Source organism: Macaca mulatta, chromosome X (genome assembly GCF_049350105.2).
Source record: "Macaca mulatta isolate MMU2019108-1 chromosome X, T2T-MMU8v2.0, whole genome shotgun sequence".
Taxonomy (NCBI): Eukaryota; Metazoa; Chordata; class Mammalia; order Primates; family Cercopithecidae; genus Macaca; species Macaca mulatta.
Genome location: NC_133426.1, coordinates 104,621,144 through 104,909,501, shown reverse-complemented (window position 1 = coordinate 104,909,501; position 288,358 = coordinate 104,621,144). Strand labels below are relative to the sequence as shown.

At 37.8% G+C, this 288,358-nt stretch overlaps 1 pseudogene; it reads right to left on the bottom strand.

Moving 5' to 3' along the window:
* Positions 1-50,480: 50,480 nt before the first annotated feature.
* On the bottom strand, positions 50,481-249,594 carry LOC100427880 (nck-associated protein 1 pseudogene; annotated as a pseudogene).
* Between the last annotated feature and the right edge of the window lie 38,764 nt (positions 249,595-288,358).

The window sequence follows — 288,358 nt, the reverse complement described above, 5'->3', positions numbered from 1 at the left end:
ATGTATATTTTGAAGTTGTTAAGAGAGAAAATTTCACGTCTTACCAAAAAATGACAAGTGAGATGATGGATATATTAATTAGCTTGATTTCATCATTTCACATTGTATATCTCTATCAAAACATCACACTGTGCCCCATAATTATGTACAATTGTTATTGACCAAATAAATTTTTTAAATTTACAATAATTTTTTAAATTTTTTTATATAAGAATAAATACAGGAAAGTTCTAGTATGACTGTGTCTCATTCATTCTCTTTATAGCTACTCTAACTCCAGCACTATTTTGCTGGCTTCCTCCACCTTCATCTTTTCCTGAGACTATCTCAAACTCCACCTCAGATGTCTCATTTCCAAACAGGCAAACCGTCTGTACTAGCATATATTCTAAGTATCTGCCATATAGCAGAAGAGAAACCATTGATCTTGCTCAAAAATTACTGTCCTCATGGTGCTCCTGAAATAAACTAGATTCACTAAAAGAAAAAATTTTAAACTGATTATAATGTGCGCATATATTAGATAATATGGATACTAAGCAGAGTAAACAAATATTTATGTGAATTTACATTAAAGGAAAAATGCAAAATTTGTGTGTGCTTTTATCTGGAAAATTGATGTCTGAGGATAAAAATTAGCATAAACCTCATTAATGTATAATATTATTGTTCAAACCAGCAGATATTACACTGCAGTTAATTGTATTAACAATTAAGACAAAGGGAATCCTTTATAGCTTGAATAGCAGCTTTAAACTACTCATTTCAAACATGGGAAATGAAATGAATAATTTTGTTTAAAAAGCATTTGTCCTTTGAACTTCAGTCTATTCAACTTCTGAAATGCTTATTAAAACAGAGTTCTGTTCAGCACATTTTAAACTTTAAATAATTATACCACCCAGTGTGCATTTCTGTAAAACATCAGTGGTTGACAATACTATTTCATAAAACATTTATATTAGATTATACAGTTGCTCTTACAGTTCAAAAGGAAAAATAAAAAAAGAAAAACTTTGTTAATAAGGTGACAAACTGAAGGGAGTTACAGGGAACTTGTTCAAGGAGCCCAAACCTTCCTAAATGATCCAAAGCCTTAGAACTAATGATGGTAATGTCTTCAACTTGCTAAGGGAAATCAATACATTCCCTGATTGTTATTCTCTTTGCCAGTTGGTCAGGCCCATATCTGATAATGACAGAGTGAGGTCTTCCTCTGAGTAGTGTCAGCTCAAAAAAGCTACCTGAACAACTATTGCTAAATTAAGTATTGATGCAACTATAAAAACCTTTCCATCATAAGATAATCCTTCCAGTTTAGACCTTATCATTAGAAATATACAAAAATAGTGACTTCTATTGCAAAATGCTTCATTAATGTATACCAGTTCTCACTGCAGATGGACAAACACAATGGCTTTAAACATACAAACGCACACACATGCCATCTCACAAGACAAATTGGGTTAAGAAAAACATGGTAAATTCAATGTGTGTCGTAGAAGTCAGTGTCATCACTTAAGACATTCAGTCCTCTGCTGGCTTTAAAGTTCATACAAAGTTTAAAAGTGTTTCAGCAATGGAATCAACGCAAGCCCAATGTTTTCCATTAGGAAGGAGATGAAGCATAAGGAGTGTATTTCCTACTTCAGTTCATAACTTAGTCCTATACCCAAACACCCAGGCTGGAAACCAAATTGCTTAGTAACTTTCATGCAATATAAATTATTTAATGCCAAATACACAGAAATGAATGGGCCAGAACTAATAACTCTTTTCACGAATCTAAAATGGAAGCAGGGATGATAGGCAAAGGGAACCTAGCAGGGAAGATGCACAATTAAATAAGTAATCATCATAAAATGTGAAGAGTATTTTGTAGGGTATTGGGAGAGAACATACTTGAGAGTGTTTTTTTAGGAGATAACATCAACTGTGAAATCTGAAGCTTTAGTAGGACTTCCAGGTGAAAAATTAACCAACTACAAAGAAAACAAGACCTTTTCCCCACCACGCATGAAATGGCCCAAGTCTTCAACATTTCTTACCTGGATTATGCAATAATTTTCAAACTGGGTCCCATCGTCTTTCTCCAGCCTAACTTCTCTACAGTGCTCCCAGTCATCTTTTCTTAGAGATCAAAATTCTTCAATAATATAATGCTCTTGAGTCTAGAGAATGACTTATAGGCTTCCTAGCAAGACATTTGACCTTCAGAATATTACTCCAGCGTCTCCTCCCAGCTTCATATTCCATCACTTTGGGAATGTAATGGCCCCCAAAGATGTCTATGCTCTAACCCCTGTATCCCATGACTATATTACATCACAAAAGAACTTTACAGACATAATTAAGACTACAGAGTTTGAAACAGAGAGAGTGTCCTGGATTATTCAGGTGGGCTCAATTTAATCACATGAACCCTTAGAAGCAGAGCAATTTTTCTCTGGCTGGAGCCAAAGAGATGTAGCAGAAGGAAAAGTCAGAATAATCCAAAACAAGAGATGCACTCAATGCACCATCATAGGTTTGAAGATGGAGGGAACAATGTGATGAGGAATCCAGACGGCCTTAAGGAACTGAGAGAGGCTCCCAGCTGACAACCAACAAAGAAACAGAGACCTCAGCCCTATGGCCACAAGGAGCTGAATTCAACCAACAACCCAAAAGAGGTTGGAAGCCGACGCTGTCTCAAAGTCCTTAGATAAGAGTTCAGGCCAACCAACACTTTGATGTAGACCTGTAAGACTCTGAATAGAGAGCAATGAGGTGTTTATCACAGCTTTCCAATCCCTGTGCACCTCAGCTATCACAGCCTATATGCACAGAGATTAAAGTAAGCACTAAAAATTGAATCTTAACTGATTGAATTAGTGATTTCATTGGCTCCATTGCATGCCTATGAAGTTAGTATTAGAAGAATTAAATGAAAGAAGTAAGAAAAGTGTCTATCCCTAAAGGTGTTTAATTAGAATATCCCTTTCTTTGTCACTGCTCTCTATTTTTGGCAAGAGCATACTTTTTAAAATTGAAACAAAAATTGAATATTAATTGTAGTCAGCACTCCCCTCATTTCCATATCTACTTCTATCACCTCTATTTTACCTTGTGCTGAAATATTTCAGTAACCAGAAACAAAGTTATGGTAGGCAGAATTCTAAAGATACTCTCTCCAGCTTCTTGACTCCGGGCAATGAAACACTAACCCAGACACCATTGTGAAGAAATTTTGCTAATGTAATTAAATGTCCATGTCATTTGACCTTAAGATCTGAGATTTTCTGTGTGGGCCCAACCCAATCAGAAAATAGGTCTTAAAGTGAAGAGTTTTTCCTGACTAGTGGCAGAAGAGAAAGGCAGAGAGGGAAGTCAGGACCATTCAACTCACAAGAAGGAGTCAATACACTGTTGTTAGCTTTGAAGATGGAGGAAGCCATGAGGCAAAGAAGGTGCATAGTTTCAAGGAGCAAAGAATGGTGCCAGTCAACAGCCAGCTAGGAAACGAGACCTCAGTTCTACAACATTATGGAACTGAATTCTGCCAACAACCTGAATGAGCTTAGAAGCAGATTCTCTCCCAGAGCTTCCACATAAGATCCCAGGCTTTCTGACACCTTGATTCTGGCTTTGTGACAACCAAAGCGGAGCACATAGTTGAGCCGACCTGGATTGTGGACCTACAGAAGTCTTGAGATAATAAATGATTGTCACAGGGCATGATGACATGCAACTGTAGTCCCAATGACTTGGGAGACTGAGGTGGAAGAATCACTTGAACTCCAGAGTTCAAGGCCAGTCTGGGCAACATAGTGAGACACCATCTCAAAAAAAAAAAAAAAAAAAAGTTTGTCATGGTAATTTGTTATAATGAAATTACAACAATTGAAAATTACTATTAAATGTATTGACATAGCTAAAAATCTAACACAGCTCCTATGCTATCCATTCCCAGTGGCTTTTCCCTAAAAAGTCTGAAAATTATCAATGTGGTTTCTGGATATTCTCGTCCAGTCTTGCCTTAGTAGGTGTCTTATATGCTAGGGCGATATGTCCCAGTTACTTAATCTCTGAGTCTCAAATTCCTAACCTGTAAATGCAGATGATAAAACAAAAATAATACCCACTTCAAGGGATGAAATGAGTTAATGCTTATAAAATACTTGGACTACAGCCTGGCACATAGAATATATTCAAAAAACATATTTCATCATCATTTTGCCTGCTCTCAAGTGGCTCTTCTTGCTTCATGCCCCAATAACCAAGTCTTGGTCTTTGCAGGTAACTTTGCTCAAAATTAAGTCTTTATTCATTGGTGCCAATGAAAGATCAATATGGAATTTCTCTCTCTACAACCTGAGAGCTCTGAGTTTCTTTTGCTAGGAACAACTAACTTAACTTTGTGGCATCTGTGCATAGTTTATTATGCTGCTCTAGGCTTTGGCTTGAAGAATCCTTTCCCCCTTAGGAGAAGTCTCCATTTGTGTAGCATCATTTCATTCCCAGTGTAACATTGTTAATATCTCCAGGCAACCGTGGCTAGAGCCATTATTGATTGACCATTTGGTCCCACTTAATGCATTTTATGCAAATTTTTCATCCATTTTTCTGTAGTTGAGTCTTAGTTTTTAAGAAACATCCATTTTTAAGATGAATCATTCACCCTCCTTAGTAAACAAATTACCTGGTATTATACCAACCGGAAGTATGACTTAGATTATTAAATCCGTTTCTTTCTTTGTTTTGTTTTGTTGTTTTTGAGACAGAGTCAGCACTCTGTCGCCCAGGCTGGAGCGCAGTGGCGCAATCTCAGCTTAGGGCAACCTCCACCTCCCAGGCTCAAGTGATTCTCGTGCCTCAGACACCAGAGTAGTTAAGATAACAGGCGCCGGCCACTGTACCGGGTTAATTTTTTTGTATTTTTGGTAGAGAGGGAGTTTTCCCATGTTGACCAAGCAGGCCTCCAACTCCTGGCCTCATGTGATCTGCCTGCCTTGGCCTCCCAAAGCGTTGGGATTACAATCCTAATCCAAGTTTACATCCTGGCCTGTAGGGTGTAACACTCTAAATACGTATCATTGGTTTTCATTCCAATTGATACCTATGTATCATGAAATTGCCTCTGAAAAAGGGTTCATTCAGGAATAATCCTTAGATCCAAGCTCTACATTCGATATTATAATTTCAAATTACCCAGATCCTCCAGAAAATATATCCCCCTTCATGAACACCACTAGCCCTACATAGCTCTTTTGAGCAGCGGTAGGGGTGGGCAGGAATCAATCTCAACAAATATTATAACAATAAAAAGAAAAAGAGACACAAAATAATATGTATAGTATAAGTCTGTTCATACAAAGTTCAAAACCAGTGCTTGCCATATTTTCACATGGCTCAGCAAATAAAGTACATATGTATTTCCATCTCTCGATATAAAGAAAATGTGGGAATCTAGGTGAAGAATATGAAAAAGTTCATTGTACTATTTTGCTACTTGTTTATAGGTTTGAGATTTTTCAAAATAAAAAGATAGGAAAGAATTCAAAACCCAGAGAAAACTAATTTATATTGCTAAGGAGTACAAACATGGGTAGTAAAACAATAAAGAAAATAATTATCAAAATTCAGAATAGTGCCAACTCTGGGAAGAAAGATGAACTTTTGCTGAGGGAGACCCTAGTGAGAGGCTTCTGATGCTTGCAGTTTCTTTCCCTGAGTGTAAATGTATGAGCTTTCCTTTACAATTATTTATTAAACTACCCATTTACAGTCTATGCATTTTATGCATGCATATTTCCCAGAAGAAAAAAGGTATTAATGAAAACTGTGTGATGAGGTATATAAAAATACTTGCAAAGAAAATGTGCTAGATGCTTGTTAAACACTATTATTTTTTAAATATCCTGCTTCTGCTTGGTAACAAGCAAACCTAAGTAAGGGGGCTTTTGCTATGTGAGTCCTTTACTCAAGATCATTTATCAAAAGGCGCTTATAAGGACCAAGTTTTGAGGCTAGCAATATGATAACATTTTATTTTTACATGAGATAATTTTTATACAGCCATCAATTCTGAATCTTGTTTAGTTTGGTATTAGGTAATACATTCCTTTAAATAATTCCCAGATATTCTAGCATAGGCAACTTGAAAAATTATTATAAGAAACCTCTGGGCCAGGCATAGGGGTACACACCTCTAGTCCCAGCCACTTGGGAGGCTGAAGTGGGAGGATCACTTGAGCCCAGGATTTCAAGATCCTTATCTCAAAAAAAAAAAAAAAAATCTGTGTGTGTGGTGATATGAAAGATATTGGTTTTTTATTTTTTGTTCCTTTAATGCCTTTCTCATATTTTGGTAGTTGTATTATCCTAGCCTCATAAAACACATTAGGAAGGGTTCCTTCCTCCTTTATTTTCTTAAAACTTTCACGTAAGATGAATGTTATTTTCTTCTTAAATGTTTCACAGAATTCATCACCAAGAACTGTGATATAGGGGTTGTGTGTATGTGTGTGTGTGTGCGTGTGTAAGTACTTTTATTACACATTCCATTTCTTTTATAAATGTCATGTTAATAGGGATTTTTATAGTTTTTATATCGGTTTTGGCAATTTGTGTCATTGAAAGAATTAGTTCATATCATCTAATTTGTCAATTTTTTGGCATAAAGTTGTTCATAATATTCCCTAAGTATCCTTTTAATGTGTGTAAAATCTGGAATAATATCCCTACATTAATTCCTGATACTTATAATTTGTATTTGCTCTTTCATTTGTTCATTGGTATACATTAGATTTTATCTAGTTTATCAGTCTTTACAAAGAACCAGCTCTTTTTATTTTCAGATTGTTCATATACTCACTAATTTTTTATTTAGATGGTCTCTCACTTACTGAGAGAAGAATGTTACTATATCCAACCATGATGGTACATGTATCTATTTTCTCTTTAGTTCTGTCAGATTTTGCTTTGGTATGTTGAAGCTCTTTTATTAGGTCTACATACATACATTATGGAATTTTTTTGTCTTCTGGATGAATTGACACTTTTATCAGGATAAATGTATTTATTTTCTTCAATAATCCTCTTTTTCTTGAATTCTATTTTGCCTGATATTATTTTAATCAATTCAGCTTTCTTATACATACCATTTGTATTGTATATATTTTTACATTTTTAAAACTTTTGATATGAAAACACCTTTATACTTAAAGCTAAGGTAGCATATAGTTGTGTCTTGCTTTTTCATGTAAAAAAAATCATTGCATTAATCCAAGTGGGAACAATAAAGGAGAAACAGAGAGGAAAAAAATGCAGAACAGCTAGCAAGATGATAATTTAAACCTAACCATATCAATAATTATATGAAATATAAGTAGACTAAGCAATACCTTCCAATTAAAAGCTTTCCTTTGGCTCAATCTAATAATTTTTATTATTCCATTTTATAATATTTCCTCTATTGATTTTTATTTGTACCTCTTTGTATTATTTTCAGTAGTTTCTCTAAGAATTAAACAATGCATCTTTATCATAGCATAGTATAGAGTAAATATTTTACCAATTCAAATAAAAAATAAGCACCTTGAAGGGTAGAAGTTTATATACCCACCACTCTTTGTGCTATTATTGTCATCTGTTTTATATCTACATATGTCATGAACTGAACAATGCAATGGTTTTTACTTTAGTCAGTTGGCTTTTAAAAATATCAAGTAGTGGGAGAATATTTTTAAAAATTTACCTACATGTTCATCATTCCTGATGACTTTGCTTTCTCCAGGTAGATTAGAATTTTCATCTATAATTTTCCTCAGACTGAATAACTTCCTTTAGCATTTCTTGTAGCTTTGATATTCTAGTAACAAAATTTCTCAGCTTCTGTTTATCTAAAAATGTCTTTTTTTAGCACTTTCAAGATGTGATTCCAGTTTCTTTCAGTCTCTATTGTCTTTTTAAATCTTTTCCTATAAGCTATCTGTCATTTCACTGCTGATTTCAATATTATGTCTTTGTCTTTGTCTTTTCATAGTTTGACTGTGATATGTCTAAATGTGGTTTTCTTTGAATTTATCCTACTTTGTGTTTGCTAAGCTTCTTTGCTCTGTAAATTAATGATTGGTTATTTTGTTTATTTGTTTGTTTGTTGGCTAGTTGTTTCTCATATTTTACTAAATTTTGGAAATGTTTAACCTTTTATATTAACAATATTTTTATGCTCCATTATTTCTGTGTTCTCCTCCAAGAGTCTAATTCATGTATTTTAAATGCTTTATAATTTATTAGAAGTTATAAATACTCTCTTCATTTTTGTGTCAGTCTTCCTTCCTCTTTGTTCTTCATATGAGTAACTTTGATTGACATATCTTCAAGCTCACTTACCCTCACTTCTATTATTCTCAGTTGGCTGTTAATCTCATCCAATGGAGTTTGCATTTCCTCCAAGTAATAATAATTTTTCTTTTCTTCAACTTTTATTTTATTTTATTTTATTTTTAAGACGGAGTTTTGCTCTTGTTGCCCAGGCTGGAGTGCAATGGCGCGATCTTGGCTCACCACAACCTCTGCCTCCCAGGTTCAAGCGATTCTCCTGCCTTGGCCTCCCAAGGAGCTGGGATTACAAGTGTGTACCACCACACCCCACTAATTTTGTATTTTTAGTAGAAACGGGATTTCTCCATGTTGGTCAGGCTGGTCTCAAACTCCCGACATCAGGTGATCTGCCTGCCTTGGCCTCCCAAAGTGCTGGGATTACAGGCGTGAGCCACCATGCCTGGCCAACTTTTATTTTATTTTAATATTTTTAATATTTTTTAATTTTTAACTTTTGTGGGTACATAGTAGATGTATATACTTATGGAGTACATGAGATATTTACATACAGGCATGCAATACATAATAATCACATCATGGAAAATAGGAGATCCACCCCCTCAAGCATTTATCTTTTGTTATACAAACCATCCAATTAATTATACTCTTTTAGTTATTTTTAAATGTATGATTAAATTATCTTGATAGTAGACTCCCTGTTGTGCTATCAAACACTAGGTATTATTCATTCTTCCAAACTATTTTTTTGGTGCCTATTAACCATTATCACCTCTCCCCTTCCCCTACCCCCCAGTACCCTTCTCAGCCTCTGGTAACCCTCCTTCTACTCTCTATCTCCATGTGTTCAAATGTTTTGATTTTTAGACCCCACAAATTAGCGATAGCATGCAATGTTTGAATTTCTGTGCCTGGCTTATTTCACTTAACATAATGATCTCCAGTTCCATTCATGTTGTTGCAAATGACAGGATCTCCTTCCTTTTTATGGCTGAATAGTACCCCATTGTGTATAAGTTCCACATTTTCTTTACCTATTAATCTGCTGATGGACACTTAGGTTGGTCCCAAATCTTGGATATTGTGAACAGTGCTGCAACACACATAGGAGTACAGATATCTCTTCCATATATTTATTTCTCTTCTTTGAGGTATATATCCAACAGTGAAATAGCTGGGTCATGTGGTGGCTCTACTTTTAGTTTTGTGAAGCACCTCCAAGCTCTTCTCCGTAGTGACTGAACTGATTTACATTACCACCAACAGTGTACAAGGCTTCCCTTTTCTCCACATCCTTGCCAGCATTTGTTATTGCTTGTCTTTTGGATATAAGCCATTTTAACTGTGGTGAGATGATATCTCATTGTAGTTTTGATTTTCATTTCTCTGATGATCCATGATGTTAAGGACAATTTCACATGCCTATTTGCCATTTGTATGTTTTCTTTTGAGAAATGTCTATTCAAATCTTTTGTCCACTTTTTATCAGATTATTATATTTTTTTCTATAGTGTTTTAGTTATACCTAGAAATCAAAAACAAGAGGAATTTTGGAAACTATACAAATACATGGAAATTAAACAGTATGCTCTTGCATGACCAGTGGGTCAATAAAGAAATTAAGAAGGGAACTGAGAAATTCCTTGAAACAAATAATAATGGAAACACAACATACCAAAACCTATGATACACAGCAAAAGCAGTCCTAAGAGGGAAATTTATAGCTGTAACTACCTACATTAAAAAAAGAAGAAAAACTTCAAATAAATAACCTAAGGATGTATCTTAAAGAACTGGAAAAGCAAAAACAAAATGAACCCAAAGTAAAGAAATAATAAAGACTGGAGCAGAAATAGATAAATTTGAAATGAAGAAAACAATACAAAATATCAGCAAAACAAAAGTTAGATTTTTGAAAATAAAACAAAATTGACAAACTGTTAGCCAGACAAAAGGGAGAAGGCCCAGATAAAGAAATCACAGATGAAAAAGGAGACATTTTACAACTGATACTACAAAAATTCAAAAGGTCATTATTGGCTACTATGACCAACTATCTGCAATAAATTGGAAAATCTAGAGGAAATGGATACATTCCTAGACACATACAACCTAACAAGATTGAACCATAAAGAAATCCAAAACCCAAACAGATCAATAACAAGTAATGAGATTTAAGCCATAATAAAAAGTCTTCCATAGAGTTTTTTGAAAACAAACAACAACAAAAAAGTCTGCCATTAAAGAAAAGCCTGGGAACCAATGGATTAACTGCTGAATTCTACCAAACATTTAAAGAAGAACTAACACCAATCCTACTCAAACTATTCTGAAAAATATAGGAGAAGGAATACTTCCAAACTCATTCTATGAGGCCAGTATTATCCTGATACCAAAACCAGACGAAGACACTTCAAAAAAAGAAAACTACAGGCTAATATTGCTGACGAATATGGATGCAAAAACCACCAACAAGATACTAGCAAACTGAATTCAACAATACATCATTCATCATAACCAAGTGGGATTTATTCCAGGTATGCAAGGATGGTTCCACATATGCAAATCAATCAATGTGATAAATCATTTCAACAGGATGAAGGATACAAACCATATGATTATTTCAATTGATGCTGAAAAAACATCTGATAAAATTCAACATCCCTTCGTGATTAAAAAAACCCTTAAAAATAACTGGGTATAGAAGGACCATACTTCAACATAATAAAAGCCATCTATGACAGACCCATAGATGGTATTGTTTAATTTCCATATAATTATATGGTTTTGAGCTCTTTTATTTGTATGGATTACTACTTTTAGTGCATGGCGGTTCAAAAGTATAGTTTGTAGGATTTTAAAAAATGTGTCAATGATTGTTTTATGTCCAATTGTATGGTCAGTTTTAGAGTATGTGTCATGTGCAGATGAGAAGAATGTGTATTTTTATGTGTTTGGGTGGAGTATTTTGTAAATGTCTATTAGGTCCATTTGGTCATGTGTCAAGTTCAGGTCCTGAATATCTTTGTTAGTTTTCTGCCTTGATGATTTGTGTAATATTATCAGTGGAGTGTTGACGTCTGCCACTATTATTGTGTGGTTATCTAAGTCTCTTTGTAGCTCTCTAGGAACTTGGTTTATGAATTTGGTGCACCTGTGTTGGGTGTTTATATATTCAGGATAGTTTGGTCTTGTCAAATTGAACTCTTTACCATTATGTAATGTTTTTCTTTGTATTTTTTGATCTCTGTTCTCTTAAAGTCTGTTTGGTCTGAAATTAGAATAGCAACCCCTGCTTTTTTCTGTTTTCCATTTGCTTTGTAGGTTTTCCTCCATCTCTTTAATTTGAGCCTGTGTGTTTCATTACATGTGAAATGGGTCTCTTGAAGACAGCATGGTATTGGGTCTTGCTTCTTTATCCAACTTTCCACTTTGTGCCTTTTAATTGGGGTGTTTAGCAAGTTTATATTCAAGGTTAGTATTGATATGTGTGGATCTGATCCTGTCACCATGTTGTCAGCTGGTTATTATGCAGACTTTTATATGTGGTTGCTCTATAGTGTCACTCACTGGTCTATGTACTTAAGTGTGTTTTTGTAGTGACTGGTAACAGTCTTTTCTTTTTGTGTTTAGTACTCTCTTTAGGACTTCTTCTATGGCAAGTCTGGTGGTAATGAAATTCCTTAGCATTTGCTTGTCTGAAAAATATCTTATTTCTCCTTTGTTTATGAAGCTTAGTTTGGCTGGATATGAAATACTTGGTTGGAAATTCTTTTTAAGAATGCTGAATATAGGTCCCATTGTCTTCTGACTTGTAGGGTTTCTGCTGAAAGGTCCTCTGCTAGCCTGATGGGGTTCCCTTTGTAGGAAAACTGCCCCTTCTCTCTAGCTGCCTTGGACATTTTGTCTGTCACTTTGACCTTGGAGAATCTGATGACTATGTGTCTTGGTGATGGTCTTCTTATGTAGTATTTCTCAGAGGTTCTCTGCACTTCCTGCATTTTAAATTTGGCCTCTCTGTGAGTGAGGTTGGAGAATTTTTATGGATGGTATCCTAAAGTATGTTTTCCAAGTTGCTTGCTCTTTCTGTCCGTCTTTCTGGGATGCCAATGTGTCATAGATTTGGTCTCTTTACAAAATCCCATATTTCTCAGAGGTTTTGTTCTTTCTTTACTGTTTTTTCTTTATTTTTATGTGAGTTATTTTAGAGAACAGGTCTTTGAGCTCTGAGATTCTTTCCTCAACTTGGTCAAATCCTCTGTTAATACTTGTAATTGTATTATGAAATTCTTGAAGTGAGTTTTTCAGCTCTGTCAGCTCGGTTTGGTTCATTCTTAAAATAATCATTTTGTTTTTCATCTCCTGTATCATTATACTGTACTCCTCAGATTCTAAGGATTCCTTGGATTGGATTTCAACTTTCTCTTGAATGTCAGTGATCTTCATTCCTATCCATATTCTGAATTCCATTTCTGTCATTTTAGACATTTCAGCCTGGTTTAGAATCATTGCTGGGGAATTAGTGCAGTCATCTGTAGGTAACAAGACACTGGCTTTTTGAGTTTCCAGAGTTCTTACATTGGTTCTTTCTCATCTGTATGGACTGATGTTCCTTCAGTCTTTGAAGTTGCTGTCCTTTGAATGGGGTGGGTTTTGTTTTGTTTTGTTGCTTTTATCTTCTTTGATGTCCTGGGGCTTTGATTGTGGCATAAGTTGAGTTCAGCTGATGGACTTCATTTCTGGTAGATTTTGGGGATTGTGGGGAGCCAAGGTTCAGCTCCGTACTCCTGGGCTGCGTGCTCTAACTCTGGAGAGCTGGTATCGGGTGCCTGGCTTTGTTCTCTGGCCCCTCAAGGTGAGAACCTGCTGTGCTGAAGAGGCTGAGGTGTTCTGAGACCACTGACCACAACATTTTGAAGGATGGTACCAGTCAAAGCAATTTATCAGGTGGTGTCAGCAGGATCTGTGCTTGTTTGCATGTGCTAGCAGCAGTGGCAGTGTGGCAGGATACATGCACATTGTGTGGAGTGGAGTGCTGGGAGACCCAGGGCTTCTAGCCTCCGTTTGGGAGTTGGCTGAAGGAGTGGTGGTATTGTCGGGGTAGAGGAGTTGGTGCAGGGTGCCCACAAATGCAGGGCTGGTGACCTCTGTGCACATGTTCATGCTGCTGGTGGTGGTGGTATGGGGTAGGGGGCAAAGTTGCTGGTGTCCATGCAGCATGGGGGTGGGTGTGCTTATGCTGGCAGCAGTGCCATGGTAGGGTGCACACGCATGTATGCACCAGCAGGGAAGAGGAAGTGAGGCCTACCTTCACACACGTGCATCAGCAGAGCAATGGGGGCTTTGGCTGTGGGCAAGTGTGTGTTGGCTAAGTGGGACAGGGGAGGCTGCAGTCAGGGAAGGGTGTGGATGGGCTGGTCCATATTGGCGGAGGCCACACTGCTAGAGCTTTTCAATGGTCAGGTACATTCAGCCAGTGCAAGAGCTATGTTGTGGGCCCCTGCCCTGTTTGGGCATCTGAAGTTGCACTGCAAGCAGGCCCTGCCAGGTTGGGTCTCCAAGAGAGGCCAGCAGACAGAAATGTGCTCAGGCCCTATTGGCCCTATCTTATGGTCACGATTGCCCTCCTCTGTTCAGGTTGGACAGTTCCCCTAAGGCTAGAATCTCCTAGGAAAGCATGGCAAGCCTTGGAGGATGGCCATGCCTGGGTCATGCTCCCCTGAAGTAGTTTCTGCACCAGACACTCTAGACTCCACACAGGCTGGGATCCTGCCCCTACTACCTCTCTAAGCAACTCTCCCTGCCAGCTCAGGTGCCCATGTAGGTCATGGGCAGGATTCCAGAGGTTCATATTAAGACAGGTTCCTTCTTGCCTGCTTACTTCACCCCTTCCCCAAGAGTCACTGGAGGCCAGGAGTGAGTCCCGTTGCATGGTAGCCCCATGCAGGGTTCCCAGCTTCCTCCCACTTCAGCCCAGTGCCTGTGTCACCCCTCCATCCACTCTAAATGTCTTCCCTCCAAAGATCTGCTGGAAGTGTGCCAGTCTTCACAGTGTCCTGGTCTCTTGGTGGCAGATCTTCCTCCTAGTTGCATCCAGGTAGCCATCTTGTCTCTAATTGAGTCTTCATTTCTAATATTTAACCTTTAAATTTTAAAATGTTCATTTTTTGAAAAGATTATTTCTTCACTGAGATTCCACAACTGCTCGATCGTTTTGGCAATTTTTTTCCTCTAAGACCTTGAATATATTTATAATGGCTGCTTTAAAGTGCCTATCAGCTAATTCCATGATCTGGGTCATCTAAAAGTCATTTTCCACTGATTGCTTTATCTCTTTGTTATAGATTAAATTTTCCTGTTTCTCAAGAGCCATCATCAAATTTTTTTTTAGATTTTTATACTAGATATTTTGGATAATTCATTGTAGATACCCTGGGTTCCATTATGTTCTCCTGAAGAAGGTGTGTTGTAAATAATTTGAGATTAAATTGAACTTGTGGAGGCTTGATTTTGTGCTCTGTTAGTGTGACTCTCTTCCAGTTTTTCCCATTGTCCTACAGTGAATCCCTCAATATGGAAATGTAACTTTTACCTCTAAGACATGATCCTTCTGGAGTTTCAGTGATAAGCCCCATGTATTTACCAAGCCACCTTAAAACTCCAAACTATCTTTTCTACCATGATTATCTACTGAAATAACTGTATGGCATTGTCAGTCTTCTATCCCCTCTTTTCTACTGGGAATTTTGGGGTATTTTCCTGCCCGCCCCCCACCACATGCATGGTTCAGATCATACAAGATTTGAAAGCAGTTTATATGCAGATTTAAGGACTCACCTTCTGTAGCTTCCTCTTTGTCAGAATCTCTCCCCTTAAATTCTAGCTGAATTGCCATCCTCGAATTCCACTATTTGATCCCTAAAACCAAGCTTTCTTTTTGATTTCTAACTGCCCCACCGTTCATGTTCTCGACACCCATATTGGAATAAAAACTGCATAAACATGGATCTCATAATTGCTGCCTGAATAAGGGTTAATCCAAGAAAAATTCTTCCACCATTACCAGAACCAGAAAATCAACAAAGTAATATTTAAAGGGACAACAGTAGAACATTTGTCTTTGCCATTCTTTCTTTGTTCAACAATTTATTCTTGGATCGACATGAAATAGAGTGTCATCTGCTTCTCAGTAACTCAAGTTCCTATTTTAACTTTAAATCCAACTTTATGTGCCAAACCCTATAGCCAAAGGCTTATTTTCTTAATTGTTTTTGCTTGATCTTTTCTGAATTTTCTGTTCCTGAACCTGTTAGCAGCACTAGCATCACACCTACTCATGTAGGCTGTCCTAGATTTCTAGGATCTGATTGATGAGATATCTGCTGAGTAAACCCAAACTACTAATAACATGTGACTTTAATGAGCTATTTGAGTACAACTTACAGTGCAACAGCATACTCTGCAAATTGGTCAGGGGAACAGATAGGCAGTGTAGCTTATGCTTATGGAATTTATTGTTTAGCCAGGAAAAAAAAATGTTGTCTACTTCTTTTTAAGATAAGTATAACTTCTTTTATCTTTGACCATATTGATTTTAATACTGTTCTCTTGGCATTCAAAGCTGGAGCAATTGCCTCTGGCTTTATTTGACTCTTGTCATAGAATTTACCCCCATGTTACACTCCTGCCATTCTATATCTGTCACTGCCCCGACATTTTCAAATGAAAGGAAATTTGAAGGGCATCTATACTCTGACACAAACTTTCTCACAAAAAAGCATATATAACATGTGATAGTACTGATAGGTCTCAGCTTTATGACTTTCTCTAAAGCTTAGTGAACAGTTAGAGTGGAATGGATTGACATAGAGTCAAGGAGAACCTAGTTCATGGGAAAAGCAGATAGAAATGTTGATACAGAGCCTGGGCACTGTGGCTCACCCCTGTAATTGCAGCACTTTGAGAGGCCAAGGAGGGCAGATCACCTGAGGTCGGGAGTTTGAGACCAGCCTGATCAACAGGGAGAAACCCTGTCTCTACTGGAAATACAAAATTCACTGGCATGGTGGCACATGCCTATAATCCCAGCTACTCGGGAGGCTGAGGCAGGAGAATCGCTTGAACTTGGGAGGCAGAGGTTGCGGTGAGCTGAGATCATGCCGTTGAACTCCAACCTGGGAAACAAGAGCGAAACTCCATTTCCAAAAAAGAAAAAAAGAAATGTTAGTACAGAATACCAGGGGGCAAATCCTACAAAACTAAAGTCATATGCAAGATTTTTCTTCCAATAATACTCTCAAATTAAGAGTATTTAATGTTTCTCTTGAGAAGACATTCAAGTAAAAGAAATACATGCATTTGAAATAAGGAATAGGTAGGAACATCATAAAACTTTTATTCTATCACCTACTCATTTATGTATCTTTCTTCCCAGTAGACTGTAAAGTCTTTGACAATAGAGTTTAGCTTTTTTATGTTTGAATTTCCATATTGTCCTAGCATAGATCCTTGCTTATAATCAGTTCTTAATGAGTATATGTTGCAAATAAAATGGAGATTATTTTATTTCAGTGAATTCTGGACCTAAATTCTGTACTATTTTTATTTGTGAAGAGCATGATCCATTCTGTTGAAGAAAGGGTAATCCATTCTCCAGTTTCCCTATTGTTCAATGTTAACAACTGATAATTTTCTCTACAGTATTTTATTTGGAGGAACCATTCACATTAATTAAGATATATTGGATTTTCCATGCATTCGTGAATCTTCTACCCTCATTTCTACTTTGAAAACAAAAGATAGGATGGGTTAGTTTTGACCATAATGTGTGAATTCTGTATGTAGACTAGACACTCATAGCTAAATTATACCTTATCACCTTTGTCAAGGAAGAATTAGAAAAGTGGTTACAACCCAGAAGAAAATAGCTTAAAGAGAGAGCAGTGTCTAAGATTATACTAGTCTACTGGATAGTAACAAGATATTTCAAATTTTACTCAAAATGCTTCTCTGAAAAGTATGCAGAAGAGCTTCTTTGTAAGTAATTTAACAACTAGTATTATTTATTTCATGGATGTTTAATATTGCAAATAGTTGTTGCGGGAAGTCAGAGACCCTGAACAGAGGGACTGGCTGTAACCGTGACAGAGGAACATAAATTGTGAAGATTTCATGGACATTTATCAGTTCCCAAAATTAATACTTTTATAATTTCTTACACCTGTCTTTACTGCAGTCTCTGAACATAAATTGTGAAGATTTCATGAACATTTATCAGTTCCCAAAATTAATACTCTTATAATTTCTTATGCCTGTCTTTCTTTACTTTAATCTCTTAATCCTGTTATCTTTGTAAGCTGAGCATGTACGTCACCTCAGGACCACTGTTGTACAAATTGATTGTAAAACATGTGTGTTTGAACAGTATGAAATCAGTGCACCTTGAAAACGAATAGAATAACAGCAATTGTAGGGAACAAGGGAAGACAACCAAAGGTCCGACTGCCTGCGGGGTCGGGCAGAATAGAGCCATATTTTTCTTTCTGCGGAGAGCCTATAAATGGATGTGCAAGTAGGAGAGATATCACTGAATTCTTTTCCCAGCAAGGAATATTAATAATTGATACCCTGGGGAAGAAATGCATTCCTGGGGGAGGTCTATAAACAGCTGCTCTGGGAGTGTCTGTCTTATGCAGTTGAGATAAGGACTGGAATACGCCCTGGTCTCCTGCAGTACCCTCAGGCTTATTAGGGTGGGGAAAAGACTCTGCCTTGGTAAATTTGAGGTCAGACTGGTTCTCTGCTCTTGAACCCTGACTTCTGTTGTTTAAGATGTTTATCAAGACAATACGTGCACAGCCAAACAGAGACCCTCATCAGTAATTCTAATTTTGCCCTTTGCCTTGTGATCTTTGCTTTGCCCTTTGCCTTGGGATCTTTATTGCCCTTTAAAGCATGTGATCTTTGTGACCTACTCCCTGTTCGTACACCCCTTCCCCTTTTAAAGTTCTTTTTTTTTTAATTTATTTATTATTATTATACTTTAAGTTGTAGGGTACATGTGCATAACGTGCAGGTTTGTTACATATGTATACTTGTGCCATGTTGGTGTGCTGCACCCATCAACTCGTCATTTACATCAGGTATAACTCCCAATGCAATCCCTCCCCCCTCCCCCCTCCCCATGATAGGCCCCGGTGTGTGATGTTCCCCTTCCTGAGTCCAAGTGATCTCATTGTTCAGTTCCCACCTATGAGTGAGAACATGCGGTGTTTGGTTTTCTGTTCTTGTGATAGTTTGCTGAGAATGATGGTTTCCAGCTGCATCCATGTCCCTACAAAGGACACAAACTCATCCTTTTTGATGGCTGCATAGTATTCCATGGTGTATATGTGCCACATTTTCTTAATCCAATCTGTCACTGATGGACATTTGGGTTGATTCCAAGTCTTTGCTATTGTGAATAGTGCTGCAATAAACATACGTGTGCATGTGTCTTTATAGCAGCATAATTTATAATCCTTTGGGTATATACCCAATAATGGGATGGCTGGGTCATATGGTACATCTAGTTCTAGATCCTTGAGGAATCGCCATACTGTTTTCCATAATGGTTGAACTAGTTTACAATCCCACCAACAGTGTAAAAGTGTTCCTATTTCTCCACATCCTCTCCAGCACCTGTTGTTTCCTGACTTTTGAATGATCGCCATTCTAACTGGTGTGAGATGGTATCTCATTGTGGTTTTGATTTGCATTTCTCTGATGGCCAGTGATGATGAGCATTTTTTCATGTGTCTGTTGGCTGTATGAATGTCTTCTTTTGAGAAATGTCTGTTCATATCCTTTGCCCACTTTTTGATGGGGTTGTTTGTTTTTTTCTTGTAAATTTGTTTGAGTTCTTTGTAGGTTCTGGATATTAGCCCTTTGTCAGATGAGTAGATTGCAAAAATTTTCTCCCATTCTGTAGGTTGCCTGTTCACTCTGATGGTAGTTTCTTTTGCTGTGCAGAAGCTCTTTAGTTTAATGAGATCCCATTTGTCAATTTTGGCTTTTGCTGCCGTTGCTTTTGGTGTTTTAGACATGAAGTCTTTGCCCATGCCTATGTCCTGAATGGTACTACCTAGGTTTTCCTCTAGGATTTTTATGGTATTAGGTCTAACATTTAAGTCTCTAATCCATCTTGAATTAATTTTCGTATAAGGAGTAAGGAAAGGATCCAGTTTCAGCTTTCTACTTATGGCTAGCCAATTTTCCCAGCACCATTTATTAAATAGGGAATCCTTTCCCCATTTCTTGTTTCTCCAGGAGTTGGTTTTTTGAAAAGATCAACAAAATTGACAGACCACTAGCAAGACTAATAAAGAAGAAAAGAGAGAGGAATCAAATCGACGCAATTAAAAATGATAAAGGGGATATCACCACCGACCCCACAGAAATACAAACTACCATCAGAGAATACTATAAACACCTCTACGCAAATAAACTGGAAAATCTAGAAGAAATGGATAATTTCCTGGACACTTACACTCTTCCAAGACTAAACCAGGAAGAAGTTGAATCCCTGAATAGACCAATAGCAGGCTCTGAAATTGAGGCAATAATTAATAGCCTACCAACCAAAAAAAGTCCAGGACCAGATAGATTCACAGCTGAATTCTACCAGAGGTACAAGGAGGAGTTGGTACCCTTTTAAAGTTCTTAATAAAAATTGTTAGTTTTGCGGCTCAGGGGACATTACAGACCTACTGATATGTGATGTCACCCCCAGCAGCCCAGCTGTAAAATTCGTCTCTTTGTACTCTTTCTGTTTATTTCTCAGACTGGCCAACACTTAGGGAAAATAGAAAGAATCCATGTTGAAATATTGGGGGTGGATTCCCCCAATAAGAAGTCACTTATATTTTTGCATTAATTTGTATAGAAATAAGTAAATCTTGAATTTAATAAACCCTTGTCTCAGTTATCTCTATTGATTTTATTGAGAAAAAAGTGTTCTTTTAACATAAATAACTTATAGTTACAGAATGACAAGAGAGCAAATTGTTCAAAGTCCTAAATGTATAATTTATACGTCTGAAGTTTTGTAGTGTAAAGATGTGTGTCCTTTTATACATTTGTGTATATGTGTAAATTACAAGCCTTGCAGATATTGTTTGCCTATACTCAAAATGGCTGTTACTCAAAAGACAAATCACTTGAAGTTCTTCTTCCCACTTCCAGGATAACAGCCATTGGTTTGTGGCTATAGCTGGTGTTCACAGAGCCCACTTAAATGTACAGATTCCTTTCTGTTTCCTAAAATATTTTTTAAAATCCTACCCCATCTGCTTTTTCTACTGTTGGTTCATCTGTCTGCTGCTGGTATTTACCTGTGGTTCACAGGCAAGCTTCGTTACTTAAAATTTACTTTTTCTGGATCCTTGAAGCATATCATATATCCTTGTTGATTGCAGTCTCCTCTTCATGTGGAATCTATTTCATCATGTTGCTATATATATATATATATATATATATTCTTGTTCATATATATATACATATTCTTGTTCATATATATATATATATATATATATATATCTTGTTCTTATATATAAACCAAAAAGATAGCCTAAATCTATACAATATTATTTAAGGAGCATAAAAAAAATCCTGGACTAAAATCTCTTCCTGACTGGATTAACTGTAATTCAAGACATTAAAGCCCACTGTTAAAATGAAAATGCTTCCTCAGAGGGGCAAAACATATAATTTTTTCAAAGCATTAACTCCTCACCTTGAATTATTTTATCAGACTAGCCATAAAATGGAATATGACTAAAGAGTGGAATATATAGGATGAGTAAGTATTGAAGAAAATACCAAAGAAGAAAAAGATCCAGAGCATTGGTCTGCCTGATTCTCATGGTATTTAGCAGTGTTAGGATCTCAGAACCTAGAAGACAGCAGTAGGTCACTGGGTACCTGGAAACAAAAGGGCTGGAAAAGTATGACAGAAAGGAATCATCTATTTCACAGTTTTTACAAGGGTTCACCTTCCCTGCTCTAATCTACCTCAGATATCCTGCTAATGTTGGGATAAGAGTTGGTTCAATGCTAGTAGCCTGGTTGCATTCTAGCACCTTATTGTTGTTATTTAATTCTGGATATGATAATAGGTGCTGTTGATTAAAAACAAACAAACACACATTTAAACAGCAAGATGTTGCATCTTCAGAGGGTGATGTGTAAATTAAGGTGAAATCACTGATCTGTAATTCTTGATAACTATTCTTATCTTATGCAGAAATTGCATAGATGGGGAGGGGAAACAATTCACTGAATAACAGTTTTGGGTAAAAAAAGAAATCATCCAGAACAGGATGGACTATTTACAAATGTATCATAAAGCAGTATTCAAAACTGGAATCCTTTTCTGTCCAGATTTGTGCCCTATAAAGTCCTATGTATAAAATTCCCTGCATAAGAATCTGGCCCTTTATTAGCAAATGCTTAGTTTCTACATAGGGATTAAATAGGACCCAAAGGCATCTCCAAATTGTGTCCCTGTAAATGTCTAACAGTTAGAAGAGGAAAATGTAATTTGATCATCTGGGCAAGTAACTATTATGCCCTCTTTTTAGGCCTCCCTGGTCTGCTTTTTACATTGCCCAGACTCTGTGTGGTGATTGAACATTGTCCAAGCTGTGCTGCTGTTCAAAACCAGATTCATGTTGAGTTTGTGCAACTGCAATGAGAAAGTGCTGGGGAACACAGCTTTCTTATTCATATGACTATGCACCAAACACTGGGAGGCCTGAGATGTGAAACAGCCAAACAGTCTATCAACTGTAGCTTTTTTTTCAACTCTGAAGTAAATCTTAAAATAAATCTTTACTTCATGACATTTGTTATATCAAAACTAGATCTTTGCCAGATGTAGAATAGAAAGAAACAACCCCTTCCCCTGCGGCTAGTACCAGAAATAGCCAATTAGTAATAATGCTTTGTGATGACTGTTTCATGCTAAACTGGATTAATTCAAGAAGTACTCAGAGGTTTGTTTGTTTGTTTTTTTAAGCCTACAAATGAGCCTTGTGAAAGGCCAGGTCTAAGCATGTTTTTTCTTAGTGGCTTTGAGCTCTTTCTCTGACTTTCTCTATGTATGTCCCTTATTATGACTTTTTTAAAACAACTTTATTGAGATATAACTGCCATACCATACAACTCACTCATTTAAAGTGTATTATGCAGTGATTTTTAGTATATTCACAGAGTTGTATAACTATTACCACACTCTAATTTTACAAAATTTTTATCACCCTAAAAAGAATACATTAGCAATCATTCCACATTTTTCCCCAAACTGCCAGGCCCTAGGCAGCCACTGGTCTACTTTCTGTCTCTATAGCAGGTCATTTTTGCATGTTATTCTAATTTAATTGGCACAGTCGTCTTATATGATTGGTATTAGTCTCTCCAGTTTACAGATAAAGAAACTAAGGCTAGGATAGACTGATACTTTCCCAAGGTCCCATAATTGGTAGATCTGGGATTTCAATCTAGGCCTGTCTGCTCAAAGTTCTCATGTTTTTTCCAGTATGCTAAAGTGAGGTATGGTATAGGATCTTAACTCTTAGATTGAATCATATGAAATTGCCAACAGGAAGTCATTTTTACCTACAAAAATGGCAATAGGGTTTAACCTAAACAAATACGGAACACCTTCTGTAGGAATGGCCTTAATGAATGATTATTGTCCCTGTCCTCAAAAACCTTTTCGTTTGCTTAAGAAGTTAGCATCTACAGATGATTTTGTAGCTCAGATGTACTGCTGGCCCTCTTTTTCTTTCTCCTGAAGACACGGTAAATATGCTCACATCCATGAAGCCATCCATCTGGTTTCAAGTTAATCTCTGTAGGTGTTTTGTGTGTGTTTTTTTTAATGTTGAATTGCATATAAAAGAAATAGAGAAAAATGCAGAATCTTTTGCAAACATAAGGAATGCTCTTGGTCCAACTTGAGTATGGCAAGAGCCCATATGGCCCAATGACTGAGATGTCACGGCTTCACCTTGTTCCTTACCAACATCTCTCACAATGAAGATCTGGGTTGGGATAAAACTCAGGAATAGGGCAACGTTCAGGGAAGAGGTAAGGATTTCTATTTTTCACATTATTTGGTAATGGCTACATCAAAGCAACTGTCAAAGTGTCATGTAGACTTCAAGATATGAACTACTCTATAGGCATGGGACAGAACCTAGAAGCCTTACCTTATTAGCATAGAGCTCTGAGCTTCTTTTTTATTTTAGCAAGGAATCACACACTACTAACTATAAACAGTACAGTGGGGAGGGGGATACCTGATAGAAAAAAATGTCTTACTGGGAATAGCATGTCTTGCATCTGGAAGAGCTGTTAACCTTATTCTCACTGACTTTAAACACACATATGCACATGAAAATGGTATGGGTTGGTAGAGGCACAGAATTTCTGTCCTTCTCTCTCTCTTCAGTTGAGCAGGATTATCATAAATCTTACTTCCTTTAGAGTACTGCTTATGGTGCTTTATTTATATTTAGCTGTTTATGCTTTTTAAGAATACCTGATAGATCATCCGTATGTGAAAGAGTCGGAACATTAAAGATGGATAACTGCCTAACAAATTATATTCTTGTCTAATTTCTATCAAATAATTCTGTATGGTATTATAAAATACTATAAACAAGAAACTCAGCAAACTATTGTGTTTCCCTTTATTAATTTTAGCAGCAATTACTCTATTTGCAATTAGGTGTTATGTTATCTTTCCAATATGCCATATGATAGGAAGTAAAAGGGAGAGTTTAAATTCAAGAAAGTTCTAAATTACTTCATAGGCCTTGGTTCTCTTTCATCATCCTCTTAAATCCCTATCATTACAAGGAAAGTAAATAGCAGGTTGTGTTATGATGGATTAGCATTGGCAGATGCACAGCTGGGCATAACTAAGACAGTTGTTGGAAGCCAAAGTTCTTATGGATTGCCCACATCTGTTGCCCAAGTTTCCTGTGTCTATTGACACTAATGATAATCCTCCTTCTTAACAGGCTTAGCATGCAAGATGTCTCTGGAGACTTCCTCAGGAGAGGTGCTGCTTTTCTGTTGATTTAGAGATCTACCTGTCTAAACTATGACTTCATCCAAGCTACACAAACTCTTCCTGTATGTGTTTTTTGGATAAGATGATATTTTTTAAAAGACTATCAAATGCCTCTCTTTTTGGGCATAAATCTGCAGGAAGGTGCCACTGGTAAACTGTTGGCATAATTATTCCCAATTTCTGCGAATCATTGTGCCCAGTTTCTAAAGAAAGTCTTCACTGAGGTTGTTGTAAGGTTCATAATACACACTTTTAATTTCCTTTTAAATTCTGCCAATTAAAACTGTACTCATCTCGGGGTCTTCTCAGAAAGTAATGACACTTTTATCCTTTAGGCTTCCAGAAGTCTGAGGATTTGCAGTCACTGAAGTAATCCCCTGCTTTATTCCATATTCTCTGCCTCTAATTCAGACTCTTATAGATAAATATTAAATTCTTCCTGCAAAAGCTATAAATCTTCTAGTAACTCTTATGGCAACATTATATAAAGGGATTCTTTCCTTCTGGGGGTTGAACTAGCAGGTAATAATTTATCCAGTACTATTATCATCTTAAAAATTTTTGTCATGCAGAATCCCATTAGGTTAAAAAATGTCTCATCATTATATTATACAGAAGTCTTGACTTCTTGCTGAGCTGGCTCTTCATTCAGTTATAAACTATATCTAGAGAGTGACATTTCAGGATCAACATTGTGTGCAGAGAATGAACCTGCTCGTCTAGCATAAAAACCACTATTTCCTTAAGAAACACTGATATGCTAATTATTTTTTACTGAGAAATTGGGTCAGGGCTGTACATACCACAGCTACCAGACAATCTCTCTCTTTGAATAATGTAATGGATATCTTTCCAAAACAGTTCCTAATATGGAATATCTAACTCTCTCACAATCTCCATTTTGTTGCTCTGACTGACACTTAGAGTTACAAATGAGATCAAAATTGATGCACTCTGAGAATAAGACCAGCTACCATTCTAGAAGTGAGATTGTGGTTAGCTACTTTTTTTCCACTTGAACTCATTTTTATTTCCTCTTTGCTAAGACACTTCAAAAGAAAAGTTTAAATCTGAACTGAACATCCCAAAATAGGGCTAAATGTTTGGGTACCAAAATCATTCAAATATTATAGTGTGGAAAGTAAATTTTATATCTACAGTAAAGTTTATAGCTACTAGAAAGGAAGTGCTGTGTTTATTCATTGCCCCCAAGAGAATGCTTTCTTCGGAAATGAATGGCTTCTTTTCATTCTTAAGGAATGGGAACCATACAAATGGCAAAGGAGACAGCTCAGACTGAGCTCAGGGGAGGATAGGCTATATGTATGAAGGACTTTGCCAATCAAAGAAATGTTGGTAGTCATTGAAAAGACTCGTATTTCATTAGTAACCTTGAGTTTTGATATTTTGTATAAACTGGAAAAAACTTACTTGGATGTACTTGCATGAGCCTGGTGAGAGGTGGTAAAGAAAACACCCTGGGCCGGGCGCGGTGGCTCAAGCCTGTAATCCCAGCACTTTGGGAGGCCGAGACGGGCGGATGACGAGGTCAGGAAATCGAGACCATCCTGGCTAACACAATGAAACCCCGTCTCCACTAAAAATACAAAAAAATTAGCCGGGCGTGGTGGCGGCGCCTGTAGTCCCAGCTACTCGGGAGGCTGAGGCAGGAGAATGGCGGGAACCCGGGAGGCGGAGCTTGCAGTGAGCCGAGATCGCGCCACTGCACTCCAGCCTGGGCAACAGCGTGAGACTCCGTTTAAAAAAAAAAAAAAAAAAAAAAAAAGAAAACACCCTGGAGTTGGTTAACACTGGTTATTGCAGAGAGAGATTGATAGTAGGAATGGAAAGAGATACTTAAGAAGCTTTTTTTTTTTAATGCAACTTTGTGTTGCTTCACTTGTTATAACACACAATTATTGCCATTGTAACTTTAAAAATCAAAATGTATTTTTTGATGAACTTACTTTTACTAAAAAAAAAAAATGGTTAAATCTTTATCGCTGGCAGACTTTTCATGAAGCTATATTTAGATGAACAAGCATGGAATGTTGTAAGTAGTGTTCACAACCACAGAATTATAGATGTGGTTTGAAGATTGCTTCTATACTTCATACCTTAGTATCATTGAGAAACCCCAAATCACAAAAGTGATTGCCCACAGCTCCTGCACAGGTGAAAACATACTGTGGATACTGCAAGATCATATGAATACACTACTAATATTAAATGGAAACTTTTCCCCTCTGATTTATCTTCTTTCAGTCAAGAAAGACAAATGTTCATACAAGAAAATTAGGTAAGAAAAGAAGCATCCTGTCCAGACTTTTCTTCCCTTTCAGACAAAATCAAGAACAGGATTTTCTCCTCTGACAAATTCAACTCTTTTTATCACAAAATATAAAATTTTAAGTTAGAGGAGACTTTGAGAATCCATCTATAAGTCCCTTCTTTAAACAAAACAGGTGACCAAGTAACAAAAAACCCTAGGTATTAAGAGACTACCCTAAAGCCATACAGTTAGTAAGTCAAATCCCAGTCTACTGTTTTCATTTTCGATTGTGACCTACAGCTCCTACTCTTGGAAATTTTGCAGCCACTGGCAGTATAGGAATATGAAACAGAAGTATCCCTCAAAGGTTCCTGTCACAATGTTGTAAAGCAAATGGGACAAATGTAACTTTGGGGGTACTTTTTTCATGCAAATTGTTCACATGATGGAGAAACAGAATGTTATCTTATAAGAAACATCTTCCCTGAAACATTGTAGAAATAAACATGTGTTTTATTATAGGATATTAATGCATGCTAAATTATGCAGTTATGATGACTGTTGAAATATATAAATACTTGGCCAGGCCTGACGGTGGCTCATACATGTAATCCCAGCATTTTGGGAGGCCAAGGCAGGCAGATCAATTGAGGCCAGAAGTTTGAGACCAGCCTGTCCAACATGGTGAAACCCCGTGTCTACTAAAAATGCCAAAATTAGCCGAGTGCGCTGGCATGCACCTGTAATACCAGCTACTCAAGAGGCTGAGGCATTAGAATTACTTGAACCCAGGAGGCAGAGGTTGCAGTGAGCCAAGATCCAAGATCGCACCACTGCACTCCAGCCTGGGAGAGAGAGTGAGACTCTGTCTCAAAAAAGAAATTAAAATAAAAATAAAATAAATATATAAATTCTTTCCAAAACTACAGGGAAACTCAATGTGGTGACATAATGAGATCTGATGGGACTATTTTGACATTATCAAAACAATGGACTAATCATCAGCTACATTTGGTTTCCTTTTTTTGTGTGACCTCACATCAAATTTGTATAATTATATGGTTTGAGCATTATGAGAAATACTGTAACATGTCAAATAATGTAAACAGAGAATATTTTTCAAAAAGAATACTAGGAATTTGGAGAATAGATGAGACATTAAAATTCCACTGTTGCTCGCTTATGACAAAGGCTTAATGAAAAGAAAATGGCACTATTAATTTATCCTCATGATAAAGTTTTCCAGAGGGAAATAAAACAAAGCACATGGTTATGAATCCTTTTTCATGACAATTTTTATACTCTGCATGGTAAACAGCACCTCAAGTGTTAACTTCATCCTAGAAAGAATCAATATAATACAACAATTTATTCCAAATCATGCAGCCTACAGAATTATATGTAGTCAGTCATAGTAAACATTATGTATTACTTTCAAAAACTACGTGGGCTTCTGTGTTGTATTTGCCTTTGTAATTTTCTTTGTAAATAGTTACCAGATCACCTCCCTCTGATGGGTATTAAGCACAAAGTCATTTCTCAGAAACTATATCTTGTTTTTACCTGAAAAAATATAATAACCAAACATATATGCTGTTTATTAAATCCCAATTATGAGCCAATTATTCGAAGTATGTCATGTACTTCTCACAACAAACCTAAAACATAGCTATTATTTTCTTCATTTAGTAGACATATAAACTGGAGCTGAGAGGAGGTAATTTGTGCATTTACTTAAAGCTGTGCCGGGATTTGATCCTCAATCTGTCAAAGGCTGGAGCTGAAATCTATGCTCTTTCCACAGTGTTGTACTTTTTCCCTAAGAAAATCATGCCAGTGTGATTTTCTCCAAAAAAATCCAATATTCTTTCTGATTTGGAGCTTCTCGTAATAAATTCTTCGTTAATGTAGCATACATACTGAAGAGCTATGCATGACAGGCCTATATCCAGCAACTTCCACGTTTCTCAAGACCACCCCAAGCCCCTTGCCTCTTTCTCTTTTGGTTAGCAACACTTTTCTCTGCATTCCCAAATGTTTTGGATTCTCCTATTTATTCCATTGTTCTTTCTGGAAGACCTTGATTCAATTTTGTGGGACAATCCTGCTACCTATTGAAAAATTTCAGTGGTATAAGACTTCTTCCCAGAATCCCTTTTCAGAAAATCTTCCCTCTCAAGATGTTTAACTTCTCAATTCCACAACTTTGGTTTTCATTATCTTCATCTTCTTCACTGTTCCAGCTTTTCTTTATTGATGTAGCATACATACTGAGGTGCTATTACCCTCTCTGAGAAGAAACTTGTACCCACTGTCCCACCGTGCAGTGCCAAGAGAGTCATTTCTTTTCCTTTTCTCTTTATTTTCTCAACAATAGTTTTGTTTCCCCTCCTGCTTCTCACGGTACTGTAATTGTTGCAGTTCCTCACGTAATATGTCCTTTAATCTATCTGGAGTGTATTTCTGCTTTTTGGCAATCTGGAATATCAAAAGGTATTCTTTAAGCTTACTTTCTCCTTCTTCATGGTGAATATAGATGATGATGGCCTCTTTCAAGAAAGACAAATACAGCAAACTCCCTGCAAGTCCATAAAACAAATACCTTGAGGTTCCAACCTTATTTGAATGTAGTTTGATTCACAAGTAGAACACCACAGTCCTTTGTAATTTTCCTCCATAACTGTCTCAGTGAACTGCCAGTTGTGCTGGGCTCTGCTCTCTCTGGGCTTTGAAAGTTCACTTTGTTCATCTGTCTGCCCGTAAGTACACCAGGGACCACTGGTTGACAGCTGCTGACATAATGTCAGCAAATTTCCACTGGTCATCATGAGTATCTTGAAGGCCTAGCAGATTATAATCCACCCAGAGAAACAGAGTAAAACCCTAGGAGAATTTTAGGTAATAAATTTCTTAATTCTGCCTTTTAGCCTTTGTTGTAAGGTTGAGATGTACCTATTCACCCCAGACAATGACTGTCACTTAAGGAAATTGAATATAACAGAAAAGAGTGAGAAGAGAGCTCTGAGGTCATGTTTCTTAAAAGTACTAATAGAGTAATTCAGCCATATATAGAAAAAAAAAAACCCGGATATATTTTAAAACAAAAAAATGTTTCTTTTCTGGGTATAAGCAGCATCAGCATTTGATAAAAGGCAGAATGTATTGAGTATTTCTTCACAACCAGTATTGAAAAATACAGTATCATAACCTGAAATGGGAAGTGCAGGTCTAAGTGTTTAAAATTATTTTATCTTAACATTGGAGACTTTTTGTTCATCTGAAAAAGTAAAGCTACTGAGGGTTAAATCTGGAATACTAGAGATATCCTGAGAAACAGAGAAGGAACAGGTATAACTGTGTATGTAGACTGTTGGTCTCACTGTAATATAAGATGCTTTAGGAGAATGGAGTAAGGGCCTTGTCAGGGAAGGATGTTAAGTCAAAGCACTGTAGTATGAACCCTAGCTCTCCAGTTCTTAGTTAAGAGCAGCCATTGAGCAGCAATTGGGTCACTTTAGTGCTTTTGATTTGTTTGTAAAATAGCATTGGCTGAGCCAAGGATTGCTACCGTTTTAAGAAACACCGGAAGATTATGGACAGTGATAAGTTTGAATCTCCTACCAAGAGATGCTGAATGGTTTCCTGGAACCTCAAAAGCAAAGCTATTCTGTGTAATTTCATTATCTCTCTTCTGTTATTTCAGCCTTGTTTCAGGTGTGAAGTAGGGAATATCATGGCTATCTTCAAAACATTATTCACTCTGGCCCAGAGTCCTCTTTAGAGGATGCTGATTATTTGAGATTTATAAGATGTTTTGACACTGTTGATCGCAAGAGGCCTATTGGCCTGAATGATAGCTCTGTGGGTGCTATAAAACCCAAAAGGACTCTGGGAAGCAGAATGGGCAACTCTAACCCCTCTAGGTCCTTAGCTATAAAATCTGTCGGACATTATCTGGTCCCATGCCTTGTTTTTCACTAGCATGCCTGTGCTCTCTATCTGCTAGTATTTCATCATATATATGATGTATATATATATATATATATATATATATAGCGAGAGAGAGAGACAGAGAGAGAGAGAATCTCTGTCACCTAGGCTGGAGTACAGTGGCATGATCATGGTTCACTGCAGCCTCAAGTTTCCTGGGCTCCAGAGATCCTCCAGCCTCAGTCTCCCAAATAGGTGGGACCACAGGCACGCACCACCACACCTACCTAATTTTTGTATTTTTGAAAGAGACTGGGTTTCACCATGTTGCCAAGGCTGGTCTCAAACTCCTGAGTTCAAGCAATATATCTGTTTCAGCCTTCCAAAGTGCTAGGATTACAGACGCGAGCCATCATGGCTGGCCTATTTCATGTCTTAAACATGAGTTTTAAACAAAGAGGTTTGCCTCAACGGTGACCAAAGCTATTTTAAAAATTGTTATAGAATAAGAGCTGTCAAAAAACTATCAAGGTTAACTCTAAGTTAATTTTTAAAAATTTTAAAGATGTAGACATGAACTAAGCTGCTTCAATAGCAAAAGAGTGAATATTTAAAATATAGCCAAGGTATTCAAGGCAGGAGTAAATAGCCACTGGGCTTTGAGGACTCTTTGGGACACAAAATCCTCCTTGATTATTTCTGACCTATCCACAGGACTGTCTCCTTTGATAAAGAGTGAAGGACTTTACCATGAAAATCCTTGGTGATTTTTCATTCAATCTGAATAACTAACTCATTCTATCTGGACCTTACACAGATAGATAAAAATTGCAGTTGGTGTACAATGAAGCAGCATGATTTCTGGGAACCCAGACTGCTAATATCCTATCACACAGATTCTTAAGTTGTATATAACTTACAATTAAGGAATATTTATTTGATTCAATACTGTGTCTGGCAGACTTAAAAAGATTCTCGGGAGCTTTAAGGAAACTCACACAAGAGAAGAAAGAGATCAAGGAGTCTTGATCAAGCAAGTTAGAGTGGAAAGTCCTAGAATAAAAAAATGACGATGTGCTGAAAAGGAAATGTCTCTTTCCAGATTTGATTATTTAGGAAGGTCACTAGACTATACGTGCTCAAACAAGAGTCCATGAAGGCAAAGCAATCAACTTAGAAACACATCTCTACTGAGGAAAATGATCCAATTTCTGCTTGTCTGTCTGTCTTTTTATCACTGCTGATCCAATGGGTGTTACCTGCATTGTGATGACGATGTCACAGGTGTCACAAATGTCCAAACTCTTCAAATTGTACACATTACATATATACAGTTATTTGTGTATCAATTATACCTCAATAAAATTGAAAAAAAAAAAAAACCCTGCTAGCCTAGCCAATAGACTGAACCTGGAATTAATGGATTTCCTAAATACAATCATGATAGAGGTTGGACAGAATGGAGCACACCTAATTATGAATTGGCCTTAACTGTGCATGTTGAAGGTTGGCAAATGAACTCAATCAAATCCTCTATTTGGGGAAATACAAATGCTAGGTAAAAAAGAAAAGGCAAATCGTGTGAGTTAAGGGCATTATCCTGAATGACACTGACATGTATTCTGATTTTTTTTTATGACGTGTGCAATAATAGCTACAATAATGACTACTACTATTACTACCCCTACTACTACTACTACTACTACTACTACTACTACTACTGCTACTACTACTACTACTACAAAGTAGCTACCATAACTTGAGAACCTGCCATGGGTCAGACATTGAAATAAACATTTCACATGAACGATCTTGTATAATCCTCATCCATCCCTGTGAGATGTATACTATTTTTATCTACAATTTAGAGATAAAGAAACTAAGACACTAAGTGCTTTAACATCTTGCCCAACGGCACACAGATTTTAAGTGGTAGAACCAGGATTCAAACCCAGGCGGATATCCAAGTCTAGGAAACATCAGTAACCAGAGTGACTGAGCAAATCATGAGTGACCTGACTACCTCATTTGCTCATGTGCCCTTGCAATAAACTTCTGTCCTTGAAGGTAATCTGGGTGTGTCTTTTCCTTGCAGCTTTAAAGATCCTAATATCACCATTCATATCTTACATTCCTGTTCTTGGTTGTGGTCTATTTTAAAACAGGATAAAAACCCCTCTAGTGCAAATCAGAAACAACTAGTAAAAATAAATGTATATTAGATACCTACTCAGTTCAAGACATTCTACTAGACCATGTAGTGGATACTATACAAAGAAGCATCATTATAGTCTCTGGCTTCACGAAGTTTATAATCCCGGTAAAGTGTACTATGTATATTGTTTATATAAAAAGAAAACTCACAATACAGGAAGGGTTTGAGAATAATGCTAATAGCTGAAACTTAATAAGTGCATATTATGGGCCAGACACTAAGCGAAGTACTCTATATCTTTTAATCATTACACAAACACTACAACGTAAGTGCTGTTTTTTTTTTATTATTATACTTTAAGTTTTGGGATACATGTGCAGAACGTGCAGGTTTGTTGCGTAGGTATACACGTGTTTTGCTGCACCCATCAACCCATCACCTACATTAGGTATTTCTCCTAATGCTATCCCTCCCCAAACCTCCCACCCCCTGAGAGGCCCTAGTGTGTGATGTTCCCCTCCCTGTGTCCATGTGTTCTCATCGTTCAACTCCCACTTATGAGTGAGAACATGCAGTATTTGGTTTTCTGTTCCTGTGTTAGTTTGCTGAGAACGATGGTTTCCAGCTTCATCCTCGTCCCTGCAACGGACATGAACTCATCCTTTTTTATGGCTGCATAGTATTCCACGGTGTATATGTGCCACATTTTTTTTATCCAGTCTATCATTGATGGGCATTTGGGTTGGTTCCAAGTCTTTGCCATTGTGAACAGTGCTGCAATAAACATATGTGTGCATGTGTCTTAATAGAAGAATGATTTATAATCCTTTGGGTATATACCCAGTAATAGGATTGCTGAATCAAATGGTATTTCTAGTTCTAGATCCTTGATAAATTGCCACACTGTCTTCCACAATGGTTGAACTAATTTACACTGCCACCAACAGTGTAAAAGTGTTTCTGTTTCTCCACATCCTCTCCAGCATCTGTTGTTTCCTGACTTTTTTTTTTTTAGTGTTTGATTTTATTTTTCCATTAAAAATATGTTCAATGGTGGCAATATTTATTGTGCACTGACATTTTTGTGTTTGTGTGTCTGTGTGTGTGTGTGTGTGTGTGTGTTTTTAAATTATACTTTAAGTTCTAGGGTGCATGTGCACAACATGTGGGTTTGATACATAGGTATGCATGTGCCATGTTGATTTGCTGCATCCATTAACTCATCATTTACATTAGGTATTTTGCCTAATGCTATCCCTCCCCCAGCCCCCCACCCCATGACATGCCCCAGTGTGTGATGTTCCCTGCCCTGCGTCCAAGTGATCTCACTGTTCAATTCCCACCTGTGAGTGAGAACATGCTGTGTTTGGCTTTCTGTCCTTGTGATAGTTTGCTGAAAGTGATGGTTTCCAGCTTCATCCATGTCCCTACAAAGGACACGAATTCATCCATTTTTATGGCTGCATAGTATTCCATGGTGTATATGTGACACGTTTTCTTAATTCAGTCTATCATTGATGGAGATTTGGGTTGGTTCCAAGTCTTTGCTATTGTGAATAGTGCTGCAATAAACATACGTGTGCATGAGTCTTTATAGTAGATTGATTTATAATCCTTTGGGTATATACCCAGTAATGGGATGGCTGGGTCAAATGGTAATTCTAGTTCTAGATCCGTAAGGAATCACCACACTGTCTTCCACAATGGTTGAACTAATTTATACTCCCACCAACAGTGTAAAAGCATTCCTATTTCTCCGCATCTTCTTCAGCATCTGTTGTTTCCTGACTTTTTAATGATTGCCATTCTAACTGGCATGAGATGGTCTATTCAGAGATTCAATTTCTTCCTGGTTTAGTCTTGGGAGGGTGTATGTGTCTAGGAATTTATCCATTTCTTCTAGATTTTCTAGTTTATTTGTGTAGAGGTGTTTATTGTATTCTCTGATGGTAGTTTGTATTTCTGTAGGATCAGTGGTGATATCCCCTTTGTCATTTTTTATTGTGTCTATTTGATTCTTCTCTCTTTTCTTCTTTATTAATCTTGCTAGCAGTCTATCAATTTTGTTGATCTTTTCAAAAAATGAGTTCCTGGATTCATTGATTTTTTGAAGGGCTTTTTGTGTCTCTATCTCTTTTAGTTCTGCTCTAATCTTAGTTATTTCTTGCCTTTTGCTAGCTTTTGAATGTGTTTGCTCTTGCTTCTTTAGTTCTTTTAATTGTGATGTGAGGGTGTCAATTTTAGATCTTTCCTGTTTCTCTTGTGGACACTTAGTGCTATAAATTTCCCTCTATACACTGCTTTCAATGTGTCCCAGGGATTCTGATATGTTGTATCTTTGCTCTCATTGGTTTTAAAGAACTTACTTACTTCTGCCTTAATTTCGTTACTTACCCAGTAGTCATTCAGGAGCAAGTTGTTCAGTTTCCATGTAGTTGTGTGGTTTTGAGTGAGTTTCTTAATCCTGAGTTCTAATTTAATTGCACTGTGGTCTGAGAGACTGTTTGTTGTGATTTCTGTTCTTTTACATTTGCTGAGCAGTACTTTACTTCCAATTATGTGGTCAATTTTAGAATAAGTGTGATGTGGCTCTGAGGAGAATGTATATTCTGTTGATTTGGGGTGGAGAGTTCTGTAGATGTCTGTTAGGTCTGCTTGTTGCAGAGCTGAGTTCAGGTCCTGGATATCCTTGTTAACCTTCTGTCTCATTGATCTGTCTAATATTGACAGTGGGGTGTTAAAGTCTCCCATTATTATTGTGTGGGAGTCTAAGTCTCTCTGTAGGTCTCTAAGGACTTGCTTTATGAATCTGTGTGCTCCTGTATTGGCTGCATATATATTTAGAGTAATTAGCTCTGCTTGTTGAATTGATCCCTTCACCATTATGTAATGACCTTTCTTGTCTCTTTTGACCTTTGTTGGTTTAGTCTGTTTTATCAGAGACTAGGATTGCAACCCCTGCTTTTTTGTTGTTTTCCATTTGCTTGGTAGATCTTCCTCCATCCCTTTATTTTGAGCCTATGTGCATCTTTGCACATGAGATGGGTCTCCTGAATACAGCACACTGATGGGTCTTGACTGTTTATCCAATTTGCCAGCCTGTGTCTTTTAATTGGGGCATTTAGCGTGTTTACATTTAAGGTTAATATTGTTATGTGTGAATTTGATCCTGTCATTATGATGTTTGCCGGTTTTTTTGCCTGTTAATTGATGCAGTTTCCTCATAGGATCAATGGTCTTTACAATTTGGCCTGTTTTTGCAGTAGCTGGTACCGGTTGTTTCTTTCCATGTTTAGTGCTTCCTTTAGGAGCTCTTGTAAGGCAGGCCTGGTGGTGACAAAATCTCTCAGCATTTGCTTGTCTTTTAGGATTTTTTTTCTCCTTTACTTATGAAGCTTAGTTTGGCTGGATATGAAATTCTGTGTTGAAAATCCTTTTATTTAAGAATGTTGAATAATGGCCCCCACTCTCTTCTGGCTTGTAGGGCTTCTGCAGAAAGATCTGCTGTTATTCTGGTGGGCTTCCCTTTGTGGGTAACCCGAGTTTTCTCTCTGGCTGCCCTTAACACTTTTTCCTTCATTTCAACCTTAGTGAATCTGACGATTATGTGTCTTGGGGTTGCTCTTCTCAAAGAGTATCTTTGTGATGTTCTCTGTATTTCCTAAATTTGAATATTGGCCTGTCTTGCTAGGTTGGGGGAGTTCACCTGGATAATATCCTGAAGAGTGTTTTCCAACTTGGTTCCATTCTCCCCATCACTTTCAGGTACACCAATCAGATGTAGATTTGGTCTTTTCATATAGTCCCATGTTTCTTGGAGGCTTTGTTTGGTTCTTTTTGCTCTTTTTTCTGTAACCTTGTCTTCTCTCTTTATTTCATTAATTTGGTCTTCAATCACTGATACCCTTTCTTCCACTTGATCGAATCAGCTATTGAAACTTATGTACGCATCATGAAGTTCTCGTGCCATGGTTTTCAGCTCCATCAAGTCATTTAATGTCTTCTCTACACTATTTATTCTAGTTAGCCATTCATCTAATCTTTTTTTCAAGGTTTTTAGCTTCCTTGCAATGAATTTGAACATCCTCCTTTAGCTTGGAGAAGTTTGTTATTACCAACCTTCTGAAGCCTACTTCTGTCAGCTCGTCAAAGTCATTCTCTGCCCAGCTTTGTTTCACTGCTGGCAAGGAGCTGTGATCCTTTGGAAGAGAAGAGGTACTCTGATTTTTAGAATTTTCAGCTTTTCTGCTCTCATTTCTCCCCATCTTTGTGGTTTTATCTACCTTTGGTCTTTGATGTTGGTTACTTACAAATGGGGTTTTGGTGTAGATGACCTTTTTGTTGATGTTGGTGCTATTCCTTTCTGTTTGTTAGTTTTCCTTCTAACAGTGAGGTCCCTCAGCTACAGGTCTGTTGAAGTTTGCTGGAGTTCCACTCCAGACCCTGTTTGCCTGGGTATCACCAGCAGAGGCTGCAGAACATCAAATATTGCAGAACAGCACATATTGTTGCCTGATCCTTCCTCTGGAAGCTTTATTCCAGAGGGACAGCCACCTATAAGAGGTGTCTGTTGGCCCCTACTGGGAGGTGTCTCCCACTTAGGCTACACAGGGGTCAGGGACCCACTTGAGGAGGCAGTCTGTCTTTTTTCAGAGCTCAAATGCCGTGCTGGGAGAACCACTGCTCTCTTCAGATCTATCAGACAGGGACGTTTAAGTCTGCAAAAGTTGTCTGCTGCCTTTTGTTCAGTTATGCCCTACCCACAGAGGTGGAGTCTAGAGGCAGTAGGCCTTGTTGAGCTGCAGTGGGCTCTGCCCAGTTGGAGCTTCTCAGCTGCTTTGTTCACCTACTCAAACCTCAGCAATGGCAGATGCCCCTCCCCCAGCCAGGTTGCCATCTCGCAGATCAATCTCAGACTTCTGGGCTAGCAATGAGCAAGGCTCCGTGGGTGTGGGAGCTGCTGAGCCAGGCATGGGAGAGAATCACCTTGTCTGCCAGTTGCTAAGACCTTGGGAAAAGCACAGTATTTGGGTAGGAGTGTCCTGATTTTCCAGGTACTCTATCACAGCTTCCCTTGGCTAGGAAAGGGAAATCCCCTGACTCCTTGTGCTTCCCAGGTGAGGCAACACCCCACCCTGCTTCAACTCGCCCTCCATGGCCTGCACCCACTCTCCAATCAGTCCCAATGAGATGAACCAGATACTTCATTTGGAAATGCAGAAATCACCCGTCTTCTGTGTTGATCACACTAGGAGCTGCAGACTGGAGCTGTTCCTATTTGGCCATCTTGGACCCAACTCTGTTTCCTGACTTTTTAATGATTGCCATTCTAGCTGGTGTGAGATGGTATCTCATTGTGGTTTGGATTTGCATTTCTCTAATGACCAGTGACGATAAGCTTTTTTTTTCATATGTCTGTTGGCTGCATAAATGTCTTCTTTTGAGAAGTGTCTGTTCATATCCTTTGCCCACTTTTTAATAGGGTTTTTTTTTTCTTGTAAATCTGTTTAAGTTCTTTGTAGATTGTGGATATTAGCCCTTTGACAGATGGATAGATCACAAAAATTTTCTCCCATTCTGAAGGCTGTCTGTTCACTCTGATGATAGTTTCTTTTGCTGTGCAGAAGCACTTCAGTTTAATTAGATCCCATTTGTCAATTTTGGCTTTTGTTGCCATTGCTTTTGGTGTTTTAGTCATGAAGTCCTTGCCCATGCCTATGTCCTGAATTGTATTACCTAGGTTTTCCTCTAGGGTTTTTATGGTTTTAGGTCTTATGTTTAAGTCCTTAATCAATCTTGAGTTAATTTTTGTATAAAGTGTAAGGCAGGGGTCCAGTTTCAGCTTTCTGCCTATGGCTAGTCAGTTTTCCCAACACCATTTATTAAATAGGGAATCCTTTCCCCATCACTTGTTTTTGTCAGCCTTATTAAAGATCAGATAGTTGTAGATGTGTGGTGTTATTTCTGAGGCCTCTGTTCTGTTTCATTGGTCTATATATCTGTTTTGGTACCAGTACCATGCTGTTTTGGTGACTGTAGCCTTGTAGTATAGTTTGAAGTCAAGTAGCGTGATGCCTCCAGTTATGTTCTTTTTGCTTAGTCTTGCTTAGTCAAGTCCAGCCTTGGCTTAGTCCAGTCTTGGCTATATGGAATCTTTTTTGTTTCCATATGAATTTTTTCCCCAATTCTGTGAAGAAAGTCAATGGTAGCTTGATGGGGATAGCATTGAATTTATAAATTACTTTGGGCGGTATGGCCATTTTCATGATATTGTTTCTTCCTATCCATGAGCATGGAATGTTTTTCCATTTGTTTGTGGCCTCTCTTATTTCCTTGAATAGTGACTTGTAGTTCTCCTTGAAGAGGTCCTTCACATCCCTTGTAAGTTGGATTCCTAGGTATTTTATTCTCTTTATAGCAGTTGTGAATGGGAGTTCACTCATGATTTGGCTCTCTGTGTATTATTGGTGTATAGGAGTGCTTGTGATTTTTGCACATTGATTTTGTATCCTGAGATTTTGCTGAAGTTGCTTATCAGTTCAAAGAGATTTGGGGCTGAGACAATGGGGTTTTCTAAATATAGAATCATGTAATCTACAAACAGAGGCAATTTGACTTCCTGTCTTTCTATTTGAATACTTTTTATTTCTTTCTCGTGCCTGGTTGCCCTGGCCAGAACTTCCAACTCTATGTTGAGTAGAAGTGGTGAGAGAGGGCATCCTTGTCTTGCACCAGTTTTCTAAGGGAATGCTTTCAGTTTTTGCCCATTCAGTATGATATTGGCTGTGGGATTGTCATAAAGAGCTCTTATTATTTTGAGATACATTCCATCAATACCTAGTTTATTGAGAGTTTTTAGCATGAAGGGCTGTTGAATTTTGTTGAAGGTCTTTTCTGCATCTATTGAGATGATCATGTGGTTTTTGTCATTGGTTCTGTTTATGTGATGGATTACGTTTATTGATTTGCATATGCTGAACGAGTCTTGCATCCCAGGGATGAAGTCAACTTGATCGTAATGGATAAGCTTTTTGATGTGCTGCTGGATTTGGATTGCCAGTATTTTATTGACAATTTTGAATCAATGTTCATCAGGGATATTGGCCTGAAATTTTCTTTTTTTGTTGTGTCTCTGCCAGGTTTTGGTATCAGGATGACGTTGGCCTCATAAAATGAGTTAGGGAGATGCCCCTCTTTTTCTAGTGCTTGGAATAGTTTCAGAAGGAGTGGTACCAGCTCCTCTTTGTACCTCTGGTAGAATTTGGCTGTGAATCTGTCTGGTCTGGGATTTTTCTTTGATTGGTAGGCTATTAATTACTGCCTCAATTTCAGAACTTGTTATTGGTGTATTCAAGGATTCAGCTTCTTCCTGGTTTCATCTTGGGAGGGTATATGTGTCCAGGAATTTATCCATTTCTTTTAGATTTTCTAGTTTGTTTGCATAGAGGTGCCTACAGTATTCTTTGATGGTAGTTTGTATTTCTGTGGGATCAGTGGTGATATCCCTTTATCTTTTTTTTCTTGTGTCTATTTGATTGTTCTCTGTTTTCTTCTTTATTAGTCTGGCTAGCAGTCTATCTATTTTGTTAATCTCTTCAAAAAACCAGCTCCTGGATTTATTGATTTTTTGAAGGGCTTTTCATGTCTGTATCTCCTTCAGTTCTGCTCTGATCTTTGTTATTTCTTGTCTTCTGCTAGCTTTTGAATTTGTTTGCTCTTGCTTCTCTAGTTCTTTTAATTGTGATGTTAGGGTGTCAATTTTAGATCTTTCTTGCTTTCTCCTGTAGACATTTAGTACTATTAATTTCCCTCTAAACACTGCTTTAGCTGTGTCCCAGAGATTCTGATATGTTGTATTTTTGTTCTCATTGGTTTTAAAGAACTTATTTACTTCTGCCTTAATTTCTTTACTTACCCAGTAGTCATTCAGGAGCAAGTTGTTCAGTTTCCATGTAGTTATGTGGTTTTGAGTGAGTTTCTTAATCCTGAGTTCTAATTTGATTACACTGTGGTCTGAGAGGCTGTTTGTTATGACTTCCATTCTTTTGCATTTGCTGAGCAGTATTTTACTTCCAATTATGTGGTCATTTTTAGAATAAGTGCAATGTGGTGCTGAGAATAATGTATATTCTGTTGACTTGAGGTGGAGAGTTCTGTAGGTGTTCGTTAGGTCCGCTTGGTCCAGAGCTGACTTCCAGTGCCTGAATATCTTTGTTAACCTTCTGTTTCATTGATCTGTCTAATATTGACAGTGGGCTGTTAAAGTCTCCCACTATTATTGTGTGGGAGTCTAAGTCTCTTTTTAGGACCCTAAGGACTTGCTTTATTAATCTGGGTACTCTTGTGTTGGGTGCATGCATATTTAGGATAGTTAGCTCTTCTTGTTGCATTGATCCCTTTACCATTACGTAATGCCCTTCTTTGTCTTTTTTGATCTTTGTTGGTTTAAAGTCTGTTTTATCAGAGACTAGGATTGCAACCTCTGCTTTTTTTACTTTCCATTTGCTTGGTAAATAATCCTCCATCCCTTTATTTTGAGTCTATGTGTGTCTTTGCACGTCAGATGGGTCTCCCGAATACTGCACACTGATGGGTCTTGACTCATTTTTCAATTTGCCAGTTTGTGTCTTTTAATTGGGGCATTTACCCCATTTACATTTAAGTTTAATATTGTTATGTGCGAGTTTGATTCTGTCATTATGGTGCTAGCTAGTTATTTTGCCCATTACTTGATGTAGTTTCTTCATAGTGTTGATGGTCTTTACAATTTTGTATGTTTTTGCAGTGGTTGACACTGCCCATATTTAGTGCTTCCTTCAGGAGCTCTTGTAAGGCAGGTCTGGCGTTGACAAAATCTCTCAGCATTTACTTGTCTGTAAAGAATTTTATTTCTCCATCACTTATGAAGATTAGTTTGGCTGGATATGAAATTCTGGGTTCAAAATTCTTTTCTTTAAGAATGTTGAATATTGGCCCCCACTCTCTTCTGGCTTGTAGGGTTTCTACAGAAAGATCTGCTGTTAGTCTGATGTGCTTCCCTTTGTAGGTAACCCGAGCTTTCTCTCTGGCTGCCCTTAACATTTTTCCTTCATTTCAACCTTGGTGAATCTGACAATTATATATCTTGGGGTTGCTCTTCTCGAAGAGTATCTTTGTGATGTTCTCTGTATTTCCTAAATTTGAATGTTGACCTGTCTTCCTAGGTTGGGGACGTTCTCTTGGATAATATCCTGAAGAGTGTTTTCCAACTTGGTTCCATTCTCCCTGTCATTATTCAGGTACACCAATCAAATGTAAGTTTGGTCTTTTCAAATGGTCCCATATTTCTTGGAGGCTTTGTTCATTCCTTGTCATTCATTTTTTCTCTAATCTGCTCTTCATGCTTTATTTCATTAAGTTGATCTTCTGTCTCTGATATCCTTTCTTCCACTTGATTGATTTGTCTATTGATACTTTTGTATGCTTCAGGAAGTTCTCATGCTGTGTTTTTCAGCTCCATCAGATCATTTATTCTATTTAGCAATTCCTCTGACCTTTTTTCTAGACTGTTAGCTTCCTTGCATTGAGTTGGAACATGTTCCTTTAGCTCAGAGGATTTTGTTATTACCCACCTTCTGAAGCCTGCTTCTGTCGATTCGTTAAACTCATTCTCCATCCAGTTTTGTTCCCTTACTAGTGAGGACTTGTGATCCTTTGGAAAAGAGGTGTTCTGCTTTTTGGAATTTCCAGCATTTTTATGTGGGTTTTTCCTCATCTCCGTGGATTTTTCTACCTTTAGTCTTTCATGTTGGTGACCTTTGGATGGGGTTTCTGTGTGGATGCCTTTTTTGTTGATGCTGATGCTATTTCTTTCTGTTTGTTAGTTTTCCTTCTGACAGGCCCCTCTGTTGCAGGTCTGCTGGAGTTTGCTGGAGGTCCACTCCAGACCCTGTTTGCCTGGGTATCACCAGCAGAGGCTGCAGAACAGCAAAAATTGCTGCCTGTTCATTCGGCTTGAAGCTTCATCCCAGAGGGGCACCTGCTAGATGCCAGCTGGAGCTCTCCTGTATGAGGTGTCTGTCAAATCGTGCTGGAACGTGTCCCCCAGTCAGGAAGCACAGGGGTCAGGGACCCACTTGAGAAGGCAGTCTGTCCCTTAGCACAGCTTGAGCACTGTGCTGGGAGATCCGCTTCTCTTTTCAGATCCAGCAGGCAGGAACATTTAAGTCTGCCAAAGCCACCCCCACAGCCACCCCTTCCCCCAGGTGCTCTGTCCCAGGGAGATGGAAGTTTTATCTATAAGCCCCTGACTGGGGCTGCTGCCTTTCTTTCAGAGATGCACTACTCAGAGAGGAGGAATCTAGAGAGGCAGTATGGCTACAGTGGCTTTGCCAAGTTTCAGTGGGCTCAGCCCAGTTTGAACTTCAAGGCGGCTCTGTTTACACTATGAGGGGAAAACTGCCTATACAAGCCTCAGTAATGCAGACACCTCTCACCCCAGCAAGCTCAAGCATCCCAGGTCATCTTTAGACTGCAATGAAGGCAGCAAGAATTTCAAGTCAGTGGATCTTAGCTTGCTGGTCTCCATAGGAGTGGGATCTGCTGAGCTAGACTACTTGGCTACCTGGCTTCAGCCCCCTTTCCAGAGGAGTAAATGGTTCTGTCTCTCTGGCATTCCGAGCGCCACTGGGGTATGAAAAAATACTCCTGCAGCTAGCTTGGTGTCTGCCCAGATGGTCACTCAGTTTTGTGCTTCAAACCCAGGGCCCTGGGGGCATAGCCACCGGAGGGAATCTCCTGGTCTGTGGGTTGTGAAGACCATGGCAAAAGCATAGTATCTGGGCTGGAGTGCAGGGTTCCTCATGGCTTCCATTGACTAGGGGAGGGAGTTCCCTGACCCCTTGTGCTTCCTAGGTGAGGCAATGCCCCACCCTCCTTCACCTTGCTCTCCGTGGGCTGCACCCACTGTCTAACCAGTCCCAGTGAGATGAACCTGGTACCTCAGTTGGAAATGCAGAAATTACCCACCTTCTGCATTGATCTCGCTGGGACCTGCAGACCAAAGCTGTTCTTATCGGCCATCTTTCCAGCCCTACTCCTTTTATGTTATTTTTACAGATGAGGAAACTGAGGCTTGGTAAGAGAGAGCATTTTGGTCAAAGCTGCCCAGCTAGTAAGCAACAGAACCGGACTTAAAACCCAGACTGTCTGACTCCAGAGACTGAGTTCCTAACTAATACATGACAATTATTTTTAGAGCATATAGCTAAATAAGTGGCACTGTCAGTAAATATTTAAGAATACAGAAGAGGAAGAAAATTTTTCCTCTAGGCTAAAAATTTTTTATATATATATATATATATATATATTTGAATGTGAATTTTCATTAATATGTAAAGTTCAGTGGTACTTTGGAGCAAACAAGCTTGATATATTAAAATGGAAACTTGAAAATAAAACCATTAGAATATGAACATTTGCATTACAAAGGTTTATTTGCTTTACAAAGAATCATCACAGAGTGCTGGCTTCCACAGTACATATACTAAAAACAATCATCACAAGTTTCCTTTAAGTAACAGTATTCTCCATTGTGCTCAGAATACAATTGGCTCCCTCCCCACAAAGTAAAGAAAGAAATTCACAATGAATATACAATGTTTCAGTAATATGACTATTTTATACAACAGGATACAATTTTACCAAATTTCATATGCAAACTCTGAGGCTTTTAACAATACCAAATAGATAAGAAAAAATGAAAAACTTAGTAATAATCTTATCTGACTCCCTCATTTTATAGATGAGAAAATGGAAGCTCAAGAGAAGTGATTTGGCCAGAATTTTACAGTTAGTTAGTTGATGGCAGCTTCATTAGTGGTTTGCAAACCCCATGTTCTTTGTCTTCCCATGCAGTTTCTTTAAAACTATACTGCCTCATTGTTCTTTAATAAGAAACAAAAATAACATCAATACATGTTAGGTAACATATACTTACTTCTCTATTGTTATAATGCATGGACATATGTGATCCTAAATACAAGAAGATTAGGAAGCAATGAAGTATCCCATATTTACTTGGAAACTCCTATTGCAACAACTCGTTTCATGTGTTTCTCTCACATCCAATTTCTCTCACCTTCTTAGGGTCTCCATTCATATGTCTGAAAACTAAGAGGGCATTTGGTTGGTTCTATGACTACATCCCTTTATCAGTGGACTCTCACATGTTTCAAACGTGATGTCAAATATATGTAGTTGCTTTACGTAAGTGATTCAGAAAAGCTTTCTCTACTAATTCACCAGGCCTGATAGAGTTACTATATACATTATTAGCGTAATACTTATAAAAGGTTAAAGGTGAAACTGTCTATTTTCACTCCTGATTTCTCTGGAGCATAATATAAGCAGTAGATAGGTGAGGTATGAAAATAAGTTATAAAGTCCCAAGAAGAATTTTCACATGGATGGTCATAGATGAAGTATAAGCACTGACTCTCTTGAATTGTGGTGGATCTAATAGCCTATAGTCTATGTGACTGGAATTTCTATCAAGTCAATATCCAGTCCTCACTCTTAGGGGTGTTTGACTGGTACCATTTATATTTTGGTCTGGTTCATTAAACATATAATTTATTGGTTATTAAAATGTCCTGCAGTATTTTTCCATTACAGAAAAATATAAAAAGTGATTTATGCAGCTTGTGTGTAAATTGATACATGTCATAAAGACAAGAGTAGCAATTTGTTTCCAAACAGTACTTCTTTACTATCAGAACCGGTTACAGCTTTCAAAGCCTAATCACATAGAAAACTTGATTAAATCTGCCAGTTGTATTGGTTTGTATGCAAAATGCTCCCTTCATAAAATCTATTGCTCTAGATAGTATGTACTACTCTTTTAGCCTTTGGTCACAGGATGCACCTGTACAAATTGATACATAAAAATGGACCTATCAAGGAAAGGAAGGATTCTTGGCCCACATGAGGTTACCTATTTCATGCTTTATTTCCCCAGCAGTCATTTCTAGCAGCAGGGCAGACAAAACTGAAGACAAATGGTGAATCAAAGGAAGGACAAAATGAAATGAAAATGAAGGACAAAAATGATAAGATATTTGCAAGGAACATCTCTTTCATGTTATATCTATTGATCATAAACAAAAATCCAAGCCCAGGAGTTATGGTTCTGGATCATCAAACCTCATCTTGACTCAAAGTGACTGCCAGAAATATTCTTCCCCAAACAGCAATGTTTGCTTTTTCTAAACAGAATATTTCGCACCATAAAATAAAGCATGCTCATTTCAGGAAAAGGTCAACTATGGCTGAAAATTCCTTACATTACTAATGACTTTTTCAATCATATTTCTCCTTTGAATACATATGGTTTCTTTCCCTCTAGAATGTCATTTACTTGCTTTTAGCTTCTCCCTTGCCTGCAATGCTAGAGCTATGCACACCATGATTCTAAGACTAAATCACATGCTTGTCATTTCAGAGTCATTAATTTCAGTAAATAAGCATGTGTTGGGTTTTAAATATTCTATTATCAAATTCACCATGTATTTGGTGCTCTTTTACCCCCAAATAATATTTTGGGGAGAATTTTAATATCACTTAGACACCATTATCAAAAATGAATGGTAGCAATGTTCTTAAGAGCTGCAAATTCTGCTACTTCACCTTCTACAGCCATAAACTCATTCACGCTACCCATCCTAATGGGGCTAGATTAATGAAGCTTTCAAAAGTGCAACATTTGGTGAAAATTAGAGAAGTACCTGAAAGACTGGTTATTTGAAAATTCACTAGCAAATGAGGTTGTGATTTTGGCTGCTGACCAGCATGTATGTAACACCCTTCTGTATTACTTCTAATATGCACCACATCCAAGTGTCTAGCATCCACACTAATGGAAGGGAGCAATAAAACAGATAATATGAAGTGGTAGGTGATTTACTGATTTCTTTATTAACCTAAGGAGTAGAGAGAAAGGGGTGTAGGAGCTGCCACAAGAGAAAAGTGCAACTTATTTTTTCCTTCTAAGGGTAGCCATAAGAAAAAAATCAAATATAAATAATTTGTCTCTGAAAATTGCCTACCTTGCCCATTACCTACTTTCCCCATGACCTAGTATCTTTGTTAATCTCCTTGCTGTTGAGGATGCCCACAAGGCTATTTCTCTTGTTCTCCCCAAAGAGCCTACTCCTCTGCACATATCCTTGCTCTCTTACCCATCCAAAATCAAGCCATGCTTTCTCTGTGTTACATTTCATTTGGTCACTTATGCTTTCCAAGGTGACATAGCACACATGCTGCCATTCTACCCCCCAAATGCCCATGGCAGACCACAATAGTCAGGTATTCCACTTTTTCTCACTAGGCCCAGAGTCAGCCTCAGAGCCTTTCTCAACAGTCCACACAGTCATTACTATTTCAATGAAACAAAAAAAGTATATGATAAAAATTAGGTTATTTGAATACAAAGATACGTTTATAGTTTGATAAAGGGTATCACAAGTTTTAGCAGAGAATCACTAGACACATTTCCAATAAAGTAAGAAAGAAAATACAAGTGTTTTTACTATTGCTGCAGTTATGTAGCATTGGAAGGGTGACAATGACAAGTAAAGCATTCTGAAGTCTTCATGTAGTTCAGGTGGAGGGTAACAATGTTGACAATTTTATAATTTGTTTGGTTTAAATAAGCATGTTAAAATAACTAGGTAGCTACTAATTTTTAAAATGAATCAATCCAAAATATTACAAGAAAGTAGAAACAAAGGAAATAGAAAAAATAGTACAAATAGAGAATATGTAAGATAATTTATATACATCTAGTTACTCAGTAGGTACTACAAATGTAAATGGACTAAACTCTCAAGCTAAAAGGCAAAGATTGTTACATGGACTTTTAAAAATATCCATTTATACACCTTTTAATAGAGTATACAGAAATATTAATGTTAATAGATGAAAACATTATACTATGCAATTGTAACTCACATAAAGTGGCTCTAGATACATTAGTACCAGATAAAACAGACTTTAATTTTAAAAAAAGACAACCTTGTACTAAAGATAATTAAAAAAAGAAAAAAACTTTGTACTAAAGATAAATATGGTCTCTACATAATAACAAAGGCTTGATTTTCCAGAAAGATAAAACAATTCTAAAGTTCTTTTAATCAAGTAAGATAGCTCCCAAAACATAAAACAATAACAGATTTACAGAGAGAAGTTGAATAATATATCACCATTATGAGGGCTTTCAAAATAAGCCTTTCAGTAATTGACAATTTGGATATATTAAAAATTAATGGGATGTGGAAGATTTCAACCATACATTTAACAAGCTTGATCTAATGGACATAAATAGGATATTGTACCCAACAAGTATACAGTATACATTTTTTGTAAGCGTACAAGTCACATTTAAGAAAACTAACCACAAGCTAGGTTATAAGGATAGCTTCAACAAATTTGAAAGGAGTGTTATCATATAAACAACATTCTTTGAATATTCCATAAGTAAGTGAAAAATCACAAACATTTTGATATATAACAAGAAAAACTCATTTATCAACAACTAAAGACAAACAAATTCTAAACAGCTCATAGGTCAAAGAAGACTTTATAACGAAAATGAGAAAATACAACTAAATGAACACAAAAACATTAGGCATTCAAACACACAGGATTCACTTAAAGTGGTATTTGGAAGACATTTTATAGCCTTAAAGTGGCATATTATGAAAGAATAAAGGCTGAAAATAACAATTAAATTATTCATATCAAAAACTTCAAAAATAATAACTAAATAAATCAAAGGAAAATAGAAAAATGAAGAGTAGTATTTAATGAATTAGAAAACACATTTACAATAAAGACCAACAGAGATATAAGTTGCTTCTTTGAAAATATTTTTTAAATGAAAAACTTCTAATGGAATTAACTAAGGAAAAAAGAGAGAAAGGGCAACAATATTAGGAGTGGAAAGAGGATACCTATAGATGTTGATTTTAAACAGATAAGATAGTGCACAATTTTTTATAATAAATTTGAAAACTTGAATGAATGAGTAAATTTCTAGAAAAATATAATTTATCAGAAGTTACTCAAGGAGAAATCAAAAACCTGAATAACCCTCTATCTATTAAATAAATTTGGTTTGTAGTAAAACAAAACAAAACAAAAACATCAAAAAAAAAAAAAAAAAAAAAAACTTCCAATGAAGAAAACACCAGGACCAGGCTCTAACAATTTCCAGAGAAATGCCAAAAAACAGATTATTTCAGTCTTACTCAAAGTCTTCCATAAAATACCAAAGGCAAAACCCTCCTAATTTATTTTGCAAGGCCAATGTAGCATTTATATTAGAACCAGACAAGAAAAGTTCAAACAAAAGCTTGTATGCTTTTGATGCGAATGTACTTTGTTCCCGCTACTTTACATAAAAAAAGAATGTTGACCTTATGGATGAATAATGATATCAGTTATCTCATTTATGATTTATGATAACTTTAATTTCAAAAATAGAAAAAAAATAAAGTGGTAAACGTAAGACCAAGTTCCAGTAGGGGTATCATATGACAGTGAACAACAACAACAAAAATGCTCTGTAATTGTATTAGATAATGGTGATCAGTTCCCTCTTTCATTCCCCACAGTCGTTAATTCAAACTTTTAATGCTATGCTTTTCAAGTTCACTTCCTCTTCTTTGCCTCCTGCTTTCACTTCCTTTTTTCAGAGATAATACAGAAGTCATTGAGTCTAAAATCTCTCAATATTATTTCCTCCCCAACACTCATTTATATCTGTACATAATCTTAGCCTCTCTCCTCCCATTACAGAAAAAGCAACTGTACCGTTTCCCATCTCCTCCATCACTTCATTCCATCAATTATTCCCATTTTGTCCTGTGTCTCCAACATTGCTATTTCCATTTGTTCTTTTTCAATTTAATAACATCATCATCCACCCACTCAGGCAAGTTAAAACATGAAAGAAGTTCCTGACACCTCACTCTTCCTTGCTCTCCCCCTTCCAAATCTGCACAATAACCAAGTCTTCTTGCCAATTATATCCCTTGAATATTTCTCACATTTTCCCTTTCCTTTCATTCCACTGCCACTCTCTTGGTTCAGGCCTTCATCATCATTCATTTCTAGACTGATACAGTGCCTCCTAATTAATAGCATAGCTCAGAAAAAAAGCATGAACCTTGAAGTCAGTTCATATTCAGATACCAACAATATATTTTACTGCAATTGTGACTGTAGGGAAATTAACCTCTTTAAACCTTATTTTCCCAGCTGTAAAATGGAGATAATAATGCTTGTCAGTAAGTGTTATTGTAGTGATAAGGGGAAATTATGAATATAAAACATTTAATACTATACCTTGCACATAGTAAGCACTCAAGAAATATGAACTCCTTGTCTTCTTATAACTTATTCTCCTCCAGCCCCTTTGCTACCCTGCCATGTGACTTTAACAGAAATCTGATATGTCACTTCCCTAATGAAAATCATTTGGTGGTTTTGGTTTGACCACATGTTCAAATTCAAACTCCATTAATTTAGGACATACAACTCTTCACAGGTTGACTCTCTACTCATATCTTCACTCATGCTTCAAATTCATGAGCTACTCGAAGACACAAAGGGAATTTGTCTTATCCATCTTTAAATCTCTAGGGTCTAACAACAGTGTTAGGTTCAAAATAAAGATTGTCAACAGATGATAATCTTTTAAAGAGTGCAGCCATCTGGTCTGGTTTGTCAAAGCTGGTCCACATTTATGTTAACACTTCAACATTCTCCACAAATTTCTTAAGTTTAGCAACTTGTGATGAAATATGCCACGTAACACTTTCACTTAAGAACTTCATACCATATGGGCCTAGTAGTTCTAATAATGACCTTATTTCTGACATGTCAGAATATTTCTCTGCATTGAATGTTAATTCATTTTCTGTAGGTAATTTCACAAAGGCTTTAATTGCAGGGAAATAAGCTATATGATCATAGTTGACTCATCTTAACAAAGTTTCCAAATACCAACTTCCGTATAGACTCATAATGATTAGTTCTCCATAACTGCCTAAATGTTGTGTTTGTTGAAGAAGAACATCATTGAATACTCTTATAATATCCATCTACATGTAGTTTTACATTGGCTGGAGTATGGTCATGTGTGCTCTTACACCTGTTAGAATCTCTGATGGCTTTGCATTTTGTGTGTGGCTCAATTATACATAATCATCCCAACAATTAACTTAGTAAAGAAGATTTCCAGATGGGAAGTCAAATATTCTCATGGAGTAAAGGTATGTTTCCATAGCACCATGTTTGAGACACAATTTATAACTCAGAAAGTGCAGTGTGTAATTTGTCAACTTTAGTTACAACCAGCCTGTTTTTCTTCATGTTCTTAATGCCTGGTTTCCCCCTTTCAGGTTACCCTTTCTTACTAGTCTGTTTTGTTTTGTTTTGTTTTGTTGATTTCTTATTCACTGCTTGACTGGTGGTTTTGGCATAATACTTGGGCGGCACTGGTCACTAAGGGTACACTGTTCTGTGCAAATATCTGTGATGATATTTCAAGCTTGTTTTGCCATTTCATCTAGAAATATATTACATAAGGGAAGACTACATTCTCCAATATGATGTAACTCTGCTGCACACAGTTCATGAATGCAAATGATAAAATAAGTGCAATGTAGTGAAAATGCAGTTCAGTATCTTGACTGAGAAAGTAACTCCAAACACTGTTAAAGCATCTTCTCAAGAGCATGACTATAAAAACAAAATATGTAGAGCTTTGATGTTTTAAGCAACATTTCCACCAAAGAATCTATTTTTGGTATGAAAACATTATTGTATTCATCATGTTTCCAAGTTCTCTGTGATCTGAAAGGCCAAGCGAAGCCTTAAAGACACTAGTATATGCCTGTAACCTAAACCAATCTAATCTCATTCCTCTGAAATCAAATACTTCCCCATCTTCGACTTATTTTACATTTACAAAGGTCATAGTGTTAACAACAGAGGACGTGATGCTTGAGTCATCTTCCCGGCAAACGGAAAGGTTCTGCATGAGTTCAGTGAGGACAACAGCATCAAACCCAGAAAGGTACTGCATGTAATACCTTTGCATTACAGGTCCATATTTTAAAACATTTCCCAAACTAAATACCATAAAATTGCACAACATTAAAAATAGTAAAAGACTGCTTAGTATTAGAAGCAGACCATTTCCTGAAATTCTAAAACCAGCAGCATATGTTGTTGCTTGTATAAAGCCTAGTGATATTTTTAGACTAAATTTCATGGTGCCCTGTTGACATTAGCACAACCATTGTACTCTGGTGTATAATAAACAATCTTAGAGATTTATCAACTATTAATACAAATGTTAGTCCTTAACCACTTTTTATATGTTTTAAATTTTGAAAATTCAAGTGTACCTGCCATAACATAAAAATAAACATTAGACTGTATCACAAAAAAAGATACTTTTAAAATACAGAATACATTTTTTCATTCAACGACATGTCTAACTTTTAAATGAAATCCACTTCCTAACTATAAACTAGTTGATATTTGGAAATTCCTTGAGTGGATTTTGATGGAAGATAGAAGTTGCTATTAAATTTTTTTCAAATGACACTTCTGTTTTGACATGTTTGTTATTTTGTGATCACAAGCATCATCGGGTTTTGATTTACTCTGAAGTTTCTTAAACTGACAGGATAATATCATGCCTTAGGAAAATTGTATCTAAGTTAATCATGAAGAGATGGATCAAAGGGAAATCAATGGCATGTAATGCAAGAGTCAAACAAAAAGCAACATAAAAAACATCTCAAATAGCTTAATTTTATGTGATAATCATGGTAGTATCACTTTGTATTTAATAAGGACATTCCTTCCAAAGATGTTAAAGTTCTTTTAATGTATTACCTTGTTTTTACTCACAAAATCCTTGGGAGATAAAGGAAAATTATAACTTAGGTAAATAAAACTTGCTTTGGACCCTCGACATTTTTTGTTTTTAAATGTCAAATATTTCTGTTTTTACCATACTCATACCACTAAGCACTAATGATGAAAATTTTACTACTAAACATGTTGCTAACAGTATATATTCATGGTCACCGCTGATCCCTAAACAATCTTGATTGTATCTCTGTGGTGCGCAGATCTTCTTTTCTGTCTTCCTGCATTTTCTATAAATTCATAGTTAGATCTAGAGGTTTGATCTAATTTAGATTCAGTTTTTATATTAAGATAAATATGTCTTAGATAGTGCTGTGTACATAATACCCACTGCCATTGATGATCATTTCTCAGATTCATTATTTTATCAAGGGCTTGAAAATTTACAATATTCTAATTACATCAACAGGAAGCTTTGTTTTAAAAATATACATATAAACATGCCATTCCCCTGCATAAACTTTTTCAATGTCCACTATTGTTGGGATAAAATCTAAATTCCTTAACATAGATTATTTAAAGTGTATCAACTGGCAGTTGTTTATCACTTCTGTCTTATATTGTGTCACTCTCTGCCTCACACTTTAGGCTTCAGACATGCTGCTGACCTCTTTGCGGGTTTCTGAATGAACCTTACTCTGGACCACTTTAGGACATTCACATTTGCTATATCCTTTGTCCAAAATTCTTTCCTCTCACTTCCAACTTCACCTGGCTAACTTCGCATCATTTTTTATGCCTCCGTTTAAGTATAGCTTCTTCAGGAAGACCTTCCCAGAAGTCCAAAACTATGTTAGCGCAACCTGTTTTATATATATATATATGTATGTGTGTGTGTGTGTATATATATATACACATACCTATTGCAACCGTATTTATTGACCTGTATTTACTACACTTTTGACACTTGTTTGAGCTCTGTCCTCCACCCTCCATTTTGTTCATCACTGTATCTCCAACACCTGAAGAGTTCCCAATACATAATATGTGCTCAGTACTTGTTAAATCAGCTTATGTCACTAAGATATCAGCTTTTGTTTTTAAATTGATAATATTATGATCTTATAAAGCACTTTTTGTATGTCAGCACATTAAACACCACAACATCCCAATGAAGACAAAAAAGACTTCATTGCATGTCTTCTCTTCTGCTTCTGTGAATTAGGGTTGTAAACATAGCTACTGTGACATTCTGTCATCTTGAATTAATACGGTCTGAAATATCTACTTATTTATCTCCTCTGTTTTGTGTCTGGGATTCTAACATCTAAAAGAGCCCTAAGACCAAAATCAGAAGTGTGAAAGATTTATATTGTATAACCTAACTTAATTCTATCTTTTTTATCTAAATAGGAAGATACCACCCCTGTTTTCCTATTTCAGCATCAATGCCTTCAGGAAGACTTCCACGAAGAGAATTGATAATACCTTCCTCTAAGCTATCTTTGAACTTCGTTATTACTTACTTCTGATATTATGCATAGCATTTTTTATCTACATCACTGTTAAACCTGCTAAACTGTGATCCCTATGCAGATATGTACTAAATGTTATTAATATTTCTACATATTTAATGTTTTTAAATTGTGTATTAATATTTGATAATATTCTAGCATATTTAATATTTCTACATGCTAAATGCCTAACACAGTGCCTGACACATAATAGATTCTCAATTCATCATTGTTGAATCATTGACATGAAATAATGTGCCCTCTTGTCTGTAATTAATTCCCACATAATGAAAGATGGTTAGTCAAATTTGTTGTGGTGGTGGCAGAGGTAGGGTGATGTTTACCCTGAAAAGGGAGTGGAATCAGGACTCCTGGTCAAAATATAACAGTAAGACAACTAAGTATTAAAATGTTGCATCTCAAGGAGGTCTGGAATAGATGATGGATTGAATATAGGAAACTGATTTTAATGCCCCTCAAAACCCCACTAAAAATGGAGGGAAAAAATTGTTCATAACAAAAATCCTGAAGACTGAGAAGAACATTAGAAGAAATAACAGCAACACAATTTTTTGAAATAGAAAGCAGATGGATTAGTGTTAGTTGACTTAGGTTGACTTAGTTAATTGACCTAGGTAGAGAACTCAGCCAGCAGTGGAGAAAGCTGAGAAATAATTCAATTTACAATCCAGTATACCCATAAAGCCTGGAAATTAGCAACACGAGATACCTTTGGAACTGAGAGAGTTCAGGAAAAGAGAGCTAAAATTAGGAGGTTTGGATGAAATTCAGTTTAATCTAGAAAGATCCTTTCCCTTGTTCCAGAGCTAGGTAACTGTCTTTCCCCTACCCTGCAGATGTTTGAAAGATTATTCTACAGCTTTGGGGAAAAAATAGAGAGTCACTGAACTGGAAGACCTAGACACTTTAACTAAAACAAGGTGATTAAGCAACCATATGCATAATAAACTGGATGCTTCCCTCACTTAGTGTGCAAAACACTGCAAGCCGGTCTTTCATTCTTCAGGCAAGAGACTGGAAAAGTCTTCTATGGAGAAACTATGAGCCCGAGAAGAAAAACCTGAGTATACAGACACCAGGGAGCTCCCAGCGAACAGTCCACTCACACACCAAGTAAACCAGCTATAGCCACAGGCTCTGAGTTACACTCAGCACTTTTGAACATGAACAGATGTTGAAGAAAAATTTTCAATTACATTGTTAAAGTATGGTAAGGAAGACCTTATTCAGGACCATCATGATAGGTATAAGGATCACTACAACGGGATTTTGCAGTGTGGGAGAGAAGTTGGGCTCACCTTCAAATACAGTATGGGAATTTATAGCCAGGGAGCCCAGTGGAGGCCAGTAGATGGAAAATTACTAAGACGGAACATCAGGGGTAAGGGAGATTCTGGCTAAACTGACCTAATAGTATTCTTGCTGAAGACAGGCCAAGGTGATCAGACATCACCTGGGAGATGGTGGACAATGACGAACCCAGTCAGATACTGAAGACTACCAAATATCAAGACTGGGTGATTCTTGCTAAACTGACTTAGCAGGGTTCTTTGCTAAAACTGGATTTTACAAGGAAGTGCACAGATAGGCCTAGAAGAAGTTTCAGGAGCCTGACTAAAGTTCGGCCAAGCAAGGGATCCTTGTCAACAAGCAAGAATTGCCATATACTGAGGAAAGTACGCAACATAGAAGTTAAAGACAAAAATAAAAAATTAAACAATAAACAGAAGAAAGAAACTTGAAGGAAATGGAGACTGTGCAAGGAGAAGAAAACTTTATAAAACACTCAGTGATATACTCAGGTAAAGTATCATAGAGGTGAGACACGAGAACAGAAAGAATATCCCTTTAATGAGGAATATTCAGAGAAAAAATGAAATAACTTTTAGAAATTAAACAAATAACCAATAAAATGTTTTATGTAAAAATCTAAAGATTGTTATTTTTCTAAACTTTATGATATTCATGGTGTCTGTTAGCTTTTTAGTACTTGTGAATTTTGTCATTTATTCTCTCATTCTAAACAAATATCCCCATTTTTATCAGACATCTTATTTTATTTTTTGTAATTTTATATTCATTTTCCTGAGGAAGGTCCCCAAAATTGTATATGACCTTCAGGCCCCTCAGAACTTGTGCCCATTCCTGATGGCAACCTCATCTTTTCAGTTGCTCACATCTAACCATTGGCTTTATTCTTGACTCTCCTCTTTCTCTAACCCTACATTCAATCTATCAGGAAATCTTGTTGGCTCTGCTTTCAAAACATAAGCGGTGGCCACTGCTACCACCCTGGTGCAAACCACCAACACCACTTGCCTGGATTCTTGCAATAACCACTTAATCTGTCTTCTTGCTCTCACTTTTGCCTCCCTACTGCGTATTCTCAACACAACGAAACAACAGCCAGATAATTATCTTCTTAAAACTTAAGTCAGATAATGTAATTTCTCTGCTCAGAATCCTCCCATGGCTCTCCATTCATTTGAACTGACTCTACATTTCTTCTCTGACCTCCCATGGAATTATTTACTCTTTAGCTCACTCTTATCCAGTCAGACTGACCCCTATATTATTCCTAAAAGATAACAGGCTTGGCTGGGCACAGTGGCTCACACCTGTAATCCCAGCACTTTGGGAAGCGAAGGCGGGCAAATCACAAGGTCAACAGATCGAGACCATCCTGGCCAACATGGTGAAACCCTGTCTCTACTAAAAATAAAAACATTAGCTGGGCTTGGTGGTGCACACCTGTAGTCCCAGCTACTTGGGAGGCTGAGGCAGGAGAATCGTTTGAACCTGGGAGGCAGAGGTTGCAGTGAGCCAAGATCATGCCACTGCCCTCCAGCCTGGTGATAGTGAGAAACTCCGTTAAAAAAAAAGAAGAAGAAGAAGAAGATAACAGGCTTGATGTGCCCACCTTATGGATTTTACACAGCTGTTTCCTTTTGCTGATACTATCCAATTATCTGCAAGACAATCTCTCTAACCTCTTTCATGTCTCTGCTTTAATGTTCCTTTCTTGAGGAAGACTATCCTAGCCATCCTATGTAGAATTCTAACCCAATCCACCCCTGCTCCATGGCCTGGCACTCTTAAACTCATGTTCTCTGTCCTCTGTTTAATGGCACTTTTCACCTTCTATTTTACCTTCTTATTGTACGTCTACTCCCATTGAATGATGACTACTTACAAGCACGGATTTGGTTATGTTCATTGTTATATCACTAGCACCTAAAATAGTGTCTGGCACATAGAAGGGGTTCAATAAATCTGTGATTAATTTGAATATAACACAGATACAGTCATGCACCACATATAGACGTTTTGGTCAACAACAGACCACATATCATGGTGATCGCATAAGATTATAATGGAGCTGAAAAATTTCTATCACCTAATTGACATCATAGCTGTTGTAACATTGCAGCACAGCACATTACTTTTCCTATGTTTAGATACATAAAAACTTGCCATTGTGTTACAATCACCTACAGTATTCAGTACAGTCACATGTTGTACAAGTTTGTAACCTAGGAACAATAGGCTTTTCAATATAGCCAAGGTGTGTAGTAGGCTGTACCTTCTAGGTTTGTGTAAATATACTCTTTGGTCTTCACACAACAAAATCACCTAAGGATGCATTTCTTAGACTCTATTCCTGTTATTAAGCAACACATGACTGTATATTAATATGCATACATATATACATGCTGTGAAGATATATTACACACACATAATGTGAATGTATGCAGTATCCCTGGATGAATACATAAGTAAGAAATAACATTGGCTGCTTCTGAAAAGAAGAGCTGAGCATCAGCAGAAGAAGGTGGAAAGAATGCTTTTCACTATATGCTTTTTTTGTACACTTTGGAATTTGAACCATATGAATGAACTACCTTTTCCATAAGTGAATCAAGGAACAATTGAAGTTGAATTTCATAATATGGCTTTCCTTTCCATAATAAGACCCTAGAAATATCATGGATTTCTCAAACTCCCAATCTTTGTACTATTATGTAAATGTGGACAAAGTTATTTAAAACACATGTATAGGAGTCAGTGGGTCATTGAGAAGCACAGACTACTTGGTCCTCAAAAAGAAAACTTGGCTACAATAAGATGAACATGTACTTTGGAATCAAGTGCCTGAACTATTAACACAATTCAATACATATTAATAAATAAAAAAGAAAAAATCATGAAATTAAATATATAGCATTATTCTATTTATATTTTAAAACATCTCTCTGTGTGATGTTTATGCATAAAAAATTCAGAAGGAGGGAGCTTTCACATTTTAATTTTTTTTTAGTTTTTTTGAAAGTCATTTCAAACTTAAAAGTTGCAAAACTTAAAATGTACAAAATACTCACATATCCTTCACATAGATTCACCTCTTAGCATTTTACCCTATTTGCTTTATTGTTGGCTTTTTCCCTGCCATATTCATATACATCTACATATATTCACAGATGCACACACAGACATATGTACACACATGTATACACACAACATTTTTTTCTGCACTGTTTGAATGTAAGCTGCATGAGGCTCTGCACTTTTAAATACTGCAGTGAGTATCTCCTCTAAATTGTAATATTTTTCTTATGTTACCACAGTACAGTTGTCAAATTGAGGAAATTTAACAAGAAAACAGTACACTTCCCGAATCTACCAGCCATATTCCACTTTTTCAGTTGACCTAATACTTTCCTATGTAGAATTGTATCATTCTGTGTTGTTTTACCAGGAACATAGATTGCTTTTATAATTTTTAAAGCAATGTAAATTGTTTTAATTATCTAGTGAAGAGAAATAAGCAAAATACGCCTCAAAATTTAACTTTTTGGGCCTCAGGTTTTGAAATCATTTCTTTTCGTAGAGTCACTATACATATATAGGTCTGATGCAGAACTGCTTTCTTTTTCTAGAAAGCTACTAGTTATTCTCAGCTACTTCATATTTCTGACTATAGATCAGAATGATGAGCCGTGCTGAATCCTGATGCAGCCTCACACTTAAAGAGCCTTAGTCAAAAAAGGTAGGGTTCTTTATCAGCACCCTCTGTAATCTCTGAAAGAGTACAGAATCTTCCAGTCAGATCAGAAAGATCCTTGAACTGTTTTCTTTTTTGCTTTTTGTTTTCAAATTAATTCTAAGAAGCTAGTTCTGTTGTCTTGACATATTAATTGTGTTGTTTCTCCTTTCAGAGAAAAAAAAGCACTAGCCCTTAAAAGAATACCAGAATCCATTCCTCTGAGTCTTTCTTTCAAGTATTTGTAAATCAATTTCCCTTCACTCTCCTCTAATTCCTGTGGTGCGCAGGCGCCAGCACTTCCACAACAATATCTCAGTAATGCACTAGATCACTGCCTCCTCAACATAATCACTGGAGGGCCTGGGCAGTCTACTGGAACCAGATAGAGGCAAAACATTAACAGAGATTAAGAAATGTAGTTTTCCTTGAAAAATGACTTTTGAAAATTTTATAAGTATGCATAAGCATTGTGTAGAATTAAAGAAAGTCTTGGTTTTTAAATTTCTTTTAGATTGAAAAAGCTGTTATGTTTTTTTTCTAAAATAAATAAAGCAAATTATTGACTGCAACATTTAAAGATAAATTGAATTTATTTTGAGTAAATCGTGCAGGGCTTAAAACTCCTACAACATAAGCACCTTATTGAGCAAAATAATTTTGAAAATATATTCATAGAATCATTAAGAATGTGTTTATTGAGCCATTTGAGGATAATCAGTAAAATCACTAGCCATTTTTACAAAACCTTACATCAGAAAGTGAAGACTATAGTCACCAAAAAGACATTATTATCACAATTTAAAACTCCATATATATAGCATATATTAGCTATTTTCATTAGGAAAAGTATTCTATTATCTATACAGCATATAATACAGATTAAAGACATTAGGGCAAGTTTTATAACATTATACTGATAGAAAAAATAAATCTGAATTTAACCACCTAGAAAGTACTCTACTGAACCATAGCACAGTGGGTACGGAAAGTGGAAAATAATGTTGAAAGCAACTGAATGCTTATTGCTGTCTTCAGTGGGGAATGACAATATGTAATCCGGAGATTTCCCAGCATTAGCAAGACACTCCACAGTAGGGGGATTGGAAATGGGAGCAATAAACAGTTAACTGGAGTATGCTGTAAGGCATTTTTAAAGACCAAGAACATGAGACTTGGCATATTAATAACTCATATTATAGCAACCCTGCAGGTGAAAATGAAGCCTGCAGATGACTGCTGTTTCTCTTCCAATCCTACCCCAACTTTTTGCCAGTGCTCCTTGTCTTAACCTCTGTTATGGAGCAGAAAGAGAGGCTAGGATGAAGGAAAAGTGAACTGACGGAAAGGTAAGGGTAAAATATTGAGTGATATTTCAAAAGGCTTGCTTTGGATTCTTTGGATTTGAGGAAACTTATTTTTCCCCCAACAGTGACTACAAGGATGCACATTAAATTCATAGATGATAGTACACTTAAAGGTAGGTGTCCAAGTCCTGCTCAGAGACAGAGAAAGAAATCAGGAATACCTAGATGAACATAAAAATTATGGAAAAAATTTTTACTTGTATAATCCTGCTCCTGTCACCCCATCCCACCACCACTTCCCCATAAAATATTTTACCACTGAAAAAGGTGAAGAGCTACCTGCAGTAAATATTTCTCACCATAACTGTTAGAAGGTATTCACAGCACACCTTTCCAAGTCCGATGCTAGAATTTGAAGAGGGACACATGGAGGAAGTAGAATAGAAAGTGTTTTTAGAGGGGGACAGTTTAAGTAAGTGCTGGGTGATATAGGTGAGGTAGAAGGTGCATTCTAACATTTTTCTCATTAAGGAATTTTATTACTTAAATTCAAGAAGTTATATGCCAAGCCTCTCTCTTTTTTGAGCTACAATATGAGTATTTTTCATCGTGTTTCATCCATAGGCTGATTCTGTTAGCAAGGGTGGCAGAGAGATACGTTTCTCATTCAGCCTCCAGTTTGGTTTCTATTTCTGGTTCAGAGGCTGTATGGGGGAACTAGGCAAAAGAAGAATGAAGTAATTGGTAACTTGTATTTATCTTTTTTTTTAAACTTATATTGTTTTTTGTTTTCAATTCCTCCAACATTTTATTTTCCATCTAGGGAAATATCCTCAGACTGAGATGATAATCTCATAAATCTCTTTTATCAAACTTCATAGGAGAATTATTATTTGTTTCTCTGGTATCATTTATTCTGCTTTACTCTTCAAATATGGAAAGAAATTTTCAGTGAAACAATTTGAAAAAGAACCACTTTCGGAATACAATATGACAACTATGTTTTCTATGTTTACCAAAAATTTCAAATAAACAGCCCCCTCATTCACCAGAATCCTCAAATTACATAAACATTAAAAGAGGCTTTTTTTGAAATCTAACTTTTTAGATAAAAGGGGCAAGTTATAAACTAAACTACATATTAGATAATCACAAATCCAACTTCCAGGTTATATCCTGAGTGAACACTGACTAAAGACTTTCTCCTATGTCCTCTATAGGAATCACTGATGTGCAGTATGAACAGTCCGAGGCCCTGAAAGATCATTAGTCTTCAAATGAAGATTCGATTATGTTGAGATTATAAGGCAGATAAATGGGCTCATATATTTTAAAAATATTGTCCAGTAAGTGTGTTGAAACTGAAAACTTTTATTGCTTAAATATCAGTTAAAATTTCTTTTAATCAAAGTGTTCTTTATCTTGGACATTCCAGCTAATTGATATTTAATGCTTATACATATTGAAACAATATAGCCATACGATATTCTTAGGAAAAATAAAAATACAATAGACAAAGCAATCTGGTCTGAAAGATTTCTGGTCTTGAAATCTTTTCCTCCTCTGAACTACTGGAGGATTTATTGACTCTATGAGTCCTTTATTAATTATTCATTCATTGCCTTCCAATATCTTTTTAAATCAATTTTATCATTTTTATGATAATAAAATTAAATGCGTTCTTAAAAATATAACTTATAGCAAGTTCTAAAGAACAAAATAAAAATTAGCCCTAATCCAACCACCAAGAAATAATCCTTATTAAGACAAACAAATTTTCTTTGCATTTATACATTATAAATGCATAACTGCTTTTACTGTTTATAAAATTGGAATACATTCTGTTCATTGTCATGGTTTTTTTTTTACTTATCATTACTGCAGAAACTCTTCCCCATGCTTTAAATATTTTTGAAAACCTGGTTAATAGAAATTCCACTTCCAGTGTGAATGAGTAAGCTACTAAAAATTATCCTACGACAAATATAAAACTATAAATTAAAAACATGTGTATTTCAGAGAGAAGCCAAAGTTTGGAGGAAGCAACTGGCATAGAATAAATTTCATGTTTTCAGACAAAAGAAAACTAAGAGAATGAATCACCCACAGATTTGAATTATAAGAAATGCCAAAGAAAGTTCTTCAGCTGGAAAGAAATGACACCAGAGAGAATCTCAGATTTTTAGGAATGAATGAAAAGAATCAAAAACTTTTAAGTATTTGGGTGAAAATGAAAGACCTTCTTCTCGCTTAATTTCTTTAAAATGCCTATAGCTATTTAAAACAAACATTTTATCAATCCCTTGCATAGTTAGAAGGTAATTAATTATAATGTACATAACAAACATTACATTTAAAAGATGGGGAGATGGAGAATATAAACCTATATGGTTGTAAGGTTACTACATTTTGTGTAAATGGTACACTCTTAATACTTAGAAGAGTAACAGCTTCAGAAAGCACACTCTAATCCCTAGAGCAACCACTAAATATGAAAAGTTAATAGACAAATCAAAATCAAATTCTAAAATATAGTCATGTATCACTTAATGATGAGGACACATTCTGAGAAATACGACCCTAGGCAATTTCACAGTTGTGTTAACATCATAGAGTGTGCTTACACACATCTAGATGGTATAGCCTACTACACTCCTAGGCTACATGGTATAGCCTATTGCTCCTAGGCTACAAACCTGTTATGTTACTATCCTGAATACCTTAGGCAATTCCACAGTAGTAAATATCATGTATCTAAACATATCTAAATCTAGAAAAGGGATAGCAAAAACATGATATTATAATCTTATGGAAACACCATCATATATGTGCTCCATCATTAACAGAAATGTCTTTATGCAACATATAACTGTATATTCAAATAACTTAACAGAAGGCTATGTCGGGAAAACAGAAAGATAAAAATAAGAAGGAGCAAACAAAAACCAAATAGTAAAATAATACGTCTAAAGACAAACATATGCATACCGTTTGTAATAGCTAAGATTTGGGTGTAACCTAAGGGTCCATCAACAGATGAATAGGTAAAGAAAATGTAACATGTGTACACAACGGAGTACTATTCAGCTATAAAAAGAATGAGATCCAGTCATTTGCAACAACATGGATGAAACTGGAGATAGTTTGTTAAGTGAAATAAGTAAGGCACAGAAAGATAAACATTGCATGTTCTCACTTATTTGTGGGATCTAAGAATAAAAACAATGGAACTCATGGTCATAGAGAATAGGATGGTTACAAGAGGCTGGGAAGCATAGTAAAGAGCTGGCAAGGAGGTATGGATGGTTAATGTGTACAAAAATATATAGAGAGAGAGAAAGAATAAATAAGCCCTACTATTTGCTAGCACAATAGGGTGACTATAGTCAATAATAACTGTACATTTGAAAATAACTTAAAGAGTGTAATTGGGTTGCTTGCAACTCAGTGGATAAATGCTTGAGGGGGAGGATGTGCTTCATCATGTGCTTGTTTCACATTGCATGACTGTATCAAAACATCTCATGTATGCCATAAGTATATACACCTACTACGTACTCACAAATGTTTGTTAAAAAAATAAAGACAACCATACACATGGATATAGAGAGTAGAAGTATGGTTACCATGGTTACCAGAAGATGGGAAGGGTAATAGGAAGCTTGGGGGAAGTGGGGATTGTTAATGGGTCCAAAAAAGGGGAAGAATGAATAAGACCTACTATTTGACAGCACAATAGGGTGACTATAGTCAATAAAAACGTTACTCCACATTTGTAATAAAGAGTGTAATTGGATTGTTTGTAACTCAAAGGATAAATGCTTGAGGGCATGGACACCCCATTCTCCATGATGTGCTTATTTCACATTGCATGGCTGTATCAAAACATCTCATGTACCGAAATAGCAACTCTTACTCAGACGGAGAGGGCAGCATGTGCATACTCACACTGTCACTTTTTGCTCCAAGAATTACTGCAGGAACATACCAGTACAGCCAAGAGAATCAAAATAACCTCAATTAAAATGAAAATGGGAGATATTAAGCCAACACCACAGAAATACAAAAGATCATTCAAGGCTAACTATGAACACCTTTAAGTGCATAAACTAGAAAACCTAGAGAGATGGATAAATTCATGGAAATATGCAACCCTTCTAGCTTAAACCAGGAAGAATTAGAAACCCTGGACAGACCAATAACAAGCAGCAAGATTGAAATGGTAATTTTAAAAACTGCCAAAAAAAATGTCCAGGACCAGACGGATTCACCGCTTAATTCTATCAGACATACCAAGAAGAACTGATACCAATCCTACTGACACTATTCCACAAGATAGAGAAAAAGGGAATCCTCCCTAAATCATTCTATGAATCCAGCATCACCCTAATACCAAAATCAGAAAAGGGCATAACAAAAAAAAAGAAAACTGTGGACCAATATCCCTGATGAATGTAGATGAAAAAATCCTTAACAAAATACAAACTAATTGAATCCAACAGCATATTAAAAAGATAATGCACCATGATAAAGTGGGTTTCATACCAGAGATGCAGGGATGGTTTAAAATCTGCAAGTCGATAAATGTGATACACCATATAAACAGAATTAAAAACAAAAATCACATGATCATCTCAATAGATGCAGAAAGGGCATTTGACAAAATCCAACATCCCTTTATGATTAAAACTCTCAGCAACATCAGCCTAGAAGGGACATACCTTAATGTGATAAAAGCCATCTATGACAAACCACAGCCAACATAATACTGAATTAGGAAAAGTTGAAAGCATTCCCTCTGAGAACTGGAAAAAGACAAGAATGCCCACTCTTAACACTTCTATTCAACATAGTACGAGAAGTCCTAGCCAGAACAATCAGACAAGAGAAAGAAATGAAAGGCATGGAAATTAGTAAAAAGGAAGTCAAACTGTCACTGTTTGCTGATGATATGATAGTATACCTAGAAAACCCTAAAGACTCCTCCAAAAAACTCCTAGAACTGATAAATGAATTCAGCAAAGCTTCCATATACAAAATTAATGTACACAAATCAGTAGCTCTGTGACCAAGCTGAGAATCATATCAAGAACTCAACCCCTTTTACAATAGTGGTAAAAAAAAAAAAAAAAAAAAAATACTTAGGAATATACCTAGCCAAGGAAGTATAAGACCTCTACAAGTAAAACTACAAAGCACTGCTGACAGAAATCATAGATGACACAAACAAATGGACACACATTTTGTGCTCATGAATGGATAAAATCAATATTGTGAAAATGACCATACTGCCAAAACGATCTGCAAATTCAGTGCAATTCCCATCAAAATACCACCATCATTCCTCACAGAACTAGAAAAGAAAATCCTAAAATTCATATGGAACCAAAAAAGAGCCTGCATAGCCAAAGCAAGACTAAGCAAAAGGAACAAACCTGGAGGCATGACATTACCTGACTTCAAACTATACTATAAGGCCATAGTCACCCAAACAGCATGATACAGATATAAAAATAGGCACATAGACCAATGGAGCAGAATGGAGAACTCAGAAAAAAACCCAAATACTTACAGCCAACTGACCTTCAACAAAGCAAACAAAAACATGAAGTAGGGGAAGGACACCCTATTCAACAAATGATGTTGGGATAATTGGCAAGCCAAAAAGAATGAAACTAGATCTTCACCTCTTGCCTTATACAAAAATCAACTCAAGATGGATCAAGGACTTAAATCTATGACCTGAAACCATAAAAATTCTAGAAGATAACATTGGAAGAACCCTTGTAGACAGTGGCTTAGGCAAAGACCTCATGACCAAGAACCCAAAAGCAAATGCAACAAAAACAATGATAAACAGGTGGAACTTAATTAAACTAAAGAGCTTCTGCACAGCAAAAGAAACAATCAGCAGAGTAAACAGACAACCCACAGAGTGGAAGAAAATCTTCTCAATCTATACATTTGACAAAGGACTAATATCCGGAATCTACAAGGAACTCAAATTAGCAAAAAAAAAACAATCCCATCAAAAAATGGGCTAAGGACATAAATAGACAATTCTCAAAAGAAGATATACAAATGGTCAACAAATATATGAAAAAATGCTCAACATCACTAATGATCAGGGAAATGCAAATCAAAATCACAATGCGATACCACCTTACTCCCGCAAGAATGTCCATAGTCAAAAAATCAAAACATAATACATGTTGGCTGAGATGCAGTAAAAAGGGAACACTTTTACACTGCTGGTGGGAATGTAAACTAGTACAACCACTATGGAAAACAGTGTGGAGATTCCTTAAGGAACTAAAAGTGGAACTACCATTTGATCCAGCAATCCCACTACTGGGTATCTACCCAGAGGAAAAGAAGTCATTATACGAAAAAGATACTTGCACATGCATGTTTATAGCAGCACAATTCACAATGGCAAAAGTATATAACCAGCCCAAACGCCCATCAATCAATGAGTAGATAAAGAAATTATATATATATACACACATATATATACGTATGTATATACATATACACATATATATACATACGTATATATATGTGTATATAGAGAGAGAATACTATTCAGCCATAAAAAGGAATGAAATAATGGCATTCACAGCAACCTGGATGGAATTGGAGACCATTATTCTAAGTAAAGTAACTCAGGAATGGAAAACCAAACATTACATGTGCTCACTCATAAGTGGGAGAGCTAAGCTATGAGGATACAAAGGCATAAGAATGATACAATAAACTTTGGGGACTTGGAGAAAAGAGTGGGAGTGGTGTGAAAGATAAAAGATTGAAAATTGAAAATTGGGGCCGGGCGCGGTGGCTCAAGCCTGTAATCCTAGCACTCTGGGAGGCCGAGGCGGGTGGATCACGAGGTCAGGAGATCGAGACGATCCTGGCTAACATGGTGAAACCCCGTCTCTACTAAAAATACAAAAAACTAGCCGGGCGTGGTGGCGGGCGCCTGTAGTGTCAGCTACTTGGGAGGCTGAGGCGGGAGAATGGCGTGAACCCGGGAGGCGGAGCTTGCAGTGAGCCGAGATCACGCCACTGCACTCCAGCCTGGGAGACACAGCGAGACTCCGTCTCAAAAAAAAAAAAAAAGAAAATTGGGTACAGTGTATACTGCTCAGGTGATGGGTGGGTGCACCAAAATCTCACAAATCACCATTAAAGAAGTTACTCATGTAAACAAACAATGCCTTTTCCCCAAAAACCTATGGAAATAAATTTTTTTTAAAAAATCTCATGTACCTCATAAATATATACAACTACTATGTACTCACAAAAATTAGAAATAAAATAAAGGCAACCATATTCATAATTACATTAAATAATAGACTATATATGCTAATCAAAAGGCAGATATTATCAGAAATGCTAAAAAGTCAAGACCCAACTATATGCCATCTACAACATACATACTTTAATATGACACAAATATGTGGGAAAAGTGTAAAAGTATAATATGTAAGCAGTAAGTATGAGGTCACAGTAGCTATATTAACACCAGCTAAAAGAAACTTTAAGACAAAGAATATCACCAAAGGTAAAGAGTAACATTCTATAATGATAACTGGATCATTTTCCAGGAAAAAATTCTAAACATACATGTGCTTAATAGCAGAACTTTAAAATTCATGAAGCAACAATTGACAGCATTAAAGAGAGAAATAGACAATTCCAAAATCATAGGAAGAGATTTTAGCACCTCTCTCTCAGTAATTCATAGAACAGCTGGAAAAAAGTTAGGTTAAACATAGAAGATCTGAACAATACTATCAACAAGTTTGACCTAATTGATATTTACAGACTGTGTCACTCAATAACTGCAGAATGCACATTTCTTTCATGTACATATGGTACAGTCACCAAAATTGACCACACGTATGACCATGAAACAGACATCAATGAATCTAAAAAGGTTTGAAATCATACAGAATATATTTTCCAGTCACAATAGAATTAAACTAGAAACCAATAACACAATAAGAGTCTAGGAAATTCTCAGATATTTGGAACTTAAACAAGACACTTCTAAATAATTTATGAGCCAAAGAAAAATCACAAAGAAAATAATAAAATTAAAAAATGTTTCTAACTAAATGATAATGAAAATAAAGCATGTGAAAATACAGTGCTTAGGAGGAAATTGATAGTTTAAGATGCCTATACCATAAAAAAGAAAGAATTAACATTAATAACCCAAATTCCCACTTCAAGAAGTTAATACAGAGAAAAGTAAACCAAAAGTTAGTAGAAGGAAGGAAATAATGAGGCAGAAATAAACACAACAAAAAACAGGTAATAAAGAAAAGTAGCAAAGCCAAAAGCTGGTTCTATGAAAAGATGAACATAATTTATAAAACCCCTAGCTAGATTAAATAAGAAAAAGAGAAAATGCAAATCATTATAAAGAATGAGAAAGAGGTTAGCAAGACAAGTTCTAGATACATTAAACATATAATTTAAAATTTAAAAAAAATATGAAGAGCTTCATGTTAACAAGTTCAATAACTTACTTGAAATGGACAAGTTCTGGAGATATACAACTATCAAATTCGACACAGGTTGAAACAGAAAGTTTTCAGAACATATGGGAGGAGAAAGAACCTCCCAAATGGTTTTATGAAGCCAAAATATACTTAACATAAAATTCTGAAAGAGAAATTACCAAAAAAAACACAATATTTTTCATAAATACAACTGCAAAAAAATTTTAATAAAATATTGATGAATCAATTTAACGGTCTATTTTTTTAAATAACACAATAGCTAAATTTGTTTTATCACTGGGATGCAAGGTTACTTTGACATTCAAAAATAAAACAATATAATTCACCAGATTAACAGAATAAAGGAGAAAACATATGATTACTTCAATAGAGAGAAAAAAAGATTTGAGAATATTCAACAGCTATTACGATAAAAAATAGAAACAAACTCACATGAAACTAGGAAAAAAATCTCTTAAGCTGACCAATGGCATCTATTTTTTAAAAAACAAAGAACTAAAATAAGAGCATACTTAGGAGTGAGACATTAAATGCTTTCCTGTGTTTGCTAGTAGTCCTAGCTATTACAATAAGACAAGCAAAAGAAATAGAAAACATAAAGATTGGAAAGAGAAAAGTATTGTGTGTATTTCCTGATGACACAATTATTTATGAGAAAATCCTAGATAATCTACAAAACAACTCATAGAACTAACAAACAAATTTAGCAAGGTCACAGGATATAAAGTTAATATCCAAAAAATCAGTTATATTTTGATATACTGGCAAATGATAGAAAAATGAAATTTTTATAAAATTGACAGTAGCCCCCTCTCCTCAAAAATAAAAAACATTAGGAATAAATCTAACAAAACACATGACACATCTCCTCACTAAAAATTATGAAACATTAGTGGAAAATATTAAAGACATATAGACGGAAAGAGCCATAATCATGGATTGGAAAATTTAATGCTGTTAACATGTCAATTATCCCCTAATTAATCTGTAGATTCAACACAATCCTAATCCAAATTCCAGCAGGGCTTTCTTAAGTAGAAATTGAAAAGTTGATTTTTAAAGGTACATGGAAATGCAAGTGACCTTAGAATTGCCAAAGCAATTTTTAAAAAGAAAAACAAAGCTGTAGAAAGTATAGCACCTGACTTCAAGACAGTATAAAGCATTAGTACTGGAGTGTGGTATGAATGAAGACGTATCAATCAAGGTAACAAAAAAGAGTACAGAAATATTATATATATAGTCAAAATATTTTTCAACTACAATGTCAATGCAATTCAGTGAATAGAGAAAATGAATGTTGATTGTTACCTCATTCTGTATGCAAAAATTCACCCCAAATGGGTCATAGATTTAAATATGAAAGATTAAAGCTATAAAACTTTTAGAGTAAAGCAAAGGAAGAAATCTTTATGACTTTGGGGCTGTCAAAATTTTTTAGACAAATCTCAGAAATCAATAAACATATAAGAAAAAATGATTAGATTAGAATCTATTCATTTCAATGAATAGGTTGAAATGAAAAACTTCTGCTCTTTAACAGACACTTTTAAGAAAATAAAAATACAAGCCACAAACTAAGGAAATATCCTGCAGAGCTTACATCTGACAAAGGACTTGTATCCAGATTATATAAAGTGCTACTACAATTCAATAATAAAAAGACTTCCCGCCCAAAAAAAATGAAAAATGGAAAGAATATTTGAACAGACACTTAACAAAAGAATATACAAATGGCCAATAAGTGCAGGAAGAGATGCTCAAGATATTAGCTATCAGAGAAATGTAAATGAAAACCATAATGATACACCACTACAAACATACTAAAGTGGCTAAAACTAAAACAACCAAACAAATGAAAAACTCAAGTGATGAGGATGTGGGGCAACTAGCATTTTCATGCATTACTGGTAGGAATGTAAAATAGTATAACCTCTTTAAAAAACTGTTTAGCAGTTTTTTAAAAATATATACATATACCTATTATATAACTCGGCCTTTTTTCCCTATGTGTTTATCCAAGAAAAAACGTTAGTAGAAGCTGTTTTTTTCTGAGACAGAGTCTTTCTCTGCCACCCAGGCTGATCTCGGTTCACTGCAACCTCCATCTCCCAGGTCCAAGCGATTCTCCTGCCTCAGCCTCCCAAGTAGCTGGGACTACAGGCATGTGACACCACACTGGGCTAATTTTTTGTATTTTCAGTAGAAACGGGGTTTTGCCATGTTGCCCAGGCTGGTCTCAGACTTCTGAGCTCAGGGCAATCTGCCCGCCTTAGCCTCCAAAAGTGCTGAGATTACAGGCGTGAGCCACTGCACCCAGCCAGAAGCTTTATTTGTATTAATAATATTTCAAAATTTGAAACAACCCAAATATCCTTCAACAAGTCAATAGATAGACAAATAAATGTCATATAGTCATATAATAGGATACTATTCAGCAATAAAAAGGAATGAATTATTGCTACATCCAACAAAATCAATATTTCAGAAAACAATCATGTTGAATGAAAGAATTTGGTCAAGAAGAGTGCATACTGCATGATTTCATTCATTTGAAACACTAAAAAATACAAACTAATGTAGAGGGAGAGAAAGTCGATCATTGGTTGCCTGGGGCATACAGAGTCAGGGCTAGATTACAAAGCATCATGAACAAACTTGATGTGCATTGTTGGCTGGAAAAAAGCAGGTGATGGAAATGGTATGTATCTTAATTGTGGTAGTGTTTTCGTGTGTGTATTTAACCGTCAAAACTCATAAAATTATATAATTTTAATAAACTCAGTTGGTCATGTGCATATTATGCCTCAATACAGTTGGTTAAAAAAAAAAAACCAAGATACTTGCTACATAATATTTACCCTTTGTATGTATAAAAATGTATTCAGTCAAGATTCTATTATTATTTAGAGAAACACTTTTAGTGTAAATAAATGATGGCAAATATGCAAATTCAAATAAAAAAGTCTAAACGTTATTGAATATAATCCAGGAAGGCACAAAAAGAAGAGCTAGATAACTGAGAGACAAATATACCTACTGGGGTGAGGAAACAATGGGGTGAGGAAACAATGTTTTAGCCAGGATGGTGACTGCTTACATAAATAGCAAAGCCCCCCGTTTCCCTGCAATAATGAAGAAGATTTTGACAAGTATTTTACTCTATCATTTGTATGCCTCAGGTGTAGTATAGCTTAGATAGGTCATTTGTTCTGTGGTTCATATAGGTAGAGTGGCAAATATATACTTGACAGTAGTCCATGAAACACACGGCCTTGCGGAGAATTTATGAAAGATATCAGGGACTGTAGTACTGAGCAAATCCTATTGTGAGGCAGAAGGCTAACATCGTACTTTACAAAAACTGAGATTTAACAAACCTCATTAGCTCTGTCCCTGACGCCACCTAAACTGCTTGTTAAAGGCGCACCACTATTTAAGATGAATTGGGTGGCAAAATGTCTTCCTCCTGAGCACTTTGGAAAAGGAGAACTATAAATCCAAGCATTGCTCTTCATTGTTGGCTGGAAAGAAGCAGGTCTATTTACTCTTTTTCCTGGCACTGGTGGAAGACTTAGTTACCTTTAAATTATTCAGTTACATCACAGAGGAACGTCAGTTACATCACTGAAGAAGAATATCAAGGCTGTGAATCAGTGCTCCAAAAGTAAATTTCTAATGGCAAAGTTTGGCACCAATGAGAGTCTCGAATTATCCTGGCCTTTTTTTCCCTCTATTTCTCTTTTTTTTTTTTTTTTTTTTTTTTTGTCCCTGGATAGACCCCTGATACTTTGTAAACCCTCCTGCATTGTTTTCTTTTAAAATAATAAAATATTTCAAAATATAGCTCACTCAGTTTCTAATTTCAATTAACTTTTAATAGCACTCAATATATATGGATAAATATGCATAATTTGAGAATGTCTACTCATCCTTCATTGCAATCCTACATTGACAACAGAAAATTCTCTGGATGAAGAAAGAAAGATTTCTGATCTACTTTTTTTTTTTTATTTGCTCCATGTAGAGATGTTTTTTTATGGTCATGGCAGTGAAAATATTCAAGAAAGGCCCACCTATTATTGTATGATCAAACGAAATTTCCAATTTCTAAATGTTTGTATTTTGAGTAACGAAAAGTTGCCTAAATGTGGACACTGTTTCTTTAAGTGCTTTACTTCAAGTGTTGCTTTGGAATAATCAATTGTTTAACTTTTAAAATTAAATAGGAACAATTCTCTTAAGGGATGATAAACATCCTAGTGTGCTGAATTTCCACTCCACTATTTGCTATTATAACGGTGTTGGTATTTAGTTTTCAAATTAGTGTTGGAGATATTGAATAGCAATCAAATGCTTGAAGCTCCTATAGAGCTTTAGAATTTGATTAAAATAGAGAATTTATATTTTTTTTGTTTCCACTTAGACACAGAAGCATGGAAGAGTTTTAAAAGTAAAGTCTAGTAGTGTTAGCAAAATCCTTTTGGTTTCCCTGCTGATATTATCAGTCTACCCTTGTAGAATGTCAACTGCTAAACATATTCCACCCCTGGACTGGCACAGTACTAAGAAATTGACTTTACCATCTGGCTTTCTAGCATTTTTATCAGGTCTTTTTAATTAGGTTCAAATCGGTGATCTCCACCTTTCCCTGCTTCCACCTTTTTCAGTGCCATTAAGGCTGAACTCATTTCCAGTGCACTGCAGTGTGCTCAAGTGGAACTTAAATTGAATAGTATTTTCCCCCAGGTTTCCACACCTTACATATGCTAGCAAAAGTCATGTCATGCTTGCCCAATAGTGCATATAATTCAATTTTTGTTTTATTAAGATATGAAGATGACCATTACATTAAAAAACCAGGCAGCCTTAAGAGACCTAAATGAAAAATGGGACGATAGTTAGAGAAATTAAATATTTCCACAAGGTAAGGAGAAAGGAAGAGCACTGCAATTTTGCTCTTGAACTTAAACCACTAAAACAATGTGTGTAATAGAAATTTTTTTTTAAAGCATTTTCAAGTTAAACTTAGTGATGCCCTTTTTAACAAAAATATTTCCACAGGGTTTGGAAGAGAAAAAAAAACTGGTCAAATTTGGTTATGTCAAATATCTCCTGTTAATTTAAAATGATCCCAATACGATAAAAATCTAACTTCAGCAACAGAAAGCTGGTTGGGCAATGGTTGGGCGATGGTTGGGGAGTTCATTTTTTATTCTGTCTGTGACAGTAGAGCTAACTAGGGGTTGTATTACAGTTAGTTTGAAATCTTTGTTTTCTTGAAGAGGAAGAGTAGAGCGGTCATTCCAACATAATAAGCTTACTACCTTTATAATATTCACCTCATTATGGCCCTTATTCAAATGAAATTGATTTCCAATAAAGAAAAGAGTTCCTTTCAAGGGTGGAGGCAGAAAGGAAATTTCTGAAAACTGTTATATTTCTGAAAAGCATACAAAGCCTTAAGGACCCTTATGCACTCTTTGTTCAATCAAATGCATCTTTTTTTTTTTTTCCTATGGCTATATTGAGATTTGCGCTGTAAACTCAAACAGGACAAAAAAAAAAAAAACCTGACTCTTCCTAATTCATTAAGACAGTGCTAGAAAGAGTGAGTCACAGATCCCTGAGTCCCTGCCACATCAACGTGTCATGCAGGCAGCCCGGTGCAAATCGAGCAGACCAGGTCTTTCATTTCCACATAATGTGGCATGCATAAATAGATTAAATTGTAATGTTAAATTCAAAATGCCAATTCTGGATTTCAAAAGTAGAACGCTGAATGGATTTGTACCTGTGGTGATTTTCTACAGTACACTGAGTTTGGACTTAGAAACAATCTGACCAACAGTTACAACTCGGGAATTCTATGCACCCTTTTTTCTAAGTTGTTCTGATTAGCGCCTAGGTTTCTTCCACATGAACCTTCAAGGTTGAATTTCCCATCCTTCTTTTGAATAGCCTACCCACTCCCTAGCACAAAAGATACTTACCGATTTGAGAAACTGTGTGTGCAGCACCTGTTCACATTGACTTCAGAAGTTTGGGGATGGGGGCATCAACATTCAGGTTAAAATAGTACAAAGGGGGAATCCTATAGCCCAAGAAAATAATTTTTCACTGAGTTTTGCTCACCAGAGTGTAACTGCCCACAATTTCTGGATATTTTGCTCTCCAAGCACTTTATAAATAAATGTATGTTGCAGAAGCTGCAAACTTTCATTTTCATTTTTTTTCTTGGTGGGGGATGGGGTATCATTTGGGAGCTGGCTTCAACCTTCATTACACTAACCAATAGCTACAGTCTTTGCTAGCAGTTTAAGTGACCCTGAAATAATTTATATATTTTTAGAATCTTCTCCTAAGGCAGTCAAGCCAAGTATGGATGATTAAATTCATTGAGTCCTTTTTACACATTTTCTTACTGCAGATGTGCTAAACCTTTCAGCAAAAATGTAGGATACTGCAGAACAAGTAGAGACCTGCAGAGCTGTAATAATTACAGGATAACGTAGAACTAAAATAATTCTTTTGAGTGTTGAGGTTTAATATCATCTGTTCTTTCCCTCCACATTCCCAGTGGAACAATTGACTCAATTTCTCCAGGCACAAATCTTTCATAACCTCTTCCTAACTTTCTGAGTTCTTCTCCTAGCAGGATTCTATGCAGGAGCACACATCTCCCTCTCCACTGAAAGAGTCCATCACATTTTAACTCACCAGGCCTTATTCATCCATCTCTATCCTCCAGCACTGTTTTTAAGAATCACTCTTAGCCAGAGCAATAACTTAACAATCAAAGTAACAGATTTTGACAAACCTTTCCCTTCCTGAGTAACAAGTTTGAATTCCCTTAAGATTGATTTGTTAGGATGAACTTAGTAGCACAACGAGTTCAAAGAGGAAAATCTTCCAAAGGGAACGTAGTATTTCCAAGCCTCTAGAGATCTATATCACCTGCCTAACAGCAAAGCCTCTGCACAGCATTTTTAGGGCTGGTAAACTATCAAAGGTCTTAATCTTTTCTTTCAGACACTGTATATGACAAGATAGCCTTAATGAGAAAGGCAAACACTTTTCCATGAGTTTGCTGTTTGTCTCACTTGGCACAAACTGTTACTCATCTTTGGCGAGTAGATAATTACAAGGCTTTTTGTTTCCCAGACCGACTATGGCTTAATAATATTTCAGTACAGGTTTCTGAGTGAACAAGTCACCTTGTGATTTGCAGTCATGCTAGCCATAAATCTTGGTCATAGGTTAGGAATAGACTTGAAAATTTGTCAGTAACTCATGTTATGCTATGATATCTCATTTGGCTATAATATAATAAAGTGTGACAGCTACAACCTGTGACTAATCACAGTCTCATACTGAAGGCTTCCTATGTGGAAAGCAAGATTTTAGAAAATTGAGAGTCTACCATGTGAAAAGAAGCTGCTTTACCCATCAAGCAAAGTTTAGTTGCACATTCAGCTTCTGCTTTTTGAAGGAGGACAGAAGTTAGAGAAATGGCTCTGTGGTATTTGAGCTTTTTCTAGTTTCAGATTTCAAATGATTGATCATTGTAGCATTTCTGGATCAATATTTGTATTTCCATTTTTCAGGCAGTAGAAAACTGAGGTAAAGATACTTTTCAGTCTTCCTGTGGAAAATGCATGGAAGAGGTAAAATGAGGATGGATAGATAAATTACTTGATTGATAGTTCAGACATAATTCTGACTAGATTTTCCACATGTTGATCATTGGATGTAACAGACAGAAAGAATAGTTCTCATGTCAGAAATATGAGGTATGTAAGAATTTGACATCTAGCCTATCTGTATTGGCTTTCCTCTTTTCAAAGCCTAATGGATTGCTTCCTGCTATAGAGTCTGCCAAAATGCATAAAAATATTTCAAATTTCCAGAGGAGCTTCACATCCATTGATCAGGGTTTATATATTGATTTGTGGCTAAGAGAGGACCATACTCTCCACTTCTCTCTGTTGTAATGAAAATGGAATGTATACTAATTTGAACTGAAAGTAGATATGTAATGGCTGAGGGTTGTTTCAGTTTTTTTGTTTGTTTGTGTTCTTCCATTTAGGTCTCAGAATGTTGGTTACATTAAATCATGCTATTTGTTAATGATTACAATAATAGTTCAAGCCAATCTTGATATTCCCTGAAGTCATCCTAAAATTAAAAGTTATGCTTCAGGACCTTTGGCACATGATTGTTAACTGTAGAAGTTTGAATCTGCATCTCCACGTGACAGGAAAGATAAATATTTTCAAGCTTTTAAAATTACGTGCACACACCCACACATCACTCATCTGTTACCTTGATAGGACTGTTCATCAGGCTCAGCCCAAGGTGAAACAAATTTCTATAGCTTCTGCTCCATAGAAATATTTAATCTAAAAGAGAATGATACAAATATTAAGGTATTAGGGACTTATAGAAAAAAAGAAAGAAAAAATTAAACAAGTCGGAAGGTGAAATATATGAAACTTAGGTTGTGATGAATTCCTGGGAGAGCTGAAATTTGCAGAATTTTTTGACCAATTGTAGGGTAACAGCTTGGGGCTGGAGCAATATTTTAGACATACAGTTTTTTAAAAAGGTTTAAAAGTCAAAAGAGAGACTTTAGAAGGTAGAGACAGATGACTGGCAGAAATGGACATTTAATAAAGGTGGCCTATTAAAAGTGTAGGGAGCACTCAAGAGGGTAAGAAGACAAATTAAATGAAGATAAAAGGTAGCTTAAGAAGGCACTTGGTCAACCTCTTTATCTTTGGACAAGATAAAACCTAAGCTACCCCTTAAAATTTGGCAAAAACCCAAATTCTTAAAGTTTTTTAAACTGTTTTTTTTTTTTTCTTTTAGCAGGTAATTTCAATTGTCTCACAGGTTTTGATCTTTCCTGACATGGTTTTGATCAACTGAAATCCTCTTACTATTATCATCTGAGCTTATTTTAAAGGAAGAATGGAAATCAAATTTTGAAGGCTAATCCTCTAAATTCCTAGTTTTGAGAAAAGCTACACTTCCAACTCCTAAAATATGAACAATAAATCAGAATTGTATTTGGTTTCAATTAATATGGAAGCCTTGTTTAGACCAAAAATAGTGTTCAGATATTACATCCTCCTTTCTTGTTTATCATTGCTCTGCTAATCTTACTCTCCATTTTCTAAGATAATGTTACTTGCATAAGTTGTTTTCTTTTTATTTGGATGTGACCAAAATTATTACTGTGAGATTCAAAATCCTTCTTCATTTTACCCATCTGAAATGTAATCTTGATATAGCTGTTGGCATCATGTAAATCTTGAAAGATGCTGTTTCTTTTTTGTAGCTCTGCTTTGACTTTTGTCATCCAAATGAAGAATATATTGGCCTTCAGATTTCTGCTCAAATTGCTTCACCTCAAGCATTTGTTGAGCACCTGTTATGTGCTGGGTACCGTAGTAGGCCTTAGAGACATGAGAACTGTCATTCAAGCCACTGTCATCGTTCATCTAGACAACCGCAACAGCCTTCTCCGTGGTTTCTCTGCCTTCAGAATGGCTTTCCTTCAACCTTGTCTCCACTCTGCAATCGAAGTGAGCTATCCACAGCAAAACTTTAATTGTGCCACTCTACTTTTTTAAAATGGCTTCATTTTGGAGAGTCCAAAATGAAGTCTCGAAACCTTACGTTGGTTTCCTTAAGTCCTGCACAATTTCCATTCTCATCCTGCATCATTTTATACTTAGGCTCCAGACATACTAAATTATTCTTTATTTTATTTTATTTATTTATTTATTTATTTATTTATTTATTTATTTATTTATTTATTTTTGAGACAGAGTCTCACTCTGTTGCCAGGCTGGAGTGCAGTGGTGCAATCTCGGCTCACTGCAACCTCCACCTCCCAGGTTCAAGCGATTCTCCTGCCTCAGCCTCCCAAGTAGCTGGGATTACAGGCACGTGCCACCATGCCCAGCTAATTTTTGTATTTTTAGTAGAGACAGGGTATCACCATGTTGCCCAGGATGGTCTCAACCTCTTGACCTCGTGATCTGCCTGCCTTGGACTCCCAAAGTGCTGGGATTACAGACGTGAGCCACCGTGCCCAGCCCAGACATACTAAATTATTTTACTTCCTCGAAAGCTCCACGTGGTGTCACTCACTTGAGATATGCTTGTTCCTTGATCACTCAATTCTGCTTCATTAGCCTAACTCCTAGTCATCTTCAAGTCTCAGCATAACGATGACTTTAGAGTAGCAACTCTCCGGGGTTCACAATGTGGATTGTGTAACATCCTGTTGAGTTACCCTGCTTTATGCCTCCAAAAGACTCGAATATAGCCCAGTCGTAGTGTAATAGTCTACAGACTGCCATAACAAATTACTACAGACTGGGTGGCTTAACCAACAGAAAATTACACTGTAAGTTCTGACATAGTAAGAACTTAATAAGTACTTTTGAATGAATAAAGAAGAATAAGACATAGTCTCTGCCCTCAAAACTCAATAAATCCAGCTTATTAATTAGACATAAGTAAAACTGGTTAGAATATAGCATAGCACCATTGGAAAGAATAATTAATTTATTAATTCTGATCTAGATAGGGTGAAAGTGGAGTGGAGATCAGAGTCAAGACAGGCTTCCGAAAGGAGGTGATACTTGAACTAGACCATAAGAGAACAAGAAGACATGTCTATTGCTTTCACTATCATTATAAATTAGGGTTGTTTCAAAAAAAATCTGTGATGGCATTTAAATTGCGTATTTCCAGTGACATCCTTGTGTTGTGTGCTTATTTATGCTTATTTATGCTTACAAACCCAAACTATACAGCAGAGTAGCCACTAGCCAATTTGGCTATTTAAATTTAAATTAATAATAGTTAAATAAGAATAAGAATTCAGTTAGTCTAGCAACACTTCAAGTGTTTAACAGCCACATGTGACTGCCATACTGGACAGTACAAATTATAATACAAAACATTTCTGTCACTGCAGAAAGCATGTTATAAGCAATGCAGTCATTTTACTATTTATTAACCTTGTATTGAGCATCTAGTATTTGCCTGATACTGTGTTAGATGGTGCTTTGTGCAAAGGTAAATGTGACAAAGTTCACAAAGCTCACGCTAGCGAATTGGCCTTGCTCTATTTCTGTAAATTGGCTCAAGATGAATTACATTTCTTTACTTTTGTAACTTCAAAATTGCTATCTTTAGGAGTTTGTTACTTATAGCTTATTGGATTAGAAGTTTTTCAGATGCTCAGAAATCAGAAGCATAGCTGTGAATGGAAGTTTGACTAAACCTACTCTTTATTAAGTACTCATTATGTGACCACCCTGTGCTGAGTACTGTGAAAAATGCAAAAGAAATATAAGACAAATTATCTTTTCTCTATGAGTTTAGAAGTTAAATGAAATTTTGAATGTAAAACTGATTCATAAACCATGAGCATATTTCTACTATTAAAGTATACGTTGGGAGAGACTGGATTCAGATAAATTTAATGAGTAGATAACAATAAAACAGTATATAATCAAGTGCTAGAGTAGATACTAAAACTTATAAATCCTATGAAAATTCAGAGTTGAGAAAGAATAACATCAAGTAAAATGGTTAAGGAAGACTTTGGAAAGAAAGTGATGTTAGTCATGAAGTACTGTGTTACATGTGACAGACAACCAACACAAGCTGACTTCAGTTACTTATGTAACTGGAAAGTTCAGCTGTGGACTTTAGGCACAGATGCATCCAGGGAATCAAATAAAGTCATCAACTTTTTCTCTTCTCTCCATCTGTCAGCTCCACTTTCCTCCATAATGGCTCTAGGGAAGGTTCTCTCCTCTTGGTAGCAAGATGGCTACCAGAAACTCTAGGCTTATATCCCATTCTCTCAGCAACCCCAGTGAGAGGAAAGCACCTATGTCTAATATGTTCTGCTTGGGTCATGTTATTATCTGTGAACCAGTCACTGTGACCAAGAGAAGGCAATGCTCATTTGGTCAGGTCTAGGTCACAAACTCGTCACAGGAGGTGGGGAAGGAAGTTCTTAGAATTGGGCAGGTGTAATCCCATAAAGAAATTCCTGGAAATGTATTAAAATGAAAAACAGGCTGGGTGTGGTGGCTCACACCTGTAATTCCAGCACTTTGGGAGACCTAAGGCAAGAGGATCCCTTGAGGTCAGCAGTTCGAGACCAACCTGGCCAACATGTTGAAACCCCATCTCTACTAAAAATACGAAAATTAGTTGGGCGCTGTGGTGCACGCCTATAACCCCAGCTACCTGGGAGGTTGAGGCAGGAGAATCACTTGAACCTAGGAAGCAGAGGTTGTAGTGAGCCGAGATTGTGCCACTGTACTCCATCCTGGGCAACACAGTGAGATCCTACCTCAAAAAAATAAATAAATGATAAAATAAAAAACAACAACAACAACAAGGGCATACAAGAAAAACTGCAAAAGTCTAATTCAAAAGAGGCTTTGAGGGAAATATCAAATTTGTTTCTTTCTCTGGTGGAGAGGTGAGTTGGGTCTTCAAAGAAAGGGAAAGAGAATAAATAAAGACACAGAGACAGGAATGAGTGTGCCATTGGCAGAGAATGAATTCTGTTTCATTACTTAAGAATTTATTAGATAGATCATCCATCTGGCTTTGATTTACCATCCTAACCTCACCCTGGGGCAAAATCTTTTGCAGTCATTTAATACGAAACAAAACAAAAGCAGGACAATAAGAAAACCAATTGGTAAAATTCATATCTGCCCCCCTTTGTCTAACTGACTGCTTTTATTTTTGATTTTTCTATTTCCTGATTTATATGTGCTCTCTGGACTTCATATAACTAATTAGCGTGAATGTTTCTTACCAATACTGCTACCCATCTTCTGTCTTCCTAGATCTCAAAGCAAGATTAATTCCTAAATATAAGTGCTTCTTACCATTTGGGACCAGCCAAAGCCCATAGCGCTAAAACATGACTCATGTCATCACAGATTAACCACAGCATATTGGGAAAAATTGTCAGAGCTGCCAATTTTTCTCAGGCGCTTCAAAAATCCAGTTCTGTTAATGACATCGAACACTTTAGTGAGCACTATGAACACCACATAAATATCTCTTTGCTTTGATATTTGTTACATTGGGCATCTTACCCAGGGAAGGGAAATTAGAGTGGTCTGTTCCAAGCCTAGAAGATAAGGGGGTGCATTGTCTGTAGAAAATTTACAAACAATAAGAAAACAAACTAAAAATAAGTCTGCTTTTTATTATCACCATGCCCCTTTATTGGAAACAAAGTCAAGGATAAAATATTCCTCTAGAGAGGAGTGAGAATCATTGGTCAGTCTAAGTCAGAGCTTCTCAATGTCGACACCACTGACATTTTGCACTGGATCGTTCTTTGTTGTGTTGCCCTGTGCACTGCAGAATGCTTACCAGCATTCATGGCCACTACCCGTTAGATGCCAGGAGCACCCCTTCCCAATCGTGACAACCGACAATGTCTCTAAACATGACTAAATGTCCCCCGCAGAGCAAAATTGCTCCTGGATGAGAATCACTAGTCTAAGTTCAAAGCAATTGCAATGATTACTCTTACGATTTAATAATATATTTTTATTAATTTTAATAACGATATTTATTTATATTGCTTACCACATAATGAACATTACATTTGACATGGAAGTTAAAGAACTCTCAGTTATATACTTGGTTTCTGTCACATGCAGATCCCTCTACATGCATTTATTTCCAAAGGAAGTTGCTAACGTTTCAGACTCGTTTGAACTCGCCCTATGTAGAGTTCACATCTGCAACCCTTGTGTTTCTGCATATTCCTGCATTTAAATATTAGATTCAAAGTAGACAATGATAAGACATTTTAGCAGCAAAGAACCTGAACATGACTTGCTTCAATACCATCATTCTATGTGACTACTTGCATATTTTTAAAAGAATGAATGAATGAAGCAGAGGACAAACTGTAATGTATTGTTCCTTAAGTATTTTGATTTGGTGTTTTGGCAGACTAGGTTTAGTATCCTGGTTTGGCTAGTGAAAATTTTAGTTAATAGATGAAATATATTACTGAATTTGAATAGTATAGTTAAAATTGAAATTTAGTCTTCTATTATAATTTTACTCTTCTTATCAAGTTGTTTTTTGTTATTAAACTGTGACATTATTTTATTATTTATTATTTTATATAGGTATAAGATTTTCCCTTAAAAATACATTAGTATAACTAAAAGGTATTAATCTATTATATCTGTTGCTTTTTTCTTTTTATTTTGAGTTTTTGTGGGTACATAGTAGGTGATATGTTTATGGGGTACATAAGATGTTTTGATAGAAGCAAGCAGTGTGAAATAATCTATTACTTTATTTGTTTTGTATTATAAAATTTATTTCTTGTTTAATTTTCTTATATTTTACTGGCATGATTACATATAAAAAATTAAAGGTTCTCAGTAATAACAAAATTCTCACTCTCTTGGATATTAATGTCACTTCATTATCACTGAAAACGATATTTACCTATACAAGAGGGGGATTGAAAAATCTTTTCCAGGTGTCAAATATGTTAGGTGTGCCACTCTGGCACAAAACAGATTTGTCTACTGAATGACCTTTCACCCAAAAACAGGAGCACTGTACTGGAATAATTTTATCTCCCTCCCCAGGGGACATTTTGCAATGTCTGGAGACATTTGGGGCTGTCACAACTGGGGACAGAAGTGCTATAGGTACCTAGTGGGTAAAGGCCAGGGATGCTACTAATGCTACAATACGCAGGCCAGCCCCCAGAACAGAAAATGATCAGGCCAAATGCAAATAGAGCTGAACTTGAGAAAATCTGGCTAAAGCAATGATTTCCAGAATTGCACAGTCACTCAGAGCCCAACACATATTATTAAGAATGTACAGCTCAGCGAAATTAAATGCTGAAAGAGCCAGACACTTGTGTTACAAAACACTTCACCATCACACATCCCTGCCCACCCTGCTAGGTTTGTGCCATTGCCTGGAGTCTCATCTAATAGATGTTGAATTGCCCCCATAGTGGATTCATGTTTTCGGGTAGAGTTGGGAAAGGAAGTATATTCGACTATCATCATCTCTCAGATCGTCTCTAGGGACAAAAGGTAAAGAGTTAAATTTGGGAAAGTGAAGGACATTTCAAATCCAAAAGATCTTGACTGTATTTGCAGAGAAAACCTAAAACCACAGGAAATCCATGTGACAGTCTGAATCCAGAGTAAGGGAAACTTGGCAGTTTTAACAACCCAAGCTAAAATCTGTAATTAGGATTCCAAAAATGCCCGCATTGCAGCGCCCTTACAATCCTCCAGTCTTCCATGCAGATGAAAAGTAAAATTCAAATTATCCACTCAGTGAGTCCATAGATAATTCAGTGACATCCGTAACCCAAAACAAACTTTCTGTCTGCTACAAAAAAAAAAAAAGAAAAAAGAAAAAAGAAAAAAACGAGAGAGAGAGAGAATTAAATGAAATGAAAAAGAAAAGAAGAAAAGGGAGATAAAGACAAGAAATAAAAGTTGTATTTTCTCCTTGGAAAGAGAAGATACTATATTTGAATAGGAACTAACTAGATATAAAATTTTCTTGATCTAAAACTAGGAACCCTGTTGCCTTGATAAAATCTCTTAGGAGCCAATAGTAAAAGCTATTTCATTTTCATTTTAATTACAATGAATTACTCATTAAATGAAAAAGTCTCCAATAGATATAAGTCTTATATACCAGTTTTCTTTCTATCAGGGACCAGTTTATAGCCAATTCTATTTTACACCATCCAAGCCTATTTTATTAGCATATTATCAGTGCAGGTTATTCAGTCAGTCAACAGTGCTTCTTCAATAAATAGAATGACATCATTTCTCTTGTTGTGGATGCTGTATTGCTTCTCATTTTTGTGCAGATGAAAGCAGGTGAGGAAGGAGGGTGATCATGAAGTTGTATTTTCATCTGGTGAGTATATTAATGCCATGAGCTCAGATTCTTGATCTTATATGGGATTTTCTGACAAAGTCCGTCTGGAATAAGTTAAATATAAAGACATGAAATAGAGTTACAAAAATGCATGAGAATTTGAAAAGATTTGGATACATGAATAAACTGAGCCTGGAACTGCCAAGTATTTTATTACTTCTTATGAAGCAAGGTTATGTTTACAATAATGAGTTTCTTTATAGCTACAGTGAACTTTTTAATAGGAGTTTCTAATTTAAAGTTAGTCAGCCCCAAATAATTTGTTGCCACAAATTTGATTAACCCTTTCCTGCACTTAGAATCTACTTTACAGCAAGAGGAGAAAGGACAAACCACTGAAAGATAATGTCTTGGCTGAAATGTGGCTTCCCTCCAGCTCTCCTCTACGAATAAAAGAGATTTAAATTTAAGTTCCAGCTAGATGCCATCAGTTCCTCATACATCATTTCGGGTGTCCAACATATAACATTAATTCTACATGCAATGTAATGCAGTTTTGATTTGTTCTTCAACTTCACTTACTGTCTAAATTTATAAACAATTAGAGATGCCATCATTCACTGCTAGATGAGCTTGACTTCCAATTTCAGAATTGTTTAGAATCATGTGACACAGTAGAAAAACAGCAAGAAAAATAATAATAGCTGTAAAACCAAAGATCAGTTTCATGCTTTGCTGTGTATTATGATCTTCCCTCAAAGTTAGCATCTTGGCATTTAGGGTGTCGTGGTACCTTTTAAAATAAATAAACTTTGAAATAAATAAGCTTTGAAAGCTTCACCTGGCATTTGCAAAAGTACATATTTTGAATGCCATTTCCAATCATCTAGACTGATAATATGAAGAACTGGCCCAGTCTTTGGATAATTTAAAACACCTCTGTATTAGTCAGAATAAGCTTGGCTATGCCACCAATTTACTTCTTATTTATATACAGCACGATATAGTTCAAAACACTCTACTCCATCCTGTAGCTATGCCATATGAAACATGTGACCTCCAAGATCATTGCAACAGAAGAGGAATAGAGGAGGTATAAAGGTCTTTGCTGACTCAATCCAGAAATGTCACATATTACATTAGCTCCATCCCCATTATGCAAAGCTAGCCACATGGCTCCAACCTCACCGCAAAGGAAAGTAGGAAGTCAAAATAAATGCATAGATGTTTGTTGAATACTATCTCTGCCACAGCCATTTCATTCAATATTCTACTCATAGTCATTTTGTTATTCTACTCATGTATCTGGGATTCAAATGTCTGCTACTGAAATTTAACTTCATTTTGTCTAGGTTCAACAAGCATGAAGAAAATTCCATGTCTTCATCGGTATATGCGCTAATATAAAAATGAGGAAGGAATAAGTAAAATTACTTTAGAAATGAGCCCATTGTGATCAGTCGAGATCCAGTTTAATTTTACTATCTACAATATACAAATAGCTTAGGGCACACCTTGAAATTGCTTTGACTCGAATCCAGGAAGCCAACACACCTGGCCTGCTGATGTGCTGCAACCATTTTGAAACTGGCTAAGAGTATTAATCCTTAGGCTGTCACGAATGCCTACAGGCTGCCTTCAATAACATTGATTTGGCTGTCAAGTTGGGGTAAAATGTCAACATCTCATACTACCCAATTAAGGCTTTAGAGACATACTTCTTCTTGCAGAGAAACAAAAGGTCTTTCTCTCCTGATGTCTTACATAACTCAATGTATGCAGTGAACAACAGCATATTATAGAGATACAAATAACTGTGGCACATGACACAGCTGGGACACAGATTCCACACAAGTAAAGCGTCCATGCCACTGACATGGTAGAAGCTGCCCTCATTAGCAATGATGTACAAGGACAGTAGTAGCACACTGTTTTTCCCTTGCAACTTGGGTTGTCAGAAAGTAGTATCTCTGAAATTTTGCGCACGTGATAAAAAAAAATAGCCTACCAAAATCCCTCGAACCTCCTGTTATTCTCTGAATTATAGTGAAACGTAAGCCCCGACGACAGACATGAAGAATAATGGCCAAATGGAAAATGGCATGGTCCTCTGTTGAGGAGAGGAACTTTCTTCTCAGCCCATTCTGCATGGTTCAACAGCTCTTAATAAGACCAATTGTAATAGGAGAATTGTCCTACACTGTTCTCAATTAAGACCAACCAAGGAATTTTTATTTATTTATTTATTTATTTATTTATTTATTTTGAGACAGAGTCTCACCCTATCACCCAGGCTGGAGTGTAGTGGCATGATCTTGGTTCACTGAAACCTCTGCCTCCCGGGTTCAAGTGATTCTCCTGCCTCAGCCACCTAAGTACCTGGGACTACAGGCATGCACCAACACTCTTGGCTAATTTTTGTATTTTTAGTAGAAATGAGGTTTCGCCATGTTGGCCAGGCTGGTCTCGAACTCCTGACCTCGAGTGATCCACCTGCCTCGGCCTCCCAACATGCTGGGATTACAGGCATGAGCCACAGTGCCTGGCCCCAAGGAATTCTTTAGCTGCTTGTGGTAAGTAATGATTATGGTATGGTTTTGGCTGCGTTTGAACCCGTTGGGTTTTGTTGCAACTTCAGGACTGATTTGAATTTGAATTTGAAAACGTAAAACAGACTAGTTTTATGAGACAGAAAATTCAGTATGAGGGAGGTTTTATAGTTGCTAGGAATCCCCCCAAATTCCTTTCTCCCCTTCTTACTACACACACAGCTTATCAGCTGGAAACATTTCAAAGCATCCCTAACAGCCAGCGCCGACATGCTATTAAGTTCTCATCAATGGAATAAGAGCATAAAGGATGTGTCCAATTTCTGTCTCACTTGGTTAAAAGGAAATTGTTTGCACTGGACTCCCGCTTTTATCCCCTTTCTACAAGATAGAGCACAGATATGCTAGCAACCCAGTTTTGACCATACAGTCTGGGAAATGCCCCAGGAAAAGGCAGAGCAACAAGATGGAAGAAACCTGTGTCCCTGAATGACCTTGTTGAGCAAAGAAGGCCCACCATCCTAGGCTAGCCAGACCCTACTTAAGAAATACACTTCTGTCTTGTTTAGGCCACTGTGTTTTCAGATCTCTTCGTTGCAACAGCTTAACCTTTACCTTTACTGTAGCATTTGCCTCTCATGCCCCAGGTCACACCCTGTTGATCCACCTCTGATTTCAGCTGTAGCCTGCAGTGGACAGCTCCATGTGAGCTCAGACCCATCTTATGTTGACTGCACTCACCTCAAATGAATGCTGTGCAACTTTCTAATCTTTGCATCAGAGCTTTCACCAATGCCTGAGAATCCTTCACAGCCCTCAATTAATGGAAGACAAGAGGTAGTGGTTAAATACCCCTGACTTCCTTCGGGCAAGCAATTCTGTGAGAATCAATGGTCAAGATAACTAAAAATGTTTAACCCAGAGAAGACCCATTAGAATCCAATCACAATTGTTCAATGTTTCTATTTAACATGTGTAGAAGAATCGATTAGATTTATTCTGTGAGAAACCCATAAAAGAATGGAGACTATGAGGTTGAAGGTGTAGTGAGAAAGATTTTAGATCTCTCTAAGTAAGAACTTTAGAAATCCAAAGTTGTTCAAAGTTAAGTTTAAACACACACTTTTGGTATATAGTGACAGATTACTTGAAATCTATTAATGACTCCCCACCACCTTCAGAATGATGTCTGGTCTTCTGATCAGGCTGACAAGGCCCTTCTGGATCTAGCTTCTCTTGTTCCCTACCTTTCTCCAACTACAGCGAACAATGACAGACTACTTGGGATTGTTCTAATAAGCCAGGCACTTTAATCTCTCTACCTTTATAGTAGGCTATTCTTTCTTCTCTTTCTACCTCATCATCCATTTGTTCTCCTAGCAAACCTCACTCATCAAGACCCAGATCTGGCATTTCTTCCTCTGGAAAATGTCTAGACCCTGCCCAACCCCCACTACATCCACATGCAAGTTAATTATTCTCTCCTCTATACTATCTGTTCCTTTTCTGTTCTTATTTTTTTCTTCTATGGCCCACATTGTAGAAAATTTTCTGCTTGCATATCTGTCAACTCTATTCAACTGTGAGTATCTTAAAATTAATGACGGCATCTTATTAATTTTTCTGTCTGCATCATGTAGGAACAAAGCTGGCACATAATAGGCATTCAATTGTTTGAATAAATGAATTTAGGAAAGAAAAGAAGAGGGGAGGGACAGAGAGAGAGATGATCTGAGAGTTTTTGGTGGGCTGTTGGAGAGAAAATGGAATTATCAAAAGGGAGGTTATGCTGACCTAGCCTTAGGGTTTCTTCCAACTCTCAATATCTATGATTCTACTTAAAAAACTGCCAACCGCTTCAGGGTTATGAGACTTATTTAAATGAAAATTAGTTTAAAACATCAGTCATCCCATAGTGAAGAAACTTTACCTCAAAGTAAAAAGAAATTTTATGACCTGTTAATATCTTAAATTGTTGGGTTATACCAATTACAAGTCAGCAAGTGAGAATTCTTTATTATGGCACTTATTACTAGCTTGGAAATAAGTTGTAACTATTTTAGAGTCTCTGAATGCTGTGGAATAGAAGTAGAGATGTGTGTGTTCTCATGTATGTACATATATGCATGTATGCATGTGCAAATATGTTTGTGTGCATATATATCTGTGTGTGGTATACCATTGCATCCTGTGAAGCAATAATATAGATTAATATTAACCCTCGGAAACTAATAAAAAAGTAAAATTGATTGCTATGTCTTAATTAAAACCTCACAGTAGCATAATTGGGAAGCCCTCATTTATTAATATCATTACATCATAATTCTCTAGCTCAAATCCAGCAGGACACTACTATAGTTCCAGCATAATAGATTAAGCTAGACATTGGCCCCTGCTTCTCACTGGTGTCTTGGTTAAGGTGTACCAGAGCTATGGAAGATTATAGTTTGAGGGACAACTTACCTGAAATTTGCTTCAGCTACTTGTTGGCATGATGGTCACACCTCAGCCAGGGAGCCACAATAACAAGAAGCCATCCTATATTTTGCCCACATGCTAAAATTATTTGAACATCTCCATATTTCCTCTGGCATAAGAGAATACAAAGAGGGAGTACAATTTTCTTTTGCAACCAGCTTTGCTATAGTGTACCTATTCTGAATTTTAAGGCATATCTGGATTTCAATACTAATGGTAATTCTTAGAACTGGACCTTGGAAAATTTGTGAAGGTACCTTTAAAAACTCCTTTGAGTGTTCCCTTTCTTCCCTTTTGTGTCTCAATTCTTAGTATTCTTATAATTCTTCTTGGTTGTCCCTAGTCCTCCACATTAACACTCTTCATTCTCTGTAGCATTCCATAATCCCTGTCTCTCTCACTCACTCACCTTACAACTTACCGTTACTGAGAACTAGTCTTTTACAGCCTTTCAAATAAACTAGCTAGACAATCTAATTCCTGACTATTATGTTAATGAATAATACCAACTACAGTTGGACTATGGCTCCACCACATCCTTTCAACATGTCCTTGGGCAAGTTATTTAACTTCTTTTTGCATGACTTTCCTCATCTGTACAATGGGCATAAAAGAGCACTTATCCTATAGGGCTATCATGAGAATTAAACAAACTAGTATGGTATGTAGAAAGTTGTCAACACAATGCTGGTGCATAGTAAGTGCTCAAAAAAATATTAACTATCAATAATCATATTTCAGAGGGACTTGAGTGTTTGTTAAAACTTCAGAACTTGTGGAAACCCCTTTGGGATTTATTTTGGTGGCCTGTACCTTAACATAAATTCTGCCTACTCTATGAGGGGACCCTGAGTGGCTACTCTTTGCGCAGCTGCGCAGTACAGAAACACCAACGAGAGACTAAGAGTCCTTCCTCACTTCTCAGAGGTAAAGCTCTTTAACATAAAACTAAAGAATCCCTTTTAGATAGACAAGTACTCTAACCTAGGATGCCCCTGGGAACTAACTCACTCATCAGTTTTCCAAAACTCTGGTGTCTTGTGAGAGGTTGTTAAAAATGCCTTTGCCTTTTCTCCCCAGCTTCTCTCAAGTGACAACTATTCTCCTTCATTGGCTGGGCTTGTGCATTTTGACACATCTTATCAGACAAAACCATATTCCTGGGTTTGGCCTTATGCATCTTAATGACTAGTATCAAAAAAATTCCAGGAAAGTGTATTATGGCACAATGCAATGTGCTGAAAGTCATTTTTCCTTTTCATAGGGATCATCTCAGTTATAGAAAGTGTGTTTTCTAAATACATTAAAAGAAATTTAGACAAGTTTTTAAATCCTGTTATCTCTGTAATGGCAGTTTCTAGACAAAATTGGCATCCTTTTAAAAGCTTGATTTTTTTCTTTGTCTTCAGTTCTTTTCCTTTTTCATAAATGTGGCCTAGAAGATAAACCTGTTGTATGAAGCCACAGACTGAAGGCAAAAACACAAGACAGGAAAGAGGTTACATAGTTTCATATGATAAAGTCAAGATAAGAGAGAGATCAAATCACTCTCATCTCTTCCCAGCTGATGTTTGAACTTGCCAGTGTAGAAAAGATAATAATGCACACTTCTATCTTCCTGTTTAACGTGACTTTCTTTGTTCTCGTGTGCTAGTGCTATTCTATTCTTTTGTTTTTAAACATTCAGGTTTTGCTTTTCCTCCTCCATTTACAGTGAATTTCACACATTAATTATTTTATATTTTAAAAGTTTTAATTGAAATGTCTTCTAAGCTTTGTAACTCTTCTTCTGCCTTCCCAAACTCAGACACCAGCACCTTTGAACTTTCTTGAGTGACCACATTTGCTAGAGCTATTTCTGTTGTGAGCTTGAAAGCACCATGCATAAGTCATTCCCTATTTTCTTCTCACTACCTTTCAATTCAAAGTGCATGCTCTCCTGGCAGTACAGAATGATACATTTCAACAGAGCACACTTTATAAAATGTCTGTTAGACCATTTTTATTTTATAGGGAATCAAATGCTCGTGTCTTAAATATTGGCCAACACTAGGCACTTCAGAATTGAGGCTATGTAAAGCATGGTCCAAATAATGGCAATGTAGTATGTCATGGAGTTAATTTAATGGTATTATTATCTTCAAATAAATGTTTCCATCCATCCTTCTTCTCATACCATTTTCAATTATAAATTATAAAGTAAAATATAAATTGTCAAGTTCCTTCAACAAGTGTTGATTAAGCACATCTCAGCTCTTTGAACTTTCTATCGACTACAATACTGAGAACATGTATTTTGTTCCTTGATTTCTTTTCCTGTTATTGCCTTCCCATGTATTTTTGTAATTTGTACTCTCTTAGCTACTGAGCTCCTGAATAGGGCCACTGAAATAACTGCAATTGTTAGACCAACTTAAGAGAAGATCAAACCTTATTTTCAAGTTAATTTACTGAAATAAATGTCCAAGGGCAAAATTTGAAACTTAAGTACCAAGTCAAAATCATATGTATTTCTAATTTATTCTTTGCAAGTAAAGAATACCTTTTTAATCAGTTTTAAATAAGAAGTATAAAAAAATCATTACCCCATAATAGGTACAGTCAATCTTCATTATTTGCAGATTCCAAACTTACTAATTTGCCTGCTTGCTGAAATTGTATTTGTAACTTCACAATCAACATCCGTGTTGCTTCATGGTCATTAGTGAACATGCAGAGAGTGGCAAAAAATTTCAGTAGTCCAATATGCATACTCCCTGCTAAAATTAAACAAGGGAACACTCTGCCTTCTTGTTTCAGGTCTCATACTGTAAACCAATGTCCCTTTTGTGGTCTATTTGGTGCCATATTTTACACATTTTTTGTTTTTCTGGGGGGATGATTTTAACAGTTTAAAATGGCCCCCAAGCGTGGTGCTGAAGTACCATCACGTGTTCCTAAGCACAAGAAGTCTGTGTGTGATTTTTTTTCCAAAAAAAAAAAAAAAAATGTTAACAAGCATCATTCAGGCATAAATAGTACTGCTGTGGGCCATGAGTCCAAGGTTAATGAAAAAACAGAATATGGTTTCTTTTTTTGTTTTTTGTTTCGTTTTGTTGTGTTGTGTTGTGTTTTGGAGATGGAGTCTCACTCTGTCACCGAGGCTGGAGTGCAATGGCACGATCTCAGCTCACTGCAACCCCTGCCTCCTGGGTTCAAGTGATTCTCCTTCCTCAGCCTCCTGAGCAGCTGGGATTACAGGCACGCACCACTATGCCCAGTTAATTTTGTATTTTTAGCAGAGACAGGGTTTCACCATGTTACCCAGGTTGGTCTTGAACTCCCGACCTCAGAAGATCCACCTGCCTCGGCCTCCCAAACTGCTGAGATTGCAGGCATGAGCCACTGCGCCCAGCCAGAATATGTTAAATAGAATGTACTAAACAGAAACACACATAAAACAAAGTTATATATTGATTAGTTAACAAAAATGTGACCAGAAGCTTATAGGAACTTAGCCCTACGTTTCTTCTAAAAGCAATGGTTCAGTAGTTTGTAAAACATAACTACCACAAATAAGAAGAATTTACTGCATTTTAAACTCAGGTTTTATTAGAACTGCCGAGAAGTCAGCTACACAAATAAAGTATCTTTCTATGCCAACATGGGTCATAGACCCTTTGACTTCTCCACAAAAGAAGTACCGAAATTAGGTTTGATGTATTTTGACAAAGCTAATTCCCTGTTTTCAGACAACGAACATGTTCTGTGATCGGCAAGTAGATTTCTAACAGTGCTTAAAGAGAATATTTAAAGATTCTTAAAGTTACCTTATAAAGACTAACATTAAAAAATGAATATTTGTGATTAGGTTGCCAAAATAATTGTTGCCTGTTGTATACAACCCCACAGAGTGAAACGATTTTTAAAAATTCAGGCATCAAAGAGATTTTTCTCTTCTTCTAATTTCCTAAACGTATATAAGATATTGCATGAAGTAAATGAAGCCAAATTAAAATATAGCTAGATATGTTTTTGTTGTGTTAGTAGTCAGGTATTTGGCTGTTAGTGGTTATCCTTTGAGGTCAATTCTATTACTTAGGGTAGAAAATGTCTTAGGTATAATGCATTGCTAAATAATAAAACTAGAACTCCTTCGGTTTGAAATAGGCTACTCTTTGATTTGCATCTCAATCCTTACAGCACCTTTCTTACACATCTCCAATATATGGAAGTCTACAATAGGTTTGACAAGTGACTTGGGTCATAAGCAAACAAAATAGTGTTGCTTCCATTTGCAACTGAAGTGCAGTGACACACTTTAAGTAAGAAGAGCTGTGAAAAGAATAACACAGCTGCTTCGATCGTTCTATAGGCAAAGCACAGTAAGTGTCGATTAATGTGAGATTTATTGACAGGTTATGAACCAAGGAGCCAAGAGGGTGGCCAGATGGTCACTGCCTAATGTTTAAATTGCAGCACCCTAATGATTTTCACTTTCCTCCAGCACATTTCCTGTATTCCCATTTTAAGTCACTGCAGTAATAGATTTTCTACCAGTAACCTTCACCTACTCTTTAGCCATTGAAAAAGCTGCTTATTAGGCACTAATTCTAGATATTTTCCCTAAAATTTTCTTGGTTTTATTTCTTCCCATTATGCCTTTTAAATAATGAATGTAATTAGTGGTTCCATAAGGCTTAATATTGAAAGCACTTTCATAGCTGTTAAAAGTCAGTCCTTACCACATCCATGAAAGTTAGGCCAGCTCTGTTCTGTTGTCTACCCTAGGCGCCTTCCTGTCAAAAATAAAAACTTCATAAACTCCTTTTAATGAAGAATCATATTCTGTATATCCATGTTTACCAGTAACTGGGACATGTGCTAAGATACAGCTGAACATATGCTACTTAGAAAAAGGGATTTGGTCTTATTTTATTAAGCTTGTGTATAATACATAACACATTTTCATACACACCTGGGCAATCAAAAGAAAATTGATGACTATGAGTAAGGTAAGTAAAATATACTCCCTCCTGGATTCAAAGTGATCATCTAATTCAGGCAAATTAGCTTCTCCAGGATTTGCTTGTAATAGAAAATGCAGCTCCTCAAAGCCTTAATGATGCTGAATTTGTACCCTTTTGAACTAAATTATTCCTTCAGAGAGCAAAATGGTCTTCTTGGAAGAGGTAAATTACCTTAAACGTATGAGCACTTTACCTCCAAAAGAGAGTACCAATTTGCTCTGCGAGCTCCATTTTTCAGTTGCCCACACCCTCCTGCACGAAGAATTGGCCATTGTAAACTATTTATCTACTACTCTTTATGGACTTCAAAATACAGCTGAAATGTCTCCTCCTTAAAGTGCCCATATCGGAATGTTAACTCTGAGGACACGGATGAAAATTTAGATTGTGGTAATTAAAATAGCATGTTTGTGAAAGGCTTGACATTTTGTGAGGGGAAATTTTTTCACTGCTGTGACTCTAGCACGAATGAGGTGAAAATGATTGATAATTCCCTCCTTGGTAAGGCCTATTTCGGAGAATGGGCCACTCTTGCTAGCTGAATTCACTCTCTAACCTCTTGTAAAATAGCAATGCAGATCCAGACAATCCTCTTTGTTAATCTTCTCTAAAACAGTTCTTGGAAATGCTAAGGAAAAGCCTCCCTGATTTCACATATTTTGAATTGTAGACCAGCCCTCTGAGCCAAGCACTGTTTTGGGAGCCGTGCGTTTTGTACAGACACTCTCAAATACTACTATGTTGTGGGTTTACTACTTGGACTTTATTTTTCTTACACTTTAATGCTGCCTTTCTGCATGTTTGAGGAAACCATGCTTAAATCTTTTTTATTGCTGGGATTGTTTTTGCTGCTGTTGTGGTTGTTGTTGCTGCTGCTGCTGTTCAGAAAAGGAATTGGCAGGGGCCAGACAGAGGAAGATATGACTTATATTTCATTGTTTACCACTCAGTGTCTACAGGCATTCTATTTCCATCCATGGTATTTATTCTAAACCTACCCAGGTTAGGCCATGCTTTTTGTCTTTCTAGTATGTTTCTAACCTGGCAATTCTTTGTTCTCTCTGGTGTTTGTAACAAATAAAACTTAATTCACTATCAGCTATAAATGTAATGAATGTCCCTTGATCATTCATAAGGATGTTAAAGTAAAAAGGTTTTTTTTACCAGACTATGTGGAACCTCACTGAAATCCCTTCCTTAATATCGTATAATATCTGAAGCTTTTCTGACATTATGCCATATTTTCAAGGCACCTGATATTGTTCAAATGAACCCTCCTGATTTTCTTGGTCATCAGCAGATGATTCACTGACAATCATTTCTTGGTCAGACCTTTACAACCCAGTGTTGTAATGTGTGGATGTCAAGACTTCTCTCCTTGTCCACTTCAGAACACACTCAATGGAAACCAATCTTCCTCACACAGAACCCTCCATGTGCACAATGGGATTCAGTTCAAAGAGCTGCATTTAATTTGTAGATCAGTGTGTTTCTGTTTGTTTCAATAATCCCATGCACTGGTATCCATAATTTTGCCATAGTTAAGTGTGTATTTTACTTTGAAGGCAACTATTTTTTAATTGTGCACCTCCAGCTTACCTTTACACCTAGAAAACAGCTCACTTTTCTCTCCTTTTAAGCTGTACAAATTGTGGAGAAAGCCTGCCAGATAACAAAACCTGATAGCATTGTACATCAAGCACATTGCCTTCTCCACTGGATTGTATCTCTGAAACGGTAGAGCAATGCAAAAACCTACCACACACATGTTTAATTCATTGGCTGACCTTTTAAAACATAGACTTTGTCATTAAACTAAAAGTGATCCAAACCTTTAGGTATACAGTAGAGCAATATTAGACTTATAATAACTCTACACAGGGATTCATAGTTTAAAAGCATGGTTTTGGTCTGAAATAAATTGATTTCTCTCTCTCTTTTTCCTTCCGAGTTACGCTCTACTTTTTGTCCACCTCTCACTCCTGAGAGATGAGGAAATTAACCCCTTATAGTTAAAGGGAGCAAGAGACTCTAGAAGAAAGGAGCCATTTTTCCAAAATAACTTTTATTGATTGTGAACCCCAGTCACCAAACTGACTTGGCTGAGGTGGGAAATGTCACAAGTTTCTCCTATCCCCCTGCCCTCCTTCACCCACTGCTAGTCTGCAACTTTACTATTCTGTATTGTGCAGAGACTTCCGGATTTGTGACCTCCTTGAGAGTTGACATGAGGTCAATTAATCTCAGTATCTCCATGGCCTAGCAAAGTATCTGGGACATATGTGGGCTCACTGAGCAAATGTCTGTAGAAGGATCAGTTAAATAATTAATTGCATATTAAATTTTTCTGATGCTCTTATACTTTTCTCCAATCATAAAACTACAGTTAAGGGTGAATAGAGGGCAAAGCCTGACAATCACATTGGCCTGAATTACCTCAACTTTCATTCAGTGAAAACAGGGGAGGACATAATTGTTAGAATGCTAAGAGGCACTGGCCCAGTGTAATCCAATCTTTACTGCAGCATTACTGTCTAAATAGAATATGTCGGCATTAACATTTCAATTTAATTATTTTTAAAATTCCAGACTTCCACTCAATGTACTATGGTCAATAGGTTACTGAAAAACATTCACAATTGTTTATTGATGCTGGCAGAAAAACAAAGATAAGTAGACATACTAAAATTTATAATCATGCCTTCCTTTATGGGCTCTACATTTATCTGACAGTTTCAATAAATATCTCTCTACAGGTACGATAATATCCAGAGCTCATCTGAAAAAGATTTTTAAAGCATTCTCACACTCACAGGAAATAACAGACACATGTAAGTGAAAACTAACTTTATTAGAAAAATAATTGCACTGAATTCCTGTAATTGGATGGTTCTATAAATCACCACAGTTTCAATTACTCAAGAATTGTAATGGAATTTTGCTTCGTGAAAATGCAGGGGGTTGACCAAATTATTTATTTCTTTTAAATGGTGGATAACATGAATAAAAGTATTACTATGTTATTCAAATTTAAAAACATAATTTACATGATGAAAATTGCTCTACTTCTTAATCAGAGTCACTCTGATGGAACTGCTTTAATAAAAGTTTCTTTTTTACATATAATTTAGCTTTCCTATTAAAAAATGAATTCTTCTATCTCCAAGTTACAAATTGCCACACACTTTTAACCTTTTCTTCGATCCTGAAGCTTGCCTGAGATGGAGTGAAGAGGGAACTGCCTGATAACCCCATCGCCTTTAGTTTGCATTTCTTTCCTGCTCAATTGTCAAACTTGTCTCATGCCAGTCCCTGATTTAATACCAGGGACTGGGACAGTGCAGCTTGCCAGGAAAGAAAATGGTGGCTGCTACCCTTTCCATGGCTTCCCATTCATCAGAAGGCACCCAGCCTCCCTCAGCCTCTTCCTGAAAATGGAATTCCTTTCTCATCACCAAGGAGAAGCCAGGGCAGCATGAACATAATATGCAACCTCAGGGAAAAGAAAGGAGACATACAAGCTCAACAGTCTTTTTATAGGTATCATGGGTCACATCAATTGTTGATACCAACCCTTGACAGGAAGAAATTGCATGGATTAGCAGAATTGAGAATCACAGTTCTATGAATCATGTTAGGTCATCGAATCGAATTGCTGAAAGGCACCTTAGAGACCGTTTTGTCCAACCATCTCATTTTGTCAATGAGGAAACTAGGGCTCAAGGAATACAAGTGAGTTGCCCAAAGTCACACGGCCCGTAAACATTGCCTTATGAGTTAGAACCCAGATCTCTTCATTTCTAGCCCAGGACTTTTTCCACGTCACTAACCTGATTAAGATGAAGAAAACACAGTGCCTCCGTGCAACCACTTCATCCTCACCCCCACTCTCTGCCAGAAAGTCTCATTTGCATGCCCTCTTTTCAATACATATTTACATTCGATTGTATTTTATAATGTAAAACTCTTTTCCCTAATTTTTAAAAATTATTTGTTCTATTAACTCCTACCAATCTAGCTTTTGCCAGCCTCACAGCCCCTCCGTAACCGCAGGTCCCAGCCACCTAACCCATCAGGCCAGGTAGTTTAACTGTTCTGTAAGACTGACAGAGCTAGTAAAATTCAACACCTAGTGACAAAATTCATAGAGGACATTGTTTAAAAAAAAAAAAAGATGCAAAAATTCAGTTAATTTAAAATACACTTCTGATGAGTCTGAAGGAAAAGTTAGCACTTTCAAATACAAGCATGGTAAAATATAGATGCTACCGAACTAGACGCAAAACTATTTTTATCTTATAAATATGCCTTTTTAATTCCAGCTAATAGATATGAACACTTCTTTTTTAATGTAAGGAAACTGCATGTTAATTGATAAACTCTGCCTCACCAAAGTAGAGCACTGCATACAGGATTCTAGGCACCGTCTTGATTTTTACATACTGTGTTAATGAGTATATAAAAGACCTATTTAGGTTTTCATTTAGATGTTTTATTTAGAATGGAAAATTAGATTACGTGTAAAATAAACTGCCAGTGAATTATAATTATGCATAAATCATCAGCGTATGAGGTTTTAAAAAGTTTATCAGATAATGTAAGCAGAATAGTAACAATAAATAATAAAACAACGAGAAATAGCGATTGCCCTGGATTGTGTATCAAATATATCAAAAATAAATGACTATATAACAGTAAGATGGTTAAATGTCTCCCTCTTCCTTCTTTTCTCTTTTACCTCTCCTCCCTCTTTCCTATCCCCTGTCACTGGCCATTATATTCATTTGTTTAGGGTGTCTGCCAATCCCATGACTCCATTTCCCACAATCCTTCAATAGGGATGAACTTCAGGTGCTGTGTATGTATCATTTAATTCATACCACCTCTGCCTCTGAGCCCAAGATGATTGGACATGTGGTAACATTTGACCTAAGCTGTGCTGATTTTTCTTTTGGGCCCTCCCCTAAACCACAGCGATCAGGTTAAGGTAAACAGTTACTTCAAAGTGTACCAATCAGATCCTTCTCTTAGGAATTTGGACTTGTAATGCAGAGATTGTGACTCAGCCTCTGCTGTTCAGTTGAACTGAGAACATAGAAATTCAGAGGCTGTAAAGAAGGCTGGGTTTTTCTATTTGCTGATATCATGAAAGTCAATCTGGAGAGAGAGGGGTAAAAGAGAGAGAAGCTGCCCAGTTTCTTGACAGCTTTCCAGCCATTGTTTCCAGTTTCTCATGAAGACCAAACTACTCTTTCAATCTTAAGTTTCCTTGAAATTCTCTGTTTCTTACAACAAATTGCCCTTTTTTATTTATACTAATTTTAGTGGATGTAAAATTAGTATAAATTTACACAATGACTAAGATCTTTTTGCTGTTTTTCCTTTTCTTTCTCTCTTTCTTGTAAGCATGAAAACAAATTACATACACACAGACACACTCACATATTTACACACATACACGCTTATTTAAATTATAAACTAGGAATTCTAGAATTTCATATGATGGGTGCAAATTTGAGTCCTTAAACTTTGCCACATCGTACCTTTATTATTGTTCTTTGCATCAGCTAAAATGTATCTTAGATATTTATAAAAATAACAGGAAATGAGTATTGAGGATCACCTATTCTAAAAAGTTTGCAATACGTTGCCTTACTTTGCCTCTCCTCACCAGGCTCTCCCTTAATAATGAACCATACTTAGTCTTACTGATATTTCTAATTGTTCACAGGGCATATGTACTCATTGAAATTAATAACATATATTTCCAAGTGAAGATTAAATGAATACCTTGAAACTGTGTCTCCTTAGCTATATATGAGCAGGGGAGTTGCCATCCCTCTTGATGTATTCAAAATCTACACAAAGCATTTTAGGCATTAACTATAGTTTCACTTTTTATTCAGATACATGATTACAAAGATTAGACATGTTCTGCTGTGTTACAATTTGCATGGCAAATAAGATTGGTAGCGTTGATTTGTTTCATTTTTACCATTTTGACAATTGATTTGTAAATGATCAAATTGATACATTGTTTAGTCATCAAAGGTCACTGAAGTACGAGGTCAACTACGCTGTAGTCCATTAGTGTTGTTGTTGCTGTTGTTGTTGTTGCTTCCAGTAGTGTAAATTTAACTATTGCTGTATTTCATCATACGTAATTTAAATATATTCATATAATATCATCTCAGAAGTCTATTACCTTAAAAGCCTGGGAAAATTAAAGGCTGCAGCAAAACAATGTTAAATAATATCAGTTTTGACTTTAAAAATCCAAAGGTTCTGAAGGATAGGAGTAAATCAATTAACAGGAGACAAGAAAACTAAAAAGCTTCAGTCAGTATTACTGTCCCTACTTCCATATTTGATTTGACAACAACAATTTGTTGAGCACCTGTGAATAATCTACACAGATGCTATAGTTTGGATGTTTGTCCCCTCCAAATCTCATGTTGGAATTTGATCCCCAATGTCGGAGGTGGGGCCTAGTGGGAGATATTTGGGTCATGAGGTTAAATCATGAATAGATTAATGCTCTCCCTGTTTGTGAGTGTAGGGAGCAACGAGTTAGTTCCCATTCTATTCCTTCCCAGAAGACCTGGTTGTTAAACAGAGCCTGGCCCCTCTCTCTTGTTTCTTCTTTTGCCATTTGATCTCTGCACACGCTGGATCCCTTCCCCTTTCTTCATGAGTAGGAGAAGCCTAATGCTCTCACCAGAAGCCCAATCTTGAACTTTCTAGCCAGCAGAAACATGAGCCAAATAAGCTACTTTTCTTTATAAATGACCCAGCCTCAGGTATTCCTTTTTAGCAACACCAAACAGACTAAGAGAAATATTGTCAGTTGACTACACATGAGATTCTGCAATTGACTAAGTGGGAGGTACAAAATGTAAAAGATAGAATACTTAACCAAAGGGAGTTTAGAATACAGTTGGCTAGAAAGACATATTCAAATTAAACAATAGGAGGGAAATTTGCCAAGTCCCAGATTATTAGTGGAGGTAATCATGTAACATAAACCCTAAAAGGAAAAAAAAAACATCATTATGGGCTCTAGTTAGTAGGAATGATTTCTAGATGAAGTGGGACTTGAGTCTGCACATTCATTCAGCAGATCACTGTTGTACCAAGGATTGTGTTTAACTCTGGAGTTGCATCTAAAAGAACAGATAATTATATTGGCAGAGGAAGATGAATAACATTCCTAACAGAATAAACAACAGAAACAAAAGTATAATCAAGGGAATATGCAAAGCACATTTTAGGACATTGATTAGATTCATTTGGTTCTTACAGGGAAATCAGAGATATATTTAGAAATATTGGGCCAGGCACGGTGGCTCACACCTGTAATCCCAGCACTTTGGGAGGATGAGGCAGGTGGATCACCTGAGGTCAGGAGTTCGAGACCAGCCTAGCCATCATGGCGAAATCCTGTCTCTACCAAAAAATATGAAAACTAGTTGGGCATGGTGGCGTGTGCCTGGGGTCCCAGCTACTCAGGAGGCTGAGGCAGGAAGATCCCTTGAGCTCTGGGAGGTGGAGGTTGCAGTGAGCTGGGATCCTGCCATTGCACTCCAGCCTGGGTAACAAAGTGAGACTCAGTGAAGAGAAAGAAAGAAAGAAAGAAAGAAAGAAAGAAAGAAAGAAAGAAAGAAAGAAAGAAAGAAAGAAAGAAAGAAGGAAGGAAGGAAGGAAGGAAGGAAGGAAGGAAGGAAGGAAGGAAGAAAGAAAGAAAGAAAGAAAGAAAGAAAGAAAGAAAGAAAGAAAGAAAGAAAGAAAGAGAAAGAAAGAAAGAAAGAAAAAAGAAAGAAAGAAAGAAAGAAAGAAAGAAAGAAAGAAAGAAAGAAAGAAAGAAAGAAAGAAAGAAAGAAGGGAGGGAGGGAGGGAAGGAGGGAAGGAAGGAAAGAAGGAGAAAGAAGAAAAGAAAGAAGAAAGAAAGAAAGAAAAAAGAAGAAAGAAAGAGAAAGAAAGGAAAAGAAAGAAAGAAAAAGAAAGAAAGAAGAGAGAGAGAAAGAAGGAAGGAAGGAAGGAAGGAAGGAAGGAAGGAAGGAAGGAAGGAAGGAAAGAAGGAAGTAGAAAAGAAATGAAAAGTTGTTTGTTTCAGGCTAGATGTAGAATATCCTTGAAGCCAAGCCAAGGAGTTTGGCCTTCAACTTTGAAGGCAGTGACAAGCCACTTGAGGAACAATTTCAAGCAAAATTGTGAGCAAGAAAAATATATTCTTGCAGAGTTTTAGGAAAATAAATCTGGTGGCGATGAAATGATCTCAGGGTATAAAGTTGAGACTTAAGATTAGATCACTGCAGTAGTCTAAGTGTGAGATGATAAAAGATGGATTAGAGAGTTGGCAGCAGGTAGAAATGGGAAGACAAAAACTTGAGAAGCAAGCATTCTAGAGATATGATTAGATGTGAAGAAAAACGAAGGAGGAGGAGAGTCAACGGTTACAGTGATGTTTAAGGCCTAGGTGGCTCAAGAAACTAAGGAATTAAGAAGCTAATTTTAAGGAAATGTATGAGTTAATTGTAAGTATGTTGAATTGGAAATAATGTGAGGTCATCCAAATGGAACTATCAGAAGGACTAGTGCATGATAGAGATGGTAGGGTGAGAACATAGATTCCAGAGTCTTATGCATGAAGACTCTGGCTACTATAGAATCTATCCCCATGTTAGGAGATGTAGAGGGAATGAAAAAAGTAGGCAGCTCTGCCCTCAAGAGCTTACAATATCGGTAGTATATTAAATGCCAAAGTAATGGTGTACAGTGCTATAAATAGTTAGAGAAGAGACAAATAAACACTGGCCAGAACAATCACAGAAGGCTTCTAGAAAGAGGTGACACTTGAATCTAGGCTAAAGAAAAGCCTGTATGACTCATGGAGGTTCTCAGCATAATGGTGATGGTCACAAAAGTGATAAATATTTTACTTAATTTTGACGAGTTAAATAATAAGAAAATTTGACGAGTTAAATTTTCTTCCCAAACAAGAAAATGGGTCTTTCCTCAGAAGCCCAGACCTTAAAGTTGTCAAGAGAATGTGGCAATGAACTTAATGAAAATTAGGCACCAACCTGAACCACTTGATAGGACTTTTTCTATCCCTTCTCTATCCGATTTATAGGACTCTTGTTTCTGAGCTATCTCTTAGGGCTGCACTACAGAAAACCACCTAACTCTCTTAGCTTGTGATGCGAGATTAAAAAAATAAATAACATCAAGTTGCCTTAAAGGGTGAAATAAGTGACTAGAATAAAATTTTGCCTATATTTGGCAAACATTTTAAAGTATTTACTCTGCAAAGCACTAGGCTGGGTTGGGAGGAGGGAGAGTAGAGAGATACAAAAATGACTAAGGCACAGCCCCTGCCCTCAAAGGAGCTTATTGTCTGGTAGAGATGATCATCCAGACATAATACAAAGTACATAGGATCAAAAGGTAGGCAAAGGCAGTTCTGCAAGCTGTGAATTAAAACCCTTATGGTATGGTATGAAAGGGTCACTTGTAAACCCTGTTCCAGTGACAGCTAGTTCCAGTTGGCAAGCCATATAAAATTATGATGAGCTTATCAGTTAAAAAAAAAATCATTTACAAGCTGTACTCTGCATTTCCAGCACAGGCATTTATTTCTAAATCAACTGCAGTTTGAAGGAAAATGTAAATTAAGAGCTTCCTTTATTTTAAGACTTAATTTCTGGTGATGTCATGATTCAAGGCATCAGAAATAGTCTTTAAAATGAAAAGAAGCTTCTTTTTAAAACTCACATTTTACAACTCTAATATTTCAAGTGAAGACTTGGATGAAAGTAAGAAAGAAAGAGAATTCAGGAGCTTTTTGGCTGCAAAGTTTGGCACTCTTCCATGACTTGCCTGCTGCAAGAGCCAGAATTTGATTCAGGGGGAGCTGAAAGCTTCTCCATGCTGCTCCAATGGCCCAGAGATTCTGGTTTTGGACAGCACCATCTGGACCAGTGTGAACGACAAAGTCAAACCTCCCACGTGCATTTGCCTGGCTGGGCAAATCAACTTCAGAGCAAGGGCACAGGCTGCCTCTTGGGCTCCATCAGCTTTCTCCCCTGGTGGAGTGAATAGCTCCAAGGTGCCACTGCCATCAGGAAGAGAATAAGACAGCTTTTCCTGTTGCTGTGTATTGCAGAGTCCAATTGTGAGTTGCTATTTATCCTGTTTTTTGGCAGCTATAGTTACTCAGCTTCCTGTATCATCTTCTCCTCTGTGAATCGAGGAGCTTTCCTTGCATATAAATCCCAACAAGTGTCTTCTTTGGCAGTCCCTCATTTGCAGGAGGTTTTTCCTGATTGTTTTATAAATGGGGGGTGAACGTGGCTAGTGAGCCTGAGCTGAGCTCCATGGACCGTACTGCATCTCAAATCTCACTTATCACTTCAGTGTGTTAGTTATTTTAGTCATGCCTGCTTTTCTGTTTCATTATCCTTGACAACATTTAAAGTTCTGGGAACACATCAGTAGATTTTGAAACCAAATGAAGTGGTCACAAGCCTTTATGGTAATTTATGCTTCCATGTTTAATGTCTCCAAGAAAATTGGAAGACCATCTCTAATGCCACTTTTTGTTTGTTTGTTTGCCTAAGTGTTTCCACCTAAAATCGAGGTGAAAGAGGAAGACACACTGTTGCTTGTTCAGTGCAATGAATATCTGATGATGATGGTATCTTGTGTAATAAAAATATCATTGTCTCTTTCTTAATTCCTTTCTTAACAGGCAAATACAGATCTGTTCCCAAATAAAGCAAAGGCAGCACTAATGATTTAAAGCGATATCAACATGAAACATGCCAATTTGAATCAACTTCCAGAATACCTGTGCAAACTTCTTAGACCTTGATAATTTCAGCAGAGTAAACTAGTCCAGCTAGTTTGCAAGTTCCACCCAAATGAGCTATACATAAGCATTTTGAGGCCCCTGACGTCTCAGCATGTAAGTCAGAGGAAAGCTCTAAGAGGCTTTCTGCCTTCAGTTTATAAAACTGAATTTTAAAAAATAAAATAAAATAAAAATACTGCCAATTGGGTCTCAGTTGAGTGAATTTTCCAAAAACTTGAGATTTAATTTTTAATCCCATCAAGCTCTTTGTCCTAGATTGGGCAGGAATGCTCTAGTCAGTACATATGTGGCTTTAATAAATAGCAACAAAAAATTATTTGAGGATAATGTCAGATATAATCAGTTTATAAGGATGAAGATAATCGAAACCAACACACAGACTAAAATAGCCCACTCTGAGTACAGACTTTTAGATGTATTACACACCTGGGAAATGCCCAGTCCCTCGGGATTAGAAAAGATCTAAAGAAAGCTATAATCTCATCAATTGCATTGTAATTTATCTGAAGAATGTGCCTATACTCTGTGGTAGTTGCCTGCATGAAGTCTATAAAAAGGAGAATTGGCTAGAAAGAAATTGCTTGTGTTAACTAACTCTGTCCAGAAAGACAGGCACTATATATTGCAATAATGATAATGATAATTACGAAATCATAAACATTATCATTTATTGATGGCTAAGTGACTTAATATATGTGCAGCACGTAGAACAGTGCCTGGCACAAGTACATGTTCAGTAAGTATAAGCTATAATTATTATGATGCTGTAATAGTATAATAAAGCATTCTACTAAGCACTTTACAAACTTTAGTTTAAAACTAAAATCTAGAGGCAGCCCACAACATTACCACTGTCCTCTCCAACTTCCCACCCTACCCCCACCACACACAGTCACATACCTATAAGAGCTGCTGTTCCACCATCCATCTAACTGCCCAACCCAGGACTAGGCATCATCTTGGACACCACCTTCTCCTTCACTCTCCACATCTAATCCATCAAGATTTATTAATCTACTTTGTTAGTATGTCTGGCGTTTACTAACTTCACCCTACCTCCATGGTCACCACCCTGGTCCAAGTCTCCATTTTCTCCTCCCTAGACTACCGCAAATGGCCTCCTAACTGGTCTCCTAACTGGTCTCCTTGTGTATCCCCCATTTCCCCTATTTAAGCAGATTCTCCATAGAGTAGACATAGTGATCTTTTCAAAACCCAAATCTGATCACTCTCTTGATTGGCTTTCCACTGTTCTACACTATTACGAACTGAACTGTCACCTAGTTCTACAAGGCCCTGCTTGTTCTGTCTCCTGCCTGTCTCTCTGATATGGTTTGTCTCTGTGTCCCCACCCATTTTCACCTTTAACTTTAATAATCCCCGCGTGTCAAGGGCGGGACCAGGTGAATCAATTGAATCAATTGAATCAATGGGGTGGTTTCCCCCCATACTGTTCTCATGATAGTGAGTTCTCATGAGATCTGGTGGTTTTATAAAAGGTTCCCCCTTCACTCAGTTCTCATTCTCTCTCCTGCCACCCTGTAAAGAGGTGCCTTCTGCCATGATTGTAAGCTTCCTGATGCCTCCCCAGCCATGCTGAACTGTGAGTCAATTAAACCTCTTTTCTTTATAAATCACCCAGTCTCAGGTATTTTCATCACTGCCACTCTTGTATCATATGCTGAAACTACACTGGCTTTCTTCCAGTTCATAAAAATGTAAGAGGAGAACTTGATCTGGAAAGTCAGGAAAGTCCTTCCAGAGAACATGAGGTTTGAGCTAAGAGCTGTAGAATAAGTGGGTGTTAAATTGATAATGGGGCATAGGGAGTAATTTGAGGAAAAAGGGGAGACCATTCCAGGAAAAGGGAACAAGTGTAATGAACAAAGGCCCTGGAGAGGAAATGAGCTTGGTGTGTTCCAGAAACAGAAAGACAGTGTGACTTAAGCATAATGGGCAAACAAGAGAGTAATCCAAGTTGAGGACAGTCAGGGAGGTGGAGGTCAGAGTATGTCGGACCTGTTGGCCACCATCTGAAATTATGAATACATGAACTAAAATATTAGACTTTTATTTTTGTAAACTGCAATTTGGATCTCACTTAAAATTTTAAAAGATGAATTTCACCCTTGTTTTTAGCCAAATATATGTTTGCATTCTTCACTAAGTCATCAATGAAGTCTGTTGGACCTGGCTCAGTGGAGGGTAGCCAAGAGATGCCAGAGTATGGAGAAAGGAATGTGTTGCTGGTGGGTTGTCAGGTGCACTGGCACAACCATGTGAGGCAAGAATCTTGCCCATATTATTTGAAATAAGCCAACTCTCTCCCTTTTGAATCCAATAACGATTACTCAACAGTTGAGAGAACAGAACCAACAAACAGATTGCCTAGATTAACCCATTGAAAGATGCACCTTTAAATTGGTTTTGAAAAATAAAGTGGATAGGGGAGCAATTTGGGAGAAAAGAGAAATAAACAAATTACACATTTGCAGCTCCACAATGACGTATTTAAATATACACATGAGGGCTAAAGATTAACAGACTGTAAAATGAAAAAATAAAGAGAAGATAAAAACCCTTCAAATGAAGATTAACCGATTTAAAAATTGGAGCATTTGTTGTTGTTGTTGTTGTTGTTGTTTTTGTTGTTGTTGGTAATTTCTAAGACTTCTCAAGGAAAAAACAAGGAAAAAGGAAAATACTGCATTTTCTTATAATACTGCCTGGAAAAAAAACTCAGTATTTTCCAAAAAAAGCTTTTCCCAGTGAAAGCTTGAAATCGTTTCAAATTCTTCATATATTTAGTCATCAAGAAAGCAATATAGCTTTCCATATTTTAAAAATTGAGAAGCCAAGGCACTGCATTGTTGTGTGACATGCAAGTCACTCGTAAATAGAACATTAAATGGAACTGAGGTTTCTTGATAGCTAATCCACTTTAATTCACCTTTCTCATTGAGGGCAGGGGTCCTAATCCCATTTCCATTGCCTTGAGGGCAGGGGTCCTAATCCCATTGCCATTAGTGCCTACCACAGAGCATTCCAAATATTTACATGCTCTATAAATGTTTGTTAAATGACTAAGGAAGCCACTCTGCTCTAGTTCAGAAGTGCCATTTGCTCTTCATTCATTATCTGGAGTTTCTTCCATCTACCAATAGAGAGCAATATAGAACTTGCCAATATCAGTGTCTTGGCAACTGAATATATAGCAATTTGGCTGGTTACATTGTCCCAGTTACACTTTAGAAAATAAGTTTCTTTTTAAACATCTGTTTGTTCAAAACTCTTGGATTTTGTTAATGGTAGTATTTAAAGAAAATTATTTTTAGTTGACATTTTCCATTTTAACAAGGAATGAGCAAACCATGTGTTGTTGTACTACTCTGTCTTTGCACTCATATGAGGGAGGTCGTGGGCTCTGGTGTCTGCTGGTGAAGTGGGTGCTTGGATTAATCTTAGCTTGTCTGGTCACGCCCTTCCAAATCTTCACATTCCACAAAGCCTCAAGACACAGAGTAAGAGTGGCCTCGCTATACCCCACGTTGGAACCTACCTTGTTTATGTTTGAAGAACAGATTTCCCTCACTATCTAAATAATAGAATATACAACTCTTCTAGTTTATTGATGCTCATGTGAAATACAGATTATTGACCTATTATTCAGATGTAGATTCAGTGTTTACTGAACTCATCAATGTGCTGAGCATTGTGCCAGCCACTTTGACACACTTGGTCTTGTCTAATCCTCTCAGCAATCTTGTAAAATAGGTGCTTTTATTCCATATCACAAATGAGTAAACTGAGGCTCAACGGAGGTATGTACTTGCACATAATCATACAAAGGGGCATTGCGAGTTTCTGGAACTAGTGTTGCCTTGGCAACTAAACCATTCGAAAACAAATTTTGTTTTATTCATTTTATGTTAACAAAACCAATGTATATTCATGGTAGAAATATCTTAGCATAGAAACAAGAAAAAGGAATAAAAACAAGAAAAAGGAAAAGGAGAAAAAAAGGATAAAAAGCACTGATAATAAAAACCATTTAGAGACAATTACTGGTAGTGACTTGCTGTATGTTCTTCAGGGATCTTTCTATATCTACTTTTAAGGGATCATACTGTGGGTCATTTCAAAATCCTTTTTCTCAATTAACAGTAATGATCATATTTTATGCCAATAAAAATAGACATCATAATTTTAATGGCAGCAAAATATTCCATCTTATAAACATGCCATAATTTAAGAAATCCTTTTGTATATACTTTTAAGTTGTTTCCAATGTTTTGCTATAACAAATCATGCTGCAACGAATTTCATTACAGCTCTGTTTTGGACCACATCTTTATTAATTTACTTGAGGTATTCCTAAAGTAGAATTTCTGGATCAAAGGTCATGTACATTTTAAAGTCTTTTTGATATATATTCATTGTATCTATTAATTTAAACCTAGGAATAAAGTTCAGGTTGGTGGAGACATTTTTTTAAGAGTGGGAAATGTTGCCATGTTTTCTCTTCTCTTTTCTTATGATTATCTTATCCTCATCTGACTTGTTATCATTCCCCACTCATCCCTTCTTCCAGTCATTTGTAGTCTCTGCATTCATACTTTGCCAGTAATTTGCTTAGGACAGTCAAGAGGGCAAAGCTGGAATCTGACTTCTGTCTGTATGTCAATGATGACTGCTCACAGGTAGCCACAGAACCATGAGCAGGCAGACGTATACTGTAATTATCAGCATTTTGTTGCTAAATGAATCTTTCTGAAATAGCAACTCCTAAGCCCAATAATTCAGCTATTTGAGATTTAATTCAACCTTCTTTCCATCTCTTTAGATTTATCTTTCTGGTTATGATTCCTGCTTTCAGTCATTCATCCCTAATACATTTTAAAAATCATTAGACATATTTTTCTGTTTACATTTTTTCTTGAGAGGAAATGTGTTTTAAAATTGTCTACAAATACAGTGCAGGTTAAATTATTTCATCCCCAATATTTAAATGCAATTAGTGCTCAAAATGGCCTGTAAGAAATGCCCTATTTCAGTACCTTTGAATAGAGTGAAGTAATATATATTTGAAAATGAATTTATCTCTGACAAATGAAAGGAGGATACTTGATGCCTTCCCATCTCCATTAAAGGCCTGCTTGCCCAATGTCACAACCCTTTTTTGCCATTTTCTTCTGTTAATGGGAAAGTATTCCCCTTTTAGCACATTAATAAATGAATGATCATAATGAAGGCATAGACTATAAAGCACAATCCCAGGAACACTAGATACATTTTGATTGTTTCAGGACAATTCTTATTACAATAAATACTATTAAAATACCATCTCTTTAGAGAGACAAACACCAAGATGGCTGATCCACAGCTGAGAGCCCCTATCAAACTAGACTCACTTCTGCCAGTATCTAACATAAGATGGTTAATATCATCTGTTGCAGCAGGATTTCACATGCATCTAGATTTCTCTGTCAATAGTCTGAATAGCAAAGCAACTATTCTCAATTAAGAGCATCTTAATTTTTTTTGCATGTTTTTAAATTGTGATAGCATATGAAACATAAGCAACATAGAATATGGAAACAAGATTTCCAAAAATGGCTTTTGCTGCACTTTCTCAGTCTCCTTTTCCAGAATCAAATCTTTGTTTAGAATTCTGGTCACCTTCCTCCTGGGTGACTACAGTCGCCTCACAATCTCCCCTACATCCAAATGCATTCTACTACAATAAATCCTGTAGCCCAAGTGACAGCATAAATACCTAATCTCTGGTATATTACTGGCATATGAAAGTGAGAAACTATAAAGGAAAGTGGAAAATTAAAACAGTCAAGGAAGATAGGAGTTGAATATGAAGGAGGAGGCATGGGTAAGAAGAATTAAAATATGTGCCCACCCTCGCACTCAACAGTATCCCTGAAGAGATGGTTCGTGCCGCGAATCTTCTTAAGAAAATTTGGGGAAGGGGGATTGAAAGAGAGAGAGAGATTGAGATTTGATTGCAGTGTCCCCGCCAGGCCAAGGCTTATTTAAGGTGCAGCTAGGAGAGCACTCACTTTGAAAGAACAGCTTAATACTCTATGCTTCTCTTGCTACCCCCGCTCCTCTCATCTACGTCTGGGGCTCAGTGCCCAGGAGGACCCAGGCAAGTTCCTCCATCCCTGTGGCCAGTGTTTCCCCTCCATATTGCTACAAAACCCTGCAGCTAATGTTAGCAAAAAACAGAAAAACAACCTAAATGGAAATTGTCCGGTAAATTTTCAGAGTCTCAAATGTTAGAAAAGCCATGGTACATTGACCTCTCCAGTTTATCTCCTTAGAGATTTCTTTCATTCAGATTCAAAGGAAGTGGCAGGAAAGAGACAAGTTGAGAAACTTATGCTCTGAATTTTCCTTACAGGCATCCTCAGCAGTGTTGTGTTTGTGCATGACTGTCTTTCTGTTTTTGTGTTTTGAAGTTTAACCCTTTTCTGGACTATACAGGGCAGCAGTTAAGAGCCTGGGGTTTTAAGCCAGACAGAAATGGTATTGAACCAAAACTCTACAATTTACTAGTTGTGTAGCCCATGGGAAACATATTGAACCACCTGAGCATTGGAGTACCTACCTCATGGAATTACTGCGAATTTTAAATGAGATAATCTACATATGGTATGTGCTATAGTGCCTGGGCCCAAAGTAAGCAGTTAATGATTGTTATTGCTGCTGTGGCTGTTTTTATTTGTATTTGTTACCACTAGAAACATAAAATGTGTGGTATTTTTCCTGTCTCCTGACCCCGCTGTGTTGGGAGGGCAAGTAATAAAAGCTTTTGACTTATCAGAGGGTGCCTAGTTTGGTTGCTTATTTATTGACCCAGGACCTCACATTTGGATATGTTCTATTCCAATATTCTGGGAACTGCCCATCCCTTGCCTAGAGCACTAGCACCCTAAAGAATTCATTCATCAAATGTGTCTTGAGTGCCTGGTATATACTGGGCATTATACTATGTCCCGGAGACACAATTGTAAGCAGGACAGACATGGTCCCTGCCATTGAAGAGCTCATGGTCTAGTTTTGTCTGTTGGAAGGAGCGAGGATGTGAACAGAAAGATGGACCAATATGGTAAGTTCTGTGATAGACGTTAGCAGCAGATGCTAAGAAAGTGAGATGAGAAGGCAGCCTGGGTGATGTGAGGCAGGGTCAAGGAAGACTTTCCAGAATTGTCTCTAGAACTGTGTCTTAAAGTATGTTTGGAAATTATGTAGGGGCGGGGGTGGGGGGCAGTGCGGGGTTATTCCAGGCAGATCCAGCGGAATGTGCAATATTGTGGGTTATGAAAGACCAGAGCACAGAAGAGACAGCAAGTAGACCAGTGTGACTGAAGGATAGGAAAAGGGCAGGGGAGAGAGACAAGGACTTGAGAGGTCAGTAGGGGCCAGACCATGAAGGTCCTTAGAAGCATTTTAATGAGTGTGTTTGTTATGCTGAGGTAAATAGAAACTTATTGAAGTGTTTTAAGGACACTGACCTTGAGGAGGAAAACGTAGCGTTAGAGGAACTGTGTACAAGGTGAGATGCTGTTGCAGTAATCCAGAGAGAATCATCAAGGTCTGACAGCAGTGGCAATAGTGTTAGAAAAGGAAGAACACATGTGATAGAGAGGTAGGAAATAGAATCAACATGGTTAGACCTGTCATTTCATTATTTCATGTGTTTTAGCACAGTTAACAAATACTCATTGAGCACCTATACATTCTATTTACACAGAAATGTAGAAGCCTTGTGTATCTGTTTGTTAATAGAGGAGATGAGATGTATGCAATGTTTTGAGGTATGGAAGAAGGGCAGGTGTGGTAGGAGCTAAATGACATAAAAGTGGTGAGGGAGGGAACATCATTTCCAGTTGTGATGTGTACAGTCAGGGGGAGACAAAGTGAAGGTGTTGTCTAAATCAGCTTACCCAGAACGATGCATAAATCAGAATATGGGGGTTTAAAATTATCTTTTTTGTTATAAGATGTAAATAATGTCATAGTCTCTCTGATAAAGAAAAATATAATCAGGCAAGCCTGTTATTGTTACAAGGAGGTTCCTAGATAAGTTTGGAACCAGAATCAGGGGAATGAGATGGATTATCTTATTAACTACTGTTATGGTCTGAATGTTTGTGTCCCCCAGCCCCAAAATTCATTTATTGAAATCCTAACCACAGGTGATATGGTTAGGAGGGGGAGCTCTTCCAGGGATGTGGAGCTCTCATTGATGGGATTAGTGTCCTTTTAAAGGAGATCCCAGAGAGCTGCCTTGCCCCTTCCATCATGTCCTGTTCCATCACGACACAGCAAGAATGTGCTGTCTATGAAGAATGAACCTTCACTAGACACCAAATCTACCAGCACCTTGATCTTGGACTTCCCAGCTTCCAGAACTGTTAGAAATACATTTCTGTTCTTTATAAGCTGCCTGGTCTGCGGTACTTTGTTATACCAGCCCCAACAGATTAAAACCATGACTATCTTTAATTTAGTAGGAAAGCCTTCTTGAAGCAGTGAGATCTAGAGGAGAAATAAGAATCGGCCGCATAAAAATTCAAGGAAAGAGTGTTCCAGGCAGAAGAAACAGCATGGTTGAAGGCTATGATGTGAGCAATTGTTCAGTGTGAAGTGAAAGAAGTCTAACACATGAGTAATGAGGAGAGTGGTAGAGAGAAGTGGGAGAGATGAGTCTAAATATGAGAAGCCTTGTAAGCCATTGTCTGATTTTGCACTTCTCCCTAAAGGCTATTACAATTTGCTGAAGTGTTTTGAGGATGGGCCTGACTTGATCAATTTTTCATTTTTTGTTCACTCTGACTTCAGATTGGAGTGGCATTTGGAAGTAAACAAGGTTGGAGGCAGCGAGACCAGACAGAAAGCTCTTGCAGTATTCCAGGCAAGAAGTGACAGTGGACAGTGACAGTGAACATGGAGATAAATATTTAGGTGGTAGAATCAATAAAACTTGGCGACTGATCGAATACCAAGTGTGGAGTGATTCAAAGATGACTCCCACGGATCTACCTCGAGCAACTGGATGGCTTGCAATGTTTTTCTCTGGTATAGGAAACATTGGAACAGAAACAGACAAATAGAATGAAAAAGACAATGAGTTCTGTTTGGGACCTGTTGTGTTTCAATTGCTTGTGTGACATTCAAATGGAAATGCCAAGTTGACAGGTGAATATACAGATGTAGGGCTCAGGGTGGAGGTCTAGGCTAGAGAGCTCTATTTGAAAGTCATGGGCACACTAAAGATGGTCTTTCCAGCTACTTCTGGGGATTGCCAATATCCATTTTGAACTGATTACAGTTATTTTCTCTCATAGAGGATAATCTGATTTCATCCTTATTTACTGGTTTCAGTAATCAGGAAAGCCATCACGGAGAAGGTGGCATTTGAACTGAACTTCTGAAAGGCAAAAATAGTCATGAAAAAAAATATAGGGTATTCTAGGCAAAGAGGAGAGGGATATAAAAACAACAGACTGGGGAAGATGAGTCTTCCAAATTGACTATATTGTAAGGACTATATATTTATTCAAGTTACTATGTACCAAGAATTGTGCTAGACACTGGGAACATCAAGTTGAATAAGGCGTGGGGCCTGCACCCCTTTAAGAAGCCTTCCTTCAACTCCCAGTCTGAATTATGAGCACTTCCTTTGTACTTCCTGAGTATCCTGTGCTCGGTTTTGTTATTGCCCTTAACTGCATTATATTGAGAGTATTTGTTTCTCATGTCAGGCTCTTCCACTATAACAAGAATTCTTCCTGTCTTATTCACCATGTTATCCCCATGCCTAGCACAGTCACTAGTCATGACAAATACTCAAAAAATTTTCATTGAAATGAACTAACTGCAACCAAAGAGCTTACAATCTAGTGGGGAAAATGTGCAAGCTAATGTTGGAGAGAAACATATTACAGAGAGATCTAAATGTAAGATAAAGTGTTGGGATTATATTGGCAGGCAGTGGTATGGCAACAAATGTTTTTGAGCCTGGTTTATGAAACAATCAAAGTGTGTTTTTACAATATTGATCTAGTAGCCACGTCTAGAATGCATTGGAAGAGGCAAGATGTTAGTGAAAGTGTGTTGTCCAACAAATAGTGCAACCAGTTTTCGCATAGTAGGTGTTCAGTAGACATTTACTGAATAAATGAATTAAAGTAGAAGCAGAAAGTAGAGGATCCACGCAACTCCTAGCTAAGGAATTTGATGCATGCTCAGATACTTGTTAGCTTCCTGGAATACTTCTACCACCAACAGCACTGGTGTATATTCTATACTGCTGTAGTGTTAACCTGTTATAATAAGGTCTCACTGCAGCAGCATAAACTACTTTGTTCTCCACATTTCTTTTTAAAGTTTCTTTCAATGAATTAATTTTAAAGAGATAATGTTATTTTACATGATGTGGTTGGGGACTCAGGTCATTTGGTTGCATGATTAATACTTTATCAGGAGCCTGCATACCGTCAGGCAACATACCCACACGGTGAATGTTTCAATTGACAAAAAGGAAACAGCTTTAACAGTGATTATTGTGTGTGAAAATTTTCAGGGGCGGGCGACTGCTATTATTGATCAAAATGAGCATCATTCTGCTGTCTTTGTTATTTTGTTGTGGAGACTCCTAGGTATTTGCATTTGATTATAGTCATTGCACAGCTGTTCTGCTTTCTCATACTTGCTCTCTGGTACAAAATATCATAGACAATCAATCAGAACATCAAAGCACCCTATTTCTAGATTCCTTCAGCCTAGAAGCCCAGTGACAATAAGCCAAGGTGTATCTCTGGATCTAATTAATTTGTGGATCCAATTATTGTGCTATATGGGCTTGCTTTTCCTAAGTCAAGCCTGTGAATCTATATTGTACCTAGCTGAGTTTTAGTACACTGCAATCAAATTGGCCAGTCAAACGGAATGGACAAATTGTATTTAACAAAAACCAATGAAAGGAAGGGAATGCAATTTTCCTTTTTCTTGGAAAGCCACTGGCTTATGTAACTACTATATTCTAGTGAATGTTGTAAGTTTTCGTTATGAAGACATTGGATTTATTTTAAATCCATTTTAAAAAAATCAATGCATCTATTCCACCTGAGGGTTATTTTATGCTGAAAACAATAGCATTATTTTTCTAATATTGAAATAAATGCCTCCACTGCTAAAATAAATGATTTATTTCAATAGAAGAGAACTGACGTATGTCTAAAGCAGTTTCATTTCTGATGATTTATTTTATTTGCCTTTTATCATTTTATCTCTTTCTTTATGAATGAAGTTAAAGTTGGATTTTTATTTTTTATTCTGCTTAGCTCTTGTAATTTGGCCAATTTCTGCCTCAAACCAGTCTTTGCCAGCTTGTGTACATCGGTACTGAAAATATTAGCCCTAAGTGAGGCTAAGATGGAAAGCCGCAAGGCTGCCTAAGCTCGCTGTAATAAGTTGATTCGAACATGCCCATGTGTTCAGGCCCTAAAGGTAACGAGGCAGAGAGGGGCTACTGAATATCAGGCAGAGAATTTACTTGAGCGCATCTAAGTCTTTTAAATTAGAGAATGAGCAGTAAATTTTCTTCTTTTAACAACATATGTGATTAATGTTAATAATGTGGAAGTTGGGGGAGATGTGGGAGCACAGTTTAAGGGGATTTGTCTCAATCTTGTCACAAAGACAAGGCCTAATTTAGGCATCCCTGTAGAAGGAAGTGAAGTTTAAAATGAGGTGTGAAGTGAACTTGAGAACAGGAGGGGGACCATTTAGTTATACTTCTTTAAAGTCTCCATTTTTCTGGTAAAAATGAAAAGCATATTTTCACCCTTTTTTCTATGCCCACGGAATAAGAAAATATACATGAATATGCTAACTTGTACAAAAAGAAACAAGAAGGATAAAACATAAAATAATGTGACTGATTACCTACAGGGGATGTATGGGAATAAGGTGGTAAGGATGGGGAGAAGAGAACAGGGTAGAAATATGGCTGGGGTTTGGAGTCACTTCTCTATCCTTTTTTGCAGAGTTCTGTCTTTGGAAACATGATAGTGTTTCACATAGCCAAAAATAAATAAATAACATAATAAATAAATAAATAAATAAAATAAACAAGAGTGGGGGAGAAAACCCAAAATTGAACACAAACAGAAATAAACAAACCTGTCTTTCTTGCAAATGAATAACACAAAATCACTCTGAATAGAAAAAGAAACAGAACAAACCCAAGTAATTTTAAACACAGTATTTTAACTATATACATTCAGGTAAAAGGTAAAAATAAGTATATACAAATATTAACCCTAGTTAAATAGGTTTGCTTCTTTACAGTGCTATAATTAGCAATTCTGAAATCACTTTATGCATATTCTAGAACTGAACAAATGAGTAAACATATTGTGGATAATGAGAACCAGGTTCTCACTGTAGAAGAAGGGAGATACAGACAAGGAAAGGAGGGAGAGTCGAATGAACCCTGTGATATTGGATTAGAAATAGAGTTATCAGTATATACTTATGGTTTTTAATAGACAGCATAACAAATAGATAGGCATATAGGTAAATTTAGATAGAGAGAGAGAGAGAGAGAGAGAGAGAGAGAGATGATTGATAGATAGCAATGAACTGATTGTTCATATTCCTCTAAGATGTTTATGTTGAAATCCTAACCCCAAAATAACAGTAGTAGGACATTGGGTCTTTGGGAGTGATTAGGTCATGAAGCCAGAGACGTCCTGAATAGAATTCGTTCTCTTATAAAAGAGACCCCAGAGAGATAAAAGGTCCTTATAAAAAGACACTTAGTCCTTCTGCCATATGAAGTCACAGTGAGATAAAGGTTGTCTACAAGGAAGTGGGCCCTCACCAGACACCAAGTATGCCAACTCCTTGATCTTGGACTTCGTAGTCTCCAGAACTATGAGAAATAAATTTCAGTTATTTGTAAGCCATTCAGTCTATAGTAGTTTGTTTGTTACAGCAGCCTGAATAAACTAAGGTAGATAGATAGATAGATAGATAGATAGATAGATAGATAGATAGATAGATAGATGCATAGATAGATAGATACATAGATAGATATATAGATATATAGGAGATAGATAGATAGATAGATAGGTCTAAGTAAACAAACATATATGTACACATACCTACACACATACTTTTTCTAGCTTGTCTGCTGAGAGGGCTTGGAAGCAATAATACCCCAGAAGCAATGAGTAAAACTAGTGTCCAATCTCAGTTTTTAATTATCATTCTCTACTAAAAAGAACCAGTGCCCCTTGGAGTTGATTTCAGAACAAGAGCAGAGGAAGCAGAAAATGATTCTTGAAACACTTTGTGTCAGAAAGTAAGAGAATACTCAAAGAATGACAAGGTCATGTCAGGAGGATTCAGGATGCAGCCTGAAGGGGCTCACATTGGCCAACTCTGGGACAATTTGACCATCAAAATACATGAAGGCAATGGATTCACCTACAAAATAAAATGACAATGCACGATTCAATGTTAATATAAATAAATGTTTAAATAGATGGATAGGTGGATGAATAGATACATAGATGAGAACAGAAAGCTTTTCTGTGCAGTAGAATTCAAACTAATAACTGCAAAAGAAATAATCTGGTATACTGAGAAGAGCACATCCTCACTTCTGTGGTATTCTGGAAAAAAAACCATAAACTGAATGTGTTAGTCCATTTGTATTGATATAAAGGAATACCTGAGACTGGGTAATTTATAAAGAAAAGAGGTTCATTTGGCTCATCGTTTTGCAAACTGCATATGAAGCATAGTGCCAGCATCTGCTTCTTGTGAGTCCTCAGGAAATTTACAATCATGGTGGAATGCAAAGGAGAGCCAGCACGTCACACAGCGAGAGAGAGAGCAAGAGAGAGAAGAGGAGGTGCCAGGCTCTTTTAAACAACCAGATCTCACATGAACTCATTGCCACAGGGAAGGCACTAAGCAATTGATGAAGTATCCGCCCCCATGACCCAAACACCTCCCACCAGACCTCATCTCCAACACTGGAAGTCACATTTCAACATGAGATTTGGAGGGGACACACATTCAAACAATATCACTGAGTTTAATTAAGAAAAAACAGCAAATAAACACAAATTAATGAACATTCTATATAACAAATGGTCTGTTCTTACAAAAAATGTCAAGGTCACGAAAGTCAAAGGATGGTTGAGAACTGTTCTAGATAAAAGGAGACTAAAGAGACGTGATAAGTAAATTCGATGTGTGATTCTAGATCAGATTCTAAGAAATAAATTTCTTTTTCTTTGGCTATAAAAGTCAGTGAAACAACTGAGAAAATTTGAATAAGGATTATACATTAGTTAATAGTATATTAGTGTTTTTTCTCTGATTTTGATGATTATACTATGGATATGAAAGGAATTATTCTTATGTTTAAGAAATATAGATTGAAGTACTTAGGCGTAAAGGAACATCACATCTGTAAATTATTCTTAAGCCATTCAAAAAAATAAAAATGATATATTGATAGACACACATACATATTATGAATATATGTAATATCCATGCATACTTACATAGACATATAGACATAGACTACAAAGGTGGTAAAATGTAAACGATTGGGGATATGGGCATCTTGGAAAAGAAGATAGGGGGATTGTTTGTACTATTTTCACAACTTCTCTGCTAAGTCTGAAATGATGTAAAAATAACAAGTTAAAAATGTGAAAATACATTTTTTAATGGATCTATCTTAGAGCCAAGATGCTTTGCATCTGGATTAATAAATTCTCTTGCAAATATAAGGAAGTGAGCCATAAAGAAGTAATTCTCACTGTCAAGGTAGTTTGGATTAAATCATTCTGGGGCTTATTTTTCCTTTTAGTTTTCATTTATTGTCATCAGTATAAGGAGTTAAAAGCACACAAGAGGGAGTTGCTAGGTTGGCTCCAAAAAGAAGAATCAGGCACAGTCTTTGCCCTCTCTGTTCTGTCTGGGTGTTAGTTTTACTTTAGCACATATCATGTATTCATCTAGGTGAAAACCTAACTTTCAAAGTGAAAATTGAAATATAAATCTAGGCCAGGCATGGTGGTTCACGCCTGTAATCCCAGCACTTTGGGAGGCCGAGGCGGGTGGATCACCTGAGGTCAGGAGTTGGAGACCAGCCTGGCCAACATGGTGAAACCCTGTATCTACTAAAAATACAAAATTAGCTGGGTATGGTGGCAGGCACCAATAATCCCAGCTACTCAGGAGGCTGAGGCAGGAGAATTGATTGAACCCGGGAGGCCGACGTTGTGGTGAGCCAAGATCACGTCATTGCACTCCAGCCTGGGTGACAAGAACGAAACTCCGTCTCAAAAAAAAAAATAATAATAATAATCTAATTATGTCTCCCTCAAGGAGTTTTCCTTCTGTTGCTATAAACTTTTAGGATTTCCCAGTGTTCAGTGCAACCTAATCAATACCTTTAGATCTTCTGCAAAGGAGTTTTCCTCAAGCAGTTTTCCTTCTATTGTTATAAACTTTTAGGATTTCCCAGTGTTCATTGCAACCTAGTCAATACCTTTGTATCTTTTGTACCCTTAAAATAAATCAGTGTGGCCGAAGAGTAATAGCACTGAATGGTTTTCTTAGACTGAGTGTTAGCTCAGGCCTGGACTACAGGCCTGGACTGAACATTTTCTCTCATTAAACAAAAGCGTATTTGACAAAGCAAAATAATTTAAAAGACTTTTTAAAGTGAAAAATAAAATCTAAAAACAGAGCTCATTCACCTCCTAATATGGAAATAGCTGGGGCGTGGGAGGGGAAATGAAGGGGAGAATAGAGAACAGAGGCTTAGATGGAACCATGTTGCTGTTTTACTTCTGGAGCAAGGCTGGTCCTAGGATAAATTGTGAACTATACAAAATGTTCTTTCACTGTCCCCATTATTCCCCCCTCTCCAGGCATTTAGTGTCCTCTTTCTCTTTCCTCCTATTCCAACTTTCACAGTCTTCCTCACCCCGACTAAGGGGTAAACGACTGACAGAAACTCAATGTCTTACCTTTCCCAAGGGCATTACAAGTTAACAGATACGGATGCCATAAGCCAAAAAGCTAAAACTTGAATCTTTCAGATTTCAGGCACCTAAAAGTAGATGAAAGAGATCAGGGAGGAGGAAGGTAGTGATTCTGGGTCTTTCCTTGATAGCACACACTTCTATGTAGGACCAGCCCAAACCTAGTCAACCAAAACGTCACAAGTACTTTCTACCTTAAAGCAAGCAAAAAGCTCACCCTAGGATTTGATTACCCAACTCGGCAGACTGGCTGGCTTCTAGTCCAAAGACACTTTGTCTGCAGATATATAAGGACTTTCATTTTTGGGAAACACTCATGGAAGATTGAAACATGGTGTTTCCTTTTCACAGATGGGCAAATTGATTCAAAGTAGAGCACCATTGTCAGTTAAGCAAGCAAAGTTAGCAACAGGAATGACAAGCGAGGCTTCTGCCTTTGCTTTCTATATCTGGAAAGAAACAGTTTTACAACTTGGACTCTTCCTGGTGTTTTGTCTTCTGCGGGGTCGTTTTAAAACCAAACCACCCAGAGCCTAGGTATCCACATTTTGCTTGAAATGCCATTTGGCTTTACGTCATTTGCCAGTCTCTTTTCCCAACTGGCCTGATATTCTCTCTTACAGAGGCTGTGGGGAGTATTCCAATGCTGAGTTGAAGGTTGGACCAGATGGCCTTAAAGGGCTCTTCCAAATACAAGATTCTCTAATTCTCTGATTTAATTTGGATGATTCAATTTTGTGACTTTGGCTATCACCAGATGAAATTATGTAGACATTCTGTCTTCCATCTGCCCTCAGATATGTGTCAACTTATCTCTATCCAAATTCATCACATCAGTCAATCATTAAGTACTCATTTACATGCGTATTCTACAAAGCATTCCTAAGGGCTCTGACCAATAAATATGAGTAACAGGAGCAACAGGCATAGTAGAGATGGACACATCAGGTTATCATAGCTTGAGGACACCAGCGAGTCTAATAGTCCAACGAACTCTCCATGTCTTGGTTTCAAGCCACTTAGCAAGCTTTTGACTCTAATTTAGCATCCCTCTTAGACTAGACAGTAGAATAAGAATCAGTTGATCAGCAAAAAATAATAACTAACAATTATTGAGCTGTTTAGTTCTTACTATGTGCAAGGCTAAGAACATTACACATATTAACTAACTTTTATTCTCACAGCAACCCTATGACGTTAGGACTAATAATATTATCGCCCTTATTTTACAGATGATGAAATCAAGGCATATAGAGTTCAAGTAATTTTTCCAAGGTCAGATAGGTAGTGCGTGGTAGTGCTGAGATTCAAACCCAAGCAATCTGGCTCTAGGCCCACAATGTCTGTTACACCGTAGTGCCACTGCAAGTATGCAAGCCACTTGATAGTTGTATTGGGTTTTTTGTTTTTTGATTTTTTTTTTTTTGTAATCCATAGCCCAGCTGCTTCTAAAAACTAAAGCCAAACAATGTGTCTCCTAATAACATACACAGTAAAACACCTTTATTGTGGTCTGAGAGGTTATTACATCTCCGTCTCTACTCACAACTATTCCAAACCTTCTTTATTCTTCTTCAACCTCCAACACATACTCCTCTCTTCTCACAGATGATGATATCACCTCCTACTTTTCAGAGAAAAAAAGAAGCTATCATATGTCAACTCCCACATCTTCCTGACAGCAAATATATTAACCTACCACTGTACACATCCTGTCATCTTTCAGAGCTAATCTTTCTCCTGTGCTTTGTATCCTATGTCTTTCCATCTTCACAAGATTCTTACACTATCAACTACACCTTTTCCATCCTATATATGTAACCTCATCCTTTTGACTGGATCTTTCCTACTGACTTTCGTGTATTCTCAGACTGTCTGAATAAAACAACTAAAATGTTCACTGACCCCATCTCCCTTTCCAGCTATTAACCGATCTCTCTTCTCCCCTTCTTTACAGTTTCTCAAGAGTTGTCTATCTTTCCTGTTTCTAGCTTCTTTCCCCTACCACTTACTCAACTCACTCCAATTTGATTTATACCCATCTCACTCTACCAAATCAGCTTTTACCAACTACCTCTCTAAATGTAACTAAACCCGCCACCACTTTTACTCCTTTTATTTGACTTTTAATTACCTTTGGACACCGTTTACCACTCCTTCTTTTCAAAATCTTCTCCTACCCTGGTTTCCCTTAGACCACACTGTCCTGGTTTTCCTCTTACACTTCTGGCTGCTTTTTCTCAGCTACCTTCACCAGCTCTTCCTCTACCAGCCATTATATGTTCCTCAAGGCTGGTATACATCTAGGTAAATATAAACAACCATATTTTTCTTAACTTATTTAAAATACATCTGACTACTTTAAGTCTTGTGAGGTTTATCATATATATAAATGTAATACTTATGATAACTGGAACAAAAAGGGTGGTGGAGGAGAGCTTAATGGACCTCTGTGGTTTCAAGATTCTACATTTTTCATGAAGTGGTCCAGTATTGAGTCTAAGTAGACTGGAAAGTTAAGGGTGTTTATTGTTATCTCTGGGAAACAATTAAAAAGTAACACAAAGAGATAAAGTTAAAAACCAATAGTTAAATTAAAATGGAGTTTGGAAATATTCAAATGACCCAAAAGAAAGCTAGAAAGGGAGAGAATAGAGACACCAACAAGAATACCAATGGAAGTCAAATAATACAATGATAGACCTAAATGCAGCCATATCCATAACTATATTAAATATTCATTTTAATGATGTCCAATTTATAAATCTTTGCCATTACGAATCAGTCTATTTTGTGTACTTCTTTAAAAGGTACAGCTGAGACTCGTATTCACGACTAACTCCAAAGCCCATTTTTACAGCCAGTAGTTTGTACTGCCTCCCAGTATCTGTGTTTCAGGAGATCTGCACTCTCAGTCTTGGGCATAAAGGACTGCACAAGAAGTCTGGAAAAGAGAAAATCCAGGTTTCCTCATAAGAAAAGAAATCCCAAAATCCTGAAGGGCCTAAAGAATCTAATAACACAAGAGACAGCTTCTGCCTTTGAATGACTTACTGCTCCATCGCCCAAGGGGTGATATAAAGGTCTATATACAGGACACAGATGTTTACGATGTAAGGTTTCTGTCTATGATGATTCAAACAAGAACTAGATGGAGCCACCATTAGCCCTGCAGCAACACCAGTGTCACTGTAATCATTGCTTCTGGATATACCCAGACAGTTCAGCACAAGTTAAATTAGGACAGTGAGATTCTTTCAGAGCACTGAGTATACACTGATTGATTTTTGCTCTAAATCCAATTTAATCAATGAACCACATGTATATTGAGATTCCCTGCAAATTCTTGGCCTTTTTTCTCCATCCACATAATACCTTTTGCTACATCCTTATGCCATCTACTCCTAAGTTCCATTCTGTTAAACTAATTAACAATTATCCCAGGACTTCTGATTTCTCTTTTCACCCCAAATCCTTCAGTGTCCCTGAATCTTGTTTCCATGGGAACAACTAGAATTTGGTTCTGTAACGTTTTATTTGATTTCTTTTCCTGTAAATTACCCTGTAACACACTGAAATATGACTTTTTCCTCCTCTCACATACTGCCACACACCCCTTCATAATGAAACCCATCTTTCTGAGGTCACCAAAGGCCTCCATGTTGCTAAACACACTGGAAGATTTTCTCAGCAGTATTTAACATTGTTGATCATTTGATTCTTCTTAGGAAATTTTTTTCCCTCTGCTTCCTTTATACTCATCCTTCTGGCTTTCCTCCTACTCCTTTAGCTGTACCATCACAATCTCCTTTAAAGGCTCTTTTTCGTCTATCTGTCAGTTAGATGTTTGTGTTTATTTCGACTCTGTCTTAGATTTTCTGCTTTTATCAGTGCACACAATTTTCCAGCATGGTTATAATTGCCTACATTAGCTGCAAATGCCAGCTATATATTGGTGACTCCCACATCTCTGTGTCCATCCTGAATCTCCTCTCTAAGCATGAGACAAGTCCATTGAAAATGTCTGTTGGACATGTCCACTTGAATGCCCCCCAAATAAGCTCACACTCATCATGCTCAAAATTAAATTGTCATCTCCTCACCAACTGCTTCAAACCTGCTCCTTTTCCTCCTGTTGTCTGTGTTGGTGAGTTGCACCACCAAATACCCAATCGCAATGGTTGGAAACCTGAAAGTCTTCCTTTATTCCTTTGTCTCTCTCATATACACCCCCACTCAATCAACCACTAGGTCTTATTGAATATAATTCTCTTTCCCTCTCTCACATCTGACTATTTCTCTCCATCTGTACTGTCAACACCATAGTTCAATCCACAATCACCAGTTGCGTGAATTATCACAAAACGTTCATAGTTCATCGGCTTACCTCTAGTCTTGCTCCCACTTAAATCCATTCTTCACATTGCTGCCAGACTCAGATTGGCAATATTCAAAGTATTAAGCCTTTCAGTGACTGCCCGTGGCATTTGGGGAAATTTAAAACTCTTTACAGCAGAATCTAGATCCTTAGAATCAGGAGAGTCTGTGATTACCTGGATTTAAATCTTGAATCCGCCAATCACTACCTAGGCTGTCTGGGCTATTGAGTTAACCTCACTGAGCCTCTGTTTCCTCATATGTAAAAAGAGGAAAATAATAATAAAAATAATAGCAAGAAGAAAAGAAGAAGAGCCTTAGAGTGTGCTGTGAGGATTTAATCAATTTACACATTACCAAAGCACTTAGAATGCTTTCTGTCTCATAATTAAATGACTGTTACCTTTATTGTCATTGTTATTGTTGTTATTCAACAAATATGTTTTGAATTTGTACTACGTGACAGGAATTGTGGTAGATAATAGCAATGCTATTTTGAACAAAATAGACAAGGTTACAGCTCTCAGGGGAACTGATTTTTAATCTAGCCACATTTCTTACGTCTCACAAACTTACATTCTAAATAGTACTATTGTAGTCCCATTATACTCTACTTTTCTCTTGCTGTTGTTCTCTGCTCTGGGCATTTTCTTGTATTCTTCCTGTCTTGGAAAACATTCTGTCCCCAACCTCCCTCACCTGTATAACTCCTTGTTCTTCAGATACCAGTTTAAATGTCATATCCAAGAGTTCTATAACTGGATTCATTTCCCCTTAGTTTCTTAGATCTCCCCCTACCTTAACCCATTTGTATTTTACCTGTTTATGTATGTATATCCCAATGCACTCTAAACACCAAAACAGTGAGGGAGTCTGTAGGTCTTGTTTATCAGTGTTTCTCCAATATCAAGCATAGTGCCTGTTACATATAGGCATTAAGTAAATATCTGTGGAATGAAATAAGAGAGTTATTGAAGGCCAGGAGACACTTTTGCCATGAGGGCATTTTTTAAGGGGATGGGGGAGGGTACTTACCAATGAACTGATGGTCACCTTTATATGCTGCATTCTATAAGCTAAAATGTCTTCATCATTCTCAAATCATCATCTGAAACATTTGTAGACTTGGAAGGCAGAGAGTGGGTAATGTGTGCAAAAGATGTCTAGCAATTATTACTCGAACTTGTAATTTGCACACTTACTGTCATTTTGCTTCATAATAATGGAAACACTATTTTGAATAAAGATTCACAAGAGTAATTAGTGTTAGTCAAATTGTTAAAAAATAAAAACAGCTATCATATTGGCATTCTACACTAAAGTAAAACCATAGCTGTACTCCATCATGTTGCAAAAGTGTTTGCATGGCTCTCTCCTAAGAACAATTAGTGTCATAGCACTACACACCATTGTTAGACAGAGTAATAGGTTGTGCTGCTCAGAAGGATTTCAGAAGTGATTAGAAACATTAGTTGGCTGTCTGACCAAAAAGTTACTCTGCCATAGAAAGAAGCATACTAAGGCCAGCAGTGACAAGGCTGACAAAACTTGACAAACATTCTCAGCCAAGTTCTGCCATTCATCAAGTTTCCTAGCTGCTAAGATACTTCTATGTTTTGAAAGATGTACTCACATATGGCAAAGACTTCTGACTGTAATATAGTCCTGGACAGCATTACAATTGAATCATGTTATGATTCCCAAATCCCTTTCTTCAAGAATTATCTTTCTAGGAAAATCAATATTTAAAATAGTTGACTTCTCTCCCTTCCAATCCCCTCAATGACCCCTGAGGGTAGAGTAGAAAGATCACTGCACTGGCAAACACAAAACAGACTCAGAATCTCAGGGTAGAAATGGAACATCAGATAACTCAGTCCAACCATCCACCTTGTGCTTGAATTCTCTTCTACAACATGGTTCTTTCCACTGCAGCTTTTATGCTCTTGGACAAGTCATTTCCCCTCTGTAGACTTCAGTTTTGCCATCTATAAGAAAAGGAGTTGGAGTAAATACACTCAGAATTCCTTCTATGCCATAAAAATATATGATTCAATAGCACTTAGAATACATAGGAATCCTGACCCACATAGAATGCAGACTATGAAGTCTGTTAAGTTTTAAATTCTATACAGCCTGTAGTACAAAAGAATTTGATCTGAGGAATGTTACAGGACTATAGGCAATTTCAGGGATTCGAAAACCACTCTGAATTTTTATGCAAAACTGGAGCACTCTTCCAGTAATGGAGTCCACAGGTTGGTTGATTGACTTGTTTTACTTTACACTTATTGCAACATTTTGCATTTAAAAGGTTGAGCCCAGAGTGTTCTTGTAACATTGTATTTTGAGGGAGTGGTATTCCTTTTTCAGTTTTGCCTGTTTCTAGAGCACTCTGGACCTCCTTTATGTATTTGAATTTGGAATAAATTTTGTCTTTTTTCATTTCTTAAACCTTAATCTTCTCTGGCACTTCCTAGTAGAAGGTATGAATGTCCAGCACACAGACATCTAAATGGTGTGTAAGAGTTTCCAGTACAATACCTCCCAAAGTTTCTTTTTATGTAAGAATTTTAAAATGTGTTATTTAAAATTACCAGTGCAACTTTTATTAATGAAAAGACTGGCATGAAATGCTACCAAGCAGCACACTGGCAGTTACTTTTCTAATGAGCCTGCCACTTTAACAAGGCAAAGATGGAAAGCTGAAAGATGACATAGACTCTACTCTTTTCTTCCAACCATTTTCAGATCCTTGTGATAATACCCATGCATGAAATGTGGAGTAAATGTTTGCCTGAAACTCTTTTTAGTATGTTTATTACACTGAAAATTCTGAAATCATGTATATGTACTGCAGGTTTGAACGAGTGAGTACATGTGTTGATGTTGTAGGGAATCAGGTCTCCCACTGTGAAAGAAAGGGAATAAAAACAAAGAATGGGAGAAGACAAGATTGGGATTGGAGGTATCAATATGACACGCCGGCAATAATACTGAATTAGCAATGAGCATATTTTGTGTGTAAACCTTGGTTTCCAAATACCACTCCCATTAAAAGGAATTATGACTCCTTAGAGAAATGGCTGATGCCAGGGCCAGGAGAGGAAAGGGACAAGATCAGCCTAGAGTAACTTGTCTTACCAGAAATTAAGAACAATGAAAGAGAGCATTTTGAAATAACCAGCTTGAAAGTAACCCCACCCGACCCCCAACAAATCTGGCACAACTTGAGCATCAAAATAAATAAGGCAGGTAATGAACAATAGCCCATTGAATACAATAGAAATTCATTCCTCCATCGTTGTGAGAGAAAGACAGAGAGAGAGGGAGAGATGGAAAGAGAGAGACAGAATGGGAAATAGATAAAATGTCAGCTGGTAAGTATGGATGGAGTGGTAGATTTAGAAGACACCATTTTGTAATCACCATTGTAAAGATTGGTTCAGACAAGAATCATCCATTGATGTTAAATGATGGGGAGGAGGATGGATGTGAAACGGGATATTTACATGGTATTAAAATGTCTCCCTGGCCGGGCGCGGTGGCTCAAGCCTGTAATCCCAGCACTTTGGGAGGCCGAGACAGGCGGATCACGAGGTCAGGAGATCGAGACCATCCTGGCTAACATGGTGAAACCCCGTCTCTACTAAAAAATACAAAAAAAACTAGCCGGGCGAGGTGGCGGGCGCCTGTAGTCCCAGCTACTTGGGAGGCTGAGGCGGGAGAATGGCGTGAACCCGGGAGGCGGAGCTTGCAGTGAGCTGAGATCCGGCCACTGCACTCCAGCCTGGGCGACAGAGTAAGACTCCGTCTCAAAAAAAAAAAAAAAAAAAAAATGTCTCCCTACATTTTCCTTATCAGTTGCAAGGGGAAAATGGTAACTATACAGTGGAGAAAACACATGACACTTTGATCAGTTGATCAAAATTAACCTCATCTCTCATCAGTGAGGGGCAGACCAACAATATATGCCCCTGAATGTGCTTTCCTAAAACAGACTCAGCACCATTTTTGTAGTATAGAGGGAGGGAGTCTCACTTGAATCTAATTATGAGAAACCTAAATTGAAGCACATTCTATAAAAAAAAGAACTGTATTCTTTAAACAAAAAAATGCCAATATCATGAAAACAAAGTAAGGCTAAGAAACTGTTTCAAATTAAAGAAGGCTAAAAGAGACATGACAACTAAATGCAATATGCGTGATTGGGCTGAATTCTGTACAGCAGGGTGAAAATGCTGTAAGTGAACATCAATGAGTCAATTGACAAAAGTAGAATATGGACTGTAGATTAAAGTGTTTCATCAATATTAAATTTCCTGAATGTGATAACCATACTGTGGTTATGTAAGAGAGTTTCCTGTTCTTAGGCAAGAACACACTAAATAGTTAAGGAGTAATGGGGCATAGTCTCAAGTAGTTCAGAAAGAAAGATATATATATACGTTTATATATATATGTATATATCTATATGAGACAGAGAGAATGAAAATAACAAACATGGCAAAATATTAAACATTGATGAGGGGTGAAGCTGAGTAAAGGGCAGTTGGAAGTTTTCTATATTATCCTTGCAACTTTCTCAAAAGTTGGCAATTATGTCAAAATTAAAAGTTTAAAGTCAACTGGTGCTTACATTCATCCCAATTTTTAATGATAAATAGAATTTCTTTTTAAACTTTTATGTCCATGAAAATAAGTTATTGAGAAATTCTTTTTACTCAAATGCATTTGTTTTCTTGGCAGCAAAAGAAGGATGATATGAGATATGTGGAGCAACCAACTTAGAAACCACCCTTTGAAGCTGAGGGAAAAATTCCTGCTCAGTAGAAGGATGGAAAACACAGCATTGTGCTACTGCATACACACACACAATCTATTTTTATATCATTTTCATTAACCTTTTTCCCCTCACTGAAAGTCTCCATGCCACCACTTGACTGAGTTCTATTAACATCTTCCTTGTATGTCCCTGTAGAACAGCAGGCAGAGTCGTGGACTGGGAGCCAAGAAGACCTGGGCTTAAGTCCAAGCTCTGTCATCTACTAGTTACATAGGTGTAAGACTCTAACTTCAGCTTCCCTATCTATACAATGGGGATAATGATAGATTTGGGAGCACAAAGTGTCTGTACCTTCCTGCAAGCCCATCAGCAGTTGCCTTGGTCATGAGGAGTTTTGTGAGGTTGGTAGTAAGTGTTGGTCTTGGTCATGTACTTGTCTTTCTATTTACTCTGATCATCCTTTAGGATGGAGCTTGTCTGCAGAAGACATATATTCCTAATAGGAATTTGACAAGCTGCTTCCAAAAGTAGTAAATATTAGACAATGACTTGTATTGAATTCACTGTCTTGTGCATATTAGGGCTATTTTGCTTCGTGTGTTTGAAATCTTCCAAGTAATTGTTGTGTTGGCCCAGGGAGCGACAGCACAAGAAACACATCTAATTTTACCTCCAGATTTTTCTTATGTACCATCGAGGCCTATCTTCTTCATTTACTGACAAATACATTTTTTTTCTTCCTGTTAGCTTTGCTGAGCCAGTCTCCCGATGAGACAGTGGGAACTAAATTGTATTCTGCCTTCAGCAGCAACGCTTTCGTCAGTTAGACTGTGACTGCTGAGACTTATTCCCGAGGATGTAGTGAGATAGGGCGACAGCTTCCAGATTGCTGACTAGCTATTTTGGGACTTGTAAACTTGTGGCACAACTGACTTGTAAATCAATGCTTATTTAAATGCATCTGATACCCAAACGTATAAACCAACCATTTAACCTAGTGAGCCTTGTTCACATTAAAATCCTAATTTTCTCTAATTCTTTTTTATCTTCTCTTCATATTTTGTGCCATTTATGAAACAAGTAGGATTAAATACCAAACGGAAAATAAAATGTAGTTGGTAAATATAGGATATACACAGTGCTTTACATACTTGTAATCCTTGGCTTTTTAAAAATTTTCATCTTCAGTTCTCTTAGATAATTTTCTCCACCAAAATCTTTGTCCACAGCAGTTTTCTTTAGCTGTACTTAAGGAGTTTTATGAAAGGAAGGAGTATGATTTGGAATATTAAATAGCAAGCTGGGGAAATGAGTGCTGTGTTTCTAATTCCTGACATTAGTGCTTCATGACTAATGACTCAGCAGTCTTCTGTAAGATGGGACTAAGGACACAGATGATATACAAGTAAAAATCCATGAACGTGTGCAATGTGATATAAATTCAAAATTCTGACAAATATTTCCTCTAAGATTTTTGACTAGAACAAAAAAAGGTTAGATTCCGAAAGCCCAAAGTCCATCCTGAACTAATTAGTAGATATCAAAGGAATACTCCTCAAATGCACCAAAGCTGTTCAAGCCCGCAGGCAATATGTGATATGATACTTTAACTCCCTGGTGTGAGAATTAGATGGTGTACTAGTTTTCTACTGCTGCTGTAACAAATTACCACAAATTTCATGGCTTTAATGATACAAAGGTATTGCAGTTCTGTAGGTCAGAAGTTTGACACTTGTCTCACTAGGCTAAAAACAAGATGTCAACAAAGCTGTGTTACTTTCTGGAGATTAGCCTAGATTACCCAAGTGGGCCCAATGTAGTCAAAAGATCCTTACAATGGAATCAGAGGTCAGAGAGAGAAATGTGGCAACAGAAGGAGAGGTTGGAGTGATATACTTTAAAGATCAAGAAAGAGTCACAAGCCAAGGTATGCAAGTGGTTTCTAAAAGTTTGAAAAGGCAGAGAAATAGATCCATACCTACAGCCTCCAGAACGGATGCAGATCTACTGTCACCTTGACTTTAGCCTGTAAGACCCTTTTAGACTTCTGACTTCCAGGATGCTAAGACAATACATTTGTGTTGCTTTAAACCGTTAAGCTTATGGTAATTCTTTAATGCAGAATGGGAGATACATATAGGGAGAATTCATTTCCTTGTCTTTTCTACCTTCTAAAGGTCACCTGCATTTGTTGGTTCCTGGCTCTGTCCTCTATCATTAAAGCCAGCAACACTGATTCTCTCTCTGATCCTTCTTCCATCATCATGTCTTTCTACCCTTAGCTGGGAATGGTTCTCTGATTTTAAGTATTCATGTGAATAGATTTAGCCCACTCAGATAATCCAAAATAACCTCCCCAAATCAAGATCCTAGATCATTTTCATGCAAAAGTCTCTTTTGCAAAGTCTCTTTTGACACATAAGGTAACTTATTCATGGGTTTCAGAGATCAGGACATGGACATCTTTGAGGGGCTTTTATTCTGCCTACTTCAGAAGGCTTGAGTTCTGTATGTAGTTTGTCAACTCTCTAGATATGTTACTTTCAAAAAAAAATTTTCAACTCTCCAGATCATAAATTTATTTATTCATCTGTAAAATGATTATAATACCCTGCTACTGTTGGAGCTCAGGATATGCCACTCCAAAAATTCTGGACTTTAAGGAGATCAGAATATGCCATCCCAAAATATACTTATTTGGCATATTGATTATGTATAGCTGGTTATTTTGAGAAACTGCAGACATAGGCTGAACTCTGAAAAGCTCCCCTTTTGTAAAGGAAATTTTCATTAATAAAGATAGGAAGAAAACTGCTAAGAAACAACTGTTATCACCCAAGAAACTCTTATCTGCATAACAAGGCAAACTTTATTCACCATAAATTTTCTCCCCTCATCCTCCTATAATTTGTCTTCACCACCCCCTAGAAATGTCAAGTTTCTATTCCTTTCTGTAGCTCAGGATCTTATATAAGCTTCAATCATCTGACCTTTCTTTAAGTTTTTTATTTTTGTGAGACTCCCATATACACATATATAATTAAAATTGCCCTTTTTTTCTGTTAATCCGTTTTAGGTCAATTTAATTTGTATACCAGGCAAAGAACCTAGGAGGAGAGAGAGAAGCATTTTTTTTTTTCTCTTCTGTGCTACTGATACAGACAGGAGACAGGAAAATACTGGGTAAAAGAGGGTAGTTCTCCCAGCAAAGGCTCCACCCTCAAGCCTGGATACCCCCAGCCCTAAATGAGGACAGGCATTGCTGTTTTCATGCCCAAAGAGTTGCCTTTTGGCCCGCCATGTCCACTATCCTGGACCCATATAAATCTAGAACCTCAGGCTCCAGAATCAGACTAGGAGACAAGGAAACGAGACAAGCAGATGAACAGCAGAACAGCACAGCAGAGAAAGAAAGAAGACAAGAAATGTCTGAACATCAAGAGGAGTTCAGCTGGGGGCAGTTGGAGAGGAATTCCACCACTGGATGGTCAAACTCCAGGGGAAGATCATCTTCCTACTCCATCCCCCTTCCAGCTCCCCATCCATCCCTCTGAGACCCACCTCCACCACTCAGTAAAACGCTGGCTTTGATCCTTCAAATCCGTGTGTGACCCAATTCTTCTGGGACACTGGACCAGAGCTCAGGATGCAGAAAGTTCTCACACTGGCCCTCTGTCCTTGCAGAAAGGGAGAGGGGCAGTGAGCTGGTTAACACTTAAGCTGTCTGTAGATGGCAGAGCTAAAGGAGCGTTGTAACACTGGGGTTGCAGGCACCCACCCCTAGACACTACTGTGGGGCCTGAGCCCAAAGTGCTCACCCTGGCTCCTGCACCTTCCTGTCTGTGTGGTCCCCTTCCCTTAAGGGGTTTGAGCTCATGGCAGTTGAACAGAGAACAGCACATGTGTCGCACACCCTGTGAGGCGAGCCAGGAAACTCTACAGTCTCACTACTTCACAGGGTTGCTTTCAGTATTAAATCAGTGAATGCATGTGAAAGCACTCTGTGAATTGTAAAGGCTACATAAATATATGGGATTACTATTTCTGTAAGTGTCGAGGAGCAACAGTAACAGTAAGTTAAATAACAGATAATAAAGGAAGTATGGGTGTCCTACCTCTCCTCCATATCAAGCCTTATAAAGTTAGTTATGGTTGCCCTTAAGGGGTGGCTCATGTGAACTTACAAAGAGTGGTCTTATTATTTTCTTTTCTGGATACCTTCATTAGTCTCATTAATTTAAGCTGCCATCTAGCTACATGAGCATGGCATCTCACTGTGGCCTATCTGCTTCTTGGCATGGTGCCCTCCATGTCCTTGCCATGTTCTCCTCATGTTTCTGAAGCTGCACACCGTAGTGATGTCAAAGACATATTAGAATTCCTTCCATCTTCATTGAGCTGAACTCATACTGTGTCCACATAGATGTCCTTTTCCTCCATTTTGTGTCATGTTTGGCCACCTGACCACAATGCTGGACCATTAAAGACTGAAGACAATGATGACTTAGACTTCACTCAAGATTACTTTCACTTTGTGTTGTTGCCAAACCAGCAAACAATATTAGAAGGGATATATACCAGATATGATTATAAATGATGCAGCTCCCAATTGCTACCCAGGTTTCCTGTGGAAGTGCTAGAAAATCAGTGGTGAATGCATTCTATGCAGAAGGAAGGATTAGCAAGTTTAGAGGAGTCAGATACCATGAACTTGCTACCCATTGTATGATTTTAGCCTGGAGGAAGGCCCACATTCACACTCTCTACCTTTATTATTCATTAAATTCTCACTATGCCACAGTTACACACTTCTATGTTCCATTGCTTACTGAATCATTAAGGCTATGGCATACTCCACCTGTGTCTGACCATGACATACTATACCACCTGACTGTGGCATACTAGACCATGTGTTGCTCAAGTCCTTTGTAAATACCGATCTTTCTGCTTTTGCCTACAATGCCTCTGTTTAAAAAGTTTAGATGCAAGACTTTGGGAATAGAACAGAAGACAGACACTGAGCTATCCTCCCCATCCTTTCTCCGCTATTTCATCTTTGCCAACAAGATACCCACTTATAAGAATCTGACATTTCTTTCCCTTCTTCTCCTTATCTCTCTCCTTCCCCTCCTCTTTTCCTTCTCCCACGCCTCTTCTCCCCAAGTGACCAAACCAATGTAAATAGAGCCTGTGGGTATTCCTATCAGCTAACCAGATGCACTCAGATGTGACTGAATGTCAGTTAGGTTCAATTGAGACAAATGCTAAAATTATATTTGATGTGAAACACAATCAACAACAGGTACAGCTATAATCATATAATAGGTACAGTTCATGATTAAAATAAAAGATAAATTTCTTAAAGCCTAGAAACTTGTGACCTAATAGGCAACACAGAGAAAGCAGATCTAGACCATTTCTATAACCATAAAGACAAAATCGTTATAGAACCACATCAGCTGTAACTTTGGGCCGAACTAATTAACTGAGATCTTATTCCACAGTAGCATAGACACGGAAAAAACTGTTCCTGTCACTAACTAGAACAATAGTTGATCAGTTTGACTGAAAGTTGAGGTCAGAATGGTTTAGAAAGGATGCTGCAGCCACATGGGAAGAAAAAGTTCTATCAACGAACCATCCATATCCACAATCTCAATTTTATGCTCAATGGGAAGAACTTGGGGTACCTGCACATATATTAATACCTTCCCCACCCATTATGAGATATATGATATACTTATAGCTTGCACACACTTCTGATCCTGTAGATTAGAAAGATAGAGTCAGACCAGGAATTGTTACTAAATGAGTACATAAGGAAAAGGGAAAACAATCTCAGATCTCCCCTCCCTGAACCACCCATATGGCTGGACTGGCCATTCAGTTCTTAAACTTCCCGTTGAGATGCTATCTAAATTGTTCTTGCCTAGGGGCCCAGGGTTTATAGAAGCCATGGAATCAGCTCTGGCACTAGAGTGAGCTAATTTTTCCCCACATGCCAGGGAGCAGAAGGGGATTGCTTGCCATTGTAATCCAGCACTCAGGAAAGAACTTCATATCTGAGTTAAAACCAATGTGCTATGACTGAAGCCTGATTCTTGTCCAAGTTTGTACTTTAATGTTGAGATCATTTCACTTGGGGAAGAAGATAAAAATTCCAAATATTTTGTTTCATGCAATTTTATGCCCTGGAAGTACCTGATTCCACAGATTCTATTCAGCCAATTTGAAGTCCTTACCTGCACCACAGTGATTAATGAACACTTTATTTTAAATATAGAAAAAATTTAAAAATTAGGAGCAGGGCACAATTTGGTGACTCTTCTGATTTTAGAAACAATATACAGAGAAGCTCATCCTAACTTGGTAGAAAAACCAGGTGTCAGTCTAACTAAAGTGATGGAAATAACTAGCCATGTCAATCCAACAACTGGTCTGTGACTATTCAATTCCACCAGACCATCATTTGGGTAAAGCCTTTGCTCTTTCTAACAATCTGTGTTATTATCTCTTTGTGAAGAACAATCTTTCTTCCTGAAATATATTTCTATCTTTTTTAATATGTAGTGTTTTTAATATACTCTGTATATTCCTGATAGTTCTTCATAGTTTATGCTTTATACAATTCTTCACCAAAATATGTTAAGTTTTTCCTTAGACTCCTAGATGACAGAAGTATTATAGGACCACCAGGTCCGTGCCCATTCTGAGATAACAGATCAAAACACCAAGACAGTGGGAGTTGCAGCAGAGGAAATATTTAATAATCAAATGACAGTCAAACAAAGAGGTGAGAGGAAACCTCAAACCTCAAATTCACCTCCCCAAGGAGTTTGGACTGGAGTTTTTCAGGGAATTTTGAGGGGTAGGCAGCTCAGGAGCCAGAGCTGCTGATTGGTCAAGAAGTGAGGAGCGAAGCCATGGAACAGGGAGATGAAGTCTCCATCTCCCATGCTGTGTCTGCTCCTAGGAAGAGGTCTTCAGACTGGCTAGCATCAGTGGACCCATTGGAACACAGGACCTGGAAAATATCTGGAATGGAAAACTTGAGGTTTCTTAATGTTAAAGATGTTTTCTATAGAAGTCAGGCCCTTGTGACACGGATTATGGGACTTCTAAACAGTAAGCAGCTATAAGGAAGTGGGCTGTAGGGCAAGATGGCTAATACTTAGCTATGCTTCAATTCAAGGTTTGTGCCTTTGTTAAAAAGCTAGCAATTTTGTTTTAGTAATTTTATGAGGATAATTTCAGAAACAGAAAAAGTCACTTATTTCTTTATTCTGCTGTTTTCTACGCTGTCAATTCTATTGTCTACAGTGTAATGGAAGCTGGAAAATATGGAATAATTTTGAAGTTATGGATAACTCCCTAACCCTTTCAAAACACATTGAGGTATTTAATAACAATCGTGTGAGTCAAAATGTTATGAATGTAACCTATAGCACATCCATACATGAGTCAAAATGTTATGAATGTAACCTATAGCACATCCATACATGTCCCAAATGTCACCATTCCCTAGAGAATTAGTAGGCTACAATCTCTTACTAACAAATACAAATACATATGGCAAATAAACCAGTGTAATCCTCATTCGAAACTCCCATCTTGAAAAGTGAAAGGAGGCCAGGGTCAGAACAGCAGCAGACAGTGAAACATTATTTATTAGCTGTTTTCTATTGTAAGAAAAATACCATGACAGCAAAGAAATGTGTAAGAAAACTGTTCAAGGCAAGATAGCAATACCTGAATGAAGTCTGAACTACTTTTCCCTTGGTAGAGTTGCTTCAGCAGCCAGTTGGAAAGATGAACACTTTTTCCAGAATATGAGTAGCACTGAGTTTAGCCATATAGTCTTCTGATGTTGTGTAATAAAATAATCAAATATGTACTATTAGAGAAGATAAAAGAGAGCATGGAAGTTACATTAAAGGTTTAGTTATTTTTTTAATGGTGTGAGAAAAGACAACTTGTGTAAAAACAAGGAAATGCTTCAGGAATAGGAACATCAAGTTGAATGTGATAGAAGCCAAAAGTGTTATCCCTGGGGATGAAGATACTATTTACGATAAAACTTATTGTTTTGACTTTTCTCAGGACTCAGAAAGTAAAACATTTGTATGTAAAACCTCAAAGAAAAAAATGCGTACATCTGACTGACTGTTCCCAACCTCTCCTTCAGTTGTATCATTGACACTGTAGATTTATGAGGATGGAAATTAGACTGAGGAAAGCTACAGTGAATAGATTAGTGGGGAAGCCCTGTACTATATGAGTGAGGTAGAGCTGAGGGTTAGTTGGCTCTGCAAATCCTAATGGAAACTAGAAACTGCTCATATGGAATTCTCTAGAAGTTGTCTTCATTTTGTGGCAGAGATTTTTTGCTGTTTTAAATTTAATTTTTTTTTCTTTTGAGATGGAGTCACGCTCTGTTGCCAGACTGGAGTGCAGTGGCACAATCTCAGCTCACTGCAACCTCCACCTCCTGGTTTCAAGCAATTCTCCTGCCTCAGCCTCCTGAGTAGCTGGGACTACAGGCACACACCACCACGCCCAGCTAATTTTTTTTTTTTTTTTTTTTTTGTATTTTTAGTAGAGACGGGGTTTCACCATGTTGGCCAGGATGGTCTCGATCTCTTGACCTCATGATCCACCAGCCTTGGCCTCCCAAAGTGCTGGGATTACGGGTGTGAGCCACCGTACCCGACCTATTTCATGTTTTTGAATGAGTGACAGCCTTAGAAATTGAGCAGACTATTTCCCAAAGATTTTTTAAAAGGGGAATGATAGTTCTCTGTCATACTCCAAAAACAAAGACATTTTGGCCATTCAATAAAGATCACACAATGCTCATAAAATTGCAAAGGGAAAACAACAATCCTGCCAAGAGAAAACAGAAAGGTAAAGTGCCAAGCCTCTCTGCAATTAGTTTTTTACCAAGTGCTAGAAGTGTTAGTAGATATGTGTATGCAGGGCCCTGAGAAGAAGCAAATGAACATGTTTAACCTCTGGGCCAGATGAGCTGGATGGAAGTGTCATGTCAGATTGCGTAATGTCTTGGGGAAGCCACACAAGGTGTCAGTATAAACTAGGCTGGTACCCATCAAATATTAGATTCACCAGCTAGGAAAGGCATTGCCATCCAATTAAGTGACTTTCTAAAGGGAAAAAAGAACATGATAATTCTATTTCAGTGAGCTGTTGCTCTTGGAAAGTATATTGTATGAAATGTAAAATTATCCACTGAGGAGAGACTTACATCAAGTTGCTCATCAAGTTGCTCAGTTTGCAAATGCATAAACTGAGATCCAGGTAAGGCAAGTGATTTCCTCTAGGAGAGTGCATAGAAAAGCAAAGGCAGGGCTGGCAGTGGTAGCTCACGCCTGTAATGCCAACACTTTGGGAGGCCGAGGCGGGTGGATCACCTGAGGTCAGGAGTTCGAGACCAGCCTGGCCAACATGGTGAAACCCCGTCTCTACTAAAAGTACAATAATTAGTAGGGCATGGCAGCAGGCGCCTGTAATACCAGCTACTCAGGAGGCTGAGGCAGGAGAATCGCTTGAACCTGAGAAATGGAGGTTGCAGTGAGCCGAGATGGCACCATTGCACTCCAGCCTGGGTGACAAGAGTGCAACTCAGTATCCAAAAAAAAAAAAAAAAAAACCAAAAAAATAAAAGAAAAGGCAGGCCTGACTGGTGCTAGGCTTGGACAGAGCTATTTGTAAAACAAAAATTCTAACCATACTCCCTGAATACCCTTCCAAGTTTTCCTCAAACAAAATTCTTTCCTCAAAGAATTCCTGAAATTCTTACAGACTGTTATTTGTAAGATAATACAAAATATTAATTTATATATTTAGGGAGTACATGTGCAGTTTTGTTACATGGATACATTGCATGGTGGTGACATCTGAACTTCTAGTGTAACCATCACCTGAATAGCGTACATCGTACCCATTAAATAATTTCTCATCCCTCACCCCCATCCGGCTATCCCACTTTTCTGAGCCTCTGATGTCTCTTATTCCACACTCTGTGTCCATGTGTACACATTATTTAGCTCCCACCTAAATGCAAAATATTCCCTGACATTTCCACTCAGGGTATTTCATGAGGAGAGCAGAGTGGATATTGTAGGTAATACTGATAAACAGAAAAGAGGCTAAGGTCAAATCAGGGGTTATTCAAATTTGCTTACTATCTGAACCCAAATTAAATCCAAGTAGGCCAAGGTGTGTTCTTACAATTTGAGCATAGGGCTTTGATCATCTCTCTTCTGTCTTGCATGAAGCATATTTTGCTCAACAGCGATGTACCCATTTAACAGCCCAGGTGATGAATTAACAGAGTGCTAAATTAAAGGAATTTTATCTGTAATACTACCAATTATTTATTCATTAAGGAATAAATAAATTCACTTATTCATTAATTCATTTATTCATTAAGGCTGAAGCAGGTGGATCATCTGAGGTCAGGAATTGGAGACCACCCTGCCCAACATGGTGAAACCCCATCTCTACAAAAAAATACAAAATCGGCCAGGCGCGGTGGCTCACGCCTGTAATCCCAACACTTTGGGAGGCCGAGGATGGCGGATCACGAGGTCAGGAGATCGAGACCATCCTGGCTAACACGGTGAAACCCCGTCTCTACTAAAAATACAAAAAATCAGCCGGGTGTGGTGGCGGGCGCTTGTAGTCCCAGCTACTCCGGAGGCTGAGGCAGGAGAATGGAGTGAACCCGGGAGGTGGAGATTGCAGTGAGCTGAGATCGCGCCACTGCACTCCAGCCTGAGCGACTGAGCCAGACTCCATCTCAAAAAAAAAAAATACAAAATCAGCCGGGTATGGTGAAGCATACCTGTAATCCCAGCTACTTGGAAGACTGAGGCAGAAGAATCGTTTGAACCCAGGAGGTGGATGGTGCAGTGAGCCAAGATGGCGCCATTGCACTCCAGCCTGGGCAACAAGAGCAAAACTCTGTCTCCAAAATAAATAAATAAATAAATAAATTAATTAATTAATTAAATGTATGGGAAACCATTATCTTCTGGCACTGACCTGGAATAGGTTCATGGAGAATGAAACCAAATAAAAACCCCAAATGCTGTTTTGCAGGCTGAAACAACTTTGAAACAATGGAGGAGCATAGCAGTAAAAACGTGAATAAAATAATGAAACCCTGCCCTATTCCCAAGGCCTGGGTTTGCCAGTAGATAATCGTTTCTTCCTGTATGAGATAACATGTGAATGAAGTACCTTAAACTGACACGGCCCTGAATGCTTTCTAAATAGCATCGGTATTGGTTGATATTAAATAGTCATACATAAACACCCATACACATGAGTGCATGTACACATATACACACATACATAGAAACCCTAGCTAGTGCTACATTTGGTTTAAACTATGAGGTGATTTATTGTCTCTGCCTTTTGATTCTCTACTGTACCCGGCTGTGGTTTGAGTGTGCCCCCCAAAGTTCATGTGTTGGAAACTTAATCCTAATGCTACAGTATTGGGAGGTGGGGCCTAATAAGAGGTAATCAGGTCATGAGGGCTTTGTCCTCATCAATGGATTAATGCCATTGTCAGGGGAGTGGACTAGTTATTACCAAAGTGGCTTTGCTATAAAAATGAGTTTGGGGCCAGGTGCGGTGGCTCATGCCTGTAATCCCAGCACTTTGGGAGGCCAAGGTGGGCGGATCATGAGGTCAAGAGTTCGAGACCAGCCTGGCCAACATGATGAAACCCTATCTCTACTAAGAATACAAATATTAGCCAGGTGTGGTGGTGGGTGCCTGTAATCCCAGCTACTCAGGAGGCTGAGACAGGAGAATCATTTGGACCTGGGAGACCGAGGTTGCAGTGAGCCAAGATTGTGCCACTACACTCCAGTCTGGGCAACAGTGCTAGACTTCGTCTCAAAAAAAGAAAAAAAGCCAAAAAGCCTCTCCCATCTGCTTCTCTGTCTCTGTGTCCTCTCTCTTCATCTTAACTCACCTCCTCTGCTTTCATATGGTCTAAGTTGGCTGAAGCAACCATTCAGGTCAATCACCCTCCCATTTTCTAACTAGATTTATGTATCTTACTTCGAATTCTTGAAGAAGAGCAATTGACTGACCTCAGTATCCCTAGTCCAGTCAGATATGTCTGGGGGTTGAGATGTGGGGCACAGAGTCATTAAAGTATGCCACCATTGTGAACTGGAGTGGTTATGCTAAAAGAAGGAGTTGAATTTGGACACAGAACTGAATTAATGTGATAACTTTGCTACTGTCAAAGCCATGATTTCTCAAAAGTAACAAATCTTAGGCCAGGCGCAGTGGTTCACGCTTGTAATCCCAGCATTTTGGGAGGCTGAGGGGGGCGGATCACCTGAGGTCGGGAGTTCGAGACCAGACTAACCAACATGGAGAATCCCGTCTCTATAAAAAATACAAAATTAGCCGGGTGTGGTGGCGCATGACCGTAATCCCAGCTACTTGGGAGGCTGAGGCAGGAGAATCGCTTGAATCTGGGAGGCGGAGGTTGCAGTGAGCTGAGATTGCTCCATTGCCCTCCAGCCTAGGCAACAAGAGCTAAACTCTGTCTCAAAAAAAAAAAAAAGAAAAAGAAAAAAAAAGAAAAGAAACAAAACTTAAAGCCATAATTTCTTTTTATTTCAAATGAAATAAGCTTTGAAAATATGCCATTTCCCAGTTATTGGTTTATCTTAACCATGACAGGCAAATCATCCTCAGCTTGTCAGCTACGTTACATCTTTATCGTTATCATCTAGTTTTATGCTAGAAACTTCATAACCAGTAAGTAGGACTCAGTACAACAGTTCACTGTTTAGCCAAATAAAGCAACTGAAGTAAATAATCACTAAAATATGTCATACATTTTAAATATTTTAACAAATACTTTTTGAAAAGCAGGTTGATTAATGGATAGCTCCTCCCTTCTAGGGTTCAATACAGATATGTCATGGAAAATCATTTTTCCATGATTTTTTCCTACCCACTGGCCTCTTCCTTAGGTATGGGTTGACATTTGGAGTTTTGAGCTATCTTGCTATTATACAAGCCACATCTATAATATTTTCCCATTTAGGTTCCTTTAAAGTGGAATGAGAACTCTAAAAGATCTACAAGAGGAAGTGATATGATAGCTGAGAGTTGCTTTAAAATGATTAGGCAGGAGAGTGGATGAGGTATAGATAAAACAAGATTGGACATGTAAAGATAATTGTTGAAGCTGGGTGATGAGTATATCATGTTAATTATAGTAAACTTTCTAATTTTAGATATGTTTGCAATTTTCCGTAAAATAAACTGAAAAACAAAACATGTGAAGCAATCTGAATGTAGAATCTTCCTAAACTATTATTATTTCCCTATCTTCTGCTTTTTTCTCACCCACGCCAAATTTGATGGATATTTTTCAGCATCCTGCTTTAACTAAGGCTTACAAAGGCATTCAGCCGAGATTTCATTGAAGCAACAACTCACTTTGTATTCACATTTTATCAGTTTATATAATAGTTAATTAACTCACATGATTATATTATTATGCACAACTGGCATAAATAGATTTGGAACAAGCTCAACTAATTTTTGGTAAGCGAACAACTTAAATGATCGAAGCAGAAATGTCTGGGTGAACTAGGTATTTCCAACCACACTACTTCTAACCACTCTATTAGCCAGAAGCTAATAGAGTGTACCATGGCCATTCCTTGCTGGGTCTTACTGTCAATTAATTGAGTGACTGATTACGTGGAAGTTCATGAAGAGAGAGAGTGTACTATATACTGTTTACTATTACTGTTACTATTATGATTGTGTGTTCTCCCACATTTTTCAAACTGTAACTCTAACTTGGAATAAGCCTCTTTCACAATCTCAAACTTGGGAAAGTTGAAGACTTTCATGCTTGCCTTAATTGATCTTCTGGAGTGTAATGGAGGCAGTGGGAGAATTTTTTCGGTTATTTATATTTGGCAAGCACAGAGGGTGGGGGTGTTTGATTTCCATATTCTTATTATTGTGTTTTTCTGCTTTCTCACAACCCTCTGATTCAGCTTGTTCCCTTAAAAAAAAATAGAAGTAAGTTGTTTTACGGACATTGGCTTTGGCAAGAAGCCTGATTACACTTGCTAAGCACCCTAGTAGCAATATCAAGAAATTAATTAAAATGCTGAGACCACAGTACCTACCCAGAGAGGCAAAGAATGAGTGTGCTAGTAGTCCCCTGCTCTAAACCTTTGCAATCTTTTGTTGAAATACCTTGAGGAAGTAAGTATTTATTTCACCATGCAGGGTGATGTAAGGTGATATGACATACCAATTTTTTAAATGATAAAACTATAGGGACTAAAATTTCCTCTTTCTCCTCCTCCCTCCATGACGCCTGATAAAGCTGCTTCCAGAATGAAATAGTCATACTGCCCACTGAGTTCCTTTTATCAAACTCATAACTGTGGATGTTGGAAAGGACTGCTTTCCCTCTGTTTAACCACCTTAGTATGACTAACTCATGAACACACAGGAGCAAGGCAATTTGCTCCTCCATTTTCCATCTCCAGTATGTAGCAGCAGCGTGTGTTCTGAGTCACGTAGAGTCCACTCTTCAGAATGCATGCTGTAAGCTCAGAGGGGCTAATAATCAAATTAGGCTTCTAACAAACGGCAATTTATAATGCTGAAACTAATGAGAGGTCAAAGAACTAAACTCTGCAAGGAGTTTTAATTATCCTGTCCTTTGTGGCTCCACAAGAGCATTTTTAAAGGAACACTGTCACACAGTATTCAACTGATACATTCAGTTTCATTAAGAAGATGTACATAACCTATTACATAAATGGGAAATATACACTTTATTTCCAAGTAGAGCAGGAACCTAAAACCCTTTTTTCCGGGTTGAAAAGCAAGCACCATCTTGGTTTGATATTCAGTTACAATACCATTCATAGAATACCTTCCTTCCTACGGCACTCCTGAATGGAGTAACACAGAGCCTCTGTCTTCAAGGGAATCTCTAGATGAGATAGTATATATAAAGAGAAGAACTCTAACAAACCGACTATAATTGGATTTTTTTTCCATCCTTGTTTCCTGTACATCCATACACCACTATCACCACAATCATCACTTCTGCAGGTCAAAGTGCTCTTCATCTTTCAAGGCCTAACTTCTTCCTGGGCTTTATCTGGAACAGGTTTGTTTATTTACTTGTTTGTTTGTTTGAAAGGGAGTGACAAACTGGAGAAAGCCATGATATCAACAGAACGTAGAACCTCTCAGGCAAAAATAAAAACAAAAAGCTGCTATATTCAAAAGCTGCTGTATTCAAACGCTGGAGAAAAGATTAATTGGGAGGCATATGAGATTTAAACATCAATAGACTATGAGCACTGCCGGTCTAAAAAGACTTTTGCTACCAAAGAGGTTAATTGTCCAAAGGTAATGTCCACCCGTCAAGCCAATTTAAGGCCAAAGAATGCATCTGGGCAAAGAGCTTTCTTTTATCAATAACTGCATTGATAAAACAGCAAATAGAACACAAGAAAATCGAGCATATCTGTATCATCAGGGCAGCAAGACAATTGGCCCAAAGCATTGAGGAGTCTGGGTGTTGAACTAGTTGCCCTTTAATTTTGACAAAAAAACAAACCGCAAAACAAAGTATAAAAGCAAATACACTGTACAAGGAAATTGAAAACAATACACATTTTACAAGCTTTCTCCTGGAAAAGAAGACAATGTCTGGAAATTCTTCTGCTAAACTTACCATTGCCACACTCTGCCATATGACATTGCTCTGCTGTTCTTTTACATTGTTAGCCCATTGTTTTGTGAGACAGGGTTAAGGGTTAAGGGTAAAGGGTTAAGGGTTAAGGTCATGTGTCCTAGAGTCAAACTAAATCCCAGTTCTGTCACTTACCAGTCATGTGGTCTGGAGCAGGTTACTTTTTCCTTTTTAAACCTCAGTTTCTTCATTTGTAAAATTGAGATTAGAGCAAGGCAGAAAGAGTTTTGGCTTTGGAGCCAAAATTATCCCCTCATTAAAATGGGACTGATCATTATCATGACTTTACAGGGTCGTTGTGAGAATTTTAGAACACACATAAAGCAACTGGTAAGAGTTCAATAAATATGAATTTAATACCTACCTCAGAAGGTCATTGTGAGGATAAAATGAGATAATGAATGAAAAGCTTTTAGCTCTGTATTGTAAATGCTAACTAAGAAGTGCTCAATAAATACTAACACATGGAAGAGAAAATTTTTCTTGTGCCTGGGGGGCTGTGAATTAAACTAACAAAAGACAAATTAACAGAAGGAAAGGAGTACTATTTTCATTAATATTTATGTACAAGGGAGTTCACAGAAAAGATGTGAAACTCAAAGAAGTAGACTCAGGGGTTTATATATAATTTTAACAAAGGAAATGGAGGTTGGGCTTTGATATAGTTTGGATGTTTGTCCCCACCCAAATCTCATATTGAAATGTAATACCCAATGTTGGAGGTGGGGCCTAGTGAGAGGTGTTTGGGCCATGGGGGTGGATCCCTCATGGCTTGGTGCTGTCCACACAGTAGTGAGTGAGTTGTTGGGGGATCTGTTTTTTTTAAAGTGTGTGGCACCTCCCCAATACTTTCTCTTGCTCTTGTTCTCACCATGTAATGTGCCTACTCTCACTTCACATTCTGCCATAAGTAAAAGCTCCCTGAGACCTCCCCAAAAGCTGAGCAGATAACAGTACATGCTTGTACAGCCTGCAGAACAGTGAACCAATTAAATCTCTTTTCTTTATAAATTACCAAGTCTGAGGTATTTCTTTAGCACAATGCAAGAACAGCCTAATACAGGCCTCAAGGGATGGGAAATCATAAGAAAGTGACTACAAAACAAATGGGAGAGGTTCCAAGATGGCCGAATAGGAACTGCTCCAGTCTACATCTCCCAGCATGAGCCACGCAGAAGACAGGTGATTTCTGCATTTCCAACTGAGGTACCGGGTTCATCTCACTGGGGCTTGTGGGACAGTGGTTGCAGCCCACGGAGCAGGGTGGGGTATCACCTCACCTGGGAAGCACAAGGGGTTGGAGAATTCCCTTTCCTAGCCAAGGGAAGCCATAACAGATAGTACCTGGAAAATAAGGACACTCCCACTCTAATACTGCACTTTTCCAATGGCCTTAGCAAACGGCACATCAGGAGATTATATCCTGTGCCTGGCTCAGAGGGTCTCATGCCCACGGAGCCTCACTCACTGCTAGCACAGCAGTCTGAGATCCAATGGCAACGTGGCAGCGAGACTGAGGGAGGGGCGTCTGCCATTGCTGAGGCTTGAGTAGGTAAAGAAAGCAGCCAGGAAGCTCCAACTGGGTGGAGCCCACCGCAGCTCAAGGAGATCTGCCTGCTGGTATAGACACCACCTCTCGGGGCAGGGCATAGCTGAATAAAAGGCAGCAGAAACTTCTGCAGACTTAAACATCCCTGTCTGACAGCTTTGAAGAGAGTAGTGGTTCTCCCAGTATGGAGTTTGAGATCTGAGAATGGACAGACTGCCTCCTCAAGTGGGTCCCTGTACCCTGAGTAGCCTAACTGGGAGACACCTCCCAATAGGGGCCAATTGACACCTCATACAGCTTGGTGCCCTTCTGAGACAAAGCTTCCAGAGGAAGGATCAGGCAGCAACATTTGCTGTTCCGCAATATCTGCTGTTCTGCAGCCTCCGCTGGTGATACCCAGGCAAAGAGAGTCTGGAGTAGACCTCCAGCAAACTCCAACAGACCTGCAGCTGAGAGTCCTGACTGTTAGAAGGAAAACTAACAAACAGATAGGACATCCATACCAAAACCCCATCTGTATGTCACCATCAACAAAGACCAAAGGTAGATAAAACCACAAAGATGAGGAGAAATCAGAACAGAAAAGCTGAAAATTCTAAAAATCAGAGCACCTCTTCTCCTCCAAAGGAATGCAGCTCCTCGCCAGCAATGGAACAAAGCTGGATGGAGAATGACATTGACGAGTTGAGAGAAGAAGTCTTCAGATGATCAGTAATAACAAACTTCTCCAACCTAAAGGAGGACATTCAAACCCATCACAAAGAAGCTAAAAACCTTGAAAAAAGATTAGACAAATGGCTAACTAGAATAAACAGTGTAGAGAATACCTCAAATGACCTGATAGAGCTGAAAACCATGGCATGAGAACTACGTGACACATGCACAAGCTTCAGTAGCCAATTTGATCAAGTGGAAGAAAGGTAATCAGTGATTGAAGATCAAATGAATGAAATGAAGTGAGAAGAGAAGTTTAGAGAAAAAGGAGTAAAAAGAAATGAAAAAGCCTCCAAGAAATACGGGACTATGTGAAAAGACCAAATCTATGTCTGATTGGTGTACCTGAAAGTGATGGGGAGAATAGAACCAAGTTGGAAAACACTCTTTGGGATATTATCCAGGAGAACTTCCCCAACTTAGCAAGGCAGACCAACATTCAAATTCAGGAAATACAGAGAATGCCACAAAGATACTCCTCGAGAAGAGCAACTCCAAGACACAGAATTGTCAGATTCACCAAAGTTGAAATGAAGGAAAAAATGTTAAGGGCCACCAGAGAAAAAGGTCAGGTTACCCACAAAGGGAAGTCCATCACACAAACAGCAGATCTCACTGCAGATACTCTACAAACCAGAAGAGAGTGGGGGCCAATATTCAGCATTCTTAAAGAAAAGAATTTTCAACCCACAATTTCATATCCAGCCAAACTAAGTTTCACAAGTGAAGGAGAAATAAAATCCTTTACACACAAACAAATGCTGAGAGATTTTGTCACCGCTAGGCTGGCCTTACAAAAGCTCCTGAAGGAAGCACTAAACATGGAAAGGAACAACCTGTACCAGTCACTGCAAAAACATGCCAAATTGTAAAGACCGTTGATGCTAGGAAGAAACCGCATCAACTAACGAGCAAAATAACCAGCTAACATCATAATGACAGGATCAAATTCACACATAACAATATTAACCTTAAATGTAAATGGGCTAAATGCTTCAATTAAAAGACACAGACTGGCAAATTGGATAAAGAGTCAAGATCCATCAGTGTGCTGTATTCAGAAGACCCATCCCACATGCAGAGAAACACATAGGCTTAAAATAAAGTGATGGAGGAAGATCTACCAAGCAAATGGAAAACAAGAAAAAGCAGGGGCTGCAATCCAAGTCTCTGATAAAACAGACTTTAAACCAACAAAGATCAAAAGAGACAAAGAAGGCCATTACATGCTGCTAAAGGAATCAATTCAACAAGAAGAGCTAACTTAAATATATATGCACCCAATACAGGAGCACCCAGATTCATAAAGCAAGCCCTTAGAGACCTACAAAGAGACTTAGACTCCCACAAAATAATAATGGGAGACTGTAACACCCCACTGTCAACATTAGACAGACCAATGAGACAGAAAGTTAACAAGGATATCCAGGACCTGAACTCAGCTCTGCACCAAGTGGACCTAATAGATACGTACGGAACTCTCCACCCCAAATCAACAGAATATACATTCTTCTCAGCACCACATTGCACTTATTACAAAATTGACGACATAGTTGGAAGTAAAGCACTCCTCAGCAAATGTAACAGAACAGAAACTATAACAAACTGTCTCTCAGACCACACTGCAATCAAACTAGAACTCAGGATTAAGAAATTCACTCAAAACTGCTCAACTACATGGAAACTGAACAACCTGCTCCTGAATGACTACTGGGTACATAACGAACTGAAGGCAGAAATAAAGATGTTCTTTGAAACCAATGAGAACAAAGACATAACATACCAGAATCTCTGGGACACATTTAAAGCAGTGTGTAGAGGGAAATTTACAGCACTAATTGCCCACAAGAGAAAGTAGGAAAGATCTAAAATTGACACCCTAACATCACAATTAAAAGAACTAGAGAAGCAAGAGCAAACACATTCAAAAGCTAGCAGAAGGCAAGACATAACTAAGATCAGAGCAGAACTGAAGGAGATAGAGACACAAAAAACCCTTCAAAAAATCAATGAATCCAGGAGCTGGTTTTTTGAAAAGATCAACAAAATTCATAGACCGCTAGCAAGACTAATAAAGAAGAAAAGAGAGAAGAATCAAGTAGACGCAATAAAAAATGATAAATGGGATATTACCACCGATCCCACAGAAATACAAACTACCGTCACAGAATACTATAAACACCTCTATGCAAATAAACTAGAAAACCTAGAAGAAATGGATAAATGCCTGGACACATACACTCTCCCAAGACTAAGCCAGGATGAAGTTGAATCTCTGAAGAGACCAATAACAGGCTCTGAAATCGAGGCAATAATTAGTAGACTACCAACCAAAAAAAGTCCATGACCAGATGGATTCACAGCCAAATTCTACCAGAGGTACAAGGAGGAGCTGGTACCATTCTTTCTAAAACTATTCCAATCAATAGAAAAAGAGAAAATCCTCTATAACTCATTTTATGAGGCCACCATCATCCTGATACCAAAGCCTGGCAGAGACACAACAAAAAAAGAGAATTTTAGACCAATATCCCTGATGAACATTGATGCAAAAATCCTCTATAAAATACTAGCAAACCAAATCCAGCAGCACATCAAAAAGCTTATCCACCACAATCAAGTTGGCTTCATCCCTGGGATGCAAGGCTGGTTCAACATACACAAATCAATAAACGTAATCCATCATATGAACAGAACCAAAGACAAAAACCTCATGATTATCTCAATAGATGCAGAAAAGGCCTTTGACAAAATTCAACGGCCTTTCATGCTAAAAGCGCTCAATAAACTAGGTATTGATGGGACATATCTCAAAATAATAAGAACTATTTATGACAAACCCACAGTCAATATCATTCTGAATAGGCAAAAACTGGAAGCATTCCCTTTGAAAACTGGCACAAGACAGGGATGCCCTCTCTCACCACTCCTATTCAACATAGTGTTAGAAGTTCTGGCCAGGGCAATCAGGCAGGAGAAAGAAATAAAGGGTATTCAATTAGGAAAAGAGGAAGTGAAATTGTCCCCGTTTGCAGATGACATGATTGTATATTTAGGAAACCCCATTGTCTCAGCCCAAAATCTCCTTAAACTCATAAGCAGCTTCAGCAAAGTCACAGGATACAAACTCAATGTGCAAAAATCACAAGCATTGCTATACACCAATAACAGACAAACAGAGAGCCAAATCATGAGTGAACTCCCATTCACAATTGCTATAAAGAGAATAAAATACCTAGGAATCCAACTTTCAAGGGATGCGAAGCACATCTTCAAGGAGAACTGCAAACCACTACTCAACGAAATAAAAGAGGACACAAACAAATGGAAGAACATTCCATGCTCGTGGATAGGAAGAATCAATATCGTGAAAATGGCCATACTGCCAAGGTAATTTATAGATTCAATGCCATCCCCATGAAGCTACCAATGACTTTCTTCACAGAATTGGAAAAAACTACTTTAAAGTTCATATGGAACCAAAAAAGAGTCCACATTGCCAAGACAATCCTAAGCCAAAAGAACAAAGCTGGAGGCATCACACTACCTGACTTCAAACTATACTACAAGGCTACAGTAAACAAAACAGCATAGTACTGGTACCAAAATAGAAATATAGACCCATGGAAGAGATCAGAGCCCTCAGAAATAATACCACACATCTACAATCATCTGATCTTTGACAAACCTGACAAAAACAAGAAATAGGGAAAGGATTCCCTATTTAATAAATGGTGTGGGAAAACAGGCTAGCCATAAGGAGAAAGCCAAAAATGGATCCCTTCCTTACACCTTACACAAAAATTAATTCAAGATGGATCAAAGACTTAAATGTTAGATCTAAAACCTTAAAAACCCTAGAAGGAAACCTAGGCAATACCATTCAGGACATAGGCATGGGCAAGGACTTCATGACTAAAACACCAAAAGCAATGACAACAAAAGCCAAAATTGACAAATGGGATCTAATTAAACTAAAGAGCTTCTGCACAGCAAAAGAAAATACCATCAGAGTGAACCGGCAACCTACAGAATGGGAGAAAATTTTTACAATCTACCCATCTGACAAAGGGCTAATATCCAGAATCTACAAGGAACTTAAACAAATTTACAAGAAAAAAACAAACAACCCCATCAAAAAGTGGACAAAGGATATGAAGAGACACTTCTCAAAAGAAGACATTTATGCAGCCAACAGACACATGAAAAAATGCTCATCATCACTGGCCATCAGAGAAATGCAAATCAAAACCACAATGAGATACCATCTCACACCAGTTAGAATGGCGATCATGAAAAAGTCAGGAAACAACAGGTGCTGGAGAGGATGTGGAGAAACAGGATCACTTTTACACTGTTGATGGGACTGTAAACTAGTTCAACCATTATGGAAAACAGTATGGCGATTCCTCAAGGATCTAGAACTAGAAATACCATTTGACCCAGCCATCCCATTACCGGTTATATACCCAAAGGATTATAAATCATGCTGATATAGAGACAAAGGCACATGTATGTTTATTCATGTGTGTGAAAGTGGTACTATTCACAATAGCAGAGACTTGGAATCAACCCAAATGTCCATCAGTGATAGACTGGATTAAGAAAATGTGGCACATATACACCATGGAATACTATGCAGCCATAAAACAGGATGAGTTCGTGTCCTTTGTAGGGACATGGATGAAGCTGGAAACCATCATTCTGAGCAAACTATTGCAAGGACAGAAAACCAAACACGGCATGTTCTCACTCATAGATGGGAATTGAACAATGAGAACACTTGGACACAGGGTGGGGAACGTCACACACCGGGGCCTGTCATGGGGTGGTGGGAGCGGGGAAGGATAGCATTAGGAGATATACCTAATGTAAATGATGAGTTAATGGGTGCAGCACACCAACATGACACATGTATACATATGTAACAAACCTGCACATTGTGCACATGTACCCTAGAACTTAAAGTATAATTTTAAAAAATGCGATGTAATAAAAGATAAGGATTATTTTAGTAAGGTCTGTTTATGCAAACTCATCTTGGTATGGACTCTCCATTTCCAATGATAAAAGTTACTCTTCTTTCCCTTCCTGGAATAGGGAGAAAACACCTTTACTAAGGGAAATTTATGCCCTGCTTTTATGCAGATAAAGGGAGAGCAAAGAACTCTTCCTGCATTTGTTATTTCAACTGAAGAATGATGAGATTCACAGATTTAGAAATGAGAGCTTTATTTCTCATAAAGGGTTGCAGCCTGCAAGGTGGCTATTTTGACAGGTGGGGAAGCATAGCCTCTGGCCAGAAACAGACGCTTTGAGAGAGGGGCAAAGGGAAAAAGAATTTACATTGAGCAGGGTGGCTAAATATCCATATTTAATAAGCTATAGGAGGAGTCATGAATATTTATGAAAGGAAAAATGTGCACATGCACAATTGAGCCTTATGTCCCTTTATGAGTCCCATGTACAAAAAGTGGCAGCATTAGCACGATCTGAGGGTGGAGTATTTGGCCCTCTGACATCAAAAGGTGAAGCAAGGATGAAAACTGTCACTGCACATTCTCCATAGACTGGCCAGAACCACTCCATGGACAGTGGTCTCTTATCAGGGAGGAAAGCTGGTTGATTGTTGTGGCAAAGCCACAAAAGGGAGAGGCAACATAGACAGTTGATTGACATAAGCAGTAGAGCCTTTCAAAGGATCTGGCTTTGTTTAGCCCTTAGGGAAGAAAGCCTAATGGCCATTAGTGAGAGATGGAATATAACAAGGTGTGTCCAACCTACCATCTCATCATGACTGGGAATAGCTTCCAAGGTTTCTCTGGGGTCTCCTCTGTCGGTTGGGGGCTTTGGATTTCATTTTTATTCCTCAGTCGATTTTCAATTGCTTTCAGCTCTAAATAATCCTCATGCAAAAGTGGCATATTTTGGGATGGCGTATTCTAATCCCCTTCACTAGCTTTTGTTATGTGTTTTCTTTTGAACTCTCCAACTAGATTTTAAAGTCCTAGAGGATGGTTCTTACATTTCTTTCTCCATACTCCAATGTCTAGCACTGCGTTGTATGCAAATAGGAGTGACTCACAGATAGCCAAAAGAAGAAAGGAACAAGTCCTCATTCAATAGTAGAAACTCAAATATCAAAATTGTGAACTCATAGCCTTGAAAACATTGAATTTATTAAAAATTGATATTGTAAGTCAAACAGCATGAGTGATTTTTGGTGAATTATAAATATTACCAACAGACAACAATACAACAATTGATCTCTTACTCGAAAATATTGGTAATGACAACAGATGATTCAGCAAAATAAAAAAAAAAAGGTCACACTAATGGCTTTCCCTGGGCACAGCTTTGGTTCTCACACTTGAGATTTCTGTGAATCACCTTCCCAAGTTTCATTATCTCTCTTTATCACCAAAAGCTTCCTTCACAATTTTTGCTTTATACACATACCAATTTTACTATTATTTATTTAATATCTTTTTTCTTTAAATTACTTAAATTGTTTTTATTTATTTGAAAAGGAGAGTTTACCTCATTACAGTAAATGCAAACCAGTATCATTTGCCATAAATGGAAGGCAAGACTAAAAGTAAATGTAATGAAAACAAAACAATATTCTTAAAATCTAGCTAAATTTTGCTGCCTGTGGCTTTGAGGTCTGTTTTTCCTTTGTGAAAAGTTTAATTAGAATGTGTCAGGTAAATGTGCAAGACAAACTTGTACTAAAGTGAGAATGGAAAAAAAATGTAAAAGGCAAAACTTTCTCATTATGTAATCCTGTATAATTTAGTATCAATATCATTTGTGGACCACCTGAAATTATTTTGTGCACCACCACCACCTTTGCCAAAGCACTAGCATAGGTGATTAATGGAAAATGTTTTCTGGTTTCTCTAAGGTCTATAGCAGTGTTTCTCAGGGTGTAGCCTCTGGATCACTTGCATCACAATTACCTATGAGTACTTCTTTTAAACATGGGGAGGTATTTAATGAATTGCTACTTAATCAGGAAACTGGGACAAAATAAATTATATTTTAAAGGAACACTCCCAGGCGATTTTGATTACAATAAGATTTGAGAAACAGAGTTGTATTGTAGCAATTATTGAAGAATATGGAATCCACTCCTATAGCAGTTCTGTAGATAAAGAAAAGGTGCTGAAAAGTGGAAGGAGAATTTGACCAAAGCAGGTAATCACCCAAGACCAATTAACAAGGCTATAACCTGGGAGGTAAAGCATTGCAAATAACTGGAGTGTTCTAATTCCAGAATAAGATTTAAGAAAAAAGAATAGGAAAAGGAAAAGGAAAAAGGAAGGAAAGGAGAAAGGAAAGAGGGAGAGAGGGAGGGAGGTAGGAAGAGAAAAGAAAGAGAGAGAGAAAGAAAGAGAGAGAGAGAGGGAGGGAGGAAGGAAGGAAGGAAGGAGGGAGGGAGGGAGGGAGGGAGGAAGAAAGGAAGGAAGGAAGGAAGGAAGGAAGAAGGGAGGAAGGAAGGAAGGAAGGAAGGAAGGAAGGAAAGAAGGAAAGAAGGAAGGAAGGAAGGAAGGAAAAAGAAAAGAAAAGAAAAAAAGGAGAGAAAAGGCTTACCAGCAATGAGGGAACAAAAAGATCCATTGAAGAAACGGGTTGATTTACAATAAAAGATGAAAGGTATTTAAAATGCCGCTTTGCTAAGTGGTCACTAAGCAAGGGTGTGATAGCAGTTTACAAATATTTAAATCGTACGTTAAAAAGAAGAGGAGGAATTTGTTAAACAAGAATAAGGAGGGATAATTAGACATTAAGAGAATGTAATTGACCAAATTCTCATTCCTTATAACTCAACCTAAGCATTCCTGCTCTGCATACTGTAACCAACTTCTGTCCTAAGGGATATGCTCTACCGATCTTCCCCGGAAACAAAACCGGCCTGAGTGTTGCTCTAGGGTCTATCCTTTTGTTGGACCACACTCCCCCTAACTCCCTGGCCAGTGTAGCTGTTTAACCTTTACACCTTTTCCAGAGTTGCAGCCTCTACTCCTATAGGGAAAAGCCCGTAGGTCTAGTAGCCCTAACACATCAGGAGCTTCCTAGAAGAGTCTGTAATGGAATTAAAGAGACCTCCTCCACTTGAGGGGCTGAGGAACTGATGCGCAATAGGGCCAGACTCTAGCAAGCTGGCCAGTTTTAAATTTTGCTCTTGACACTCTTTTTGCGCCACCCCCAGCTCCAAGTTCCAAGTGGTCTCTGAATATGTAAGTGTTCCTTCTGCAAGATGACAACAGAATAGAATAGACACCATTTATATACAGAATGAATTAATATGTTACCTCTGGATTGGAGAGAGTGATCACTTTAACAGAGGACTGTGGCAAAAGAAAGATGCATAAACAAAATAACGTGAATTCTAAAATTAGAGTTTTCAACACTGAGGCACCTGAGTGCTAAGCTTTTGAGGGGAAGAGGAGCACCATCAATAGCTCTCAGTTGATCACATTAGTGATTCTAAACTGCTACCCCCAAATCCTAAACTGGTCAATGGCACCAGAGAATATCAGATGTAGTAGCAGTGCCTCATACTAGCCTCTTCTGCTCCTTGGCAATTCAGAGACATCATCCCGGCTTACAGAAAGCACTTCCTGAAGGCCTGGCATCATAGCGTAGCAGTATACAACTTTAAATGCTCAAAATTGTATTCAGATTTATATAACAATCCACATGTACCACTTATACTTTCCCTCCCAGTCCTTTAACTGTTTTTTGAGATCTCACTTTGCTGTGGACTCACATGAGCTTAGAATGATGTTCAATCAACCCAAAATGTCCTGACTGAGAGGATTATTAAGTTAAGAAATGTGGCATAAGTGGCATAATTTGACACTCCGGCTAGACTGGCCTGAGAAGGAGAAAGGCTTAAAATACACCACTTGATGGATGGCCTGCATCATTGCTGGGTCTCTTCCATCTCTATGTTTTATATAATGAAGTAGCACTGTACTTTCCAAGGAATTTCACATTACTGTAGAAGATTCTCTTTTATTGTGTTTTAATTAGATTTAACATAGAACTTATTTGAATGTGTCCTCTTCATCATCAGAATGGTGTTTCTGTCTGTAGTAGATAAAGCAAAGGATTAAATCCAAAGGTTGTAAATTGTTACAGTGGATCTGTTATAGTAGCTTTTGTCTGTCCACAAACTTTGTCTCCTTCTCTTGGGAGTAGAAGCCTTCTTTCCTATGGGGAAACAGTTTATATTATTTTAATCTTAGGGTGGTCTTATGAGACGAGGATGGTCTTATGACCCAGATCTAGCCAAAGTACCCCTTTTCCTTGTCCCCAGTGATTGGTCCAGGGATGAGCATATGATTGAAGTCAGGCTAGCCGCAGTATTTCTGCTAGAATTGCTGCAAAACACCTCTGGGGTGGCTGATGGTCACATTCTCTCATTCCTGTGCCTCTATGGGGAGTGGGGGTGGGGCTCTGTGAGAATGAAAACAAGTAGAAGTGGCAGGTAGAGAAAGAATTGGAGCTTCTAGATCTAGCTGTGTCTAGAGCTAATGAAATGCCCCTCTGACTTCAGAGGTACATTCCCCATTACATCCACTTTATTTTGCTTAAGTTAGTATGCATTTGACTTCTGATACTTGCAATCAAAATATTCCCAAATTACACATTTCCATGTCTACTTAGGACAAAAGAAATTAAATATAAATGTATACCTTGTTTTATATAACTGGTGCCTTTTTCAGAAGTTGAGAGTAAATCTAAATTTTATGAATCAAATCATACTATAGCAAAAATAATACATTGCTAAGAGGAGACATGTTGGGGGGTCTTTCATAGTACAGTTTGTTTGTTTGAAGGAAAGGTGTTACAACCTGGATAGAAAGGTGCAAGTGACTCACAGTGAACTGGGGAGGGCTATTGGGCTGGCTTTCATGATCCATGAAAAATGGTAAATACTTTAGTAATTTCATTATTTCCTGGGTTTGATTCTTGTCCTGGTAGGTATAGAAATTTGATTTGGTTGGTCCACTAAGATAGGATTCGTCCCTCAGGGAAGGATTCCCATTAAGCAAGCTCACAGAGACTAAAATAGAAAACTAAAATGCCAATTGATTAATGGACAATGAGAAAGATAACATTCATTGGAACAGAATCCTTGCAACAGCAGGTCATTGCATCCTGTTCTTTAGGACATACGCTGCATCCTGATAGTCTGGATTCAATCGGCAGATGCTTTTTGTAGGCCTGTGGTATAGTATATAAGGAGTTTGAAATTAAATAAAGAATCCTAAAACTTCACATAAAAATCTGGATTTCCAACTTCTCTTGAAAAGCCACAATACCTACCAACACTGGTTCTTCTTTCTGTGGCATCAGTTGCAAGGGTCTAAGTAGGAGATGAGTCTTTTCTATGGGACACAGACTCTCTAATATATTAGTGTACACATCAGGCCCATTTTCTTTATTTATATCTTCATTCTGGCTTATATAGGCATTTGGGTTTATATAGGCATTACATAGGCTTATATAGGCATGTAGAAAGGAAAACTACATGTGAAACCATTAAGCTCATTCCTTCCCCCTACCCATGTAAATTGGTTCAAGGGGTGATGTGAGTGAAGCCAATGCAGTTAGTGAATCTGAGGAGTTTTGCTGGAAATGCTAAGGCAAAAATACTCACTTTTTTTCTGCTGAATATGAAAAAGGAAACACGTATGCTGAGGTGCTACTGACAACCATCATGGGGCTATGAGGGAAACAAGTCTCATGATGACAAGTTAAGGAAGACAGAAGAAACAAAAGAAATTGCATCTTCTGGGACTTGATAGAACTGCAGGATCAAGCCTCACCTAAAACTACTTTGGAATTTTCAGCTATATAGGATTATAAATTCTCTTCATTGTTTTAATTGCATTGAGTTGGATGAGCTTCCACAAAAAGTATTCTGACATAAGAAAGATGCTTTTTTCCCCAGTAGAATCTCTAGCAAACCATTGTTACTCATGATAGCATGGAAAATCCTGAGGCAAAAAGAGGTTGAGGATTGCTATTCTCAGCTATAAGATAATAAAATTAGGGTTCAGTTCACTTGCTGAATCCCAATGTTAGTCCTACCTTCATGAGATTGTACCTAGTTCGCCTGGATTAGACCTTCGGATCTTCCCAAACTCTTTAGAACTCATAAGCAAGTTTTTACTTTGTCCACATACAGCTAGTCAAATACCGTCTTATAAAGATTTGACATTTGAAGTCAATTGTATTTTCCTAATCTCCAAGGTTTCTGTGAGATGACTTATAGCCTTACTCATGTGCTGTGAATAAGAAGAGCATATATGACTGCACTGGCATGTAATCTACTTAACACATAGAATATTTTCAAATTCAGGAATATATTTATTATCTAAAGAATTATTATTTGGCAACTGAATCCAAAGTATAGATAAAAATCAGGAAGAAACTAAAATATTCTATGAAGCCCAATTATGTATAATGAAATTCTTGCAAGAATATACATTGATTTAGTCAGAGGACCTCCCTCCCCCTAGGTCCTTAGAGGTGTTTATTCCTATTTTATGCAGAACTCAAACAAAAGTGATGTTCTGATTTCTTAGGTCATAAGAGTTTAGAAGTAGTACACTGGAAGTGTGTGTGAAGGTGGTATTGTTAGAATAAGGCAGTGCTGACCACAAAATAAAGTTATAGTTGACAGTGGTGGATGGCACTAATGAAGGAGAGAGAGAAGAGAGGAGAGGGGAGAGAGAAGAGAGGAGAAGGGAGAGAGGAAAGAGGAGAGAGGAGACAGGAGAGGAGAGAGGAGAGAAGAGAGAAGAGGAGAAGAGAAGAGAAGAGAAGAGAAGAGAAGAGAAGAGAAGAGAAGAGAAGAGAAGAGAAGAGAAGAGAAGAGAGGAGAAAAGGAGCTCAGAAACCACAGCATTATCATAGGGCCAGAGAGTCTGAAATACATGAACTGGCTCTGAAAGCAGTGTAGTATGTACAAGTTAGCACCGTAGTTGATATTCACTTTGATGAGCCTGATTAATCAGAAACCTAAATTATGTTCAGTGGTTTTTATTTAAGAAGACATCTCTCTATGTCATATATTTTAGAAGTATTTCTTCCCCCAAAATTAAGTTTGTGGCTTTCAAAGGAATAAACTTCAGTTATAAGAAATAACTCAGTTCCTGGCATATGGTAAAAACTATATTTACCAGAAGCTTGCAAATTTATTTTGCCTTCTTCTGGATAACATGCCTACTGATTTGCAATTTGAGAGAGAGAGTGTGTGTGTGTGTGTTTGTGTGTGTGTGTTTGTATCTGCTGAGCAGATCATTTATGTGGAGCATTATTTACCCACAAAATTGTGGTGTTAAGATATCATATTTTTCAACTATATGTTAAACCATATAATGTGTTAGAAGATTTTTCTCCAATTCATGATTATATTTATGTGAAAAGTCTTACAAAAGCATGAAAATAAAATAATTTCCCTTTATTTTAAGAATAAAAGAGGTTAAATTAGAGCTGTATAAAAATATGTAAAGAGGGACCAGGCACAGTGACTCACGCCTGTAATCCCAGCACTTTGGGAGGCTGAAGCGGGTGGATGACTTGAGGTCAGGAGTTCAAGACCAGCCTAGCCAACACAGTGAAACCTCGTATCTATTAAAAATACAAAAATTAGCCAGGTGTGGTGGCACATGCCTGTAATCCCAGCTACTCGGGAGGCTGAGGTAAAAGAATTGCTTAAACCCAGGAGGTGGAGGTTGCAGTGAGCCAAAATCGCACCATTGCACTCCAGCCTGGGTGGTAGAGCGAGACTCTGTCTCAACAACAACAACAACAACAACTATTTATATATATATATATATATATATATATATATATATATATAGAGAGAGAGAGAGAGAGAGAGAGAGAGAGAGAGAGAAAGTATTGTTCTGTGTGTAATAGAAACCTTCACCAAACACAAACTTTCCTTATGCAAAATTCTACCATGCAAGAATTTACTTTGGCATAATTTCTATAGCCACAAAAATCTGGTTTTAGTTATATGGTTTACTTCTGTTGGAGACAGTTTAAAAAGAAGGGAATTTGATAAGAGAAAAAAGGCAAATGGTTGAGGAAAGATTGGCAAATAGGTGAGGAAGAGTAATGGTTTTACAATACAGCCATAAAAGAGAGGACATGAACCCTGACCTTGGAGTTGCATCCATTAGCAAGAAAAGGACTGAGACACATGAAATGTTTCCTGGAATCATGACGATATCTGAAAATAGAAAGGCACTATACTGATATTTAGAGTCTTAAAATCAGAAAAGTATTTTTCAGTATAGAAGGAAACACACACACACACACACATCAAATTGTCACTTAATAGGCATACTATTCACAACAAAGCAAAATGAATTTGCCATTGTCTGATAATTTTGAGAGAAGACCAGGGATGGATCAAATTTTATTGGCCTGAAGTTTGGAAGGCTCTCTTTTAAGAAAAGAACATAAAATTATAAATATAAAACTAGACACAAAATGCACAGTAGCCTGAACCAAATGAGGTTAAATATCCTACTTTTGCAAGTTTTACAAATTTTACAGAAACATATGACCACATGAACACGTTGTCATGTAAACACTCAAGCCTTAGAAGGTGCTCCTGCAAATGAGGGGCCTTGAAGCATAAGCTGCATTAGCTTCATGGTAAATTCACCTCTGAGGAAGGTAATCCTTCGTGTCCAGGCAGTAAGTAATAATAAACATAAATTAACTGTACACGACCATTTACTATTAAGTGTGTATACCCAGAGTTAGACAAACCATGGGGTTTGAGGGCCCAAGCCTTCCAACTGCCTGTTCTGCCCAAGACTTCTGACACCAACTTCAAGGAGTTAGGGTATAACTACAAAGTTAGAGGGCACAGTCCCCAAGACTGTCTTTACTTCTGACATCAGCTGCATGTTCAGGGGTTTCCTGAAACTATCTTTAGGTTTGATAATTGACAGTAAGGGCTCTTAGAACTCACTGAAAGCTATTATACCCACAGTTACAGTTTTTAAGGGAAAAGAGTACAGACACAAAGGAAGAAACACATAGGGCAGAGTATGAGACAGTCCTAAACACAAAGCTTCCATTGTAGTCAGTAGGCATTGCCCTCCCGGTGTAGATGTGTGATAATACACACCAAGTGTTTCCAACCAGGGAGGCTCACCTGAGCATTGGTGTCCAGAGTGTTTTTCTGTTTTTGTTTGAGACAGTGTCTTGCTCTTGTTGCCCGGGCTGGAGTGCAGTGGCACAATCTCAGCTCACTGCAACCTCTGCCTCCTGGGTTCAAGCAATTCTCCTGCCTTAGCCTCCTGAGTAGATGGGATTACAGGCGCCTGCCACCACGCCTGGCTAATTTGTGTATTTCTTAGTAGAGATGGGGTTTCACCATGTTGGCCAGGCTGGTCTCAAACTCCTGGTCTCAGGTGATCCGCACCCCCCTTGGCCTCCCAAAGTGCTGGGATTACAAGTGTGAGCCACCGCACCCAGCCTTTTTTGTTTTTTTGAGATGGAGTCTTGCTCTGTCACCCAGGCTGGAGTGTGGTGGCCCTGTCTTGGCTCACTGCAACCTCCCACTCCTCGGTTCAAGCGATTCTGCTGCCTCAGCCTCCCAAGTAGCTGGGATTACAGACATGTACCACCATGCCTGGCAAATTTTGGTGTCCAGAGTTTTTATTAGGATTTTGTTATATAGGCATAATTCACTGGTTGGTTGCCCATGTGGTTGAACTCAATTTCCAGCAACTTCCTGGAGATCAGACTGACACCACATGGTCTAGTGGACCCATGATGAGTCATCTCATTTGCATAAACTATCAAGTTTGATCTGAGGGTCTCACCATGAATAACAAAGATACTCATATCACTTTAGGAAACTGCAAGGGTTTAAAGGTTACCTCCCCAGGAGACAGGAGCAAAGGCCAGACCTCTTTGGGCAAGGGAAAATTCTTTACTACACCGTATAAATGACCACTAATACAGTCATTAGTATACTTCTAAATTTATTTTTATACATTTGAAAATATTCATAATTGCTTTTATAGATCACCATGGTTCCCCAACCCTGTTTTTCTTGTAGGCTTGTAAATTCCTCATGTTCATCATAGTTGCCAGGTTGTGGGAGCAGAGATTATTTTGTCAATACAATTTAGGTCATCTCTACAAACTCTGACAATTTACAACTGTGACAAACGTCAAAACTCATAGAACTGATTTCATTTTTGTATTAACTATTGAAAATGACAGCAACACATTTAAAAATAAATGTAAGCAAAGAAATAAATTGATTGGCCCAAATAACTAGAGTATCTTGCAAGAGGTGTGTTACTTTAAGCATAGCTGGATTCAGGACTTCAGAAAATATTATCAGAACTCAATTTCTTCTAATGACTTAGATGTGCTTTTGCAGTCTACCAAGAGGAAAAAGAATTACTTGCTCCCAACAGCCCCAGCAAAATTTTGGTAGTTATCGCCTTAGGTCACAGGCACATGCTGACCTAATTACCTTGACTCTGATTTACCAGGCCCACAGGATCACATTTCCCAAATCTGTAATCTGGAAGATGGAATCTGTCCAATTAAAATGACAAAGAATGAACGTGTTGCTGGAGGGTAGTTACCTAAAGGAATATGAAGCTGTTGTTATTAAAAGAAGAGCAAAGGGATGTTGGGCACATGAAAACAACTACCCAAATAATAAGCCCATTATCAGATGATCAGATAAAAATAGTTATTTCAATCATACAGTATTGTTTTCATTTTTGAGCAATTTTATTGAGATATAATGTGCATATAATAAACTGTACTCATTTTAAGTGTACAGTTCTATGAGTACTCACAAATATATACACCTGTGTAACCACTACTATCATCAAGATAAAAAAACATTTCTTTGACTCCTAAAAAGTTCTCTCATACTCCCTTACAGTTCATTACCATTTCCACCCTAAACCCAGGCAACCACCTTATATGCTTTCTATCAATAGGGATTAGTTCCTATTTTCCAGAATTTAATATAAATGAAAACATAAAAAATGTACTGTTTTGCGTATGGCTTCTTTTACTTAGCATGTGTTGAAGATTCACCCATATTGTTGCAGGTGTTAATAGTTCATTCTCTCCTGTTGTTGGGTATTATGTATAGCATTGTGTGGATATACCTAAGTTTGTTTATCCATTTCCAAGTTCAGATATATCTGAGTTGCTTCTTGTTTTTACAACAATTAATAAAGCCACTATAAACATTCACATAGAATTCTTAATGTGAATAAACATTTTTGTTTCTTTGAATAAATATCTAGGAATGGACTAGATAGGAGGTATGAAAGGTGAATGCTTAACTTTTTTTTTTTTTTTTTTTTTTTTTTGAGACGGAGTCTCGCTCTGTCGCCCAGGCTGGAGTGCAGTGGCCAGATCTCAGCTCACTACAAGCTCCGCCTCCCGGGTTTACGCCATTCTCCTGCCTCAGCCTCCCGAGTAGCTGGGACTACAGGCGCCCGCCACCTCGCCCGGCTGGTTTTTTGTACTTTTTAGTAGAGACGGGGTTTCACCGGGTTAGCCAGGATGGTCTCGATCTCCTGACCTCGTGATCCGCCCGTCTCGGCCTCCCAAAGTGCTGGGATTACAGGCTTGAGCCACCGCGCCCGGCCGTGAATGCTTAACTTTAAAACAAACTGTCAAACTACCAAATATTCGTACAATTTTATATTCTCACCAGCAGTATATGAGAATTTCAGATACCCTGGCATTCTCTCCAATATTTAGTATTACAATTTTAATTTTAGCCTTTTTGTTGGGGCTATAGTAATATCTCATTGTCATTTTAATTTGCATGTTCCTGATAACTAAAGATGTTGGGCATCTCTTTACGTGTTTTGGGCCATTGGTATATATTCTTTCGTGAAGTGTCTATTCAGACATTTTTCTCATTTTATATTAAAATTTCCTTTTATTGAGTTATGTAAGTTATTTATATTTTCTGGATGAAAGCCATTTGTCTGACGTGTTTTGTGATTATTTTTTTCTACCCTGTGGCTTACCTTTTCATTTCTAAATGATAGCTTTCAAAGAGTAAAGCTGTTGACATTTTCCAAGGTCTCTGTGTTTGTGTGGTTTATGCTTCTTTTCTAGGAAAATTTTGCCTACTCTGATGTCTTCTACATTTTCTTCTAGAATTTGTATACTTTTAACTCATACATTTAATTGTGCGGTTTGTTTAGATTTCTCAGTGTGGTATTAGGTAGGAGTAAATATTCGGTTTTTTCTCATACAGATAAGCAGTTATTTCAGCACAATTTGTTGAAATGACTTTTCTTTCCACCATTGAATTACCTTGCCACCTTTGTTACAAATCTATAGGCTATATATGACTGATTCTATTTCTGGGCTGTTTCTGTTCCACTAATCTACATGTCAATCCACTCACAAAAACAATATTATCTTCTTTACTGTAGCTTTATGAGTTCTGAAATCAAGTGGCATAAGTCACCCAACTTCATTCTTTTTAAAATTGTTTGACCCTTTTAAGCAATTGTATTTTCTTATAAATTTTAGAATTAACTTGTATGAATTTTTATAAAGCATCTTGCTAAAAGTTAGATTGGAATTGGGTTGAATCTGTACATCAACTTGGGGAAAATTAACATCCTAGTAATATTGAACTTACCCATATTTGAATGTTAAGTCATTTAGGTATTTTTTCATTTCATTTAGATATTTTTAAATTTCTTTAAAATTGTTTTAAAGTTTTCAGTAGCCATATAATCTTTTATTAAATTTATCCCAAAGTATTTCATGGTTTTGATGCATTTTAAAATAAATTATATTTTTTTTATTTTATTATCCAACCACTTGTTGCAACCATGTAGAAACACAATTGATTTTTATATATTCACTTTATATCATGCTGTTGTGAGAGTCCTCAGCTAAATTGGGATTCCAGTACCAGAGCAGCTAGCAGTCCTGGGCTAACAGAAAAGAAAGGGGAGCAGACCATGAGTGTTTACAGTGTGCCTTGCAGAGAATACTTCTTCTTTTTTATTTTATTTATTTATTTATTTATTTATTTTTAGATGGAGTCTTGCTCTGTTGTCCAGGCTGGAGTACAGTGGCACAATCTTGGCTCACTGCAACCTCCACCTCCTGGGTTCAAGCGATTCTGCTGTCTCAGTCTCCCAAGTAGCTGGGCTTACAGGTGCACACCACCATGCCTGGCTATTTTTCGTATTTTTAGTAGAGATGGGATTTCTCCATGTTGGCCAGGCTGGTCTCGAACTTTTGACCTCAGGTAATCCACTGGCTTCAGCCTCTCAAAGTGCTGGGATTACAGACGTGAGCCACTGCGCCTGGCCCAAGGATACTTCTTTTGCCTGGTGAAAGGCCTAGTGCCTAGATGTCCATCCCAAGACTAGGAGTTCCTCATATAGGGAATTTGTTTATACTGGCAAATGTCCTTGCGGCCCTTGTAGTCTATTAAGTGTGCAATAGCATTATGTCTAAAGAAAAAGTACATATTTTAATTTGAAAGTATTTTATTGTCTGAAAAATGCTAATAATCATCCAAGTGTTCAGCAATTCATAATCTTTTTGTTGGTATAGGCTCTTGCCTTGATGTTGATGGACGCTAACTGATCATGATGGTGGTTGCTGAAGGTTGGGATGCTGTGACAATTTTTTAAAATTAGACAACAATGATGTTCGTGGCATTGATTGACTTTTCCTTTTACAGAAGATTTTTCTGAAACATACAATACCATTCGATATCGTTTTACACACAGGAGAACTTTCAAAATTGGAGTCAGTCCTCTCAATCCCGGACACGGCTTTATGAACTAAGTTTACATAATATTTTAAATCTTGTGTGTGTGTGTGTGTGTGTGTGTGTGTGTGTGATGGAGACTTGCTCTGTCACCCAGGCTGGAGTGCAGTGGCACCATCTCGGCACACTGCAAGCTCCACCTCCCGGGTTCATGCCATTCTCCTGCCTCAGCCTCCCAAGTAGCTAGGACTACAGGCGCCCGCCACCACGCCCAGCTAACTTTTTGTATTATTAGTAGAGGCAGGGTTTCACAGTGTTAGCCAGGATGGTCTCAATCTCCTGACCTCATGATCCGCCTGCCAAAGCCTCCCAAAGTGCTGGGATTACAGGTGTAAGCCACGGCACCCGGCCTAATATTCTAAATCTTTTATTGTCATTTCAACAACGTTCACAGCATCTTCACCAGAAATAAATTCCATCTCAAGAAATCACTTTCTTTGCTCATTCATAAAAAGCAATTCCTCATCTGTTCCAAATTTATCATGAGATTGCAGCAATTCAGTCACATCTTTAGGTTCCACTCATTATTCTAGTCCTCTTGTTATTTCTATGACATCAGCAGTTATTACCTCTGCTGAAGTCTTGGATCCCTCCAAAGTTATTCATGAAGTTTGGAATCCACTTCTTTCAAATTCCTGTAAATGTTGCTATTTTGACCTCCTCCCCTGAATCACAAGCTTTCTTAATGGCATCTAGAATGGTGAATCCTTTCCAGAAGATTTGCAATTTACTTTGCCCAGATGCATCAGAGGAATCACTATCAATGGCAGCTACAACCTCATGAAACGTATTTCTTAAATAAGACTTGAACATTGAAATGCCTTATTGATCAATGGGCTACAGAATGGATATTTAGTTGGCAAGCATGAAAACAGAATTAATCTCCTTGTACATCTCCATCAGGGGTCCTGAGTAACCAGCTATATTGTCAATGAGCAGTAATATTTTGAAGGGAATCTTTTTCTGAGCAGTAGGTCTCAACAGGGCACTTTCAATATTCGGTAAATCATGCTGTAAACAGATGTGCTGTCATTCAAGCTTTGTTGTTTCATTTCAAGAGCACAGGCAGAGTAGATTTAGCATATTTCTTGAGAGCCCGAGGATTTCCAGAATGGCAGGTGGACATTGGCTTCAACTTAAAGTCACCAGCTACATTAGCCCCTAACAAGAGAGTCAGTCTGTCCTTTGAAGCTTTGGAGACAGGCATTGACTTCTCTTTAGCAATGAAAGTCCTAGGTAGCATGTTCTTCCAAAATAAGGCTGTTTTGTCTATAATGAAAATGTGTTGCTTAGTGTAGTCACCTTCGTCAATGATCTTATCTAGATCTTCTAGATAACTTGCTGCAGCTTCTGCACTGGCACTTGTTGCTTAATTGTGCAATTTTATGCTATGAAGAGGGCTTATTTCCTTAAACTTCTGCTAGCTTCAAATTTTCTTCTGTAGCTTCTCTGCCTCTCTCAGCCTTCATAAAATGGAAGAGAGCTAGGTCCTTTCTCTGGAATATGCTTTAGCTTAAGGGTATTGTAGTTGGTTTGATCTTCTATCCAGACAACTAAAACTTTCATATCATCAATAAGATTGTTTTCACTTTCTTATCATACATGTTTCTGCTGGAGGAGCATTTCTAATTTCCTTCAAGAACTTTTCCTTTGCATTCACAACTTGCCTAACTGGTGTAAGAAGCCTGGCTTTTAGTCTTTATGGGCTCTGTGTGCCTTTGTCACTAAGCTTAATCATTTCTAGCTTTTGATTTAAAGTGAGAGATGTGCAACTCGTCCTTTCACTTGGACACTTGGAGGTCATTTTATGGTAATTAATTGGTTTAATTTCAATATTGTTGTGTCTCAGGGAATAGGAAAGACCAAAGAGAGAAAGAGAGACAGAGAAACAGCTGGTCAGTGGAGCAGAACACACACATTTCTCGATTAAGTTTTTTGTCTTAGATGGGAGCAGTTTGTGGTGCCTCAAAACAATTACCATGGTAACATCAAAGGTTACTGATCACAGATCACCATAACAGATATAATAATAATGAAAAAGTTTGAAATATTTTGAGAATTATCAAAATGTTAGAAAGAGACACAAAGCTTCAATTTGAAAAGAAAAAAAAGCAATATCCGTAAAGCAAAATAAAATGAAATGTAATAAAATAAGATGTGCCTGTATTTTATTTTCATTCATTTTAAAATATTTTCTAATTTCCTTTGTGATTTATTCTTTGACCCATTGGTGATTAAGGCATGTGTTTTTTAACTTCATATATTTGTAAATTTTCCAAATTTTCTTTGCTATTGATTTCTAATTTCATTCTATTTTGGGAGAGAATACACTTTGTATAATTTCAATCTCTCAAAATTGATTAAGGCTTGTTTTGTGGCCTATTATATGGTCTATCCTGGAGACTGTTCCACATGTGCTGAAAAAGAAGATATATTCCACTGTTATTATATTCCACTCCACAGAGTCTAGTTGGTTTACAGTGTTGTTTAAGTCTCTATTTCGTTACTAACTTTTCTTTAGTTGTTCTATCCATTATGGAAAGTTGGGCATTGAAGTCTCCAATAATTATTGCTGAATTGCCTATATGTCTCTTCAAGTTCATCTGTTTTATTTATTTATTTATTTATTTATTTATTTTTGCTCAAATAATAAGACTTGAATGTTGAAGTCAATGTATTTTCAGGCTCCATTGTTAGGCACCTGCATTGTAATAATTATGTTGTTTTCTGGATGAATTGACATTTTAATAACTAAAATCATGAACTAAAATCTTCATGATCTCTAATAACAATTTTGTCTTAAAGTTTATTTTGTCTGATATTAATATACCTGCTCCTGTTTGCTCTTGGTTACTGTTTCCATCATATATTTTTTTTTCATCCTTTTGCTTTCAACCTATATATGTCTGAATATGAAGTGTGCCCCCTATAGACAAGATATAGTTGCATCATTTTTTATCCATTCTGCCTATCTCTGTGCATTTTAATTGGAGTTATTAATCCATTTACATTTAATATGGTTACTGATAAGATAGTATTTACATCTGCTATTTTGCTGTTTGTTTTCTATATGTCTTGTCATTTTGTTCCTTAATTCCTCCATTATTATCTTCTTTAGTAATAAGTAAACACTTTACTGTGTATCATTTTTACTCCCTTACTGTTTCTTTTACTATATTGTTTGAGTCATTTTCTTTGTGGTTGCCATAGGTATTACAATTAACATCTTAACATACAGCAATCTAGCTCAGATTAATACCAACTTAATGTCAACAGTATACAAAAACTCTGCTCTTACATAGATCCTATCCTTCCCCCGACCTTTGTGCTGCTATTGTCATAGAAATTATGTTTTATTCATCGTATGTCCATTAATGCAGATTTAGAATTCCTGCATTATATTGTTTTTATAATCAGAAAGGTGAAAAGAAAGAGTTCCAAGCAAAATATATATTTATACTCTTCAATATTTACCTCTGTATTTATCTTTACCAGTCCTCTTCATGTGAATTCAAGTTACTCTCTAGTTTTATTTTATTTCAGCATGAAGAGTTCTCATTTTAGTTCTTGTAGGGCAATTTTTGTAGTGATGACTTCTCTCAGTTTTTGCTTATCTAGGACTGTCTTACTTTCTCCTTCATTTTTGAAAGATAGTTTTGCTGAATATAGAGTTCTTGGTTGACACGTTTTTTTGGGGGGGGGGTTGTATGGTTTTTTTTCTATCAGCACTTGGAATATTTCATCCCAAGGTCTCTGGTCTCCATGGTTTCTGATGAGAAATCAGCTATTAATCTTATTGAAGATACCTTGATTAGTTGCCTTCTGTCTTGCTGCTTTCGTCGGCTCTGTCTTTGGCTTTTGACAGTTTATTATGATGTGTGGATTGCTTTCAGTTTATCTTAATTGGAGTTCATTGAGATTCTTGCAAGTGAGATTAAAGTTTTTCATCAATTACGAAAAAATTTAGCCATTATTTATTCAGAAGTTCTTTCTGACTGTTCTCTTTTCTCCTCTCTTTTTCTGGGACTTCCATTATGCATCTGTTGTTACATTTGATGTCTCACAGGTCTTTGAGGTCTTGGTCGTTTTTCTTCATTTGTTTTTCTTTCTGTTCCTCAGACTGGATAATCTCAGCTGACCTACCTTAAAGGATTGATGTTATTTATTCCTCACTTGTTTGAGAGAATTCATCCATGTAACCATCTAGGTTTGGAGTTTCCTTTGTAGGAAGACTTTTGCTTGCCAATTCAATTTTTTCAGTAGATGTGGCTACTTGGATTTTTATATTTCTTCTTACATCAATTTTGATCATTTGTGCCTTTTAATATATTTGTTTGTCCATATCTCCTAAGTTGCCAAATGTATTGGCATTAATATATTATAACATTCTCATACTATTATTTTACAGTCTGAAAGAGCTATAGTGATGCCCCTTTTAATTCCTGTTATTTATATTTTGCATCTTTTCTTTTTTTCTTAATCAGTCTAACTAGACATGTACCGATTTTTTTGATCTTGTCAACAAACCAAGCTTTGGTTTTATTGATTTTTCTCTATTGTTTATCCATTTTCCATTTCATTAAAACATCTATCATCTTTAATATTTGTGTACTTACTTTGATTTTAATTTTTCTTCATATTTTAGCTTTAGGAAGTAGAATAAAATTGTATTGATATTAGGGTTTCCTTATTTTCTAATGCAAACATTTTAAACCTTCCTCTGAGCACTGTATTAGCTGTATCCCATAAATTTTGCAATGATATGTTTTCATTATTATTCAGCATACAACATTTTCAAATTTCTAATTGATCTGTGGGTTATTCAGAAGTCAGTTTTTAGTATCCAAATATTTGAGAATTTGTAAGATGTCATATTGTTGTTGATTTCTAATTTAATTTTTTCATGGTGGGAAAGACACTGTATATGATTTCAATTTTTAAAAATTTGTTAAGACTAATGTATGTCATAGCATATGGCTTAGCTTGGTGAATGTTCCACAGGCACTTGAAAAATATGGGAATTGCACTATTGTTGAGGGAAATGTTCCGTGAGTCCTAATTAAGTTAAGGTAATTAAAATTGATACTTAGATCTTCCTTATATTTACTTATTTTTAGTCCAGTTGTTCTACCAATTACTGAAAGAGGTATGTTGAAACTTCCAAATGTTTGTGCATTTGTTTATTTCCCTTTTTGCCTCTGCCAGTTTTCATTTACTGTATTTCAAAGCTTTGATATAAGGTGCCTATATGTTTATAATTGTTATATCTTCATAATATATTAACACTTTTATAATTATGAAGTTTTTCTTTTTGAAGCTGATAATGCACCTTGTCTAGAAATCTACTTGATTAAATTAACCACACCAGTTTTCTTATGCTTACAGTTTGGTTTGTATATAATTTTCCATCCTTTATCTTTCAACCTACTTATATCCTTATATTAATGTGTGTCTCCTCTGAACAGTACATAATTCTTTCTTGTATCCAGTCTCACAATATGTCTGCCTTTTAATAGAAATATTTAGTCCATTTACATTTAAAACAATTACATTAAAATTAATTAAATTGAGTTAATTTAAATTAATTCTTACTAAATTACATTTTAAAGTATCTCTTCTTGATTTTGTCTCAAAACTCAGAGTCTCCACTTATTTTTCTCCTACGTTTTTCTCTCTCTTCTTTGAGTTGTATAATTTTAATTGATCTATCTTCAAGTTCACTGTTATTTTTCTTCATCTCCAACCTGCTCTTGAGCCTATCTGGTGAATTTTCATTTCCATTATTGTACTTTTGAATTCCTGAATTTTCATTTTTAGAATGGTTTCATTTCTCTCAGAGATTCTTTCTCTGTTCACCCACTAATTTCATTTCTCTTTTTAACTCTATGCATACATTTATAGTGCCACCTTTGGAACCTTGTCAGCTATACCCAACATTTGGACCCATTCTGATGCATTTGGTTTCTATCGACTAGTTTTCTTCCTGAATGTGGGTAAGACTTTCCTGTTTCTTTGCATATCTATAATTTTGTGCTGAAATTGGACATTATAGATACATCCTGGTGATTCTGGATTATATTGTGTTCTGAGGATGGTTTTTTTGTTGCTCTATAGGTAAATTGTATTAATTCAAATGGCAAACTCTGTGTCTCCTGTGGTGTACAGCAGCTGATATATTTGCTCAGTTCTTACAGTTTCTTGATGCTACTATTTTTACCCTGGCTTCCTGGGAGCTCACCTGCACCTGAATATCTTGTTGGTCAGCCAAGGACTTCGGCATAGCTTACACTCAGATATTGGGGTTCGCCCTCTGTTTAATTATTTTGCTTATGGAATTTTTTCCCTAAATTTCTCTGCTGTCCTCTGACACATCAAGCCAGTAAAACTTCAGTTTTCAGCCACCTGCATAGGTTGGGGAACACACTTAGATTTTTTTTAAAAACAGAAAACACAAATCTCACCTAGTGCAGCTGTTTTTCTAGGGTAAATTCCTCTCTATGCCTTACTTGTTTTTTCCAACAGATGCCCTGGTATCTCCCCTACATATGCATAGGTTAATAATTAGCCAGCTTTAGGGTAGAGTTAGTGCTCAGATTTTGTGTTTCACTCCTTTGCTTCCAAAATGTCACCCCTTAAATCTATACCTGCTTTTCCAGCTTTGGATTTTTTCCTGCTATCATAATGCTGTGATTTTTTTGTTTGTTTGCTTTTGTTTGTTTGTTTGTTTGTTTTATGCTATAGTCATGGAGGGAGGGGAAATCCTCAGAAAAGAAAGTCACAAATTTGCAATTCCTCCCCCTCTAATTGCAGTTTTTCAAGAGTAAGCTTTTCTCCTTCTGTTCTGTCTGCTCTTAGATACCTTCCAGTAATTTAAACTGTCGGGATTTTTTTCCTAGATTTTATAATTATTAACCGTACAAAGTTTCACATAACCACGTCACTTTGCCATCATTACTGGAAGTTCTGTATTTGAAAAGAGTCTAAAAGGAACTTATGGACTCAATGTAGTCACTAGGTAGTTTGATAGCAAATTGACTATTGGACTTTTTTCATGTTCACTTATTGGCATATCATCACAGAACATCAAGTCCATCTTTGATTTTTTTCTCCCATAGCCACAGAAACAAGTAGCTGCTAAAATATTGATTAGATCATCCCAGAGATAATTTCATATGGGCATTTAGAAAGTAGATTACAATATATGATAAAGCATACTGATAAAGAAAATGGGGCCGGGCACAGTGGTTCACGCCTGTAATTCCAACACTTTGGGAGGCCAAGGGGAGCAGATCACCTGAGGTCAGGAGTTGGAGACCAATCTGGCCAACATGGTGAAACCCCGTTTCTACTAAAAAAATTAAAAAAAATTAGCCAGGCGTGATGGCAGGTGTCTGTAATCCCAGCTACTCAGGAGGCTGAAGCAGGAGAATCGCTTGAACCCAGGAGGCGGAGGTTGCAGTGAGCCAAGATTATGCCACTGCACTCCAGCCTGGGCGACAGAGCAAGGCTCCATCTCAAAAAAAAAAAAGAAAAGAAAAGAAAAGAAAATGATACAATTCATCAGCATTTTATATTTTCCCCTCTTTCTTGTAAAACTTTGGATTAATTTAAAAGGATAATTGAGTAAAAATGTCGATTTAGGAGAACAAATCTCCTTAATTGCTCCAGATATAGCCATCAAAGTGAGGAACTCTTAGAACAGACATTAATTTTAATGCTCTTGTCTTTCAAAACATGCACACACACACACACACACTCACATCACACAGGGCATCTTTTGATGTTCAACAACTTTATTTTTCAAAAGTTATCACTTCCACTTGTGCCCTAAGGGTACCAAGAAATAATGATTTTATAATAGGCAACTTTAAATTAGCATGTACCACCTCTCTAGGTGGGTAGCAATTTGCACACCATAACTTAACATTTCAGAAACATGATGCTGAGCACCTGTTTACAAAGAAATTTCCCCACTAGTGAAATTTGAGTGCAAATCACAAATAGATCAATAGTGAAAAAGTACATAGTTCAGTGGCTTGATTATTAATAAGAAAGGCACCTGGTATGACATATTCAACTTTGTGTGACAACTTAAATATAACTTGAATTGCCACTTGTGACTAGGCTATGGGCACTCAAAAGATAAGACTATGTAAGCGTGACCAGATCCTAGTGTTTCCTCAGAACTTCTCCAAGAGGAGCTTTCCCTTTTTGTGTTGATATTTTTCCTTTTCCCGGTTTGTATCCACACAGCCAACGAAGTTTGATATTGAAGCCATGTAAAAAAAATAAATAAATAAATAAAACTTAGAAGGGAAAAAGAAACAGATAACATTTTAAAATAGGAAAATAATCTATATTCTATTTTGCTTTGTTTTTTAATAAAGCTCAGTAAAATACCTTCCCAGGTGTTCTCCCAGTTTGTACAGAAATAACAAGGTCATTTCCATATGGTATATATTTTTTACAGTAAACTTAAATAATAAATCAGAGTTCAATTATATTTTACAAAGTGAACCTACATGTACCTACCACCCATGTAAATAAATAGAAAATTACCAGCACCACAGAAGCCCCCTAATATTCTCTCCCAATTCCCTCTTCCCTCAAGGTAACAACTGCCATGAGTTCTATCACCATAGGTAAGTTTTGCCTGTTTTTTAGCTTTACATAAATGAAGTAATGAAATTTGTGTTCTTTTTATCTGCCCTTGATCAATGTTTTAAGATACATTCATGTTGTTGCATATATAAGTAAACATTTATTGTCATTTTTCTTAGCTTGTTTCCTGTTTCTATAACAGAATCCTACAGACTGGACAATTTATAAAGAAAATAAATTTATTTCTCACAGTTCTGGAGGTTAGGACAGTTCATATCAAGACTGGCATCTGGCAAAGACCTTTCTGCTGTGTCATCCCATGGCAGAAGGTGGAAGGGCAAATGAGCACATAAAACAGAGGAAAGATGGGGGTTGAACGTCATCGTTTTACCAGAAGCCCTCTCTCAATAACTAACCTACTCCTGCAATAATAGTATTAATCCATTTATGAAGGTAGGCACCTTATGGCCTAGTCACCTCTTAATAGTATCACCTCGTAATACCATCACCATGGAAACTAAATTTCAAGCATGAGTTTTGGAGAGGACATCCAAACCATAGTATCATTTCTGTCTAGTGTCACATTTTGTGAATATGTCAAAATGTATCAATTTTTTGGTTGATGAGCATTCTGGATGCATCCAGTTTTGTCTTTTATAAGTGGTGTTGTTTTGAACATTCTTGTATTTGTGTCTTGGTGAACATATGTATGAATCTGTAAGGTATATACCCAGGAATGAAACTGATGAGTCAAAGAGTAAGCTCATGTTTCTCTTTAGTAGATATTGCCATTTGGAGCAATTTTAAATAGTCCTTGATAAGTTATTAGGCAATAATTTGAATCATTAAATACCATAAAGGTCCTCCACCAAGGCAGCTGCAAACATTTTTTTGAGATTCGAATAGCATAAATGGAATAATGAATAAGATCCACATTCATTCACTCATTCATTCAACAAGCCTTCAGTGAGCATTTTTACACACCAAGCATTGTGCTAGGCATTTGCAGTACAGCATTGAGCAAATCAGTCTCTGTTCTCACCAATAACTTTACAATTTCTATATTAAAATAATCTACATTTAGCAGAAAACATAAAAGAAAATCTTTGACCTGTGTCTTGAGTTAAATTGTGACAACCGTTCAATTCATACATTGAAGTCCTAGCCCTTAGTACCTCAGAATATGACTTTATTTGGAGATAGGGTCTTTAAAGAGCTAATTAAGGTAAAATGATGTCATATGCATGGGGCCTAATCCAATATGACTGGTACCCTTATAAAAAGAGTATGAAGAGAAAATTAGGACTGTGATGGTTAAATGTATGTGTCAACTGGATCACGGGGTACTCAGATACTTCACTAAATATTATTTCTGGGTGTGTCTGTGAGGGTGTCTCTGGATGAGATTAGCATTTGAATTGGCGGGCTCAGTAAAGAAGATTGCTTTCTTCAATATGGGTGGGCATCATCCAATCTTTTAAGAACAAAAGTTGGAGGAAGGGAGAATTTGCTCCTTCTGCCTATTTAGTTGGAATATCAGTCTTGTTCCACACTTTGACTGAGACTTACACCGTCAGTTTCCCTGGTTTTCAGACCTTCAGACTTGGACTGAACTATACCACTGGCTTTCCAGTTTGCAGACTGCAGGCTGTGGGACTTAGCCTCCATAATTGCATGAGCCAATTCCTCATAATAAGTTATACATTATTGTATATATTATACATTACATATAAATATTTATCCTACTAGTTGTGTTTCTCTAAGAAACACTGACTAATACACAAACACGAAGATGCACTAACAAAAGGAAGACCATGTGGGACACAGTGAGAAAGGAAGCCAAGAAGAGAGACCTGAGGAGAAATGAAACCTGCTGACATCTTGATCTTGGACTTCTAGCCTCCAGACTGTGAGAAAATAAATTTCTGTTGTTTAAGCGCCCCCGTCTGTGGTATATAACATCCCTAGCAAACTAATACCCTTTGGGTTAGGCAAACAAATTTTATGTATGACAGCAAAAGCCTGATGCTTAAAAGAAACAATTCACAAACTTAATCAAAATTGAAAATGTTTGCTCTACAAAAGACACTGTTAAGAGAATGGAAAAGAAGCCACAGAATGGGAAAATATATATGCAAATCATATTTCTGACAAAAGAATTTCATTAACAATATATAAAGAATTCTCAAAACTTAACATTCAGAACACTAAAAATCCAATAAAGACATGGGTAAAATATTTGATCAGACACTTCAAAGAAGATATAGAGACAGCATAAAAGCATATGAAAAGATGCTCTATATAATTAGTCATTATGAAAACGCAAATGAAAACCACAGTGAAATTATACTACACACATCTAATACAATGGCTTACATTAAAAATACTGGCTATACCAAATTTTGTTGAGGATGTGGAGGAACTGAAACCCTTATACATTGGTTGTGGGAATGCAAAACAGTGCAGCCGCTTTGGAAAATAGTTTGGCAGTTTTCTTATAAACATACACTTACCATACAACCCAGTCATCCCACTCCTGGGCTTCTGTCTAAGTGGAATAAAAACCTGTGTTCACAAGAAAACCTGTTTGAAAATGTTCATAGCAGCTTTATTCATAGTTACCCATAACTGGAAACAACTCAAATGTTCCTTAACAGAGGAATGGATAAACAGAATACGATACATCCATCCAATGGAACATTTACTCAACAATAAAAAGGAATGAAATACTGATACATGCAACAACAAGGATGAGTCTCCATTATGCTGAGTAATACATATATATTGCATCATTCATTCCATTTACATGATATTCTATAAAAGGCAAAATTATAAGGGTACAGATTGGTGGTTGCCAGGGAATAAGGGCTTGATTACAAAGGTAACAAACAAGATCATTTTGCGGGAAGAGAGGAGACAGTGATGGAACTGGAACTTGATTGTAGTGGTCGTGGTTACATAATTGTGTACATTTGCCAAAACTTATAGAACAGTCACCAAAAAGAGTGAATTTTGCTGTATGTAAATAAAAGATAAATGACAAGTGATGAATTCAGATATTCCCAGAGTCAAAAGACCCCCTTTGCACAGTTTTCTATAAGTGAAGATAAGTTCAAAAGTGAATAAGAGTAAAATAAAAGATATCATGGTGTTTATGGAGAAACTGAAACAATTTATTCTTGCTAAAGAGTGATGTTGAAGAATTAGACAGGAATAAATTTATGGAGGGTCTTGTATGCCCTGCAAAGTGATTTCGATCTTGTACTGTAGGGAATAGGAGCTATTGGAAAATTTTGAAGTAGAGAGTGATATGGTCAGCTTTACATTTTAGATAAACCGATCTGGCTATGATATGGAGAAAGGATTTGACATGCAGAGAGACTGTAGGCAGGGAGATCAGTAAGAAGATTTTTGCTATAGCCCAGGTGAGATACGAGAAAAGTCTGGGCTCAGGCAACATTTGTAACAGGAATATAGAGTAGGGAAAGGTTTCGGAGCCCTGTGGAATGTAGGTACATAAGCTCAGGGAAGTAATGGCCTAGAAAAAGGATCATCTAACTTTGGAAGGCTTCTTCTCACTCTCTTGTTTCAGTCATAAAAGAGAAAATTACTATTTCTCGTCCCTATTCTAATTTCCATGATATGAACACATGCGAATCCCAGGCAATTTTGTAAAAACTACATGGCTTCATGTTTTTCAGATGTTTCAGTGAAATCCCATGGCACTTATTCTGTTGGAGCTTAAGAAGAAACAAACAAACAAAAAAAAAACCCCAGAAATCCAATGGCAACCAAATGGCAGTGATTAAACGATCCCCAGTTAGGATGGCCATACATTCCAGTTTGCTAATTGGCAGTCTGTTTATTCCTAATCTACCACAATAATTATTACCGTATATTAATAACAGCACCTCCTTTCATTCTCAAGAATGTCCTGGTTTGAATGGTAAATTTGTTGGTCACTCTAACCTGTAGTAGCTTCCCCATTTGACTATTCTTCAGCAGAAAAAAAAAAAAAAAAGCCAACATTAAAATGTCAATAAATTCATCTTTTGAGTAACAATCCAGAGAGACTTCTTCATCTACAAAGGCCTATAGAAAAGTAAAACCAAATGAAAAGCTATATAAAATAAGCATACAAGTAAATCATTTAATAGCATAGAAATATACCCAACTAATGAACTTGATCATCATTTACTGAGTTTTCCCATTTACTGTTTTTCCCCCTTCATACTAACTCTGTAAAATGTAAACCTCTACTGCCCTTTTGTATTGAAAAATGTCAGCACAGGATCCCCAAGGCCTTGCAGGGAATTAGGAGGTTGTGACTGGTTGCTAGGTTCCTCACTGTTCTCCTTTCAAAGCATCATTCTTTATTCTGTCTTCCTCCATCCTATGAGAAACCAAAGCAAGCTTGCTCAGTAGGGTTCCTCGTGAAATATCAAGAATTCTGCACTAATTAATCACCTCACTCATGCTAGGTCCACATAGGACAGACAGGAGAAAAAAGCGTAACAACTTTGTTTTCTGGCACACCATTCTGTCACATCAAGATTGGTTTTTGATATACCCCAAACCCTATTTTCACACTCTGCCCATAATGCTAAAATATAATTCTGGCCTGTGTAAGCCAATATAAAAGTGATAGACAAATAGAGTACCGAGGCAAAGAAGCTTGGAAGCAAAATAAAATAGTATTTTAGTATTTTGGCCCATCCTACTTCCATAAAGGACTTCAGGCAATCAAATAAATAAGCAGTCAGTAGTTGTAATAAATTACATTAATCGTTAGCAATAATCAAATGAGAAGTAGCCATCACACCACCATTTCTTAAAACTTTTTTTGCTTGATCTTTAGTTTTAAAAGAATTAGAGTCCTGCAAACTCTTCTCAGGTTCAACATCTTGAATAAGATGCTAACTCAAAAGATTAATACTTGGCTTTTTATCTCCGTAACAGTCCGATGCCTTCAAGCTTTCTAAAATGAAATTGAATTTGAATAAGGATAGTACTCCTGAGGTCTGCAAATTGTCACTTCTCAAAAGGTTTCTTCTCTGTATTCCATATTCTCTTTCAGAAGCCTATATGACAGATAATTTAGACCCAATTCTAAGTATAAGATGTAACATGCATGTCAAAAATTTTCTTTTTAAAGAAACTGATATGCTCTTCAATTCCCTTAGATATAAAGAATATCTACATAAAATGTATTCACAAAAGGTGTTTTGACATGGTAAGCATGGGCTTTTGCAAGAAGGTAAAGAAAATGGCCTCTCTTCTACTTCCCTTACCCCCAGCAGGTACCAAAATGGGTACTAAATCAGTTACCTTCACCATCTGTCCCATTACTTATTATGTTGCACTGTAATTTATTTATGTATCTGTCTCTCCCACCAGACTCCAGGAATAGGTTGAGGGCAGAGGTTGATTCCCATTCATCTTCATTTCTCTGGCACCTACCATGAAAGAAATTCTGTGACTTGTTGAATGAATAAATAGGGTCTCATTTCAGTTTTGTTAGAGGCCAGACGTACAATGTGTAACACAGTGCCTCTTACATAGTAAGTGTTCTTTAAATGTTAACTGTTATTTACTATAATGGGGTCAGATGGAGCTGTGCTGAAGATTTCTACTGGCTATTAAATTTTTGGGAATTTTAAAAGCTGATTAAATTATTGGTAATTAGAAATAAGCAATGGTGGGGGCATTTACACCATGGAAATTGGCAAGCATTTAACTTTAAGAGTAATGTGTTACTATTCCACACCCTCACCCCCAAAACCAGTTGTTAATCATTCAACAGCACACCACTGAGGTCAGATAGCATACTATCCTGGGGCTTGAATACCTCCAATTAGTATTAATGTGTGTACATATGATAAACTGTACATATCATGTGTGTTCAAACCAGGAGATTGAAGAGAAGGAGAAAGAAAAGGAAGCATATAGGGAAAGTGAAGTAGTCAGCCAGCAACTAAGTGAAGCTCCAAATCCAACCGCTCATCGCTAGTTACTTCCCTTGGACAACAACCCACTTATAATACAGAGTCTCCTAGAGGGCTTAAATTTGGCCAAGAAGAAAGAATTTGCTGATAATCTCAAAAGTGGCAATTCAATAGCAACCATTATTAAATTTACAAGAAACTGAATTCATCATAAAAACCTTCACAGCCAGGCACTGTGGCTCACGCCTGTAATCCCAGCACTTTGGGAGGCCAAGGTAGGCAGATTACCTGAGGTCAGGAGTTCGAGACCAGCCTGGCCAACATGGGGAAACCCCGTCTCTACTAAAAATATAAAAATTAGCCGGGCGTGGTGGTGCACGCTTGTAATTCCAGCTACTCGGAAGGCAGAATTGCTTGAACCCGGGAGGCTGAAGTTGCAGTGAGCCAAGATTGCACCATTGCACTCCAGTCTGTGTGACAAGAGCAAAACTCCATCTCGAAACAAACAAACAAAAAAAACTTCTCAAGGTATAGTATTAATGACATAAATATTTTCTAACCATTAAAATTCTCCATGATGAACCAGGTTACCTTGAAGGTTGTGAGTTCTTTGTGTACCTTAAGAATGTTCACATTGAAATTAAATGAAAATCTTCAGAGATATTGCAGAACGAATTCTTACCAGCAGATCCTCTAGCAACTTGCTCTTCAAAGTCTCATCTGCAGACTTCTCAGGATCCACTCCAGACCTATTGAATTAGAATCTGCATTTTAATAAGATCCCCAGGTTATCCAGATGAAAATTATTGTTTGAGAAAGCTTTGCTCTAGATCACCTCTAAGGTCACAGCTACCTCTAGGATTCTTGTGCCTCTATCACTTGGATGAAGACATACAAGTCGTGCATATATTTTTCAGAAAATAAATGTCAGAATAAAATGTCTTTACATTCAACTTCAGATACAAGTTCCAAAATAATCTCAGTATACTTACCAATGGACAAAAATCAGCAAGATGAAAGTCAAAAGCCAAAGTATGAAATCTATGTTTAGACAAGTTCATGAAAAACCAAAAGAATCAGGGCAAATCCACAGGACGAAGGCCTGCAAAAGCATCTAGGTGACTGACATACAGGCATTTCATCCCCTATCTTTCTGTCCTAGATTCTGAGCTCTTTTCATTTGCTCTCATGGGTTTATATTACTTTATGAGTTTTCTGAACTCACTGCAGGAATATACAACAGCTTCTTAATTAGACCATTTAGTAAGATCCTCAGTTATAACAGCATCTGTTTCTTCTGGGCTCTTCCCTTCTTCCTTCTGGGTCTGGAATAGAGCTCTGTACCAAATGAGTGCCCAATCAATGCTATTGACTGACACAAATTATTACTATCATTTTAGATAGTGCCTTCATTTCTATACCTTTCCAGTGACTACAAAGTCTGCATAACACAATAAAACAAATCTGTAAATTATTTATATTGATAAGCAGTATATATATTAATTTTATCAAATCAATTAACTAATATACTGCTATAATTTCTAAATAATTGTCTGCAACTAATATTTTTAAACTTTAAACTATAAATGTTTCCCAAAAAGTGATCATATCTATTGACCACCTCTCAGGACCATGGCGTCTCTTCCTGATCTGTGTTGGGTAGAACAGGGTTGGAAAACTTTTTCTGTCAAGGGTCAGACAGTAATTATGTTAAGCTTTGTGAGTCATACAACTGCTGTCACAACTACTTAGAAGCAGCTATAAACAACATAGAAATGAATGAATGTGGCTGTGTTCCAATGAAACTTTATTTACCAAAACAGGCAGACCCCAGTATGCTGACCCTCGAGGTAGAAGATTCTGTATTATAAGAAGCCAAGGTCTCCTTTTGCACTTATTCCATGTAAAGATTGCTCCAGTTCACATGAATTTGCCCTCTTTTCAGCACAGGCACTGATAGGGGTATTCTTTGTCCAATATAAACCAATGATGAGTACAATCCAAACACATGTGTTGACAAATTGTTGAAAGAAAGACACGGTTGCACAAGGGTGTCTTTTGTTTCCATTTGTCTTTTTTTTTTTTTTTTTTTTTTTGGTCTTTCTGAGACAAAGTCTTGCTCTGTCAGTCAGGCTGGAGTGCAATGGTACGATCTCAGCTCACTGCAACTTCTGTCTCCCCAGTTCAAGTGACTCTCCTGCCTCAGCCTCCCAAGTAGCTGGGACTACAGGTGTGCGCCACCACACTCAGTTAATTTTTGTATGTTTAGTGGAGATGGGCTTTCATCATGTTGGCCAGGTTGGTCTCGAACCCTTGACCTCAGGTGATCCACCAGCCTCGGCCTCCCAAAGTGCTGGGATTGTAGGCGTGAGCCACCATGCCTGGCGCCATTTGTCTTTAGCTCTATTCATCTGCTTATCTTTCTCTATCTGATTCCAGAGGAAAATTCACACACCAAAAACTCTTCTTTGACTCTAATAATGGAGATGGGCGGGCACATGAGCCAAGGTTGAGTTAAGCTGCAAAAACAAATCTAGATTGAGAAGTTCAGAGGCATTTTTTTCATCCTCTATCAGTCATGTAAAAGGAGTGACCAGTTAGAGAAAGCAACCCTGCCTTATCTCAGGAGGACCTAACTAATTCCCCCTAAATCTATTTAGTTCCAAGTCTGTGGGATTCCTTCTCATGACACTATTTCCCACACTAACTTATTTAACCAATTTGAAGAGGATTAAGGGCTCAGTTGACACTTAGGGAATGAAAAACATGTTCTGGCAGCTTTGAGCAGTACCCTTATGAGTTAGAATGTCAGATAAAGGAATCTGGGAGCTGTATCCCATTTTGAATTCAAACAGATATCAGAAAGGCCTTAAAGGTTCTATTTTACTTTGCAAATTGATATATATCAGAAGATAAGAAAGACAAACAGTCCTCATCAATGCAGCATTTTTGCAAGTTTAATCCACAAGTTCACAGTTTCTTTGACCCTTATGAAACCGCCTTTGCAAAATTATGATTGAGACAATGAAAGGGTTCTAACTTAACTGACTCCATCTTGCTTCTAGCCTCCAAGCTGTCCTTGTTCATTCCTGGACGTAGGCTGAACTAACTTTGGGAGAAACTTAGTTTATAGTTTATAGTTTAAACAAAGACAGTAACAGCCCTTTCCCAAAGCAGACCTCCTTCTTGCCTGGGGACTAGATCGCCTTTGTAGGACTAACATTAACCACAAGATTAGAAATTAATGGTTTAGGAGTCATGCAGCTGGAGGCTACAAGATTCTGACCCTCTCTAAACTACTCCTGAGATCAGTGCTTGAGATATTTTGCAGCCTCTGCACTTGATGGATCAGCTGGCACCATCCAGATCAACAAACTGGTTCATCTGATCTTGTGGCCCCCACCCAGGAACTGACTCAGAGGCAAGAAGACAGCTCCCACTCCCTGTGATTTCATCTCTGACCAATCAGCACTCCTGACTCATTGGCTTTCCCCCACCCACCAAGTTATCCTTAAAAACTCTGCTCCCCAAATACTCGGGGAGACGGATTTGAGTAATAATAAAACTCCAGTCTCCCACACAGTCGGCTCTGCGTGAATTACTCTTTCTCGACTGCAATTCCCCCGTCTTGATGAATCGGCTCTGTCTAGGCAACGGGCAAGGTGAACCCCTTGGGTGGTTACACTTATGGTGCTCAAGATTACTTTGCTTCTCCCAGAACACTATGTAATAAAAAGAAACTGATCAATGAAGAGAGACCTACCCTGCATGTGAAAAGATAGCTATGGGGAAATATAAAACAGTTTTATTTCATGGTTGAGTCTATCTAATATTTTTCCGATATTTTAAATTCAGTATTTTTACCCTGCTTAAGACAAGACAGGAGAAAAACCCCTGTATTTTAACTTTGGAAAGTATACAGGAACACTGATTTTGGCTTTGCTCTAGAAGAGATTTAAGGTTAATTTATTTATTTGACAAGAGCGACAGTACAGAGTCAGATAATCCAGCTGTTATAATTTTGAAGTAAGCATAAATGTGATTTAGAAGCATATTCATGTTGCTATGCACCTGCTGGTGAAAGATAGTAGTGAAATCCTCAGCAAAGGCACCAACTGCGGTAATCTTAATGAACTGGAGCCTGAAAACCATCAAGAAATAGCCACAACATCTGCAGTAAAGAGAGCAAGCAAGAGAGAAAACAATGATAAACAGGGAAAATGTTAATATTGTTTATTCTTTGCAAGACATGCATCAGATACCTCCTCCAGCTTCCCTCCTTAAACATACAAATGAGTATGGGCTACTACCTCTTTCATGTAAAGTGAATGTTGAAGAGAACCTTCAATCTCATTGACTAATTCAGCTGCTCCTTTAAATTGAATTTTTATACATATGGGTACACAAACCAATCTATATGCAGAACAATTCTTTGAACAGCATGCAAACGGTTCGGGATTACATGCTAGGTATCACACAAGTGAGTTTTCACAGCACAAAAGAATGAATTCCTTATTGTGGCACTTGAGATAACAATACTAAAGAATTTCGGCTCAACTTTAAATTGCTCCCTCCAACTGTTGTAGTTTTCTCAGTAGAAGTATTCTTAGAAGTATAACATCCTTCTTAGTTTCTGCTTTCTTTTACCAAGTACTAATCGCTCATCTCTACTAAAGAATGGCCCATCCATCCTTTCATTCATTGAGTCAGTCAACAAACATTTATTGAATAACTATTATATCTCTAACACTATCTTAAACATGGCAAATAGATAAATATGGCCTGGTCCTCTAAACATTACATTCTTCATAGGTATGACAACTATATACAGAAACTATTCATATCAAAAAAGAGAGAAGGTGAAACACATCTCTAACTTGGGATTTTTTTCTTTCAATCCAACAAATCTCCTTTTTGTCACTATAATATATTGACCTTGAGTTTTGGTTTATTTAGGTGTGTCCCTGAGAAATTCTTATCAGTCATCTTTCTTGAAAAGATATTATTACTAATCCAGAGCCTGCCATTGTATGTAAGGCACTGATTACCAGAGTGGAGCAGGCAGAAATATAGAAGTGGTCTGAAGGAATCCCTTAGCAATGATGCATGAGGATGGAAACAGTTAAGCCTCAAGGTTTCTAATAACATTTTTATTGGTGCACAATGAAAGTTTCAGCTGCTGATTCTGCCCCAACTCAGTTGCCCAGGGTTTTGCCAATAAGTGGAACCAATGAGGGAAAGAGGAGACAGGAGAGAGTCTCTTTAAATATTACAGTGTTTTATTACCTGAGCAGGTTTGACACACAACCAGCATGCACTGGTATCTGATTGCTCAATATTTTAATATCACCCTGGGTCTAGGTACCAAATATAAAGTGCATAGAGAATTTGAGTTTTAAAAACTATGTCACCTCTGAGATTTCATCAGGGAGGAGATGCCTCCTGAGAGGAGCCTTTAAAGGATAAATAGGAGCTAGGCTTGCAAAGAGGGCTGAGGGCATTCCAGACAGAGAGGACATGCTCATAAATAAGACACATCATGATGAGTTTGGGTGAAGGTACTAGTATCTCAGTGTAGATGAAGCATAGATTTTGAAATAGAGAGAGGTAGGAACTGAGCCCAGAAACAAATGTACACAGGGCAAAAATTCTTGCTGATTTTATATGGCATACTGTGGAATTGGGACTTTACCCTAAGAACTATGGGGAGCCATTTAAAGGCTTAAGCAAGGCAATTCGGAGGGGTGGGGGAAGTTCCTGTGGTTAAATTTGCATTTAAAAAGGTTACTCAGCCCGCAATGTAGAGAATAAATGAGACTGGGCAAAGGCAGAGAGTAAAGATAATTTTGTATACCTGAGGGTTGGAGTTTTGCTGGACTGGTACAGCAGAAGGGAAAATTACATGATCTTTGAGAAGCCAGTAAGGGACAAAAAGTCTAGAAGAATTGGAGTCGTCAAGGTGGTGGATATCTCACTACAGTGAAGACTAGCTATAGTAGAATTGAGGAGAGTGAGTTGGAAAACTAGAGGTCATAACCAGAGAATGGATTCTTGGAGTCAAAGATTTCATAGGTGGTGAGGTTTCAAGAAATGAAACTGCCTTTGCAAAAATTATAACAATGAGAAAATTGTTGACAGTAAAAGAGATCTTTTACTGTCTAACCAACTCCATCTTGCCTTTAACCTCGAAACTGCCCTTGGTCACTCCTTGTTATGAGACTAGCTAACTTTAGGAGACCTTTAGTTTATAGTTTAAATGATAGTAACCCTTCCCAAAGAGCTAACCTGGCTTTGTAAAACTAATGAAAGGCTACCAGGTTAGGAGAATGAGAGGGCCTTGAAGTCTGCTAAGATGTAGGCATAGTTAAACAATTACCAGCCATTATTCCAGAGGTCAGAAGATTTGCAGCTTTCCCAGTTACTCCTGCAAATAACATCACTATTGTAGAACATAAAATTGGCCTTTTGAGATGTCTTTTCAGACTTTTGCATTTCTGATGACTGGCTGGTTCCACCCAGACCATCTTCCACACCACTATAATTGTATCCCCAACTGATCAGCAACACTCATTCCCTAGCCACCTGCTCACCAAACTATTTTTGAAAAACCCTAGGCTCTGAATATTTGGGGGAACTGATTTGAGTAATAATAAAACTTCAGTCTCCCATTTAGCTGGCTCTATATGTATTAAACTCTTAATTGCAATTCCTCTCTCCTGATAAATCGACTCTATCTGAGCAGCTGGAAGGAAGAACCCCTTGGGCAGTTACGGTAATGAAAATGTCTACCATGTAGCCAGAAAAGTTGAATGCAGAGTTACAGGTTGAGGCAGACAAAGAGCAAGGCTACAAGTGATTCACAGTTCTGACTGTATTAGAATAATCTGTGGTGGTTTTAGACATTCCAGAAGCTAAGGCCCCCCACCTTGAGAGATTCTGATGCAGTAGGCAAAACTCAGAAGTACATACTTTGAAAAACTTTTACAGATGTTTCTAGCGAACACTGATTTGGAAACCCCTGAGGTTGGAAGGACTATCCAAACAAACCCTGAAGTCTCCAGATGACAGCAGAATTTGGGAAGAATGGAAAGCAAAGTCTTCACGGAAAGTAAGATAGTGAGGAGAAAGTCAATATGTAAGGGAGCCGAAGAGAAACTGATGGTGGCATAGCTAGAGGGCAAGAACTTCAAAGGAGCAGGGGTTTTTGCTGGAGGGTGGAGGATTTAACTTAGCATCAGCCAGCAAAGGATGAAGGTGTAAACCTCACCTCCCAACACTAGCTTTCTTTAAATTGGTTTACATAGCACAAAGTTGTTGGCATATCTCCAGTTCACCACCGGCATTTCCAAATTTTGACTCCACTTTATTCTGTGAAGAAATGGCTTCAGGGATGTTCTCGTATTCTGAAGCCCTACTTTCCACTTTTCAGAGCTCATCCCTTCTTAGATATTTCATTCCCTTTTAGGTGACCACAGCCTTCGCAGAGAATAAAGTGAATCTTGTGAACTTGAATCCAGAAATTTTAATATACAGATTATATTCTATAAATGTCAGTAGCTAACTTCACTTACCTGGTTTTCAAGACATTTGTGTGAATGAGAATCAAGTGCTATTTGATCATGTAAATTAGATCATTTGCAGAAAAATTGAATACAATGGAATACATTATACAGCATTTGGACCAAAGAAAATTCCAAGTGACTGTCTCTAGTGGTAGTAGTAATATGAATAATGGTGAAGTCAAACAAATAAAAAGCATCAAGTTTTGTTCCTCTAGTGCATTTTATTCCTCCTTCTCTTTTAAATTGTTTCAATTATAAAAGTAAGGCAAGCTCCATGTAAAAGTATTAGATAATTCAGAGGTATCTAGAGTAAAAGTAAATGTCATCTTTCTACAGTACCACACCCAACTTCCCTCTCCTCATGTGCATTTCTTTCCAGAATGTCCCTATGCACTTACAAAATGAATGCATGTATGTATATATGTGTTATGCATTTTTATACAACTTCTCTTTTTGTTAGCAATATGTCACGACACAAATATCCTTCCATGATAATACACATAGATCAACCTCACTCTTTTTAGCATCTCTATAGCATTTAATAATGCACAATATTTTTAAACAGATGCCCCCTCTTTTTTGGATGCCTGTTTCAAAGGACTTACTGGGGCAGAAAGTCCTTCACCAAAGAGACATCTAAGCAGTCCTTTAGTGTTCACCGTATGTCTGTATGGTTTTGTTTTCTTATATTTAGAATCTTTCATCCTTCTGGAATTTATTTTTATGTATGATATGAGATAGATAGGGGTTCTGATTTTCCTATTGAAATAGATAGCCAATTCTTCCTATTAAAAATAAGTCTTGCATAAACCTTCTCATGCACCTTTTTGTGTGCATGTGTTAATATTTCTGCAGCATATGTCCCTAAAAGAAAAATTGCTAGATCAAAGAGCATGCACATTTAAAATGTTGAGAAATTATTGCCCAAGTGCCTTTCAAAATAACATTTACATTTCCACAAATATCTTGAGTACCCATTTCCCCCATCCTCTTGCCAATTGTGTATATTATCAACCTTTTTCATTTTGCAAGTTAGCTTATTCTCTATGTTGACAATTCTCTCTTTGATTGCAAGAAAGGCTGAGAGCATCTTTTCCTATGTTATTGGCAACATTTCTTTCTTTCTTTCTTTCTTTTTTTTTTTTTTTTTTTTTGAGACAGAGTCTCACTCTGTTACCAGGCTGGAGTGCAGTGGCACGATCTCCACTCACTGAGACCTCTGCCTCCTGGGTTCAAGCAATTGCCTCAGCCTCCTGAGTAGCTGGGACTACAGGCGCACACCGCCATGCCTGGCTAATTTTGTTTTTGTTTTTGTTTTTTGTATTTTAGTAGAAACGGGGTTTTACCATGTTGCCCAGGCTGGTCTCAAACTCCTGAGCTCAGGCAATCTGCCCACCTCGGCCTGCCAATGTGCTAGGATTACAGGCGTGAACCACCGCGCCTGGCCACAACATCTGTTTTAAAAAATTTCTTGCTCATATATATTACCCTTTTTTGGGCAGGGGGTGGCTTCTTATTGATTTATAGAAGGTCTTTATATATTGCAGATATGAACTCTGTCTATTATTTATCTTAAAAAATATTTCCTCAAAAAATGCCTGTCTTTTAATTTTGCTTAGGATGTCTTTCATAATACTGAAAGAAGCTTTTACTTTTCATTTTGTCAGATCTTTCCATTTCTTTCTTTATGGATTTTGGCTTTTGTGTTCTGTTTAAGAACACTTTCCCACACTCAAGATTATTTTAAAGATAGATATTCTTTACCATTCAGAACATAGACACGGGCAAAGATTTCATGACAAAAACATCAAAAGTAATTACAACAAAAGCAAAAATTGACAAATGGGAACCAATTAAACTAAAGAGCTTCTTCACAGCAAAAGAAACTACCATCAGAGTGAACAGGCAACCTACAGAATGGGAGAAAATTTTTGTAATCTACCCATCTGACAAAGGTCTGATATCCAGAATCTACAAGGAACTTAAACAAATTTACAAGAAAAAAATCAAACAATCCCATCAAAAAGTGGGCAAAGGACATGAAAAGACACTTCTCAAAAGAAGACAAGTATGTGGCCAGTAAACACATGAAAAAAAGCTCAACATCACTGATCATTAGAAATGACTCAACATCACTGATCATTAGAAATGCAAGTCAAAACCACAATGAGATACCATCTCATGCCAGTCAGAATGGCGATTATTGAAAAGTCAAGAAACAACAGATGCTGATGAGGCTGTGGAGAAATAGGAACGTTTTTACACTGTTGGTGGGAATGTAAATTTGTTCAACCATTGTAGAAGACAATGTGGTGATTCCTCAGAGATCTAGAACCAGAAATAGCATTTGACCCAGCAATTCCATTACAGGGTATATACCCATAGTAATATAAATCATTCTAATATAAAGATACATGCACGCATATGTTTATTGCAGTACTATTCACAATAGCAAAGACATGGAATCAACCCAAATGCCCATCAATGATAGACTGGATAAAGAAAACGTGATACATATACACCACGGAATACTATGCAGCCATAAAAATGAATGAGATTATGTCCTTTGCAGGGACATGGATGGAGCTGGAAGCCATGATCCTCAGCAAATGAACACAGGAACAGAAAACCAAACACTGCTTGTTCTCACTTATAAGCGGGAGCTGAACAATGAGAACACATGGACACAGGGAGAGGAACAACACACACTGGCACCTGTCGGGGGGAGGAAGAGCACCAGGATAAATAGTTAATGTATGTGGGGCTTAATAGCTAGGTGATGGGTTGATAGGTGCAGCAAATCACCACGGTACATGTTTACCTATGCAACAAACCTACACATCCTGCACATGTATCCCAGAACTTAAAATTAAATTAAAATTTTTAAAAAGATAGGTATTCTTTTACATTTTATTCTAATATGTTGTCACAGCTTGAGTTCTCCCATATGCAGAATCTGAGACAAACTTTAGCCTTCTGGATTTTTATTAGTGTTCTTGGGATCAACACCTGTAAATTGGAGGAAAAGGAAACAATTAGAGGGAGAAGTTGAGCTGCCATGCTGAGCCAATGACAACCTCAGCCTACCTCATGGGCAGCTCTTCAGTTGAGCTGAGATGACCATGCCTATGTATTCCTGCATGTGATCAGTCATTGGCTGTGGACTGGGAAGGGGTGTGACCTTGGGAGAGGCAGCTTTCTGCAGCTGAGGCCGGAATCTTCTGAAGACCATCTACTGACAGCACTCGCAGCAGCTGAGGCAGCAAGTCCTTCATCAAAGAGACATCTTAACAGTCCTTCAGTGTTCACCACATGTCTGTATGGTTTTGTAAGAAATATTTAGAATCTTTCATCCTTCTGGAATTTATTTCTACGTATGATATGAGGTATGTGGGGTTCTAATATTCCTATTTAAACAGATACCCAATTCTTTTTTTTTTTTTTTTTTTTTAAGACGAGTCTTGCTCTGTCGCCCAGGTTGGAGTGCAGTGGTGCAATCTTAACTCCCTGCAACCTCCGCCTTCCTGGTTTAAGCGATTCTCCTGCCACAGCCTCCCAAGTAGCTGGGATTACAGGCACACGCCACCACACCCAGCTAATTTTTTGTATTTTTAGTAGAGACGGGATTTTGCCATGTTGGCCAGGATGGTCTCTAACTCTTGACCTGAGGTGATCAGCCCACCTCACCCTCCCGAAGTGCTGGGATTACAGGCATGAGCCACCGCACCCAGCCAGATACTGAATTATTTTAACATTCACTTGGTAGTACATTGTTTCTCATTTCATTTTAATATTTTTTTTGTTCAAAAAACAATCCTGTCAAACTACTCATTAGTTTGAAATCTACTGGTTTGGTGTTTATGATATCTCAGATACAATGTGGATATTTTCTATTAAGTCAAGAGGAAAATATGTTTTTAAAAAATGGAAGAATCTATTAAATCAAGAGCTAAAGAAAAAAAGTCTCTGTCAGTGAAGATTTTTTATCTTTAGAGTCATAAATAATCAAAATAGGAAGGGAATATAGTACATATTTTCCAGTCTGCTCATTTTCCCAGATGAGAAAACTAAGACCTAAAGAGTGGCAGGGATAGATTAAGAACCAGAACATAAGGTTCTCGATTTCCAGACCAGTGTCATTTTCTCTTTACTAGGTTTGGTTGCTTCTAATGTATCACTTTATAATATAGATTTGTGAAGCCTTTTAATACTTCCATTAAAATATCTACTTGTTTACATTCATTTATAATTTCGAATATGTCCTCTAGTTGAAAATCAGAAAGTAACATTTTTTTAGGTAATAATTTTTAATATAGACTCTTTACAAAGCTAAACTGGCCTCTCCTCTCATCCTCCAATTATTTGGAATTAGTAACAAAAACTTTTGTATTGGCCGCACACTCATAGAAACCAGAGTCATTAGCAAGTAGAAGGCATACAGACGATACTATATTGCCTTGTAAGGATAATTGGAACTTTACTGATAAAAATCAATTTTTATTGGCCCACTTACACTCCATAATAAGGCCACTGTGGCACTTCCTGCTCAAGGCACATAAGTGAGAGTTAGTGCGTATTTGATTTTAATAAATACTGTCTGTGGGAAGCCCGGACAGGAACGAACAGATGTTGGAACCATATGATAATAGTGTGGCAGTGTTAAAAAAACCTGTGCATTTATACGGCACACCTGGTGTTTATGATACTTTTGCAACTTTTATAATGACAGCATCTGGCCCTTTGCTGCTGTTCTTTAATTTTCAAATACCCAGGATCTTATGTCTCTTGCAGTGTAGACATGTCCATCAGGAAGAAAAAAAAGGAAGTAAACATGTCATGAATCTTGCAGAGAGAGACCACTGCCTCTCTACAAGGAACTTGCATTAAAGTCATTAGTGAAAATTTAAAATATGAGGAAACATTTAGATCAGCTTTTCTCAGCACTTCTTAACAGGCAAAAAGGATTTACTCAAGGATTCCTTGATAATCTATCTGCACTACAAATTTTCCCAATATTTAAATTTGCAATAAATAATTTATGGGTAATATCTGAAATAAATATAGCACCATAGGATCTATGTTATGGCACTTGCATTCTATTTGATCCAAATGTTGTAGGTTGAGGCAGATGGAGATAATATAATTTGATAACTAAAGTTTAATTAAATTTTGTGATTTTCTCTGAGATTCAGGATATGTTCATGTGTTAAAAGATATCAAATGTAAAATAGTTCATCTAAATTTTCAATTATTCTAATGAGTAAATCAGATTAATAGAGTAACACACCCAAAAGCTGAGAAAAATCATTCGACTCGCACATATGACTTTATAGTAAAGTTCATTTAGTAACTCTCTAACTCTTATGGGGTCTTCTGGACCAAAACTTCGAGGAAATTTCAGAGTAGGGAATAAGGTCTGAAGTCATACTCTCTGAAGATGACCCCAATTTGGGCAAGACATTTTTTTCAGAAAATACATCCTACTTGGATTTTGTCATGATGAACCTGCCAGAGTTTGTAAGATATCAGACTTACATTAAGACTTTTGTAAATTGGATAGATGTCAGTGACAAAAAAATCCTTCAGATGACAACCTGAAACCCCTAAATCAGGGGTAGAAAACATTCAGTGGGCCAATTGATCATGGATTCTTTCTCATTGATCACCAGAAACCTTCAACACAGGGCCCCAGGAAAGCACTGTCAAGCATTCAGAGTTGGTTTATGAGAAAATGTATTTGTCATCCACATCCTTAAGACATGGTAAACATAACCCAACTTCAGTGTTTATAATATTTGAAATGCAATTACTATTACAGTTGAGTACAGTTTAATTTGTTGTTTCAGAGCTAAGTGGGCCTCAGAAGAACGATGACTTGGATAATTAGAAGCAGTTCCAAAGACACCTTCCCCACCAAACATGTTTTTGCCCTCACTTTAAGCTGAATTTTTCCGAAAAAGTGATTGTGAAATCTTAACCATTGTCATATGGGATCAAAATGCTACCAGAACTTGGCTATCTTGACCCATAGACTTAGCCAGGCGCCTAATTCAGTTATTCCTGATTTAGGTGACATACCATGGTGACTATGCGAGATGAGAAAGGGCACTGATTTTAGAACATTGAGCTTTTTGGTGTCAGTGCTCTGCCACAAATCTCTATTTTATATCTCTATCTTTGAGCAAAAAGGCAAACTTCAAATGTTAAATACAGATAAAACTAAATGAATCAACAAATTCACTTTATTTTTGAGTAACGTAAAGAAGAAACATAAATATGCATCGTATTTGGGCCTTCTCCTTATGGACTCTGAATTGCTTTAAAGGTATCTACGCCAATTCTTTAGCTTGGGTTCCCCCAGGAACAAAATCTAAAAGAAAAGTTTATGTGTGAGGAAGTTTCCTTGGGAAAGTGATACCAAGAACAGGAATGAGGGACAGGGGCATGAAACAGGGAAGGAGAGAGAACCAGTTCAAGTATACATGACCAGCTGAGCCACCACTATGGGTACTCAATCATGTAGGCTTATCTAATTAGCTTCATGAAATGCAACCCAAGACCATCCACCTAAAAGGAAGGGAAAAGCATTTAACCAACAGCTCTGCTCTCCATTGGCTAAAGATTGCCTTACAGGGTACTAATTTTCCCTACCCTACTTCCAGGTTGCTCTTGTTTGAATGTCAAATACCCTGTTGGAGCATTCCTCACCAAGGAATCAGAGAAGCAAGAGGCATTTGTGGCTGACCATAGACAAGGCACTGTTTGATGGCGCCTTCATCAAAGCTGCTCAAAGCCTGCTCAGTCACACAGGTATGACTCGTTGGGAGATGAAACCAGAAGATTCGAAGTGGTGCATAAGAAACATCCAATATACCCTGTAAAAGTCCTGTCAATAAAAATTATTAAACTATTTTATATTGCAGTGACAAACAGAAGAGCAGTTTGTTTTTTTTACAACCATTATTTTTTAACTCTCTCACATAATTTAAACCTGAACTGTAAAAACTTGCTCCCCTTTCAATTAGTATTAATGAAATAATGCCACTGAGATTGGTTACATGATAAGCACCATGGAACTGATGAAAAATTGATTTTTTTATTAGTGTTTTACCCTTATTAGCAAGGAAATTCCACAATCATGCCTTTACACATAATTTTGAATAAGCAGCTTCTCATAATTACGAAATATAGAGTTATGAAATCTAATTTAAATAATTCCACTTATTCTCTGAGGTTTTTAATCACATCTATGATTTTGTTCAAGACCAAAGTTGAGAGGTTTACCTTTTGTGAAAGAAGACAATTTACTCATCAACAAAATCTTATTGGTATCATAATTGCTAACATGTCTATTTCCCTTTCTGGCATTGATTTGAAATATTTTGAAATAATGAAATTGTTAGAACTTAACTTTGTGGATCTACTTCACAGTACTCCTACTTAGCCCATTTGCCAAATCTACCCATGCATATATCATGCATATTGAGAATGGGGGAAGGGTTGAGAGTGGAAGTGAAAGAAGTTCATTTTTCAAGGCTGTATTATTAATACCTGCCATTTACTAAACTCTCAAAATGTGTTAATCGCTGTGCTAGATAAATGTTTTTTCATATATTATGTCATTTAATACTCATCAAATAGGTATCCTCATTTCACAGATAAAGGAAACTGAAGCTCAGAGAGGTTGAGTAATATGTCCATGGTCGCATAGTCGTAACTGATATAGCCAGGATTCAAACAAGTGTGTTTTACTTCATTATTCAGGCTGTTATTCTGCAGTGTGCTGCCTTTAATTTGGATGCCTGGAATGACCAGAATAGAACCTATAAATCTCTGTATACTGAATCCATTCAAAATTTGGTCCTTTGGTAAATGTCTGTAGCCAAGTGTCTGGAAGAATGTGTCACCGCTCCCTTCTTCTGCAGCTTAGAGCCATGGACATCCTGTCAAACTTGGCTACCAGGTACTGTGTTTTTCCTCTCAGTTGCAGTCATACCACATTGCTTGGCTTTGTTCTGGAATGATCTTAGATCATTCCAAGCAGCACATTATTCCCAATAAAATGATGAGAAAAAAAAATCACATGTCTATTCATCAATTTTTCATCAAGCTTACAGATGTTCATTTGTAAGGTTTTTCATTAAATTTCTAAATATTACATTCTCAACTGCAATAACAATTTGAAAGCTTTGATGCCATTTGAGCCTCTTTCACCGGAATAACCCACATAACCTCCCTATTCACATTAAGACCACCATCATCCCCATCCACATTCTCGAATGCTGAATTGAATAATATTCATTAATATTAAATCTGTCCATTCTTTTAACATGACCCAGTAGGTACACAGGAACATAAGGACATTATTATCCCTTATTTCTTATACTGCAAAAATGACCCAGCCTAGGCAAAGTAGGTTAGAGACAATATTCTGCGTTCTTTATTTCTAGAGCCATGTGTGGCTTCACTTGGAAGCAACCACATTATCTCTGCCCCAGTCTCAGCAAATGTTTCTCTATAATTGGTAATGCTTGACCAAATTAGCTTGTATGTCATGAACCAACACTACTGAAAAAGCATGGGCTTAATTAATTGACAGGTAGAATATGCCTTTGTACACATCCTAGTTCTTGTTGGAGCAGTGTGTGTTCAATGGGTCACCACATCAAGACAGAGGTCAAATCTTTCATCGTGTTTTGCTTCAAGTTTCCAGTTGACATATGATACTATTTCGTGGTTATAAGAATGATTAAAGCACTATAAAAAGTGTCTATAGCAATACAGATGCTCCTCAACTTACCATGGGGTTACATCCTGATAAACCCATTGTAAGTAGAAAATACCATAATGCATTTAATACAGCTAACCTACCAAACATCATAGGCTCTCTCAGCTTACCTTAAATATGCTCAAAACAATTACATTAGGCAAAATCATCTAACACAAAGCGTGTTTTATCATAAAGTTTTGAATATCTCATGTGATTTATTAAATACTGCCCTGAAAGTGAAAAACAGAAGGGTTGTATGGGTACTTGAAGTAGAGTTTCTCCTGAATGCATATCACTTTCATGTCAGAAAATCTTAAGTTCAACCATGGTGAGTCAGGGACTGTCTATAATTAGCTAACTATACATCAGAAGAACAAAAGACAATTAGAAAATCTGCTAGACTAACTAAGAAGTTTTCCTCTGGGATTGGTTAGGGTTCTTTTGCTTTGGCAGGCTGTTAATGTCACTTCCTCAATTGAGCAATGGGCACGTGATGGGAAGAGTTGAATTACCTACATGTTGAATGTGGGGATCAAGATCCTTTGTGACAGCTTGCAAGAGGGAAGAAAAAGAAATGCTTTTTGGAGATATCCATGTTGCTGTCTCAAATTCTTATGTCGACCACTGGGCCATGGGAGGCTATGATCACTGCTAAGTCAAGGCAGTCTAGCTATTGTCGCAAAGGACTCCGATATACCAATGCCTAAACAGAATAAAGATTTATTTCTTATTTACCACATAGTCCAAGTAGGTGATTGGTGGGAAGCATTCTACAGTGCCATTCAGGAGTCCAGACTCCTCTCACGATGTGATCTGCCATCCCCAGCACCTCAGAGACCTCCACTGTAACCTCTGTTTCTGGCTGGGTGACAAGAGAAAAGAGAGAATGTGGAAAAGGTTCACCTGTTCTTACCTGCCTCAGACAAGCCGTGACACATCTGGCCTCCTCTCACATTCCAAAGGCAAGAACTGGTCACATGGCCCCACCTAGATGCAAGAAGGCTAAGAAATGTAGGCCAGTGATATGCCCAGGAAAGGAAAGGAAATGAGTTTGCACCCGACACAATCAAAGTAAGAAACACATTCCAAAATGATGCACTATTGCAGAACCTGTTTTTACTTTGTAATACTATCAGGAAATTCCATGACTTTATTTGTAGGTTAACTTGAGGTTTACTTGTTGCGTTTTTTTAAATTTTGTGTTTATTTGTTTATTTGGTCAGTCTCTCAAACAAAAATGTACTGAGTACAATGACCATGTCTGTGTCTTTCACTATTACATTCCTAGAACCTGGCATAGTGTCTGGTACTTCATGGGCACTTAATTAAAGAGTTGCTAAATGAATGAATGCCAGTGCTAAGGTAACAAAGATGAGGGAACAACTTTAATGGTTCCTTAATTCTGAGATGTACTATAGGATAACAGATTTCAGTAGAGTGGGGGATCACCACCATAATAAATATACATATTGATAAGACAGATCCAGATTTCAAAAATATTACTCTGAAAAAATCTACAAAAAATCATGATTCTAGCTGATGCGCTCTGAAACGTTTCTCTGAGGATGCATCATCTGAGCTAATGGCAAGATGACATTGTCAGGTTAAAAAAAGTTGGGAAAAGACATTTTGGACATGGAAAATAGCATGCACAAAGACTGTGCAGCTTCCTTCCTTTGGGAACAGTGAGCAATTTGGCACAGTTAAGTGAAGTGTGCTTAAGGGGAGCAACTGGAGATGAGTCTGGAAAGGCAATGGGGTGTCATTGACAAGTTCCAAGAAAAGAATTGACATTGTCAAATTTGTGTTTTACAAAGTTTATTCTGGCAGCAGTAAGAAGGGTATATAAATAAGGGAGGTCTGAACTGGAGGAAACTGGTTATGAGGCTATTGGAAATATAGGAGGTGAATGGAAGGGCAAGTATTTGTTATATATCCCAGCTCAACAAAATACAGATAAGCTATCTCCTCACTTTCCCACAAGACAATATGAAAACCCACAGTATAATCTCTTCTTTACAAAGGATAATTAATATAAATGTAAAGTGTAGAAAAAGCACTTGTTGTATAGACTTATTTGTTGTAGACAATTTCTCATAACATCAAATTAGCTTGAACATCTTGTGAAAAATAGAAATCGCTTTGTTATACATACCTCTTTTTATTTTTATTTTTTTTTAATCTTTTTAGACGGAGTCTTACTCTGTCACCTAGGCTGGGGTGCAGTGGTGTGATCTCAGCTCACTGCAACCTCCACCTCCCGGGTTCAAGCAATTCTCCCACCTCAGCCTCCCGAGTAGCTGGGATTACAGGCGCATGCCAGCACACCTGGCTAATTTTTGTATTTTTAGTAGAGATGGCGTCTCACCATGTTGGCCAGGCTGGTCTCGAATTCCTGACCTCAGGTGATCCATCTGCCTTGTGCCTCCCAAAGTGCTGGGATTACAGGCGTGAGCCACCACACCCAACCCTTGCTACCCTCACTCTTGCCTCTCAATCATGTGTCTCTCCAAAGCACAGGATGTGGATGTGGATGTTTTCTGAAGTTCCTTTATCTATGCAGACACCAGAACCACCAAAGAGAAACACAATTGCCTTTGATCTTTTCTTGAAATCATATTAATCAGAGGAGATTAAAATTCATATCACAAAGAAAGAGACTGAAAATTAAACACCACACCTAGGGTCCAGCAAACTTTATCCCAAACCATTGCTTGTTTTCCCATCCCATTCAATTTCCAAAGAGAATCATTCACAAAATGATGTCTGCCCCCTGGGTTCATTCATTCTCCCCTAAAAATTATTTACTCCTATACCACCATCTCCCCTTCCCCTAGGAAGAAGGGTATATAAACATCTGGACCTCACTGGGATTCCTCTATGCCATGCACATTAAAATAAATGTGTATGTCTTTTTTCTCCCCTTAATCTACCTTTTGTTGGTTTCTTTTCAGCAAACTTTCAGAAGGTGAAGGGGAAGCTCTCCCTTAGCCCCTACACTCGTCTAAGTGGCATGGCAGGAAATTCAGCCCATTTCACCCAGTCAGTCTTTCAGCATTATCTCTCACTAGACATTATTTACTTATTTATTTATTTACTTATTTATTGTAGAGATGAGGTCTTGCTATATTTCCCAGGCTGGTCTTGATCGTCTAGGCTCAAGCAGTCTTCCCTCCTTGGCCTCCCAAAGTGCTGGGGTTACAGACCTGAGCCACTTCATCTGGCCAAGATCTCATCTCTTTAAAGTTTGTTTCCTAAGCCACGTGCAGGGGCTGAGGCCTGTAAGCCCAGCATTTTGGGAGGCCAAGGCAGGAGGGTTGCTTGAGCCCAGGAGTTCTAGACCAGCCTGGGCAACATAGTCAGACCGCATCTCTATTTAAAAAAAAAAAAAATTAGCCAGGCTGGTGGTGTACTCCCATAGTCCCAGCTACTCAGGAGGCTGAGCTTGAAGGATCACTTAAAACCAGGAGGTTAAGCCTACAGTGAGTGGGCTGTGATCACACCAGTGCACTCCAACCTGGGCAACAGAGTGACAACCTGTCCAAAAAGAAATTTAATTTTTTTCTTTGTCAGCAATGGAGTAATTATACAAAGTAAATTAATAGCAATCATGTCTTAAATGCTACCTTTACCATATGCTTTGCTGTGTATTTTTCTCCCGATTTAGTAGTACCGTAACGGTATGTCCATATGATCCCCTCTTTAAACATTTTTTTTCTTTGTTTTATAAAAGTTAGAAACAATGGTTCTCTCTAGGAGAAAGTTTCAGTGAAATCTCGATTTTCAAGCATTTCCAATTTAGTGCACACAACTTTATTTTCTTTTTCAGTGGGTGTTAATACTTTGGATTCAATCTTCTTGCCCTGAACTTTTATTGAGGTTTCAGCATTTTAAAGCCTTTTTTCCACTCCCACACATCTAGTTATTCTTGGCCCATAACCATTTCATTTGGAGTCTGGCTCTGTTAATTTTTTGTTAACCTCTGAATATCACTACAAACATTCTTGCTTATTCTTTCTACTCAATTGCTTTGGTGCTGTGAACCTTGATTGTATTAAAAACATTGGCTCCCTGCACTTCTGACTTTTTATGCATGTATGTGGTTGTGATAGAAAATCCTTTAAGAAGTTCTTGCATATTTTAAGAGACTTTTATTTTGTATTTTGTTTCTTTATTTGACGAGGTGGACAAAGATCACCTCTTCTGTGCAGTTTCTCCTCTGTTCATTAAAAGTCACTTAAAACATCAGTCTTGAAATCATTTGGAAAGTAAAAATTGCCTCTATATTTTGAAGCATCTGCATCCTTTGCTAGTAGAGTTGATAAGACCATTACAAAAAGCATGTCCTGCTTCCAATCTTTAGCAAGGGCCACCTCCAAAACCACTGAATTCTACTCAGAAAACACAATACAATCTTCTGTACTCCATCAACATTTCTGCGATATGCGATATTGCCTTGGACAAGTCTATGGCTTCATCATTTTCAATTGCTAAGCAAGGGGAATAAATGCATCCATAGTATTCATATCCTGAGCTCATGAATTGTTTTGCTTTACATCCTGGAGAAAAAGCAACATGCCAGGCCCCTAATTTAACTGGGCTCAACACATATTTATTGAGTGCCTACTGTGTGCCTCTAACTGGATACATGGACTCCATCTAATTCCTAGAGGAGATACATGAACTCCATCTAATTCCTAGAGGATATTTTAATATTGACGATGAAGATAGGAGGCTGGGTGTCGTGGCTCAGCTTGTAATCCCAGAACTTTGGGAGGCCGAGGCAGGCGGATCATTTGAGGTCAGGAGTTCTAGACCAGCCTGGCCAACATGGCAAAACCGCATCTCTACTAAAAATACAAAAATTAGTCAGGCATGGTGGTGTGTGCTTGCCATCTCAGCTACTCGGGAGGTTGAGGCATGAGAATTGCTTGTATCTGGGAGGTGGAGGCTACAGTGAGCTAAGATTGTGCCACTGCACTCCAACCTGCACTCCAGCCTGGGCGACAGAGCAACACTCAGCCTAAAAAAAAAAAAAAGAAAAAAAAAAAGATAGGAAAAAGTCTGGGCTTCATTTTCCTCATCTAGAAAACATAGAAGCTGCTGGAAATTTTCAAATTTTCTAATTTGACTGAAAAGTCAATGTTAATCTTGCTTATGTCTTTGTATTCAACAAAGATAATTTCTAACATTTGGGGCGGGGGCACAGAAAGCCTAGCTCACAAAAGACCTGAGCTACTTTAAACAACAAACCGAAGGAAGGTGAAAATGCTAGTATTTCCTGACCACCATCTCCCAGATTCACCTGAGCCATCCTGTTACAGGTAATTAGACAGGCATGAGTGGGGCAGGGCAGAAGAGGGCTCTTCTCCCCTACCCACTAGGAATGTCAGGTGATGGTCCGACAATTATCACATTGCCTCTCTAAAAATGATAATTCAGCAGCCGGTGCCAGGATGCAAGGAAGAGACAAGCTCCTGATGATCCACAGCTGTTAACATTAAATTGTTAATTGAATGCAGGCACCAGTGGTAAACTACTTCCAGGGCATGTTCGTAAAGAGATAAAATGGTGAAGTATGAGCTTCCAGAGACACTCCACCGGAAAAGGGAAGGAAGCCTCAGGCGGGCATGTGTACAACTTCCTAAACACACTGCGCATGCTCACTTCCCAAGGGTAAGGAGGGCACTGCGCATGTGGGCAGCCCACCCTAAGGGAAAAAGCATGGGAAAGAAGCGAGTCTATAAAGCCCTAGGATCACAGTTAAATGGGGCAATTGACCTTCAGGCACTTAACCTTCATGTGCCCGCTTGGGTCTCTTCCAAACGTACCTTCCTTTCTTTCCTGTTCTAAAGTCTTTTTAAATAAACATCCACGCCTGCTCTGAAACTCACCTTGGTCTCTTCTGCCTTATGCCCCTCAGTCGAATTCTTTCTTCTGAGGTGGCAAGGCTTGAAGTTGCTGCAGACCCGTACAGATTCGCCGCCAGTAATTCAGATACTTTCCACTGGTAACAATCCAATTGTAGATGAATATGTGGAAGCTGTTCCCCTGCTGTGATGGAGGACCCAGTAATTATCCATCCATTCCTGTCTGCTTATTTGGAATAATCGGGCAATCAAAGAAATGGGTGGCACCTACTCACTGGCATCTTTACCTCTCCTTCACACTCCATCACATCTTCACCCACACCTCCCCATGAATACACATATATTTGTATGCTCACTTTTGCCCAAAATACAGGGAATGGCTTCCAGTCATATAGGCAGGGCTTTTGTTTTGCAATTGCTTAAAGAAAGAAAAAGGTTTTATTGGGAGAGGGGTGCTGGGGAGGACATAGTGAAAGACCCAAGAGCTGGAATGAGCTCCATCTACACTAGGTTCTTTGGACTGGCTTTGATGTTCCTATATAGAAAGGAAGCTAGAGGCAGAAGATGAGGAACAACATCTTTGACATAGACAATGGCCTTATCGTTATGGTCTATAACAGTACTGAAGTCCCTAAAGGATATTTTAAGAGGAGAGGATATAGACAAATGGGAATAGGAGAAGAAAAATATAGAAGACCCCACTCAGTGGGAGTAGCCAATAGATTAGTTTATAGGCACATGTGAAGCACTCCTCCGGGGACTCTCAGAAATAACTGGGGAACATTTGTAAGTTGCAAGGCTGAGACTCTGCTTCTACACAGTTGGAAGTTTGCGAGTCAATGAACAATTGGGTTACAGTTGGTAAAGCTTTTCCTCATATTAGCATACAAAACACAAGGTCTAGAGAGCTATACAACTCAACATGCTTTGGTCTCAAAAAGAATTTAGGCTTCTAACTAACCACATGGCCAGAAATACAAAAAGGAATGTTAACTCTCCAGCCATTCCTTCTGGAACCCAAACCTCACCGCACCCTCACCCCAACACATATGTACATATATCTAATCTTGTTTAATATAAAAACAGCTCCCAAGGCTGTATTGTCTTTGTGTGCACCCATACCCCTCCACAACTCTCCCTATAGTCGCATGCCCCCTCTCCCATCCAAAATGCACTTGCTCTTTTGAAACATTTGGTTTCTGCTACAAACTTAGACCTTTTCTTCATAGCCTGCAGGAAGAAGAATATTTCACCATTCAGTTTCTCAGTTTGTTTTAGCACCCTCCAAAGCCTCCTTTTCATCCCTTTCTATCTTCTTTCTACACTCCACCTTGCTGGGAAGTGCCTAGTAACTTAATTCCTCTAGGAATGAAAACTCTTGCGTTTAATCCTTTAGGGGATTTACATTTGAATAAGGGACAATCCCCCAACCAAAAGAAATTATTTCCTCCTGATGGAACTTGGGACTTCAGCAAAAGGTCCTACAGAGTGGGGTCTTGCTGCCAAACCTACCACTTAACAGTTTAGGGTTGAGAAGGATTATTTATTTGGTAGAACATTGGGATTTAAAATTCTCACACCCCACTTTCCCTTTACACTTTTTCTTAAATTCCATTTCCTTACATATCTTTCCCATACTTTTCAGGGAGAGAAGCATTTTCCAACGGTCACAATAAAATCTGGATTCTGCTGATGCTAGCTATTGTTCAGGCAAAAGGAGTGAAAACACATCTCACATAAGATGAGAGTCAACTGATTTTCTTCTTGGCCAGAGAATTGTTTTCCTTGTCACTTTCATGTACTCACTAATTTATATCTTCAGTAGCTATATATTCTAGGGTTTCTTTCCTTTGAAGAGTTTGATATACTTTTATTGCTCTAATTTTTGAAATAATAATAGTCTTTTGGTAATTACTGAAAAACTGTCTTAATATGATCTTGAAATAATGCCAAAATGGCCAGGAAAGGGCCATCATTAGGAAAGAGATTGTTCTGGGTCTAGTTTGCAGTAATGAGGACAGGACCTTAGTGGGTGAGCCTAAATTATGCTGTTTTGTTATTCAGAAGCAGTGAGCTTGAGACTGATCCACAGGAATTGTACATTCGTAAATAGAAGTAGGTTAAAGTAATTAATCCTATGTCTTGCAGCTCCAACATTTTCTCCCTTAAGAGAAATTACCCAGGGTCCAAGGCAGCTAACAACAAGGCGTAGTGATAAAGTGCTTGAGTTCTTTCTGATTTGGGACCTGTTATTTGCTCCAATGTATGTTAGTCTGTTGTATACAAAGCATGTGTTTTAAGCCAAAGAGCAAGTATAAATTTGATGTAACCTCATATCCTTCTAAGTCACAGATACAGAAAATGCTTTTAGAAATAAAAAGTCACATTTTGAAAAGCAACTCACTAGAACTATTCAAGAAGCAATTAGATACCATCCTGGGGGAGGGAAACCTTCAATAAAATGAGCAGGTAATTTCTCTTAGCACTTCTTATATTTCTATTTTCATGCTTAATGAAATGGAAGCATGAGAAGGAAGCTCTGCCCATTACTATTTTTTTCCGGAGTAACTTTGAAGTAGTTTTTGAAAATTGCAACATTATTTAAGGTCCTGGACAAATAACTGCATTTGGGAGTTGTATTAGTCCATTCTCACGCTGCTAATAAAGACATATCCAGGACTGGGTAATTTATAAAGGAAAGAAGTTTAATTGACTCACAGTTTAGCATGGCTGGGAAACTCACAATCAGGAAACTTACAATTATGGCAGAAGGGGACACAAACATGTCCTTCTTCACATGGCGGCAGCAAGGAGAAGTGCCAAGCAAAAGGGGGAAAAGTCCCTTATAAAACCATCAGATCTCATGAGAACTCACTCACTATCATGAGAATAGCATGAAGGTAACTGCTCCTATGATTAAATTGCCTTCCACAGGGTCCGTCCCATGACATGTGGGGATTATGAGAACTAATATGAGATTTGAGTGGGGACACAGCCAAACCACATCATTCTACCCCTGGTCCCTCCAAAATCTCATGTCCTCATATTTCAAAACACAGTCATGCCCTTCCAACAGTCCCCCAAAGTCTTAACTCATTCCAGCATTAACTCAAAAGTCCAAGTCCAAAGGCTAATCTGAGACAAGGTAAGTCCCTTCCACCTATGAGCCTGTAAAATCAAAAGCAACTTAGTTACTTCCTAGATACAATGGGGTTATACACATTGGGTAAATACACCCATTCCAAATGAGAGAAATTGGGCAAAACAAAGGGGTTACAGGCCCCATGCAAGTCCGAAATCCAATAGGGCAGTCATTAAAATTTAAAAGTTCCAAAATTATGTCCTTTGATTCCATGTCTCACATCCAGGACATGTTGATGCAAGACACAGGCTCCCACAGCCTTGGGCAGCTCTGGCCCTATGGTTTTGCAGGGTACAGCTCCCCTGCTCCCTGGCTGCCTTCATGGGCTGGCATTGAGTGCCTGTGGCTTTTTCAGGTACACAGTGCAAGGTGTCAGTGGATCTACCATTCTGGGGTCTGGAGGATGGTGGCCCTCTTCTCACAGCTCCACTATGCAGTGTCCCAGTAGGGAGTCTGTGTGGGGGCTCTGACCCCACATTTCTCTTCTGCATTGCCTTAGCAGAGGTTTTCCATGAAGGCTCTGCCCCTGCAGCAAACTTCTGGCCGGACATTCAGGCATTTCCATACGTCCTCTGAAATCTAGGAAGAGGTTCTCAAACCTCTATTCTTGACTTCTATGGACCCATAGGCTCAACACCAAATGGAAACCACCAAGGCTTGGAGCTTGCACCCTCTGAAGGAAATGCCTGAGCTATACATTGGCCCCTTTTAGTCACAGCTGGAGCTGAAGCAGCTTGGGACACAGAGCACCATGTTGTAAGGCTGCATACAGCAGGGGGGCCCTGGGCCCAGCCCAGGAAACCATTTTTCCCTCCTAGTGCTCCAGGCCTGTGATAGGAGGGGCTGCTATGAAGGTCTCTGACATCCCCTGGAGATGGTTTGCCCCATTGTCTTGGTGAATAACATTTGGCTCCTCATTACTTATGTAAATGTACACAGTAGGCTTGAATATTTCCCCAGAAAATGAGTATTTCTTTTCTATCACATCATCAGGTTGCAAATTTTCCAAACTTTTATGCTCTGCTTCCTCTTGAACACTTTGCTGCTTAGAAATTTCTTCTGTCAGATACCCTAAATCATCTCTCTCTCTCGAGTTCAAAGTTCCACAGATCTCTAGGGCAGGGGCAAAATGCTGCCAGTCTCTTTGCATAGCAAGAGTGACCTTTACTCCAGTTCCCAACAAGTCCCTCATCTTCATCTGAGACCACCTTAGCCTGGACTTCATTGTCCACATCACTATCAGCATTTTGGTCAAAGCTATTCAACAAGTCTCTAGGAAGTTCCAAACTTTCCCACATTCTCCTGTCTTCTTCTGAGCCCTCCAAACTGTTCCAGCCTCTGCCTGTTACCCAATTCCAAAGTCACTTCCACATTTTCAGGTATCCTTTTAGTGGCACCCCACTCTCTGTGGTACCAATTTACTCCATTAGTCTGTTCTCAGGCTTCTATGAAGAAAAGAGGTTTAATTGACTCACAGTTCCACATAGCTGGGGAGGCCTCAGGAAACATACAGTCATGGCAGAGGGGGAAGCAAACACGTTCTTCACATGATGGCAACATGGAGAAGTGCCGAGTAAAAGGGGGAAAGCCCCTTATAAAACCATCAGATGTCATGAGAACTCACTATCACAAGAACAGCATGAGGGTAAGCACCCTCATGATTAAATTACCTCCCACTGGGTCCCTTTCATGGCACTTGGGGATTATAGGAACTACAATTCAAGATAATATTTGGGTGGGGACACAGCCAAACCACATCAGGAGTCTTACTCTTACCATGTTAATTCTGGAACTAAGTGTTTCATCCATTTGCATGATAGAAAACATCAAAGCAAACTTCATAAATTCATTCACAGAACAAAAGAAAAAAAAAAAAGATGGATGCACAATCTAATGCTTTGCCAACACAGTAGTATGCTATTTTTCTAAAGTAAACATAGAGTGCCTTTTTTTGTGCCAAGCATAGTGTTAACTCATTAAATACCATAAAATCCTCAAACATAGGAACTAAGACATTCCCATTTTAAATATGAGGCAATAAAGGCTCAAATAGGTTAAGTGATTTGCCCCAGTAGAGCTTCTCCAATGTGATTCCAAAGCATATACAATCCCCTGTATTCATCCACTCCCAGTATAAGCTTCCCCTGTATATACACGCTTTTAAGGCACATAAGGAAAGACAGAGACCAGTCTACAGATATCAGAATTAAGGCTCCTGGTCTGATGCTGGTTAGGAAAAGCCCCAAGCAGGTGTGGAAAAGCAGAGCTGAACTAAACAGTGCCTAGAAAACACAGACAGATTCACTCACTGGCTCAGCAACAGACTGGAAACCCAGGGGTTGTTAGTTCTTCTTAAAGCTTTGTTTGAGCACACATGCGACCCTGATCTTACTAGTGAACCATCCTGGCCTCAGTTGTTTCATCCATGACTTAGAAATGGAGATTTCAAATACTTGGAAACATAGCCAAGTGACAGGAAATTTCAAGAGCCCAGACTCTCATACTTTATGTATAACAACACGTAGTTTTGTGTAGAGTGAAGTATGTGCTTGTGAAATAATAATATATTAGTCTTTGTCTCTGGTTCCTGGCATACAGCGTCTAAAACTCTTTTAATTTCCCAGGTGATAGGAGCGTCTTTTATTCTAATGAGGTGTCTTGGTGGGCTCCTGCATGGGGGCTGGTCACCAGAAAGACCAAGGCATGATTAGGAGCTTGGAACTTTCAGCCCCACTCCCAGCCTTTTCTCCAGAGAGGGAGGGAAGAGGGGCTAGAAATTGAGTTAGCGATTGTTCATACCTACATGACAAAGCCTCCATAAAAATTCCAAAAGTATACGGTTCTGGAGAGCTTCAAGGTTGGTGAGCAAGGACATACTGACATGCTGGGAGGGTAGCTGCACCCCAACTCCACAGAGACAGAAGCTCCTGTGCTCAAGATCTTTCTGAACCCTACCCCATGTATCCCTTCATCTGGATTTTCATTTACATTCTTGAAAATATCCTTTGCAATAAGTCAGTAACGTAAGTAAACTCTTTTCCTGGAGTCTATGAACCGCTCTTGTGATGGAACCTGAAAATGGGGTCATGCAAACCTCTGATTTTTACCAAGTCAGAGACAAGTTCTAGGTAACTTGAAAACTTACTACTTATCATCGGCTTCTGAAGGTGGGTAAGGGAAGTCTTGTGGGACTGAACCCTTAACCTGTGAGGTCTGCACTAACTCTGGTTAGTGTCAGACTGAATTGTGGGATACCTAGCTGTTGTCAGAGAATTGCTTGCTGTGGGAGAAACACCCACATACTTCTTCACAGAAGTGTTCTGTGTTGAGTGTTGAAAGTATACTAAGAAAAAAAAAAAAGCACAGTTTTTTTTTGTTTTTCTTTTTTCTATTCAATGATCTATGCAGAAACATAGACCAAAGACCTAGAAATACTATTCCACTTTTAGGGAAAAAAAAAGTAATTTACCAAGTTTTTCCTCTGCTAAAAAATGTCACCTTGATGGATATGGCTAAATAGAACATTGAAGGAATGAAAAGTTCTGTCATTTTTAGGAGTAAACTTTTAGAAGTTCCTTTGTTTCCAAATGTAGTCAAAGTAATGTGGTTTTAATAAATATGAAGCTAATAAAATAGCATTATTTTGAGCTTATGAATTGTTAAGCTTATTTTTTGTAATGATTAATGATGAATCATTTTATAAAGCTTGGGTGATTCATCAACAGAGCAGCATGCCTTTAAAACAGGTGTTCTGGGAATTTCACAAACTCTGAATTACAAAGGTTTTTTATTCTCTGTAATTTGGGAATTTCCAAGTCACCTGCAAATAGGAATAGAGACAAAGTAGGAGGCATCTACTCTCAGCTCCCCACATTACTTCCATCTTCATAGAATCTTAATAAATTCAGCAATAACAAAATGTAAACTACAAGTAGAGTCCAATTTCAAAAGAGGTCTAGCAGCGTTATCTCAGAGAGATTGTGTAGCTTTCATAGCAGTATGTTTCTTTTAAGTGTTTTGTCCCTGCTGTGTTATCTTAAAGAATTAAAAAAAAAAAAAAAAAAAGACAGTAGCAAAAATGTGTCTGCTCCAGAGCTCAGATGTTTTCTAAAATGTGGACTGCTTCCCTGGAATTATTGTTTAGAAAAAAGGGTATAAACTTTATTTTAGATAGAGAATAAAAATGATGTCACAAAGATCAAGGAAGGGTAGAGAAGTTGATAATTGCCTGCTGGATCTCACTCCTCTGAACTCATCAAAATGGAAAGATAGTGATCATGATCTTACTTCAGTCTCATGATAGTTTTAGTTTATTCAAAAAGAAAAGCTAAACATAAATGATCAACAATAAAGAAATGCTTACATTATGGTACACCTATATGATAGAATCTAGTGCAGCCATTATAATGAATATTTTAGAAGAATATTTAATAACAGTGAGAATGCTTATAATATAAATGAATAAAAATAGCAGAATATACTGTAAGAAGAGTATGAAGTCAATTTAAAATATACGACCAAAAAATGGATGGTAATGTTAACAATGTCTGGGCAGTGGTTGTATTTTGTCTTTTACACTTTTCTGTTTGTTTCAAATGTCCTTCAGTGATCATGTATTTGTTTTGCTATTAGAAAACAATAACAAACACTTTTTAAAAGCCTTAAAAACTTCTGCTTATTTTCAGACAAGTAACATAAATGTTGACTTATTTTTATCATTTTCTTTTATTTTTCGGGAGACAAAAGTTACTCTGACATAAAGCCAAGAGTGACAATTTTACTTTTTATTTTCTCTCTCTCTCTCTCTCTTTTTTTCCTCTCTGTCTACATTTGACAAGGTATATGACCTTTATCCGTAGGAGTTCTCTAAACCCAAGCTTGAGATCCACACATTTCACCTTATGTTTAGCTTTCCTCTGTAAAAACAAAAAATTGTTTGTAATTGTCAAATGTTGATGTTTGTATAACCATTGATTGATTGATTGATTCACCCAACATTCTTTGATTGAGGAATACAGGCATATGAAAACCACAGTGGGGGATAATTTGGAGGAAAGAAAAACTAAAGGTGGAAAACCAATTAAGCAAGGAATCATGCAGACATAAAACAGTGTGGGTAGTTTGAGAACGTGAAGAAAGGAATAGGGTCAAGAGATATCCTGAGAGTAGAAAGAAGAGAGTTTGAGGGCCCTTTGTGTGTAGCTGTGACTAATATGTACCAGATACCATGCTAATATAAGTTGTACAACGGTAAACAAAAGACACCTTCTCCTTATTCTGCAAATCTCCAACACAACCTCCCTTACTCCTCCTTGCTCTCAACTCATGGTCTTGCTTCTTATTTTCTTAGAAAACAGAAGCAATCAGAAGAGAACTACATCACAATTTCACCTCCAAATCTACTAACTTCCCTGCATCCTCTACTATACATTCTGCCTTTCCCCCTGTTAAAACGAAAGACCTGTCTACTGTTTCACATGTGTTCTGAATCCCATCTCATCACCTTATCAAGGACATCACTCGTGTAATTGTCCGCTACTCTGCATAATCAAAATTTCTCCCTCTAATGGGCCATTCTAAGCAGCATACAAATATTCTGTCCTTCTCTCGTCTTAAGCAAACATTCCCTTGAGCTTAACACTCACTCCAACCACCATCCCATTTTATCTTGCCAAAAGGTCAAAATGTTTTAAGAAAAAAAAAGAACATCAAGAAAGTTATCTATGTTTATGCCTACACTTCTTCTCTTTCAATTCTTTTCAGTGTTAAAAGAAAATCTTTAGCTAGGTTAAATTTAACAGAGTTTAACTGAGCAAAGAATGGTTCATGAATTGGACAGCCTCCTGAGCCAGAGTAGGCAGAGAGAAACTCCAGGGTAACCACATAGTGGAAGAAGATTTATAGACAGTAAAAGAAAAGTGACATACAGAAAACAGAAGTGTGGTACACAAACAGCCAGATTGGTTATAGCCTGGCATTTGCCTTATCTGAACACAGTTTGAACAGCTGCCCCCCTTTGATTGGCCAAATCTCAGTGACTGGCACAAGAGTAGGTTATAATCTATTTACACCTCCATTTAAATTATAGTGTGCTATGTACAATGAAACCTTTAGGCCAACTTAGAATATGTCAGGAGGCCGATTTAGGCTAAACTTGATTTAACACTAAAAATCAATTAGCCATTTGCGCAGATAATTCTACCAAAATTGTTCTTGTAATTGTCATCAGTGGTCCCCAGGTTGCAAGGCCCAAAGGCAGGGCCAGTTTCATGGTGTTCATGTAACCTACACAGTCATATAGGGCCCTATACGTACAAGAGCTTCATGCTTGGTTTAACGCTCTGTTGTTGCCATCCTGAAATTCTTAATAACTTTTGAACAGAGTCCCACATTTTCATTTTTTCACTGGACCCAGCAAATTATACAGCTGGTTCTACCCAAAGATCATTTCTGAATTCTCGTTTCACTAGACTTAGCAACATTTGGCTCACTTGATGAGACACTCTTGAAACCTTTTCTTCACATGGCTTCATAAACACCGTGCTCTTGGTTTTCTTTCTATCTCACTGGCTTTTCTTACTTGGTTAATCTTTGTCTTCCTGACCTCTAAAATGTTGAGCACTTCAAAGCTCAGATCTCAGCATTCTTGTCTACTCTACATTCCTTCTCTGGATGATTATATTTAGTTTCATGACATTAAATAGCACTTAAATATTAATGTCCCCCACTCAAATTTGTACCTTCAGGTCAGAACTCTCTCCCGAACGCTAACCTTCTGTAAGCAATTGCCTACTCGATATCTCTACTTAGATGTTCATTAGGTAAGGTAATTATACATCTCAATGTGTCTGGAATAGTCCCAATTTATAATTATTGTTTATGAAATAGTGCTCTTTTTCACACTCAAAACTATAATGGTTTGTACAACAAATTATATGCTCACCCTACCAGTAAATATCAGAAATTGAACATGTTCAAAAATGAACTCTTGCTGTTCCTTTTTAAGTTTCCTATACTCTTCTTCATCTTAGTAAAGGACATCACTATTCATGTAATTTCTCAGAACCAGAGGTGGACTTACTGTGTAGCTAATAAAGACTTTGTGGCTGCTTATTTTTATGGGCCCTTACAATACTGTAAATGTGGGTCTTATCAATATATTCACATAGTCATATAGTTTTGCAAAATTTATTAAGACACAAATTATTCTTATGTTGAAAAGCAGACTTGAAAGTATTATTTGGGAAGTATTTTAGTCAGTGTTCTCCAGAGAATCAGAACCAATAAGATATATAGAGATATATATGAGGAGATTTATTATGGAAATGAACTCACACAATTATAGAGATCAATAAGTCTCATGATATGCCCTCTGCAAGTTAGAAAACCAGGAGAGCCAGTGGTGTATAATGCAGTTTTGAATCCAAAGGCCTGAGAACCTGGGGAGCTGACCGTGTAACTCCCAGTCTGAGGTTGGAGGAGTGTCGTCCACATAATTCCTGAAGTTCAAAGATATAAGAACCAGAAGCTCTAATATCTGAAGGCAGAGAAAAATGAATGTTCAAGCTCAAGAAGAGAGAGAGAAAATTCATCCTTCCACTGTTGCTTTGTTCTATTTAGGCCCTCAATGGATAGGACGATGTCCACCCACATCGGTGAGGGCAGACCTTCTTTACAGAGTCTATTGATCCAAATGCTAATCTCCTCAAGAAACACCCTCACAGACACAGTGAGAAATAATGTTTTAGCAGCTATCTGGGCATCCCATAGCCCAGTCAAGTTGACACATAAAATTAATCATCACAGAAAGTTTCAGTAAAACGAGTGAAAATTTACAGACTCCTGATTTGGCTGAATATGAAATATACTTCTTTTGTCATTTTTAAGTATATTTATGAAAGCACAGAGAAAATTCAGATAAAAAATGAACGAAACATGAAGCAAAAGTGATAAAGATGAGTGATGAAATCAATAAAAATTATTCTGACGTTGAGAAATGAAACATTTTTTCCAGATTATGCCAAAAGCAGTAATTCATTAAGAAGAGATAAATTTTGAATAGAAGTAATGAATAGGTTCTTGGATTGTTTAAGAATCCAAATAGTGAAGAGAAGTGAATCACATGAATAAATTGGAAAAAGATTCAAATTTCTTGCTGATTTGGCACAAAGTACTGTCATTGATGAAGATAATATAAAACTCAATAATGCCACTACAACAAGCACATTGACTCAAGACTGGTTATGAGTATCATCTTTTCAAATAGTATTTAATATTAGTCACTGTATAAAAAAAATTTGAAGTACTCTGAACTCATACTTCACATAAATTAAATAAATTTGATAGGTTTCCCAAATTCAACAAAAATCCTGAAACTGAACATGACATTACCAATAACATGTTGTGAAGCTGAAAAAAAAGTGTGAAAATGAACAGTAATAAAAAATTGATTAACCATGCTAGAAAGAATATTGACTTTTTTCCAAAGACTATGCAGACAAAAACTATAGAAAAAAAGATAGGATAGTGGTATACTAGGCAGTTAATTAATAAAAGTATTATGTTCTTAGATTTATATCAGCTTTTAAAAAAATAAATGATTTATTTTGATATCATGTGTCATTCTGTAACAGTTGTCTATCACAAATTACTTGCATGGACCCACCTAAGGTTTCATGTTGTATAATAAATTACCCTAAAATTTAGTGGTTTAACTTAATAAAACAGGTATTATTTTATGGTATCTGTGGATCAAGAATTTCAAAGAATCTTAAACTGGTAGTTTTCATTCAGAGTCTCTTACGAGGCTGCAGTTAAGATGTTGGCTGGGGCTGCAGTTATCTGAAGACCTGACTGAAGCTGGAGGATCCACTCCCACAATGGCTCATTCACATGACTGGCAAATTATGCTGGCTATTGGTAGGAGATCTTTATTTCTCCCCACGTGGAGCACTCAATAGGGTTATTTACAGCATGACAGCTGACTTCCCCAAGAGTGAGAGATGCCAAAAATAGCAAGGTAAAAGTCACAATGTCTTTTATAATTTAACCTCAGCAGTCACATACTGTCATTTCTGCACCATTGTACTGGTTACACAGACCAGTCCTATTCAGGGTGTGAAGGGACTACACTAGAGCATAAATACCAGGACAGAAGAATCACTAAATATCAGTTTGGAGACCTGCTAACACAGTCCTCCCTTTGGCCACCACAGATTTATGCCCCTCCCATATGAAAAATACACTCACTCTCTCCCAAGTCCCAAAAAGTTTAGTATCATTCCAACATTAGCTCAGAGTCTGGAATCACCTCATCTAAATCATGCCCTGGCGTAGATGAGGCTCCTCTATTACAGTTTCTTAAGTACAGACCCTCATAAACAGTTTTTCTTGCTCCAAAGACCTGTCAACTAAAGAGAAAACCTACCTGCCGGTATTAGTCCATTTTCACACTGCTATAAAGAATATTACCCGAGACGGGGTAATTATAAAGGAAAGAGGTTTAATTGACTCACAGTTCCACAAGAAGCATGACTAGCGGGCCTCAGGAAACTTACAATCACGGTGGAAGGGGCGAAAGGCAAGCAAACACCTTCTTAAGGCAGAAGGAGAGAGCCAGAGAGAGCGAGGAGGGGAGATGCCAGACACTTATCAAACAACCAGATCTCACGAGAACTCCCTCACTATCACGAGAACAGCATGGGGGAAACCGCCTCCATGACCAATCACCTCCCACCAAGTCCCTCCCTCGACATGTGGGGATTATAATTTGAGATGAGATTTGGGTGGAGACACAGAGTCAAACCGTGTTACTGCACTCCACACATTCAATGTACAATAGTGGGAGAGGGATAGCTATGATAGCCACTATAGACACTCTTGCTTAAGAGGGAGGAAAACAGGAGGCACACTGGTCCAAAGAAATTCTGAAATGTAGCTGGGCAAATGCTGGAAGTTCCTTTATTAGGCTTTGGTGCTACTCCTGCCCAGAAATTATTTGGCACGTCCCTTGGCTCTGCCTCCTGTGCTCTTGGTTCTACCCTGAGTCCATGTTTTCAGTTGCACGGTTTTCTCAACTTGCTTCCCTGTCTGTAGAAGTTTTAGGGTTCAAAGTCCTCTTTTCATTTTGCAGCTTTCTGTCCCTTTAAATGCAAGCTAGCAGTGTTTCTTTCAAGTAATTATTTTTAAAACTTTCCATATATCCTATGAATATTTTGGGGGGTTCACTCCATGATACAAAATCTCCTCAAGATAAGCCTTTTCCTACCCTGAGCTTCTACTGAGACTCGAGGGACAACAATCTTAAACTTCTTGAAAGGCTTATTGTTTAACTAAATGGATCTCTGAGGCACTATTTTGCATTTTTTTTAAGGTCTTAACAAAGACTTTTACAGACATTCTGAGCTGCTTCTTTGTACACTGTTTTTCTGTGACCTGGATTTGATACTTGCCCCAAAGCAATTTCTTAAATTCAATAATGTCTGCCATCTGGAGAGGCTGGAAATTTCAAAACCAGCAAGCCTGGCTCCATTTTGTTTTACAGTCCTTCCTGAAGCTTACCACTCTTTTCTCACATTTTGTTGTAAACAGCAAGAAGAAACCTGGAGACCCGCCCCCCCCCCAACATTCTGCCTGAAAATCTCCATAACTGGAACTTGCAGTTCTTCGGGTACTATATTTTCTACTTTCCTCATTACATAGGTGACAGTGTTGCTAAACTTTCAACACTTGTATAACAAGAATCCCCTTTCTTACAGGTTTCAATAACGTTTTCCTACTTTCTTTTAAGACCTCATCTTCAGCTTCCTTAATGTCCATCAGGATTCTGCTAAGTCTCTTTCACATTCCTTACATTTTTACTAACATCTCCTCAAAATCCTTCCAGCTTCTTCTCACTACTAGTTCCAAATCTTCTCTATATTTTAAGTTTTTATTATGGTAGCACTCCATTCCTGGCACCAAAAATTTTTACTAGATATGTTTTCTTGCATTACAAAACATTGCTCCAAAATGTAATGTCTCAAAATATAAACATTTACTATTGCACACAGTTTTTGTGGGTCGGGAATTCAGGGATGATTTAGCTAGGTGGTTTTGGCTCAGGATCTCTCATGGCATTGCAGCCAAGATATTGCAGGATGCAGTCAAGATCATTAGGGGCCATCTGGAAGGTAGGCCACCACACATTCAAAAGAAATATTGACTTTCATACCTTATTTTTATACGTAATTTTGTGTTCACAACTTGCATAATTTTCAGTTTCCACCACACCTGGATTTCCTCAAACTCAGACCAAAACTCTTGACTTCTCTCCTTGTCTCACACTCCACAGCTGATCTGTTAGTACATCCTACTAGGACTACCTTCAAACTATATCTCCAATACAGTCACATGTCACAACCTCCACTGTTACCACATTCCAAATCATAATCCTTTCTCAGTGATATTATTATTTTTTCTTTTTTTGAGATGGAGTTTCACTCTTGTTGCCCAGGCTGGAGTGCATGGCATGATCTTGGCATACTGCAACCTTCGCCTCCCAGGTTCAAGGCATTCTCCTGCCTCAGCCTCCCGAGTAGCTGGGATTACAGGCACCTGCTACCAGGTCCAACTACTTTTTGTATTTTTTAGTAGAGATGGGATTTCACCATGTTGGCTATGCTGGTCTCAAACTCCTGACCTCAGGTGATCCACCTGCCTTGGCCTCTCGAAGTGCTGGGATTACAGGCGTGAGCCACCGCACCCAGCCCTCACTGACATAATTGTGATATAATTGATCTTTCTGCTTCTACCTTCGTCCTCCTTCAGTCTGTTAGCAACATAGTAGACAAAGTGATTAGTTAAAAGTCATATTTTGTTTACTACTTTGCTCAAACCTTCCAATGACTTTCAATCTCACCCCAAGCAAAATCCAAACTCCTCATATGTTCTATAAAGCCCTACATGACTTGGCCTCAGCTTAACTCTCTGGCCACTGACCTACCTCTCTCCTCCCACTTACTGTGCTCCAGCTACAATGGCTTCCATGCTGTTTCTACCTCAAAAACTTTGGATTTGCAGTTCCTCAGCCTATTGGTCTTTCCCCAGACACACTTCTTTTTTAATAACACATCATATATTTTTCTCTTTGATATGATTTGGCTGTGTCCTCACCCAAATCTCATCTTGAATTTTTGCTCCCATAATTCCCACGTGTTGTGGGAGGGACCTGGTGGGAGATAACTGAATCATGGGGGCAGTTTCCCACATACTGTTCTTGTGGGAGTGAATAAGTCTCATGAGAGCTAATGATTTTCTAAGAAGAAACCCCTTTCACTTGGTTCTCATTCTCTTTTGTTTGCTGCCATATAAGACGTGCCTTTTGCCTTCTGCCCTGATTGTGAGGCCTCCCCAGCCATGTGGAACTGTGAGTCCATTAAACCTCTTTTTCTTTATAAACTACCCAGTCTCAGGTATGTCTTTATCAGCAGCGTGGAAATGGACTAATATACTCTTTTTAACAATTTTTGTTTATTGCCTCTCACCCTCCACTAAAATGCAAGCTCTCTGGGGGCAGAAATCTTGTCTTCTTCATGGTGGTATTCTTAGCATACAGAACAAGGCCCAACACAAGATAAATATGTAATACATATTTACTGAATGAATGAGTAGATGAATAAATAAATGAACAAATGAATTTTTGGATGGGTCAAATTAGGGCTGGGATTGTACAATGTTACTGCAGTCAAGGGGAAAAAGAATATGAAAAACAATGATATTTTCATCTGTGTTAAATGCTCTAGAAAGGTAAAAGATGTGTCCTGAAAAATTATAGAGAAAGAAAAGGTCAAATTTGATGATTAAAAGATATTTGATAGAGTAATTGTAATGTAGTTGTAGAAGCAAAAATCATTGCCAGAAGGTAATGAGGAAGGTAGGAAAGCATAGAGGCTATGTGTATTCTTTTGCAAAAGAGAATAATGAAAGAAAAGGGGGAATCAAGAAGGACATAAGGGAGGGAAGGAGAGAGAGAGGGAGAGAGAGAAAGAAATAGCACATCTATCCCAGTGCAGTGTTTAAGAGCTTAAGAGTCTTTAGAGATAGTTATGGATTCAAATTCCAGCTCCACCATTAAATACTTGCATGATTTTGGGTAAGTTGCTTAAGCTCAGGAGCCGCAGTTGGCTCTGTCAATTGGGAATAATAATATTACTTACCTCATAAGGTTGATGTGAGGGTAAAATGAAATAACTCATGTAAAGAGTTTGAGTTAGGAACAGTTGCTTGGAACATAGTGAAAGTTCAGTAAGTTCTAGCTTAAGAATAAGCACATTAAAAGAAGTCACAAAATTAAGAAAGGGTATTTTGGTGTTTCATTGTTTTTTAGCATATGAGAAGACTTGATCATGCTTAAAAGCTAAGCAGAATAAGCTAGTGGAGGGAAGAGATTGAAGATGTAGGAAATGTGGACGTGAAATGGAAGTAGACAAATTTCCATAGTCCTGGAAAGAGTTGAATTGAATGAGATGGGCTTCTTTCTTGCATTGAAGTAGGTAAGAAGGACAATTGAATGGATGACATTGAGAAATTTCAGAGACAAGGGAGAGCTTACTTTTATTTAATAAAACAGAAGGAATCAAGGCATCTGCTGAGAGGATGAAGATGTGGGATTCAAAGTTGTACAATGCACTGCCTCTTTCTTTCAACTTTGCCTTTGCTTCAAAGGCTCAAACATTATTTCTGCTCAAATTTATCCCCTTATTCAGTGTTTTCCACAGTCTTCAGCACAATCAGATACTGTTTTATGCCTGTCTTTTCAAATAAGAAAACACTGAAAGCGCCTTTTTAAAAGATGATGCTCATAACCTGGTAGATTGGTTTGTTTGCTTTTTAAAAAACTCTCAAAAAAATGTGAATTGCTCAGGATGCATCTTAAAAATAATTTTACAGTTTTTGTATCTTTCATACTAGGTTGTTGATAAATATCTCATAAATGGGTAAGTTATTGGGCATTGGACTGTATCAATTATCAATGATGGTTGTATAGAAAACATTTTGTTTCTCAGATTGCTAACAGCTAGTCTACCTAGCGTTCTGTTTTTGTTTGTTGTTTGTTTAGGGAAAGGGGTTTCCTCTGGATTGAGATTGGGGGAGGAACAAGATCAGAGAATACAGGGTAGGCTGCTCAAATCTTCTATAGTAGGGTAGTCAGGCCGAAATAATCACATTGAATAGAGCTGGCAATCTACCACTGCGGCAGCGAAGGGTGATTAAAAAAAATAACTTAACAACACTTTGTGCTTCCTCATGACATTACTTCACTCCAAGGTTGACTAGCTCTGTCTGTAGCTTTGAATAAACTGTGGGAGGTAAGAGAGGGTGAAAGGGAGAAATGGCGGGTCAGCTCTTACGCTTGAAAATGTTTTTTGGTCTGATAAATGCAATCATCATCAACAACAAGAAACATTTGTTGAGTACTTAGTACTTTGAGAGGAGTTCTAAGGTCAGAGGAATGATTTTAAATGTCACTGCTTCATGCTGGGAGATTTATCAAGAGGAAAAGAAGACATCAGTTAAAAACTACTTGGACAGCTTTTAAAAAGACAACTGGGTTATCTAAATCATTCCCTTATGTGTCTTCCAAATTCTAAAAAGACATGAAAATGTTATTAATTAAATGTGGAATATGTAATGTATTTTTTCACACCTTTGATTGAGATAGGATAGTGACAGCTGCATTTTTTACATGTTAAATACATGTTTTAGAAAACATTTGTAGGACAAAAATGTTTATTATATATCATTGCTTAAAGCTATCATTTTTTCACTACTGAATCCTTAGTGAAGTTATTGAACCCAATAACAATTGTTTCTACAAAAAATTTAATTCAGTTTATGATGGTTTTCAGGAATACTGTGCAGCAAATAATAAGGGTCACATAGATTTTGTTTCTATTTTGAAATTTAATCTGTCCTTTAAACACACACCTTAATGTTATTTACCAGCCCGAGTGTCTTGATTGGAATCAGCTGAAGAATGATGTCCTCCCCCCACAGGCAAAGTGAAGATTCAAATCCTAGCAAAATACAGACTTGTTAAAGATTCAGGTACTTAACACTTATTTTGGAAACGTGTTGCAGAGAGACTCTCAGGGAGAGAGGCGTGATGCAGGAAAGGGGAAAAAAAGGCTACAAGGTAGGTTATGCCAAAGAAATGTCTCTTTAGAAGGAGGGGCACTTTAGGGTGTTACAGAATGACTATTAAACCTTGAAGAAGCTGTAGGGTGCTCCAGAATGACTATTAAATCTTGAAGAAGCTGTTGGCCCTTCTGAATTTCAATAGAGTGATGAGAAAGCAAGTAATAATAAATTGGAGTCATAGTACTTAGAGTGGCTTAAGAAGAACCGCTGAGCATGCTGTATAAGGTGAAGTGGACCCGAGTATGCATGTTACAAGGTAACTTGAAAATACAGTATTCAACTTGTATTTCAGGTTTGCTTCCTTTTTCTTGGCTTTGTATTTAGTAGTGTTTTATTTATTTATTTATTTATTTGGGGTTCATAACGTGAATAAAAGAGAACCAGCATGACGAATTCACCAAAAGTTTCAAGGAAAAGAAATATTGGTCAGGCGTACAAATTGGTACAATATTTCTTAAGGGAATCTGCTGTTGAATTTTCAAGGAGCTTAAAAATGTGTGTAGCCTTTGACTCAGTAATTCCACTTCAAGGAATTCATATCGAGGAAATAATTGAATGTGCATAAGATTTTATACACAAGATTAGAGAAGACTACCAGCTTTCTCCCTCCGTCTCTCCCTTCCACTCTAGATGATAAAGAACATACAGAAAATCATTATCATTATAGTAAAAAGCACCTATAATTCTACCACCCTGAGATGCAGTCACTCCAATAACACTCTTCTTGGTGTTATTTTTTTCAAAGTGCTTTAGTTTTCTATTTGAGACCATAACAAATTACCACAAATTTAGTAACTTGGAACAACACAAATTGATGATCTTACAGTCATGTAGGTCCAAAGTCTGACAGAGGGCTTACTGGGCTAAAATCAAGGTGTTGGCATAGCTGCATTCCTTTCTGGAAGTTCTAGGAGAGAATTCATTTCCTTGTCTTTTTAAGCATTCCTTGGCTAATAGTCTCTTTTCTCTATTTTCAAAGCCAGCAATGCTGCAACTCTCCGTGACTTTCTTCAATAGAAGCATCTCCCTCTGACCACAGCCAGGTAAGATTCTCGACTTGCGAGGACCAGTGTAATTAGATTGAACCCACCGAGATAAGCCAGGAGAATTTCCTCATCTCAAGATCCTTAAACACAATCGTATCTGCAAAGTTCCTTCTGCCATGTAAGGTAATATATTCACAGGCTTTGGGAATCAGGGCATGGACATCTTTGGGAAGGGGGTCATTATTCTGCCCACCACACAAATGTTTTCATGTATATTCAAAAAATGTATCTTTTCTAAAATTGATACCGCATTATAAACAATTTTGTGTCTTGCTTTTATTCTACTTACATTTTAAGAGTTTCTCGTCATTAATTGTCTTTTGAAAACCCTTTTTAATACTACATAATATTTAACTTTAGGGCTCTACTGTAATTTATTTAACCATTTTTCTACTGTTGGACCTGTAGGTTATTTTCAATATTTTAAAAATCTAATTCAGCACTGTTTACACAGAATGTCTTCTGCATAAATCTTTGTGAATAATTCTAATTAATCTTAGGATAAATTCTTAGAAGTGGAATTATCCAGTGAACTCTTTTAGGGGGATATTGCTTGAGATAATCACATCCATTCTTTCAATAACTATTTGGTGAATGCCTGATAATTTTACTTGTGTATGTTTTCTTTTCATCCTCACTAATACTACCTGAGTTCATGTCACCATCATCTCTGGTCAGAATAATTATAATGTCTTCAAAACAAATTTCTCTGTCTCTACTTTGCCCCACTCCACTCTCCTCCAGACAACTACTGTAGTGATCCTTCTGAAATATAGTATGACCTTGTCACTCTGCCCCCACCCTATCCCCACCATGTTAACTATTAAATGGTTACAGGATTAACTCCAAGGTACTTAGATTGACATAAAACTTTTATATTTTGTTTCCTCCTATTTATCTGCTTTCATATCCTACCCTCCCTTCCTTCCTTCCTTCCTTCCTTCCTTCCTTCCTTCCCTCCTTCCGTCCTTCCTTCCCTCCTTCCTTCCCTCCTTCCTTCCCTCCTTCCTTCCTTCCTTCCTTCCTTCCTTCCTTCCTTCCTTCCTTCCTGCTTTCCTCCTCACAATTCATGCTCCTAGCAAACTTGCTGTTTCTTGCATTTATGCCTTGCTCATGCTATCATCTTTGTTTGGCATATCCTACTTTACCTAACTCCTTTATGATCTTTTGAGACGTAGTTCAGATATAACTTCCTCCAGAAAGGCTGACCAGTCATTGTTCTTTAACCATCCCTCATTTTCTGAACCTCTCTAGGCTCCCTTATATTCTCTGCACATCCCTATCACTGCACTTAGTAAATTTTCTCTGGCAATATGTCACTCAATAATAATAAAAGGTTTAATCCACCAGGAAAATATAATAAGTCTAAAACTGCATAGTCCAGTAACATGGAATCAAAATATATAAAGCAAACATTGTCATTGATCATTATGAAGTGGTCCTCTTTGTCTTAAGTAATGCTTTCCTGCCTATACTGGCTTTCAGTTGTTTACTATGGCATTATTATTTCTTTTAAACTGTCAATGTTTATTTATATTTATCCAGGTTTTACTAACATCCTTGCTCTTTATTCCTTTCATCCACTCTGACCTGACATCTAGGATCACCTTTCTTCTACACAAAAGTACACGCTTTAGCATTACCTTTACTGCAGCTCTCTTTGTGACAAACTCTCTGAGATTTTCATTTGTCTCAGGCTGTTTTTTATATTGCCTTCATTCTTAAAGGATATTTCTTTTTAGCCAGATATAGAATTCTATAATTGACAGTTACATTTTTTATCTCATAAAAGACTTTATTACACAGACTCCTGTCCTCCATTGTTGCCTTTGAGTATTCAGACGTCAACATATCTGTTGTTCCTTGAAAGTAACATATCCTTGCTCTGATTAATGACTGGTTTTGGTATTCCACAGTTTTATCATGTGTCTAGGCATGGATTTATTTTCATTTATCCCATTTGGGATTTGTTTGGATGCTTCAATCTGTGGTTTGATGTCTTTAGTTAATTCTCAACAATTCTCTGTTAAGGTCTCCCCTAATATTCCCTCTGTCCTCCTTTTTTCTCTGTAGACTTTTGGGACTTCAGTTAAACATAATAGAGTTTTCCACTCTACCCTCTATGTTTTTACCTCCCCCCACCACACTATTTTTGGTCTCTCCATGAAGTTTTACATATAGTTTTCTCTTTTCAGTTATAAGATAATCTGTCCATCAAGCTCCTAAGTTCCTAAGTTCAGGTATCTTATTTTTCATTCGCATAATTTCTCTTTCTTTCTTTCTCAAATCTGTCTCAGACAAACATTGAAGCACAGTCAATCTACTCATACGTTTTTAATTAACTTTGCATCAAAACATCACATACATACATAAGAGTGCAGAGATTATAAATGTACAGCCTGACGAATTCTCATAAACTCAACCCACTTATGTAATCAGTTTTCAGTCCAAGACACAGAACATAACCAGTACCCTAGAAGCCCCCCTCATGACACTCTCTAGTCATTACCACCAAGATAATCACTATTCTGACTTCTAGCATCATAAATTAGTTTTGACTGTTTTGTGCTTTGCGTAAATGAAATTATACAGAATGTATGCATTTGTGTTTCTTTCACACAACATTATATTTATAAGTTTCATCCATATTGTTTTATATAATTGTAGATTGTTCTTTGAATACTGCTATATAGTATTAAATTGTGTGAGTATGCCACAATTTATTTATGCATTCTACATTGAGTTAGGAAGTTTACATTTGGGGGCTGGTGAGCCGCCAATAGGGGAGGCATATTGGTAGCTTAATCAGATACTGCCAAACCATTCCCTAAAGTGATTGTACCCATTTCACTCCCACCAGCAATGGGTGGGAGTACTATTTGCTTCCTGTCTTTGTCGATACTTGTTATTTTCTTGCTGAACATCATTGATCATCAGAGAAATGCAAATCAAAACTACAATGGGATGTCATCTCACCCTAGTTAAAATGGCTTATATCCGAAAGAGAGGCAATAACAAATGCTGATGAAAATATGGAGAAAGGGGAATCCTCAAGAACTTCTCATGGGAATGCAAATTAGGATGGAAATGTAACTTAGTACAACCAGAATGGAGAGCACTTTGGAGGTTCCTCAAAAACCTGAAAATAGACGTATGATAAAATCCATCAATCCCACAGCTTGGTATATATCCAAAAGAAAGGAAAGCAATATATTAAAAAGATGTCTGCACTCCTATATTTGTTGCAGCAGTGTTTACAAAGGAGAAGATTTGGAAGCAACCTAAGCGTCCATCAACAGATGAATGGATAAAGAAAATATGGTGCTTCCAAAAGCAATGGCAACAAAAGCCAAAATAGACAAATGGGATCTGATTAAACTAAAGAGCTTCTGCACAGCAAAAGAAACTATCATCAGAGTGAACAGGCAACCTAAAGAATGGGAGAGAAATTCTGCAATCTATCCATCTGACAAAGGGCTAATATTCAGAATCTACAAAGCACTTAAATAGGTTTACAAGAAAAAAAAAACCCCATCAAAAAGTGGGCAAAATATATGAACAGACACTTCTCAAAAGAACACATTTATGCAGCCAACAAACATATGAAAAAAAAGCTCATAATCACTGGTCATTAGAGAAATGCAACTCAAAACCACAGTGAAATACCATCTCATGCCAGTTAGAGTGGTGATCATTAAAAAGTCAGGAAACAATGGATGCTGAAGAGGATGTGGAGAAATAGGAATGCTTTTACACTGTTGGTGGGAGTGTAAATTCGTTCAACCATTGTGGAAGACAGTGTGGCAATTTATCAAGGATCTAGAACTAGAAATACCATTTGACTCAGCAATCCCATTACTGAGTATATACACAAAGGATTATAAATCATTCTACTGTAAAGACACATGCACACATATGTTTATTGAAGCACTGTTCACAATAGCAAAGACTTGGAACCAACCCAAATGCCCATCAATGACACATTGGATAAAGAAAATGTGGCACATATACACCATGGAATACTATGCAGCCATTAAAAAGGATGAGTTTATGTCCTTTGCAGGGACATGGATGATCCTGGAAATCATCATTCTCAGCAAACTAACACAAGAACAGAAAACCAAACACTGCCATGTTCTCCCTGATAAGTGGGAGTTGAACAATGAGAACACATGGACACAGGGAGGGGAACATCACACATGGGGGCTTGTAGGGGCGTGGGGGCTAGGGGAGGGATAGCATTAGGAGAAATACCTAATGTAGATGATGGGTTGATGGGTGCAGCAAACCACCATTGCACGTGTATACCTATGTAACAAACCTGCAGGTTCTGCACATGTACCTCAAAACTTAAAGTATAATAAAAAAAAATTTAAAAAGAAAGTATGGTGCTTATGTACAATGGAGTACTATTCGGCCATAAAGAAGAATGAGATCCTGTCATTTGCAACAGCATGGATGGAACCGGAGATCATTATGTTAACTGAATAAGCCAGGTACAGAAAGACAAACATCATATGTTCCCACGTGTTTGTTGAATAGAGACAAGAGAGTAGAAGGGTGGTTACCAAAGGCTGAGAAGGGTAGTGGCAGGCTGCAGTGGGAGGTGGGGATGGTTAATGTGTACCAAAAAATAGTTAGGAAGAATGAATAAGACACACTATTTGATCGCACAACAGGGTGACTATAGTCAACAATGTATATTTGTAACTAGAAGAGTGTAATTGGATTGCTTATAACATAAAGGTTAAATGGTTGAGGTAATAGATACCCCATTTACCCTGATATGATTATTATACATTGCATGCTTTATAAAAATATTCTCATATACCCCGTAAATATATACACCTACTATATGCCCACCAAAATTAAAAATAATATAAATAAAAGTGAGAAAAAAATACTTGTTATTTTGTATTTCATTTTAGATACTCTGGTGGGTGGGCTCATAAGTTTTTATATATACTATCCTAATGTAGTTCTATAGTCACAACTACAAACTTTCTCACTTTATTAAATAGTTATTTAGAAAGGTATTGGTTATGTCCCTTTCTTTAAATTGTTAAATTTTAGTTTGATCACATTATGATGAAATAGTATGATCTTTACAATCCTTGCTTTTTGGAACTTATTTTCTTTTAGGATCTAACATGTAATCAATTTTGAAAATGTAAAATGGATATTTGAAAGCAATGCATAGTCTCTGTACTGTTTTAAGTTTGTTATGGCACTCTGATTAATATTTAAATAATTTATTGTTCTACTTAATCTAAGCTAGAAAAGGCAGATTAAAACTTTCCACTTCAGTTGTGTTTCTCTCATTTTCTTCAAGACAGCTCAGGCAGTGGTTCTCAAATTTTACCATGCATAAGAATCAAGTAGAATACTTGTTAAAATGCAAATTTCCAAGCTCTAGAATATATCTGAGGTGATGCCAGGAGTTTGCGTTTTTAGTAAACACCTCAGGTAATTCTGATGTCAGATTAATCTTTCAGATAACACTGGTGTAGTATCTTACAGATTCTTCAGTCAGAAAGGCCCTTGTTCAAAATCCAGTAATGTCCTTAACAGTAAGAACCTTGAGCAAGTTATTTAATCTCTTTCTGTTTAGTTGTTTTATCTGTAATACGAGTATAATAACCAGGTCTACCACATAATATTATTCTGAACATTAAGCAATACATATGGTGCTACTTAATTACTTAGTAGCATTACCTGGCCGCATTGTTCATTATTATGTAAAGGCCATGCCTCTTATTTTCACTGACCATATGCAATTTTACCAATATAAAATGATACTGCCTCACTTACTGAATTCTACTTTATTTTCAATGACCACAATTTTTATTGTACCTTGTTAAATTTTTGCCTATTTTTAACTTTCACTTTATTTTAAATGTCTCTCATAAGTTGCAAATAGTTGTGTCTTTCTTTTGTAAATTAAGTCTGAAACTATTTAATATTTTCTTGCTGTTTGATTTGTTTTATATACTATCTTTTTCTTTGCTTTCTGTTTATCTACTTGGGGAAAAAAATAGCCATGTTTTTAATTTACTCTTGGGTTTAAAAACTTGTACCTTCTTTTGTCTTCTCAAAGTCAAGTATGAAAGAGTATTCCTGGGTCTCTCCTCTCCCCCTACACTGTCCCTAGTGTAACTGGAGTAATGTTTAATATACCTACATGTTCGTAGGACTTATTTTTATGCTTTCAATTATGAAAATTTCACCAGGAAATGTCTGGTCCTACTTGCCTCATTTATTTTGCATCATATTGACCCTGTTCAGCTCAAAGTTTTCTTCTAAACTTTGGTTTTTGCTTTTACTTGATCTGTTCTTCGTGTGATTGGAAAGTTCCAGTCTCTTAGATCTTTTCTCCATATCTTATTACATTTCTTTCATTCTGGAATAATTCTTTATAAAGTCTTTTAGGACTTGACTCTGACACCTAAACAGGGAACAACACGAAGCCCTCCAATGTTATTTTCATATCTTTTACTGTATTCAAAAACATTTGCTTGGCCCTAACATCTCTGATGTGGAATTGATGTAGATAAAATGGAGCTAGTTAAACCACAAGAATATGCAGTGATAAATATATAGGGCTTAAACAGACAGAGCTACGGTGTTTATAAGAATAAAGTTCTAAGTATCATCAGCGTGCCTTTTCTTTTTATCTTTTGCTGTCTGTCTGTTTGGGAGAAGAACTCTTTCTGTATGGATGCCCTGAGACTAGTGTATGTTGCCAGGAGCAACAAGGCCTACAAGACTTTGCCTCTGCATACCTCTCCAGCCTCATCTTGTTCCACTCAATAGTCGTATTACATATAGTTATATAGATAGAATTTCTTTCACCTTATGAAATATGCCATCAGTTAGGATATTTTTGACTTTGGGTAACAGACAAACCTCCCTCAAATTAGTTCAAATAACAAGGAAACTTATTAATTCAAAACTGAAGGTTCAATGGTATGGCAGGCTCTGGGTATGATAGAAATCAGTAGTCACGCAAATATTATTATGAAAAACCTCAGTTTCCTCCAGCTTTGTGCTAAGCTCTCCACAGTTTGGTTGCATGTTAAAGCTGGTTAGCCTCTACGTAGCAAGATGATTGGCAATGGAAATAAGGGATACAAGCTTTTTTTGATCATATTCAGGAGGACAGAGAGGGGAAAATCTCTTCTCCTTGAAACACGGACTAGGTACTTTCTTCCAAGTTTTATTAGGCTAACTTAGGTCAGGTGCCAACTGCTGGACAAATAACGGTCACCAAGGGAATGCTGCACATTTATTAGTCTAAGCTATCAGGATTCACCTTTACATCCAGAGATGGGATTGGATATCTGAATAAAATTGAAATCCCATTAAAAATAACAAAGGGCATATGGATGTTCAGGAGGCAACAATGCCTACCATGTATGCTACCTCCTTTCTCAAATCTTGTTCTTTGCACCTACTATTTCCTCCGCCTGCCTCTTTACCTCACTTAATTTTGTTTATCTTTCACCTCTCATCTTAAACATAATTTCCTGATCTATGTAAGTGGCATTAGAAATATAGATTTTGTAGATTAAATGTAATTTTGTAGATGGGATGAGGATAACTCAACAGTTTTTAAAATCATTTTTCCTAGAACATACCTCAGGCTTGAGGCAGGACTATTCTATAGGGCCTCATAGGTTGCATACTGCTATTGAATGATGCCCCACTGACTAGGCTCAGGAGTGGAAAAACTATGGCTAATAGGCCAAATCCAGCCAACCACACCATTTTGTAAATCAAGTTTCGTTCGTGAATAAATGCACTCATTCATTTATATATGGCCTACAAATCTGAAAATATTTACTGTTTCCCTTCATTTAAAAGAGAATGGCGTCCTCTGACATAGACAACACAGAGGCCTTGTCTTGCTGAGAGTTGCTACACTTGGGAAATTGACCTGGAATTTCCTGCCCTTACTGTAAACAATCAGAATGTAATGAGATTTTTTTTTTGTCCCACTTACTTGTACTTGGTGAGCATGAAGACAAGTAGCTACAGTCTCTGTAACAGCTGGTGGAAGAGAGAATGAATGGGACAAGGATACATGGAAACACCCATGAGATTAACAAAGAAGAGTGGCTTACACTTGGCAGACTCCTCATACCATGTGTCATCAGCAGTTGTAAGTCACTATGGAAAACTCTGGGAGACCTGAGAAGTCGATACATTCATTCAGGTTCATGCAGCTTTATCTTTGGCTTTATGCAGTAGTCTCTGAATGGATGGGTTTCTATATCTGTTGTAATTAAATAAACTGAACATCCTTTAACTCTAAATGCATATCCATCAATCACATTACTGGACCATATTGTAATAACAGCAGATTTTTAAATCTATATTGATGGGTAAGAGTGTTATGTAGATATAAAGTATGAAAGTATTTATTTAGGAAGTTGCACCTGATTTCTTTTCCCAAAGAGTGAACTTTTTGAAGACAGGGACCATATCTTATTCTACTTTGCCTGCCCCACTTAGAAGAAGACTAAGTTCTCAGCTCCTCAATAAATGCTTGTGAATGTAGAGTAAAACTAACACAGTCTAGCTGGGCAATAGAACAGAATTGAATGTTCTGCTTAATTCTTTAAGGGGGAAAAGTCAGAACATTTTCTACTTCTTATAATTTATTTGTCCTCATATATAAAAGATGAAAGTAAAATGATAATAAACCCCAAATAAGTGAAACTAGAACAGCATCTTTGTTTTTAAAAGTACACATAAGGACTATTAAAGTAGACTATATCCTTGATCTGTAATCATAACCACATTCATGAGAGGCTCAGAGATTTAAGCATGCTCGAGCTGCCCCAGACTAATAAGGCAACTCTGAACTCTATTTCTTGAAAATGAGACTTTAAAAAAACTTAGTCTGTCAATATCAGAAAGATGCAGCCTTTTCATAAATTCAAAATGCTTACAACAGAAGGTGAATTGTGATTCTAGACTACATGACTGGTTCATGAAAGGTAGTAAAGCTAGCATGATGTCAAATATATGATTGAATATTGAGCCCTAGCTCTACCTTGATTTTGTAAAAGATGGCTAAAAAATGAATTCAATCATTCTTTCTTCCTACCACACACCAGACATGATTCAAAGCACTAGAAATACAACATTGAATAATATAAGCAAGGTCTCTGCCCTCAAGGAGTTTATATTCTATTAGAGTAAGACATAGAAGTAACCAGATTCATTGCAATTATAATTATCATATAAGTGATGGGCCAGCCAAAGGACTGGAATGCTGTGAGAACACAGATGAAAAGTATTTAACCCAGAGTGCCGAATCAAGCAAGACCTCCCTAAGAAATTATTCTAATACTCATGAGATGGGTGAAGTTGGCCCAGCAGCAAAGGAGGTGGAGAAGTGGTGGGGGTAGTGGTGAAGAACATCCCAAGGAAAGAGAACAAATGCAAAGGCCCTGAGGTAGAAACAAATGTGGAAAAAAATTGAATTTTAGATGGAATAGATGTTTTCTAGGAAAATGTGTATTTACCAAAATAACCCAAGAAGTAGAAAGCAAGAATGACATGAGATTATACTGAAGAGGTAGGCAGGGGTGACGTCATGAAGGGCTTTGTTGATTGTGTTAAAGATTTGGAACCATGTTAAGGAATTTTGGGCAATTGAAAGTCACAAAAGGACTTTGAGCAAGATAACACAGGTTAAGCAATCCTAATCTGAAAATCTGAAATCTGAAATGCTCCAAATCTGAAACTTTTTGAGTGCCAATGTGATGCCACAAGTGGGAAATTCCACATGTAAATACCTGACACAAACTTTGTTTCATGCACAAAATTATTTCAAATACTTTATAAAATTACCTTCAAGCTATGTATGTAAGGTATATATGAAACATAAATGAATTTCATATTTAGACTTGGGTCCCATCCCCAAGACATTTCGTTACACATATGCAAATATTCGAAGAAAATCTGAAATGTAAAACACTTCTGGTACCAAGCATTTTAAATAAAGGTTACTCAACCTATATCCTAATCAGATTTATGATTTCTAAAAACTAACACCAGTTATTGCATAAAAAATCCAGAAGAGCAAGAACAAAAGCAATTTGCCCAGTTGGTATGCAATTCACAACTTTCCTTCCCTATGATTTCATTTGTAGGAAACACTGTGCAATGCAGTAACTACTCCCTATGATAATTGTGTTAGTGATTTACTTGACCCTTTGAATTACACAGGAAAGGCTAAATTGCATTGCAGTAACAACAATAAACCTCCATGGCTTAAAGCAACAAAAGTTTGTTTTTTGTGATACATGGTCATCTTGGGTCAACTGGTAGAATTTGCTATATGACATTCTCATTCTAAGATGCAAGCTGACAGAGCAGCTATGATCTGGAGTATTACCCATGGCTGGGGAATTAACTTGGGATCACCTAAATCAAATAGCATACTAGTGTTCAGAGCTTCCACCTAAAAGTGATGCATGTCCCTACTTCTCACATGCAGGGGTGATGGAGAAGTGCAGCCCTATAATATAACTGAAAGGGAAATCAAATTATTTATGACAAAAAAAGGAAAATCAAATTATGACAAAAGACAACTTATATGAGAGAAAATATTTGCGAATCATCTATCTTATAAAGATCTAGTATCTAGAATATGTAAAGAACTCTTAAAACTCAACAACAACAAAAAACCAAGCAACCCAGCTTAAAAATGGGCAAATGATTTGAATAGATTTTACTTTAAAGGGGATATAAAAATGTCCAATAGAATACTATGCAGCCATAAAAAAGGATGAGTTTGTGTCCTTTGTAGGGACATGGATGCAGCTGGAAACCATCATTCTCAGCAAACTATCACAAGAACAGAAAACCAAACACCGCATGTTCTCACTCATAGGTGGGAACTGAACAATGAGATCACTTGGACTCGGGAAGGGGAACATCACACACTGGGGCCTATCATGGGGAGGGGGGAGGCGGGAGGGATTGCATTGGGAGTTATACCTGATGTAAATGACGAGTTGATGGGTGCTGACGAGTTGATGGGTGCAGCACACCAACATGGCACATGTATACATACGTAACAAACCTGCACGTTATGCACATGTACCCTAGAACTTAAAGTATAATAAAAAAAAATAATTTTTTTAAATGTCCAATAAACATATGAAAAGATGCTCAACATCATTAGTCCTTAGGGAAATGCAAGTCAAAACCACAATGAGATTCCACTTCACACCCACTAGGATGGCTAGGATTTAATGACAAAAACGAAACTGGAAAATAACAAGTGTTGGTAAGGATGTGGATAAATTGGAACCCTCATATATTACTGGTGAGAATGTAAAATGGTTCAGCTACTGAGGTTCCTCAATAAATTAAATATAGAATTACCACATGACCCAACACTTCCACTCCTAGGTTTATACCCCAAATAATTGAAAACAAATACTCACATATGCACACATATTTATAGCAGCATTATTCACAATAGCCAAAAGGTAAAAACAACACAAGTGCCCATCAACTGAAGAATGGATAAACAAATTCTGATATATACATACAATGGAATATTATGTAGCCATAAAAAGAATGTACTGATACATGCTATGATGTAGTTAAACCCTGAAAATGTACTAAGTAAAAGAAGCCAGACACAAAAGGTCACATATTGTATTACTCAATTTATGTAAAATATCCAGAATAAGTAAATCCATAAGAGATAGAAAACAGACTGCTGTTGTCAGGGGTTGGAGGATGGGGAAATGGGGAAGAACTGCTTAATGAGTATGAGATTTATTCTGGGGAGTGATGAAAATATTTCGGAACTAGATGGAGGTCGTGGTTGCATTGGAAAGTACTACATGACACTGAAATATTCACTTTAAAATGATTAATTTTATGTTACATGAATTTCACCTTAATAAAAAAAAATTATATATGACAAGACCTAATGACTACCACACTCGTGTCTAAAAAAAAATCTGTCATGGGAGAGCTTGTAGGATATTCTGAAATGTTTAAGGTAAAAATACATTTTAGAATATAACGTGGCATTTTGAGAACTGTTTTCTTGTAACTATAATCTCCATCATTCTTTGTAGTTCTTTTGCTTCATATGACAATATAAGATACCTTCCTATAAATCTATATCATTTAGATTTCCTTCCAAAAAGGTCATAATCAGCAAGAAATCTTACCAAATATCCATTCCCTAAATATTATTAGATCTTCCAAGGCAATAAGATCCTTATCCCTTTGTATAGAGATCAGGCATGGTTACAATCTGAATATTTAAGAGCCAAAGTTAGTGGAGTATTTATTATAATTCCTCAGGAAGAACTAGATTTTAGTAGGAGTTAGAATTATCAGAATCTTTCGGATCTGGCCCAAAGTGCATAAGTGCATGTTCTGGGTTGGTTTTTTTGTTTTGTTTTGTTTTGTTTTGTTTTTGAGACAGAGTCTCGCTCAGTCGCCCAAGCTGGAGTGCAGTGGCACGATCTCAGCTCACTGCAAGCTCTGCCTCCCGGGTTCACACCATTCTCCTGCCCCAGCCTCCCTAGTAGCTGGGACTACAGGCGCCCGCCACCTCGCCCGGCTAGTTTTTGATATCTTTTGGTAGAGATGGGGTTTCACCGGGTTAGCCAGGATGGTCTCAATCTCCTGACCTCGTGATCCACCCGCCTCGGCCTCCCAAAGTGCTGGGATTATAGGCGTGAGTCACCGCGCCCGGCCTGTTCTGGGTTTTTTTTAATGATATACCAGCCATCCCTGAAAACATGCCATCAAAGTAGCTAAGAAATAAAGAAGGTTAGGTATGCCTACTAACGAAAAGAGACTAGGCACCATTTCAATTTCAGGCCACAGAGTTCATGCTATCCAGACCTTAATATGCCTGCTGATTAGGAGCATACTGATAAAAGCCTGATCACTTAAGGTCAATCAGGATTGCATTTTCTGCCCAGAGATGATTTGGTGGTGTGGTCAAGTCATGAAATTCAAACTTTTTTATATGCAAAATAAAATGAAAGATATTTAAATTGTTAGAGCGAGTCAAAACAATTTGTCTAATGGTTCCCCAAACAGTCACTGTCCTTTTTAATCTAAGTTGACACTGCTGACAATGGTGTTTTCTACATCAGACTTCTCCATCTCAGCAGGCAATACACAGAAGCATTCAAGTGGAGTGGCCTAAACAATACCTGACTTTTCATCTATTACCAGCCCCATGCAAAGCATTATGGGTGTCAGAGAGCAATGGGTCAAAAAGGGTGCAGAGAAAGCCATGGCTAGTTATTTCTTTTTTTGTGCAGGATACCAAAGGCATCAGGATAGATGGGAAAAGGGTATGATATGATCTGAAACAAAAAGGAAGTGAAAAGAAACACAAAAAAGTTCTTGCTAAAAGATTTTTGAAATTTAAAAAAAATTTTGATGGGGTACAAATCCTGTTTCCACTAGTTACTAGCTGGGTGATCCTGGACTTTACCTTTCTATGCCTCGGTTTCTTCATCTGTAAAATAGAGATGATAATAGTACCTGACTCACAAGGTTGTTATGAGGAATAAATGAATTTGGTTCATGTGAAATGCTTAGAATAGTAGTTCTTAAACTTCCTCACACATCAGATAATCTGGAGGGGCCTGCTAAAACAGACTGCTGGGCCCCACTCCCAGGTTTTCTGGTTCAGCAGGACTGAGGTGGATCTCTAGAATGCGCATCTCTAACAACTTGCCAGATGATGCCAATGCTACTGGGTGACCACACTTTGAGAATCACTAGGCTCCTATGATGTAAACATTACTATTTTGTAAAAGTAAAACAAGTACATTTTATTAAGCATTTACTATATGCCAGGCACTGTTCAGATGATTTTATGTGTATTGTCTCACTTAAGCATCCCAACAATTCTCTGAAGAAGGTACTGTGATCAGTACCTAATCACAGATGAAGAAATTAACACCCAAAAGGCTTGGAGAAATTGACGGAAGCCCCATAGCTTGTAGGTGGCAGACACACAAATTAACTGACTCCAGAGATTATGCAGGTGACTCCTCAAATCTGCCACTGCCTTCCGTCTCTGTAATGCCTTGACCCTCCCCCCAGGTGCCTTTGTGCTGTTCTCTTTGGCACCCAGGAACTCCTCTTTTTGCCAGGGTGTACTAGAACTTCGAAATTTTTATTTTTTTTCTTCCCTGTTACCTCCACCCTTATCTTCTCCACTTGCTAACCCAAACGGAAGAGCACGTGTTCAGTGTATTGCCACCTATATCTGGAATGATCCTCTCCCCTCTCTAGCACAGTTTTCTATTTTCTGTGTTTTCATTAATATATACCTCAGATGTCATGTTTAGAAGCCCTTCCCTGCTCACCTTTCTCTCTCTCTCCCTTTCTCTCTCTCTCTCAACCCATGAAAGTTAATCACACTTTTCTTCTGAGAATGTAGTGTAGTGGCAAAGGGCACAGAACTGAATTTGAATTCTAAACCTACCTCTGCTACTTACTAGATATATGACCTTGAACAAGGTACTTAACTGTTTTGGGTCTCAGTCTCTTCATCTGTAATATAGTGATAATAATAGTGCCTACCTCAGGATTGCTGTGAGGAATGGATGGGTTTATCCATGTAAAATACTTAACATACTATCAAGATATATACTGTGATAAAAAGAAAGTACTCGAAACATTAGTTATTTCTTTCATACAATCTTTATAATATCATGAAAGTATGATAGCATGAAAGTCTCTGCCTAAAGTATATACTCAAAGCATCACCTTATTATTACACTGTATTGCAATCATCTGGTCCCTTAGTATGTCTAAGGAGCACTTTGCCTCCGCATTCTCTATACCAGAGGTTCTCAAAATGTGGTCCCTGCTCATAACTCACTACTTCAGTTCATGGTCTAGGTCATGGGCCCATGTTCATGGCACACTGGGATCCCGTTGCTTTGACTTTGGACCATGTACCTCTATCAGTTCTCTCAGCACAGTGCGATCCTCAAGGTACTCTGGGTACTCTGTAAACAAGTACTCTGTATATTTTTTAAAGAAATGAACTACATTAGTGGTTCTCAAAGTGTGGTCTTTGGACCAGCAGCATCAGCGTCACCTGGGAACTTGTTAGATCTGAAACTGTATTAATAGTAAGAAAACAAATAACCCAATTAAAAAATGGAAAAGGATTTGAAGAGGTATTTCTCAAAAGAAGCCATACAAATGCCCAACAGGTATATGAAAAAATGTTCAACATCACTAATCATCAGAGAAATGAAATTTTTTTTCAACTTTTATTTTAGATTTAGGGGATACATATACAGGTTTGTTACCTGGGTGTATTGTGTGATGCTAAGATTTAGGGTATGAATGACCCTGTCACCCAGGTACTGATCATAGCACCCAATTGTTTTTCAATCCTTGCCCTCCTCCCTCCTTCCCACTTCTAGTAGTCCCCAGTGTCTATTGTTCCCATCTTTATGTCCATCAGTATCCAGTGTTTAGCTCCCACTTATACCACTTGTAAGTGAGAACATGCAGTATTTGGTTTTCTGTTCCTGCATTCATTTGCTTAGGATAATGACCTCCAGCTGCATCCATGTTACTGCAAAGAACAGGCTTTTATGTTTTTACAGCTGTGTAGTATTCCATGATGTGTATGTACCGCATTTTCTTTCTCCAATCCACCACTGATGGACACCTAGGTTGATTCCATGTCTTTGCTATTGTGAATAGTGCTGTAATGAACATATGAGTACATGTGTCTTTTCGACAGAATAATGTATTTTCCTTTGGGTATATACCGAGTAATGGGGTTGCTGGGTTGACGGATAGCTCTGTTTTAAGTTCTTTGAGAAATCTCCAAACTGCTTTCCACAGGGGTTGAACTAATTTACTTTCCCACCAGCAGTGTATAAGCATTCCCTTTTCTCTGCAGCCTCGCCAGCATCTGTTGTTTTTTAACTTTTTAATAGCAGCCATGCTGACTGGTGTGAAATGGTATCTCTTATGGTTTTGATTTGAATTTCTCTGATGAGTAGTGATGTGGAGCATTTCTTCATTAGTCTGTTGGCTGCTGGTGTGCCATCTCTTGACAAGTGTCTGTTCATGTCCTTTGCTCATTTTTTAATAGGATTATTTATTTTTTGCTTTTTGAATTGTTTAAGTTTCTTGTAGATTCTAGATATTAGACCCTCGTCAGATGCATAGTTTACAAATATTTTCTCCTATGCTGTAGGTTGTCTGTTTACTCTGTTGATGGTTTCTTTTGCTATGTAGAGGATCTTTAGTTTAATTAGGTACCACTCGTCAATTTTTGGTTTTGTTGCAGTTACTTTTGAGGACTTAGTCATAAATTCTTTACCAAGTCCAGAGAAGTGTTTCCTAGGTGTTTTTCTAGGATTCTTATAGTTTGAGGTCTTACATTTGAATCTTTAATACATCTTGAGATAATTTTTGTATATGGTGAAAAGTAGGGGTTCAGTTTTATTCTGCATATGGCTAACCAGATATCCCAGCATCATTTATTGAATAGGGAGTCCTTTCCCCATTCCTTTTTGTTTGTTTGTTTTTTCAACTTTGTCAAAGAGCAGATGACTATAGGTTTGTGGCTTCATTTCTGGGTTCTCTATTCTGCTCCATTGGTCTATGTGTCTGTCTTTGTACCAGTACCACCCTCTTTTGGTTACTGTAGCCTTATAGTATAGTTTGAAGTTGGGTAATGTGATTGATGCCTCCAGCTTTGTTCTTTTTACTTACGATTGCTTTGGCTATTTGGGCCCTTTTTTGGTTACATGTGAAATTTAAAATAGCTTTTGGTTGTTGTTTTTTGCCGGGCACAGTGGCTCACACCTGTAATCTCAGCACTTTGGGAGGCCAAGGTGGTCAAATCACCTGAGGTCAGGAGTTCAAGACCAGCCTGACCAATATGGTGAAAACTCATCTCTACTTAAAAACACAAAAAATTAGCCATGCATGGTGGCAGGCACCTGTAATCCCAGCTACTTAGGAGACTGAGGCAGGAGAATCACTTGAACCCAGGAGGCAGAAGTTGCAGTGAGCAGAGATCATGCCACTGCACTCCAGCCTAGGCCCAACAGAACAAAAAAAAAAGAAATAAATAAATAAATAAAAATTTTTTACTTCTGTTTAAAATGACAGTAGTTTACATGAGCATGGAATGTTTTTCCATTTGTTTGTGTCATCTATGATTTCTTTTAGCAGTGTTTTGTAATTCTCCTTGTAAAAATATTTCACCGCCTTGGTTAGATGTATCTCTAGGTATTTTATTTTGTGTGTGTGTGTGTGTGTGTGTGTGTATTGTAAATGGGATTGCATTCTTGATTTGGCTCTCAGCTTGAAACTTACTGGTGTATAGACATGCTATTGATTTTTGTACATTGATTTTGTATCTTAAACTTTACTGAAGTCATTTATCAGTTCCAGGAGCCTTTTGGTAGAGTCTTTAGGGTTTTCTAGGGATAGGATCATATCATCTGTGAAGAGAGAGAGCTTGACTTCTTCTTTTCCTACTTGGATGCCTTGTATTTCTTAGAGAAATGAAAATTAAAACCACAGTGAGATATCATCTCATCTGTTCTGTTAAATGACTTTTATCAAAAAGATGAAAGATAAATGCTGGAAAGGATATGAAGCAAAGGAAACCCTTCTACACGGTTTATGGGAATGAAAATTAGTACAGCCATTATGGAGAACAGTAGGAAGATTCTGAAAAAAAAAAAAAAAACAAAAAAAAACTAAAAATAGAACTACTATATGTGATCCAGCAATCCCACTACTGGGTATAAATCCAAAGGAAATGAAATCAGTATGTCGAAGAGATATCTGCATTCTCATGTTTATTGCGGCACTATTCACAATAGCAAAACTATGAAATCAACCTAAGTGTTTATCAACAGATGGATAAAGAAGATGTGGTATAGATACAAAATGGAGTACTATTCAGCCTTAAAAAAGAAAGTTCTGTCATTTGCAACAACATGGATGAACCTGAAGGACACTGTGTTAAGTGACATAAGTAAAGCAAAGAAAGACAAATACTGTGTGATCTCACCTATATGTAGAATCTAAAAAAGTTGAATTTATCCAAGCAGACAGTAAAGTGGTGGTTACTAGAGCTGTGAGTGGAAGGCTGGGGAGATGTTTGTTAAAGGATATAAAATTTCAGTTAGATTGGAGAAATAGTTCAAGAGCTCTTTTGTACAATGTGGTGACTATAGTTAATAATAATGTATAGTATACTTGAAAATTGATCAGAGAGAAGATTTTAAGTGATAAAAGAGTGATAAGTATGTGAAGTAATGCATATGTTAATTAGCTCAATTCAGCCATTCCACATGGATACATATTTCGAAACATGTCGTACATGATAAATATAAACAATTTTTATTTGTGGATTAAAATAAGTAAATGATGTTAAAAATTAAAAATTAAAAAAAGAAGCTCTCAGGGAGGGGCCCAGTAATCTGTGTTTGGTTTTTTTTGTTTGTTTTGTTTTGTTTATTTCCGGAGATGAAGTCTCACTTGTCACCCAGGCTAAAGTGCAATGGCACGATCTCAGCTCACTGCAACCTCTGCCTCCCTAGTTCAAGCGATTCTCCCGCCTCAGCCTCCTGAGTAGCTGGAATTACAGGCGCCTGCCACCACGCCCTGCTAATTTTTGTATTTTTAGGAGAGATGGGGTTTCACCATATGGACCAGGCTGGTCTCAAATTCCTGACCTCAGGCGATCCACCCACCTTGGCCTCCCAAAATGCTGGGATTACAGGCGTGAGTCACCATGCCCGGCCATCTGTGTTTTTATAAGTCTTAGGCTTGGGTAAGAGAACCATGCTCTGCCATACCTGGCTTCATAACTACCTCATTTCCTAAGGGCCTACTTTCTATTAGCTTTCCTTTTTTTCACAAGGCATATAGTTTTTGAAATTTTTCTAGAGTCATATTTTGGTAACATCACAGTGAACAAGAAATTACTGGACTCAGAACTCATGTCAAGGTTAAGATGAGAAGAAAATGTGGATCTCAATATCGTACATAATATTCTTAAACTCTTTGAGCATTGAGCAAGCTGAAATTTTCTAAGACCATGCTATTCCTATGAGGAAAATATCATTTTTAACCATCCTTATCACAATTAATAAAGCATCAAAAGACTAAAAGAAAACAAGTCTCTCCCGACAACAACAAAAAACAGCCTTCTTTATGCTAAGCTACGACAGTTTCCCATTGATTGCAATATATCTCTTAATCATATATTTAACTCCTCTATTGAATTGTACTGCCTATTTATGCACACACACAATTACTGACAACTGTAGAGAATTTTAACTCCTTGAGAGAGTTGCAGAGGCAAATCCTTAGTGGAAAAACAAAGTGGCAACTTTATCAAAATACTCTAGACTTCATTTCCACCCCAAAATGTGTTTAGTACTCTCAATAATTCCTCAAAACCATTAAAACATGCTTTGTGGAAGGCCGAGGTAGGTGGATCACGAGGTCAGGAGATCGAGACCATCCTGGTTAACACGATGAAACCCCATCTCTACTAAAAAATACAAAAAATTAGCTGGGCGTGGTGGCACGTGCCTGTAGTCCCTGCTACTCGGGAGACTGAGGGAGGAGAATCACTTGAACCCAGGAGGCGGAGCTTGCAGTGAGCCGATATCGTGCCACTGCACTCCAGCCTGGGTGACAGAGCAAGACTCTGTATCAAAAAAAAAAAAAAAAATTAAAATTTGAAAAATTAAAAAATAAAAAAACATGCTTTGTTTGCATACAATCTAAGCAACAGTCTGGGCTGGTGAGGCTGCAAAACCTTATTTTTATAGGGGACTTCAGAGAATATTAAATAGGGAGTTAGTGTACCTGGATTCTAGTGAAGGCCCTTCTGTGTTCTAGCTATGTGACCTTGAGCAAATCACTCTCCTCTTTGCTGCATTTCTCCATCGATAAAATAAAAAGATTTAGACTGGATGGTATTTAAAACTCGTGGCTTCTCTGAAGTTTCTGGGGTAACCCTAAGGTCAAAATTTAAAGTTAAAGTGATAGTAAAACTTGAGATTACCTTCTTGTGAATGGGGTGATTCTAAACAGGTCTTGGCTAAAAGCTATGTGGCAACCACTGGAGATCAGCACAGACGTTATGACTGATGATAGAGGTGGATCTTCCCTGAATTTAACCTACTTTCTGAGGGCAGGTTGGATAAACAGTGCGCCCAAGGCCTGTAAGATTCAAGGGCCAAGACCTCTCTTTTTTGTACCATCTAGGAACATGTTGTTCAATTTCTAAATCCATTTCAATAAATTCTGATTATCTCTAGATGTCTAACATTCTCGAACATTTCTTTCCAATGATAGTAATTGCATTATCTGAGACCCTGAAAATAACATGACCTCCTGGGAGCCATCTGGAGCCACGTAGGACTTCGTAAGGAGGCTCCAGGTTTGGCATACCAACTGTCTCCTCACTGTTCATCAGGCCATTCTACCTTAGAACCTGCCTCCATCTCAAAGACCTGTGCAGCTTAGGTCATCAGTGTCACCTCTGCCATTGAAGCAGGTGCCAGAATGATGAGCCCCCTTTTTTTTTTTTATACTCCTTGGCGAATTGCAAAACATTCTCTAGGGTTTCTTAGGTATCTAAAAGAGACCTGGGCTGGACTCAGTGGTTCATGCCTGAAATCTCAGCACTTTGGAAGTCCAGGGCAGGAGGATCGCTTGAGGCCAGGAGTTTAAGACAAGCCTAGGCAACAAAGCAAGACCCTGTCTCTACAAAAAATTAGAAAATTAGCTAGGCATAGTGGTACACAGCCTGTAGTCCCCACTACTCGGATGGTTGACGCAGGAGGATCACTGGAGCCTAGGAGTTCAAGGTTGCAGTGAGTTACCATAGGATCTTGCTACTGCACTTCAGCCTGGGCAACAGAGCAAGACCCCGTACCAAAAATAAATAAATAAAGAGATCCAGAAAAGATCTTTGAATCCTGAAAACTTATAGATCATTGAGTACTGAAAGTAAAACTTTTCTTTTTTTTTTTGAGATGGAGTCTCACTCTGTTGCCCAGGCTGGAGTGCTTTGGTGTGATCTCGGCTCACCGCAACCTCTGCCTCCCAGGTTCAAGAGATTCCCCTGCCTCTGTCTCCCAAGTAGCTGGGATTACAGGCGCCCACCACCACGCCCAGCTAATTTTTGTATTTTTAGTAGAGACAGGGTTTCACAATGTTGGCGAGGATGATCTCGATCTCTTGACCTTGTGATCCACCCACCTCGGCCTCCCAACATGCTGGGATTACAGCCATGAGCCACCGCACCTGGCCAAAAGTAAAGCTTTATACTGTAAAGGCATTAATTTATTCATCCTACTCATAACATCCATTCTTAATAAGTTTTTCTGAAACAATGACCAAAATAAGGGAGAGTTTCTGATTCACCCCAAGAAAGGATGTCATGATACATTAACCCATTACCCATAAAACTCAACATTTAAAAGCGTAATACTGATATTGCTGATAAAGTTATCCTAGAGATATGTCAACATTACAATTTGTTGCCCATGGCAACATTAATTGGCTCATTCTGTAGCATTTTCTATTGCTACCTTAACTTATAAATATTTGTTTTGGTACACAGTTGTAAGTTTGATGCTTCCTGATTTTGCGTGCCTGATTGTGGATCATTACCCTTGTTTTACTGTTGGTTTTCATATTTAAATTCCAAGGATTTTTTTAAGCTAGTAAATACTAAAACAGCTTCAAGATGAACATAAGCATCTGAGTGCCCCAGGATCTGGCAGTTAGACAAACAAATACAGTCTAAGCAGATGCTTTAACAGCCAGGGGAGGCCTTAGGCAGAACAGAGTACTCTGCCTACAGGAGATTCTGGCAGAGCCCAGAGACCATCATTTCCTAGCTTGTAAGCAGCCTAATCCCCCAGCGTTACGCCTCCAGCTTGGATGGTTTTATTTCAGGCCTCAAAGTAGGTTCCAGTAGTTTTGCCTCGCTTCTCCCATATCTCTGCCTGAAATGCCCTATTCCCCAGAGACCTGTGCCAAGAAAACCAACTGGGGAAGCACAAATTCAAAGCAGAAATGAAATCCCCAAAGTCTAAATACACTTCCATGAATTGTAAAATAAGAGTTGACATTTGTAGAGCACTTCTTATTTGCCAGGCACTCTGCCAAGTGCTTTACATGGATTATCCAATGTCATGCCCACAACAGTCTAGGGGGTAGTCACTCTCATATTTTCCTTCCGTATTTTCAACAGGGAAACTCAGGCTGGGGGACATCAAGTGACTCATTCGAGGTCATTGAGTTAATAAGAGGCAGAATTAGAATTTGAGGTCAAATAGTCTGATACCAGAACCCACATTCCCAACCTGTACATGACATGGCCTGTGTGTAGGGTATGGGGAATGGAGTTGGGGGGCCACTTTTGCAGGCCTGCTAATGCTGAAGACTGTCCCAGCCATACACTGCCGCACCTGAGCTTTGTGCCCTCACTGCCTGTGCATTCCACTCAAGACCAAGCTGTGGCCCCTACAGTCCATTGCCCAAATGGCCATGTCACTATCTCTAGTGCATAGCTCTTCTGGGAGAGGTAATTCTGCCAAGCACAACTCGGCAGACAAAAACCAATGCAGCCAAAAATTGGCCTGACAGGACACCAGGTGGCAAGAAATAAGAAATAAGGGGAAAACAGCCAAGGCCTGGATGATTTGAGGTGAGCCTGAGGGTCCGTGGGAGGCAGAGAATAAATAGCTTCCACACATCATTTGCCAAATACAACTAGGGAAAGTCTCATTAGAAAAAAAAATCCAACCAACACACCAATGAGCAGGTGAATAAGTGGCAGCTAACAGGTGCATGGAACCATAAAAAAAAAAAAAAAAAATCCTGCTTTTCCTGCACAGTCCCATCCTTGATAGCTGTTCTTGCTGATTCAATCTTAGCATGCCAACACTGCTTCAGCACCTGCCCATTGAAACATAATTATCCTCCTCAGAGGAGTCCAGAGGCTGTGGGTCAGGGAGAGATCCACAGGTCACCAAGCCATTCTCCCCAGGCCAAAGAAGCGGTACAAATAGAAATGCCTTCCAGAAGCTTGAGAAAAATTGACCAGGAGGGAAGAGTGGGGCAAATGCAAAAAAAAAAAAAACAAAAAAAAGAATGCTCCAGAGAACCCAAGGTGACAGTGGCTCCCCAAGAAGGCGCATGTTTTTTTCTCATGTTCCCTATGACATATTGAACTTTGTCCCATGAACGCTAAATCTAGTTTAATCATGAGCATGTATGTTAATAGGCAGTGCCATGTGCAACTGCAAATTTGTCTCCGGGTTCGACCTGCTTTGACCCCTGTAATATTTCCACAGCAGCACTCCGCCCCACACTCCTCAGTTATTATGTCTTGGAGAACACAGGGAACACAGCCCAATTCTGTCTCCTGGGAAATCATGTCTTTCGGCCGCATATACTGTGCTTCATTCATTCCCTTGTTGAATGCCAGGCACTGTAGCAAGGCACTACAAAGCCTATAAAGGGTGATTTCACACAGCCCCTGCCCTCAAGGAGGAGAGAAAGCCAGAGAAAAGTTTCCCATATTTGAATTTTCCCACATCTCAGGTACTACAAGTACATATGAGGTCACTTAATGGCAATGGCCTATATCTCTGCTTCTTGTTCCCACCTGCTTAAGGTAGGAATGTCATGTTCTGTGCCAGTATGTTAGAGTTTTTAGTAAAAAGGTGATTTTAGTATTTACTTATATCCTCCTCCCTGCTCTCCCTGACACTTAGAGAGGAGCTAAATGGGGAGCTCCTCTCTAAGGAGTTAAATTCAAGTGGCACCCAGTAGATCAGGGACACAAACCCCGGCCTATTTGAATTCAGGACCTGAACTCTTAACAACCACTGTACTGTTACTATCCCCACACATTTAGAGTTTTGCTTATTTCCGAATGTGAACTTTCCACTTATTTTATCCTTCCATTTACACATTCTAAACTTGAGTTAGGAGTGTGGACATAGGGGATACTGGAGGGGAAGGTAATAAAAAAAAAAAAGAAGAAGAAGAAGAAGAAGATTAAAATCAATGCCCCATCAAGTGAGGTTTACAATCTCTCTTAGAGATTCAGCTGTGGAAACTTAGAATTTGGCTTTCTGAAAAGCACTTCCCGATTCTGAGGGTAGAGAATTCCCAGAATTTGCAAGCATAGACACTAGACACTAAAAAGCCAGGCTGGAAGCTACTGAGTACACAGTACTCTACAGCCTGTTCTCCACTTTTATTTTTGGAATCTTCTGTATAATAGTGGTAGCTGAGGCTGCCTACAATCCCTCCTTGGGATATATTCTATGCTATTTTTCTCCCCTAAGACTATGGTTTCAAATTCATCTAATTATTTCCCTGTGCAGTGTTAAATCAAGGTGCCTTCAAAATGGAGATGATCCAGTGAGTTTAATTACTCTCTAATGTGCCCTGTTGTGGCAAAAGTGTGTTTGTTACATAAATAACTATTCTAGAGGACGGCAAGTGTTTTTGTTTGTTTTTCTTTGGTTTTGTTTTATAAAGGCAGACTATAAGATTTATTTGGGTTTTAAACATTGAGTTGCCATCTTTTCTAAGTAGTGGTACACTATAGCAAAATTGTTCATACTAGCACACACAAAATCTTTTTTCCCTGTCTTTTTTTAAAATAAAGAAACTGAGTCAGAGTTTTAGGGAAATTGAATCAGCTACCACCCTTATCATTCTAGCACACCCTAATGACTCTTTGTTTTTCTACAAAAAGTATTGATTTGCTGGTAAACATTGGAGCTACTTATTGTGGGGTTAAGCTAAACACAGCAGTACACGGGTTAATGTGAGAACAAGACAAATTGAAGTATAGGAAAAGAAAGCTAGTTGGCCTTTTATCTTTGTCCCATGTCTATTTGAAAAATCAAAATTTTATTTCTCTTTGAGTCCTTCTGCTCAGTTTCTCATCCTTTTATTTTTTCTGCTAAAGCAGAATATAGTAAAGCTTCAAAAAGAAGATTCCCCAATTCTCTCTAAAACAAAATGGCCACCTCCTAACTTTCAGGTATTATTTCTGCCCAACATGAGAAATGAATATGAATCCACAGCTGGAAACTTTTTTTTTGTTTTTTTTTTTTTTTTTTTGCCTTCTGCTTTCTTTCAACAATGCACAGACCTTCTAGAAGGGCTTTGTACATCTGCATCCCAAGGAAGTGGACCCAGTTGCTCTGAGACTGCTTTGAATCTTGAAGTCGCATCGAGGCATTAGGACCCCATATGAGTTGGTCAGCCCACTCAGCAGCACACTAGAAAGAGCACAGTGAAGGACTGGTGGTCTCCAGAAGGAGAGGCCTCATCATTCAAGAAGAATTTTCTCATTTAATTTTTCATTTTTTCAATCTTTCATACTTGAGAAAATCTGTAATCTACTCATACCAAAATGAGTGCATAGCAAGGGAATTACGTTCAGTTGAATTCTTTTAGGGTAATGGAGCTCACTGAGACCAAAAAGAGGACTGGAGTTAAGAAGGCACGGCAAGGGGGAAGAAAAGCATCCCCTCGTTGAGGGTAGTCAGCAGCGTCAATGTGCTTGTACATAGGAGTCTCGCACTGTAGCTGTGTGTTCAAATAAATTATTTTGTAGTGAAAAAAAAAAAAAAAAGAAGGCAGTATTCAGCAGGCTACATTCATTCATGCTGTACTCTCTGCCACATATATTGCTAGGCCTGACTACCTCTGCCATTTCACAGCTCTTTCACTAAGATGTCAGAATTCCCCAAACCTGGCAAAGGTAACAAAAGATACTATGAGACTGGGGGTTTCTATGTAGATTAAGAATTCTCACAAGATCCATTATTGCATGGAGCAGCATTGTCCTACCAATTAGAGACCTGCGTTCTAGGCCAAGATTTATTCATCTCGGCCTGGCACAGTGGCTAACGCCTGTAATCCCAACACTGGGAGGCTGAGGCAGGTGGATCACCCGAGGTCAGGAGTTCGAGACCAGCCTTGCCAACAGGACAAAACCCTGTCTCTACTAAAAATACAAAAATTAGGCAGCTGTGGCACACACCTATAAGCCCAGTACTTGGGAGGCTAAGGCAGGAGAATCACTTAAACCCAGAAGTGGAGGTTGCAGTGAGTCGAGATTGTGCCACTGCATTCCAGCCTGAGCAACAGAGCAAGACTCTGTTTCCAAAAAAAAAAGATTTGTTCATCTCTAACATGGTAGGTTCTGAGCCTCAGCTTCCTCATCCTTAAAATGAGAAGGCTGTATAAAAGATGACCTCTAGAGTAGCGTTTTAGTTCTATATTCATTTCTCTTCTCTTCTTTCTCGGGTTCGAAACAAAACCACCGAATCCAGAGGAATGTCTGCTTAGTACCTCTGCCAAAAGGCATCTGGGCTATACGAGGCAGTGGGGCTCTACACACTTGACCTGCGCATAAGCATTTCAGTTTCACTTTTTTTCCCTAGGCCATGAACCCCATCCTAGCGAAAACTCTCTGCAAATATATCTATCTTCCTGGGCCCACGACCATAAGCCATGTATGGTCATTCTTTCAATCTGCTTTGTGACCTCTTCTACTTTTTTGCTTGTTTTTAGCTTTATGTATCCTAGGTAATGGTGGTAGTCATGCTTTCCTTTTCCATATGCCTTCAATTCAACAAGTATTAATTAAATACCTGCCATGTTCCCATTACTGGATTGGAGGTCATGGTGGATTAAAGGTATCTATATAACCATATATACACACACACACACACACACACACACACACACACATACATAAAAGAGAAGATTCCCCAATTATCTGTAAAATAAAATGGCTCTCTCTTAATTTTCAAGTATTATTTCTACCCAGCATGCAGAAATGAATCCACAGCTAGAAACTTTAAAAAATCTTTCTAAAATATTTTTAAAATCTTTATTATATATGTTTATATATATTAATATATATTATATATAAAGTATATATACTTTATATATCTATTTAATATATATTAGATAATATATACACGCATATATATGTAAAAATATATATATTTACATATATATGTGTATATATGTATGTATGTGTGTATATATATATACACACACACACACACATACATAGATATATGACTACCTTCAACTAGGGGACCCTTTTCTTCCCCCTTGCTGTGCCTTCTTAACTCCAGTCCTCTTTTTGGTTTTATATACATAAAACTCATATGTGTGTGTGTATATATATATATATATATATGTGTATGTGTGTGTGTGTGTGTGTGTGTATATATATATATATAAAACTTCAAGAAATATAAACACAGACTCCTTGGGAAGAGATGAGATTTACACAGGAAATAATTGTACATTTACCAACATTTGTAAGTGAACTATATCCATGACAATTAAATGACATATTATATAATGGAGGCTATATGTACCATGGGCAATCAAAAAGGAAAGAGAGGGTTGCAATGACCTAAGGAAGACTTCATAAAGGAAATGAGATTATAATTGACTCTTGAATGATGAGTAAGATCCAAATAGATAAAGTGGGTAGAGCCTTACAGGATATGGTTGCAACCTGAGAAAAGGTACTATTTTAATTAAGGTTCTTTTGGTTTCAAGCAACAGAAACCACACAGAGCTTTGCTACTCTGATGTGATCTCTAGATCAGTGGAATCAGTATTATCTGGGAAATTGTTGGAAATGAAGCATCTTGGGCCCCACCACAGACCTATTGAATGAGAATCTGCACTTTTATAAGATATTTAGGTAAGTCATATGTACATTACAGTTTGTGTATCATTGGGGTAGAGTAACTGTTCTCAGCCTTGAGTGCATATTGGAATCACCTGGGGGACTTAAAAAATACTAAGCCTCATTCCCACTCACCTGGAGCTGGCTTAAATTGTGAGTAGTGGAGGGTTGTGCTTGTTGAAATGTTACTAGAATCTTTCTTGAAACTATTGAAAAAACCAACTCAAGGAGATCAAGAACCAAGGTAACTACAGAGAGATCTTGGGCATTTCATGAATCTTCTTTCTAGGCAGTGCTTCTCAATTTTAACACCTACTCCTAAACCAATCAACTATGAACAGAAGACAGGAATTACTGCTTTATATCCAGGGTCATTTTCAGAGAAGGGAAAATTATGAGCAGGGCAGCTGCACTACAAAGCATCTACTAGTAAGCGCCAGGGCAAAATGAGCATGGAGCATTCACAGGATACCAAGCAGGGGCCAATCCAACTAGAAAAGAGAGCAAGAGTTGGTACCTCCTTTCATTTGAAAGCTGCTTGCCTTAGATATCTATCATCATGTTCCTGCTCACAATTAATCTTATTGTTTCTTTGTTTCATTTGTTTCCCTTAAGATATAATGTAAATGGTTACTTTTTTTTTTTTTCTTGCGGCAGAGTTTTGTTCTTGTTGCCCAGGCTGGAGTGCAATGGCGTGATCTTGGCTCACTGCAACCTCTGCCTCCCGGGTTCAAGCAATTCTCCTGCCTCAGCCTCCCAAGTAGCTGGGACTATAGGCATGGGCTACCACGCCTGAATAATTTTGTATTTTTAGTAGAGACAGGGTTTCACCATATTGGCCAGGCTGATCTTGAACTCCTGACCTCAGATGACCCACCCGCCTCAGCCTCTCAAAGTGCTGGGATTACAGGTGTGAGCCACCATGCCCAGCCCCATTTGTCCTTTGCTCTTCTGTTGTCATGTAAATGCAAAGCCAAGCCTATAAATGGTTAATTTTTAAAAGTCTCTAGCACTACAAATAACTATACAATGAGAAGTAAGTCTGCCTTCTACCTTGGATGATCCACACAGCCTGCCCCTCATCTTCCCAGGTTCCCTGCACCACAGTTAAATCTCTTCCACTTGCTCCTTTGCAAAGACTAATGTTTCTAGCTCTAAGTTTGATGCAATAAACGTAGAGCTAGAAATATCTGGAGAGTTTCCATAACCAGATGATTATGGGAAGACTTTCCAGTAAATAAATTATATGTTAGTCACTGAAATGGAAATTTAAGTTGATCAAATAAACATAATAATACCACCTTACCCTTGTATCACAGGACTTTAAATTTTGCAAAGCGCTTTCATATGCATCATCTCATTTTATCTTCATGTTGATTATGTTGATTCTGTGAATTTCTACAGGGCAGGTATTTTTTCTCAATTAAGCCATTTCTGAGGTTCACAGAGGTTATGATTTACTTTCATAGTCATGTTTCTCACCAGAATAAAGGGCCCTCTAAGGTTGCTTTGCACATGTCATACAGAAAATTGAAGTATAGGCGAATGTTTATTTTCAATACTTCTCCTAGGAGTTGTCTTGTCCTGACTGCAAAATCCTACTTGGGTTACCCACTAGGGAAGTGTATCAGTTCCTTTCCTCAGTTAAAACATTCCCTGGGCTTTCCCAGGCCCAGCTTACTATGATTAACAAACGAAGATCAGGCAATGATGGCAATATCTTGCAAGCTTGGAGGCTGGGAAGTCCAAAATTAAGGTGCCAGCAGATTTAGTGTCTGGTAAGGGCTTGCTTTCTGCTTCTAAGATGGTGCCATGTTTCTGCATCCTCTGGAGGGGATGAATGCTGTGTCTTCACATAGCAGAAGGGACAGAATTTTCCAATTTACCAAGAAGCTTTGCATTCAGACAAGTATCAATTCATTCAACAAACATTCTATCCCATCATGTGCCAGTCACTGTTCTAGACTTTAAGGTAAACAACACAGTCTAGTTCCCTGCTCTCATGCAGCTTACATTCTACTGGGGAAGGGGAGGCAAACAAGAAATCAAATGAATATTAATTTTACATAATGATGAGTGCTAAACAGAAAATAAGACAAAATGATGAGTGGCATGACAGAGAATGACTACTTTAGTTTAGGGGATGCTATGGTTTGAATGTCTGTGTCTCTCTGAAATTCATTTTGAAATTTAATTCCCATTGTGGTGGTATTAAGAGGCAGGGCTTTTTGAGAAGTGATTAAATCCTGAGGGCTCCAGCCTCCTGAATGGGATTAATGTCCATATAAAAGAGGCTTCAGAGAGCTGTCTGGCCCTTTTTTGTCTTTCTGTCCCTTCTGCCATGTCAAGACACAACATTTATCCCCTCCAGAGGATGCAGAAACATGGCACCATCTTGGAAGCAGAGAGCAAGCCCTTACCAGGCACTAAATCTGCTGGCAACTTAATTTTGGGCTTCCCAGCCTCCAGAACTGTAAGAAATACATTTCTGTGCTTTATTAATTACCCAGTCTCTGGTATTCCACTATATCAACTCAAATAGACAAAGAGGAGTCAAGAAAAGTGTCTTTGAGATGATGGCCTTTGAGCTAAGAATTGAATTCTAGTCTTGGTGCTGTGCCATTCACTAGTTATGTGAACCTTGGGCAAGTTAGTCAACTTATGCATTTGTTTATTCCTAAGTAAAATGTGGATTATATGTAATAGTATAATAATGATATCTACCTTATGGTGTCATTTTGACAATTCAAATGAGGTAGTGCATGCAGAGAATTATTCACAAAGTTTAATACATAAGTGCTCAGCAAAGAATAGTGTGTGGTTATCGATGACTATACAGTTGACCCTTGAACAACACAGGTTTGAACTGTATGGGTTCACGCATACAGAATTTTGTTTCAATATATATATTGAAAAATTTTTTGAAGATTTGTGACAATTTGAAAAAACTTGCAGACCAACTGCATAGCCCAGAAATATTGAAATGGGAGAGTTCCCTGGCTCCACCTGCAAGACGTGTGACAGGGGTGTGGCTCTCTGTTCAGCCAATGCAAGCTGAAACCCCTTATGGGATGGGAAGCACACAGATGGGCAGGTACAGGAACCAGGATGAGCACTTTTGGGCTCCAGCCCCATAGCAGCATCTAGGGGTGGGTGACTGCCACTCCTAAAGCCCGAGTGGGTGCATGTTACAGTGCACTCTTTTAGCCTTGCTGCCTGCAGGTGGCTTAAGGATTAACCAGTGGACTCTGCCTTTTGCAAGGGCAGGGGGTAAGCATGACAGCTTTCTGTATCCCAGGCCCTTGTCCAGCATCCTGGAAGAATCAGGTCACACACAGACTAGAAGGATGAATATGGGGGGTTTATTGAATGGTGGAGGTGGCTCTCAGCAGGAGGGATGGGGAGCTAGACAAGAGATGGAGTGGGAAGATGATATTGCCCTGGAGTTTGGCCATACAGTGGTTGATTCTCTGACCATACCCAGCCGAACTCCTCTCCTTCTCTGCCTCACTGGTCTGCCATTTGTCTGCTTGTCTCCTCTTCTCTTCATCTGCTTCTGGAGCCTGGGGTTCAAAGTTTATATTGGTACAGGATAGGGGGCATGACAGGTCAAAAGGTAAGTTTTTGGGCACGAAAACAGGAATGCCAGTTCTCACTTAGGCCACAGGTATCCGTACTTGAGGGCAGGGCCTTTTCCAGGGAACCACCCTCTTCTACCCGGTATTTCCCTGTCTCCTGTCCATATCAATATCAAAAAAAATTAAGGAAAAGGTACATCACGAATGCATAAAATATATATAGACACTCATGTATTTTATCACCTACTACCATAAAATATACACAAATCTATTATAAAAATAGATTTAAAATATGTTTTAAAATATATGCCACAAGCACAGATCATATATGGCATCATTTGCAGTTGAGAGAAATTTAAACAAATGTATAGATGCAGTATTAAATCATAACTGTTTAACATTAACTCTACATACTGTACTACTGTAATAATTTCTAACCCCCTCCTGTTGCTATTGCGATGAACTCAAGTGTTGCGAGTATCTGCCTAAAAGGCCAGGAGATGCTGATCATCTCTGCATGAGCAGTTGTCTCTCCAATAAATTGCGTATCACTGTAAGAAGTGATCTCTCTCAGTTCTTGCGTATTTTTCATCATGTTTAGGGCAATACTATAATCCTTGAATAACAACACGGGACCCGTACAAAGTGCTCCCAAGAAGCAGAGAAAAGTCATGCCGTTACAGGAAACAGTTGAATTGCTTGATATGTACCATAGATTGAGATCTGCATTTGTGGTTGCCCACCATTTCAGAGGGACAATTCATTTTGTAAACAGGTGATGTAAATGTATGGTATTGATAAGCACAGTACAGTACTGTACATGTATTTCCTCTTCTTTATGATCTTCTTAATAACGTTTGCTTTTTTCTAGCTTATTTGATTGTACGAATACAGCATATGATACATATAACATATAAAATATGTGTTAATTGACTGTTTATGTTACCGGTATGACTTTCAGTCAACTATAGGCTATTCGTAGTTAAGTTTTGGGGGAGTCAAAAGTTATTTGTAAATTTTTTGCTGTGCCGGGGTTGGCCCCCCAGCTCCTGCATTGTTCAAGGGTCAGCTGCACTTTGTCCTTCGTAAACAAGCCATTAAATTGTGCAAGGTGGGGATTATCATGTCTATTGTTTAGTTAAGGAAATTGATGTTTAGAGAGGTGAGGTGATAATGAGTCACCTCATGATCATTAAGTGCTTTGAAACCCAGATTATTTGCAATTAAATAGAGGGTTCTATTAGCAGTGCTATCCTCGAGACACTTTGGCAGGCTGGAAACCAGGAACATTTGAGGACAGGCAACCATTTTATGCTCTTCGAATCAGAATAGGACTTGCCAACCTATTCTCAGACTTCTAAGAGGTATGAAACAATCATTTTAATGGTCTCTAGAAAGAAAGCATCATTATAGGGGATCAGTAATACTAAATGCAGTAGATATAAAGTAACTTCCTTAGGTTAGTTGAAAGTATGCGCCATCCCTTGCTCCTGAATAATAAGCAAATTCGTTCATTAAAACGAATACTCTCCTGTGAAACTCTAACCTATTTTTTGCTTAGCCCAGTGCGTTTTTAATCTAATAGAGTTAGAAAAAATTAATTCACATGTACTAAAATCATTACGTTTTTATATTCAACAGTGTCTGATATATAGAATCTATAAAACTTGTGTTATTACAAACTGATAGGCTGTGATGGTGCATAATAAAATTGAACCAATGTTCATAGGAAAGATTCACAACCCCAGGGTTAAAAACAAGCAAACTTCTTATTGAAATGATGTTCCAGAGGGGAAGGCTGACCATGTCTTCCTGTGCCCACCAAAAAGCCACTTACAACATTCCTATCAGGTGGCCTAGAATCTGGAATTCACTTCAGGGAAGAATCTGTGTCTACTTTTATTCAGGTCTTTAGCAAAAAGAACAGGAAGAGGTCTGACACTCAGTCCCAAGTAAGGTCAGGGACCAATGAGCTGCTGGCCTTAAATTAAACTGCATACAGCAAAGATAGTCCCTTTTTGCTGTTCCATTGATGAACACACAGTGTTAACTATGTGCCAGCCTACATTTCAGGCATTTTACATGAATTAACGAATTTAATTCTTATAGCAGCATTACAAGGATAAGTGCTATGTATTAGTTGCTAAGGCTGTCATAAAATACCACCGACTGGGTGGCTTAAACGACAGAAATGTATTTACTCACAGTTCTGGAGACTGAAAGTCCAAGTTCAAGGTATCAGCAGAGTTGGTTTCCTCTGATGCTTCAACCCATGGCTTGCAAATGGCCACTCTCTTGCTGCCACTTCACATGCGCTTTCCTCTGTGCCATCATACCCTTCCCATCCCCGCTCAAGGTTTCTTCCTCTCATAAGGGCAACCGTCAGATTAGGGCCCCACCCCGATGGCCTAATTTTAATTTAATTATCTCTTTAAAGACTTTATCACTAAATAGGTTTACATTCTGAGGTAGTAGGTGTTAGAACTTCCACATATGAGTTTGGGTTGGGGGGAGGTTACACAGTTCAGCCCACATTATCTTTGCTTTAGAAAGGAGGAAAGGAGCCAGGCATGCTGGCTCACATCTGTAATCCCAGCACTTTGGGAGGCCGAGGCGGGCAGATCACTTGAGGTCAGGAGTTTGAAACTAGCCTGACCAACATGGTGAAACTGCGTCTCTACTAAAAATACAAAAAATTAGCCTGGTGTGGTGGCGTGAGCCTGTAGTCCCAGCTACTCCGGAGGCTGAGGCACGAGCATTGCTTGAACCCGAGACGTGGAGGTTGCTGAGAGCCAAGATTGTGCCACTGCACTCCAGCCTGGGTAACAGAGTGAGACTCCATCTCAAGAAAAAAAAAAAAGAAAAGAGGAAATGAAGGCACCAGAGGATTAAGTCACTTGTCCCAAGCAACACAATTGTAAGAGCAGAGTTGAGATTTGAACCAAAGCGACTGACTCCTGAACTACTTTTACCTACTACACTATAGTGCCTTGCATGCGAAGAAGGTGGGGATTGCCTGCCTCATCCATGAATGCGCTTAGCAGATTCGTTTCTCCGCACAGTTTCTCGTTCTATGTGGGATGGAGGCAAACCTATGAAAGTTATTCCTAACTGAATTTTATTACTTTTTTGAACATGGTATATGAAGAGGATAAGAAGAAAAGCCCAGGCGCGGCAGATCACGCCTGTAACGCCTTTGGGAGGCGGAGGCAGGTGGATCACCTGACTGAGCTCAGGAGACCAACCAACCAAATCCTGTGTCTCCTAAAAATACAAAAATTAGCCAGGTGTGGTGGCGGGTACCTGTAGTCCCAGCTACTCAGGAGGCTCAGACAGGAGAATCGCTGGAATCCGGGAGGCAGAGGTTGCAGTGAGCCAAGATCACACCACTGCACTCCAGCCTGGGCAACAGAGCAAGACTCTGTCTCAAAAAAAAAAAAAAGATTTGAAGAGAATACAATATGTTTACTCAAACAGTAGTTTATACTGAGTGAGCATTCCCTGGAAGAGGATAACTCTGAGGGACAAACCCATCTTTCTTGTATCATAATGCCTCCATCTGGAATGTAAGAAATTCAGGTCTCCTAAAGACCTCCAGTGGCTGGCATGTTCACCACTTATCTCACTTCCTGTTATCATTTAGGAAGAAGAAAAAAAGGTGAGAATTATCTTTATCAGAGCAGAGAGTAAAGGTGGCCTGAACCTTTGGAAACCTATACTTCTAGAAGAGATGAACATCATGGAGATCTGTCTGACTACTGAATCGGTCACATAGTGCTTTGTTCAGAGTTACTTGAGCTGATTGTTATCAACTCTGGCTGCCTTCATCCTTCCTAAAGAAATGTTTTGAGTAAAATCTCTTTGCTTTCTTTCTCAAAATAGAAGCTGGAGGTTGAAGAGCGATGTAGTTCCCAGGATGAAATTTGCATGTGTCTTAACTACAAGAAGTTTGTTTTAAGCAGGTGTTTCACCAATGACCAGGTGATTTTGGGAAATATTTGTCAGTAGCTTCCAAGGGCTACATACTTCCATGTTCGGGGGATAAACTCATGATCGTTAAATGTTTTGAAACGATAAGATCCTGGCTTATCATTTGACATATAGATTTCTAAATGTCATACCTGAAAAAATTTCCCAACATAGACTTTTTTGGGAAAAAGATCTCAAGAAATTAAGAAATTACAATTAATAAAATCTAGCCTGTTGTTTAACCTCAGAACTGGCTTTTTCTGGATTTTGCTGCCCCCTCTGCCATTGATGAAAAATGACCTTGCCAATTTATCTTGAATTTTCAAACTGAAGGAATATTGGCTATTACTCAGCCCAGCTCCTTCATAAAGCTGGACTTAAAATTCACATTCAATGGTGAAGGAAGCATTTAATAAGCTCCAGGGATATGGGGATGTCTTTCTTGTTCACTGCCGTCTCTTCTGCGCCTAGCACAGTGTTTGGTCTATGGCAGGTATTCAATAAGTCGTTTCAAATGGGTAAATGGTTGCAGACTCCAGTGGCTGAAAAATACCTGAAAAGGGCCATATGATTAATTTCCCCAACTTTTCAAAACCATATCAAATCCTGTACAAAATACATATTTATCCTTTTGCCAAAGTCTATCAAAGAAGGACGTTTCACAACCTCTGTAATAAAGTATTCCAGGCACTAATGACCTTCACTGATCAGAAATCTCCCTTTGATAGATCCTCTGTCCCTCATTTGCACTAATCCTAAGCTGACTGTTTCTTTGAAAGCCAGTATTCACTTGCCCCTCTGTCATCTTTTTCACTAGCCTGAATAGACTTTATTGTTTTCACTTTTTAGTCATTTCCTTGTTTCTCCTTTGGGCCCTCTAAGTTTTTCTTGTCCCTCTTAACTATTAAAATTATTCTGAATGTATAGAGGTCAACTATTAAAGTGATTACAGAAATGTAAATGGGTTTTAGATAAAAATCTATTTCAAATGCAAATACACACACAAAAAATGATAAGGATAAGCCTTTTCTCTTTATTATAACAATGCTTTTGAATGGAACGCTGGATTTGGCAAGAAGGGGAGAGCTAAGAGAAGAGTTTTTTTAGTTTTTATTTTTTTTTAATGCTTTCCTCCATTTTCCCACATGAATTTTTTTTCAGTCTCCCTTACAGTCTATGCCTGACAATTCTCTAGGAGACTGCTATTTCAAATGCATTGTCGTGCCTGTTAGCTGAACTGCAAATTGTCACCTTTCTCTCTTGGGAGTCCTCCTGCCTAGTAAGACTGAAGAAAAATCCAGAAAATCATTTCTAATTACAACAGTACTGAAGCTGACCAGAAACATCATAAACCCAACCTTATTTCTCACTGGAGCGGCAGAGCCTTAACATTGCTATCTGCTTTTTAGATTAGTAACAATAGTTGATTTTTTAAAATATGCTATGGTTTCCCTGAACAGAATTATACAGTGTGGGTAAGTTAGAGGAGATAATAAAGGAGGTTTCATACCTTAATGATAACCCGTCATGGGGTTTTGTTTATTTATACAGCTTGAATCCCTCAGAAAATTGAATTTTTATTGTTTTTGTACCTTTCATTCCTAAGCCTCAACCCATTCCTATGGGGAAAAAAATATTACTTAAAGAACAGCTTGCTAGCTAATGCACACACAGAGATGGCAGGATGGACACATGGTATATCAGTGCTGGGGAGTTTCTTGGCATCTTGGTTCCTTTGAAAACATTATTTCTGATATTACTCTTCCTCCAAAGGAAAACACCAAGTGAAAATGAAAATAGGTGTAGCCTTGTGAAGCCACAAGAGTATTAAGAAATTGGTTTTTTCAATCCTGTTTTTTTTTCTTTGTCAAAATTGTACATGCACAAGATTAAGGAGTCAAGTAATAAAACATAGTTCTATAGTAATATAACAATAATTCTAATTTCAAAATAACTAGAAGATTTAAAATGTTCCCAACACAAAGAAATGATAAATGTTTGAGGTGATAGATATCCTAAATACCCTGATTTAATCATTACACATTGTAGGCAGTTGGGGACAATAAAAGAGAATAAGTCTTGTTTTCAACAGTGGGATATTGATTGATTATATCTAAAACTAAAAAATAGCAAAGCAACAATGTAATCATATTATTTAGACCTGCATTGCTCAGATCTAAATATATCAAAATATCACATAGACCCCATAAATATGTACAACTATGATGTCTCAATAAAAATGACTCTATTATATCATAGAATATGATTCTATAGTAATATGACAAACAGTGGCCCTCTGACCTCCTCCATGCCCTATATCTTGATCCCTGAAGTTAACTTTCATCTATTTTAGTGGATCTTTTGATGTTTAATGCTATAATGCTATTAGTCTAAATCAGCACTGTCTGGTAGAAATATAATGAGAACCACATATGTGAATTGTAAATGTTCTAGTAGCAACATTTTACAAGTCAAAACGAAAAGGTAAAAAAAATTTCATTAACCCGTTATGCCCCAAATATTATCATACCAAGATATATGCAATATAAAAAGTCAATAAGATCTTTTGCATCTTTTTTTCATACTAACTTTCTGAAATCTGGTATGCAGTTTACATCTACAGCACATTTCAATTTGGATGTAAAATTTTCATCAAAAATGTTTGATCTGTGTGTAGATTCCCTATAATTTGATAAAGAAAAGGTTCATATACACAAGTTGTTCCAAACACTTAAAAACTTTCCAATAACTGAATTGAGTATAAGATCTTTAAACTTTAATCAGTTAAAATTAAATAAATTGAAAAACGTATTCTCAATTGCACTAGCCCCATGTCAAGTGTTCCATAACCACATGTGACGGTGACCATTGTATTTAGCAATGCAGGTCTAAACAATATGATTACATTGTTACTTTGCTATTTTTTGGCTTTAGAAATAATCACTATTCCACTATTGAAAACAAGACTTATTATCTTATATTGTCCCTAACTGTATACAAATATATACACATAATCCTTTCTTGTCTTCCCATCCTTACCTTATAATTATATAATTGTATTATTTTGATTAAACCAACATAGGTAGTTAATAGTTGTCTTTATTTGTTCCCTTAGCTTTCTGTGTACCTATTCTTTCCCATGTAAGAAATCATTCTGGGGATTCCCTTTGTCCCTGTTCTAAGCTGGATCCTATGTGACTTTTATTACAAGCCTTCTGCCTTCTTGGTTTACACCTCTATATGGGTGGAAGATATGCCCTAGTTATTTTCTGGAAAAGGGTGCTTGGGGAGAGGGGAAAATGTTGTGAAATTCCTCAAATCTGAAAGTCTGTTTATTTTGCCCTCATAATTGATTAATAGTTTGGTTGGGTGTAGCATTCTAGGTTGATAATAATTTTCTCTTAACATTTTCAAAGTTTGTGCCATCGCCTTCTAGCTTCCCATATTGCAATTGAGTTTTATGCCATTCCGAGTCTGGTTCATCCTCCTGAACGTTTGCAGTATCTCCTCTTGGTCCCAGATATCCTGAAATTTCATAGTGATGTGCTTTAGCCATGGGCCTTTTCAATATGGAGATTTATACCTTGTAGGAGTGGAAATTTTTCTTGAATTATTTCTTTGATCTTCTTTCCTACATTTTCTCTGTCCTCTTTTTCTGAAACTCCTTAGTATTATAATGTTGAATTTTCTGTAATAATCCTCTAATTTTCTGTTTGTTTCTATCATTCTTTTTGCTTTACTTCCTAATTGCTTTCCAATAACTTTATCTTTAAAACTTTATCTTTTGAGTGTATTTCTGCTACATTTTTAATTTCTAAGCTATTTTCCTTATTTCCTGAATGTTCATGTATGTGTATAAAACTCATTATTATTTCATGGATATTTTCTCATATCATATATCTCACTGCATAGTCTGTTCCTACCCAGTTACTTTTGTTTGATTTTTATGTATGTGCTTGTTTGTTGTTATGGTCTTTGTCATTCATATTTGAGACTTTCCTCACTTGTCTGGTCATCCTTGGCTGTCTGCTCATATTGAAGAATGAGAAACTGAAAAGCCAATTATAAGCTCTGAGCTTGTGTGTTTCCTTGTAGGGTACTCTGGTTGAGTCATTTCTTTGGGGAATCACTGATTTCAGTATTTTTAGGTCTTTCCTGTTATGTGAGTTAGATTCACCAAAGAAAACACTTCAGATTTCTTGCCTAGATAATGGTGTTCTGAGACAGCAGTTGGGAGAGACGGCTGGGGATCTCAATATTCAACTAACACTCCTGTTTTCATTACAGTACCCACTGTACATTTTGACTTAATACTTGTGTTTTCAGTACAGTACCCAACCCTCAACTGTGACTGGTGTCCGCTTCCCAGAACCTCTATTTTACCTTCTACTGAAAATAAATTCCCAATCTTCTGTCAAGGTGTAGGAAGGCTGGTTCTCCAATGCATTGAGAAGAAGAGGATGTTTGTTAGATCTAATTGTTTGTCAGTTTGTCTGTGTTGAGACAGAGTCTCACTCTGTTGCCCAGACTGGAATGCAGTAGCACGATCACGGCTCACTGCAGCCTTGACCTCCCAAGCTCAGGTGATCATTTCACCTCAGCCTCCTGAGTAGTTGGGACTACAGGTGTGCGCTACCATGTCCAGCCAATTTGTTTTATTATTATTATTTGTAGAGATGGGGTTTCACCATGTTGCCCAGGCTATTAATTGTTTCTTAATATAAAATTTGCTAATTTAAATTATTTCTCTTTTCCCATTGCCAGTTTAGGATTAGCCTTTTTTAAAAAAAAAAATTTTATTTTAAAATCAGGTATTACTTGGCCATAGGCTTTCCAGCTCCCAAAATTTTATGAATATTGCTCTGCTCACCTCTCATATTTACTTTCTATTGGAGGCTTATGCCTTTTAAGATATCCCTTTATTTTAATTTTTGTAATGTTGTAGGAGAAATCTGAGGCTAATTTTTTCCTTAAATCTGCCATCTTGTATTGGAAATCCAACTTGTCATTCTTTTGTGTCTTTTGGAAATCTCATTTATTTTTCTCGTGCAAATAGTTCATGAAACCCTTTCTTTCCTGCATGACCTAACCCATTTTCTTCTTTTGTGAAAACTGTGAATTTTAAGCTGACGTGATAACATCTACCTTCTCATTCTTATAGTGGTGGTGGACAATAAGGAAATAATTCCTGGGTAAGAAAAAGTGTCCAAACCCTCTGTGTACATACATGATATTACAGAAAACTAAGTGTTTCTCAATTTGCATTGAGTTTTTCCCTGTATAAAAATAATGTTTTAGATTGGGAGGAGGAAGCAACAACAGATGCTAAAGTTGCTCACTTTCCTGTGGTCTGCCTGTCAGAACCCAAAAGACAGAGAACTCCGGTAACAAAGCCCAGGTAACACTTGTCATCTTGCTAAATGACTCGTTCTGAAAGTAATGGACATACGTTCATTATCTTCATAGTATCAGCTCTTGTAGAAGTACCTTTGAAGAACAGATAAATGTCTTGGTGGCAAAAGACATTGCTTTGGGATAAATTATCTGTGTTCAGAACAATACCAAAACAGAAGTACATCACATCATCATGCTAATTATTTCACTATTGCGCAGTGACAAATGACCTTTGTAACAAATTCCAGATCAGGTAAATGGGTCATTTTACTTAAATTGCCTATATAAGATAAGACACATAAAATGGCATGATAAGAGTACAGATAAGTCAAGGCTACAGAAAGATTTGATTCTCCCTAAAGAATTTCACATAGCCAAATAGAGTCCTGAATGTGCTACTATATGTTGCGTCAAAGACTGTGACTTTTCTGATTCACGTTTGGGTGATCTTTATTAACATCTGCTCTCTTTCATGGAAAGCTATAGTGAAAATACGCTGCATGTGGATTTGCAGCATGAAGAAGGTGTTACCAGAGGGCTTGTGAATAACTGACAGGATATCTTTGGTTGAGTTCTGTTATAACAATAGGCAGCACCTAGCACAGAGCCTGATGAGTAGTAATTGCTCAAGAAATAACTGAATGGTGGATGGCAATGACGATGATGATGATGATGATGATATGATGATATGAGTCTCACATAATCCAAACATAAAAGTTGGAAAGATTATGGTATAATCAATACAAACTTTTCTACCAATGTATTTTTAATTCAGAATGTTCTGTTTTATGCATGGAATATTGGCCTTTTAAAAACTCAGTTTTGGAAAGATCTTTCTGGCCACTCTCTCAACTACATAGCTAAAAGTGATATGCGAAGTAAATCAGGGACCTTTTTGTGCAAATCAAGGAACCTGTAGTTTTAGTCAAAGCAGTTAAATGATCTATTCGAGAGATTACTACCTTATTTTATCAATTCTAACTAATAAATATTTTGCACATTTTAAGGCATCTCCAATTGGGATTTCTCATATAATGAATGAGTACATTTCTCCCTTCTTTTCACACCAAAAAGAAATTGTTAGTAAAACCATGGTGTTCTCTTCAATACACTTTATTGACGAAATATAGCAAATAACATTATGGAGAACACAAGCTATTGGTCTAAATAGCAAGGTGCTTTTCTTAATTTATTCCCTGATTAGGTTTAGAGAAAAGAAGAATGGCTTCTGTAAACTGAAAAGTCAAAAAGAACTTATCTCAGACCAGTTATGCAAGTTGAATTGGCTACCTACCAAAAGACAAAGAGTAGGCCCCTCACTGAGAAATAAGTACCCTTGGTCATTTTGATCTCCAGTGTAAGTTACAGGAGGTTGAGGCCCAACCTGCAGGGTGGCTTTTTGAATACAATGTGATAACACAAAATTAAAGATTAGTAAAACTGATACCAAATTGTACATAAGCATACATTTCTTTACAAAGACAAAACTGAAACAAAACAAAATCTTAAAATCTATAAACAAATTATCTCCTTATGCATTTAACCAAAATTTTTTTTTTTGTAATAAACTTTTTAAAAATAGAATATGGGAATAGTGTGCTAATCCTCTTTCTAAGACACCTGTTTATACTGTACGCTAATTGCTTGAACGACATGACTGTGCCATACTACCACCACCTGGTGGCAGCATACCTAATTTGAGGATGTGCAAGTTTTTTTTCTTTTTCATTTTAACATTGTGAATATTCCCTTGAAGGTCAAAACAGCAAACTAGAAATATGAAGGACAGAAAATATTACAATACTTATTCAGGTACTTAGAGCTCGTTTGTGGGCATTTATTAGTCCACCTCCGTACAGAAATGAACAATCATGATCCCTTTCTGCCATTTACTCTTACATTTATTTTCTTGGTTGCTAATTTGAGATAAATTGGCCTTGGCATGTGTATTCAATCTGTTTTTTCCTCAAGTGTTATACAGATTGCCAAGTGTTAGAGATGAGCTTGTGGGTTTGTATGTATGGCTCATGAATGCTTTGATTAACTTGTTAATAAGACAGGTGGAATCTCATTACAGAAAGTTTGTCCTGTTGAAAAAATGTTAAGTATATGATCACGAGTTTGCACAAAGGGCTTGTCATGGGCAAAATTATAAGATATGTGAAGATTCTCTTCCATGCCCTGCCTTCTTTCCCCTTCCCTCATATCTACTTTAGCAGCCTTCTCTCCAAGGACCAGTTCTGATTCTCTCCTTCCTGTCCAGGATATAGCTTTCCACCCACACCTTTTCCACAGCCTGCCCAGAGCTTCTCTCACAACATCTCCCTAGTCCCACAATCAAATTGAAATTAATCTGTCCTATACCTTTTCTCAAGCTCTTCGAGGTTCTTAATGCAGGGGTTTTTAAACTTGATTTCCATGGCAATGAATGTGTCTGATGATATTACATCTATGACCCAGCTCCTATAACATGCCAGCATTTATGCAATGCCTTGTGCATAATCTGTAATTTTTGTCCAGTCAAGAAATCATATTGGCCAGGCATGGTGGCTCATGCCTGTAATCCCAGCACTTTGAGAGGCTGAGGTGGGAGGGTCATTTGAGGCCAGGAGTTCACAACCAAGCTAGGCAAGGTAGGGAGACCCCGTCTCTACAAAACATAAAAACTAAGCTGGGCATGGTGGTGCATGCCTATAGTCTAAGCTACTCAGGAGGCTGAGGTGGGAGAATCACCTGAGCCCAGGAGTTGAGGTTGCAGTGAGCTATGATTGTGCACTCCAGCCTGGGTGTCCCTGGAACAACAACAAAAGCAAAGGACTACAAACTAGAAATGGTGATATTATAGGACTATCCTTGAATCTGCTCTAATTTTATTTTCTCTTTGAAGTAGATCTTTTAAACTTCAGAATGTTTGAATCCATCATATGGCTTGTGATATCGCACAACTGACTGTGACACACCAATATGTCAAGACACTCGAGTCCACTATTCTGGTCATGGTCTGACGTAATACGTCAACCAATGTATCTAAAGATAAAACATTTGATTAAAAATAAAAGGTTGAGCTGACTTCATTTTATCCTCCAAAATAACTACGGGAACATGAGAAAGAAGAGAGTCACATTTTGATAGATTATTGAGAGAGATGTTTGGACCTGGTAGGGCCTTTTACAAGCTTTTAAAAAGCTTCAGGTGGTCAGTTTCTTATTCTATCTATGCATGGCATCAATCCTTTGTATGTTCCCCAATCTTGGTCTAGTAGACACCTATTGGATTAATTTCTCAGCACGCCTTTTCTGAGGCTTGACCCCTCTTTAGAGCTACACGATTACAGTGAAGTGTCACATTCTGCCACTCCAGCCCTTAGGCACATTTGTCGTTAAACCATGGGTCAGCTGAACCCATTTGGATATGGAGATAGCAAAGAAAATAGTTTCTCTCTAGTGGCTATGCAAGTACATGGAATCCTGAGCACTAAATTTGCCATGTTTTTATGACGTGGATAAAAGAAGCAGCGAAAGCTGGACTGCAGGGAACAATAAAGAAATCTCAAATGGCATCTGAGTTCTCATTCCAGGTTGTTCTCGAGGCCCAGAAACATTTCTGTCCTTGGGCTTTCTGAGATACTCTTCCATTCTTATTATGATCCCTCCTTTTTTTTTTTTTTTCCTAAGCTGCATTGAGTTACTATTCCATTACTTTCAAACAAAGAATTCCTAAGTGAAGTATCTAGTAACATAAAATGCATTTATAGTCTCTTTCTTAAAGGGAAGGGTCTTTTGGGGTGTTATTTTAAGAATGTAATAAGTTTATTTTATTGCTCTTTCCATTTTCTTTTATTTGACCAAAAAGGAGAGAATAAAATGTGTATTACTTATCTGTTTACATTCTTTTCATTTGAAGATAATCTCTTCAAATGAAGAGACCATGATATTTTTTGGTATCAAGCCTGAAGTGTCTGGCACAGCACCATATATATGACAGAACCTAATAAAAACATAATCATGATGTTGCATTTGATTACAAAAAGGAAAAACCTCAATTGACCAGGAACTTAGAGGACAGCAAAATAACAGAAAAGCTGTGATCAAAGGAGGTGCAGCAAATTATATTTTCCAAAGGTGGTTGCAGTAATATCTTCCACCCCACATGCTCTCTAAAAAGTTGCCACTCCCTCTTCAAGATGCAGTTGATCCCTCCCTCCCAGCCCCGCCTCCCCCCACGTCCCACCCCACCCCAACCCCCACCCCTCCTTAAAGCTGGCTGGGCTTGTGTCTTGCTTGCAATCAGTAATGAGGTAGAAATAATGCAGCAAGATTTCTGAGGCTAGGTCTTAGGTGATAGAGTCTCTGCCTTGTTTGCTGGAATAATCACCCTTGAAGGTTTCAGATGGCCCTGAGTCTGCCACATTCTGAGGAAGTCCAAATTAGCCTGTGTGAAGAGACCATGTGGAGAAGTGCCAAAATTGCATGAACAGAGAGAGATGCCTTGCAAGCCCCCTTCTGCTCCAGCTCTCAACTCTCCAGTCCCAGCCACTGTTTGACTGGGACTGCAGGGGGACTCCAAGCCAGAACCTCCCAGATGAACCCTCCCCAACTTCCTGACCCACAGAAACCATGAGAGGTGATAAAATGACTGCTGGTTTCAACCTTTACATTTTGAAATGATTTGTTGCTTCGCAATGGTAACTAGAACAGGAAGAATAACCTCAACATCTGCAGTAACAGAGTTTTCTTGATGCCATTCTACAAGTCATATCAGAGTTACTGAAAAACACACAAGCAGGCCGGGCGCGGTGGCTCACGCCTGTAATCCCAGCACTCTGGGAGGCTGAGGCAGGTGGATCATGAGGTCAGGAGATCAAGACCATCCTGGCTAACACGGTGAAACCCCGTCTCTACTAAAAATATGAAAAAAAAAAAAATTAGCCGGGTGTGGTGGCAGGCACCTGTAGTCCCAGCTACTCGGGAGGCTGAGGCAGGAGAATGGCATGAACCTGGGAGGCAGAGCTTGCAGTGAGCCCAGATCGGGTCACTGCACTCCAGCCTGGGCAACAAAGCGAGACTCTGTCTCTGAAGAAAAAGAAAAAAAGAAAGAAAAACACACAAGCAAACAAAAATATTTGAGGATCAATCTTCAAAGCAAAGAGGATGAGAAAATGCATTATTCTCAGCTGTACATTTTTTCTTAAACCTTTTTATTATTATTTTTTTATTTTTATTTTTTTTGAGACAGAGTCTCACTCTGTTGCCCAGGCTGGAGTATAGTGGTGTGATCTCGGCTCACTGAAATTTCCACTTCCTGGGTTCAAGCAAATTCTCATGCCTCAGCCTCCTGAGTAGCTGAGATTACAGACATGCGCCACCACACCTAGCTAATTTTTGTATTTTTAGCAGAGACAAGGTTTTGCCATGTTGCCCAGGCTGGTCTTGAACTCCTGGGTTCAAGTGCCACCCGCCTCGGCCTCTCAAAGTGCTGGGATTACAGGTGTGGGCCACTGTTCCCTGCCAAACCTAGACTTTCTTTTAAAAAGTAAATGTAACTTTTCTTTAGACTAACACCGGTTTATTTAGTGCTTTCTGTAGCCGTTGCTCCCATATGTGAAATGTGGTGGTAATGAGCCAGATGATGGATATGGTGGTGGAATTGTTTTGGTTACTCAATGATTGTCAGTCTGTAGTGATGTATAATTACAAACAATACACTTATAGACAATTGAAGGGAAGGAAAGGGAAGAAGAGAAAAAATCAATTTCGATATAATGGCTTATCCTGCTAATTTACTAACTGATTTAACAGTTACTGTAAGTTCTTCTGATACTCATATACCCCTTACAAAATGATTGACTTAGATAGCAAATTACCCATGCAGTTAATTGCCATCCCTCTTTCTAGGATACTGGCGTAATGTGCTCTCTATAATCAGAGGAAGACGAAGGTCTGGAGAAACATGCACAATGAGACTTGTGAATGAAAAACTGACTTTGCTGTGGGTGATGTTGAACGATATTTAAAAGAATTTTCACACAACCCTCCAACTTCAGGAAGAAAAAAAGTTTCTTCCTGATTTTTTATAAATGAAAACATGGTTACATACCCAAACCAAAGCACTCAGAGAACGTTATTTCATCCACTAATTTCCAGGATGGCAATCTAGTTTTAGACGTTGTCTCGGCATATCTAAATAGTACGTGCAAATTTTACTCAATACTTTAATTGATTTTCCCAACTACACGTGAGAAGAACTTTGACAGCCTGGGAAACAATATTAACCTCCTCGAGGGTCCCAGAACATGGAAGCTGAAATTTGCCAAATGGCACCCTCGTGGTTTGTATGTTGATGCAATTTCTCCACATGTCTAACGTTCCCCTGGGGAGAAGTGGAAGCCCTTAGAGAATTTGGCTCATTAGCAATGAAAGATATTTGAAATTCACTCAAGGGCCGTGTAGCAGAAGTAAAATTTTCCTGTTTTGGAGGCAACTGGGATTTTACCTCTTTGATGATACCTTTTCATAGCTCCATGATAGACTGTTGAATCCAGAGAGAAAACACCTTGCGAGTGAAAGTATGTATGGAAAATATTAATGAATACTAACTTATTCCTACACTGCATGAAAATTTAAAATGGAATGGTTCTCGTTAAAATTGATTTCTTCCAGAAAATAAGGATTGGTTCCATCCAAAATAGTACATAATGGGAAAAATGCCCTGATTTAACAACTATATGTTTAAGTGATAAATATACTCATCCATGACGCCTGATGTTGGTTGTCACTTCATTATAATTGCCCTTATTTTACTTAATTAGCATGGTTTTTAGAACAATCTGGCTCGAAAACACATGCCCTAACTCAGATAATGTACAGTTGCCATGGTTTAAGCTAGCATGATTGCTTTTCAGCTTCAGCTTCATTCATTTCTTTAAAATATCTTTTGAAACAAGTAACTCAACCTTGAATGACAGAAATAAGGGAAAACATTATGTTTGCCCTCCCCACCATCCTCTCACCTTCCAGAGAGCTCCAGGTAATTTTATTGAGGTGGAATTCACATGACATAAAACTGACCTTTTTAAAGTCTAAAATTAAGTTGTATTAAGTACGTTTCTAATGTTATGCAATCATCACTTCTATGCAGTTCCAAAATATTTTCATCCCTTGCAAAGGAGACTCCATACCTTTTAGGCAATTATTCCATATTCTCCCTTCCTTTCAGCCTATAGCAATCACTTTGCTTTCTGTCTCTATGAATAATTTACCTATTCAGGATATTTCATACAAATGGATCATACAATATGTGGTCTTTTGTGTCAGGCTTCTTTCGCTTAATGTTTTCTTTTTTTTTTTTTTTTTTTGAGACGGAGTCTGGCTCTGTCGTCCAGGCTGGAGTGCAGTGGCCGGATCTCAGCTCACTGCAAGCTCCGCCTCCCGGGTTTACGCCATTCTCCTGCCTCAGCCTCCCGAGTAGCTGGGACTGCAGGCGCCCGCCACCTCGCCCGGCTAGTTTTTTTGTATTTTTTAGTAGAGACAGGGTTTCACCGTGTTAGCCAGGATGGTCTCGATCTCCTGACCTCGTGATTCGCCCGTCTCGGCCTCCCAAAGTGCTGGGATTACAGGCTTGAGCCACCGCGCCCGGCCTCGCTTAATGTTTTCAAGATTCACACATGCTACAGCATGTAACAGTACTCCTTTGGTTTTGTTTTGTTTTGTTTTGTTTTGTTTTGTTTTTGAGACGGAATCTCGCTCTGTCGCCCAGGCTGGAGTGCAGTGGCACGATCTCAGCTTACTGCCAGCTCCACCTCCCAGGTTCACGCCATTCTCCTGCCTCACCCTCCCGAGTAGCTCTGACTACAGGCACCCGCCACCATGCCCAGCTAATTTTTTGTGTTTTTAGTAGAGACAGGGTTTCACGGTGTTAGCCAGGATGGTCTCAGTCTCCTGACTTTGTGATCCGCCTACCTCGGCCTCCCAAAGTGCTGGGATTACAGGCATGAGCCACTGCGCCTGACCACAGTACTTTATTTTTTATGGCTGAATAATATTCCATTTGTATATATACCACAAGTTTTTGATCCCTTCATCTGTTGATGAAAATTTGGGTTGTTTCCACCTTTTGGCCATTGAGAACAGTGTTACTATGAGCATTTGTATACAAGTTTTTGTTTGACCACCTATTTTCAGTTCTTTGAGGTGTATACCTAAGAGTGGAATTGCTGGGTCATATAGTAGTTCTACATTTAACTTTTAGAGCAAGAACCAAACTGTTTTCCATAGTAGCTGTACCATTTTGTATTCCTACCAGAGAAGCATGATACAATATTACATAATTTCTCCACATCCTCAGTAACACTTGTTATTTTCTGGGTTTTTTTGTTTGTTTGTTTGTTTAATTCTAGCCATTCTAGTGGGTGTGAAGTGATAGCCCCTTGTGGTTTTGATGTGAATTTCCCTAATGACTAATGATATTTAGCATCTTTTCATGTGCTTGTTGGTTACTTGTATGTCTTCTTTGTAGAAATATCTATTCAACTCCCTTTTCCATTTTTTTGAGTTGTTTGCCTTTTTTGTTGTCAAATTATATGTTCTGGATACGAGATCCTTATCAGACATAGGAGCTCCAGGTAATTTTGAAATGTACCGAGCTAGTTGTAATACTACACATTCCTAATGACATATGGATGGGAGTAATAGTCCATGGAAATTCTTGAACTTTCCTCAAAACAAAAATGGGGTCTATGCCTTATGTACAGAAAGGATTATGCGAAAAAGAGGATGTGGCACTTATGTCTTATATACTAATAAACATCAGCAGGGGAAGGCAGGTTGAATTCCATATTTGCCACTTCAGTTGAAAAGCAAATGTCAGACTCTCCTTTTGTCCTGAATATAATAGAATGTGTTTGGGGCATGAACTGAATCCTTCTTACCATAGAAGATTAGTGCAGCATAACAAGCTGGAAGAAAGACATTTTCCCACTCATAAGAGGAATAGTTGTAGGAACTAAAAATGCCTAGCCTAGAGAACAGAAAACTCGGGGCATATGAGGGCTGTCCACAAATATTTTAAGGACTGCCATGTGGAAGAGTAATTAGAATTGTTTTGTATATCCCCAAGGGGTGAAACCAACACCAATGGGTGGAAAAACTTCAGGGAGACAGATTTTCAATTGTATAAAAGGACAAAACATTATGATAGTCAAGGTAACGCAAGGCTGGAATGGGCTGCCACAGCAGGAAATGGGCTTCACATCCCTGGACACAGGAATGCGTAGCTCTTGAGTCAGCCAGACAGTTTAGAATCCCAGTTCTGTCACACGTATTAGCTGTGTGAACTGAGGCAACACTTAACCTCTTTAAGCCTCAATTGACACATATATAAAATGGGACAAATAGTGGTTACCTAATAAGAGTACTATAATAATTGAATGTTCACTCAAGGGCATATACCCCTTAAGTGCAAAGGTGAGTAAAATCAACTGCACTGTCTTAGTAGTGTTTCTCTTTGTCTTTCTCTCTCTTCCCTCTTTCTCTCCTTCTACGTCTTTTTCTCCTTTCCTTCTCTTTTTCTCTCCCTCCTCACCTCTTTCTTTCCTCTTTTCTCCTCCTTTCTGGTATAAGTGTTTAGAGTTAAACGTGCCTGTGCTAAATATGTATATAGTGTGGCTCCTTTGCCAGCCTACAGAAAGATGCTGGAATCAAAACAAGATGAAGGGGGGCATCCATACGTATGTGTGGCCTAGTAAGGAGTACCAGAGCAAAAATTGGGCGAAGAGAGTGACCTGTGGAGGGATAGCCAAGCAAGAGGTCACTTAATGAGGGGTGTCAGAACTTGAGCCATATGATGGGACAGGCTGGTAAGATCTGTGGGGGCATAAGTGGGATTAGAAGGAATCCACATGGCAGGCAGTGACAATAGCCTGGTTCGGAGTTCTCACTCTGAGTAGGGCAAGAAACATACTTTCCCAGTGAGGGGGTTGAGGCAACAATGAGAAATTACTGCATGAAGGATGATTTATCAAATAAGTAAATACATTAAGAATAACGGGGGCCTGGCACAGTGGCTCATACCTGTAATCCTAGCACTTTGGGAGGCCAAGGTGGGAGGATCACTTGAGGCCAGGACTTCAAGACCAGCCTGGGTGACATAGGAAGACACTGTCTCACAAAAAGTAAAATAAAAAATAAGCCAGACATGATGGCGCACACCTATAGTCCCAGCTACTCAGGAGGAGGAGGCGTGAGAATCACTCAAACCCAGGAGGCCAGGAGCTTGAAGCTTCAGTCAGCCATGATCATGCCACTGCACTCCAGCTTGGGTGACAGAGTGAGACCCTCTCTCAAAAAAAAAAAAAAAAAAAAAAAAAAAAAAAAAAGACAAGGTTTCTCACTGTCTAAGATAAGTTAAACTATGGAAAAAGAAAAAAGGTAGAATGATCCCTGTGGTATTGGGATAGAGTTATTAGTGTAAACTGGTGGTTATCAATATATATAAACAATATATATAAATAGAAAAAATAAATATAAATATGAATTTGTGTGTGTATATATTATATATATAATATATACACACATATTGTATACATACATATATTCCCTAGTTCTATTCATGGAGAGGCCATGGGAACATCCCAATAGCAATGACCATATCTACCATTTGAACCTTAGTTTTTCGATATCCTCCTCCACTAAAAGAAACCATGACTCTGTAGAGAAAGGGCTAATTCTGGAGCTTGGGCAGGGAGGATACAAAGTCATCATGGAATATCTCATTATACTAGAAAGCAAAGAGGTACCCAGAATGATGAGGACGTATCTAAGGGACATAGGAGTGAGTTTGAAAGAGTGTCCCACTGGCTAAATCTGGGGCAATTTAAGCATCAGAATAAATACTGAATTTGCTAGTAACATGATCCTATATGTAGAAAATGCCAGTAAACCCACACACAAAATCTATTAGGGCTAACAAAAGAATCAGCAATCCTGCAGTGTACAAGATCAACACACCAAAAACAATTATGTTTCTATACAAGAACAATGAACAATCTAGAAAGAAATTTTTTAATAAAATCTATTTACAATAGTATCCAAAAGAATAAAACATCTAGGAATAAATTTAACCAAAGAGGCACAAGTCTTGTACACTGAAAACTATACAATGTTGTTGAGAGAAATTAAAGAAGACATAAATAAATGAAAAGACATCTTGTGTTCATGAACTGGAAGATTTAAAATTGTTAAGATGGCAGTACTCCCCAAAGCAATCTATAGAGTCAATGAATTCCCTATCAAACTTCCAAAGGCCTTTTATTGCAGAAATGGAAAAGCCTATTCTAAAGTTCATATGGAATTGCAAAGGCCCTGAATAGCTAAAAAAAAAACACCAACACAACCTCATAAAAGGAAAACATAGAAGACTCACACTTCCCAATTTCAAAACTTACTGCAAACCTATAATAATCAGAACACTGTATGCTGGCATTAAGATAGATATATAGACAAATTGAATAGAATTGACAGTCCAGCAATAAAACCATATATCTTTGGGCAATTGATTTTCAAGAAGGGGGCCAAGGCCATTCAATGAGGAGAGAATAGTTTCTCTAATAAATGGCACTGGGACAACTGGATATCCACATGTGAAAGAATGAAGTTGGACCTTTGTCTCACACCATATATAAAAATTAACCCCAAATGGATCAACAAACCTAATAAAGAACTAAAACTACAAAACTCTTAGAAGAATAACACGGGTTAATCTTTATGGCCTCATTTTTGACAGTTGATTCCTAGATATGAAAGTAAAAGTACAAAAAACAAAAGGTAAATTGAACTTTATCAAAATAAAAAGTGTGTGTCAAAGATTATTATCAAGAAAGTAAAAAGACAACTTACAGAAAGGGATAAAATATTTGCAAAATATATATTTTCTATTACCCAGAATATATTTTTTAAAACTCTTACAAAGTTCTCTTATAGAAAATATAAAGAACATCAAAAAGACAAAAACGTTCAATTAAAAAAATGAGCAAAGGATTTGAATAGACATTTCTCTAAAGAAGATATTCAAGTAACCAATAGGCATGTGAAAAGATGCTCAACATCATTAATCATCAAAGAAATACAAAACAAAACCCCAATGAGATACCACATCATACTCACTAGGATGTCTAGAATTTAAGGGAAAAAAACAAACAAACCAGAAAATAAAAAGCGTTAGTGGGGATGTGGAGAAATCGGAACTCTCAAATATTGCTGATGGGAATGTAGCTGCTTAGAAATCAGTTTCGTAGTTGCTCAAAAGGTTAACTGTAGAACTACCATATGACCCAACAATTCTACTCTTGGGTAGGACTGGGGCTTCTTCACAGCACTTGCAAAGTTATTACAAGCTTAGCCCGGCTACATGGGCTGCATCTACAAACACCAACTCTTTAAAATAAAACTACATTTAAAACACACCCGAAAGAATGGAAAATAGGTGTTCAAACACTCGTACACAAATGTTCATAGCAGCACCGTTCTCAATAGCCAAGATATGGAAACAACCTAAACGCCCATCAAGAGATGAATATATAAGCAAGTTGTGGTATATACATATAACGGAATATTACCCAGCTATACAAAAGAGTAAAATGCTGATGCATGCAACAACATGGATAAACCTTGAAAATATGCTAAATGAAAGAAGCCAGACATAAAATATCACATATTATTCCATTTATATGAATGTCCAGGATAGGTAAGTTCACAGATACAGAAAGCAAATTGGTGGGTGTCAGGAGCTAGGGAATGGGGAGAAACTGTTTAGTGAGTACAGGGTTTTATCTTAGGGTCATAAAAATGCTTTGGAATGAGATAGAGGTAGTAGTGGGACAACATCATGAATGTACTAAGTACTGCTGAATTATTCACTTTAAAATGACTTTTATGTTATGTGAATTCCACCTCAATAAAAATAAATAAATAGTTATTTATGGTAATGGTAATTATCTTTTGGAGAAAATAGGAAACCATGAGTTTATGGTGAGATACACTTTTAAATGAACATGTTGAAAGCTTGGCAAGGAATGGATTTCCACATGGCTTCAATGTACCTTCCCCCAAAATATTTTTTTTTTCTTTTTTTTTCTTTTTTCACTTTTTATTTTATTTTAAATTTATTTATTTATTATTATTATTATACTTTAAGTTCTAGGGTACATGTGCATAACGTGCAGGTTTGTTACATATGTATACTTGTGCCATGTTGGTGTGCTGCACCCATCAACTCGTCAGCACCCATCAACTCGTCATTTACATCAGGTGTAACTCCCAATGCAATCCCTCCCCCCTCCCCATAATAGGCCCCGGTGTGTGATGTTCCCCTTCCCGAGTCCAAGTGATCTCATTGTTCAGTTCCCACCTATGAGTGAGAACATGCGGTATTTGGTTTTCTGTTCTTGCAATAGTTTGCTGAGAATGATGGTTTCCAGCTGCATCCATGTCCCTACAAAGGACACAAACTCATCCTTTTTTATGGCTGCATAGTATTCCATGGTGTATATGTGCCACATTTTCTTAATCCAGTCTGTCACTGATGGACATTTGGGTTGATTCCAAGTCTTTGCTATTGTGAATAGTGCTGCAATAAACATACGTGTGCATGTGTCTTTATAGCAGCATGATTTCTAATCCTTCCCCCAAAATATTAATACAGTAATTGAAGATGCTTACTTTAGGGGAACTGAGTGATGGGTATATAAGACTCTCTGTGCTATATATTTGCTATAAGTCTAAAATTATTTTAAAATAAAAAATTACAAAATGAGATAAATGGGGAAAGATTAAATTTATGTCAGAGATGTCTGGCAGACATTATCTTACTCAGGTTATCAAAGTGGACATCAACAAGAATGGAACAAATAGAAATGACATGCCACGTGACAGAATGCAGTGAGAAGATGCAGCAGCACTTCTGGGATGCTCCCGCCAAAGGTCCATAACGGGAACCTAATTAGGATGAAACAGACAACCCAAAATGAGGGACAAGTGACAAAACAACTGGCCCATAATCTTTGAAAGTGTCAAGGTCAGGAAAATCAAAGTTAAATTAAGGAAACATCTTAGACTAAAGGAGGATAAAGAGTCATGACCCTTTACCCTCAAGTATGACAATCAAGTGTTACACCTGAGTCTGAACTGGATCCTTTTGCTATAGAAAACATTATTGGAACGACTGGCAAAACCTGAATGGGATTTGAGGGTGAGATAGTAATAATGAATGTCCTGATTTGGATGGTAGCATTGTGGTTAAGTAGGACAGTGTTCCTGTTTGTAGGAAACATGCACTAAACTAGCATGGATGGGGTGATGAGGCATGAACGTACCCTTAAGCGTTTCTGGGGGAAACATTTCATTTGTACTATACCTGCAACTTTTCTATAAGTTTGAGATTATTAAAAACAAAGAACAAAAAACCTAAAGCCAATTTACTGAAGGTGCTATTCTTCAAGTGTTTAAAATGTCATTCTGCAACACCAGACTTATGAGAATCGGATCGCAGAAACTGTTTTGGCTGTAAAGGCCAGATCTATCATTTATCCTAATGATCTTGCTTTTCTTGGGATAAGTTACCCGTGACATAGCTCATTACCAAGGTGGGGGTGGGGTCAAGGGAGAAGTCAGGGAAGCATAATGCTGCCTAAGGGAGGAGCTACGTGGAAGTGGGCAGCTCAACCTCGGTGTTGAAGAGAGGTATAATTAGGAACTAGTGCTTACCACAGCTACCCTCATTGCCCTCTCCTCCCCCCTCAACCCGCTACCAGTGACTGGGCAATGGCTCCATACTTTGAGGACAGCTCTGTATAAGGGCATTTAATTAATGTGTTGACTCAACTGACTCCTTGCTATTTTACTGACAAATCCATCCACTTTAAGGGCCCCAAGCCTTTCAGAGTAGACTCTTTTTTTTTTTTTTTTTTTTTAGTTGAGAAAGTGAGAGCTTACCTTTGTAGTTACACTGTCAGAATCTTTTATTAGGACATGGGGTAGGAGCAGGGGACTTTAACTCTGAAAGGTAAGAGAACCTCATTTCTTAGCATAATGGTCGGGGAGCATAAAACAGTCCAGGAGCCACAACATAAAAGTAATGTCTATCAAGTGTGCAGTTAAGCATTACCTAAATATAATAAACTGCAGGCAACAGCATCCACCCAGCAACACACGGTAAGATTACTCCCTTATCCTTTTATATTACAGTATGACAAAACCACTTTCAGAGAGAAATTGAGGCTTCTTCACAGCACTTGCGAAGTTATTACAAGCTTAGCCCGGCTACATGGGCTGCATCTACAAACACCGACTCTTTAAAATAAAACTACATTTAAAACTCTCTGCCATTCTACTTGACAAACAATCCATGCAGTCAATGGCGACACATATTAGTTGCAGTTCCGATCCTTTTTTGGACCCTTATTTTATTTCTCATGCCATATTAAGAGCCTTGGAAAGAGGTACCCTATGAAATGAGTGAGAGAACACAGCACCCACTAAAATACATGTCTCACTTAAGATCCTGATAGAGGGTTGGCAAGAGGTGGGGAGGGATGGCAACGAATTGTTTCCACAAAAACAGCCCTTTGTCCTTGGATAATGACACCACTTTAGCAATAGGTAGCATAATCACTCACCCTCATTTAAACTGCTCCGATAGGTATAACCTGGTTCTTCAAGCACCCTCCTTATCATATAGCAAAGTATTTACATTCCCTGTTTAGCAGGATGTTCTACATCATAACAGCAAGGTCACTGCAATTCATTAATGATTAAAGACGAGAAGAAATCAGTAAAAACAGGATAATATCATTTGTCCAGAGAACCTGGAGCCAGTTTGCTAGGAATACGGATAAGTGTTCTATTTACTGATGAGGCCTTTGTCCTAGAACAAGGGTCTGCAAAGTACAGCCCTCAGGCCAAATCCGGCCATCTGTCTGTTTTTATATTATTACATTGTTTTTATAATCTTGTATTGGAACATCACCACACCTATTCTTTTACTTATTATCTATGGCAGCTTTTGCACTGCAATCATGTCTGGCCTGCGGAACCTAAAGTATTTACCATCTGGCCCTTTACAGAAGTAGTATGCCGACTTCTGTCCTAGAAACCTCTGGCATATAGCGTATCTCTTCTAACACGACTCTGGGTCTCTGGCCACCTGCCTAGTTTAGAGATGTCAGTCATATTCACCTTGCCTACACAACCTCTTTAGGAAATCTGATCCATCCGCTGGTTGGAACGGGTCGCTCACATGACTCCGCCTACTGATCACAGCTAATACTGTCTGGGATGGAAACCCGGCCCAATTGCCAATGGAAATGGGCAGGGGAAACAGCGTTTTACCTGGTATCTGTGAAGTTGAAGGCAGGGTTACTATTACAGCAAACCAAATTAATGTGCGAGCTTATGTGAAGAAAGAGGAGCTGTAAACTTTGCAGTGAAGCTTCTACCTGCAGAAAAGAAATTAGGAGCAGAGACGCACCATGTATGAGAAACCTCATGGCCCCAAAGGGACAGACACAAACAAATGATCTGCCTCAACACTTCCTAGTATCCGTGTAGTCTGGCTGTATTTCCTGTCACCTGGGGGGTCTGCAAAATTTCCTGTATTCCTGAACCTAAATCCCCCTTTGCCTAACCTAGCTTGAGTGGGTTTATTTGTTTTTAAAAAATTGACTCTAGACAAAAATACAACTTCTTACAAGTAGGTACAATATTTATTGAGTTCCTATTAAGTGTCAAACATTGTTTCTAGATGCGCAAAATACAGTGTGAAAAACAGAAAAATCCCTACACTCGTAGAGTTCGTATTTTGGTTGGACGTGTATTTGTTTACATTGTTTTGCCTTTCTTTGTAACATCATTCCCACTTGTGAAAAGGAGATGCCATACTACTCATCTCATTCGGGTTCATTTAATGATGAAAGAGCTATGTACATGTATGTGTAAAGTATATTAGAGTCCCTGGCACAAAGTATACATGCAATAAGTGGTGGTGGTTGGTATTGAAAAGAGAAGCTAGAAAAAAATAAAAACAGGTTATAGCCAGTGGGAGGCTTGTGAAGGAGGGCAAATACAGAGAGGTATAGGTGCAAGGACTCCAGAAGCATAGACTCCTTTATAACGTTGCCTTTTGTAATCCAGAAAGTAACTGTCATTCATTCCTTCAGCCTCCCCAGCAATAATCTGCCTTCCCACCCTTGTGACTCATTTATAAGGTCTCGCTCTGTCACCCAGGCTGGAGTACGGTGGTGTGATCTTGGCTTACTGCAATCTCTACCTCCCAGGTTCAAGTGATTCTCCTGCCTCAGCCTCCTGAGTAGCTGGGATTACAGGCATGCGCCACCCCACCTGGCTAATTATTTTATTTTATTTTATTTTATTTTATTTTATTTTATTTTATTTTATGTTATTAGTAGAGACAGGGTTTCACCATATTGGTCAGGCTGGTCTTGAACTCCTGACCTCAAGTGATCCGCCCACTTGGCCTCCCAAAGTGCTGGGATTACAGGCGTGTGCCACTGCGCCCGGCCAGGTACTGTTCTTTTTTACCTTCCCTCCTCCCATAAGCAGAACCACTCTGAGAGATGAAGAAGGAGTTGGGTTTAGTAACCTTACTCAGCCTCTCCCCGACTATGACTGTGGGTAGTCATTGTGTTACACGGGCCCCAAATAACCTCTTGGTGATTTCTACCTGCCCAACATGTCAAGCTTTAATTGTAGCCAACGTTGTAACTATGTATAGAAAGGAATCCCAGTCAGATGGGCCAAAAGTGCTTCTAAACAAAGAAAGCTTATTTTGACCAAATCTAAAAACAGAATCTGCTTTAAGAACTTTCTTCAAAATAAAGTATTAATATTTTGCAGAATGGACCAAGGGTGTAGGCAACCACCTAGACCAAAGTAGAATCACTGGGATGGGGGCAGTGTGCATTTTAAAAGATTTCTGGGCTCCGCCCTCCCCTATCCATTGACTCAGTCTTTGGTGGTGGGATCCAGGAATCTGTGGTTATAGCAGGCTTTCCTGGCAACTGTTAAGCTGGCTAAGCTTGAGGACCACGGACCTGAAATGCCACCATTAGAGATTCTTTGGTTTTACGTTTTGACCCTTTTAAAAACTGTAAATATTTCTACAAAAAAAAATACACTAAGAGGCAAACTTTTTTTTTTTTTTTTTTTTTTTTTTTAAAAAAAGATGGAGTCTCACTCTGTGGCCCAGGCTGGAGTGCAGTGGCATGATCTCAGCTCACTGCAACCTCTGCCTACCAGGTTCAAGCAATTCTCCTGCTTCGGCCTCCCAAGTAGTTGGGATTACAGGCATGCGCCACCACGCCCAGCTAATTTTTTGTATTTTTAGTGGAGATGGGTTTTCGCCATGTTGGCCAGGCTGGTCTGGAACTCCTCACCTCAAGCGATCCGCCCACCTCAGCCTCCCAAAGTGCTGGGATTACAGGCGTGAGCCACCATGCCATACCTAACATGCAAACTTAATGAGTGTGAGTTCACTTGTAACCACCTATCCAACATCACAGCTCACATAAAGCGTGACTGGAATGGAAAGAGAACAATGGGATCTGGAAGGCACTGGCCTCTGTTAGAGGTATCACAAGCGGAAGAAGGGGAAGAGGGCACTACTTTACAATTTTCCCACAAGTCTATTCTGCCTCCAAGTAGTAGACAGGCCCATGCTGAAGCTTTTGGGTATGCATCATTCCATCAGAAGTTGCACTGAGCTTGACTTCGGTCATGCCTGTCTGAGGATGATCATGATCTTTGCTGTGTGTATGTGTCGAAGTGGCCTTTCTAGGTAAGGCTAGTCTAGCATACCCTTGACAGTGATGCAGCCCTTCTCTCAGCAGAAGGAGGAGATGAGTGGGGACCTTTACGCTCTCCTTTACAGGTGTTTCCCAGGGGGTGGGGACCAGGGATCTGCCATACAGAGCTCAAAGCTCTTCCTTCCTTGGATAGAACAGTGACCATTAACTGGAGAATCCCTAACCCATTTATTGTTTCTGTCTTTCCCTTTGCTGAATTAAACAACAATCATTATGTTTGTGGGAAGCAAGCTTCCTTTCTTATTAAATGCTATAAAGCCAAGCCTTGTGGGCAGCTCGGGCTGATTATCAGGATTTTCAAATTGACTCTTTTACTGTGAAGAAGGAACTTAATGCCGTATCTAATTTTAATCTGTATCCCATGGTCAGGCGTGTTGTGTTAAAGAATTTGTTAACATTTAAAGAGGGGGGAGCTGATTATATTGATTCTTCTTGTGTAAATTGGCCAAGGTGATCAATTTTGGGTTGTAAACTTTTGATGTTTAAATGCATTACCTTAATACCTTTTAAGCACAGTCAATTGTCAACCCCATTAACCCATAGCATACAGTCTGAATTTGGATGTAATTCAACATTTCCAGAATGGTGACATGAGGAGGGGAGTTTAGCGATTTGCAAGCAAAGTAGGTCTGCCTTTCTCTTACAGGTTATTTCTAGTGTGTGGTACTGAAACAGGCAATCATAGGGTCTTTGGCATAGCGATAGATTGCATTGCCAAGATTCTATTCTTCCCATCTTGACTGCAATCATTAGAGAATAACCCGGTTTGTATTAAGTTAGCATTCAGACAGTTAATATACAGGTAGAGAAGGATTAATAGTTGTATCTGTTGTTGAAACCAGCAAGAGGTACGCACAAAGGCAAACTGTTGTCCGTGTAAAGCTACTGACACAAAGAGGCTAAGTGCCGCAGTTATTTCCACAAGCACGATATGTTTCATAAACACAAGACTGCTTTGACCTGGTGGCAGTAAAATCAACAAGAAATAATCCCCTTCCGAAGGGCCTTCTCTGCCCTGATTAAATGCTCTTTCAGTTAGGATTAGGTACAGCTGTGAGTGACGGAGAACCCCAAATTAACAGTGGTTTAAACACACAAAGTTTAATCCGCCCACAAGAGAAATCTAGAGGTTTACAATATGGCTTGGCAGTTCCACATAGTTACCAGGTACATAGGCTCCATCATCCCTAGAGTGCGTCTCTCATGCTTATGACCAAAGATGCTTGCTTTAACTCTGGCTATCAAGTCACCTCTCCAGACAGTAGGAATAGAGGGGAAAGCACAGTGCATCCGTTTTCTTTAAGGACACTGCAGAAGTCACATGTGAAATTTTAACTTATACACTAATGACAGACCTTAGTCACGTGACCATACTGAGGCTGGGAAATGTAGTATTAAACATGTTTTCTGCTAAATTCAGGATTCTGTTACAAATGGAGAGAACAGGTATTGAGTGTCAACTGGCTGTCTCTGTCCCAGGTACTGTGTATGTTGGAGGTGGGGAGAAAATAACCAAGCCAAGCTTTTTTTCAGTTTCCCCTGCTATCATGTATGAAACACTCCCTGTTTCCCCTTGTCTCAACCCATTTAAAATGTTTCTGGCAATTGAAGCGAAATAAAAAACACCTAGAAAAAGCCAAGGAAAGGGTAAAGGGCATATGTAACATGAGCGTTTCTCCCCCAAATGGTTTCAAAGCATTTTTTAATTTGCTTATTTTATACGGTAGAGTCTGGGCATCAGTTCTGTCTCATCCTTAATCTGGTAAACTAAGAATGTGATTTTTTTCAATGCATTTGCAACTTTCATTAAAGCACACTACTTGAACCCCTAACATTTTTAAATCAAGATAACTTACCTGTGATTTTGCATACTCCAGAAGGCACCTACTTACCTGCCTATCCTATCTACCATTCCAGATGCCCCTGGTTGTCCATGGGGAGGCTCACAGAAACCTGAAGCCTCAAGGTATCCCTAAATCATGTGCCCAGGGTCCAAGATTCAGTTTGATAAGCCAGGGGACTAAGTCTTGGAACTTTAATAATAAAAACAATTCACGAAATTCCATGATCTACTTTACCAAAAAGTCATTGATATTAAATGTATTATGAATGTTATTTGGTTGTTTTTACTTGTTTTAAATATACCTAATTACTCCAATTTGTAACTGGACTGATCAGTTCTACAAAAGCAAAATTTCAGTGTAAATAATTAATGCATCAAAGCCTTTAAAAAGAGATTGATCCCTCCCAGGTTAAACATGCCCCTTTGCAATCTTGTTTACACTATTACTTTGCTTAGCTAACCACTCATTCAGAGATAGTGCAATGGTAATTTGAACAGTAACTGGGCAGGAATTTAATCACAAATTCTGAATTACTGGGGCCCAAAATAATGAGGCTGTACTGTACAGTCATTTCTTGATTATTCACATCAATGAATGTAACACTGATAATTTTTAAATCATTTCTATTTTACCTTTAATATTATTTGGAGGGAAGTTACCTTCTCAGTTACATTTTGCTCAGGCTCCTACTAAACTTAAATTTGTATTCCCTCAGCACACATAGATGGGCAGTCAAAGAAACAGTCAAGAAGCATAAAATAGAGAGTTGTGCAAAGCTGGTCTGGGATGAGTCATTAAACATAGCTAATTCACAGGTTGAGAATCATCTTTATTAGAGATTTCTTCATTTCTACAGATGTGTTCAACAAACCTCATCGAACAAATGGGAATTCTTAGTTCCTAATAAAGGATTCCTAAGGAAGACTGTCTTCAATCCCAGGGGAGCCCAGTGACCCTAGTACTGTATCTTGGGCCCTGGCACATGGTTTAGGAATACTTTGGGGCTCCAGGTCTCCATGAGACTCCTCTTGAACAACCAGGAGCATCTGGAATGGTAGATAGGATAGGCAGGTAAGTAGGTGCCTTCTGGAGTATCCAAAATCACAGGTAAGTTATCTTGATTTAAAAATGTTAGTGGCTCAAGTAGTGTGCTTTAATGAAAGTTGCAAATGCGTTGGGAAAAAAATCACATTCTTCATTTACCAGAGTAAAGATGAGACCGAGCTGATGCTCAGACTAGCATATAAAATGAACAAATGAAAAGAAAGGCCCACTGGGGAAGCAGTATTTCATTTTGGTTAAGAACACAAGACAACATAGTTCAAACACCATTTTTTTTTTACTTGTACCTTAAAGATTCTGTAATTCAGTGTCCTCATTTGTAAAATAAAGAATATTCTTCCTACCTTCAAGAGCAAGGGCTTAGCAAGGTGCCTGGCCAATATTATCATCATTATAGCTGTCATTAATAGTGACAATATTTGCTGACTTTATGTCACAATAGAGCAAACCTCAACAACTTTTAAAATGACATATAGTCCCATTGGTTGTGAGGTGTAACAAGCTTAGCCAATGAGGTTCCCCAGTCATTGGTCTTTAACCCTTACACAGTGTTTAAATCTCAGTTAACCTTTTTATGCGTTGACACTACTTGAAAACCCGTTATGAACTGTGTGTGAGTGTAACTGGAAAGGTCACTGTGGGATCAATAGCACCTTCCAAACTAAGCACATGTGAAGTCTGTCTTCTGATTACTGAGTGTGGCCACTATCCAAATTGCCTGCCACCTAGACTCTCCATATGCCGCAACATATTGTATACACGTAAGAAATTCCCAGGCTCAAATGGTATTTCAATGATTTTAAAGACATACTCATAGATCACAATTGCCAAAGAGAAAAGTTAGGAAAACATACAGCAACAGTGGAATAGAACAGAATAACAAAATGTGTAAAAATCTGTCTAGAGTCAGTCAACAAAGCACATTCTTTGTTGTCTCTTATGGAAGGGCAAATCTTTCAAAAAGCAGTGTTTATTCCTCCTCAGCCTCTTATTCTACGGACACTGTATAAACTATTTGCCAATCTCTCTTTAGAAGTATTTATTACTGCACTACCTACAGCACCAGATCCAGGGTATGTGAGAAATTAAAAGAATGAGATCACTTCTTATTCAGACTCTAGCCATAAAAATTAAGGTGTAGAATTTGTCGGATGGCAGAATGCAACTAGAAGCTGCACTAGCTGGTATGCATATCTATAAGTTGTTAGGGATGTCACAAGGAATTTGATGAAAATAATACTTTAAGTACTGATATTTGGGTATTGTCTTCATCCACCTTGTGTTGCCATAAAGGAATGCCCAAGTCTGGGTAATTTATAACAAAAAGAGGTTTATTTGGCTCATAGTTCTGCAGGCTGTACAAGAAGCATGGCACCAGCATATGTATCTGGTGAGGGCCTCAGGGCTGGTTCCACTCATGGCAGAAGGCGAAGGGGAGCTGACATATGCAGGGATCACATGGCAAGGGAAAAGGCAAGGAAGAGAGAAGAGGGAGGTTCCAGGCTCTTTTTAGCAACCAGCTCTCATGGGAACTAATAGAGCAAGAACTCACCC